The sequence below is a fragment of the Scleropages formosus genome, chromosome 9, assembly GCF_900964775.1.
Source record: "Scleropages formosus chromosome 9, fSclFor1.1, whole genome shotgun sequence".
NCBI classification, from domain to species: domain Eukaryota; kingdom Metazoa; phylum Chordata; class Actinopteri; order Osteoglossiformes; family Osteoglossidae; genus Scleropages; species Scleropages formosus.
The window spans coordinates 23,264,760-23,504,699 of NC_041814.1; the positions used below are offsets into that span (position 1 = coordinate 23,264,760).

At 44.9% G+C, this 239,940-nt stretch overlaps 6 protein-coding genes across 18 annotated transcripts; 4 read left to right on the plus strand and 2 right to left on the minus strand.

Moving 5' to 3' along the window:
- Positions 1-12,342: 12,342 nt before the first annotated feature.
- Positions 12,343-19,971, minus strand: gdap1 (ganglioside induced differentiation associated protein 1). The gene is made up of 6 exons (XM_029254735.1): positions 19,732-19,971; positions 18,687-18,879; positions 16,925-17,098; positions 15,448-15,542; positions 14,233-14,347; positions 12,343-13,201 (listed from the first exon to the last, which is right to left on the minus strand). Exons 1-6 carry the CDS (start codon positions 19,927-19,929, stop codon positions 12,849-12,851), a joined length of 1,128 nt encoding a protein of 375 aa, XP_029110568.1. The 5' UTR covers positions 19,930-19,971; the 3' UTR covers positions 12,343-12,848.
- A 3,791-nt stretch (positions 19,972-23,762) lies between these two features.
- jph1a (junctophilin 1a) lies at positions 23,763-71,353 on the plus strand. Of its 3 annotated transcripts, none has more exons than XM_029254733.1 (6): positions 23,769-24,293; positions 30,542-31,304; positions 53,031-53,149; positions 66,177-66,829; positions 68,377-68,473; positions 68,630-71,353. In XM_029254733.1, the coding sequence occupies exons 1-5, from the start codon at positions 23,915-23,917 to the stop codon at positions 68,455-68,457; spliced, it is 1,995 nt and encodes a 664-aa protein (XP_029110566.1). In that variant the 5' UTR covers positions 23,769-23,914; the 3' UTR covers positions 68,458-68,473; positions 68,630-71,353. The 3 variants fall into 3 exon arrangements, with proteins under 3 accessions (XP_029110567.1, XP_029110566.1, XP_018609745.2); XM_018754229.2 differs by having other exon boundaries at positions 68,706-71,353; XM_029254734.1 differs by lacking the exons at positions 53,031-53,149; positions 66,177-66,829; positions 68,377-68,473; positions 68,630-71,353 and adding an exon at positions 33,589-34,417 and having other exon boundaries at positions 23,763-24,293.
- Positions 71,354-80,717: 9,364 nt separating this feature from the next.
- eloca (elongin C paralog a) lies at positions 80,718-84,175 on the plus strand. Its single transcript, XM_018754005.2, has 4 exons — positions 80,718-80,803; positions 82,500-82,534; positions 82,793-82,936; positions 83,199-84,175. The coding sequence occupies exons 2-4, from the start codon at positions 82,531-82,533 to the stop codon at positions 83,387-83,389; spliced, it is 339 nt and encodes a 112-aa protein (XP_018609521.1). The 5' UTR covers positions 80,718-80,803; positions 82,500-82,530; the 3' UTR covers positions 83,390-84,175.
- A 5,432-nt stretch (positions 84,176-89,607) lies between these two features.
- Positions 89,608-110,716, plus strand: ube2wb (ubiquitin conjugating enzyme E2 Wb). 2 transcript variants are annotated; one of them, XM_029254951.1, is made up of 6 exons: positions 89,608-89,674; positions 92,966-93,057; positions 103,712-103,814; positions 106,551-106,706; positions 107,501-107,576; positions 108,430-110,716. In XM_029254951.1, exons 1-6 carry the CDS (start codon positions 89,660-89,662, stop codon positions 108,441-108,443), a joined length of 456 nt encoding a protein of 151 aa, XP_029110784.1. In that variant the 5' UTR covers positions 89,608-89,659; the 3' UTR covers positions 108,444-110,716. The 2 variants fall into 2 exon arrangements, with proteins under 2 accessions (XP_029110784.1, XP_029110783.1); XM_029254950.1 differs by lacking the exon at positions 89,608-89,674 and adding an exon at positions 90,147-90,418.
- Positions 110,717-113,145: 2,429 nt separating this feature from the next.
- On the plus strand, positions 113,146-213,155 carry stau2 (staufen double-stranded RNA binding protein 2). 10 transcript variants are annotated; one of them, XM_029254743.1, is made up of 16 exons: positions 113,146-113,218; positions 117,430-117,637; positions 118,454-118,584; positions 120,816-120,975; positions 127,531-127,666; positions 127,795-127,836; positions 146,877-147,036; positions 149,778-149,885; positions 158,040-158,252; positions 158,698-158,835; positions 160,752-160,883; positions 161,214-161,274; positions 173,791-174,095; positions 183,260-183,373; positions 210,024-210,130; positions 211,515-213,155. In XM_029254743.1, exons 2-16 carry the CDS (start codon positions 117,439-117,441, stop codon positions 211,606-211,608), a joined length of 2,100 nt encoding a protein of 699 aa, XP_029110576.1. In that variant the 5' UTR covers positions 113,146-113,218; positions 117,430-117,438; the 3' UTR covers positions 211,609-213,155. The 10 variants fall into 10 exon arrangements, with proteins under 10 accessions (XP_029110576.1, XP_029110578.1, XP_029110583.1 ...); XM_029254745.1 differs by having other exon boundaries at positions 210,024-210,112; XM_029254750.1 differs by having other exon boundaries at positions 210,024-210,089.
- A 4,103-nt stretch (positions 213,156-217,258) lies between these two features.
- rdh10a (retinol dehydrogenase 10a) lies at positions 217,259-228,891 on the minus strand. Its single transcript, XM_029255142.1, has 6 exons — positions 227,955-228,891; positions 226,740-226,975; positions 220,521-220,619; positions 219,360-219,505; positions 218,957-219,088; positions 217,259-218,757 (listed from the first exon to the last, which is right to left on the minus strand). Exons 1-6 carry the CDS (start codon positions 228,259-228,261, stop codon positions 218,634-218,636), a joined length of 1,044 nt encoding a protein of 347 aa, XP_029110975.1. The 5' UTR covers positions 228,262-228,891; the 3' UTR covers positions 217,259-218,633.
- Between the last annotated feature and the right edge of the window lie 11,049 nt (positions 228,892-239,940).

The window sequence follows — 239,940 nt, forward strand, 5'->3', positions numbered from 1 at the left end:
CAACGTACTTCAAACGCTCTGCTTCACATTATACTGCTGCATAATTTTTAAAACTGTCCTACTTTTAATATTCCTTCAACTTGCACAGTGGATATCGCAGGTAACTTCTTCAATCTCATGCTTGAGGAAGCTTCGTAGTTTTACGCAATCCCACTGACATTTTACAGTTATTCCTGTAATTATTTTTAATCCAAGTTATGACCTGGCTGGTCAAGCAATGAGGGAGACATGTGTTTGAATCCCACTTCTTACACCACGTCTGATCAGACCGGTCAAGCACTGAGATGAATGGTGGCTAAGCGTGAATCCGCAGAAGGCTGATTTGCTTCAGCAAACATCCCAAAACTACAGCTGCAAGTGTCTGAACAATGACTATTTGTAGACACAAAACTTTGCCAATGAACAACTGTTAATAGACACACTCTTGCTATTAGCTCATTTTATGGTGGCACAATGGGTAGTGCTGCTGTGTCATAGCACCTGGGTTGTGCAATAGGACATGGTTTGATTCTCGCTCAGTCTGTGTGGTGTTTGCATGTTCTCCCCGTGTCTGCATGGGTTTCTTCCAGGTGCTCTGGTTTCCTCCCACAGTCCACAGACATGCTGTTCAGGTTCCCCCATAGTGTGTGTGACACACAGAGAGTGTGTTCCATTGATGTATGGATGAGTGACCCATTGTAAGTAGTGTATCTAGCAGTGTAAGTCACCATGGTGAATAAGGTGTTTGGGCTCATAACACTACATAGCGTTCATTGGAAGTTCCTTTGGAGCAAAGCTTCTTCTAAGTGATAAAAACATAGCTCTTCTCTCTCATCCCTTCTTTACCTTGTTCTCTGCCACTGAAAGGCAGTATCTATATACAATAGACTCTGCCTTCAGCCATTCCATTCACCACGTATGCAGCAAATATCCATCTTTCGTTGAAAGTACAACAGAATAACCATTCTTCAATATTATCACATTTTACAAACACGGTATTTCCCATTTTCTTCAACTTAATTCAGCATAAAATGATGGATCTGTTGCTGTCATTAATTTCCATTTGAAGCAGACTGTTCTTAACAGGGGGGTGCGGTGGCGCGGTGGGTTGGACTGGGTCCTGCTCTCCGGTAGGTCTGGGGTTTGAGTCCCGCTTAGGGTGCCTTGCAGCGGACTGGCGTCCCGTCCTGGGTGTGTCCCCTCCCCTTCTGGCCATACGCCCTGTGTTACCGGGTAGGCTCCGGTTCCCCGCGACCCCGTATGGGACAAGTGGTTCCAAAAGTGCATGTGTGTTCTTGACAGTACTTAAAGAACCCCAAGCCCCATAATTCCTCTTTTTCCATCCTGGACATTGGCTTCCATCTTATCCAAGGTAAGGAATGTATTTGTTCTTCCTGTGAAACTTCTATAGAAATGTTCATAATTGCAACATACTCTTTCGCAGCATGACTGCATTACACATTTTCTCTTTTTTTCTTTTTCATACTGTTAGAAACATGACATTAGGTATATGTGTGAAGCAATTGCTCCATCACACAGGTTTTATCTCAACACGAGGAGTCCACTCATCCTGGTGTGATGCGCTTCTGAACTGTGTACTTTCAAAAACAAAATAAAATAAAAGAGCAGAGTTTATACAAAAATAAACCTGTACAAAATCCAAACTATGAAAACTGTGAAAAAGTCCAGCTGAGTGGATCAGAATGACAGATGGATGGAGAGAAGGCTAAAAACTTTATTAATCACAAAGGGCAGCAGTTAGTGTAGCAGTTGGGCCCAAAGGTTGCAAGTTCAAATCCCACCTCCAGCTGTTGTACCTTTGAAGAAGATACATACCCTATATTGCTGTGGTGAAATTACCCAGCTGTATAAAGGGGTAAATAATTGTAGGAACCTTTGCACTGTAAATTGCAATTGCCAAATGAGCAAATGTAAATGAAGGAAACAGCACTCCTATGCCCATTACCTTGCATTATTACTATTATTTATTTAAATACGTTTTATTGCATTATTACTATGTTATTGAGCTTTTCTCCAAAGCAACATTCAGTGTTTTTTTTTTTTCCCCCCATCCAGGTATTTTTATTCAGATTAAGCACCTCCAAGATATAAGTTATGATTGTGTATCATATGTGTATTTTGTATTTTTGACAACATTCAGTAGAAATAAACAGTTGTCCGATACAAGATATGTATGAGTCATCTAGATCTGGATCTGCATGTAAAAAACTAAACCCTTTTAATATTCCACTGGAAATTATTCAAGAAAAACTTAAAAAATATCCAAAAAAACAAATCCTAGTGTAAAAGTATTTATGCTGTAGGCAATAGTGGAAGTGCACTTAAATCCGAGGCTGGTGGACTTCCTTTTTTGGCTGTATGCTTAAAAGTATAACATATTTAATGCTTGTTTTTCTAATTCCATGCCTGCATCCATCAATTCAGTATCAGTAACCACCTATGCAGGGTGGCAGTTGGCCAGAATGTACTGTATAAATACATGGTACGCCAGTCCGAATGTGATTTTTTTTAAATTGTACTTCTTAGTACACCAAAAGTAAAACAGTGTATAGCCCAGTTTTTTTACAAACGCTTTAATAGGCACATTTTTTGAAAGGGATATGTTTCGGTGATATGCTTTTGTCACTTAGTCAAATCTTTAATTGAAAATGCCTTACAGGTACATGTTGGTGTGTCTGGTTATCTGCTTTTTTTCATTTTTGGCACAATTTGAGTATTGAAGATACGCTTAGCAGAGCATACCATAGACAGGCGAGTGGACAGGACATTTAAAACAAGCTCTAGATTTACAGTAGGAAAACCCATTTGTGGAGACAGCTGTGGCACACTCTCCAGATGTGACATTTTAATGTGACGTAAAGCCCAGGTGGAGCGCTGACGCAGAAGCAAGCCGCTGTAGAACAGATGTGACTCTGTATGGAGCACAGCTCTTATTCCAGCCCCAGCACTCATAAACCGGTGCCACTGCGGACAGAACTGCCGGCAGGTCTGAGTCTCCATCCACTGTTTCTTAGATGGTATATTGGCAGGCTGTCATATATATTCACATTTCCTCACTTTCCCTTGTCAGCTTGCAGCTTTGACTCTTGATGGAAAGAATATGAATTTCATACATTTAACAGTGTTGCTAACACAGTGTTTTTTGGAAGTGTGTGAACCCTATGAGAATGGTCATCATTCTTCTATGAAATATTAAAACTTCTAAAATTTAAATCTTAAACTTACAAAATGATTGAAGGATTATGTTTTACAAACCAGCGGTGGTGCAGCGGGGTTTGAGTCCCGCTTGGGGTGCCCTGCAGTGGACTGGTGTCCCATCCTGGGTGTGTTCTCTCCCCCTCCAGTCTTATGCCCTATGTTGCCAGGTTAGGCTCCAGTTCGCCGCGACCCCGCTTGGGACAAGCGGTTTCAACCGTTGTGTGTGTGTTTTACGCACCTGATTGTACTTACCAACTTGGTTTAACCAATGCGGCTTGGGGTTCACTTATTTTTGCGCCTGCACTACTTCTGTTTTTCTTCTAATTTCTTCTACTAACAGGATTCCCTCTAAAGAATGAAATTTGAAAATTGAAATTTGTTCATTACACACATTGCACACATTACTGTGTCAGATGAGAAACACTGCTTCTCATTAAATAATGATTTTGTGGTAATATTAAGGGACACAAGGGATCCACATACTTTCAAAAAGCACTGTAAGTGCCATCGAGTTGATGTCAGCTCTTGGTGACTGCATATATACAGTCCATCCAGAATGTTCTGCCCTCACCTTGTGTCCTTAGTGCTGAAAGGGGTGTGTTCATTGTCACTGATTGCATTTCTCCATCTGGCTGCTGGTCATCCAATTCATTCCTCTAACAACATGTGCAAAGTATGATAACCTCAGTCTCATCGTGTGCGCTTCCAGTGTAAGCTCCAACTTGATTTCATCCAGTATCCACCTCTTTAAAGGTTCCTCCACCAACACAGCTCAGAGGAGTCCATATTTTTCCCATCCTTTTTTTCAAGTCCAACTTTCATGTCCAGGTATTGTATAGGAAATTGCATTGCTTGAACAATTCTGCACATTTGAAGACCATTTTCAGATTGTTCATCACAGGTATGCAAGTATGTAAATTGCTGGTTTTCACTATATTTCTTCACTTCTGATTCCCTCTTGGGCATGGTAGCATGGCAGGTTCAGCCAATGCCTGCTGTGTGGCAGGTCTGGGATTCGAGCCCTGCTTGGGGTGCCCTGTGATGGACTGGTGTCCTGTCCTGAGTATATCCCCTTCAGCCTTATGCCCTGTGTTGCTGAGAAAGGCTCCAGTTCGCCGCAACCTCTCTCGCCTGCTTGGGACAAGTGGTTGTTGATGATGGATAGATCCCTTGTCCTTGATTACTGATCCCAAGAGATGGAAGATGTTCTGGACTGGGAGTTTTTCCACCTCCTGCAGTTGTGATTTTAGTTTCCTTCAGATTTAATTATCTACTTTGACTTCTTTTAGATGAATTGAGCTCATCTTCATCCTCAGCCATTAGTGTGATGTTGATGTTGATTGTTGATGTTCTTTCCATCAATTTTGAGTTCACTTTTCCCTTCTTCTAGTCCAGCTTCTGTCATAATGTGTTCAATTTATGAGCTAAAAGGGTAAGGAGGAAGCATGCAGCCTTGTCTTTCTCCTTTGCCAACTGGAAACCATCCCCATTTCTCCATGTTCTCTTTCAATTGTGGCTTCCTGTCCAGCATACAAGTTCTTCATGAGGACAATAAGATATTCCTCAGGGTAATCAGAACAATCAGAAATTTTGGATTGGACATTCATTTAAGACATTGCTTCACCGATGGACCTAAAACTTTGTACGTAGAATATTTTGCCAGGATAAGATCACAGAATCCCTGGTTTACACCATTAGCTCAGGTTCCAAGGATTGCTCCAGGAGTCTCGGGCCCGATCAATATCCCACACAGGAGGAAGCACGCAAAGGTACGAAGATGATCATCACGTTGTTTCTGAGATCCAGAGCCTTCTTCAAAGTAAACGCAAAGTAAGATCAGAGTATAATCTGAACCACCGGTGGGAAATAGCAAATAAAGTACATCACGTGAAAATCATGCCATTTTCCCTTCTTAATGCGTAACCAAAGCTATAAAGTCATCAGGGTGGGTGATGTGTCTTTCATCATGAGGAATGAGCAACTTCTTGACAAGTTCAACAGTTTGTGGCCAGATTATCTGGGAGGCAGCGAGGGGGACAATGAGAGCTCTACAAGATGTGGAGGCCAAAGGGAAGGTTAGCAGAGGTGGTCAGCCAAAGACTGTTTTGAAGCTTATTTTGTACTCGTCTGAATCCAGGCAGTGCAAAATATATGTAGAAAAATAACCGGTTAAGATGATCAAACAGGTATTTAAACAAGAGCAACATTAAATAACAAGTATTGCATTTCATTTAATGTAATTAGATATTTTTTTCAGTGCAGTTGGTTAAAATACCACGTGTTAAGAACACATGTTTTTGATCCATGGATCTGAGGTGTATATTTTTCAAACGTATTGAAGTATTGCATAGCTCTATTGGCTTTATAAATACATTTTCAATAACAGTGCAAGTTTTTTAAAGATTTTTCTCTCAACATGAAGTACAGAAAGTAGTTACCACACAAATTTAGTTTATTTTGCCAAAGTGAGAGCCAAGTCATCCATCCTTATCAAAATCTGAGACGTATGAAATACTCATTAAGGAAATAAAACTGGAGTCTCTGCTTAGTTTGGTCACAGCTGTCTTATTAAGGAGGGTTTTACAGTGCAGGAGCCCCAGCCCCCCGCAGCTCAGCCCAATTGTTGACGTTGGTACTGTTTAAACATTTGAGTAACACATGTCGAGGCGGACGGAGGTTCAACATTTCTCTGCGAAGCTGTGCCGTGCAAACTCGCAGGGGGCCATTTTAGTGGCAGCGTCAACAGCCAAGAGCCCACCGTCGGGTCCGCAAATACGGCCGTAAAAGAGGCCCAAGCAGGCGGCAATTCCTGTGCAAGCGAGCCTTCGAGTTTAAGGCTTTCTTTCTTTTCTAGTGGGAACGTTCTTTAAATCCGAATGTGTCTTTAAGAATTTGGGGGAAAAAAAACACTGAAACTGGAACTCAAAGAACGGTCTTTTGTCATGGCCTGAGTTTAACCCCTGAAACTCCCAATTCCTACGAAATACACCTAATCAAGGGCAAACCAGTACAGTCAGACATGGTGCTCTCCGACCGACGTGGTACAAAATGCAAAATACAACTGTAAAAAGTGTATTATGTCTCCAAGAACTTGGCAACACACACACTTTCGGAACCGCTTGTCCCATACAGGGTCACAGGAGCCTACGCAGCAACTCAGGGCGTAAGGCTGGAGGGGACACACCCAGGACGGGACACCAGTCCATCACAAGGCACCCCAAGCAGGACTTGAACCCCAAACCCACTAGAGAGCTGGACCTGGGCCAACCCACTGCGCCACCACACCCTTCCAATTTGACAGTAACGATGCCAAAACCCTGTAAAGAAGCTGGCTGAGGCTCACACGTTATTGCAGACCCTTCAGAGAAAACAGCAGAACCAAGGATCAGTGGATTCAGATACCCAGCGATTAAGGCGCATTGCTTAGTGTCCATCAGCAATGGAAACTGTGTTTATTATTTAGCCGACACTTTTCTCCAAAGCAGTTTACAATGTTAAGGTACTTACAATTATTTACCCATTTATACAGCTGGGTATACTGGAACAATTTAAGGTAAGTACCATGCTCAAGGTGGAATCAAATCTGCAACCTTTGAGTTTAAAGGCAGTAACTCTTACCACTACACTACCAGCTGTCCAATCGATCTCGGCTGATGCATCTAGATCCGCATCACTTTTCACCCTAGTAAGTCTGCGAGATCATGAACGTCAGTGGTCTTACCTGTGTCATATACCTGAAATGTAGGGGAGCAGCAAGTGGTACAGTAGTTGAGCCATGTATGCAGGTTGTGTAATCTGCTTAAGTCCTCATTTCCTTGTGGTTTTTACCTCTAAATGAGGATGAATTTCTATGCTGAACATCTGAGTACACTTGGCGGAAACTTTCAGTTAACATTTGGCGAACAAGTTTGAGCAGGAAACCAGGCGCCTCGTCTTCCCAGGTCTTGTGCAGCAACTCCCACAGATGTGGGACCCCCGTGGGTTCCTTTACTTTCACTTTTCTCCCCCATTTGTCCCATATAGGCGTTGCCCATCTGTACTCGCACTTCACGCTGTACGTGCCGTCTGTAAATTTGTAGGGCACCTTGGAAAAACCAATCACCTAAGCAACAAAATAGTGGACACAGACATATACAGTACAGTAGGCTGCTGATGTTTACTGAAAAATGTTGTATGTTTTGGCTCATGCTTTGTGTTTAGCGCTGATTTCCCTGGGGACGGTGATCTCCTGACCGCCGTTAAGTGATTTTACGGTTGCTCCTGTGCTCCTGGGCATGGGGGCTGTCTTCCGTGAGCGATCACCTTCAAAGTTTCCATGCCCTGCACCCACTCAGCGCCTGGGCCCAGGGCCACCTCGCGATGGCTTGCGTGGGCCGCTGTTTACTTTACCATACAGAACAAAATTCACCCCCTCTTACCACCATCAACGGGATCCCCATCCATCTACCGCAGGGTTTCCATCTTCCGTTTCCTGCCCCTGGCTCTGTTCCGTGGGAAAACATGACAAGGGTTTAAAGCGTCGTCTCTGAGACGACGAATCATTTCGTGATCAGCATGATCGGTGTGGTGCAGGGGTTCGGTCTCGTGCCCTTTTGGCGAGATCAAAACAAGGGCATGTGCCCTGTCCTCACTGGAGCTCCTGCACTCTGAGAAGTGTGTGTCCAGCCCTGGATCCAAGGAGAGCGAGGGCACCGGTGACACTGTACAGCAAACACAGTCTGCTTTTGTACCCTGGAAGCATATTAACAGCCGAAAGCTGCGGGGGGGGGTCACCAGGTTTTAACAGCAGTGCTGTCAAAGTGTATTTCTTCTTAAATACAAACAATTCACCTGAACGGTAAAGTGGAAAGAGCAGCCAGTTAACAGAGGTGCCGGTGACTCGGTCGTTTTATAGTAGGTCAAGTGTATTTTAAAGTCTTTCCTGCTCTGCATGTATAAGTTCTTTTTTTACCTGCTGTATGTATTCTCTGCTTTTAGATCTATATTTAATCCTATGGAAAATAGTATTTATCAAAACAGGAGGCGGATGTTAGGGACTAGCTTCCCTTCCATAGTGTACGCTCAGTGCGTTTATTCACTGAACTCACATTTTTCTCCAACGTGACTTAAAAACTAAAGCAATTTAATTCTTCACCTACTTATACAGCTAGGTAATTTTACTAGAGCAATTGAGGGATCAGTACATTGCTCAGGGGTATTACAGTTGCACATGAGATTCAAACCTACAATTTTCGGGTCCACAGGGAATAGGTCTAACCACTACACTACCCAGCATCCTGCTAACTTCATGCTTTGTGCTTGAAGATAGGCTCCTGACCACCGTGACCCTGCACTGGACGAGTGGTTAACGATAGCGTGTGAATCAGAGTGAGTGAGTGGGGTGAATGGTCAAACAGTGTTTGGTTGCAGAGAAGACACACGAGCTTTGTGAATTCTCCCAAATGCTGGATGGGCTACTGGGGTTAATCTATTCCTGTTCTGTGGAGAAGTGTCATTGCGCTTACATTTCATGTCCCTATTGAGTCCTGCTTCGGGTGCCTTGCAATGGACTGGTGTCCTGCCCGGGGTGTGTCCCTCTGTCCTTGTGCCCTGTGTTGCCAGGTTAGACTCCGGTTTGCTGCAACTCTGCTCAGGACAAGCAATTGTTAGCAATGGATAGTGAGACTCCCAGGGTGGTATAGTAAAGGGGTGCAGTCAGGTATGGATCAGCCCCTCACATTCTAATTAGTTTAATATTGAATTAGCTGCAGTGATTCTTATGTGATTGTTCTGAAGGACTAATTTTTATCAGATAGTTACCCACTTAGTTTCCAGAACTGTACTGCAAAACCATAAACTATTATCAAAGACATGGTAAGACTAATTTAATAAGGTGGGATAATTAAACTTCCTCTCCATTTTTGCACTGATACTTAAGGACATGCAGAGTGGGGCCTTATTTATTGTTGGTACCAATTTATATTTCATCTGACACCTTTGTCTAAGGAGACTTACTATGATAAATATGATACTCTAAATCAGGTTTCTGCATTAAGCTACTACACTTATGTCCTCATTTATTCACATAGTAAGTTTTACTGTATCAGTTCAAGGTAAGTACCTTGTTCAAGGGTACTAGAGCAAGGGCAGGAAGTCAAAGCTGCATTCTTCTACATGCATGGTGGGGGCCATAATAAATACATTACCATTTACAGTACTCCAACCAAAAGACATATCTTTTCTCATGTAGGTGGAGGGATTTGAATTCCACTCCTGTTGATGTAGAAATAGGTGAAGCTGTAGTCACATCTTTAAAGCAGAAACCAGAAACGAACACCTTTGTGTAGCTGTGCATTGCTGGGGCTGTATTGTGGAATCTGGGTATATTTTTTATTTCACTGGCTCGCTATCCTTCACTCCTTATCCGAGTGAGGCTCGTGGTGGTCCAGAGTCTATCCCAGAAGCAAACAACCTATGATTAAGCAGAGCAGAGGCTAGATGACCAGCCCATCACAGGGCAATCACACAAACAAAGGGCAATTCAGAGTCACCAGTTCACCTGAAACAGCTGTCTTTGGACTGTGGGAGGAAACCACAGAACCCAGAGACCTGCAAAGTAACCACTTCTGAACCAAACTGCCAGTCAAGTGTGTTAGAAATGGAGCTCAAACAAAGCAGAGAGGGCTTTTTCGGGTAGCACGGTGACACAGCGAGTAGCGCTGCTATCTCACAGCGCCTGGGTGGTGCGAGGGGACGTGGGTTTCATCCTCGCTCATTCTGTGTGGAGTTTGCATGTTCTCCCTGCGTCTGTGTGGGCTTCCTCCAGCTGCTCTGGTTTCCTCCCACAGTCCAAAGACATGCCGTTCAGGTTCCCCTATCATGTATGAGTGAGAGAGAATGTGTTCCACTGATATATGGATGAGTGACCCAGTGTAGGGTGCAGTGGCGCAGTGGGTTGGACCGCAGTCCTGCTCTCCGGTGGGTCTGGGGTTCAAGTCCCGCTTGGGGTGCCTTGCGGCGGACTGGCGTCCCGTCCATGGGTGTGTCCCCTCCCCCTCCGGCCTTACGCCCTGTGTTGCCGGGTAGGCTCCGGTCCCCCGTGACCCTGTGAGGGACAAGCGGTTCTGAAAATGTGTGTGTGTGTGTGTGTGACCCAGTGTAAGTAGTGTATCTAGCAGTGTAAGTCACCACGGTGAGTAAGGTGTGTGGGCTGGTAACACTGCATAGCGTTCAGTGGAAGTTGCTTTGGAGGAAAGTGTCTGCTAGATAAATAAATGTAAACCAGAGCATGTGAAACACACCTACAGGGAGAGAACACCCAAATTCTACATACAATGAGCTGGAGTAGAACCTGCAGTTCAGATGATGTGAAACCACCATCCTGCCCTGATTCATTTCATAATACTGTATATTATTTAGAAGGTTAAAAAGAACAATATGTTTTCATACGGCAATTTAGGAGGACATTAATGTACAAAATTATTTCTGTATGCCTGTGCTCGATGTTAGGCTGCTCTAGTGCTGACCGTCAGTTTACCTGCATTGTGTGCTTTACACTAATAGGTGGACATGGTGATTTTGAGCCCCAGCTCCAGCTGTAGTACCCTTGAGCAAAGTACTTACCCTAAATTGCTTCGGTAAAACTACCCAGCTGTATAAATGGTTAAATAATTGTAAATACCCTAACATTGTATGTGGCTTTGGAGAAAAGCGTCACATAAATGAGTAAACGATGTTACACTGATATTGAGCCTTTCTGTATTCACTGCATTTAATTGCCTTGTGTCATTTATGAGTAGATGAAACAGGCGAAATATATATTTTATATAATGTATGAAATATATGATACATAAAAAATATATTAAATATATCTGTATATAACTGCTTTGATGCAAACACATGAGCCAAAAGAAAAAGTCTGTATATTTCTGTCCGGATTTTGGTCTTCACACCTCAAAGGTAATCCTTCATTTCACAAATTCATCTTGTGCTGATTACCACGGTGAAATGGCGATGTCCAAGTGTTGTTACTCAGATTTTTTTTTTTTTTTTCCTAATTTCGGTGTGGAAAATATGCATGCATTTCACATTCTGGAAGAGGTACCGTACTCTGTTCTCTTGGCAACACCTGTCTGAATTTAAAGAAGGAAACAGTGGCCAGTTAGGATCACTGGAATAATGTGTGCCCTCCACAGGATATTTATTTTCCCAGCTGCATAACCCATTTCGGTTTTGCGTTTGTCAAAAATATATATTTCAACCTATGCTTTACGAAATTTTGCAAAGCATCGTACCCTTACAGGAAAAGTATTCCAGACTAGTAAGTTTTTTGCTGGAAAATTAAATGAACAGTGGCCGTATAGTGCTATCTAGTGGTGACTCTTCGGTCGGTACAAGAGGCCGGTCCCCTTGGTCATTCAACCCTACTTTTTACTGTATGTAAAAGCACAACTAACTGGACATATTTAAATTCTTACATTAAACACACACACACATTTTCACAGATCAGTGTTTATTACTAGGTGCGTTTTCATCGCTGTGTTTTACACTTGTTTCCCAAGTTACAAACGCAACTGGGACCGGAGATCTATTCATAACTCAAATTGTTTGTAAATGCAAAGTCAAGTACAAAGTCATAATCGACAGAAGATGCATAATTAGACACCCTTCCATTAATTCACAAGTTAGGGTCTGTAAAATATTCAGAAGAAAAGCTGTAATATATACCCCATTTTACTTACATGTGCCTTGATTATTTACGCTTATCAGACGTTTTCCTCATCAGCTTACAATGTTAATTTATCTGCAGTTATTTACCATTTACACAGCCAGATCATTTTACTGGAGCAGTTCAGGGTAAGTATCTTACTTAAGAGTACTACAGCTAGAGGTAAGATTCAAACCTACAACCTTTGGGGCCAAAGGCAGCAGTGCTGACCACTATGCGTGCGGTTGTCTGGAGGCATAAGCCCTGGATGGGATTCCACGCCATTAAGGGAAGAAGGGGCAGTGGTCAGCACTGCTACCTTTGGACCGAAAAGTCACAGGTTTGAATCCCACCTCTGACTGTAGTACCCTTGAGCAAGGTACTTACCCTAAATTACTCCAGTAAAATTACCCAGCTGTACAACTGGATAAATAATTGTAGGAACCTTTAACATTATGTGTCCCTTTGGAGAAACGCATCACCTATATTACTGTAAATTTACTTTACGTTCAATAAGGGCTCCTATAGCGTTTATCATCGACGCAGCGACCAGACTCGTCCAGTTGAAACACAGACCGGTCACCTCGACCGAGTTTAAACGTTAAAAGTACGCCTGCGTTTCCGTACCGGGGTATGCAGAAATGGACAAGAAGAATCCCAATTACGCTACACAGCGACTGCGGTTTTGGACCTTGCAAGTCGTCTAGGGGTTGGAATTTTGGCAGGCAGTCTGAAAAAAAAAAAAAGAGAAAGAAGGAAAAAGGCAGCAAAATAATCAATAAAATCATTTTAGCAAATTTATTTTTGCTCCAGGCACAGTGCACTGCGAAACTAATATACTTGTATTATGTGCGTTAGTTCCATGCAGACGAAACAATGGTTTAACCAGCTGTGTGTCGGTGAGGAACGTGGAGACCTCGAGTTGCAGTCGTGAACAGCGATGACGAGCTCCTTTGCTCTTTTCTCATTTGGAAATGAAAAGCCTCCTTCTGAGGAAGAGGAAGGCCAGGTACGTGGCCCCGCCCACTACGCCCACCAGCAGGGTGGCGCCGATGAAGGTCGGCGCCCTTTTCTTGGCGACGCGGAAAGCCGCGGGCAGGACGGCCGATATGAGGATGTTGTTGACGCTGCGCAGCACCCTGCGGAAGGCGGGCCGCTCCAGGACCCTCTCGTAGTAGGCCTCCACGTTGACCCGGGTCCCGCTGCCCCAGTAGCGCCGCGACAGGCCCAGGAACTTGAGGCGGTGCAGCGTGACGGCGAGAGACACGTCAGCCATGCTGAAGAACTCCCCGCACAGCCAGGCCTGGCTTCCCTCCTCTTGCTCAAACACACAGCAGGAGAACAGGTCAAGGGAAGAGAAGGAACACACACACACACCCGCCACGCTCCGTCTCGGATAAGGTTGAGTCGCATCACAGAGACGGGACCATAGAACCTTAATCATTTTCCAGGTGAGCAGCGAAGGCCACTGTTTTACCCATTTCTGCTGTGGTATTGCACCTTTACTATAATCATTATTATTGTTGTTGTTATAGTGATTATTATTATCAATAATAAGAATTGATATAAAACTATTATTGTTATTCTGCTATAATATATATATACACACACACACACACACACACACACACACACACACTTTCTGAACCGCTTGTGCCATACAGGGTCGCGGGGAACCGGAGCCTAACCCAGCAACTCAGGGCGTAAGGCCGGAGAGGGAGGGGACACACCCAGGACGGGACGCCAGTCCATCGCAAGGCACCCCAAGTGGGACTCGAACCCCAGACCCACTGGAGAGCAGGACCCAGTCCAACCCACTGCGCCACCACGCCCCCCTTGCTGTAATATAATATAATATAATATAATATAATATAATATAAGTTCAGTAAATGTCATCTGGGAATCTCAGCCTTTTTGCAATAATAACTGTACTGTGACCTTGGTAATAATATTATTACATTCAACATACATTTTTCTCCAAAGTAAGTAACAACATCATCATCATCTTTTTGTACATAGATAGATACATACGGTAATTTAGCCAATTATATAGTAGGGGAATTTTCACTGTTTCGTTTCACGGTAAGTGCCCTCGTCAGGGGTGAGGATTTGAACCCAGGTCTGTTAGGAGGTCTTTCGCATGCAGCGTGTGAGCTCTAGCCACTCTGCTCCCTGCTGCAAAATATCGCGGTGTGTACGCAATGCATCACGCCACAGCACTAAACGTAAACAAAAAGAAGAGCAGAAGAAGGTGTCTGATACGCGTGCCTTCATTTCCAGTGTGGTACCTGAGTCCAGGACCCGGCTCAAAAGCGCCGTATCTGACCACGTTCCCTCGGCCCCCTTACCCGGAGTTTCCTCGATTCTCCTCTGAAGTTCTGTTTCCACCTGGTCCATAACGTTCTCCAGCTCATCCAGTATCTTCTTCAAGTACTTCATGTTGTCATGTTCCAGCAACTTGGACTGAAAAACAATCTTTTTGTCACTCTTTATTAATAGGACAGCTATAGCAGGTTTTTTTTTTTTTTTTTTTAGCTGACACTTTCCTCCAAAGCAGCTTGCAATGTTAAGGTCCTTACAATTATTTACTCATTTATGCAGCTGGGTAATTTTACTGGAACAATTTAGGGTTAGTACCTTGCTTAAAGGTATCACAGCTGGAAGTGAGATTTGAACCTGTGAAGTTTGGGTCTAAGAGCAACAGCTCTAACCACTACACAACTAGCTGTAGTCATTTTCATCCTGGACAAAACCCATAGATAAAGTTCACACGTCGTCTGAACCGCTTGTCCCATACGGGGTCGCAGGGAGCCAGAGCCTAACCCGGCAACTCAGGGCGTAAGGCAGGAGGGGGAGGGGACACACCCAGGATGGGACGCCAGTCCATCGCAAGGCACCCCAAGCGGGACTTGAATCCTAGACCTACCGGAGAGCAGGACCCGGTCCAACCCACTGTGCCACCATGCCACCGAGCCCCCTTAAAGTTCAGTTCTTCTCAATATAAACTGAACAAGATGAACAGAAAATGCATGGCAGTTTAACTGACAGAAAAAAATGACAAACTGATTAATGTATATGAAAGTAGATATTTAAATGTACATATACTGTACACACATAGAGTATTTATACTGTACATACGTGCATACAGATACATACATGTATCAATTATAGGGAAACAGTGAAAATGGCTTTTTATCTTCTTAACAATTATCAACATTTCTTACTTATTTAACATTTCTTGCAAATTAACTTTTTTGTAAAAATTATCCATATAATTTATTTTTGTAGGAAAGCAACACAGCTTTGGGGAGGTACATTAAAGAAAAACTGTTATAAAACTCTGACAGGTTATATTTTATTTGGGAGATTTTTTTTTTCTTTTACCAGACATGTCTGAGCACTATTTGCAGCTGCGCTGCAGCCAACTGACCTGCGATCGGCAGGTTTTTTTTCATTCTTGCCCGGATGTTTTTTTCTTCCACGCATAACCGAAACGGAGCAAAGGGCTCCCGCGGCCCCAGAGGTCGGTGACGATTTGACGCTCGAGCGCACGGCGCCCTTACCTTCAGGCGTCTCTGCTTGGCCGTGTAGGCCTCCTGAAGCTCGGGGTTCTCTGCTGCGAGCTTCTTCAGCTCTGACTCCGTGTTTCCTATCTGTGCTGCAGGAAGGAGACGCACGTGCAAGAATGAACAAATGAGAACGTGTATGAAACAGTGGGTCCACACACACACACACACACACACTCTCAAACAGAGTAAAGGAAGCCCCACCGGCAAGACCCACATTTGCACAAAGACCTCTGGGGCAAGGGGGGCGGGGGGAGCCAGTCCCTTAGTTCACCTCTCCATGTTCTTATGTAAGTAGTCGCACTGTTTTTGAAAAAATCCATCTGCACAAATTAGCACCGAGGGACTGAGACCCAAAACTGCAGCGAACAGTGTCACTGTCAGCAGCACGCAGACTAATTTACAGTGATAGCGGCCAGTGTACGACTGGATCACGGTGGAGCACAAACGATGGCCATAAGATCTTGACCCGTCTAGGCAGAAATGGCTCAAACGGCCCAAAAGACACATCAAAAGACCAGTTGCGTCCCTCTCCACTGAACAGGGTAGCACGGCATCTGTAAAGGGGACTGCAGTGTTCTGAGGGCTCTACTGTGGCTCTACTGTACTTTGTCTCTCTGTCTGTCTGTATATCTGTGCCTCTTTACTGAGACTCCGAAGAACCTGGAATTGTCTGAAAAAGATCGATCCAACAGTTCGATGTCCTGAGAAAGTGGACATTTGTAAATAATGTAATAACGTCAAACAGGAAAGAAAAGGACATTTAAAATAAAGTCAGAGCCCATCCTGGACGTCCAGTGTTAGGTGCTCGGCCACGCGGGAGACACCCTGGGTGGGATGTCAGTCCATTGCAGAGCAGATGCACGGAAATCAGAAATACCAAATCTCAGACGACGCCAAACCTGGAAACACTAAAAAAAAGTCCATAATTGTAGCTACAGGTGAAATATTCAGCCTTACTTTTATCTGACGCTTTTCTCCAAAGCAACTTACCATGTTAAGCTACTTTACTGTTATTTATCCATTTATACAGCTGGGTAATTTTACTGGCACAATTTAGGATAAGCACCTGGCTCAAGGGTACTACAGCAGTAGGTGGGATTCAAACCTGAGACCTTTGGGTCCAAAGACAGCAGCTACTCTAACCACTAGAGCACCGATCTTTTGTGCCAGATGTGATCCTGATAGCGAATATGAACAGATGACATCCAGGTGTTGTATGAAAACACTGGAGGGACACGGATACGTGGAGTACACACCTACCTGGCAAAGAGGGTCCAAAAATTACACAAAAACCCTTAATTGTGGACAAAAGAACTGCGCTGAAAATGTAACTTTGGAAATCGCAGCCAAAAGACTTTGCGCTCAAGTGTTGTGACAGAGACATGATGGGAAACAGGTGTGTTAAATATAATGGGAGCGAGAGAAGCACACGACCCCAGAGCGCCGAACGCCAGGCGGATGCAGATCTCACCGCGGATCCGGGCGGACGCGTACGCCGGTATGTGGGAGTCCACGGTGATCTCCGGGTGCAGGATGCAGCCGTGGGTGTAGGCATCCATGGGCAGCGAGTCCAGCAGCTCGCGGTAGTGCTGTACCCTGGGGTAGTACATACTCCCCTCCTCCGGGATCAACCTGGGCGTATTTTCTGACGAACAGACAGAGGCAACAAACAGAAATGCAGCATAAACCACAAAGGACCATATGCAGCAAAGCGGTTAAGGTCACAGCCTTGCCCCCAGAAGGTTGCAGGTTTAAGCCCCACGAGTCTTGCTGCAGTACCTTTAATACACCCAAACCGTTATAGCTAAAAGGAAACGACCCTTTCGGAAGAGCGAAGGCACCTGCCGGTTGGCATAAAACTGTAGGAGAGCATTGAATTACTAATGTTATTATACTATTAAAACTGAATAATCTCCCTCTGAATGATAGCAAGGTCAAAATGTTGGTTTGCAAAAACTGCAGTGCAGTCAAGTTTTCTAATGCGCTGGGGCCCCGTTTTCGAACCCCTGTCGTCTGGGAAAACGTGAGTCCCTCATGCAGCCGTAGTAATACGGGAATTGCGTTGGTGTATCATTTACCTCTTACAAACATTTGCATATTTAGTGGCGAAACACACTTATAGTGTTGAAAAACACTAGTCCGCAGTTTCATTTAAGTACAAGGGCTGTATTTTCACTTCTCTAAATATGTGGTGGGGGGCGCAGTGAGTTTGGCCTGTGCCTGCTCTCTGGTGGGTGTGGGGTTTGAGTCCCACTTGGGGTGCCCTGCGGTGGACTGGCGTCCCGTCCTGGGTGTATCCCCTCCCCTTCCAGCCTTACGTCCTGTGTTGCCGGGTTTGGCTCCAGCTCCCCGGGACCCCACCTGGGACAAGCTGTTTCAGACAGTGTGTGTGTGTGTGTGTGTGTGTGTGTGTGTGTGTGTGTGTGTGTGGGTATAATGATCACAAAGGGAGGTGGTTACACACAAGCCATTGTAAATCCTCACAATGAAATGTCCAACTATATTTCAAAGTGATCTTCATTCATTCATTCATTCATTCATTCATTCAATGAAGGAAACAGCTTACAATATTAACAGTAATAATTTCCTTAATATTAAAAATGACACAAAGGGTGAAATACTCATGCGCAGCAGTAGAATGACTGACTGGGGAAGGGAACAACCTGAGTATTTATAGCTGAAGAATAATGCGGTGAGAGGGACAGCAAAGCATTCAATCAATACTGAAAAATGCTGCAGTCATGAAAAAGAAAATTCTCAAGTTAAAATTACGCTGAGTGTTTAGATGGACAAAACTTTCCATGAGTGATAGATAAATATACTCATAAAGTGCAATAACAAACACACAAGAGCTCATATAAAGCAGAAGAACTTGATGAATATTCAAATTATAGACAATAAAGGCCATTCTAGCATTAAAATGGTGAATTGACCACTTAACACGCTTACCTTGTACTTTTCTCCTCTTTCAGCGATATTTCTAGAACAGGAATAAGGAACCTGACATGGGCCCGAAAAAACATAAAAAAAACAACATAAACAGAATCATGAGGTGAATAAAAGACGAATGCAAAATTGAAGCGAAATAAAACGTTAAAACTTAGAAAAGTAAAAGTCCATGATGGTGCTAATGGGGTGGGGAAGGGAGAAAAAAAAAAAAAAAAAGAAAAAGGTGGTTTCTCGCACAGAGAGCTCACGCACGCACGCGCCCAGACCGCACAGCGCCGGCGCACCGTCTTTAAAGTGCTCCTCCAGGTAGTCGAGGATCTGCGTCGGCTCGCAGATGACTCTGTCGCCGTGCACCAGGACGGGGACTTCGCCCGCGGGGTTCAGCCGCATGAACCACGGCTCGTTGTGCTCGTTCAGGGGAAGACTCACGTCGTACTCCTCGCATTTCAGACCCTTCTCGGCGATGGCCAGCCTCACCTGGGACGGGTCGCAAACGGGGTAATGAGTGCAGTCCACGGGACACATTTTATCATTATTATTTATCGTTATTAATTCAGACAGAAAGGTGCATGAAGAAACTGGATAGGAAAAAACATCTCTTAAGAGTACCTATATGTACACGTATCTGTCCATCATCAGTAACCACTCATCTGCTGCAGGCTCATGGGGGTCTGGAACCTACCCCAAAAGTGTAGGCCGTGAGGGTGGGCACACCCTAGATGACATAGCAGTCCATCACACAACAGTCTCTCTCTCTCTCATACACACACACACACACAGGGCAATTTAGGGTCACCAGTTCACCTGAAACCTGTTTTTGGACTGCGGGAGGAAACCAGAGCACCTGGAAGGAACCCACACAAACACGGGGAGATTATGCAAAATCCACACAGATAGAGCCAGCTTCGAACCCACGTCCTCTCACCCACTGAGATGAGGAGTTGTGAGGCACCAGCAGCTGTAGCAAATCACTGCTTGTTGTTATTATTATTATTATTGTTTGCTACTGTTATACCTACCTATTATTATGTATCCAGTGCGATGGTTCTTTTGATGCGTTTGTATTTGTGACCCCACGCACGGAGGCCCTCTGCAGTCAGGACTGCGCAGGCAGTGCGTATGGATAAGATGTACCCTACTACCCTACTACTGTACCCTACTGTACCAGCTGTACCACCACCTTATAATATACGTGCATTGTAAGTGGGTCCCCGCGCAACGACTGCGCGTGAACGACTCGCGCTGCGGGAGGGAGGGAGGGAGGCCGAGAGGAGCGCGGACGGGTCCGGCCGGGTCGCTCTCCGCCGCCGCGGTGCTGAAGCCGCTCACCTTCTGCGAGCTGAACGACTGGGTCCAGTGGTAGAGGAGGAGGCGCCCCGCGCGCCCTCCGCTCGCGCTCCCGCACTCGCGCTCCTCCTCCGCCGCCGCCGCCTCCTCCTCCTCCTCCTCCTCCGCTTTCACCCCCGCGGCCGCTTCGTTCGCTCCTGCTTCGGCGTCTCCGCGGGACTCGGCGGCAGCCGTCGCCATCTTCGTCCGCACTGCGATGACGTCAGGGAGCGGCACGAGGACCCCGAGCAGCAGCGCAGGCAGGGGGAGGGCGCAGCGCTGCAACACGCGGCATCATCAGTTACCTGTCCATGTTTACATGTTTTATCGCATTTACAGCATTCTAATAGCGACACCTTCACAAGAGTGACTTTTAATTTCTTTTTTTTTTAAAAAAAAAAAAAAAGTAGCCGTTAATGAACGACGTTTGAGTTTATCCGTAGTGGTAATGAAACTGCTGCTCGGAAATATTGGGTGCGGTCGGCAGGTGGCGCTATAACGCCTTCTGTTCCGGGGCTCTATTCACCGCAGTTTCGCGCCAGCATTTTTGCACGCTTTCATGCGGAAGAAATACATGTGTAACAATTGTCTAAATGGAAGCAACAAATTGAGCAATAACACTAATAAAAAGATTAAGCAAAAGATTATGATTTATTTTATATCGATATGTATTTACATGGGAACTGGTGCAGATACCACAGCGGTGTAGAGGTTTGATCCACCTAAGACATACAAGTGTTATTATATTAATTCACTGGGTTAAGAGTCATTCACCGTGTTAGTCCACCCCCCATATTTATTATTATGAAAGGTGTCTCATTAAAAAAAGCAAGGCATCCTTTGATTGGATTTGCAATTTTTGGTTTTCTTAATACTCTTCTTTTGAATTTTGGAAGAGGTTTTCTTTGTTAATTATGAGAAAATACATTTTGAAATGATCCACTGGTCTGCGACGCCAAAGACTTTGATGAGGCATTTCAGGGCGTCGCGGTGGCCTTCGGTAAAGACGATCCGCAGAAGTTTTGCCAAGACGTAACATCTGCCGGTAAAGAAAAATCTCGGATTCACGTGCTAGAGACGTCCAGATGGAAGTAATAAAGCTCTAGTTTGGAGATGACCTTGTCTTTCAGTGCGCAGAGTGAGAAGCGCTCATATCCAATGTCCAGTGTGGGCTCTGAAGGGTCTCCTGAACATCCTGTCACTTTCCCTGCACGAGACAGGTCAATTTGTCTTTTTAATATTTTAATCTTGCTTCAGCAAGCAACCAGCCTAGCAGAAATTCAGCATAGGCCTTTGCTGCCCATTTGCTGTGCTGAATAATAAACCACATGTACATATGAATAACTGGCATATATTATCAGGCAAAAGAACCCTTATGAACAAGTAAGTCAAACATAGCATCTTAGAGCTCATAACCTCCTGAATCCTAACCGTTCATTATTATTTGTTCTAGAAACCCTATATTTTGTGTATCTCCCAAACTATATATATATACCCTAACCCTAAGGCACTTTATAGAGGACATTCTATGTGTGTTCATGATACCACATTTTGGAGGCGGGGCTTGAAAATAACACTAGCCATATATGAAAAACTTTCTTTTTTTTCTTGCTTCTCAGAAGGATGTAGGAAGACTATAGATGTACATTTGGAAATTATTATTATTATAGTTCAGCAATGGGCTGGCATCCCATCCAGTGTGTACCCCCAACTCCAGCCATGTAATCGGTGATTCCAGGGTAGGCTGCAGCCCCCACAACTCTGATCAGAAGAAGCTGATAATAAACGTGCATGGATTTATTAAGAGTAGTAGTAAAAGCTGTAGTAGTATTGTTGTTTTAAAATAATTTAGTGGATTGATATATCTCCTTCCTCTCTTACTCTCATCGTTGTGTTTTGTCAGATGAAAATGGTGTTAAACTAAGAATATTGCACTGCAGGGAAAAACTAGTGATGTTTTCAGGATTGAATAGCACAAGTCGTATGCCTTTTAAATATTTTTTCTCGGTGAAAAAACACATTAAGCGGTCGAAGCATTTTACTTTTGAGTGCCCCTAACAATTTAACAGGTCCCTGCCCTTGGCAAGCCGTCTGCTCGGGTGTCGTTTTACATTAATCTGTCCGTTTTCTGTGCTCTTGCCTCCTTCTGTCCCAGCATGTCACTTCTGCTCCACTTACTGGGTTTCTACGAGAACTCAGCCTGATCTTACATTATTTCTGACCACCCTGCGGGCCAAAGCAAAGAGCCCTGAGTGATGGAATTTGGCGCAGTGATAAAAATAATCCCACCGCACCAATAATTGGTTCCCTTTAGAAATCAAACTCTTATTGTTCTACTAAGGTTTATCATCAAGCTGCACTAAGCGCAGAGGTGTGGGTCGCCCAGGATGGCATGTTTAGTGTTTAAATGTGTGCCGGGGGGGGGGGGGGTCGTGGGGGCAGGGGTCTGGTGTCCATGCAGCGATGTGTAATGATTTGTGGCCCTTTGGGAGGACATCTCCCTGGAGACAGAATTACAACGCATGGGTGAAGTGTGCATTTTACAACTCATTAGCATTAGAGCTTCGGAGGTAAGTGCTTAATTTACAATATTGCAAAAGGGTCCAATCGATGGAGCCTCTGTAAGTGACTGTGCAGTCAGCAGTTTGTTTACTGTGTGACATTAATGTGACAAGGTGGCTGCTGAGGTGGGATATTGATTTACACTCTATAAATGGTGGATTACAGGTAACTCAGGACTCGGTCTATTTGGACAGAATTTATGCTGGGTTCTTTCAGCACCACTTGTGCAGTGTCATCTTTTTTACCATGTGTTTTAGCGGTACGGGTCAAGTAATTTCCCCCAGGTGTTTTCACAGAACCTTTCATAGCTGGTATGTTCACTTTTGTTTGATCTAGAACATTAGTTCATATTATAATCTGTCCTACAGGGTCATTCTTTTAACTCATGAGTCTTGGTGTAATTGTACACCATCGGATGTCCTATGCTATTAACTCACTCACTGTCAATGATCCTTTACCCTGAGTCAGGGTCCCAGTGGTTCAGAGCCTAACCCAGAAAAACAGGGTACTAGACTAAGAAGGCTAAACCCTGGACGGGACACCAGTACATCGCAGGATCTGTGCTATAAGTGTAACAATATTTCAAAGTTCATCTGATCAGAATATAGTGTAATTTTAATGTACGACGTCTATATATTTGGCTCCTTTTCACCAAGGTGATTTACAATATTTGGTTTATATACCAAGCTACTTACAGTAATAATAATAATAATAATAATAATAATAATAAGAAGAAGAAGAAGAAGAAGAAGAAATAATACTACCACATGTTAATTTGTGTTTTCACACAATATACTGCATTAATGTATTCTATAAAACAGGGTAAACTAAATTACAATATTGTATTAAAATGTCATACACGTACATGCACACAAGTGAAGTGACAAGAAACAATATAAATTGTACTTTTAAGACGAGGCAAGACAGTTTACAGCTCTTAACCTTATAAATATTGAGTTTTTTTTCCGGGCTCCTTTATGAATTATCGAAACACATCAATACTTGACCGGGGAAGTAAAACAGACCTTTTATTTTAATTCATTCCCGACCGAACACAAGTCGCTTCGTTAGAGAGTTTTCCGCACTTTCATTACCATGTGACGTCCGACACGCGACAGTGAGGAGCTGCCCCGAGTGGGCGTGGCCGGCGGGGAAGGCGCGTGCGGTGGGGGACCGTCTCTGTCACCGCACCCCCCGCGGAGAGAGAGAGAGCGAGAGAGAGAGAGAGAGAGAGGAAACAAGAAGTGGCGGCGGGAGCAGCGCGCGGCTTCGGTAACCGCTCGTCGTTCTCCGTTAACGCATCCGCACACGTGAGCGAGCACACGCTGAGTGCACGCGCGTCACTCTGCACAGATGACTAGTGGATGAGACCCTGAGGGCGGCGTACGATCCCGCTCTTCCGCTGCCCCCCTCCCCCCCCCTGCCACCGCCACCTCCACCGCCTCCGCCGCCGCCACCGCCGCCGCCCCCCCTCCTCCTCCTCCTCCTCTCCTCCTCCTCCCTTCCCCCCACCCCCACCCCCCAGTGTGATCGCGCTCGTCCGCAGCCTCCGCTCCCGGACTCACCGCATCCATCCGGCACGCGACGCGCTCGAGGCTCCGAGTCCGCGCACCTCCTTTTCTGAATGACGGGCGGCCGCTTCGACTTCGACGATGGAGGCACGTACTGCGGCGGCTGGGAGGACGGCAAAGCCCACGGACACGGCATCTGCACGGGCCCCAAGGGCCAGGGCGAGTACTCGGGCTCGTGGGCGCACGGCTTCGAGGTGGTGGGCGTGTACACGTGGCCGAGCGGCAACACGTACCGCGGCTACTGGGCGCAGGGCAAGCGCCACGGCTTAGGCGTCGAGACCAAGGGCAAGTGGACGTACCGCGGCGAGTGGAGCCACGGCTTCAAGGGCCGATACGGCGTGCGCCAGAGCCACGGCACACCTGCCAGGTACGAGGGCACGTGGAGCAACGGGCTGCAGGACGGCTACGGCGTGGAGACCTACGGAGATGGGGGTAAGTCAGGCCACTTGATCTCGGGGCGCACAGTGAGTGACAGTGTGAGCGGCCCCCTTCGGAGCTCTTCCTAAGTCTGCCATCATCATCATAATCAATATTTTTCCTACTATTGTTATTAACTTTCAGTTGTCTCACGCTTTTCTCCAAGGCCACTTTCGGTGTTACATAATGATCAGTAGGGTTTTACCCATGGATGCTGCGGGGCGTTCCGCTGCGTTCTACATCCGTTTCGGCAAAGTCTGAAACGGGGTGCATTAGTTTGTCACAAGCAAACGTGGTAGAATCATGAATGTGACCGTGTGAATAATCTGTGTGGTGGAGCCAGGATGATGTGGAATTAGGGGACGCAGGCAGAGTGTGCTGGGTAAAGCCTCAGCCTTCCTGTCAAAGGCTTTTAATCCTGCTCCCATCCTAGTGCCTCTGTCAAGGTATTTACCCGGAACGGATACAGCAAAAATCACCCAGTTGTTCAAATGGATAAATCACTGTAAGTAGCTTAGTATAAAAAAAAAAACGTAATGTTGTAGGTTACCTCGGAGAGAAGCGTCAGTTAAGCGAATGAAAGAAACAAATAAAAGGCGCATTGCTTAAGGTTTACTACTGCAAACGTGGGGTTCGATTCAAACTCGAGGCCTTCCGTCCGTTGAGAAACGGCCCTAAGCACAGCGGTACTGAGTATGTGCGGGGAGGGCAGTGTGTGCATATTTAGCCCATGCATTGAAATACAGTTTTCTAAATGTGGGTGGAGCATGGACTAGCAGCTTGAAGGTTGCCGGTTCAAGTCCCACTCCTATATACTGCTGTAGTGTCCTTGAACAAGTACCTCTGCTAGATGGTTCCAGTAGAATATGAATGGGTCATGTGTAAATCTGTGTCACTTCAGACACAAGTGTAAGTCAGGCTAATAATAATAAATTTATTATTATTATTATTATTATTATTATTATTATTGTAATAATAAATAGGCTTGGACTTTTATAGGATTTTGCTTAAGATAGTCAGTCTGACAAACTGCTGTGTTTCTCTTATATGTGTCTTTCGCACTTGTTTTTAAACCAGACCATCACCCTCATACGGGACTCCATCATTCATTAATCTATATGAAAATTATAGGGGCCCACAGGCATTGTAATGAGAGAGTGCTGTATGTTTTTGATCTCGCCTCTATCTTTTGATGGGGACAGGACAGGACAGGGCAGCGCGCTTTCATGGGGGTCATGGGTGGCTAATAATAGTCACATCTGACACCAGATCCGTTTTAACGAGTGCCAGCCCGAGGAAATGTGGGCGATCATGTTTCTTCACTCAAATGCTTTTATTTTAGTGTTCGGCCCCGTGCTATATTCGGCCCACATATGCCAATCAAAAAGTTGAAAAAGTGCAGCATTTAATTCAAACTCTTGAGGTGCGTTTCAGTCTCAGTGACGGATAGTGTTATAATTGCCGGTGTTATGGATGCGGGTCCACATTTAATTGACGGGGAAGGCCTCTAATAGGGCTCGAACCTTGAACCCCCTGTGCAATTACTGCTGTGAATGATTGGTTTTGCTGTTTGGTGTTCGCTTGGTACGCGACAGTTTTCTCTTTTAGGTTTGTAGGTATGTATTTGCTTGACTTTGTTGATACAGCTGTCATGAATATGTTGTCCAGTTCTCATATATTTCAGACAATGAAAAAACTGTGCTCAAAAGAAGATATTAAACATAAAATTTAAATCAAACATACCATATTCATTTTCCTGTTATAGTAGCACCTGTACACACAACATATTTAAGACCATGTAAAACACCAGGAACAATATTGTGATATAAATACTGCTTTTGCTTTATTGCGTTACCAGTAATAACAACGGTAATAATAGAATATATTATTGTAATATTGCAATAACCAACATTTGTGTATTTGACACCTTACTGTCCCAAACAAGTTAAAATTTTACATGTACCACAGGGTACTTTTACTGCAGCAATTCAGTGTAAGGTGCCTTGATCTAGGGTACAACTTCAGGAGTGGGATTCGAACTAGACACCTTCAGACTGTAAGGTGACAGCTCTGAGCACTGCGCCACCTCTTAGTCCACTGATACAGTAATAATAATTGTGTCTGACGTACTACAGTAGCACTGATTTGTTGAGCACTTTAGACGGGAGGAGTCCCGAAATCTCATGTGTGAACATTCCTCTGCTGGTGTAGCGTTTCAGCCCCGTTGCCCGCTCACTTGTGTGTAAAATGTCAACGTGGACGTCAGCGCAGGTAATGAAATACGGTAAGGGCTCCCAGTAGCAAAGGTCAGAGGACTTCTGTAAAAATAACTGACGTTCGAATCTGCAAGCAAAAGTCGCTTTTGCGCCGCTCTAATGAGGATGTAATAAAAGCTCGTTTCCTCCCTCGAAATGAGCAGCTGCCGGTGCAAACTTCCAGTTCCCCAGTCCCTCGTAAACAATCAGGCGCCGGTGAGAGCTGAACGGGAGGGTGCCGACTGTTAAAGACAGACCGGTGGGGAAAGTTGTTTTAATTACTGATAACTGTTTAGTAGGGGGGTGCGGTGGCGCAGTGGGTTGGGCCGCAGTCCTACTCTCCGGTGGGTCTGGGGTTCGAGTCCCGCTTGGGGTGCCTTGTGACGGACTGGCGTCCCGTCCTGGGTGCGTCCCCTTCCCCCTCCGGCCTTACGCCCTGTGTTGCCGGGTAGGCTCCGGTTCCCCGTGACCCCGTAAGGGACAAGCGGTTCTGAAAATGTGTGTGTGTGTGTTTAGTAATCATTTAGTAGAGACATCGGTCAAGCGACTGGCAGACTTTACTGTACAGTTTGGATGACTGCTTCAAATTCAATATGCTTCTGACCCGTAAAATTGTATGTTTCCTTCACGTTTTATGTTCTGTGTCAAGTCACAGCACATTTACATAACTCTGTGTGTGTGTGTGTGTGTGTGTGTGTGTGTGTGTGTGTGTGTGTGTGTGTGTGTGTTATGCTACCATTGGGCGGTGCGGCATGGGTTCGATCCCCACTGAGTCTGTGTGGAGTTTGCATATTCTCCCCGTGTCTGTGTGGGTTTCCTCCAGGTGCTCTGGTTTCCTCCCACACTTCAAAGACATGCTGTTCAGGTTCCCCATAGTGTGTGAGTGACAGAGAGTGTGTATGTGTGTTTCACTGATGTATGAATGAGTGACCCATTGTAAATAGTGTATCTAGCAGTGTAGGTCACCATGGTGAATAAGGTGTGTGGGCTGGTAACACTACGTAGTATCCATCGGAAGTCGCTTTGGAGAAAAGTGTCTGCTAAATAAATAAATATACAGTTGAATCTCCATTTCTTGCTTATACAAACAGTGAAGTTAATGAGAGGAAAAAATACTTTAGGGGCTAAAAATGAATATCATTTAACAGTATGGTTTCTGGTTGTGGAGCGCAAAGTAAAACCCAAAATAATACCCCCCCCCCCCCCCCCCCCCCCCCGCAAAAAAAAAGAACAATTGATAGCCCTCTCATTCATTTATATAACACAATGAAGAGTGCTCAGGCACGTCCTGTGAACCTGCGAATCTCAGCCCATTTTGGCTCGATGCTCCTGGAGCTCGTTGCTCCCTGGTCACTGGTTTCCAGTGTCTGACCATTCGTCCCGCCGGGCCTCCGCCTGCATCGGCTGGAATTGAGCCTTGTCCTCCATCGCTGGGCAGTTCTCATGTTTCTGCTCCCTCTGATATTCAGCGACGCTTCGGGGAAATCCGGAGCCATCCTCAAGCTCGGTGAATGAGAGCTTAAGCTACTTTTTCAGCTCATTCAAGGACAGAAATATATGAAAGAGTTTTTTTTGGAGAAGAATTCAATATATGTAGTCCATACTTTGTAAAAGGCTTCAGCCCTGCTGATGTTAAGGCTGTCTACCAAGCATCGCAACTGAAACGCGGTTTTTTTCTAAAACATATTTTTCTTCTTTTTTTTCTGTGAAGGCAAGTTTGACAATTTAAAACAAATTTAATGTGTATAATCTCTGACCTCCTTATTCATTATAGGTCAGTTTTTCTTGTGCTTAGTGCAGGATTCTTATAATTAACCCTTTTTTAGTTATTTTAAATCTCTCATACCTTCACCTGAAACATGGGGCTTGTATGTCTTCTCTGAAGGTGTGTCATATTAGCTTTGCTTTAAAAAGCATACAGAAATTAAAATTGACTTTGGTGAGCGAGTGTTGATGGACAAATTATTTTTAATCTTGCTGTAATGTATATATTCTGATAAATTAATTATCAGAACAAATCTCTGTAAGACATTGGTTTAGGTTATTTCAAGTGTGTACATGATGTACACACTTGAAATAACCTAAACCAATGTCTGTTATATTATATTATATACAGGGGGGCGCAATGGCGCAGTGGGTTGGACCAAGTCCTCCTCTCTGGTGGGTCTGGGGTTCGAGTCCCGCTTGGGGTGCCTTGCGGCGGACTGGTGTCCCGTCCTGGGTGTGTCCCTTCCGCCCTGTGTTGCCGGGTAGGCTCTGTGACCCTGTATGGGACAAGCGGTTCAGAAAATGTGTGTGTGTGTGTGTGTGTGTGTGTGTGTATATATATATATATATATATATAAAATACAGTATATATATTAGTATATATATTTTGGTACTTTGATATTCAGGTACTTTGTCTCCTTCCTAGAAATGATCAATTTACCTTTCATAGCTACAGTACATCTTAGGGAACAATAGTCTATTTGGCTCTTAAGATTTGTACTGTGCCTGTTACGCTTGCAGTTTAAGACAAAGATCATGTGGTGTCACTGGAGTGAAATTTTTTAAGCTTTCGAAGACAAGTTTGAGGGGGGTGTGTTGGGAGAGGGATGTGCAGGACACCTCTGAAAGCTAACAGGTTCTGGCACTCAATATACATATTTTATTTCCCCGAAGACACGTTGGCCATTCATTGCACAAGGCTCCACAAATACGCGTCATAGTGCAAGGAAAGTTGTCGAAAACAATCTCACCGGAGATCAGTGTGTTTTCATGACCTGTAAGTGCTGAAGAACTGTAATGGGGATCAATGCTATTTTGCATGTGACATTAAAAAAGGGGGAAAAAAAAAAAAAAACAACTTATTTGAACTTCATTGGTCTATGTTGTTAAATTCTACATTAACGGTAAAGAAGCACTGGTGATAACAGTGATTCAGTAGCGGTGGAATGACATATTTCAGTAACTTAGCTTAATTTTGTAATGTGAGTCATCACCGAAGGTGAAATCATTATATTCTAAAAATTTCTGGAAATATTGCGTAGACGCCTTTTTTGTTAATTAACCTTGATGTTCCGCCTGTTCATTCAGTCTGTAGGTTAAACGAAAACTCATGGGACAAGAATATTTTAATTACATTTTCCTTTCTTTACTGAAGATGGATAGTCGGTGGAAATACAGAGCCATTCTTTATTTAATCAGAACAGAAGGATATCACAATGTGTGTTACAAAAAAATTAGCAAACAGCAGCAGGTGGTGTTGTCGTTAAGGATGTGGACTTGTAACATGAAGGTTGTTGGTTTGAATCTCACCTCCTTTAATAAAGAATATTTCTAGTTGATAAACTGAGTTACCCTGCGATGGACTGGTGTCCTGTCCAGGGTGCCCCCCCTCCTCAGCCTTGTGCCCAGTGATTCTCGGATAGGCTCAGGACCCCAGAGATCCTGAGCAAGACAAGCGGTTCGTAAAAATGTATTGATGGGTAATAAACTGGGGTGTAAATGGGTACGACTCAGTAATATACAGGTGGCACGGTGGCACAGTGAGTAGCGCTGCTGTCTCAGCACCTAGGTGGTGCAAGAGGATGTGGGTTTGATCCCCACTCACTTTGTGTGGAGTTGTCATGTTCTCCCTGTGTCTGCGTGGGTTTACGCTGGGTGCTCTGGTTTCCTCACACAGTCCAAAGACATGCTGTTCAAGTTCCCCCATAGTGTGTGAGTGACAGAAAGAGTATGTTCCCCTGATGTATGGATGAGTGAGCCAGTGTAAGTAGTGTATCTAGCAGTGTAAGTCACTGTGGTGAATAAGGTGTGTGGGATTGATAACACTACATAGAGTTCATTGGAGGTTGCTTCAGAGAAAAGCATCTGCTAAATAAATGTAAATGTATTGCATTAGGTTAAATAATAGCTAACGGGCCAATGATCTTGATTTTGCCACTGTGAAACGTCGACTGTCGTACCATGGCTGGTGAATGGTCCTGATGTTGAGCACTAATAAATCCCAATTCTGTGTCCTATAAGGTACGTACCAGGGCCAGTGGATGGGGGGCATGCGCCACGGCTACGGCGTGCGGCAGAGCGTGCCTTATGGAATGGCCACGGTCATCCGCTCCCCGCTACGCACCTCGCTGGCGTCCCTCCGCAGCGAGCAGAGCAATGGCTCGATCCTGCACGACGTCACGGCGGACACGCCTGCTGGGAGCCGCGGCGGCTTCGTGCTCAACTTCCACAGCGACAGCGAGGTGGTGACGGGCAAGAAGAAGGGCCTCTTCAGGAGGGGGTCGCTCTTCGGCAGCCTGAGGCAGCTGAGGAAGTCCGACTCGCGGACGTCGATATCGAGCAAGCGCAGCTCGGCGCGCAGCGACGCCGCCATGAGCCGCATCAGCTCCAGCGACGCCAACTCCACCGTGAGCTTCGGCGACGGCGACCTGCCCGACGAGTACTTCCCGGCGGAGGACAACGTGGACGCCACCACCACGGAGTCCTACATGGGCGAGTGGAAGAACGACAAGAGGAGCGGCTTCGGCGTCAGCGAGCGCTCCAACGGCATGAAGTACGAGGGCGAGTGGCTCAACAACCGGCGGCACGGCTACGGCTGCACCACGTTCCCGGACGGCACCAAGGAGGAGGGGAAGTACAAAAACAATGTTCTGGTGCGCGGCATAAGGAAGCAGCTGATCCCCCTTAAAAACCCCAAAACGAAGGAGAAGGTGGACCGTGCTGTGGAAGGGGCGCAGCGCGCCGCCGCCATTGCCAGGACTAAAGTAGAAATAGCCGCCTCGAGGTAAGTGGAACGTCCAGCCGTTGCTTCACCTCACCTGCCCAACTGCCACCGTTCGCCGCGTTTGTCCTCAGCCCCCAGGAACGTGACTCATTGGAACGATCCCATTATGTGTGCAATCGCAGGACCCTCCTGTCCTCCCATCACCCCGAATCACGTTCTTCCGATTTTCGACCAAAAATCCCCAGATCCAGTCCCTTTTTTTTTTGTCTCAGTCACATGAGAATTTGTCTGAAATACACCCTCCTCCCTTGACAGCCAAATCACCAGCATTAACCGCTATGGAGTTCGCTGCACAGTACAGCTTTTCCGCTATTTAAGGTCTTAACTACGGAGTCATGCAGCATCACTCAAAAGTATGAGTACATCTGCTGGAAACTGGTCTATTTTTTTCCTCGGTGAACATTTTTTAAGTTTCAATCTCATCAGAAAACCAGTTGACATGCGCAACTATTCCCATACATGCAAACTCTTGATTCGGGTGTTGCAGGTTCCAATCCCACCTCCGGCTGCAATACGCTTGAGCCGGGTATTTTCCCTGAATTCCTCCAGTAAAATCACCCAGATGTGTGAGTGGGTAAATCGCTGTAAGTAACATGACGTTGTAAGTCACTTTGCAGAAAATCACCAGTTAAATAAATAAATGCAGGACGCATCTGGGTTGCATTGGTTTCATTCTCTGCAGTTGGTCCCGCGCAAATACCTGGTTGCCATGGTTCTGAGGTGTTCTCACTCTTATACTGGTGCTGTATCCCCAGACATTTAGTTGTTTTCTTTGCTGCTTTAGTTGTAAAACATGATCTTTGACTTCAGTGCATGTGTCTCCATTAGTATGCAGAGCAGCACCGTTATAATTATAAAACAGTTAGACAAATCCTGTTTGATCCCCTGCCTTGGCACCAATACTGTTAAATGTGGCCTGGAGGACTGTGATTGTCAGTGAATCAGCGGCCGACTCAGCGTCTGCTTCCTCGACAGATACATCAGTGCTCCTGTTAAAAAAAAAAAAAAAATACACACACACACGGATCTTACGGCTGGTACCTTTTACACTCCTCTTCTTTCAGTCCAGGTGCCAAATTTGGGCTGGATTTGCAGCATCCTCAGAACTCTCATGATATTGTCATATGAGACAAGCATTTGTGTGCTGGGTGGGGTTTGGTGCATCCTGTCTTTGTGGCGGTGCAGCTTTCCTTTTGTAATGCAGTATTTGGAAAGGCAGTTGGGTGTTACAGGGCACCACTGCTGTGGTAAATCCAGTTTATGTTTAGATCTCTGGTCAAATTTGGGGGGGGGGGGGGGGGGGTAGCAGATAGCATAGGAGTTGTAGCTACCTCCTATGCCCTTCTCCCAGGGGTTGAAATCCCACCTACTCTTGAGCAGGATACCTATCCTAAATGACTCTTAAATATTCAGCTGTTTGTAGGTAATATATATAATACATATGTACATAATACATGTGTAAGACTTCATTTGTAACATGTAATTACATGTGTAAGTCTTACATATTACATATGTAAGACTTGGTAGTGTAGTGGTTAGAGATGCTGCCTTTGGACCCACAGTTTCAAATCCCACCTTCAGCTGTAGTACCCTTGAGCAAGGTACTTACCTTAAATTGCTCCACGTGTATACATGGGTAAAGAGTCATAAGTACCTTAACATTGTAAATCGTTCTCTATGAAAGTGTTAGATAAATGAGCAAATGTTTGCAGGGACAGCTGGTAGTGTAGTGGTAAGAGCTACAGTGGCAAGAAAAAGTATGTGGACCTTTTGAAAAATACTGCATTCATGTATAAATTTGTCTTAAAATCTCGCTTGATGTTCATCTAAGATACGGTAATCAACAGACACAATCTGTTTTAACTAATAATGGTAATTATTTTATTGTTCTTGTAAATATTGAAGATATCATTCAAATATTCACAGTATAGGTTGGAAAAATATGTGAAACCCTAGGCTAATGACTTCAGCAAAAGCTAATGAGAGCTGAAAACTGGCAAACTTGGTGTCCAATTAATGAAATGAGATTGGAGGTGTGGTTTAGAGCTACTTGGCTTATAAAAAGCACTCAAATATTTTGAGTTTGCTATTCGCAAAAAACATCTGATGTGAACCACGCCTCGCAAAAAAGAGCTCTCAGAAGACCGGCGATCAAGAATGGTTGCGTTGCATAAGATGGAAAGGGTTACAAAGTTATCTCAAAGAGCTTAGATATTCGTCTGTCCACTGTTAGACAAGCTGTCTATAAATGGAGACGATTTTCTACTGTGGCTACTCTCCCTAGAAGCGGCCATCCAGCTAAAGACTTGAAGAAATCGTTGGACCTGGTTAACATCTTTCATGAGTCTACTACACGGAAAACGTTGAACAGGCATGGTGTCCGTGGCAGGACACCACGAGGAAAGCCTCTGCTTTCCAAAAAAAACATTGCTGCGCGCCTGACGTTTGCCAAAGACCGCCTTGACGCTCCGTAATGCTACTGGGAAAATATTTTGCGGACTGATGAAACTAAGGATGAGTTGTTTGGGAAGAACACGCAGCACTATGTATGGCGTAAAAAGGACACCGCATACCGACATGAAAACATCATCCCAACGGTTGAGTACGGTGGAGGGAGCATCGTGATTTGGGGCTGCTTTGCTGCTTCGGGGCCTTGACCGCTTGCCACCATTGAGGGGAAAAAAGGGATCCCCAAGTGTATCAACATATCCTACAGGTTAATGTCAGGGTGGCTGTGCACCAGCTGAAGCTCAGTAGAAGCTGGGTGATGCAGCAGGACAATGATCCTAAACATCAAAGTAAATCCACCACAGAATGGCTTCAAAAAAAGAAAATCCCCCTTTTGGAGTGACCCAGTCAGAGCCTAGACCTTAACCCCATAGTGATGCTGTGGAACGACCTGAAGAGAGCTGTTCACACCAGACATCCTAAGAATACGGCTGAGCTGAAGCAGTTCTGCAAGGAAGAGCGCTCCAAAATTCCTCCTGAACGTCGTGCAGATCTACTCCGCAGCTATAAGAAATGCTTGCAAGTTATTGCTACCAAAGGAGGATCAATTAGCTACTAAATCCAAGTGTTCACTTATTATTTCCACAGCACTGTGGATGTTTAATGGGGTGCGTTCAATAAAGCCATGAACGATTATATTGTTTGTGTGTTTGTCTGTACTTGTGCCTTTGATGAAGATGACGTGATATTTTATGGCCAATTAATGCAGAAAACAAATTCCGAAGGGTTCGCATACTTTTTTTTTTTTTTTTGCCACTGTACTGCCTTTGCATCCAAAGGTTGCTGGTTCAAATCTCATATACTGCTGTAGTACCCTTGAGCAAGGTACTTACCATAAATTGCTCCAGTAAAATTATCCAGCTGTATAAATGGGTGAATAATTGTAAGTATAAATGGCATGTGGGTCACCTTGGAGAAAAGTATCAGCTAAGTAAATGAAATGTGGTTTGTTTTGTGACTGGCTATAGTGCGAAGACCTCGGAGCACAAGATCAACTCCTCACGCAAGAATCTCCGGGTTCAAAACGACAGGAAGGATGGCGGTGCCTTTATTATCAGAGTTTATTGTGGTCGGTGCAGCAAGGGGTGTTAACCGACGTTGAGGATCGTGCGGAGCGTGTGGCCACGGGCACGTGTTCAGCGGATTGGAGCTGGCGTGCTAAATGTCATAAGAGGGACAGCGAAAAAGGATTATCGCTACCTTAGCCTCGCTATCGGGCCGGAGAGAGCCTCCCCGTAGCGTCCTCGCGCGATCGCGGCGGTTTCGTGGCGCGTCGCAACATAAATGGGAGCGATTTTGAACGACTGGCCAGCAAATCCGCGCTCCTCCATTAAAGGATTTCCAGTGCTTACCGTAATAGGTTTCAGAGATAAAAGCTGCAGTCGTCGGGACGATGATGCACGAGACGGAGGCGAACAGCACGGGTTTGGAAGAAAGCGATTTGAGGGGAATCAAAGCGGAAACGGAATTTTTCCCGCCAGCGTTACGATAAGCCCGGCGTACGCTTGTTTGCGGTCATTCTGGGCTTCGTGGAGAACACGTGCGCTCGGGCCTGCGAGCGATAAAGCGCACGATGATGTCGTTTCTAGACAATGCGTTTAAGACCCCCGCGCATCTGCTGGCGGATTATCGCACGCGAGTTTCCTGAACGCTTCCGCCCGGAGCGTTTTATCGCCCGTCATGGAGGTCCGCAAGGCACTGGGTTCGTGTCGCCAGCAACCAGACAGCGGACACATGAGAGTCACCGAGTACGGTTGCACGCGTTTCGCTGAGTGGCGCCGTGCCAGCGGTATCGATCGCACTGAAGTCCTTTTGGCTGAGTGCGATGGGGGCCAGAGCGGCTGAGCACAATGCAGACGGGTCGTGGTGGATTGAGCTGTTCTCTCCACGGTGACGCGGGGTGTGGCGCGGACGGTGAGCGGGGTCAGACCGGTGCGCTCGGACCCTGGCACCGCGTCCTCCCGGGAGCGCGTCGTAGACTCGACGGAGGACGGCCGCCTGTCGTCCCAGAGCCCCCGCCCTGCCCCCACCCTCTCCAAAGCACCAGTGAGCGGATCAATGCTCGGCCAACGCGCGAGCTAAGCGAGGTTCCGGCCCACCGGGTTTTCCGAACAGGGACGCGCGGCGGGAGTGGGATCTCGGCGCGGTAGAGCCGGAGCGGCCGCAGGTGCGCGCGGCATTCAGGGGGCTCTGCGTGGGATGAAGGCTGCTTACATAAGACCGAAAATGTGAATGGGACCGCGGAGGGGGGGGGGGCAGGTGGTGGCGGCAGGGCTGGGGGAGGGTGACAGCTCTGCGGCCTACACCGAGAGATAAGCTGCCGCTCCGGCTCCCCCGCCCTCCCAGCCGGGAGCAGGCAGTCGCAGACAGCAAGACCTCCCATCACCCGGCCAACAGGGGCGCGTTTGTGTGTGTGCGCGCGTGCGTGCGTGCGTGTGTTATCTCACTGCCGCGAGCATGAAGTGATGGCGTCTCTTTCGCTTTCTGACCTCTTGAAACACATCCCGCTGGGGGCAAGGCTGCACATGAGATGGGCTGCCGTTTGGACACCTCTGAATGATGCCTGGTTCTTACTCACCTTTAGAGTCCCACCAGGGAACGTTTCCATGAGCGAGACACGCGACTGGAAATAGGTGCATCCGTCACGGAGTCAGATCAAATAGCAAGTAGAACCTGCATTAATATAACACCTTTATTCAGATATTGTTTAGACATAAAGCATAGAGAAATGCACTTTTTATAGCATATATATAGATATATATATGTAGCAATTATGAATATTAATCAAGTTAACAGCAAATTACAGTGTTTCTTAGAAGCGATCAGCTGCCGTTGTCCAAGTCTGTCGTCTGAAAGAGTTTGTACCTATGAGCTGTCATCCAGGTCAAGTTATTTTATATGAAAATTCAAACATTCAAAATGTTTCACATATAAAATTCATCATATATGAAGCACACTTTTTATGAACCATTATTCGTCCAGGCCAACATAAAACACCAAGGTTGTACAATAAGCTCATTACAGTTTACCAGTTATGGTGCAGGTAATTTTTTTTTTTTTTACTGCATCATTTCAGGGTAAATACCTTTATCAGGGCACAACAGCGGAAGGGCAGGCTCAAGCCACTCCTCCGACGGAAAGATGACCAATATGCTACCTGCAGTGAAAGCGAAACTGCTGCTTTCACATATGTGCAAATTATAAAGCCACTTGTAGGTTTTTGTATCTGGAGCTGCTGTAAGTATGCAGCTCTAAGGATCAGACCCTCACAGCTCTACTGACACTGCTGTGTAGGGACACGACAAGGGGGGTTAATGTGGATGGACCAGATAACTGGTATCAGGCCTGGGAAAACGATCCCTTCATATGACTGAGAAAAACAGGACTTGAGTACGTGCGTTCCAATATCCATCCATCCCTTAGCAGGAGCCTCTTGTCCAGTGCGGGGTCCTGGAACCATAGGGTGTGAAGCTGGGTACACTCTGGATGGGATGCCAGTCCATCACAGGGCAATCACACACACACACACACACACACACACACACACACACACACACACACACACACACTGAGGACAATGTAGGGTGACCAATTCACGTTAAACACACATCTCTCGAATGTGGGAGGAAACCAGAGTGCCTGGAGGAGACCCATGCAAACACGGGGAGGACATGCAAACTCCGCACACAGAGCTGGATTCAAGCCTATAGCCCATGAGCTATGAGGCACCGACACTACCTGCTCCACCGCCATGCCACGTCATTCCATATGTTACACATATTATTTAGGGAAGCAAGTATTTTTGCGAGCTGTACTGACGCTTCAGACTATACATTAGTTTTCAGTTTCATCACTTGTGTTTAAAATTAGGCTGCATGTAGACTAAATCCCCCCCAGCGCAGTGGGTTTGATCAGGTCCTGCTCTCTGGTGGGTCTGGGGTTCGAGTCCCCCTTGGGGTGCCTTGCGGCAGATTGGCGTCCTGTCCGGGTGTGTCTCCTCCCCCTCCGGCCCTACGCCCTCTGTTGCCGGGTTAGGCTCCGGCTCCCCGTGACCCTGCATGGGACGGGCGGTTTCAGACAGTGAGTGTGTGTGGCTTGGGCTAAGGGCCAACTCTCGAAAATGACTTTATAAAAGAAAGCCTCATGAGTGGCTTCAAGTCTTGGGACACCAATTAGAAAATAATCCATCTTGCTGCAGTTTAGCTCCTCTTTCTTTTTGCTCTCCTCTGTTTGTCACTTTGAAGTTACCGCCCAGCCGACGGCCCGCCAGGATTCCGAGGGGCGCGTTTGTGCGAGCCGCTAGCTGCCGTTGGGACTGGGAGCGGCTGCGCACGCGTGCCCCCCCCCGTCCCCAGTGTATCAGCACCTCGCTCTGCCTAAATAAGGCAATGGCACGGGTGGGCTTATCAGCAGCAGACAGGAATACAGCCCACCAACAGCTGATACGGCAGGCCTCCGCGGCGCTGCCGTCGTCGCCCCCGGCTCCCGGCGCCCGGCCTGCGGTTCGTCCGTATCGCCCGTCCCCGGCGCCGATTTCTCTTACATCTCCGCTGCCGGACCGCGGAAGTCCGTCCTTCTGCAGCGTTCGCTTGGGAAGGGCGCGGTACCGATCCGGAGGAGTAATTGTTCCGATCCGGCCTTTCGGAAAGGCCTAAATGTCAAACCGAATGAAAACACTTAGCTGTTTACTCTGTGTTAAAGGGCACGACTTCTACATGATCAGGGTACAGTGGTTGAAACCTTATTGTCCTTTTCAGCAGACACTATCAATCTATCTATCTATCTAGTACAATTGCCTTATTCAGAGTATATTTTTACACTGGCTTCCATGGTAAGAGCAGGGTAATAGTGTTGCGCCGATGAAAATATGACCTGGAAATTAAAATGTGAAATGTAAAAAAAATATCAAAAAATTTTTTTATGAATAAAATCTATTTCCAGCCTTTTGTTTCTCCTACAAAGCCCCCATCACCCCCCCCCAAAAAAAAAAAAAAAAAATCCAGTATGTTGAAGAAATGTGTCCGTGCGATTTGAAGAAGGAAGGCATCAGACAGGAAAATTGCGGTAGCCTCCTGACCTTAGAGCTGTCACGTTTTATGGCAGAGCTTACCGCGGTGTATGAGAATAATAAAAGTGTCCTTGAGTTATTTATGCGCCGGGGGGCCCAGCAACACCGCTGCGGCTTCAACTGCTCTGGCCATGATCGGAGAATAAGGGGAGGGGGCGGGGGCCGTTGGTGGTCAGTGATCACCGCGTGTGAAAATGGCGTTAAAGTAACGAGTGAAGGTTTAGGACTTGTTCCCAATATGTTTTATTACCCAAGGTTTTAACAGTAGCGCTTTCCATCTTATACGAGCCAACTGAAACGATGGCTTCGAGTGATTCGCCGCTCGTGGTGCTCGAAACGCACGTTCCGTCCTGCTTCCCTCGCAGCCTGAACGCGGCGCCTCTCGCTTTGCATGTTTGCTGCATTTTTATGCGGCGCCTTCGCATATTTTATGAGGCGCAATCTGTAAAAGTGGAGCAGGCGAGCCGTGGCGCAGCAACGGTTCAGTGGGTGACGAAGGCTATTGCGGGGAAAGACGAAGTGCGGTCCGGAGACACCCCCTACGGACGGTTTGCGTGAAAAGAGCGTAATATTTCTGCTTAATTGCGTCTGTTCTCGAACTCTTTCAGAGAGCGTGCTGAAGAACCCCTCTCCAAAGTGCGTGGCATGTTGCCTTTAAACCTCTTGAAGAATTGATTTCACTTGCATGTCAACGCTGGCGTGGTTTGTGGAAGGTAATCCGCTTAAAAGCAATGTTCCTCCTGGCGCTGCGGAAAGGTATGCCCAAAGACAGGTCACATGGGAAATGACCTCCAAAGGTTTTTTTCCCCTCCTTCCATTTCTAGCCAGGATATGAGGTCTTCATATTCATAAGGGAAATTGATTAAAAATGCAGATATTTGCAAAGGAGCACGTATTTTGTGCCACCTCTGGATTTTTAAAAATGCAATGCTTCGGTCGCAATTTTCCAAAGCGTGTAAATTAAGGCCACGATAGGAAACATCTGGAAAAAGACCTGATAAATGTATGCGGTCGCAACCAGACAAAATGACTCCTGTAGTGGCAGCTTAAAGGGTTAATGTGGAATGGGAGAGACTGCGTATGCAGCTGATTCTCACAAATCCCATTTTATCCTTATTAATTGGATGGCACGTAAGTGGAATATGTTTCAAATCCTATTACCAACATTTCTGAATTTGATCAAGGTTAAAAAATGTCCCTGTTTATGACGAGAGACTCAGAATTGAATTTAATGCTGAATAATGAGGGCGGATGTTCATAATGGGCACGTTGCTCACTTTCCTAGATGTACTCTGGTATTTTTTACACTGCTATGCTCCTGTCCAGAGTCCTGTAGGTACACATAATTTTGACACATCATGAAGGGCGAGAGGATAAAAGGAGGTGCGTATATCTGAAGGAATGCCTTTTCACGTGTTTCCGCTATTTCAGGATGACCCCCCCCCCCCCCCCCCCCCCCGTCTCTATTATTCAGTTATATTTCATTTCAAATTCTTCCAGTCACTTACCTGGAAGTGAAGAACAGATGACCTTTTGGACGATCTCATTTATTGAGTGTCAGCAAGCCAGTCCTCATGCCCCTGTTCAGACTTTGCATTTATTGTTGAAACGATGACGCTCGATGTGTGGAACCAGAGGCCACGGGCAGGTGAGGGCAAGTGAGAAGACGCTCGGCGCAACAGGGGAGGAAACCTGCTCCGGTCCACCGAGAGCACGGCCGACTGTGACGTTTTTCTGTTTCCGTCAACTTGTCCGGTGCAGGGTCGCAGTGGTCTGGAGCCTATCCTGGAAATATAGGGTGTAAGGCAGGGTGCACCCTGAATGGAGTGCCGGTCCATCACCCAACACTCACACGCACTGCAGGCAGTTTTGTCACCAGTTCACCTGAAGCATGTCTTTGGATTATGGGTGGAAACCAGAGTATCCAGAGGAAACCCGTGCAAGCGCGGAGAGAACATGCAAACTGCACACAGACCGAAGTGGGTCCAAACACACGTTCGAACCCATAGCCCAGGACCTGTGAGGGACGAGCACTCCCCTCTGAGTCACCATGCCTCACTCAAGTATGAGTTCATGTTCTCGTTTTTCAGCTTTGCGCATCGACGCTCGACGCCTCTATTTCTCGCTCAACTCGGCCGCTGATTGTTTCCCGCGGTCAAGCGTTTCTGTTCTCCGGAACAGATTCCGAAAGGGGGGGGCCGTGACCACGCGGCCTATCTTGACCAGATTACTATTTCTAGGTGGGTTTCATGCTAGTGTGCACCACTAAGGTTTTGCAGGAGTAATTAAGTTTAAAAGCCGCAACAGGTGGAAACACCACAGAACTAAAGGCACGGGCTTGGAAGTGCTGGGTTGTTCGTTCCGGTCTTCGGGGGGGGGGGGGGGGGGGGGGGGTGTGCCAGTAACGGCCATATTAACACACTCACATTAAATTATATACATCCATGCATGTGTTATCAATAACTGCTCATCCAGTGCAGGGTCACAGTGATCCAGAGCCTATCTCAGCGGAATAAGGCATATGCCAAGGTACACCCTGGATGGCATTCTGGTCCAATGCACATTTAATGGAATTAAATTTACAAGAATGTTGTGCAGATTTCTTATGACTGAGGTGGGCGAGCGGGGGCTCCGGTTGCATTTTTTGCGACTACATTCCCTATGGTATGACATGTTCCTTTTAAAATCCTTCTGGAAGTATCCAGCGTTCTGTGCATTTATTAATTTTCAGCGACCCCTAGTCCAGTGCACGGTTGCGGTGGTCCAGAGTCTCTCCAGGACGCACAGGTTAAAAGGCAGGGTAAACTCTGGGCACCGTGCCAGTCCACCGCAGGGCTTTACACAGCAATATATATGAATTTATAATAATTACGTATTTTCCGCTACATTATCGGTACGTAATGAGACGAAGCATTAGCTGAAAGGCAGCCGTTAGGACCAGACCACACAAAAATGAGCCTTGCTTTTATGTGGGAGTTTGCACACCGCAGCCACTGGCACCGCTATCTGTCCGGTTCTTGTTGTTCCGCATTTAGCACATAAGGCCCGAGACGTGAATTCTCTTGTTAAGGAGTCAGCAGAAGCGGTTTCTCAGCAAGAGGCATCTTAAAGGGAGACAAAGTCGCGCTCCGAAGAGCACGTATCAGACGGAGTCAAACACACACTTGCGTGTGACAAGAGAGCGGGCGGGTCGGGCCAGGAGACAACCGCGTCTTAATTAAAATCACCGCAGGCCCTTGATGCAATGCGCGGGGCCCGTCTCCCCCCGGGTCAACGTGGGGCGTCCGGGGGCGCGCTTTAAATTCGTTAGGGAAAGCGTTCGTTTTCGAGGGGATTCTCGACGGGGCTGCGGAAGCCTGCGGAAGCCTGCGGAAGCCTGCGGGATTACTGTACAGCAGAAAAAGGTTTTTTTTGTGGGGTTTTTTTCCGCTTCATCGTGGGTGCTGGCTTAATTCGTTAAACAGGCCAGATGATGTACCGAGCCGCTCGGCCGAGCGGTTCCGCGTTGCCATGGCAATCGCTCCAGTCATCTTCTCAGGATATCCACATAACCGGAGCGACCGTGTGCGCTAACGGTCATGTTTACTCAAAACTGCTTGTATTTCCTGCAAGTGTAGCGTCACACGTCGAACGAATGAAAATATCCGTCCCCGCCCCCCCCCGGTTCTGATTTATTTCTAAAGTGCAGATGGTAAAATTAATTTTAAAACTACCAGCTCTTCCGCGGCCCAGCAAGGCACGGCATCGAGCGTTTGTCCAGTGTACGTGTTTGTGCATTAGTAGTGCGCAAGGTGTTCATAGTTTTCACAAAAAAAAAAAAAACAGTAATAATAATAATAAGAAGAATTATGAAAGAGATCATTTACACAATGAAATCCACATTAACTTTGATCACGTGGCTGGCGAATATGAAAGAAAGCTGCCCAACGGCGTATCTGGGCAAAGTTAATTTAGCACATCGTATTTTATGGTGCATTTTGAAGGAGCTCCGCGGCGAACTCATTACAGCCGGCAGAGCCGGACCTCGCTTGAGCGCGGGGGAGCGCACCCCCGCTTACTTTTAATCACATGCGTGTTTCTTGCAGCGATACCCAGCTAAAGTTCATTTCGTGTGCTTTTAATGAAACGCCAGCTGGTGCCTTGCGGGCATGAGGTCCGAATGTGTTCTTTTGCAATTGTGTGAGGATATAAAGAAGCACGGGGGGGGCGCAGTGACGCGGTGGGTTTGACTGGGTCCTGCTCTCCGGTGGGTCTGGGGTTCGAGTCCTGCTTGGGATGCCTCGCAATGGACCGGCGTCCCCTCCTGGGTGTCCCTCCTCCCCCTCCGGCCTTCCGCCCTGCGTTGCCGGGTTAGGCTCCGGCTCCCCGCGCCCCCGTCCGGGACGAGCGGTTTCTGATGATGTATGTGTGTGTATAAGAAGCACAGTGGCGAGTTGATGGCACATTTATTGTTCAGACCCAACAGAATAATGTGTGGCCAAGGGGACAGCGGTCCAGAACCAAGCCCATGATGGGCGGTGCGCAAGGCAAGTTGCCGCCGGGACCAGGGACGGTTGTATAACAAAGCAAACCTAGGCAACTGCCAAACTGTGCTTCTGAAATCAAGAAATATATTAAAACCTTCAAAAAACATAACAAAACTCTTTGTTTAATAATAGTTTTATTGGAAAACTGAAGACCTGCTGCCTTATACAATATATTATGTAAACATGGTGTGACACATCAGCACATTGTCTTTGAGATGTTGCAGCTTTGTGGGTAACATTATATATTAAGCAAACCGCCGGTTCACTCGATAAACAGTATATGTCTGTTTGGACTTCAGTCTCAAAACTTAACTCTAAGTCAAAAAGTGTACTTTTTTTTTCTGTGCATATCTAGAATATTCACATACATACCTGCTACTATTTATATTCAAAGTATCTGCAATATATCCTTTAAAAATTAAAATGAAATATTATTGTGGATGGGGGTGCGGTGGCGCGGTGGGTTGGACCACAGTTCTGCTTTCCCGTGGGTCTGGGGTTCGAGTCCCGCTTGGGGTGCCTTGCGATGGGCTGGCGTCCCGTCCTGGGTATGTCCCCTCCCCCTCCGGCCTTACGCCCTGTGTCACCGGGTAGGCTCCGGTTCCCCGCCACCCCGTATGGGACAAGCGGTTCTGAAAATGTGTGTGTGTATTATTGTGGATGGGGGTGCGGTGGCGCGGTGGGTTGGACCACAGTTCTGCTTTCCCGTGGGTCTGGGGTTCGAGTCCCGCTTGGGGTGCCTTGCGACGGACTGGTGTCCCGTCCTGGGTGTGTCCCCTCCCCTTCTGGCCTTACGCCCTGTGTTACCGGGTAGGCTCCGCGACCCTGTATGGGACAAGCGGTTCTGAAAATGTGTGTGTGTGTGTGTGTGTGTATTATTGCGGATAATTTTTGGGTGACCCTCGTACATATATCTAAAATAATATTTTGTTGTGTATATAGCTTCTTAAATTTTGAGATAGAAGTCTAAGAGGTGCTGGATTGATTTTTGCCCACGGACACCAAAATACCCAGGTCGATTGCAGAGTGCTGATACACAACACACACACACACACACACACACACACACACACACAGAGACACCAACTCACCCAGATGCCCTCAGAATGTGGGAGGAGACAGGAGTACCCTGGGGCTTGACATGCTAAGGCCACACAGAACACGAGCCTTCGATCCTTGAGTTGTGGGTCAACGGCACCGCCCATCATGGTGACAACGGACAAAATTAGCGGTTGTTACACAGAATTACCGATTATCTCAAAGTATTAACTAATCTCCTGGGGTGGCCTTATGGAATATTGCTGGTGTTGCGCCGCTTCAGTGTTGAGGCTTCGAACCCAGGCTTTGGACTGTCAGTACGATGTTTGCAGGTTTTCGCTGTGTTTGTCTGATTCCTCCAACTGTCCCCAAAGCAGCAGTGTGTGTGTGTGTGTGTGGGTGTGTGTACGTGAAAGAAAGTGAGAGCCCTACCACAGGTTGGTCCTGTCCAGGTTGTACCTCCCCTTCCACTATGCTGTTGGCTCTGGGCCGCTGTGACCCTGTGTGGACGTGTGGTCTAACAAAATGAATGAACGAATCACCCCAAGTAAACGCATGTTGAATTCTGTCATATTGAGAGAACTCCTAATACCACACGTTGTTCATTTCAGTACATCTTTGGTTTCCTACAGCTACAAGGGATATAATTAAGTCAATGCCTCTTATCGGGCTCAAGCGAACTATTGTTAATGGCCTTTAGTCCAGTACCGATCGGGAACCCAATGAAATAAGAGAAATGATATTAAAGAATTCAATTAAACCCAACATAGGAGATTAATCGACTTACATTAACTCAGCACACATGTTATCCTTATGTTAAATTTACCGTAAGTTAAGCTGGCAGGTGTATCCTAAGGTAATAACCCAGCAGAGCCATTTTTTCTTTCTCTGAAAATAAAGAAGAGACTAAGCCCATTATGTATTAGTATGTAATAAGCCCATTTTTTTCGCACTGTAGGTTACAGTTTCAAAAGCTGTAATGCCACATAGTGTAATTATTTGCGATACGGTACTTTGGATTTAGCGTGATGTTAAAAATGCCCAGTTTCACTCCTTGAAGGAGAACAAATAAGGGATGTTTCTCTTGTAGAACCTCCAAGCACGGCAGAGTGAACGGCTGTTAACCTCATCAGTGCGCATCCGCTGAAGGAAAATTGCTTTCAAGAAGATTATCGTATCCAGCAGAGCAGCACCTCAAAATGATTTGTCAATATAGTGTAAAAGGCTCTTTTTATCCAACACGGAGGAAGCGCTGGCACCATCGTTCACAGCAACAGGCAGAAAGAGTGACTTGGCCTTAGAATGAATGGCAATGCATCTGGTTTTGGCAGTGAAACTAACGCCGGTGTGACATCGCTGGAGATGCAAACTCACATTAAATCAGTTCACCTGGGGCCCTGCAGGTGGTGTAGTGGTTAAGCCTTTCGCTTGAATCCCTGCGCATGCTGTAGGACCCTAGATCAGGGTATTTACCCAGAACTGACAGTAAAAATTACCCAGCTGTATAAATGGGTAAATAATTGGGAACAGCTTAGTGTATAACCGTGCATTGTATGTGACTTTTAGCAAAAAAGCCACGTCTAAATGAATAAATGATGAATGAATAACAATAACAAATAAACCCTGCGCATTCAGTAGTGATGTGGTAAGGCAAGGTAAGGCGAGGTAAGACGAGGTAAGACGAGGCAGGTGAAACACACCTCCCTCGCAAACGCGGATCCGGTGCCACCTTCAGGATTAAAGGACTAATCTGTGCATCTGTGTCCTGGACGCATTTCCGTTCGGTCAAATATTATTTTCCCAGGAGCCCTGAGAGCGAAGCATCTGGCTGTGTTTTAGCTCCCATCAGCTGGATACTTTACCTTTGTTATATGTATATTTGTATCTGTTCCTCCTCTCTTTGGGTTTGTTCGAACTGATCTTCAGGTTTCTACTTGCTGCAGTCAGGAAGACTGTGCAAGCGCAGTTCCCGAATGGCCTTTTCTCCCCCCAGAGTGTCCCTTCATCTCTGCTTATCCTATGCTCAAATACTTGAAAACAAGGATTTAATAAATCTGTTGTCCTAAACCATTAAAAGTGGAGTTCCATTATTGTTATCATTTTATAGCAGTGGATTGACAGTCTGAGATTTCTGCCTTTAAAGCCACTGCTAAGTAACATTACGTAATATATAAATAATAAATGGAAGATGACGCAAGGATTATGAGGTTAATTATAAAGAGCATCTGAGTAACATTATTTTGTGTGAGACATTTTTATAGGGTGAATGGTTGGAGATGGATGAAAGAGTGAATAAGAGTGAAAACGTGAACAATCAATAAAAAAAGCTTAATTAGCAGATGTCCCTTGATATTCTTAAGAGTTCATTTCTGTTACAGTCTTGGATACAGCTGTAATGAATGAAAATACTTTGCTGGACTTCTCATTTTAATGTGCCAACTTGAAGCTGCATTAAAATTAAAACCAGTTTAAAATGTGAAAATAAGAAATAACTTACCTCCGCCAGCTCGTATAGGATGTCGATTATTAGCCGATTCAGCTCATGCACGGCGTTCCTTGTCCAGCTATTGATCGCTGACACCGGGACTCCAGACACAAATCGTAGACGGAGTGGAAGCCGGTGGAACTGGACAGTATGTCACTCATATCCCGTAGGAGTTGTACTGCCAGCTAAAGGCTGGGCTTGGAAACACTGAAATTTTAGGAATTTCATATGGGAAGAAGTGCAATTAAAAAGCTCAAAATGTTTCTATTTGGGGGGTGCGGTGGCGCAGTGGGTTGGACCACAGTCCTGCTCTCCGGTGGGTCTGGGGTTCGAGTCCTGCTTGGGGTGCCTTGCGGCGGACTGGCGTCCCGTCCTGGGTGTGTCCCCTCCCCATCCGGCCTTACGCCCTGTGTTGCCGGGTAGGCTCCGGTTCCCCGTGACCCCGTATGGGACAAGCGGTTCTGAAAATGTGTGTGTGTGTTTCTATCTGTGAAAAGTCACAGCTCAAACAAGAGGGGACACCGTACACTTAGCAACACGGGGCGGTGGCTGGCTGAGTGGTTAGCCCCATCGCTTTCTAATTATAGGAGTTGGGTTCGAATCCCTGCTTTTGCTCTAGTGCCCTTGTACAAGGTGCTTGCCTTCAGGTGCTCCAGTAAAAATGGGTAAATAATTGGAATTAGTCTAATACACAAACCTGCCACTGTAAGTTGCCTTGGACACAATAGTCACTCGTAATAGTGGTATGTCAGGCATTCTGAAAGGGGTCGGTACGTTGCCTTCTTGTTTCGTACAATAACCCGCAAAGGCCGAAGGTCCTCGGATAAGAGCGGCACTCCTCGCAGACTGAAGTAACCCGGAAGACCGGCTGAAAGCAAGGACGACTGAAAGCGACCGATCGGCCATCATCGTCCGTTTTCCTTGTACCGCTCCGCCTCATCGTTACGCCGTTGTTCACGAGGTGCGTCTATTATTGTTAACAACTCAGCTGGCAATCCCAGCCACCCTGTGTTTTTTTCCTTTTGTTGCCTTCTTTTGTGTGGCCGTCTGGCAAAATAACTGCCTTTATTGTGTCCTAATATTTGTTCGCTCAGTGCCCCACCAAGCTGAACCCATTCCGTCGGAACTTTGACCGGACTCTGAATTTTTCCCACAGATTCGGTCTTTAATTATTTTGCTCTCGATGTGTTGTTTTCCATGCCGCTAGCCCATCAAGACTGTGCAAAACTTGACTGTCACTCTGTCGAATCAACTATTGTTCTGTTGAAATGTCTTGATCAAGGTCAACAAATTTGCATAGCAGCAATGAAGTTGTTTTCCGTGTGAGCGTTAGAGGTAACAATGAATCACCTGTGTATAAATAATTACAGAAGAATATGAGAAGGTTTCAGAGAAACTTAAAAGCATCGGTCTTAAGTATAAAAATTGGCCTTCCATATTCATAAGTGTTAACATCGGATCTTATTCGTTCGGACTGAGAAAAATTGTGCTGTGTTTTTGTTCTGTTGCTTTCAAATATGTCTTTGTTACAATATAAATAATAATAATAGCTGGGTTTTAGTCATTTTCAGAAGAGATATGTCTTAGATAATTACTCTTGGGGTAATCAGCGTTGTTATTCTTGATTTTTTTTAGGTTTTTAATTGTCAGAGGACGGTTACTTCCACTGCCACTGCTTTAGCTGCCACTTGTTCAGTTTTACCTATTAGTGCTCACTGATATTTTATTACAGCAATTCAGTTTAACAGCCTTGCTCAAGGGTGTAACGGTAAATTATTCGTTGCACCTGAGTCTGTCCTCTTACTACAACGTACACACGTTGGCTGAACCTAACCTGGAAACACAGGGCGCAAGGCTGGAGGGTGAGGGGACACACCCAGGGCGGGACGCCAGTCCATCACAAGGCACCCCAAGCAGGACTCGAACCCCAGACCTGCCAGAGAGCAGGCACAGTCCAAACCCACGACGTCACCGCGCCCCACTCTTACTACAAGTGAAATGTTATAAAATAACATATATAGCTTATATATATAATGTATATGAGCGTATGTGTATCATTTGAATTGTTATGCAGTTGTGTTGTATGTCACTCTGGCTCTTCAGGGGTTTTCTAAACAGCTCATGTTCTGAGGTCAAGCCCTTTTCCCAGGATGCCGAGGCAACACATTCATGCCCCAGGAGGAGGCAGCGGGCTGTGCTTAGATGTGCATACGTGTGTGTGTGTGTGTGTGTGTGTGTGTGTGTGGGGGGGGGGGGGGGGGCGGTTGCCGGGTGACCACTGCTGGAAAGTACCAGAGTCAGCAGAACTGTGTCAGCACATGTGACAGGCAGGCCATTGCCTGGGGGGGAGAGGTGGGTGCAGGGCTTGGGGAAAGGGGGGGGGGCTCTGTAAAGACTGCGGCAGCGAAGAAGGTTCACAAAGTGCTCCTGTACACGGGGGTTGATGCAGGGAGCTAGAAGAAGGAGGCTATTCACCGAGAGGGAGGGAGGGAGGGAGGGGGCCGAAATTCGAGAACATGCTAAAATTAGAGCGGTACAGATATGCATGCATACCCTGCACACCCCCCCCAGACTGAAATAGTCTGGAGTCTTAAGGGGGGCACACGCACCAGCCAGTGCTCCTTCTGGAAACATTTCGGGGCATTAAAACAGTCTGCGAGTGTGTGTTCGCGCCGGTCACGCAGCTCGCCACTCCGCTCACCCAGGAGAGCAGCAAATTTGGAATAATCCCACATAATGTTATTTTAAAACACTGTGCCCCGCTTTCCTGATAAGAGCTGTGCTCATGGCAGGGTGGCAGGGATGGGACTGCCCCACACCCCGAGGCTCCACAGCTTGGACCTGGCCCTGATACATATATTTCTGTGCCTGTGTGTGTGTGCGTGTGTACGTTTTGCACTGTATTTTCATCATTTTCATGAATGCATCTCAAAGTCATTTTATTATACAGCTGCTAAAAATAAAAAAAAAACCCCATAATTACTAATGGCAGGGTATTCTGAGACGGAGGAACCTGGTGCTTAAACTTTAATACATTTACATTTATTCATTTAGCAAACGCTTTTGTCCAAAACGACATACATCTCAGCAAAAGTACAATTTATGCATTATAGTAAGTCATAATTTATGAGTGAAAACTATTGCAATTTAGAAACCCACAAATGGGTAAATAATGTAATGAATAAACTGGCTTTGGGTGCAAGAAGGTCACTCCGAGACGAGATGTTGTCCGATGACGGTCACACACAGGTGTCGAACCCAGGACTGTTCTGCACTTCACACCACACACTTTCCAAGCAAGCACTCCCATCCCCGCCCCCGCCCCCACCCCCACACCCGACTGCCGCACTCCACTTCCTGTCTCCCTCCTCGGTCCAAAATCCGAGAAAACTTGGCTCACAGCTGCACACTTATGTATATATTCAGCAGTCCCATCTCAGCCATCCCTTTTGATATTATAAATAGGATTGTGCGACCCCACCCCCACCCCTGCCACACACACACACACACACACACACACACACAACAGCGAGAGATCACACTACATTCGGCGCTCTCCTCCACAATAACCTCCTTTGTTCCGAGGATGATTTGTTTTACAGGAGGAATCTGTCTCCGTGGCATATGGTGGCTCATGCATTTTAATTTTTTGATGTTGCTGTGTGTGTCATCAAAACACACTACCTCTTTGTCTGAGGGCTTTGAAGGCCCCTGAAAGGGTGGCGTCGGCCGTGAGCCGCGCGGCGGAGGGGAACGTGAAGAAAGTAGGCCGAAGCCGGCTGGAGTCATTCCGTATCGTGTCGCAGACTCCCGCGCAAGTGCAGCGGAGCACCTTGTGCGCTGTATCGTTTCTTAATCGGTCAGCTGCTTTAGTCAAAGTGACTTTTATCCATTTTTTCCGCTCGGCGTTCTCAAGGTACAGCAGCAAAGCCCTCGCTGGGGATCGAACCGACTGCCTTCTGGATGCAAATCCGCATCCGCATCCGCGCACTTGCCGCACGGGTACGGTGCGGTGCGTCGCCTGTTCTGCCGTAATGACCCCTCGCCGCAAGCGATGGGTTACGGGCCGCTGGGCGGGGCTAATCCTCTCCCTGCAGTGGTATTTCTCTTGTCTCCCCCCCCCCGTGTTGCATAATTAGTTTTGCCGCAATGAGCCCCGCAGAAGACAAATCCCCTCGGCCCGACGAGCCGTTCTCCCTCTCCGGCGGAACCCGGGCCGCTCGCCGCGGCTCTCCAGCAGGATGAAAGAGCTCTGTCCCGCTCGCCGGATTTTCGAGGGATTTGGGAAGCGGGTCACTCGTCAGCTCCCGTCCCGAAAGCCACCGCACGTTCCCAGGGTGCCATGCTGTCGGTGGCGCTCCGCTCTGCCGTTGCGCAGCAGCCGCCCTGGAGCTCGTAGTCTTCGTCGGCGGCGTCTCCGAAGCGGTGGTGCTGAGTCCCGATGCGGAGGGCGCTCCCTGACTCCACGGTGACGGGTTCGCCGTGCCAAGTTCACCGCGCTTATAGGGAGGGAGCCAGGCCTCCGGACTCACACGCCGCGCTGCGCGACTTGTTTACCCTTCACTCATCCTTTACTCCGCTATCATCCATCTTCAGCAAAGGAGGTCTTTATTATCAGTCATATGGCAACATTTGTTTTCCAGTTGCGGCAATAATAAATGTTCACATTTAGCTGGTGCTTTTCTCCAGAATGACTTACAGTGCTAACATACCTACAATTCCTTACCCATTTTTATAGGAGGGTAACTTTTTCTGGTCCCAGGCACTACAGCTGGAGGTGAGATTTGAATGTGTGACCTTTCGGTTCAAAGGCAGCAGCTCTAACCACTACATTACCAGCTGTCCCTTGTCCCTTCTGAATATTTATTTAGAAGATGCTGCTTTGACATTTATTCCATCAGGGTTCATTTGGGAGACACTTTCTTCTTTATACTACACGGCAGCGTATCACACGTCCACACACGGGGGGTAATTTAGAGTCACCAGTTCACTTGACACTCATTCTTTGGGCTATGGGAAGAAATCCAGAGCACCTGGAGGAAAGAAAACACAAACTCCGCACAGAGCGAGACTGATTCGAACCCGCGTCCAGAGCCACAAACCAGAAGCCGCGAGGCCGCCGCGCCGTCGTGTTATGTCGGCCCAGGTCTCGGTGAGCAAACTCAACTGTAACATCATAAATTACTTACAGTGTGTAATTTTACATGATCATGAACATCTGTCCAGTTAATACAGGTCTAATGTCATGTGGCTGCCCTGCTGATACTTTTCTCTAAAGCTGCTTACAATGATTTACCCATTTATACAGCTGGCTAGTTTTTCCTGTACCAATTCAGGGTACGTACCTTGATCAAGGGTACTACAGCGGGATTTGAACCTGAGTGTGTGGTGTTCCTCTTTACCCACCTGTGAGTGAGTACTACTGTAAAGACGAATACTGTACCTCCAGGCTGCTGGCTATTCAGTTTCATCCACAGCTGCCAGGTGTGGCCTTTGTAAAGGAAAGGGTGTGTGCGCGGGGGGGGGGGGGGGGGGGGGGGATACACCCTGTTTTACACCAATGTGGGCCATTCAGTTTGTTTCCCTTTATGTCAGTTGTTGACACCAATATGGAGAGCCCATCGAAGCCAAGCCCGATTTATTCTCACCGAGGTGTCATATATCAGATATCACCCATATTCCCGACAGCCGCCTTAAAACTGTATTCATTCCGTCTCCATTTGTGGCACACGCTGTCATGCTTATACCTGTATCAGCAGACAAATGCAGAGAAGCTGAATGCTGTGGTACTTTAGCTCATCTCACGTGTCCGTACAGGTTCGGAATGAAGCAGGATGCATTTTAATCGCTGAAATTTTCTTGAGGGCACAATGGTGTAATTTTCAACCTGTTAAATATTGCCCATTTTCAAATGGCCCAGTGCCACCGTTGCAGTGTTTTTACTGAGAAACGACTGTGATTCCTATTTGTCCCACGTCTGGGTATCCGCCAGCGAACTGATTCTCCGGCGGCTAAGGTTTGTGCTGCTGAACAAAGAACCGGAAGCGTCCGAAGACGGACTAAGAGCCCCGACTGACAGCCTGTGCTTGTGCTTTGTCCAGGACCGCCCACGCCAGGGCAAAGGGCGAGGCCGCAGACCAGGCCGCGCTGGCCGCCAGCCAGGACTCGGACATCGCCAGGGCCATAGCGAGGGAGCTCTCTCCGAGCTTTCACCAACCAGGTAACCCCGCAGCGTCCCACCGCCCAAACCCCATCCGACCAGCAGCCCAAGAGGCCGCACAGATCTGCAGCCCTGAGTTCATGCAACATCACACTAAGGAGGAGGGGCGACCAGGCTTGCAGAAATATTCTGAATAAAACACTGTACTCTGAATGGGGACGCTTGTTATATGTATTATTACTTTGTATTCCTTTGCAAATTTAATCTGTAAAAAAAAAAAAAAAATCCCTAATGTGCTACAGGCTACGTGCAAATAAAAAAACCTGCAGAGTAAGAATCAGCTTTGCATTAAGAAGTTTGCTGAAAGACAACATGTACTAAAGCCCTCGGTGCACTGATGCTGATCTCCTCGCCGGCAGCTGTTGCTCTTTCAGAACCCGCCTCGCGGCCTTATTGCTGGAGCATGTGCGGGAAACGGGTTTTAGCCTGTCCTTCACCCTAAACCCGTTTCAAATTCACCTGTCATTTACATATGAGGCCAACGTGCGTTGTAAATCCACTGTGTCCAATGCACTGTGTCCTTGCATAGTACAGGCTCCCCCCCAACTGAGCGAAGCCTGGCTGTAAACCAAGATTAGTATCGCTGCTCTGGGGAGGAGAACAGAGGCGCTCTGTGGCAGCTGGCGATGGCCACCGCTCCCTCTGCGGAAGGTTAGCGACCTGCTCCAGACTGGGAATGCAGCCCGCTGGGGATTTTATTCCCCGCTCCCCGAGCCGCAGGGCCGTTCCGCTGGAGCGGGTATGCGATGATCCAGTGAGCCCCGCTGCATTAACAGGATGCTCTTGATGGAGTCTGGGGTCACAGGTCCTCTTTAAGCATGTGGCTCTTGACATGGTGTGCAGAGAGTGCTTTTAAAGACCGCTCTTGTCTGACCCCCCTACCGACAAAAAAAAAAAAAAAAAAAAAACCACTAAAACGGGCGTCAGATATACTGGCTTTCGCAGATGCGCTGTCGCATACAGAATCCAAGCCACTGGTGAGGAATTTCCTTTCAATTATTAATATGCAGTATTTGCTTTTCCAGTATTGCACCAGCAACAGAAAGATGGATAGGTGAGAAAAAAAAAAAAGTTTCCTGATCCCAGGAAACTGCGCAAGGCAACAGCAGCATAGAGAGACAGAACAAACTGGAATAAATACATTTACATGTATTTATTTAGCAGACTCTTTTCCCCAAAGCGACTTCCAATGAACTCTATGTAGTGTTATGAGCCCACACACCTTATTTACCATGGTGACGTACTCTGCTAGATACACTTCTTATACTGGGTCACTCATCAGCGGAACACACTCTCTCTGTGTTACACACTCTAGGGATGAACCTGAACAGCATGTCTTTGGACTGTGGGAGGAAACCAGAGCACCCGAAGGAAACTTACACAGACACAGGGAGGACATGCAAACGCCACACAGACTAAGTGTGGCTTGAACCCACGTCCTCTCGCATCACCCAGGCCTGTGAGACAGCAGCGCTACTTGCTGTGCCACCATGCTGCCAAAAACAATGCACTGTTATTAAATTTAAATATTTATATATATATATATAATATTTATATGAAATACACAGTGTACAAGCAGACAAGCTGTGTACAAATAGACAGTGGATGCAAATAAGTAAAAAAGTAGCACGGGGGCCAGCAGGAAGCATAATGGTTAGACCGAAGGGTGCGGGTTTGAATTCCACCTACTGCTGTAGTGCCCTTGGGCAAGATACTTCCCTTCAAAATTGCTCCGGTACAAATCACCCAGGTGTATACGAAGGGTAAATCCTTGTAAATACCTTAACGTTGGTTGTTGCTTGGAGGAAAGCGTCAGCTAAATGAATAAATGTACATGTACCACAGACCTCTGCGTAGCTCTCGGGCAGTCAGAGGTCGGTAGCAGCCCAACCAAGGCGTTATAGAGGCCAGTCGCTGCTGGCAGAAAAGAGATCTGATAGGACGCTTTCTGGGGTTACTTCACAACTTCCCTTCTAAAATTTAGGCGCGGACCCATCATCGTGTCCGAACGCGAAAGGGGACGTTTTAAATAGATTCTGCTGAAGTCCGCGCGGGCGCATTGCGGGAAACACTCGGTTATGTCAAGTGATGAAATTTCCTGCAACGAGTAATTATTTCGTTCGAAAGCACCACGTTTGTGTTGTTCTTTTTTGTCGTAAAGGCAAGGCGTCATTCACGGGCGCCCCGGAAGTTGCGCGGCACACTTCATCATCATTCACATAATGCGTAATGAAATAATAAGGGTGCGGCGTGGTCGCGATGAAGAAGTTGTCGCGGGGACGTAAGGGTGGCGTAGCGATGTCGACACGAAAGCCTCGTCGGGCCGTTGCTGGAAAAGGGCAGGCCGGGCGAAGCAGATGCTGCCATTAGGGGCAGATGAATGGCCCTTTGTCCTTTGTTTGTCTGCAGATGCGTTCATTTAGAGTTTGGATCGAAGGCAGCGTTCCATTGTTGGGAGCACAAGAGCGTCTCTTGTGTGCGCGCTCTCTGTGCGGCGCCTGCGTCGTGTCACCTCGGAACCTTTCCGTGTAAACATCCATATGGCACCGAGGGCCGGGCTGCTTTCGGCGTCCCTCGCTTTTAAAGTAACAGCGGGAATCTGCTTCGACGGGCACCGACTTAACGCAGCGCCGTGCCTTTGCGCTGCGCCGGAAAGTTCCGGCAAAAAAGCTCTGCGGGAGGAGATGGCTTTCCCCTGCTGCTGAGTGGTTTGCCACGGGTCGCCAAGAATCGTCTTGTGCGGTGAAGAAAAGCAAAGCTGCTTAGGGAAGCAAGTCCCTCCTGTGGAAAGTGAAATGCACACTTGAAAAATGCAAAAACGAGATGAATTTTTACGTTTTCGTCTCCACTGCTGTACGTCCCACACATGCTTCACGGTAAAAACAAGATACGTCATCTCGGTTTTTATTTGCATTCTATTCTCCTTGAGTCCATTATTTAGAGAAGATGCAGTAACACGTGGATTTTTAGTTTGAATTGGCTTTTCGGTTGGTCGGGAAACGTGCTCTTCGCTCAGAAATCAAGCACGCGATTTGCACTTTTCCGATTTCGATTCGCTCCTCATGCAGCAAGACAGCTGATGCACCTCAAATTACGCTGCAGTTCTCGGTGCCGTGGACCACAGGTGCGCTTTCATCACCCATATGAATGAAATGTCAATCATCAGACGGGGGGGCGGGGCATAACTAGAATTTTTATGAGCCCTAGGTATATCGGTACACGAGTAAGTGTCGATCGGTTTTATGTCACGGAAAGCAACTTATTTGTAATCGGCCCTTAATTCGTTTGTTATGAAACAGAATGAAAAAAATTTGAAAATGGATTATAAAAAAAATAATGCATTGCTTGTCACAATTGTTACCAATCATTTTTTCTTTGTCTTGTCGTAAGAATGGCTTGTTTTTAAGTCGTAAAAGGCCATATTTTTTGAGTTTGCACGGCGATCGGCACTCTCGCGCTAATAGCAGGGATTTTAACCTGCTCCGGCTTGTAGTATATTTAGCCGCGTGAGCTGGCCTGGCGTGGCATGTCGCCAAAAGATGCAACAAAATAGTGTGTGAGTAATGGGTTGTCAATGAGAGCCATTCTGAAGCGGCCCCTGTACGCAAGCCAGGAGCCCACGAGGACAGACCACGCTTGTTGATTGTGTTATGGAAAAAAGCAGTAATGCCTGCTACCCTTCACAGCCCTCAGGGTTACATTGCAGAAAGAAATTATTGCCTTATAAGCAAGACCCTGTCATGGCTGCCCCAAATCTCTAACACTCGTGTATTTTTAGGCCATGATTTGTGTGCAAAGGAAATGATGGTCATTGATGGTAACTTACGGCGTTTTTACCTACCTGCAAGTTTTTGTACAACCCAGCCGCCTCTGTGCTCCTTTTGTATTACAAACCGCATTACAGGCCACCCCATGGAGGCGTGTGGCAGACTTAGGGAAGCTGTGCTGGGCTGAGTATTACTGCATTTAAGGACCAGGCAACCTGGTTCCCCTTTGTCACAATGAGACTAGGATGTTTTTTCCTGGTACAATCTAGACATATTTGCTCATGTAATCTGTTACGCTCAATACATGAGTCTGAGAAACCCAGAGAGTAGTTTCAGGCACCCTCTCCCTCATTTTACATTTTATTTATTTAGCAGACATTTTTCTCCAAAGCAACTTCCGATGGATACTACGTAGTGTTACCAGCCCACTCACCTTATTCGCAGTGGTGACTTACACTGCTAGATACACTACTTACACTGGGTCACTCATCCATACATCAGTGGAACACACAGTCTCTCTCACTCACACACTATGAGGGAACCTGAACAGCATGTCTTTGGACTGTGGGAGGAAACCAGAGCACCTGGAGGAAACCCCCACAGACACAGGGAGAACATGCAAACTCCACACAGACTGAGCAGGGATCGAACCCACATCCTTTCGCACCACCCAGGCGCTGTGAGACAGCAGCGCTACGAAAAGCATTAACTGGTTCCACTGTACTGGTTTCGGTGTGGCATCATTCTCCATCTGTGCCTCTTACAGTAATGTCATTACACACGTGCTGAATGTGGAATAAATCCATTGAAGAGCTACAGCGAACCCCTAATATAAACACTTTGATATTAAGAAAAGGGAAAAAAATTGTTTCTGATGTAAGAACAAAATATTTTGAGCAAAAATGTGTTTGAAGTAGTATAAGGTAGATAAAATGTACAGGACATTAGCATAAATGATAAACATTGTGACGTGTCTTATACCTCCGCTTCATCCAAAAATTTTGGCTCTTTCCGCAGCTGATGCATTTGAACAGGCTTATTGTTAATTCATACCTGCCGCTCATGAAAAAATTAGATGACTGAGAGAGATTATCTACTGAAATTAAAATGGATGACAGGATGACTCTGTTTGCCTGGAAATCTGGGACAGGGTGACCCAGAGTTGGACACATCTGCTCCATATGCATCTCCTGCAATGAACTTGGCTTCAGCCCGTCTCTCCGTGTTTAGTGTAAACGAAGTCCCGTATTCTTTGGTCCTTTTTTGTGTTTTTCTCTGAAGACGGCAGGTTATAAGTATTTTCTTGCATGTCAATGTCACACTTAGTTGTCGCTTTCTTTAAATGTAGCAGTAACAGTTCTGCCCCCTTCTTCGTATTTATTTATTCAACTATGCTTTTCTCTAAAGTAAGAGACAGCTTTAAGCTGCTTACAATCATTTACGCAGCTGGGTAATTTTTACCAACGGGGGGCGCGGTGGTGCAGTGGGTTTGACCGGGTCCTGCTTTCCGGTGGGTCTGGGGTTCGAGTCCCGTTTGGGGTGCCCCGTGACGGCCTGGCGTCCCATCCCGGGTGTGTCCCCTACCCCTCCAGCCTTGTGCCCTGTGTTGCCAGGTTAGGCTCTGGCTCCCTGTGACCCCACATGGAACAAGCGGTTTCAGATGATGATGATGATGATGATGATGGTGTGGGTGGTAATTTTACCAGAGCAATGTAGAGTAAGTACCTTGCTCAAGGGTACTACAGCAGTAGGTGAGATTCAAACTAGCAACGTTCAGGTCCAAAGGCAGCAGCTCTAAGCACTGCACTACCAGATGCCTTTTCTAAGCACTCCTGAGGCTAAGCTTTAGTCGATCAATATGCACATGTGCGTACCTCACTTGACAAGCAAAAGGAGGGACAAGTCTGCACCGAAAAACTCTCATGTCATAAATCTGAAGCCATAAACACCTCTCGCTGTTGTTTGCGTTGCTCCATCTATTTAAGGAAAGGCTGTGTGTATGAAAGCTGCATGGTGCAGGAAGGAGCGGGGTACCTTCGCTAAGCAACGTCCCAGTGTTGCACTGACGTTGAAAGCGCTCGATGCTCCTTAGTTAAACACGCCGGCGATCCACATTGTTTGCTTTGACGTGCGGAGCTAATGCAGGCCGCCAAAGCACAAAGCCTTATAAGAAAGTGTTCGCACAGCCTGTTCCTGTGACTGGCCTTGTATATCTTCTCGTTCAGCTTTCGCGGCACGATCCCACTCCTTCCAGCAAAGCACTTAACATTTTTCTTTGACGAAGACGACAGCCCTCGACTCAACAGACGGCACTCCAGTACGCCATCGCTTTCCACGCCAAGGCTGAAAGGCAAACCTAACCTGAACCGCTCCGGTCCGAAGCCAGCCATGTAAATACTCTACGCTGCTTTGAATCAAGCCATCAGCTAAACCATCAAACAGTAATAATAAGAATTTTTCAGCTCCTCGGGCACATAATTAACATTCACGTACTCTTGAAGCAGGAATCTCAAGAACGACGTGCCTCGCCGGCTCCAGATAGTAACCATCCTTGCACGCGCGTGCCGAGTGATGTTAATGGGGCTATATTTGAAGTGAACCTGTCCTGACTCAGCACCACTGGAGACATAGCTGGATTATGAGCCACGCATGAGCTTTGCCTCCACTCTCAGTCTGCACCGCCTCAAAAGCAGGTGTCTTTTCCCCCACTGGGGCATTTCGCACGGGACTCGGAATCTCCATGAGAGGGTGTGGGGCAATTACACCAGGTTCTTCGGCTTCCACACCCACACATGGAGTTCCGCTTGTCATATAGCTCACTTCTGTCAGTCACACAAAAAGTCCTTACATTCCCCTGGCATTGTGTGCACTTTTTTGTTTAAAACTATGACTTGTAAGCAAGTAAAGCTCTCAATAGATGTGTGGCATTAATGTGCCTGTAATATGTACATTTGCATATAAAAGACTGGTAGCTTAGTGATTAGAGCTACTACCTTTGGGTTTAAGGTCTTAGGGTCAGTTCCCACTGCTGCCTCTAGTACCCTTAAGCCAGGTACTTTCCATAAAATTACCAAGCTGTATAAATGGATAAGTACCTTAACATCCTAAGTTCCTTTGGGGGAAAGTGTCACATTAATGTAACTGTCATTTTGTTGTACTGTGATGTAGTCACCATCATAAACTGACTTCTTGGTGAAAGATCTGTTTGTTCTACTTATTGTGAGGATTTCTTTTCTACTGAAAATGGATCACCAAGGGTAGGGAGACGTTATCATTTTTTACGCCGAAACAAAGATTCTCAGAAGTTCTCGGTGCTAGCTGATTGCAGTGGAATGAGGTCCCTTTCTCACTCAGAACTGCTGAATCCCTCTCAACTTTCAAGAAGGGTCTCAAAACACCTCGCTTTAAGATGCATTTCTCTCCTGATGTCCCATCTACTCCGTGAACTTTCACTATATTATGTGTTCAAAAAATTACTTCCTATCTGTACAATACGCAGCTATTCATGTATTGAATGCTGGCTAAAACGGTGGTACTTTCAGAATCCCGTGTCTGTGTCTGCCTCTCCTTCTGTTCGTGAAAATGTATTTCTGCTTACTTGGAGTTGCACATCTCTTTGGAGAAAAGCATCTGCTGAATGAATAGATGTAAATGTAGATGAAATTTTAATTAATTCCATGTAAATCCCATCTATGTACAGAATATAAAACAAATGCTATAATTTATAAAAGTTCAGAAATGTGGGAATTGTTTGGAATGAGCCTTACCTAAATTATGTCCTTTTGATGTTATATTATGCATTTAAGGTAAAAAATGACCAAAGTTTGCAACATCTGCCTGTGAACAGTAGGTACAGTACAGTGGTTTTTACACTTGTGATATTTGACTTGGTCGGAGAGGCATGAATAAGGTATTCCAGAAAACAGTAATTTAAACAAGTGTATTTACTTTGATGACAGGCTGATCAAGAGTAGGGAGCATGCAATCCCAAATTCTAAAATAAGAAAAAGTGAAGAATGATCATTAGCAAGAGATATAAATATACTTCATTCAAATACCACTTCTCTTTAAGATTAATGAAGGTGTTGAGAAATGACTTCCAAAATCTGAAATGAGGTGGTTATCTCCAGTGACTTATTTTTTGACACGTATTAATTGCTCGTATTTTCCACTTGATTGGAATCCTTAAAGGTATACTAAAATAATTTAAATGAAAGTTGGATATTCACCAGGTATGACAATGATACCAGTGCGCAGCGGTGGTTGTGTTGTCAAAAACATGTGTGGTAAGAAGTGTTCGTAGTCAAGTTTATTGTCATAGGTACAAGTACCGTATATAAGCATCATGACATTCTTCTTGAATGCTTCTCCACAGACCATGAACGAAACAATAGAAATACTGCACAAAACAAAAGAATAACAATGACAGTGAGTAATGCTAATAAACAATAACAACAAATAATAGTAGTCAGCCAGAGAACTCAGAACATGAGAATGAGAATGCTTCAAGTGACACGGTAATCTACCGATGTGTCTGTAAGTGGGTGGCGATGGTACCCTGCTCTAACCTGATGTTACACTCATGTAAAGTGAACAGAGACAGGCCTTCGCTCATACCAAATCGCTGTGGCTTATTCTGAGAGTATAATTCAACAAGAGCAAAGTGGAACGTCTTCTGCCGTTCTTAAACTTTGAAACCTTTCGATTAAACAGCTTAACTGACAAACATCGCATTACCGTACTTTAAAAATGTATTTCTGTGGATTTTAGTTTGCATTGTTGCGTGGTCTCTAAGTCATCAAAGTCTTCGAAATATCCTCAGGAAAGCATGCGGTCACTCTTTGTCGTCCTAGTTTTCATTTGAGGGAATGCAAGGGCTTCTCTTGACTCCGCGCTGTTGTCCGTTGATGTCGGTAACGTTCCAGGATCCTAGACTTCTTCGACTTCGCACCAACTCCTTGACGTCCCCGTACAAACTCTATAAAGCCTTCAGACTTGTAAAGGCACATCTGCTGTAAACGACCCTCCTGCAACGAGCTCGGCTTCCATGTAAAGGAAGTGCTATCGCGCCAATATTTGAAGCGGCTTGTTAAGGAGTTAAATTCGTAGAAATAACTCCATAACGCAAATTGTAGAGTCATAACGCTTGTTAAGGAGTAAAATTCATTGAACGGATAATGAGTACCGCCGAAGACTCTTGTGTAAAATGACCAAAAAATTGACTGACAGCCATCCGCTGTAGCTACATTCTAACTTAGCATACGTGCTAATTTAGCTCATGTGTTAATTTAGCATACATGCAAACTCAGCTGCTACTGATTACACTCAACAAGTTAAAAAAAAAATATAACTGTGGTATATGTATACAAAACTCCTCAGCTGAAATATCAAAACTACTAATGACTAAAATCTATTAAGTATAGACCGAAGGAGCCCTATGAGTGAGCGGCTGTAATACTAGAAATTCCTGCTGTGAGTTAGATGCGAAGGATATAAAACAAGATTTGGGAATAAATGTCTTGTCTGTCTGGTTCTAATCCCATCTTGCAGTGACACAGCGTCTGGGACATTTACAACCCAAATCTGCATTTAACCTGCAGCTGCCAGATTTCAGTGGTACTTCATGCAGTAAATCCCCACAGCCATATACTGTCGTGTACATAGATGAATTTCAAGTTTCAGTCCTCCTGAAACTATATTCTGATTTCTGAAATTATAGAATTATCAGATTTATTACAATTATTTATTTAATTCAGAAATTGTATTCGTTATACTCAGAATAGGGTGGCACAGTGGCATGGTGGGTTTGGCTTGGTCCCACTCTCTGGTGGGTCTGGGTTCGAGTCCCGCTTGGGGTGCCTTGTGACAGACTGGCGTCCTGTCCTGGGCGCGTCCCCTCCAGCCTTGCGCCCTGTGTTGCTGGGTTAGGCTCCTATTGGACGAGTGGTTTCAGACTGTGTGTGTATATTCTGAAATTATATTCCGATTTTGAGAGGGCTGTTCTGTTAATGCTGCGTACAGTTATATGATTTGTCCTATTGATAAAACGCTTTTAATGTTTTTTACCAAGAATTACAGCTGCCAATACTTGTGTCCTAATAAGGGAAAAAAATCTAATATAACACAAGATACTGTCTTGTCTTCGTTCAGTACCGCACTCACAGTACACTGCTTTGTCAGGAGTGTCTGAGATACTGTGAGTGTGAAAACCGTGTACACAAATGTTGTGACAATGGAAGCGATACGGTTATTTCAGTATGAAAGGACCTTGGTTACCACAAGTCAAATTGGTCCATTATTCAGCATTTACATTTCAACTTTAATAACCAAGCAAGATGCATTTTAATTACACTGAGGGCAGCATAGTGGACAAAATCCCTGTTGTTACCTCTCTCTTTAGTGAGTTGCTTTATTATTATTATCACTCACACACACTGTCTGAGACCGCTTGTCCTGAGTGGGGTCCCGGCGAACCAGAGCCTAACTCGGCAACACAGAGTGCAAGGGTGGAGGGACACACTCCAGGCGGGACTCCAGTCCGCCACAAGGCAACCCGAGCAGGACTCGAACCCCAGAGAGCAGGCACAGGCCAAACCTGCTGTGCCACCGTGCCCCCCTTTACTACTGTTATTATTATTATTATTATTATTATTATTATTATTATTATTATTGAGCTGGTGCCTTTGTCTAAGGCAATTTACAATTATTAGAATTATTTTTTCCATCTCTATACAATGGTATTTTTAAGTTTTTCCAGTGTCAGTTTGTTGCAAGTACGCTGATCAAAAGTACTACAGCAGGAGTGCAAGTGGAACCAGGAATCGTCACATTGCCATACTATGCAACCTGCTTAACTTGCAGTATATGAGTAATTTGTTTTGGATTATAGGGAAAAAAAATTCTGTTAAGCAGCTGCCGTGGTGTTTGGTGTACAGCTGCAAATAGGTATCCAATCTTGCACCCAGTTCTAAATTTCATAGTTTCAATATTCTCGTTGAAGTTTCCAACGAATCCAAAGCCGCATGCCACAGACGTACCTTATCATTGGAAAAGATCGTATTAATATGATAAATTCCATTTTAAAAGATTTGCTCAGCTTTTAAACCTGCTAGTGAGATTCCACTGAGATTAAAGTGATCCTTGAACTCTCTATTGCATCACCGAGAGAGGGCTGTGGTGGGGACACTTTGTGGTGGGCATGAGGCAGGGTGGCGGTTGGGTGCAAAGCAGCTTTGGCCTCCCCACTTGCGAGCGGAATCCCGCAAATGTGTGGAATCTCTCATGGAATCTTGACGCAAACACATTGAACTTCTCACGATGCACCAACACTCATTGAGTTATAGCTTGAAATTGCATCTGCTAGATACTTTAAGCCTTTTCAATGTTAAAATCCCCCCACATGCGTCTCTTTTCTAGTTTTTTTTCCTAGAGATTTTTTTCATTTCAGAGCACAGTCACATTATAAGGTCTTAGACCATATAGCACCAAAGGTTTTCTGGGTAAGGTGGGTACACAGGTTTTCCGGTATCCTGTCCACGCAGCGTATGAAGCGTATTAATTAATTAATTAATTAATTAATTAATGGCACCACTGAGTTTAACCAGGACTAAACAGAAAAACTAAAGGACAATTTTAATATGATATATTTCATTTCTGCCAATCACAGTTTGTTAGATCTTCTTTAACGTGTTCACATATAAATTGTATATCGTTACCATTTAATCCTCCAAACCGTCCCAGAAAAGCCATTATCATGAACACGGTATCCTGTGTTCAGCAATGGACTAGAGTCCCGTCGAGGGTGTAGTCCCCCCTCCGTTCCACCCTGTGATTCTAGGTTAGGCTCCAAACCCTGTCCGGTGTTCCGATTTGCTTTATGTATATACAGGATATTTGTGGGAAAATAATGGAAAATAACTGTTGAAAATGTTCTACAAAACCTTAGTAAGTAAACTAAATAAATGTCTTAACCAGGTCTTCAGAAACAATGTTTTATATATGTGAATATATGTATGTAAATTTAACAGACACAATATAAATGTTGCATTTGTCAGTAAAGGAAACTTCAAGCAACGTAATGTGCTAAATGCAAATCACAGTACACACACACACACATTTTCAGAACCGCTTGTCCCTCACGGGGTCACAGGAAACCGGAGCCTACCCGGCAACACAGGGCGTAAGGCCGGAGGGGGAAGGGGACACACCCAGGACGGGACGCCAGTCCGTCGCAAGGCACCCTAAGCGGGACTCGAACCCCAGACCCACCAAAGAGCAGGACTGCGGTCCAACCCACTGCGCCACCGCATCCCCTCAATCACAGTACATACAGGATATATAGTACTCTACATGTGTATACATTTGTACAGTAATTCAACTGCTATATTCTTGAATAAATTTTGCTGATATTACATTTATTTTATTTATAACTATACATTGGCTTAAAGAATTAATGTGGTAGAAATAAGACAACCCAAGTGCAGGCAGTCAGCGACTTAACAATGGTTCGACTTACAGTTTTTTCGACTTTACAATGGTGTGCTGGCGATACACATTCAGTGGAAACTGTTCTTCGAATTTTGAGCTGTGATTTCTTCCCGGTCGAGCGATATGCAGTGCAATACTCTCGAGTTGCAGGGCAGCAGCAGCGATCCACATCCCCTAGTTTGTCACGCAGAGGTGTGTATTAGATGTATTAAATGCATTTTTAACTTACAATATTTTCGACTTATCATGGGTTTCATGGAATGTAACCCTATCGTAAGTCGGGGACCACCTGTAATTTAGAAACATTTCAAATATTTTAAAGACAGTATGTCACTGTTCCACTGAGCTTAACAGGGAATTCTGTCTTGTTTTATCACTAAGAAAAACATGAAAAGCTAATGGGGAAAAAGAATAAAAACAAATTATGTATTAAAAAGGATGCTAAAAAAATACAATTCAGTCATAATCATAAACAATTTTTTGTGTAGTTAATGGTACATTGTGGGTCATTTTTACTTTTGACAGTGTTAGTAAGAAAAACTTGATTTTAAAATCTTTTCAATGTCCAGTGTATATCAGGGTATTGTGTAAAGTTTAATTATATTGAAATGTGGGGATGTAACATTGTTCTTTCCCCCATACCATTTATGCAGCACATATTAATCATTTAGTTTACGTTCATTGTCTGAATTTGCTGTGATTGTTTGGCTGTTAGCTCATATACTATGTATGAGTCTATAATGTCATTTTGTGTATTTGTGTTTGATCCACAGGCCCTGATTACATCAAACAGCGGTTTAATGAACCTGTGCAGATCACAGAGATCCCTGAAGAAAAGAAGGAAAAGTCGCCCTCAGGAAGTCCTCATTTCTACAGGAAGGGCACCACTCCCAACCACACTCCGACCCCTAGCCCTGGGCCCACCCCACCACCGTCACCTCACACCAGCAAGAAGAAGCAATCCCAGGTCAACAGCAGTTTCAGCAGGAAAACGAGCACTGAAGAGAAGGTCCCCTTCACCTCAAACCCAGCCAACATCATCACCACCCCAGCCCGAATCCCTGCAAAACAGGAAGTGGTTCCTCTGAAGCCCCCTAAGAATGCAGAGCCACCGGCCAACACCAGCCCTGGCAATGGGGAGCTGCACTCCCAGTATCATAGCTATTACGTGAAGACTGAGGTGATGTTCCCCCATGATGAACCCGAAGAGAAACACTCAGAGACCCCATCCTCTCTAACCCGGATGCCATCCTCCCAAAAGCAGTTCAGACCCCCCACCCCAAAACCTGCCCTGGCACTGCCAGCTGCCAAAGAAATTAAGCCTGAGCCCAGACTCAGGAAGCAGGATTCTCTCAAGCCAAAGAGCCTCGCGGAAACCAAGAAAGCCAGCATGGAAATCACCAGCGACGTCGAGGAAGAAGATATGGTAAGTGTTTTCGTGAGGGACATTGTCATTGAAGACACTCAGAGACGGGAAGCAGAGCGCATCTAGTCATTCAGCATACACTTGACCTCAAAGAGATTGTTGAACATCAGCAGAGGAGGCATACGACTTGACTGAATGATCTTCTCCTCTGGTCTGTAGAGAAGGTGTGGTGTGACTTTCTCGGTCCTGTTCTTCATAACACTTGAGAGATCCTTAAAGTAACTCATCACACGCTAGCTTCTGAATAGAAAATTACTTTTCTTGCACAAAGTCCTTATCTGCGTTGACTGTCATGTAACATGCACAGTTTCTAAGGAGAGGAACAGGTCGATAGTCTATTTCTTCATTAAATGATGGGACAGAAGATAGTGCAGTGGTTGATGCCATCACTTCTGCTGTAGTACTCTTGATCATGGTACTTATGCTGATCTGGTTCAGTAAAATTTACCCAGCTGTAGCGTGGTGCCCTGGGTAGCACTGCTGTCTCGCTGCACCTGGGTGGTGATAGAGGGTTTGGGTTCAGTACCCATTGAGTCTGTGTGGGTTTTGCTAATTTTCTCACTGTGTTCTTGGGGGTTTCCAAAGTCCAAAGACATGTTTCCAACAGTCCAAAGGTGTGGTTCAAGTGAATTGGTGACTCTGAATTGGCAATAGTGGGTGTATGTTACATTGCTCTCCTTTATAGATGAATGATTGACTATTGCTAGTGTATTACAGTATCTCTAGCATTGTGTCACCTTATGTGAAAAGGTGTCAGTTAAATACTGCATTGTTAGTTACTTTGGAGAAAAGTGTCTACTAAATTAATGAATAACATTGATATCAATATTAGGTATATGCCTTAAGAATATAGCCTTCAAGACTGCAACATAAAGGATGAAGTGAAAATAAAGTCATACCAGTTGTTGACCATTAAAATATAACTAGTTGAGCAGGCCCGTTGCCTTGGGTGAGGATTGATGTTCTTCACAGGTAACCTTGAACCCCCACAATTATGTCTTGTTCTCTTTTCTATTTAGTTCCAGACATGATGGATGGATGGATGGATGGATGGATAGTCTTCCAGTCCAAAAGGAAATTGCACATGGCGTCTTTACCCTTAGCAGCTACAGAAGAGTCTAGTTCCCCAAATTGTGATACAGAGGCTCATTTTTGCAGAATTATTGAATTGAATTGAATTGAATTCAGCTGAAGACTTTATCATCATTGTACTGCTGTGCAATACAATAAAATTACAGGAATTACAATTATGCCGATGTTTCTGCACCGCTTCCAAGTGAGCGTCGCAGTGTCCGTGCCCTTTTCTCAGTCGCTTCCATCTCTGCCCCATCATTGCTACCAGTGACCGAGGGGCTGGTCAGGTAATGTGGCATAACAGCAGCTGTTGTCAGAGCAACATGAGCATTATCTGAGCCACAACCAGCTGAAGCGATGCTGATGACCACTCATTGGTTGTGGCTCGATGGACAGAGGATCCCTGAATGTGTGCCTGACAGCGGGTTTATATATGACTTCTCAATTATTTCCTCTCCTTTTTTACCCCACAGGGTCCTAACTCAGTTTTGGTTGCCCTTGTAATGCTGTTGAACATCGGCCTAGCAATTATTTTTGTTCACTTCCTGACATGATGGATCTGCAGCTGAGGTAAGCGCCCTTCACGTCCCCATTCTGGAGACATCTGGTAATCGTTTTACATACTGCACAATTTACATGTAATTTATTGAAGTTCATTTTGTGTACAGATACTTAAAATTAAATTGCCTGATTTGGATTAAACACAAATATTTGATGTTCTAACAGTTTTGACCCTTCAGTGAAGTCATGAAAACTTGTGGCGTACTCCCTAACGCTCTGCACTTATGTCAACGGCCTACAGAAAACCAAAAGGGTGGCAGTCAAGACTCCGACACAGTCGAAGAGGGATTGGCATTAGAGCAGTGCATGGGAGAGGTTGAGAGACGGAGCGTTCAGTCAGGGGCCGACAGGCTCCCTGCCCACGATTTATGGCTCTTTTGGGTCCCGTGAAAGCGGAAGCCAGCAGCTATGTTGGGAAAAGTGGGGGAAAAGAAAAACACAACAACAAACAAACAAACAAAAATCTGCTGATCCAAGCCATAAGCGCTGACGTGCATGGGCGCTCCTTCGTTCCCAGCAGAGGGGAGGTGGGGGAGAGAGAGAAAGATTTAACTGGAAATGTACGGAGGTGCACTTTTAGTTTGACGGGGGCGAACAGCTGCCTTGCTATTTTACCGTCTGACGTCGCGGTGGGGAGATGTGCTCGACGGCTGCCAGAGGAATCCGTTCGGAGGAGCGCGCTGCGGCAGGGCGCTCGTTCCCGCGTTCGTCCCACTCCCACTGGAGGAAACCTTCACTCGCTAGACCCCTCGCTTTCCCGTCTTATTCCATTACCTGCAGCTTCTTCTAACTTTCTCCTCCCTCTCTTTCGGGGAGATCTCTGATGTGACACGCCCAATGCATGGTACTGTTTTAATGACCTTTTTCGTTTTGTTTTGTTTGCCGTTTTATTTTTCCTGCGCGTTTTTATCCATAGCTGTAGACGCTTAGAAACCCTTTATTGGAGGGTAACAAATTCAATGCCGAAAAAGTCCTCGCCCTTTTCATTTGGTATCATAGCAATCGTTCAACAATTAATAATATTCTAATTTTTTTAAGAAAAGTGCAATATGTTTTATTTTTTTAAAGAAGAGGGATATATTTTGCCAATAAAGGGTTTCTAGTTTTTTGATCATTATAACTGGTGTAGGAAATATATTTCTTTTCTTCGTTTAGACCTATCGTACTCCACACGAAGTGTAAAGGCATATTTATAGTGGGAGAGCTCAACCATTGGACTGTGGTTTGCTTGTCTGGAGCGATCGGAGCTCGCAGGAACACTACAGGAATCTTGAGAAAGTCTTACACTTATGTTATTTATTGTTTTTTTTTTTTTTTTTCCTTCAAGTACTAAGGCTGAGAAATAACGTCATGGTATTATAAAATGAGCATAGTGCATAGTGCATGGGATTTTTGTTGAGAATTTACTGCTTCCAGTGTTGGCACCATTTAGTCGGCGGAGGCCCCGCGAGCGGTCAGGCGGGATCGGCGACGGTCGCGGCGCGGGCCCTGCGTTCACGTGCACGCTCGCGAGGCCGGCCGTTCGGCCTCCCTGCACCGCTTCGAAAATCAGGTAGCGCCGCTCGGTGTGTGCGACAGATGCCTTTATAAAGTCTTTAACAGTGCCACTGTTTACCTCAAAAGGAAAAAACAAGAAAAAGAAAAAAAAAAAACAAAAGCCTCAACGAAGTGTTTGTCTTAATGTTCGTAGTGTAGGAGGACTGACTGCCGCAGATGCTAGAAGCGTTATTTCTTTAACGTGCCACTCCGTTGTGACCGTTCCGTTCTTCGTTGCTGGTACAGCATGGTGTTCCTTGTTTTCACTGAGGATTTATTTACATGCATATTATGAGCAGAAAACACTTCAAGAGTAGAATACTCGCACACTTATTATGGGATGCTTGTCGTTTTCAAATGTTCGACGTTAAAAAAAGGGCTTCAAATAAAAGGGTAATAAATGCATAATTTCAATGCAATGTAGTTTCAGTAGTAGTTTGCATGGGTGATTCATGGTACATGGCGTCGTCGTGAAGTGCGCTGTGCTAAGACCCATACTGGTGAAGGAGGTCTGTGGGAAGTCGGAGCAGGTCGTCGTCGGCCCAGGCCAGGTGTGCTTTGCGGAATGGTTCTACGGTGTTTGCAGTTTATGCAAAGGGAATACGGGGGAAATACTTTATTATGAGTACTTTTTAAGGTGAACTAAGGCTGAGGAGTAAGAAGCAAATCCACAGACTGTAAAAACTCCCAATATGATGCAGTGGGACTTTATATATACATACACATATATATAATACATATATATGCATACTGTATATACACATATGTATGTGTGTGTGTGTGTGTATGTATATATATATATAAAATCTCAGCAGTTTTAACCCTTTACTTTACAGAGAATTGTATATTGCTACATTGAAACACATTTTGTCCCTGGCAGTTTTCACTCTTATTAAGGCCTGTAATGATTAAGGGTTGAAACATAAAGCGTATGGGACTTTTGTAAGCAACAAAGCATGCTGTTATTGTTTATATATAGATTATATACAATTTGTAAGCCTTTCTACAGAGCACAATCTAGAGACTGGTACTGGTTGGTATTTTTCTAAAATTTTCACAGCAGTATTTAAAAAAAAAATTAGCGTGAGTTGTTTTTAATTGGTCAGTGTCATGTGAACAGCATTTGATTAAAAAATATGACTGATAAATGTAATGTGTGCTACAATTTCAACAGCAGCCAGATGAATGAATTAATGTGTTCAAAGGATTTACCGTTTAAATTATTAAATAGCATTAAGACATGTTAACAAGCTGAGCTGTGTGAGCCTTTATGTCAAGCCCAGCAAACCCAAAGAATTTGTGTAACATTTTTGGAGACGGATTCTCATGAATAATAAAAAGATGTGACAACTTGAGGTGTGTCCTTTTCTCTTGGCTCTGCGTCTTTTTTTTTTTCCCCTAACAACCGTCCTCCCCGGCGGCGGACTTTCTCTCTCCTGGCCTGAGCTGTGCCGGTTTCCATGCCGGATCCCCTCTGGATTAGTGTTCTCTTACATCAGCTGTGTCAACCTGCCAAAGAAGAGTCACATTGCGTCATGCCAACGGGGCTTTCGCATGGAGAAGAAACCGGCCAAAATTCTGGCCGGGGTGAAGTTACATTAGAGTGTTCATCTCAGTGGAAAACTAGATGTCATTAAGGAACCTATAGCAGAAGGCATGGCGTGATATTTCATTCACTGTGTCTTGTCCTTTTATCAAAAGGGATTGTTTCGTATGCACAGAGACACTGGAACTCTGAATTCATCCTAGATGGGGAAAGTTCCAGTATTTATATGCTAACTCAATAATCATTTGTGACAGTGGTGGCAGCGGCTTCTGTTTCTCAACTCTAAAGGCATCTCAGATCCCCTCTTTGCGTCATAGTACTGGTGAGCATTTTGGGCGGAAAAGGAACTTGACGCCATCAGCAATACATGCATAAGTAAAGAGGAAAGGACAGGTGATGTGGTGAAAATAATTAGTATTCTGTCAACCTCTGTGATTAAATATTGAAGACCCGAGTCCTGCCTCTTAATAACAGATTTATCAGACATATCCCCCAGTGGGTGAGACCTTATTTGGAGACTTTGTGTTTAAAATTCGGTGTCACACGAACAACGCCTTTTCTTTCATTGTAGTAGGTTCACTTTTTTTATTTAGACATTACAGCTGCAAAGCATGTGTTGCACCCACTTGGAGTGTCAATGAAATTCGCTGCTATATTTTAGCTGCTCACCAGTTCTGTAAATCATGGCTTAAAGGAGATATATGTTAAATGCAATACAGCTCATTAATAGTATAATATTATGGCTTTTTAGGGACTTAAGTTGTGTTTGGTGTTTTTTTCATCTCTCTGCCAATAAGATGGGAAAGAGAAAAGGCTGCTGGTTCCTGGCCAGAACCCCCAGATGGTGTTGTGTCTGGGACATAGTGGAAGTGGCATGCAATATCTGTTCCTGTTCTGAGCCTATAGTGCTGGCTCTGAGTCAGGCAAACAGTTCATTTATAACAGGTAAACCACAAAACTTTACGTGCGGCTCCCTTTATGAAGATTCAACAGATGCGCCTGTCACACAGCTGCTCCAAAGCTTGTTACCTTGGCAACCAAATCTGTGGACCAACGTCACGGTAATATAGCAGCATGGTATTTTCGGAGAGAGGAACCCAGTACTTGAATTGGCAAACGAACAACAAGCAGCATTTGTTTTAATGGCAGGGGCACACCTGAAATTATATTTCCCAGCGATGAGTCTGAAAGTCATAACCGATGTTGTGTCCTGTCCTGCAGTCCCAAAACGCTTCCCGTCCAGCAGAGCTGTGATTCACTTGTTTGCTGGTACATTTCGGCCTGCTTCCGAGTCTTTGGTTAACAGAAATCAAAGCTGATTTCAGTTGGTTAATTATCTTTATTCTGAGAATGTATTAAAAATACCATATCAATGTGGGCACCCCGGCCCAGTGGGTAGTGCCGGGGCAAAACCTGGAGCTCGTGTTCCGGTCTCAGCAGAGTGTGCATGCTCTCTCCATGTTCATGTGCGTTTCCTTCTAAGGTTCAAAAATGTGTTTTAGGTGAATTGGCGACTCTAAATGGCCCTCAGTGCGTGAGTGAATGAGTGTGAGTGATTTTCGTATGATGGGCTGGCATCCAGGATGGGCTCTGGACTACCATGATCCTGCACTGCACTTACTGATCGATTGGCTGATGGACGGACGGACAGCCACGTACGTTGTTGAGGTCAAGTTTGTAAATCAAGATCCTCTTTTTTTTTAATTTGCCTACAGTACAGCGTGTTGTTTTTTGTAGTTTTATTTTGAACATTTATTCCAGAGTAGCACGCTGCACTCTCGCAGCACCTAAGCTGTTCGGACGCAGGTTCGAATCCGACTCATTCTGTGAGGGGGTTTGCATGTTTTCCCCATGACCGTGTCAGTTTCCTTCGATGCTCTGGTTTCTTCCCACAGTCCAAAGACATGCAGCTCTGGTGAACTGGTGACACTAACTTCCCTGTAGCATGTGAATGGGTGTCTGTGTGTGTGTGTGTGTGTGTGAGGTTACCCTGCCTGCAATGGACTGGTGTCCCATAAGTAAGTGAGAAATGTATTCCCTAAACAAGACTTTCAAGAAATAATTTTGATCTTTACACCAAGACCCTCAAAGGCCATGTCCATGTAACATTAACCCCGTCCAGCAGCCCAGGCCCACGCCACTTACCAAAACAGACCAATGGCTGTTGCTAAAATTGGATATTCCCTCGTAAGCAGTGCAAAGGATATCATTGGCGGTTTGTTTTTGAAACAGTTGCTAGGATGTCATTAACGTGCGGATCCTGTTTCCACACTGATTATAGCTTCGCTGCCTGCGTGACGTGTAAAGACTCGAGTGTCCGTGAACATTTTCGTTTTTCCAACCGGTTACCTAAAGACGGACGGTTTTATTATTAGTGATCTATTACGTGTCTCAGCTATGATTCAGAGGACTGGACAGTCCAGTGAATTCAGCCAAAACATATGCAATCCACATTTTTGTTTTTCACAGATATGCCCATAATGTATAAATATTGGGCATGACTAATCACAGATTTACAGCAGGCAATATAAGAATTTAGGTACGGATAAAAGCGGAGCAGGTTTTACCATGTTTTACCGCAGGAATGGAATTAGTAGATGAGCAGGGATTTCTGTTGGCCGGAGCGTTTTGCAAAGCTCCTACAGCTACCGAAGACAGGAGACAGAGACGCGCCTTTGTCCGCCCTCGCACTGTGCGGTGGGCGGAGTCTCCAATTACGAGTTGGCTCTTGTTGGCTCTTGGTGACCCCCGGGCTTTAGCGGGTAAATCGCTGTCAGGTCACGTTTGTTATTTCTCCCGCAGACCCCCAGAGTCTGGAGGGGGTCTCTATATTTTAGGTATATACAGTATTTGTCTGTGGATGCACGCGTAGACGGCTGCACCGTGTCTCCATATTCATCGTTCGTCCTGTGAAACATGTGCATTTGTGCCGATAATTTGCCGCACAAGTGACACGCACAATTCGTGACTCTCATTCTAGTGTTTAACGTGAACGGGATTCATTTTCAGACTGCAGGTTTTTACACGGACAAAGGGCGTATTTGTCAAACCAAGGAGGTGTGAACTGAAGGTAATGTTTTAGGACTTTTATTATTGTTATTATTATTTTCTTATTATTTCTCAATATTTTCAGCATCTCGGAATTTGACGCGTGAGAACAAAACTGAAAAATGCACACGTTACTTCGCTATGGTCAGAATGTGTTTGGATCAGATCCCTTTCTGAGATTTTTCCATCATCCAGAATAAGACGAGGAAACGTTTTTCCTGATACTGAGCTGGTTTCGGAATGCGAAATGAAAAAAGCGACGGCTACTCGCAATTTAACGCAGCGGCTAAGGATGGAGCTGCTCAGACTCCGTACATACAGCAGCTCTGAGGTGGCCTTGGCTTCTGAGGAGTGTTTTTTAACCGCCCCCCTGGGACGAATGTCAGACATTCTGAATCCCTAAAACTGGGAGCAGGATTTGTAAATGAGAAGCTAGGCCTCATTATGTTACCCCCCTGCAGGTGCAAGCCTGACAAAATTAAAAATGTATGAATAAATGCATGAATATTTAAAAAGCAAAAAAAGAATAAATAAGTTTACAAAAATGAGAACGTATGTAACAAACGTAAAATGAATCCAACATTTGTACTCGTTCCTTATTCCAACCGTTAGATATTTGCAGAAGTTGTAAGGCGTGGTGTGAACAGAGGTGCCGAGTTTTGCACGCGAAAGCCCGAATTCAAGAGCTCTAATGCTTTTAATATTTCCGTGCAAAAGTAAATTATGATGATTATTTCTCAGCCATCGGCAGAGATTCTTTTTCTCGCATTGCTCTTCGCAGAATGAGCGCCGCATCGCCGCTAATGATTCTTTTCAGAAAAACGTGCCATTTACAGCAGCATTTAGCTGCTCAAGTGCTAATTTAACACAAGAACCCTTTGTTACCCTACATATAAATTAAACCATGTGTTACATTCACATACATTTATATTTACTCATTTGTCAGACGCTTTTCTCCAAAGCGATGTACATCTCATAGAAAATACAATGTGTTAATTACATTAGGAGAAAGACATAAGTGCAGATGTGTGATTCTTAAGTACAGTTAATTTCTTTCACCATATGAACCAATGTAGCTGCATAAAACAGAATATTCATGATTCCTGATCACCTTCCTAGTCATTTTTTTTTGTGAGATACATATAAACATTTATGTACATTACAGGAGTAGCTATATAAAGGTTTATCATAGGCATCATCTTAAAGTTATTGTGCATGAACATTTACACATTACATGAACTTAAGAGATCATGGGCAAAGTGAGTCTGGAAGAGGTGAGTTTTAAGGCCCTTTTTAAATGTGGACAAAGTTTCAGCAGTTCTGAGTGAGAGGGGGAGGTCCTCCCACCACAACGGAGCCAGAACCGAAAACCTTTGTGCTTTACCTTTTGTGCGCGGGACCACCAAGTGGGCGGATGTGGAAGAGTTTTCACCACATGTTTTGAAGATCGCAGTGATTAGACTTCTGTACCATAAACCGTGACTCATTTATAACATTTAGTACAAGCTCGAAGGGGATTTCAGTCCGGGACATGCATAATAAGGTCCCAGATCCTTCTTGGGGGCAATTGTTCAAAATTCAATGTGGCACACTTCTTTTTTGTGCATTAAAAATGTTCTGAGACCAGTGCACACACATGGTAATCCTGCCGCCTCTTTCGACATGAAGCACCAGCCTTTGCTCACATTTACGGCGCACAGTTGCTCATTGGTCTCGCATCGTGTCTTCCTTCCCTCTGCCCGCACCCTGGGCCTCACCATAATTTAAACATCCTTGTAGAAATTTAAAAGTCTCTTTTGCTAAGATGTTAAAAGGAACTCAGTGGACAATTATTTCAACCGCCACTGTTTTTACATATACATTAGCACAGACACTTTTTGTGTGATCAATGTTACAATAATACTTTGTGATGTCTGAGACCTTCTGCAACATTACCGAGAGCAAAATCACAGCAGTCCTTTAGGCAACGAGCCCCACGGTATGAGCGCATGTGATTTTATAGATTTTGGAGCTTTTTTCTTCTCAAATGCCAGGTGAGTCCATCAATGGACCTGAGGTCACCATAGACTTTCTAAAATTTGCACTGGGTCCCGGATGGGAATGCAACTGGTGGATGGTGGAAAATGACGACACATGGTCTTCCCTGGCATCTATGGTGTTGAATTTAAGATTTATGGAGTGTGTATCAACACAAAAGTTCCTGACCCCCCCCCCCCCCCAAATGAGTCGGTTTGCTATGACGACAAAGGATGACTTGTTTTGGGACAGTTTATCCTCCAGAGTGTGAAAAGGGACCTGTGTAGGAGGGACCGCGGCACTTTTTCCCGCACGGAAATAGTGCCCTGCAGCTGCTGCGGGAGTATCATTTGTGTTCCAGAGCTGCAGCGCGGCTTCGGTCCCAGCTGCTCATCTGCATAAACGGAGGGCAGAGCAACTGGAAGGTCAGTGCAAAACTGTCCTGACCCCCCCCCCATCATCACTGTCTGTCAGGCCTTATTGAGAATACCATTCATATTAACCAATGCATAGTCAACTCCACCCAGCAAAACCTCCTCATGTCAGTGTGGAGGACTTAAAGTCCTGGCTCTCACTCTGATGAAGTAACTCATTCCACATCCAAACTTCAAATCCTGATGTTACTGTTCCATTTTACAGCGCTTTACCTGGAAATCCCAGGTTGGATATTTTACCTCCAAACGTCATAGCAGGTGTGGTTGGAGCAGCAGTTTTTTTGCAACAGGAAGCCCTTCCTGAAATCAGCGCCCAACATTGACTCGGGTTTGGGACCAGCCCCGACTAACCAGCGGCTAGGGGCAATTTATCGTCACCAGTACACCAGAAACACATGCCTTTGGTCGCTGGGAGGAAACCAGAGTACCCAGAAGAAACCCACGTAAGCACAAGGAGCACATAAAAAACTCCAGCATCGGGAGAGAGCATCGCACCTCATATCGCGAGCGTGAGAACAGATCAAAATTCAGAATTCGAAGTACAGCATCTACCGAATGCGTATGGCTATTGTACCATCATAACTTCGAAAAATACTAAGTCGAGTCATCGTAAGTAGAGGAGCATCTGTATAGTTTTTTATACAATGAGCTCATTATTCATTATAACAGCAATTTCTCCTCGCCATCTGCTCCTTTTTCCATCTGCAGAAGGTGGAAAACGAGTTGATATACAAACACCAGTCACCTTTCAGCCAGCGACAGATTTTTTAAAAAGGGGCCATTTGGCCCCGGAGTGCAGTCTTTAAGAACAGGCAATCGACTTTCAGCATCCGCATGTGTTTCCAGTGACGAGTGCGTTTGCGGCACCGTCGTTTAGTTCAGCAACACTACAGGCATCTCAAGCGTAGGCGGCTGCTGTAAGACTAAGTTGGAAAACCCCCCAAAAAACAGGAAAATTGAGTGTTTAAAATGAGATGAACACACACTGATCCAGGGAGCTCTTCAGTAGCGACATGTTTTGAATGGAAAAAAGTGGAAAACGGAGCATTCGTCAATGAAGCACTTTTTCAGAACTACTCGGTTTGAAACCCAAGGAGCGCTGCAAATATCAAAACAGCTATCTTCAGAGCACAAAGAAAATATAAATGAGAGAAAACGACAATGAAAGAGACTTTTAAAAGATACCACTTTCCTCTGTTTCTAGTTTCAGGTTCTCCCAATGGACCAAAGTCCTTTAGTTTGCACATGCGTGTCTTCCATGTTTAGATTGTGCACCGTACACTCTTTATACGTGTACGTAATTCAGTCTCTTGCTTTTGCACTAATTGCACTAATAGTTATTTTGTAAGTTTGTAATTTATGTCTTGTGTCTTTTTTTCCTTATGTCTTCATAATTTATGTCATAAGCTGCTGGGAGGATTCACAGAGGAAGAATTTCATCGTATGGTGTAACAGACTGTTTACTGTACATATGACAATAAACTCTTCAAGTTTGAATCTTGAATCTAGTTGTTTAGTTAGTTGTGTATGTTTAAAAAAAAAGCCATTCACTTGTTGGGGAGGATGGTGGCCCAGCAGGCTTAGCCAGTGTCCCCTCTGTGGGGACACTTCAAGCCCTGCTTGGGGTGCCCCCTGATAGACTGGTGTCCCCTCCAGGATGTGTCCCCTTGTACCAGAGTATTGACCATTTCTTATTGTGCAAAATCCACAGAAAAGAGAACTTTATTTCTTAGCCAGTGACTATGTCTTGTTATTCTTTATGTGGTTTATTTAGCATATACTGGTCATTATAACAATAACAGCAACAATAATAGTTGAATCTTAAAATTGAACTCTGGGGTTCAAGCCCTGCTTGGGGTGCCTTGTGGCACACTGGTGTCCCCTCCCCCCCTTAGCCGTGTGTCCCGTGTTGCCGGGAAAGGCTCCGGCTCACCGCGACCCCGCTCGGGACAAGCGCTTGTTGACAACGGATGGAAAACTCATTTGTCAGTAATGAAAACAACTACACCCCATTGTCACTGAAAATAATTTGGTGCTTCACAGAGTACATTAAGTTAACTTTTACAGAGACCTACTAGTCTATTAACAGAACAACGTTTTTAACAGAAACACAATTTTGCACGATAAATAGCGGATGAAATGTCTCTGTTTTAGGGGAAAAGGGCGAGAGCTCGGGAACTGCTTCCAAGCAAAGGTGCTCATGAAGAGGAAGAAGAAGCTCCATCCTTTCACTGCACCGCACAGTCCATTCCTCGCTCACTGCGTCCATCCCAGCATCACTGGCTCGACAGCACTCATTGTTCCAGGACATTCTATAGAGGAGCCTTGAGTCACAGCGCCACCTAGTGGTCGCCGAGGGCAAACGGCGCCACTGAAATTCCACAGCATTGACCGTTTCTTATTGTGCAAAATCCACAGAAAAGAGAACTTTATTTCTTCGCCGGGGGGTGCGGTGGCGCAGTGGGTTGGACCGCAGTCCTGCTCTCCGGTGGGTCTGGGGTTCGAGTCCCGCTTGGGGTGCCTTGCGACGGACTGGCGTCCCGTCCTGGGTGTGTCCCCTCCCCCTCCGGCCTTACGCCCTGTGTTGCCGGGTAGGCTCTGGTTCCCCGTGTCCCCGTATGGGATGAGCGGTTCTGAAAATGTGTGTGTGTGTGTGTGTATTTCTTCGCCAGTGACTATGTCTCGTTATTCTTTATGTGGTTTATTTAGCACATACTGGTCATTATAATAATAACAGCAACAATAATAGTTGAATCTTAAAATTGAAATATTGAAAATATTAGTTCAAAGTATTGTTGTAGGTATTATTATTATTATTATTATTATCATTATTAATCTAGTTGACTTTTTAATACAAGGCATCACACACAGGAACTTACGTTTTAAACAGCAGAGTGAGAGTGTTTTTGTACTGTGGTAATTTCGGGTATGTACCTACATCAAGGGTTTTACAGCAGGACGTGGGATTTGAACGAGCTGCCGAAGCTGCGCACTGACAGGACAGGGGGCACTAAGAATTGATCACACAGAATCGATCGATCAGCATGGCCTAGTCGTAATGGAACACGGTACGTTTCGGCACCTGACGGGTAACATTTTTTTAGGGATGAGTAAACGACAGCCGAGTCCTATATTCAGACTTATTTCAGTCTTATTTCTCGTCCATCGCTGATAATTAGCGTGCGGTTCTGACTGAATGTAGTTCGATACGAGAGATTCAGATTCTCCTTCGAATATGGAAAAGTGACAAATTAATATCAAACTGCCGAACTTTATATATATATTAGATAGAACTACAGTGTGTGGAACGTGTTAGCTTTAGCCAATTTAAGTAATAAATATATGTTTATTTCTAATACAAGGGGGGGCGCGGTGGCGCACTGGGTTGGACCGGGCCCTGCTCTCCGGTGGGTCTGGGGTTCGAGTCCCACTTGGGGTGCCTTGCGATGGACTGGCGTCCCATCCTGGGTGTGTCCCCTCCCCCTTCGGCCCTACGCCCTGTGTTGCCAGGTAGGCTACGGTTCCCCGCAACCCCGTCTGGGACAAGCGGTTCTGAAAATGTGTGTGTGTGTGTGTGTATTTCTAATACACTCACTATTTAATGCCCTTTAAGTTGACATAAAAGGGGTTATGGGTACAGACAAATATTTAAGATCGCAGTTTCCCCCCGGACGGAAATAAGGAGGGACGGTTTGTAGACCCGGACTGTTTAAGATGGGAGACCAGAGCCACTTCCGGAGGAATTCTGTTTGGACGGAGGTAAGTTATTAAAGTGTTGCGATTATTAGGGTTTTTTTTTTTTTTTTTCCCTTTTTCTTTTTATTGAGGGAGAGGGATTTAGCAAGTGTTTTTTGTTTACAGTGGTTTATTATTACTTTAAGTACTGATGTGAGGTTTGATGTTAGTCGGAATCAAGTTGTTATTTATTATTAGAATTATCATGTGCAGCAAATGGTACTTCTATTCAGAGTCTAAGCTCAGGGTCGCATATCCAGTACTTTCTAATACTAACTCATACCAATTCATTATTAATATGTTAAGAAAAGTAAAAGCTGCTGTCGTTCCTCCTGCATCAAACTGGCTGGAGACGTGTGTTCGGTTTCCGGGAAAATGAGCATAGGAGTGAAAAATACTAGCAGGCTGTGTGTTAGTAATAAATTTAAAAAAAAATAAAACACCACCACATAAAACCAAATATGTTCCTTGTGCAATATTATAATATATTTAAATTAAATTGTATTGGGTTCTGAGGAGAGAAAGACTTACGCCGGGCCCTGCCAGGCCTATATAAATAATTGTACTTATTGTATTTTCCTCGTACTTAGTTTGTTACTTTATTCTTATTCTATTACTTTAATATTGTTATCTTGTGTTAAATGTGTCTGAATGAGCATCAGTTGCATTAAATTAGTGTATTTGGCCAGTAAAAGTGTTTCCTGTTATTGATTCAACAATGCAATGGGGCTGCTCTGCTTTCTTTATATTTAATAGTGGCTTTTTGATAATAGATTTTTTTTGTAGTGCATTTGAGTAATTCTTTACAGTTTGAAGGTCAAGGGGTTCAGCTTTGGTAGGTTAGTGGGGAGCAGCTCGCTAACAGTAATGTTTTTGTTTTGCACTAACAGCCACAGAGCGGAAACCATCCCTGTCTAGTAATACACCAAATTAATTAATTATTTCCTCATCAGAAACCTTATTTTACATCTACTTGGTTACACAGCTTAAATATAGGCTACTTACTATTCAGTGATTTTTAAATGTGTTTTTCTCCAGTAAAAGTTTTTTCTTTACTCAGCTGTTTCATGAAAAATCTGTGTTGCTTGCTTGTTTCTAATAGTTTGACTTGCCTTTAATCTATGTAATTTTTTTGTCAAATTCTGTTTAATACAAGCCTAGGTTAATATAGTGTTAAGGGTATCAGTGTAGTTTGTTGTGCTGAATTGTCGTAAGATGATTTTCTTGTGACCTTGTAAGATTGTTTGTACTGTAGCACTATAAGTGGCCTTGTTAAAAGGTGTATCAGTTAAAGATTAACAAAAAATAATCTACAGTACCCTTAATGGGAATGACTCTTCTAGTTTAACCTTGTCTCCATGATGCTTTCCTCAAAGTAAACAACTGGTTCTTACGCACAATCAGTCATCGGTTTCCGTCCGAGATGCAAGTTTCTGTGCTTTCCCACAAGTTACGTAGTTGTAAAATGCCAAGAAAATTTTAATTTCATTGTAGGTCATGAGAATCAAATTGGACAGTGTCATGGTGAATCATGTTGCTTGTTTTGTTTTTCTAACTAAAATTCTCTTTGGGGTAATACATTATAGTTTCAACTGGCATAATTTAACTGTTTAATTTACTTTTTTTTTCTTTTTTTTTTTAATTAATGAATTCTGCTGTTCAGTTATCAGTGCAGAAACTGTCTGCACAAGAATCTAAATGTTTGCATTTCATTTTTTAGGAGGAAAACTGTCAGACCTCTCTCAAAAACAATGGGTTAGTGAACATAAAATATATATTTAGGAAGTAGAATTGTTTGCAATTTGTAAAACTGATAACCACTCTGGTCTGATCACAGTAAAAGTCAAAATAACTATCTCTAGTACTAATGCAGAATTTGAATGTTCTACTGTTGTCACATTTGGTGATTGGTACATTTTTACACCATTGAAGTTGTATATTAGCCTTATATCCAGTAGCAATGACAGATTCTCTGATGTTAATGATAGGACTGATTTCCTAATTTTTGTCCAGATGGTGAGGAGAAGACTTACGGGGGCTGCGAGGGACCTGATGCTATGTATGTAAAGCTAATTTCTTCAGATGGACATGAGTTCATTGTGAAGAGAGAACACGCCCTGACCTCTGGCACAATTAAAGCCATGTTGAGCGGTCCAGGTGAGTCACTACAGCTGTAAAAGAGGCAATTGATCACTTACTAGAATACCATAGAAGTACAGCTGTCCACATTATTTCATTGTTAATGCATTCATTAGTCACAAAATTACCTTGGAATATCCTGGTATCCCATAGAAAACATTTCCTTTATTATAAACCACAGGTTTTTTTTTTCTTTTTTTCTGAAATTTTTTTTAAAAAACATTAACACCAGGATCTACGGACAGTTTAAAGATTTCCTACTGCATTCTATTTCTTTCAGGCCAGTTTGCTGAAAATGAAACCAACGAAGTCAATTTCCGAGAGATCCCTTCTCATGTTCTCTCCAAAGTGTGCATGTACTTCACATACAAAGTTCGCTATACCAACAGCTCGACTGAAATCCCTGAGTTTCCCATTGCACCTGAGATTGCACTAGAGCTCCTGATGGCTGCAAATTTTTTAGATTGCTAAGAAACACCTGACAAACATGAAAGTTTATGCTGTTTACTTGTTTCAGTAATTTATTTGCCATTTACTTCAAATCAAAGTTTGACCTACTTTTAGCGTGTGCTGTGAACAAGATTACATTTCACGTCCAAGTTTCGTTTGAACAGAACACACCAGTGTTTTTGCTCAAGCGTCAGTGTTGACATTTGTCAGTGGATAATGAAAAGTTAATGTCATTTAATTACAAGTGCACAGAAATGCATGTTAGAATCCATAGTCTGTTTTGTAATATTCTATGCTCTGTTTCATTAATGTGTATAAACTGTACAAGTACACACTTGCATCTTGTATTTTGTCTTAGTTGGTTTCTCTTATGATGAACTTGGTGTCAGCTAGCTCTCCATATTTTGCATATTTTTGCATTTTTTTTTTTTGGTTCTGAATGTAAACATCACAACTGCTACTGACAGATTAATTCTGTTTTATGCCACTTTGTGTTGATTTCTCCTGAAACAAGAAATATTCAGGGAAGATTTAACAGCTTGTGCCCAACTGAACCACTTTGAAGTTTGGAATGAAATGAGCTGCATATCATATAAAACATTATTTCAGAAAAGTGGATAAATTAAACTTTTTTTTTTTTAGGATTAGACTGCTGCACTAAGAGGTTCAAACTGACTAAGCTTGTGTATTTGCTGATTAAAAATGTGTGGACTATACTTTTAATGAAAATGAGTTGTATGCTGTTTATTCATCATGAGTGACTAAAAAATAAATGACAAGGAGAGTCCAAATGTTTACTTTTAAAATGGTTGTTTTATTCTTGTTTTGAGGTTTTGGTGTGGTTGTCTTGCCAAGTTCTACAGAAATAAAGAAGCTAAAAACTGTTTCGCGGGGAGATGGGCGAAAATCACTTCCGTATTAGAATTTGTGTTGTTGATGATCCTTATAGAAGGATTTTGTAGGTGTTTTTCAGTGTTAATCTACTTTTCAGGAGTGAATCTCTGAGAATGCGAACAATCAAGATTCTGACTAAAAGGGGCATAAACGAACATGAAGTACAGTTCAACTCGAGGGAAATTAAATACTTGTTTTTCACACTGCCTTCTTGGAAATGAGATGGTCTGTAACTAAACAAGAGGCTATACACAAACCATCACAAATGAACTAAATGGTTTTGCGTGACGTTAGGGAAGTATGTGTATATCACTGAGTGATGGTTTGGCGTGTGATCCTCTTGATATGTTGTAATGGTCTCTGCTACTTAAGCTAATGTGAAACGTCCAAGAACAGTTGGTTATTTAGAAAGTGCAGTACTATTCTGAAAGAATTGAATATATAGATTTGATTTGCATTTACTCAATGACTATCACCTCTTTTCATCCATCTATTACCAATAACTCTGTGTTTAATATAGGGTCTTAGGGGTTCAGACCCAATCCCAGGAGCAAAGGATGTGAGGTTGGGTACATGTGGGATGGGAAACCAATCCACTCTATGGACATCACCCACCTACAGTGCTTCACTCACATACTACTGATGATTGAGTCATGAGTCAACTTGAAATACATCTTTAGACTGTAGGAGGAAGGCCATGTGGACATGGGGAGAACATGCAACACAGATTGAGGCAAATTCAAACCCGGAGCTGGGAGAGCATGCCGCCCTGTTTTCTTCAGTCTCTTGGAAACCTCACTGTGCCATCAGTCATTTCCTCAAAGTATCTTCAATACCCTCTTTTACAAATTCAAGCAGTTTTTTTTTTTCCACTCTGGTCCTGTCAGAGTGTGAGTAGCATAACCCCTAGTTAGAGAACCTTCACGCTCCACCACATGTACACTCCAAACCCACTTAGACTTTGGCTATGTACCTTGTGATCTATGCCCCCTCTTCCTCCCACTAACTACATACATACAATACCATATGTGTCATTATTCACCTATAGTTCTTGGTTTTATCTACTCTACTTTCTACCCATATGCTCCTGAAACCATGGCGGAAACATGGGTTTGAATATAGCTCAGTATGAGTAGAGGTCGCATGATATTCCCACATTCGTGTAGCTTTCCTCCAGGTGCTCTGGTTTCCTCTCACAGAGATGTGTTTCAGGTGAATTGGTGGCTCTAACTTGCTTTTAGTGTGTGTGATTGCCTGCGAGGGTCTGGTGTTCCATCCAGGGTGTACCAGCCTCATGCCCTATGCTTCCTGGATAGGCTCTGGAACATCACAACCCTAAACTGGACAAGTCATTGTTTATAATGGATGGAAAGATGTTTGTTACTTAGGTCCTTTGCTTCTTTACTGAATTTTGTCTGCCAGTTCCCCTCTATTCTGTGGCACATGTTTTTTGTATAGTTTGTATGATCAGTCCTTTTAATACTGAGTGATAGGCACAAGATGGGTGCGGTGGCGCAGTGGGTTGGACCACGGTCCTGCTCTCCAGTGGGTCTGGGGTTCGAGTCCCACTTGGGGTGCCTTGCGATGGACTGGCGTCCCGTCCTGGGTGTGTCCCCTCCCCCTCCGGCCTTACGCCCTGTGTTACCAGGTGGGCTCTGGTTCCCCGTGACCCCGTATGGGACAAGCGGTTCTGAAAGTGTGTGTGTGTGATAGGCACAAGGGGGGTGCGGTGGCGTAGCAGGCTTGGCCGGGTCCTGCTCTCTTTTGGGTCTGGGGTTCGAGTCCCACTTGGGGTGCCTTGCGATGGACTGGCGTCCCGTCCTGGGTGTGTCCCCTCCCCCTCCGGCCTTACGCCCTGTGTTACCAGGTGGGCTCTGGTTCCCCGTGACCCCGTATGGGACAAGCGGTTCTGAAAGTGTGTGTGTGTGATAGGCACAAGGGGGGTGCGGTGGCGTAGCAGGCTTGGCCGGGTCCTGCTCTCTTTTGGGTCTGGGGTTCGAGTCCTGCTTGGGGTGCCTGACGGTCTGGTGTCCCATCCTGGGTGTGTCCCCTCCCACTCCAACCTTGCGCCCTGTGTTGCTGGGTTAGGCTCGAGACAAGCGGCTTCAGCCGGTGTGTGTGTGACAGGCACAAGCTCATGATCCTCCCACACTTCCGAGATAGCATACAATATATGAGCATTGCTCTCATGTCTTCTGTTCATCCAAGGGTATTTTTAAGGTTAAACAAAACGCTTCATACAGTATTAAGGATTTAGCATTTTCAAGAAATCATAATTGCAGTGGTACAGATTTCAGTTTTCCATAAACGACAGTGTTTCAGCATCCTTACAGTACAATGTTAGGTTTAACCTGCTTAAAATAAAAGCATCTGCTAAATAATAACAGTAATCAAACTTGAGTGTGACTAGGCAACTGTTGCTATGGCGAGGGTGTGCACTTGAGATGCACGCAACTCGGGCTAACAGTATTAAGTGTCTTCAAAGCATTAGCACTGTTCACGCCATGGTGGTTGTGCTCATTTGCTGTGGTCACTCCACTGAGTCACAGGTCTACAGATCACTGCAGACACCAGAACTCTGAAGGAAATGTGAGAGTGAATTCACAAAAACCAATGCACAAGGCCTCTCGGGGAAGCGATCATTACACCCCTCCTTATTCAGTGCACCGGGGAGGTCGCATTAGCAGACAGAAAAACACAGGGTCAAAGTCACAGGACTTTATTTTTAGTAGGACATTGGCACTCGATGTTGTTTACTCCACAGTGGCCAGCCAGAGAAGCAGGCAAACATACTTGTTTAAGCCTTGAGATGGTTTAATTTGATTTTTTTTTTTTTTTTTTTGCTGTTGCTGGTTTTAATTAGTCCTCATGTAGAGACGAGTGTTTTGCAGAGCCAGTCCCAAGTAATAATACATAATTCAATTGAAAAGTTTCCTTACAAAACAAGCATGACTGTTTTCACACTTGATACAATTTTAAATGTTAATGTGTTATTTCTACAAGATAAAACAGCAGTTTATATACTGGTTCCTCAATTTCTTAACACAGTTGGAAACAAAAATCTCTCCGAAACTTGATTTCTTCATAACTCGACAGCCACATTTACCACCAAGTCCCAATAAATAACAGGGTGACCCATAAAAACATGCAATATTCCTCATTTTGCTATTGATCACTAACTCAGGAACACCAGACAGGAGCTGTAAACATTGTTGAAGCCAGCTGAATGTTGGCAGCCCAACACTGCTGTTCTCCTTCTGTTGTGTTTGAGCGCATTTTACTGCCAACTAATGGCTGAGCACAGAAACACATGTAGCTTTTGCTCTGAAAAATATAATTTTAGAAAATAGAACGGTGAAAATGCAAATAAAAATAAACAAACTGGAAAACATTAGTATCTTTGTAAGATGACGAGCTAGTGTATACGTTTTCCTATGTTTTCAAATAGTATTGCTTGAGGGTTCTCTTGTGAATAATTTTTCAGTCTAGTGAAAACTGAAAAAATAGTGAATGTTGTTTTACCTACTTTTGCTAGGGTTTTCTTTGTTTTTCATTTTATTCTTGAGTCCTTTATGATCAGCCTGACATATTTCAAAAACATTTTCTTCTATATGCGGTGTGTTTTAAGTAGGGAAAAGAAATAGTTCATGAGGAATCTCATTTAAGAGAAACTATAAGAAGCAATGAGAAAATCCCAATGATTAACATTCAAACAGGGCATTTTATCTATGTGTCCTTGAAGAAGAACAAAAAGACTTAAAACACAGTATCTCAGCTAGACGGTCTGCCGTTCAGCAGCTGTTGGAAATAGCAGTGTGTGACCTTTTACGGTCATTTGAGAGGGATTAGAAGAGGACCGGCGAAATACTGCTCTAGATGGAGACATGCCATTGTTCACAAATCTGACTCGTGGAATACGAACAGGGGAAGTAGATCACTGTATTCCCAAACCTTACAGGGAAAGTCGGCCTTGCCTTGACAATTATAACAAATATTAAGATGACACCTTTCTCCAAGGTGATTTACAGACAATTTACTTCAAGGGTAAAAGTGCTCGCGAGGCCCCAAGATAAAGTGGTGATTAGTATGTGAGGATATTGTTGACATGAGATATCGTGCTTAGAGGTAAAACAGAAGTAACCCAGCACAGGTATAAACAAACATTTGACAGCTCGGTATATTCTTCATGTGATGCTCTTTCGAACAGTGACACAGCACATGCAGGGAAGAGTACAGCTGTTAGACACACAGCGCGGCGCCGCTGAAGAAAGGCTGAGCGCCCTAAGAAGTTTGGCAGCGACTAAAGCGCTGAGGTTCATGCCAGAGAAATGTTCCTGCCCAGTTATCAAAGTGATCACAAGAAGGATCAGGAGTTACACTTTTCCCTTACATGGTCATGGAGTCAAGTGCATTCTTCTCCAGCTGTTTGACTTCATTAATCACTGTACACTGGGGTACACACTGCGGATGCTCCCACCTAGCCTATACCTCTTTCTATGCGACTCTTCTTATTTGTGACCATTTTTTGCTATTTAAAAAAAAAAAAAACAACAGCAGAGTGCATAGAGACACGTGTCTGTACCTGGAGAGGAGAGCATTTTAACTCAATGAAGGGTGAAAATTTAAAGTCGCAAAAAAGTGTTTCCACACACACACAAACACAAGTTTTGTGACAAAAAATGCTATTGATGATGACTTTGTTGTTGTCTCGTGCTAATACTGCCTTCCGCTCATTTGCTTGTAGAAATAATTTTTTGTTTACAAATATTTATGTTTTTGGGTTATTACTAATACTGACATTCGCATTGTACGGAGGACAGCCCCGCCAGACCTCATTTCTCTAACTCTATTTTCATTTTTGAATAAAAATGAACATTGGATGCCAATTAAATTAATTATACTGATTATTTAATTCAACTATATTCATCATATATACTTTAATGTATGCTCGTAAATAACTGTTGTCATTGTTCTTTTTCGATCAGTAATACTTTTCTTTAAACTTAAGTTTTGCGTTTTGCCATGAAAGCCAAATTGTAACTACTGTACATATTCTACCTCTATTATAGAGCTACTGGTGGTTTTATTAGCATGATTTTTGGCACAAACAGTTATTAATTTATATATCAGGATGGATGTACTCTCTGTACTCTTTTCCAAGGGTTTTGGCTCCGCATTCACACTGAAAACGTTCTGGGTTATTGCAGTCGCTGCTGTATTCTCTGCACCGACCGCTATATGTCGCCTATGAAATATAAATAAGCGCGTCCCTCCCACATAATGAATTAATTAGGAGAGCAGTCAGCGGCGACCGACCCCCCTCCGCCTTCACGGCGTGTCGAAATTATACGTGACGCCGTGACGTCACGTCCACCCTGTCGCAGGGGGGTTTCCATCATGGCGTCGATGCAGGTAAGTGTTTAAAGCTGAATCCGAAACCCCGTTTATCTTCTTCTTTCCTCTGGATTTCTCTTCGTTTTTTCCTTTATTGGCCGTTTCTCGACATTTCGGCGAACGGATAACCGGGTGTGGGCCGCGTTCAGCTGTGACGAGCCTCAAAAGCGAGGCTGTCGGTCGTGTTTTTAGCACTCTTGCTTATACCCGCCGGGTTGCTTGGTGCCCCTGACTGACAGGCAGCGCTACCACCACCTGAGCTCCTCCGAGACTCGACTCTGCTCCGTAGCCCGACAGCAAGTCACAGCTGCTCGGCTCGCTTTCCCCGTGTCAGCTCTCAACTGGCTAATTTATTACTTGTATTGTAGAATATCGGGAAGAGAGTTGTTCGAGTCGTTGGGCTGGTTTAGCTGCCAGCACCAGTCTCTCCAGTGAGCTCGACCTGGACCTATGGGAACGATTCGTTCGCTGACGCTGTAGCCCGGGCGTTAGCACTTAGCTTTTAGCCGTTAGCCATTAGCTGTGAGGCGAGCTGCGCGTGATAACCGCTGGCTCGCTATGCCGTCCCGACCAGACGCTTTGCTTTGCCAAACTTGCTTTCAGCTTTGTGTCTCGTTCGCTCATCTCATGTCATGATGATGATGATGATGCACGCGGAGCTGAAGACTCGTTTAGCAGTAGCTTCTCAGTACACACACACAGTAGCTGGCGTCGAGGGATGCTTTTCTGTAGCGGCTTTGCATGATGATGATGGAAAGCAAGGTACTTTTTGAAAAGTCGGGAGGGCAGTTTTTTTCGTCTTGAAGCTTTTGTTTGCACGACTCGTTGATTCTGAGTAACCTGGGGGCTCTTTCAGTATCAGTTTTTATAATTCAGCGTTATCACTGACACCCCCCCCAACTGATTATACTATCAAAACTATTAGAATTCTAATAGTTAACCATCTTTGTTTGCTTCCTACCTTTGTCCGTTTCTGCATGTGACATTTGCAATCATGATTTATGCATGTGATGTGTACGGTATGGTGTTTTTACTGTATCAAGCAGGGTTAAGTACATTGATCAGGAGTACTACAGCAGGAGTGGGATTAGAGCCCACAGCCTTCTGGGGACAAGGCGATGGCTCTGACCAGGACACTACCTGCTGCTCACATGCATTATTCATTTAGCTGAGGATTTTCTGCAAAGCATCTCGGTGTTAATCTACTTCCAGTTATTTACCCATTTACAGCTCGGTAACTTTTTTTACGCAAGCAATGTAGGGCAAGTACTACAGCCGGAGGTGAGATTCAATCCTGCGACTATTGGGTTGAAAGGCAGCAGCTCTAACTACTCCACTACCTAGTTTTAGGAGCTGGATACTAGTGGACTCTGTTTAAGGCTGAAATGTTAGACTTTTGATTAAGTTGCTTTTGTTTCAGATTTGCAGGCAGGTTTGGCCATGCTGCAGTCTCTGAGCTGAGATGGGATTGCCTTTTAGAACAACCTTTCTGAGATATTGATTCAGTGCTTCCTGAGCAGATCGCTTTCTTTGACATGCGATACTAGGGCAATGTCATATTCTGGGGTTAAAATACAGTAAAATGAATACATATGTGCACTTGTTGTAGTACTTTATACATTGAACCTAATGTCACAAACCAGATGTGTGGCAGTAGGGGTACAGATGCCTTCAGTATTTGTACAGACCCATCGCTGAATTAGTAAAATGAGCTTGTCTGTTGTTCTGTGCAAGTTATTTTGCTGCATTGTAACCAGATGGCGGTGGTTTTTCTCACTATCCTTCAGGCCTGTACTGTTGTTTTTGTGCTAGTTTTTCATGTGTATCTAAAATCAGACAGCATTACCCCCCCCTCCCTTATCAGTAGCTCCTTAGTCTACAGTAAATTTTACTGCAGGTATTTAATTTGCATGCCTCAAGAGTTTCTGATCAGGGTTCTTTATATATATATAACTTCACCTTGCTTGTGACTATGACTCTATTGAACTATTTGAGTCTTTATCAGGGGAAATCACTGCATGAAATTTACAGGAGTCATTGGCAAAAATGTAGGCTATGGTGCAATTTAAACATGTGAGCCTGTTTTAAGTGTAATAAGAACTCGAGTTGTATAAGAACTGTATGGAAAGCTTGTGCAAGTGAAGAAATGTCTTAATACAGAATAAGAAAAGGTAATGGAAAAGTTAGTGTGTGCTGAACTCACCAGGTGGGAATTTTTCTTTATTTTTATTACATAAATGTGTGAATGTTTAGATGTCTGTGTGGTTATACTTTCCTTCCTTTCTTATCATATGTACTTGAGAATAAAGCTATCCCAATGTTAAGTACCTGGTTTCAGGTAACTGCTGCATCAGTTTGTTTTAAATAGCTGCTTTAGCAGTTTGAGAGAAAAGCTAAAATGCTAGTGCATCTTCTGCTTCGAGACTGATGCAGCTTGAAATTTGGTTCTCAATCTAGCATTCTGATTTCATGATGGCTTTTGGACTGTACATCTTGCTGAGAAATTGTTCAACCAGTCAGGTGGCACCAATGAAATTGCTTTTGTTTTTGAAAACAGCAAACTATGTAGTCCTTGTACTGAGAGAATGTATTTTTTCAGGTTGTTTTGCTGTGTGGCTACTCATGACAGGTTTGAACATCTATCCCTTTACTGTTTGATCCCATCCCCCTGCCATGATGGTTCAGGTTGTGAAATTCCAGCCTAACTATTTCCAGTTAAAGTAGATATTGTTTTTTTTCTTTTCTTTTTTTTTAACATGGTTTTGTGTTAATAGTTTGTCATGCAGTTTTCATCTGTGTAATTCTGTACTGTGTCTTTAAGTCTAAGATGTAGGGTGTCTCAGTACTGGCTTCCTGCCTTCCTACATCTCCTTGACTTTTTGGAGTAGCTTAACTCACTCTCAGTATGATTTTTTTTAAAATTTCTAAGATAATTTTTACATGTTGAAGACCAAAGACAAATTCCCTTTAAATGTTGACTTGTTTGTTTAGCTACTTGTCAACACTTAACAGATGTTTTGATGGGAACTTAATTTCTTTTCCTTTTGGAACTGTTCCACATGTTCCTCTTCATGCTTATTGGACTTTGTTTTGTACTGTATTGCATTAAATTTCATTTAAATCTGGCACTGTTCAGCTTAATGAAAAAATGGTTTGAAATTGTAAATGTGATTTTATTAGTGACTTTAGTGAAAGTGACTAGTGGCTTATGGAAAACTTTGTTTTGTGAACCAGTAAATCTGAAGCAACCTGAAAGTTTTTCTTTTTTTTTTTTCTTTTTTTTTTCTTTTTTTCCTTCCCCTTTTGCAGAAAAGGCTACAGAAGGAACTGTTAGCTCTGCAGAATGATCCACCCCCTGGAATGACACTGAATGAGAAGAGTGTACAGAATACGATTACACAGTGAGTACAACAATGGAGGACCCTGAGCAGGATCATAACCATGTTTACACACCAGTTCCTCTTTTCTGATTTTGCTAGATTTACTGTGTGTAAATGTTACTCAAGGTTTTGATCGTATGGTTATATTTTCAGCTATTGTCTTCAGTTATCTCTGCAAGGAGGAAGTCATTTTTCGACGTTAACTATATTGGCAGGAACATATTACAGTGCTTATGATAGCTTCTGTCTGAACTTTTGATTGTGCCCATATTATTGAGTTATCAATCCTGTTAACGCTCTCACACAATGAAAAAAGTGATTTGGGAAAGTAAATCGCAAATGCCCCAGTTAGTGGTTTTTGCTTCAGACTGTTGGCTTTGATTAATGTTAATCCATGTGTTTAAATTTGCTCTTGTGGTGGTGCGCCCCCCCGATTCCCGTGTGCACTGTTGTGACCCACATTCTGGTCAGCAAGTGTGCAAAAGCCCAGTGTGTTCAGGTCTCCAGTTCATGCGTTTTCCAAAGCTGTAAGTGGAATGCACATAATAGAAGTGCTAAATTGTTAAACTGATAGACCCTGTACCAGCTTTCAAGCTGCTCTGCTGCCACACAAATCACAAGGAACTTTTTCTCTCTGTGTGAGCAAAACACAGTGACTGCTACATCCTGTCTTCTATGTATGAACCTCTTTATCCATTGGTAACAGGAGCATAAACACAGCTGGTAGCATACTGGTTAGAGTTACTGCCTTTGGATCCAAAGGTTGCAGGTTCGATCACCACCTCCAACTGTAGTACCCTTGGGCAAGGTCCTTACCCTTACAAGAATTGCTGCAGTAAAATTACCCAGCTGTATAAATGGGTAAATAATTGTAACCTTAACATAAGTCACTCTGGAGAAAAGCGTCAGCTAAATGAATACAGGCACTCCTCACTTAACAACCTACCTGTTTAACGACCGTGGGGGTTTACGACCCGCTCTCTGACCATTCGGTATTGTACGCTGTACAAGAACTTTGGTCATGGAAATGGCAGCGCGGCATCTCGACGTCAAGCATCTCATCTCGCATTACCCTTTCTCAGTCTGTTTTGTTCCCACAGTCAGTCAGTGTTCACTACAGTAGTGTTTGCTATCACTAAGACTATAGTTCATCTATAAATGTGTACTTTATTGTGCACACCCTATAGTACAAAATGTTGGCGAAAATATACTAAATATACTAAAACTGTTATAAATGGTGCAAAGGTGATATTAAAACAATATCTAAAGATGGGTGACACAAACCCACTACCAGTACAGTATGCTTGAAATATCGGTAAGGGGCGGCTCCTCGCTTATCAACGAATTCACTGAACGACCTAGTCGTAGGAATGGAACTCGGTTGTTAAGTGAGGAGTGCCCGTAAATGTGAACACTTGTTACTGGATAAACCTTTATGCAGTAACTTGTGATGTACACTGGTTCATATGGTGAAATGTGACAAATGGACTGTACTCTAGAATCACGTGTCTGCATCCAAATCTCTCCCTCTGTTGATGTAATGCACTCACTGAATCCCCCCCCCCCGAGAAGTACATTGCTTTGGAGAACACGTCTGCTAAATGAATAAATGTAAACAGCCAATAATGTAGCTCTGAGGTTCCGGAATGCTGTTTTAAAAAGTTCTTGTTCTATAGAGACAAGATCTTTTACCCAATGTCCTGGGCTGAAATTCAAGCTTTGTCTTTTTTTTTTTTTTTTTTTTTTTTTTTTCCCCCCCCCCCTCCTCCTCTTCATGACGGGTTACACCTGTGGCATCACTCTGGTTCTGGTTTAACACGTTGGGTTGGCTGTCTCATTTGCTGTAATCTTTGTTTTCCACATTGGTGCATTCAGGAAGAACTTTGGAACTGCAGAAAACCATGTTACCTAATTTGAGAAGCAAACATGTCAGAATTAAAAATGAATGTATAATTAAAGATATTTACATTTATTTGGTTAGCAGATATTCTTGAAAGGGAGGTACAACCGAGAGTAAATAAGAGCACATCGCACCAACAGGCAGAGAGCTTTAGACAGATACATGATTGTTGAAGTAGTTGGTGTGTCTGTCTTTTTTGGCACATTACACAAGTAGCTGACTTCACAACTCTGCATGAAAAGAAGTAGAAGCTGATCGTGACAGATGGTATAATGCAGATTTATGTAGCTATCAGGAGAGAAATGGGTCCAGCAGATGCATTTTGAGATCCTTTTTGAGTGTTAGGAAGGATTTGGCAGTTTTAGGGGAAATAAGAATTAGGAAATTAAGTGATAAATGTTTAACATGTAATAAATGAATTAATGGATTATGCATGCACATTTGCATTTGGAAAATTTCTTGCTACATCTATACATATGCTTTTGACAGGATTGGCCCTCTGTACATTTTAGGCATGCGGTATTTATGTATTATTCCAGTGTTTACATGAGTTTCCTCAGATGAACTGAGACTGTATTATGTCAGTGTCTGAGTGCCCTGCAGTGGACTGATGTCATGTTTTTGGTTGTGCCTCCTTTTGCCCTCTGTGCTTTTCAGAGCAGCCTGTGATTCCCTGCAGCTGCAACTCCTTTACCAGTTATTGCAAATAAATGAATCCATGGATGAATTGTATTAATTTGCATGAGTTAATGTTCCTTTTTGGTAATGTTGTATTGTTATCCTTGATGTATGCTGAATGTGCTTTATCATGGATAACAATTTAAATGTTTCTCCTTTTGATTTAAATCTGAAAAGCCTGAGCTCTGGTCTACCAGCAGTAAGCAGTGAATTGATAAGACACCAGCTTCTATCTATTTAGGGTGCACACCACTCCCTGGATCTGGAAGTTTTCTGGAAGATGGGAAAATCCTACAATTTGGGTGCTGTTTCTGGACATTGTCCCTTCACTATAGTGGCTTTTGATGCTGTTTTTGTTAGGGCTGCTTAGAATAAGTACTGTATTAATCCCTGCAGGGAAATTGTATGTCGCTTTGGACAAAAGCATCTGCTAAATTAATAAATGTAAAGTGACATGCACAGCAGCTTAAAACATGGCATGTAACAAAAAGGTGCATATAACACATGAGGTAAGTAAAACATTTACAAAACAGACAGTTAAGTGCAGTGACACCAGGCTCACAAAGCACTTCCCTGCTGCCCTGTGTTGAGGACTTAACTGGCCCTTGAATACCATTATGGAAGCAGATGGCTGTTGGTAAGAAGGGCCCCCAAAAGCACTTTTTTTGTACATCATAGTTGAATAATCCTGTGGCTAATAACGGCTGATCATGACGATTACGTCATGGAGGGGGTGTAAGCCATTTTTCACTATGGATACTAGCTTCTTCCACATCTTGGCTAATGGCCACTACCTCCCCTGAGTTAGGGGTAACACCTGTGACAAATTCCCCCCTCACCCCCCCCGGTGTTTGTTCATGCTGCAGGTCTCGCTACATACGTAGCAGCACTGTAGCCATCTGCATTCTACTGGAACATGTGAATTTTTCTCCACACATTAAAGGACCTGAACTTTCTATGAAAGTAGAGCCTACTTTGTCCTGTCTTATACCGTATGCTCATGTCAAGTTTGTTGTTGATATGGGCCACCAACCTCCATGGCTGCACCCTTGATGGTTGCTGGGCATAAAGGCTCTTTAATTGAAAAATTAACCATCACCCCCTTTGTCTTGTAGATGCTCAAATGGAGATTGTTTACCTTAAATCATGAAACAAAGTCCTTGATTATAGGGCTGTACGCTCCCTTTCGTCACTTTTCTTGGTACACATCACTATTTCATCAGGAAACTTCTGCAAGTGACACAAAGAAACTGACACAATGAGGGATGCTGAATATCATCTCTGTGTGGCTGTGTGTGTTCTGTAGACCCTGGCTCTACAGTACAAATGTCTTTGATCACATGACCCTTTTGTCTCATTCCATAGATTTTTTTTTTTTTTTTTTTTTTTTTTTTTTTTCTTTCTTTCTTTCTCTTTCTTCTCTCTCTTCCCCCCCTGGAAACTGTGAGAAAATGAAGTTTTGGCTCCGTTAAGGTTTTTAAGAGTTGAGTGGCAGATGTTGACACACCCTTTGTATTTGCTTCTGGTTTGACAGTGAGTTTTTGTGTATCCTGTTTTCATATGTAATTCTGGTAGGTTATGGTCTGCTTCTGATCAGACAGAGAGGCATGAAATTGGTGCTCAAGAAACACTGGTTTCCTGACATTCATTATTTTCCCTTCAGTCATTCCTGGCACATACACGCTATAGGTGCATGCTATTTATGTATCAGAGCTTTCCCCTGAAATCACAGTAATGTACCATGAACTGGAGTAGGCACATGTGACAGGAACACTGCTCTGGCACTAACAGTTTTTAAATTTTTTTTTCTTTTTTTTTAAAAATCCTCAGTCTGCTGTTGTAGAAGTCCTGATGCATATGAAATGCTGTTTTGCAATGTTTTTCATCATCGAGCTGTGGAGTGTGTACCAACCCCTAAACTTGTCAAGCTTGATAATAATTTTGAGCACATATTTAGTCTCTATTACACTTGTGTGCTCTTGGCTGATTATATCTCAGTATTTTAATTGGAAGTGTACAGTGGTCCAGTAACAGTGTTGCTAAGTGAAATAGGGGGCATTAGATCTGTGCTTATTGAAAGGCTGTGCATGATTGTCTTATACTCTCGCAGTGATTTGAGTTCATGAACTGGTGATCAGATTAAGGGTAACTAAATTGCATTTTAATAAAAATGTGATGCTCTGACTTGAAACAAAGGAAGTTCTTGAATGACAGTTGATAAAATTGCCCGTACCATAATTTGAAATAAATTCAGTCAAATTTGCTATGTTGAGCACTTACTCTTTCCACATCTCCTCAGTCTCAATGAGCGGCTGTGTAAGGGTTAAACTCATTCATAGTTTGCTTTCAACTGTATCCTAAGTCGCATCCTCAGTACTGTTTCCATTCTTAACCTGGAACCATGCTATTACTTTAATCAACTCTGAAGAGTTGTGTAAATTGTCTCCAGATACCTGGGGCATAAAATATTCCTTGTGGGTTTTTATTTAACTAATGCATTCAGTTTGTTTTATTTTACTACAGACACTGAAACATGATTTTAAAACAACTTCCTGCGAAGTGTAATTTGCCTTTACTGTTTGTCTGAGTTCTTTAAAAAAAATTACTGCTATCGTATGAACACAGTAAGTGTTCTCCCCCACTACAAAGGAATTTTTTGCCGTTCAAAATGACTTAAGTGTCATGGATTGACATGTCCAAATAAATTCATAAAATGGGCAATATTGCAGTGGTGAATTACTCAGGGGCTGATTAACCAGGAGAGTTGTTGTGCTTGTTCTTATCCGTGTACTAGTAACTTGGTTTCAAAACAAAGTTATACCATGGTTACAACCCAACGAAGGTCCTACTTTGTTTTGGTATGTATATAAAAATGTTCCCATTGAATCAGGTGAAACGAAACAAACTGGAATGGCAGCTCAAATTACATAATGTCACCGCCCATGTACGTGACCCACAGAGCAAAGCTGATATCTGTAGGGCATTGAGTCACGAAAGATATTGTCTTATGCACACACATCAACTGGAAATGTTGTGTATAACCCACATCTATTTGGGAACAGCCTTCTCAAGTTTGCATGGTAGCCTGCAAAAGGAGTTAACAAATGCTGTGTGACATGATCAGAATTAGGTCTTCAGGAGCCAGTCTTTCAGCTAATTTCTATATGATATGTCGTCATTTGCAGATTTATTCTTGTCTGGCTGACTTCGGTCTTTAGCAAAGCTTCCTATAGCATTCTCTTAACAGTTTTTTTATGACTAAGAGAAACTTAGACATGAAGATTTTTGTTGGCTTTTGAGAAGGCTTAGATACAGGGCTGCCCTGATATCAAAATTTCATACTTGGTTAAAGTGGTATTACTGCTGCCTAGTGATAAGACATGGTAAGCACAGTGCAGATGACTTTACATGCTTTTATTGATTTGTCAAAATTTTGTTGTTAGTATAAATTAACAAATTAAACAAGTTTAAAAATCAACTAAACATCTGTCTATCCATCCATTATCTTGGATATATAACAGCTTTTCCTATGCAGGGTTGTAGTATTCCAAATCTTATCCCCTGTGGGTAGGACATGGCGCAGGGCAGACCTTTGATGGGATAAACACTGTAAAAAAAAATAATTTGGATTCCAACCAATCATTCCTTCAGTTGAGGACCAAAATTATGTGAGCTTCTAGGTTGCTCACATAATTTTGGCTAGGGTGCTTCTAGGTTGCTGCACAGATACTGTATACTGTACCCCATTAGTTAGGTTTGAGTGGAAACACAAGTATTATTAATTTGGGCCACAGCTAGAATTTCCAAATTAAAACCCCAAAGATGTAACAATGTTTGCAGTTTTAAGCAACATAAGACCATGCTTACATGGCCTGGATTGGCCTAAGATGAGCAAGGAAATCCTTGGCTAGCAGTGAATGACTCTAATCTCTTAAATGAGGTAAAACCATGAGGCTTTGGGCATTGAGAGCAAAGATCTGCAGCCCTTAATGTGGTACATTTTTCTTGCCCTCATCTAGATTTGAATGTTAAAGCTCCTTTGAGGCTCAGTTGAGGACTTCAATGAACTCCACCTTACTTGGTCTGATTGCATGTGGCTGGTAATTTGATATATTCCATCTTAACCTAAGTGAGGTTATGGTCCCATCCTGTATGTGATCTGACCTTCAGGTCTGGATCTTAGTGGTTCTGTCTGTCTTCCTCCATGTGATATTCAACCTCTGAAACTCATATACAATGCAGCTACTCATATTTCAAACGTGTAGATTTTTGGCCTTAATTCTTTCATCTTGCTCCTCAGGCTACTTGTTATTCTCTGACTCACAGTCAAAACATTGCTCAACACTCTTACCCAGTTTGCTGCTGTTGTGGGAAAATTTAACTTAAAGTATGCTCAACTGGAGAACACTATGACTTTGATACCAAGTGCTACACATGAACATCACTGACCTCTGATACTCTAAGCAACTTTTGACCATTTTTACTGCACCCAGAGTTTCCCTTCCTGAAGTTTGGTTATCATTCCCAAATGGTGCATTAAGGTCCCAGTGACTATTGGAAGCCAGTTTCCGGTTTCCATTGTGAATTGACTGTACAATAGAGACTCAAGGCAGCGAATTTTGCCTGCCTCTGACTCCACTTCCTTCACTGTTTGAACTGATAATGGATAACAGCACTATTAGCTACACACTAAATGGTTTCACATGAAACTTCCTTTCATGAGCCAAAATATTTTTGTGACTTTGTGTATTCCCCCCCCCCCCCCCCATTCGGCTGTACAGGCCTCCCTTGGTTGACAAACGTAATTCATTCCTGAAAACCCCTCGTTTACTAATCGTTTGTACATCGAAACCCGATCCCCCCATTATTTATGGGGAAAAAATGTTCCTGTACTCTTATGCCCCACCAAAAATGTTTTTCAATTTCTAAACACAATTAGACTGATATGAGAAATAAAGTTAACATAACAGAATGGTAAAACACATGATATAAGAGAATACTGTTGTAAATTTTATTTACTAAAACACTTGGAAATTGTAAAGATGAAACTTCAGTGACAATGGTAGATTATGTAAAGTTTCATGCTGGGAAGTCAGTCTTTGATTTCCCTTATCAGTCACTATACACATGCTAGAATTCTGAAAGGAAAGACAAAAACAGACCCATTAGTGAAATGAATGAATAAAAAAAAAAAAAAAAACTTACGATTGGTGTCACAAAATGAGACCTCTTCAAGCATTGGATCTGTAGGTCAGTCTGCTCATTTTGAAAAATAAAATGTAATGTCACTAAATTTGTTCCTCACCCAAGGAAAAAAGTGTATTACAAAGCAGAAAGAAAGAAGATATCTTTTATTGTGTGTACTGTTACATTGCGCTTAACATCACTCACTGGTGATAAACACATTATTATTATGCATTATGTTATATACATTGAAAAAATACATAGTACTAATATTTACATGTATTCATTTAGTAGATACCTTTCTCCCAAGTGACGTACATCTCATTGTAAATAATACAGTACTAGAAATGATGCTGTCTTAATTTTTTTGTGTGAATTTTAATTCTTCCTGGTATGCATACAAATGTCAGACTTGTAACTTTGAAAACCAAACATGTGCCTGTTGAGGGAGGGTATTAATTTCCATCAGAAAAAACTTAAAAGATTCATTCACCGCAGAGTCGTATACCGTGGGATACCTGTATTGAATTTTTCTACCACGACCAGCCAGGCTGCACTGGATTAGAGCACCAGCTCAATAATTTTGTCTGATATGAAAATGTCATCTGACTTCTTGACCTGGAGCTACCTGACAGTGTAACCTTCATCCTTCTTGTCTTCACTATATACTTTTAACTTAAGTTATACATTCATATTTGTTTAACCTAGTTGCTGCAGTTATCTTGGATGCCAAGTCTCGTTAGATAGCATAGCCCTAAATATGCTGGTGTTCCAAAGTTTGGAATTACCCAGAAATATTTGAGTTTATGATATACTCTTATTTGCCAAGGTAGCATTAAATTGATGAAAATATATTGATAATGTCATTATTTCATAACTCTTCTATGCATTAAACTTTACATTGCTCAAAAAAATCCTCCATTGTGCCAGCCAGTCCATCAATGATGGTATCCCAGCTTCCTGTTTATTCACCAAAGAGGTTTTGCATAGCGTAGAAGTATGCTTTGAATCATTGTTCTGCTGCATGATCAAATTTGCATCAATCAAGTGCTCACCCCAGGTCATGGCATGATGTTTTAAAGTAGTGGTAACTTTTCTGATTGCACTCTGTGTAAACCTCCCACTTTACCAGCAACAAAGCAGCCCCATACCATGAAATTCCCTATACCAGGCTTGAAAGAAGGCTTCAAGCCACACACATGTTCTCCTTGATCCAAACATTCTTTTCCTCATTTTAACCTTTTCTTTTTATTTGCCAGTTTCAGATATGGCTTTTTTTTTCTTTTTTTTTTAAAAAGAAAAAAGAGAACTCTGCCTCTAAGTCCAGCATACCGGGAGTCGTCTTTTCTCTGTTGCAGATTACATGTGTTTGGCATTTACTGTTTAAGGAAGCAGTCAAATGAGGACCTGCAATGCATCTGTTTCTCGGGCTGCAGACTCTGATGCACTTATCCTCTTGTGCATTGTGCATCTGGGCCTTCCACTTCTTTTTCTGTTCTATTTAGTCCAGTTTGTAGTTCTCTCTACACAGTAGTGGACACCTTTGTATGAAATCTTCAGTTTTTTTAGCTGACGTGTGGAATACTTTAATTTTGCGAAACAACAATAAACTGTTTCTTGAGAGAGCTGTTTTGTTTTGGCTGTTTTTGAACCCAGAAATGACCTGTAGGAATGTCGTTACCTTGCAGCACAAGGAAAGACAATTTACTTGCTTTATTGAACAGAGTAACAGGTTTCAGCTGTGCTAACATGGTTATGAGGGTTTCTCTAATAACCAGTTAGCATTTAAACATGATTGATTAAGGCTGAGCTAAGAGAGTTTACCATTGGGACACTGGAGTAATGGCTGCTGAAAATGGGGCTTTGTAGTCATATGTGAATATTAAATTATGAATCATTAATTTCAAGTAGTAATAGCCATTTGCAGCATTAGTAATGATGTCTTGGCAGAATGTTTAGTTTTAATGGTAACTTGATCAAAGTAGTATCCACTCTTTCAAAAACTTAATTTCTGGCTTTTAACTTTTGAAAGCTAGTGAACAAGTATACAAAAAGAAGCAGTTTTGATTATGCATTCAAAATTCATAATTACTTTACTTTGTGTTTAGGAATCTAAATTTCAAAGGAAATTTTTGACAAGTTTAAAGATATGACTTGCGTTTTAAGTTGGAGAAATTAAATGTCATTTTACAAGTACATGATATTGCGTACGCATTTTCTTAGCTCTCACTTGAAATCAGCTACAAATGAGTTATAGATAAAGGAGAGGTTTGGCCTTCATTCATCAGTGTGCAACACTCTGATGTGTGATTGACATATGCTCAAAGAAGCCCATTGTTGCAGAGTAACATGATTTGGGCTGAATATCCCAAGAAGTAAAAGAAAAATGTGTTGGAGCCGTTATTTATTACCTTAAAAGGAGAAAGTGAGCGAGGAACAGAGGCGGGGGCACTCGGCATATAACCTTGTGAACCTGTTGGTGCTGAGCAAGACGAATCCTCATGCCAATCTGCTCTGACCCTTTTTTACATGGCAAACAAGTGTTTCTATTTCACCACACACCATTGCCTTGTCTTGTGAGTCTGTGCGATGTTGGCCGCTCATCATTGCCCTGTGGTCAATGTGTAGTCTAATCTGATGCATCGTGCCAGGGCATTCGTTTTAAGGACTAGCTGTTCTCAACAGAAACAATCCTGAGCTCAAAAGTAACTTTTGTAAAAGATTCTTATAAATGATATTCTTTCCCTTTTCTGATCTAATTGCCCAAATCAAACTATTCTAATGGGGGTTATGGGAATCCACATATATTGACTTGAAGTTGCTTCAAACAATACAATTTATTTTCGTCACATGCCAGTGCATGATGTTAAGAAGAAAAAAGTATTTTTAACGTCTGTGCCTTTCCTGTTTCAGGTGGATTGTAGATATGGAGGGAGCCCCTGGTACACTCTATGAAGGAGAGAAATTTCAGCTGCTTTTCAAATTCAGTAGTCGATATCCTTTCGATTCACCTCAGGTAATTATTTGACTTTTGGTTTGCAGTTGATTTATGGTATTTGTTTTGTACATTTCTGTAATTAGGATGTTCATGTGTGAATCACTATTGAGTGCCATATGCTGATGGTTGCTGACTTGCAAGACTTCCATGAAAAAGTAAAATGTTTGAGAATATCTGCTCGACATACCCGCACAGATGCTTTGCTTTGTGTGATGTTAGTGATACCGCTTGGGTGCGGCTACAGCTAACAGACGGCGTAAGTCATTTTTCAAATTCCCGGATTTAATCATCTGCAAAAAAGTCGACTCAGTTATGCAAAGAGGTGCTGCAGTTATTTTTAAATGTAGGTATTTGACGTTGGGCACAGGTGCTTGTGCTACAGCCATGTAAACCATCAGAGTATTAGTATCGTCTAACTCCCTTGCAAAACAGAAATGGAAAAAGCTTATGTTGACCCTGTGTTCACACTTTACCTCCATTTTGCCTGCTCACGTTGATCAAGTAGCTGCACACAACTGGAAATTCAGAAATATTTATAGCTGGTTGTTCTAAAGAGTTGATGAAACTGTCAGGAGATCAGGAAAGAATTTGATTTTAAAGAGTTGGGTTTTTGAGGCCCCCCCCCCCGAAAGCCAGGAGAGGTTGAGCAGTTCTGAGTGGCTGTGGGAGTTTATTCCATTATGTTTTGACCGAAAACAGATTTTGATTTAGGGCCCTTTGTGAGTGGGACCACCAATCAGCCAGAGATGGAAGAGCACAGCACTCTTGCTGGAGTACAGGGAGTGATCAGGTCCTGTAGGTGTTAGAGTACAGTTTCTTTGACCGTCTTGTAGGCTGTAACCAGAGTCTTGAACTTGACATGGGCAACTGAAGGAAACCGGTGGACAAAGGCAAGAAGGGGCAATTCATGGGATTGCAGGTCAGACACAACTCATGCTGGAGATTTCTGGGTCAGCTACAAGGGCTTGATGGTAAATGGCTAAAAACCAGAAAGAAAGGAGTTTCAGTAGTCCAGGCAGGAATCATCATGGTCTGTACCAGAAGCTCCATGGAGTAAGTAGTGAGATAAGGATGGATTCTACAAATGTTGTGCAGGAGGCATTTGCAAGGCTCACTAATGGCTTTGTTATGCTGGGAGAAGCAGACTTGAGTCAGTTCTTATGCTCAAACTCCTGACGGACAAAGACGATAACTTGAGGGAGGTGCTAGGTTTGATAGAGAGCTCTCAACCAGTGAATGGACCTGCAAGGAGGTGAAAGATATGCCATAGAAGGGCTGAGTTGTAGATGATAAGTCATCCAAGCAGAGCTGTGAGACGTGCTGCAGTTCAGGAGGATAACTGACATAAATCGTTATTGTAACAAAAGTATTTAAAAGCATATTGCATATAACTTACTATACCCAAAGTAGTTGATGATCAATGTAACGGGCACTTCTGATTTACTTTGTAAAAGGGTTTGCTTAAGTATTTTCATTTAAGCTAAATTGCACAGTACCTGGCTGGTGAAGGTCTCATGTAGCCTGAAAGTGTTTTTGTATGCAGCGAATGACATGTTTTAGAGTAGGCAGTTCTAGTTGCACGGTGATTATCGATTCATCTAAAGTATCGTGCAACATACAGAATATTCCTGTTGATCTGTGTTACTTGACTTTGGAGCTTCATCTTATAACATGCTGTATTCTGTTTTATTGACACATCAGGTAAACTGATGTGTGATTGAATGATGCTGTTGCCACCAAAGCTGTTAAGTATATTACATTTGTCACAATTCCTGCCACCGTAGTTTGGGACAAAAGGTTATGGACGTCAGGTTTTTGTATAGAACAGATAATGTTGATACCACACTTCTAGTGCATGAAATATCCAAGACTTAGTGCCAAGGCACAAGTGTTGACAGTACACTGGACACAATGAAGGCTATTCTGTGAACCCATTCCTAATATTAGTACTTCGACAAGAGTAAGTGTGTGTGTGGTTGTTTGGCAATAGACTGGTGTTGATCCTGTCCAGGGTGTACCCTGGCTCATTCCCTGTGCTTCCTGGATAGGCAGAAACTTGAACATGCAATGGACAAGCACTTAGGTGATGGAGGGGAAAGTATCGCTCCTAAATACAGTCCATTATGCTATATTGTTTTAAACTATTTGGATGTAATGCAATGGAGAGATGAACACAAGCATTTATGAGAGCTGTTTTGGAACAACATGATCCCATTCCAAAAATTCACTCGCTCTATGCATTTGTTGCATTCGGTGTTTATTTCATCTGCTCTGTCACAGTTGAATAAGGTTGGCCAAAGTTATAAGAGTGTAAAGTGTTCTGTGGAGATTTGTAAAAGAAAGGATGTAACACTAGAGCAGATTGCTTTGAATGAAACTAAGAACAAGGAGTCACAGGTGCCACAATGTTTTCGTGTTTCGTCAGTTATTTGTGATCGATTATGATTTTTCAGTATTTAATTTTTGGCGTGGCATGAATTTTGCTATGTGATTGCTGTACTTTGTGCGGTCTGCTCCAAACTCAGTTTTGAACACAAATTATTGTGCCAATTGACATAAGTGTTTTGTATGACTAAATCTATCTTGCTGTAGCAGAACTGACTGCACGTGTCAGTTGAATTCATATTAGGTGTCGAATTTTGGCTTCAGATATTCATACTGGAATGTGAGTCTTGAATTTTGTTCTGTACATTTTTACCTATACGCGGCTTTCTTTGTCTCTTGTTCTGTCTCTCGTTCTCGCTCTCTTTTTAGGTAATGTTCACCGGTGAGAATATACCTGTCCATCCCCATGTCTATAGCAACGGTCACATCTGTTTGTCCATTTTAACAGAAGACTGGTCACCTGCACTTTCAGTGCAGTCAGTCTGTCTTAGCATTATCAGCATGCTGTCCAGTTGCAAAGAAAAGGTAAGAATGAACAAATCGACACCAACACTGCCTTTCAGAATATGAAGGGCCAAGACATGTAATGGCTCACAAGTTAAGTGCCTTTGGGTTGACTCTTGGTAACAACATAAATGGGAAGCTGCCAGAATGTTCTTTCCTCCACTCGTGTCCTTTTGCTTGAGAGTATTGTGTCTGTAGTCATTGTAATTGATGCTATCTATCTGGCTGCAATCCTCATTTTCCTCCAACTTTGAAAAGTCCAAAGTGACTGCAGATGCATAATTTTTTTTTTTTAAAACAATTGCTTTATGAAGAATAACTTGAACAGGAATCATTTAACTTTTATCAGTGAAATGCCACAGATAAACTTACTGTTTCTCATTTAATGGCAGTGGCCAATTCTAAGCAGTCAATAAAAATGCAAATGAACCAACCTGTGCTGCTGTTAATCTTGAACACTAGCTCATTTGCATTTCTTCAGTGAATGAACAGCCAAAATGTGCAAATAAGTGTTCAAGTGTGTCTCAAAACACAGCAAAATTACAGCTGCAATGCTTTATTTTTTTCTTATCTCGCTATGCAGGAATACACAGGAAAAAATTGTTGAATGCTGCACAATATGGGGGGAATGTGTTTTCTCTCAGAACTGTATGAAAACAGAGGAAAGATAAATGAGATTGCGTCACCTAGTTAAAGTTGGCACAAATGCACGCATTTCTCAGCAAAAAAAGTTTAAGGTCATGACATTGCACTGTTTGTGCACTCTAGCATTTCATGGGTACAAGTAGTGATGTGTTGCTTTTTCCCCCCCACAGAGACGGCCTCCTGATAACTCCTTTTATGTAAGAACGTGCAATAAAAATCCAAAGAAAACAAAGTGGTGGTATCACGGTGAGTACAGCGTGTTCTGCTTCACTCAGTCATACTTGATACAAATAAATGTGGATGTGCACAAGATATGTAATTTTATTGTCCAAAAGGGACAGTTTATTTCTATGAAATGCTGATATGTAAAAACAATATATAACAAGTCTTCTGTCGAACCCTTACTCATTCCTGAGACCAAGCTGGATAATATCTCCATTGGATGCTCTGTCCAACTACTTGTAGAGTAATATCTGTACTGTGTACAATTTAGTTGGTGACCATAATAATGTGCATTAGTAACCTCACTGCCGGCTACGCTGTTAAAAAATGTATTGCACTGAATATGACAACTTGGCCTGCATTGGTCACATAAAAGGAGGAGCCATAACTATGACTACAGAAGTTAAACATGAAACATGAGTGTTACGTTACATTTATTCACTTAGCAGACTCTTTTCTCCAAAGCGACATACATCTCTGAGAAAAATACAAATGAGCAGTTTATATCAACGGAAGAAGAGATTTGGATGCAGACGTATGGTTCTAGAGTACAGTTGATTTGTGACACCATATCCACTATGTGAAGCAGTGTGCATCACATGAGTATGTACATAAAACAAGCAAATGTAACCCTAAGCCCCTCTGCAGATGGAACTGAGGTGGTGGTGATGCTCGTGCCAGCAGACCACATTACCACTGATGTTGTCCTACACTTTCAATTATTTTCACTATTTTTGGTTGCTCTAGGAATTTTTTGGCAGTCTGTCAGTGAACACATCCTATATTTATTTAATTTATGGAGAGATGTGACACAGAGGAACCACTGTATTTGTGCTAGTCTAGTATCTGACAATAACACTTGCATGTCTTTCAACAGATGATACTTGCTAATGTTCAGCTTTGTTATGCTCCTTGAAGAAAGAAGTCCTACTGAGTACATAAGCACTTTTTAAATCATTCAGTCTTTGAACTTTAACCTTTGACTGGAACAACGAATCCCCTGCGCTGAAGACTTCCACGACTGCATTTTGAAGCGGGTGGTTGGATGCATGTTTTGGCTGGCTCTAAAAATACGAAGAATGTAATGCACCCAACCTGGATTGTTTTGGAGTTGGCGAGGGAGATTTTGTTGAAAATTTATTCCTTGGTCTTTTTTTTTTTTTTTTTTCCCCTCTCTGTAACAAATGTATGGTCCTCATGTATTGTGCAATAACTACGACTGATGCATGCTAGGGCCTACAAGGAAAGATAAACTCCAAATTGAACGGTTTGGCTGTAAGGGATACAAGGCTTGTAACCCCGTCTTTTTAATCCAATATCTGCACTGTGACAGTAACAGCAGAGGTACAACTTTCTTTTACATTTTAACACTGAATAATACTGCAAACATAGCCCACCTTGTATTTCGGTGACTTGGTCTTTTCCAGTTGCAGACCGAAGAATTCTTGTATATTTAGAGTAGCTTATTTTCAAACCCTGAAAAATGGAAATTCGTAGATTGGTTAAACTTCTGGTTAAAGGTTTTAAGCAGAGCATTACTTGTTTCCTTTTTCTGTTGTAAAGTCCAGGCATCAGTCTAAGTCATGTAACCCGTTCACCAGCCAGCTCTCTCAGATATCTAACGTTTGAAAATACTTGCAAAACTACTTAGAATGTGTTATGCTGCAACTTATTTTATATGTGTTTTGTTATGATTCGTGCTTTAATCTTGTAAAATGTCTAATATTGGAAGTTCTCTCTTTTTTTTCCCCCCCTCCCTTTGGTAAACATCACTTTGCCAGAAGTAGTGTCAGGAAAATGGTTTTGAGATGAGTTTTTGGGAAGAAAATGCTGCTTTGGTTTTCAAAATCTGAAGATTAATTCAGTTTCTGTACACGGTAGTGATATCTGTGAGTGGTTCCGACATTAAGACTAGACTAAGTGATTGCTCCTTGTCATTCATCTGGCTCAGGTACTTTTTGAATAAATCACCTATGAAAAATTCCTTGCAAATATTTTGCATTCAACTAAAATATTTTCACCAAAAAGACTGTTACAATGCTCAGTATGGCATGTGTAAGGAAATAGTTGTGTATTACTTTTCAGATGTTAATAATTAAATTACTTAAGAAATGAGTGCAAAAGGTGCAAAGGTTGTCCTCCGTTAATATATTTTCTTTTTGAAATTTAATATATTGCTTCTTTTAAGCCTGTAACTTTCCTGTCCCCCCCCCCCTTCTTTTCTGGCTCTTGGTTTGGAGGGTCCTCAGAAGTTGTGACACTGATCTCTTAGGGGATTTACCTTTCCTGTTCTTTGCCTTGCTTATTTTTTTCCTCATTTTGGTCTGTACAGTTATTTTGTATCGCTAACATTAACCGTAGCGGTGAGGGTTGGGGGTGCTTCGTGTAGGAATGTATGAGGTGTGGCTCCACTGTGTCAGGATTAGTGGCAGCAGCGTTTGGCGCTGGATGACCAAGGGGTTCCAGCACTTGCCTGTGGCTCGAGGTGACGGTCCTCCAGACATCATCTCTGAAAAGAAATGCATTTCCCATAGGTGACAGGCTCGTGGCCATCAATTCAAAATACTTGAAATTTCCTCCCAGATTTTTTTTTTTTTTTTCTTCCCCCTCCCCCCCCTTAATTCTCTGTGATAGTTTAACCTTATGGAAGTTTTAAGTTGTCATTGTGGACTTTGAAAAGACAAAATGTTCTCTCTTTCTGCTGAACCGGTACCTGTAAATCCCATCACTGTCAAAGTTTTTCAGGTAAAAGTCGACTTTGACCAAAATTCTTCTTGGTGGTGATAGAAATTTCAGCCCCGCTAATACAAGCGAGAAAACAAGGCGTTAGTTTTGTTCATCGACGGGCTCCTGTGTTTCCCGTTTCCAGGAAGAGGCTCATTCAGTACACACTTGAACAGACCACCTGTTATAGAGAAGAATCTCTCTGAAGGCATTTGTTTCTACTGTCTCCTGTGAGGCTTCACTTCCCCAGAAACCCCTTTATTTCCTTTTTTTTTTTTTTTTAAAAAAAAAAAAAAAAAACTTTGATAGAATTCTTGGGTTGTGGATTGTTGAACAAAATCAAAATTTAGGGAAAGTGTTTTATTATTTTGACAATTAGTTGTAGTGATGTACAAGGTACATGTAAACTGTGCCTGTTAATTTAATAATAAAAGCTGGAGATCCACTGATCCTGCATTCTGTTTTGTGTTGTAAGAGAACAAATTTGTGTTTTTACTGGGCATCTTTACTCAGCGGACCAGAGGAGGAACAGATGACTAGTAAGTGAATTTTTAAGGCACCGTAGACATCTAAAAAGTCATCGTCTGACTGCTGGCTGTTATAGATAAATTACACAGTCTGTATTTATGGAATAGCAATATGTAAAAAATTATGTTGGCCTTCCAAAATAGTAGTACTATTTTGATGCATCTGCAAGAAGACATCAGGTGAACCAGGTGAGCATGATGCAGGTGTGGGTGGGAAAAATGTTATGCATGTTGAAATGTGTTTCATGGGTTAGAGAGAAAACCCGGTTAGAGAGTTAAATATTCCAGATAAGCTTTCCTGACGAGGCCTTGGTATGTTACTGTGAAGAAGACAGGGAGAAAAAGTGACATTTGCACATTTCCACCGGTGCAATGTAGGAGGACACATCTTAAGTGTCATTCGTATCGTAACTGGCACTGGTACCTGCTCCTGTAGGGGCTTTCAGTCTCTGCTTCCCTCCTTATGTCCATCTTTTTTTTTCTATTCATTTTTTTTTTAGATGAAGATTTTTTTTTCAAAACAACTTACAATTTGTTTTGTTTATGCAGCTGGGTAAGTTTTACTGTGCTATCTCTCAGCACCTTGCTGGAAGTGTATTTACCAGCCTCTATTTTCTTATTCTTTTAAACATTTTAACATTTGCAATGCATAAAAAAAATAAGTAGGTAATTGCTTAAAATATTGCCTTCCTATTGTCTATGTAAATTTCAAAATAAATGGTTTCACCTTTCTAAATGACTATGGCCTAAATAGATGAGTTCACTTGTATTTGGGCAACTTTCACTAATATAGTGAAAGAAGGTGAGTTCAGCTGTAGTGAGGATTACTAAATCTGCAGTTAACTCATTACAAATAATGTAACAGATTTTGTTTTTTTTTTTTCTCCCCCCCCCCCCCCCCCCCCCCCCCCCCCACCCCCCATTATGATCCTGGCAGAGTAGCTATGAGCATCAGTACCCCCCCCATGCTCACTGGTCACAGAAGCTGCAATAGTGCTGCATTTGTGAACTAAATGGTGCTTATAGCGCCCCCTGATGGTAGCACTAATTTGCGCCAGAGCTCTTGAAATAGATCTTTTACCCTCTGTTCTGGAATGTACAGTTGCTTTATTTAAAGAGCGACTTAATCTCTGACTTAATCTCTGAGCAAAAAAGCTGATATGTCTCCTTTTGCACATGCAAGTCCCTCAGTAGCAGACAGTACGGAAAAATTTTATTTACCAAGAACTGTATTATAATTGCATTCTAGTGTACTGTCCTTGAGCAAGGTACTGTACTTACTGTAAAATACAGCTACCCAGTTGTATAAATTAATAAATAATTGCAAGTAGTTTAGTGTACACACTTGATATTGTACGTGTAAGATGAGTTAAAAGTTAATTTGAGTTATTTCTTTGGTGAAACCTACCAAAGACAACCTGCGCCACTTGTGCTTCACTGAGTGTGAAAAAGAATTCATGGCATTTCCCCCATACCATCATAACTGGAAAATTCTGTTTAAAAGATGTATTTTTTCCTATTAGAAAGGCAGATATTTCCTCATCCTTGCCTTTGCCCCGTATATTCTATCGTGTACACGACAGTGCTGCTGAAATGTGGACTTTTCATGTGCAATAACTGTTTTTCTCACTGCCCCATTTTCCCAAATGTATTTTTTTCTGCCTTTGATTTGTTGCTACATTTAAATTTTATACACACATGATTAACAGCTTTGTTACAGATCTGCGCCATTTCTTTAATGTCCATATTATATTTCGTGGTGTCTTTAACATGATCGGGTCGGTATACATATTTGACTGTGGGCTTCAGGGTGCGAAGCATAGGCATATCTGAGATGAAAATAATCTCTAAATGTATATAAATTAGGATTAAGCAAAGATCTATTACACTTAAACCTTAAGGCTTGTTAAACCTGGCTTTTTTTCTACTGTTTTTTTTTTTTCTCCTCCAGTCACCTGCAAGGTCAGGTGACAACCGCTGTGTGCACCGTAGTTGTCTTAGTTACTGAATGAGTATATTTCTCTGTTAGAAAAAGGTGACTATAGTAAAAAGGGTGAAATATTACGGATGCGGTACAGGCATCGCGACAGGACTGTACACCGAGGTACCGCACGGAGCCCTTCTGTTTTACTACCGGGAAGCCGGACTCTACCATTCCCGTATCCCGGGGGCGAACGTTTCTTCAGCTCTCGCTTATTTTCGCTTTCAGCAGTCCTCACAACATTAGCGCTTAGTATTTTAAGAATTATAATTTAACATTGTAATTTAGGTTGTTTTTATTCCCCCTTTACTTTAATTCTTCTCCATCCCTCCCACCCCGTGCGGCCGCGTCGTGTGGTTCAGTCCAGGACCGTCAGTTCTCTTTAGTGTTTGCCAATGTTGGAGGTGTAACTGGGCTCTGTCCCTGGAAAAAAGGTAACTAATCGTGATTAAATCCCGATTGCCTCGCCGTGGGATATTCCTGCTCGTCCCCGTGGACGCGTGGCGGCCGTGGGAGCCCGGGTTGCTCCGTTGCATGGGGAGAGCCGGGGGGGGGGGCGGTGTGGATGATACGCGAGCGGAGCGGGCGCTCGGTGACTCGTCTGACTGCAGCCATGATGTTTGGGGGCCGCGAACCGGCCTCGTCTCGGCGGCGCTGCGGAGCGCCGTGGCGGTGGAAGCGCTCGCGTGTCACCGTGCGTGGTGGCGTCCCGCTGCTTCCCTCGCACGTCCGCGCTCCGCGGTGGCGCTGCCGGCCCGTCAGGACCGGCGTGGGGGTGCTGTCACTCAGTGTGTGAGAGTCTGCCAGAGTGGGGCTGCGCGGCGGGAGCGAGCGCGGTTAGCTGGTGCGCCGTGGACGGTCGGCGGGAGTGGGGGTCGGGGGTCTGGCATTGGATTGGTGTATTGGACCGGACCGGACCGAACCGATTCGCAGCCAGGGCACGCCGCGGGGTGGGAGGGATGCTTTCCTCAACGCGCTCACGTTGCGTGGCCGGCCGTAGTGTATTTTGCAGCCCAGGTGAGGTGTCGGTGAGGTGGGGGCGCCTGCCACCCGGAGGTCAGACTTTGGTGTTGGACCTGCCCTCGGGGGGGTTGTAGGTCCGAGAGCTCGCGCCGAGGTGTCAATCATCACTGAGCATCCCGGAGCACCAGCAGAACCTCCTGAGACTCGGCAACAAACATCATGGCTTTTGCACCTGGTGGGCAGCAGGTGGCGTAGCGGTGTAGCGCCAACGCCTTCTTGCGACCCGGTTCACATCCCGTCTCCTGGTGTTGTACCTTTGAGCGAAGTACTTAGGGAACTGCAGCAGAAAAAATATTCAGCTGCATAGGTGGGTAAATCAGTGTAAGTCACTTTGGAGAGAAGCGTCAGCTTGGATGCTGTAAGGTACGTGCGGGGGCCGGCAATTCCATTGGAGAATGTGCAGCTGGGAAATCACACACACACACACACACACACACACACAGTGGCTGAAGCCGCTTGTCCAAAGCGGGATCGCGGCAAACCAGAGCCTAACCTGGCAGCACAGGGCGTAGGGCTGGAGGGGTAGGGGACACACCCAGGACGGGACGCCAGTCCAGCACAAGGCACCCCAAGCGGGACTCGAACCCCAGATCCAGCAGAGAGCAGGACCTGGCTAAGCCCACTGCGCCACCGCACCCCCCCAGCTGGGAAATATTTTTTTAAAAAAAGAATTAAAGATGAGCAGCTGGTTCTCGGGGCGATAGTTTTTTCCCTTTTATTTTGAAGCCTCGGCTGGCGGCGTTCTCGCCTCGCTCTGTGTCTCGCCGCTGAACGTCGCCGGTCTCCCCATGTGCAGCTGTGTCCCAGACAAGGTGACCGGTCCACAAGCGCTGCCCCGTCCTGCCCTCGTGTCATGTGCCTCGCTCTCACTTCTGACCTTTAGAGGAGCTCTCCTCCGGGCCCCTGAGCAGCGACCGCCGTCGGAAGTGTCTCTTGGCTAGTGCCTCCCACCTCTTCTCATAACCTGTCTGTGTCTGTTTGTGGAACAGATGAACGTGCTTTTAACCGCATGACATGAGGTCCCTGTTCTTCTTATCCAAAGTGGCTGACAGTACTAACCCTTTGTACAGTCTGACATTATTTGCAGGAATTATGGGAGGGGCAGTGCTGGTGCCTTACAGTTCCTGGAGTGTGGGGTCGAACCCAGCTTAGTCTGTAATATTTCAGTGTTCTCCCCATGTTGATGTTGGTGTGGGACAGTTGGTAGCATGGTGGTTAGTGCTGCTGTCTGTGGAACGAAAGGTTGCAGGTTCGATCTCCACCTCTGGCTGTAGTACCCTTGAGTGAGGTACTGACCCTGAATTGCTCCACTACAGTTACCCTGCAGTATAAATGGGTAAATAGTTGTAACTAGCTTAATATTGCAAGCTGCTTTGGAGAAAAGCATAAGTTTAATGAATAAATGTTTCTTCCAGGTGCTCTGGTTTCTTCCCACAGTCCAAAGACCTGTTTCAGGTGAACTAGTAACTGCATTGCTCTTAGTGTGCATTTGTGTGAGAGTGATTTCCCTGTGGTTAACTGGATTTTATTGATAGTGAGTGAGTGAGTGAATGATTGAATGCATCAATGAATGAGTACATTATTGAATGAATCAAATGAGTGGGTGGATGAATGAATGAATCAACAAATGAGTGAGTGGATGATTGGGTGAATTAATGATTCAATGAATGAGTGAGTGGATGAGTGATTCAATGAATGAATTGAGTGAGTGAATTGGGGAGTGGATGAGTGGATGAATTGTGGGTAGGAGCATTGCTCATGGCACCCCAGCAGTAGCAGGCAGTTACATTCTGATTAGAAGAGCTGTTAATTTGTAGACTCGTAACCTGAGTAGGCAGCAGGTGGTGTAGCGGTTAGAGACGCCTCCTTTGGAACCTGTGGATCCAGGAGGGATTCTCAGCTTCCGCTGTAGTACCCTTGAATAAGGTACTTACCCTGAATTGCACCAGTCAAAAATTGCCCTGTTGTATAGATGGGTAAAACGGTGCAAATACACTATCTTACACTGTAAGTCATTTTGAAGAAGTGTCTGCCCACTCCAGCCCCAGGAGGGGCCCTGCTGTTGTACCAATGAAAAATATTATTGTCATGTAATTAATTAGCTCAGTTTAGATATAGAACTGTGGAAATGAGGCAAATTGTCATTGGAGGTAAAACTGAGAAATAGCAATGAAGTAGAATGATGTAGGGGGGCACGGTGGCGCAGCAGGTTTTAGCCAGGGCCTCCTGTCTAGTGGCTCTGGGGTTCGAGTCATGTTTGGGGTGTCTTCTGATGGACTGGCGTCCCGTCCTGGGTGTGTCCCCTCCCCCTCCAGTCCTGCGCCCTCTATTGCCAGGTTCGGCTCCGGTTCGTTGCGACCCCGGTTTCTGACTGTGTGTATAGAATGATGTGAACAAGGATGCTTTCTGGGCTTTACAGTTTGCCACAGTTGAGTAAATAACATAGTAAAAACTGAACATACTGTGTTGACTCTCGGTGCACACTGTCAGCAGTGCAGTGTGTACACATGACTTTTTACCACACTGTGCTAAACCAAGCATCAAGACCCAGCATGTTAAGGGTAAAACTTGTCTCTGTGCATCTTCTTCTGGAAGATATCCCACTGTTAATAAAAAAAAAAAAAAGATGATACATTGCCTCTTGAACCTGATGTCTTTCAGTTCTCTTTACCTGTTCACTTCTCTCTCAAACTGATTTCATATCTCCAAAACTCTCAGCTGTTCTTGAGCGGTTTAGGAACTTTGCAAAAACCTGGTAAATTAGCAGGATACCTTTAAAGAGCACTGATTTATTTGTTCCAGTATTGTGCATTAATAATGAAGTACAATGAGAGATGCCAGTACCTATATTACATTAACATTTTTTAATTTAATGGATGCTCTTCTCCAAAACAATGTACATTACAGAGAACTATACAAAAAGTATATCACATCAGCAGAAGGAAAGATTTGGATGCAGACTTGCGATTGTGGAATACAATTAATCTGTCTCATACCGCAGTATAAATTGGTATACATTACATGAGTAGCGTCTTTATCGTTACAGTATCGCTTGTTGATATTCTTAAAAAGGTGCAGTGGAAATGTTGGAAGTCTTAAGTTCAGTGTCAACTTAAGGAGTAATACGTGAACATGGCCTTTTTTTCAAGATGCCTTTACTAAAGGATTACAAAACGCTTAGAGTCACAATTTACAGTAGAGGCAGTTTTTTAAAAAAAAAAAAAAAACGTAACATAACGTGTGTTTTTGAGTGTTCTTGTCCAAGGCGACTCGCAATGACATCGGGGGCCTTTCGATGTGCAGATTTGTGCCAAACCACTTTCTCCTTTGAGTCCCACGATAGAGTTGGGCTTTTTCAAATCCCAGGAGTAGCGTGAGCTCACGTGGGTCTCGGAGGGTTGCGTCCGACTGGTGTTTCCACCTCGACTGCACCAGTTACGTTTCAGGAAGAGTTCAAATGTTTCAGCTGTGCTTGCTGGATCAAATGTGTTTCATCGCCGGGCTCGACCCAAACACCGTCTGGAGATGATTCTTCAGGCCCAGTCTACAGCTGCCGACATCTCTGTGTCCAGGAGGTCTCCTCGGACTAACCGTGTTGGTGGTGGATTTGTGTTTCTTGCAGGTATAGAGGATGGCACAGGTCAAAGTGCAGACTGCAGCCCCGCTGTCTGGGCCCCTCGTGGCTCCCGTCACGCCCCCCGCCGCCATGCCTGGCCCAGGCGCGCTGAATCTGCAGCCCTCTATCAATGGCACAGTTCCAGCCCCGACGCCCGGCTGCCTCAGTCCTGCCGCCGGCTTTGCGGATTCCGCTGTGTCCGCTAATCCACTGGGTGGGTACAGGAAGTGCCCTGGAAACGCATGCCATCCAGACAAACGCTGCCTGTCGGAGACCAGAAAAGACCCCCCACGTGGAGTGCTTGTGGGTGCAGCGTGTGGTTACGGCAGGCCGAGGTGTTTGTGTCCCGTTTCTATCAAAACCAGTACATGTAGGGTTGCCACGGCAACCTTTGCATTCACACTCATTGTGTCACGCTCTTAAATGCCATTTCGGCAGCGTTACAATCATCGTGACTTAAAATGTCCCGGAAAGATGGGGCTCATCGACATGTTCGTCATTCGTGACCTTTGACTCGTGGAAGGCGAGTCTCGGACAAGTTTACGGTCAAAATGTCGGAGCCGAATTCTTCGAAACGCGCTCGTGAATGAGCGGAAGCTCGTCAAGCTCCTTCAAGGCGTAACAGGTGTTTGTAAATAACTGAAAACGGATGTTAGGCCTCCTATGTGGGTCAGTGAGCAGAGGCGCTCATATTGTTCGTAGGCTGTGATATGCAAGCGTGTCACTCGGTAAGTGTGAGCAGGAACCCACCGGTGGCGGAAGCGCGTGGCTGGGTCATCCCTACCAAGCGTTTTCGCTCGCCCGTCAAGAGCGCGAAGAGGTGGCGTTTGAGCTCTCCAGAAGGCCCCAAAGTTGAATTTGGCGGCCAGTAAAATGTCGCGGACGTTGATGCGACGCTGGCGAGAAGTCCGGGGAAAGTTTGTCCGCGACTCCGTCCGGTTCGGCCGTTTTTAGAGTCCACTTGGGTATCGGATCAATGTGAGGTGGGTCTGCACCGGTTCCGTACAAACAGCTCTCTCTCTGTCTGAAGCTTCTCCCCAGGAAAACATGGCAAACCCTAAAGAGAAGACGCCCATGTGTCTGGTGAATGAGTTAGCCCGTTTCAATCGGATCCAGCCGCAGTACAAGCTCCTGAACGAGCGAGGGCCGGCCCACGCCAAGGTAACGGGATGCCGGCTGTCTGTCGTCCTCGTCCCGGTGCGGCACGCACGCACGTGGCTTGTGCTTTGGCCACGAGTATCACACACCTCCTGGTTTTCAGATTAAATACATTCAATATGCTTATTTTTAGCTACCTGCCAAATTGTGAAAATCCTAAAGGAAAGAAATGTTGGAGGCAATTTAAAAAATAAAAAAAATCTTACCCTGACATGTTAAATATGTTTTGGCCAAGGCTACAGTGCTGCTTGAAAGTATGTGAACCCTACAGGGATTGTCCTTTTTCTTATATAAAATATTAAAATAAACTTGTAACATCTAAATCGTAGATTAAATATGAAATCATACAAGTGGAATTGGTCATTACGCACCTATGTCACATGAGGAAGACTTAACATTTCCTGGTAAAACTAAGGGATACAAGGGGTTCACGTAGTTCCAGGCAGCTCTGTATGCATTGGTCTTTTACAGGAATATTCATTCTAACTCTAAATCCTTGATAACTGTCTTTCCTTTAAAGGAATCTTTTTTTTTTTTTGCTAGTTCAGAGTGAGAATTAGTTTCATCTTCAAAGGGTTTATTTCTGACCCAAAACACACTGTTCCGGAAAACATCCAATCATGGTAAATCAAACATCATAACTCCACATCACAATCCCAGCTTAATTATCTGCTGTGTTTTCAAGGTGTTGCCATAATTTTCTAAATTCTAAGATGTCCTTGATGATTGAGCTGCATCCGCAAAGTTGTTACAAATATTTGCATATTGTGAACAGAATAGTAGTTTCTTCCGACAATGAAACAGATGTTATCATAATGTTTCTTGAATATATTGGGAACAAATCGAAGGAAATTCAGATTTAAAGTAAAAAAAAAAAAAAAAAAACTTTTTTTAACAATGAAAGAATTTGGATGAATAAGAAAATTAAAATGTAAATGCTTGACAATCATTTACCTGGCTATACAGCAGCGTATTCTTACTGTATCCGTTTAGGGTAAGTACCTTTCTCGATGAGATAAGAGCAGGAGAGAGGATTGCCTTATTTAACAAATCAGTTGTGTAATCTGATTTAAACATTGGTGCTGTGGCTTTTTGTGAGGGGTTGGAGGCCACTTGTGTGGAACAGAGGTTCACCAAAGCCGACTAAAGTTTAAAAGCTTTTTGTTACTTTTTACTGATTCAAAATCTCAGGCTAAATTTGAATGATTATATGCTTTGTATCTGGTAGGAAATAAAACTTCATGGTTTTTATTTTTTTCTTGTAACATCCTGTAAAACTATTACGCACGTTGTGCCATGCACCTGGACTCATCACCATTGATGTGACCTAGAGTCATTGTGTGTTTTGGGTCTTTTGATATCAGACACCGTGACTTAGGCGACCCGACCGCGGTCAGAAAAATGGTGTCAGAAGTAGGATACCTGCTGAAGCTGCAACCTGTTGAGTGCATTAGAAGCGTTTTCCTCCCAGCACTGATGGAATAGCAGTCCTTTTATTCTTGGTTGTTGAGCATGGAGGCCGAATCCCAAAAACTTTACAACTATCTACGTTTCATACTGCTCTGAGGTTATGCACTTCTGTGAATATGCACTTTAAACATTTTTAACTTAGCAACCATTTCTTATAATTGAAATTAATGTGACCCTTTTGTCTGCTCAGATGGACTATTCAGCAGTTTGTTTTTTGGACAGAATTTAATCTTATTACGGAATGTAACAGTTTTCTTATGTTGATTTTGTTTTTGTGTTTTCCATTCAGTTTTGTTAAATTAAGAATACTTTTGACATTAGTTTGTACTACATTACAGTTTTTAGAAAAATATTCCACATTCTTGAAATTAGCAAATTTTAGCACCAGATTCCAAGTGCTGCATATTCCAGTACCTTTTAGGATCTGATGCTTTCTAGAACGTTTTAGTACTTTCTAGAATATTCTAGTGCCTTATAGAATCTTGTAATGGTTGTAAAGTACCAAACTAAAATTGTCACTCTAGAGGAACGAGTAGTATTTTTTGTAATCAGTAAACTTTAATTAATCAATGCAAAAATTGACATAACTAAGAACTTTGTACAACTATGTAGCGTTGCGTTATGCCATTGCCATGGTAACTTGGAATATCTGTAACTCAGGTACTTGGCATTGATTGACCTCCACGTGGCTGGTCTGTGTGAGACTTTCGGGTGACATCATGAAGCATCTGGACGCCATGTCCGTGTCCCTGTCATCTGCGCAGATCTTCACCGTGCAGCTGACCCTCGGGGACCAGGTCTGGGAGGCGGAGGGAACCAGCATCAAGAAGGCCCAGCACTCAACGGCGTCCAAGGCCCTGGCAGAAAGCACCCTCCCCAGACCTTCACCACGCTCACCCAAGGTGGACATCAACAGCAACCCAGGTATCATGAGGAGCCGTTAAAAGGCTCAAACAGAATGGGATTCTTTGCTGGTTTTTCTCCTCGCTCACTTTTCCTAAACATTCTTAAAACTGTCAAGATATTTACTGTATCATTGTAGGGTAAGTAGGAGAATGGCTTTGCCCACTACACTGCTATAGATAGATAACTTTATTGATCTCTAAGGAAATTGCACATGTGTATCCTAATGTGTGTTTCCATCTGAAGTGCCCTGTGTGGCTTATGGCTGTACTTGCTTACCCAGATGGAATGTCCTCAAAGAGTTTGACTGAAATAGCTTTTCTCGGGTACAATAACAGCGTCTTCCTGGGCATTGACCTAGAAGCCACTTGGTTAATGTCCCAGCATGTTTTGTCCCACGCTGACTTCCCCTCACTCGTATTTCAGTTCAGTTCAATTAAATTTATTTTTATGTATTTCATGAAAGAAAATTATTTAATTATTTATTTTAATTTTTTCAATGTATTTTTATTTATTTCTTGTATTTTTATCTGTGTTTTCCTGAATAAGGAGGAACCAGGCTGGAAGTAACTGGCTTTGATGTGAACCAGCAGTTTTATCACAATGTTGTAATTTTGTATGATTATGGTTTTTATTCTAATGATTTTTATCACCAGTTCCCTGTGAGCCATGATGACATTAGAAAAGATTTAGGTAATATTACGGAAGTTCCACACATTCATAACATCTAATAACAAAAGAATGTTTATTTGGTTTGCAAAAATCAAAAATCCAAATCCCAGTCAGAGCCCTTTTGTGTGCTAATCAATTTAAATGTTTATGAATGAATGAATAAATGGCTCTTTATTAATCCCAGAGGAAAATTCAATTCAGTTTACACAGTGGACCCAATACAACACAGGATCACGTATAACGTGATTGTATTTGCGCATTATATTTTGCGTTGGAGGTCCGTTGCTACTCTTCATGGTGTTTCAGGTAAGTGTAGTTGTTTTGCTACCGCGTTTTCCCGACGCGCATTCCTGTTGTGTAGGTGTGCGGATTGATAGACACAATCGGTTGTGTGTCTGTGTAGTGGTGCATGGCACTGTAATTAATTTGTTTGTTAAATAGTATTTAGTGGTTTGTTAGGGCGCGCGTCCTCCGGAACATTTCTGTGTCCCGTAGCGGGGAGTGGGCGTGACTCCGTGGATCGATTAATCGCATATGTTTGGTTTTTTTGTTTTGGTCGCCATTGTTGGAGTAGTTTCGATTTCAATTAGGAATCTCAGCTGGTAGGCGTTTAGCCCGGTTTAAATAGCGGCTGGTGATCCGTAGCGGCAGCCTCCCGGTGCGAAGACTCGGGAGTTTACCTGTGGGAGTCCACCGAGAAAGACCACCGGTACAGTTGTCCGCAAGGGATCGTGCATCCAACATGTCGACCATCAAAGTCTTCTACGATAAGCGAGCCGTGCGACTTAACCACCATGTGAGACCTGGGCGCTCTCGCTGCTACAGTAACCTGATCTATCCTTACCTGTCAAACCCTCCATCTTACTTTAATTTCTCCATGGGATTCTGGAACTGCCAGTCTGCTGTTAGAAAGGCTGACTTCATACCAGCCTACGCCTCCCATCTCTCACTGGACCTCCTGGCTCTAACTGAAACCTGGATCACCCCAGACAACTCAGCCACACCTGCAGCACTCTCCACTACCTACTCCTTCTCTCACACCCCTTGTTCCTCCGGCAGAGGTGGAGGCACAGGCCTGCTCATCTCTCCCCGGTGGGAATACTCTATTCTTTCTCTTCACTTGCATGATCTGTTCTCATTTGAATGGCATGCTGTCTCCATCACTGCTCCAGCCACTCTTGTTGTGGTTGTTCTTTATCGCTGTCCTAGCCCTCTTGGCCTCTTCTTGGATGACTTTGACATCTTCTTGAGCTCTCTGCCAGGAGACAACACTCCGTTGATTCTCCTGGGTGACTTCAACCTGCATGTAGACGACATTCATGCAAGCGGCCTTCTGTTGCTCCTACAGTCCTTTGACCTTTCCCTGTCCCAATCCTCTGCTACTCACAAAGCAGGCAATTGTCTTGGCCTTGCATTTTCCCGTAACTATGGCTGTCCCGTCCTCTTTGTCACTCCACTGCATGTCTCTGACCACTTCTTCATTTCCTTTCAACCCTGCCTCAGCACTAATTCCTCGCCTCTTTCTGCACCTGTTGTCACCTTTCGCCACAACTTAAAATCTCTCACCTTCCTGCTTTGCCTCTGCTACTCTGTCCGCTCTCCCTTCTGCTGCACAATTCTTGGATCTATCTACAGATGATGCCACTAACACTTTCCTCTCTGCCCTGTCTTCCACCCTTGACGCTCTCTGTTCTCTGTCTTCTAGACCAGCACGCCCCATTGCTACCCCATGGCTGACTGATATGATACATGCTAACAGGACCAAACTGTGGGCTGCAGAACGAAGATGGCGTAAATCCAAAACTCCATCGGACCTGGATTCCTACCAGTTGCTCTTAGCTGCTTTTCATGCTGCTGTCTCTTCAGCTAAAACCTCCGTTTTCCACAGCAAAGTACAGTCTGCATCTAGAAAAACCACACAGACTCTTTGCCACCTTCTCATTCCTTCTGTGTCCCCCACCACCTCCTCCTCCCTCTTCTCTTGTTGCTGATGACTTTGCTTTGTTTTTCAGAGACAAAGTCAAAGCAATCACTGACAAGTTCTCAGCATCAACATGCCCGGTTCGCGCCGGACCTTCCTGCGAAGCTATCCTCTCCAAATTCAAGCCGCTCTCCGAATCATCTGAAATCTCTGACCTCCTGAAATTGTGCAGAGCCACCACCTGCTTGATCCGATCCCATCGTCACTCCTACAGAACATTTCCCCGCAACAATCCACCTTCATCTCTAAGATCATCAACTCCTTGCTCTCCTCTGGCTGTTTCCCAGCTGCCTTCAAAACCGCTCTAATTTCACTTCTGTTAAAAAAAACCCTCCCTAGACCCCAGTCTGGTTGAAAATGACAGACCGGTCTCTCTCCTCTCCTTCCTGTCTAAAACCCTAGAGCGGGCAGCCTGTGATCAACTGTCTGACTTCCTCACCCGGAATCATCTCCTCAATGGTTATCAGTCTGGTTTCAAAGTTGGTAACTCCACTGAGATGGCCTTTCTGGCAGTGTCTGATGCTGTCCAAGCTGATTGAGCCGCCTCCCTCTCCTCGGTCCTCATCCTCCTCAGTCTGTCTGCAGCATTGGACACCGGATTCTACTCTCTTCTCTTAATCAGCTTCGGATCAAAGGTGCGGCACTAAGATGGTTATGAGTCCTACCTATCTGACAAATCCTATCAAGTGGTCTGGCGGAGCTCTCGTTCTTCTCCTCTGCCTCTCTCAACCGGTGTCCCGCAGGGCTCGGTATTGGGTCCTCCTCTTTTCTCGATCTACACCTCCTCCCTTGGTTTGGTGATAGTCTCCCATGGATTCAAATACCACTGTTATGCTGATGATACCCAGCTCTTCCTCTCCTTTCCACGTGGTGCGTCAGACATATCCGCATGCATTGCTGCCTGCCTGTCGGACATCTCTTCATGGATTTCTGATTACCACCTCCAACTCAACCTCTCCAAAACAGAGATTCTTCACCTCCCAGCTGGCCTGCCTTCCTGTCACGCTCTATCGATCAAACTGGACAACTCACTCATTTCGCCTCCCTCCTTGGCTAAGAGTCTGGGAGTAACGATTGACACGAGTCTGTCTTTTTCTCAGCACATCGAAGCCACAACCCGGCCCTGCAGATACATCCTGCATAATATTCATAGGATCCGTCCTTACCTCACAATTAACTCTGCCCAACTACTTGTCCAGGCCATGGTGACGTTCCGTCTGGAGTACTGCAACTCTCTCCTGTGTGGCCTTCCTGCTACTGCCATCAAACCTCTGCAGCTATTACAGAATGCTGCTGCACGAGTTGTTTGATTTGTCAAAGCATTCCCATGTATCTCCTCTACTCATCTCTCTGCACTGGCTTCCTATAGCTGCCCGAATCAAATTCAAGACCCTGGTTATTGTCTACAAATGCATCAATAGAACTGCTTCCAGCTATTTACAGGACTTGATCAACCGCTACACCCCAGCCAGACCCCTTTGCTCATCTATTTTTGCTCATTTGGTGGTCCTGCTCACGAAAAGTAAAGCACGGAGGTCCTCGGTTCTGGCTCCGTTGTGGTGGAATGACCCCCCCCTCACTCAGAACTGCTGAAACTCTGTTTACATTCAAGAAGGGTCTGAAAACTCACCTTTTCCGGACCTATTTCACCCAAGATCTCTCCAGCTCATGTACGGTATAAATGTTCATACACTGTAACTTCATGAGCATCCCCAGATAAGCCTTTATTCAGCCGCTACTCCGGCATTGTATGTGATTGTTTGCGTGTCTTATAATATTTAAAAAAAAAAAAAAATGGTAGGAGGCTATCAGGATTTGTCTATCCTGCGTTTTATGCACCTACTTGAACGATGAACGTCGGTGCAGCAAGTGGAAGGTAACAAACTAGGTTTGCTTGAGAGCCACATGTCTGCAGCCTTGTCTCTTAATGTAATGCATAAATTGTACTTTTGGTGAGATGTACGTTGCTTTGGACAAAAGCATCTGCTAAATGAATAAATGTAAATAATGTACTCAGAGATTGGACCCCAGTTTTTTTTTTTTTTTTTTCTCCCCCGATCAATTCTACAGGCTTCAAATCTGGGTGGTTCCCAAATACATTTCCGAAAGTCGAAAGGTCAAGTTATTTGCATTTATTCGTTATCTGATGCTTTTCTTCAAAGTGACTTAGAATGTTCAGGTTATAATTATCACAAGTTTACAATTTTTTACCCATTTATGCAGCTAAGTAATTTTACTAGCATAATTTAGCATAAATATCTTGCTGAAGGGTACTACAGCCAGAGGGGGAAATCAAATCTGCGACCTTTGGGTCCAAAGGCAGCAGTTCGAACCACTACACTACCAGCTGTCTTAGTGCAGTATAGTTATTAATTCAACAGACCTATGGTGAAAATCTTTAATAAAAAAAAAAAAAGAAAAAGTTGACATATTGTGAAAACCCTTTTGAACGAAACCTAGCAGACCGGTCGTTTGATTTGCTTCCATATCTTGCTACAAAAGAATGCCGCGTTGACTCGCTGATTAACGCTTTGAAGATGTGACTTATTAGCAAAGTCTGCCAAATAAAACGTCTTTGTCGTTAAATAGCCCTATAGCAATAATACTGTAGCATTTAATGTTACAGAACTTATCACAATTGTGGAAACGCTGGTTCATTACATTGTGGTTCATCAGTAAAAACAAGAATTGTTGAATTGCACTTTATTAGTGTTATTAGTAATGACGAAGCATGAACGCTGCGACGTATCAATTATTGTCGTTCACACACTTGTGCGGACTGTTGCTTTTACTTACATTCACCTTCTCTCGGCAGCAAGCTGGACTTAAAGTTTCCACGGCCTACGTCAAAAGCGGAAAGTCGTTACAACACGGACTCACTTATAAGGCAACATGAAAGTTTGGAGTCCGCCATCCGCCTAATGTCGACGCTTCTGTGTGTGTGTGTGTGTGTGTGTGTGTGTGTGTGTGTGTGTGTGTGTGTGCATTTCTTCCAGATTTCACCCCACACCACCCTTGTGCAAAGTCCAGGACCTTAACCCTGATCCAGCGTTATGACATGGTTTTGTTGTAATATGTGCAACACTAGTTTGTATTTCATGAACTTTGACAGTGTGAGTTTTTATATTTACAAGGTGACCGGCTTCATTAGACTCATTGTTCAGTTAACTTTTTATTTCGAGAAATTCGAGATTTTCCTAGAATATCGTTACAGTGGGCCGAGTAGGTAAATGAACAGAAATAATAAAAGACGGTCGCCCGTTGGTCGAACTAGAACCGGGATGGTGTTATATTGCAGAGTCGAGATGCAGCCTGGCATTCCTTCGCGGTGTGTGTCCCAGGCTGTCGGTGGGATAAGAGCTACCGATGGTCCAGGTGCGCAGGACGGCCAAGGGGAGATGTGATCCCTTGTGATGGATCTCATTTAAAAGTGGACAGTTCCTGGAATAAAGGCAGTGTTTGCTTGAATCCCTCCTCGTTTGACCTGATTTAATAACTTTGCTGTTACCCCCTAGGTGTGCAGCGGAGGAATCTCTGAATTCAGTGAAACAGACAACTAAGAGCAGAGCTTCACCATCGTGCTTAGTGAGCCAGTGTCACAATTAGGGACAGCTAGTAGGGTGGTTAGCGCTGCTGCATTTGGACCCACAGGCTGCAGGTTCACTTCTCACCTCCAGCTGTAGTACCCTTGAGCAAGTTACTTACCCTAAAATTACCCAGCTGTATAAATGGGTAAATAATTGTAAGTTGCTTTGGAGAAAAGCATCAGCTAAATGAATAAATGTGAGGAGAAGGCTGTAAAGCATGTTTGATTTCTTCCTCCGTCAGACTGTCCTTAAGTGTTTTGCTCTGTGGACCGTCTTGATACCGAGAGAACTTGTTACAGAGGTGGAGTGACTGACCAGGATGCTGGTGTCCTGCAGGCAGCATCACCCCCACCGTGGAGCTCAATGGCCTGGCCATGAAGAGAGGGGAGCCGGCTATCTACAGACCACTGGACCCGAAACCCATGCCCAACTACAGAGCCAACTACAACTTCAGAGGAATGTTTAACCAGAGGTGAGTCCGCTCCTCTGGGCCGGGCGCTGCCCGGGGACTGTGTCGCTCTGGCATTTGGCGGCTTCCAGAACTTTTAATGGTTCACATGAAACTTTACCTGTACTGAGAAGTTTCTTCTTGATAAATAGAGCCCTGCAACCCTGGCTTGGACAAGGGGTTAACAGCAATGAGTGAGTAAGTGGGAATAAGACTTTTTTTTCTCTTGTTTTATCCCTTTATTTAGATTTTAACTCTAATGATTGCCATTGTACTTTAATTATTGCAAAAGGTATCATTCCTTTCTGAAAGGAAAAGCTTGGAATTTTGCCGAGCAAATCCTTCGTAATTGTGCCGTTTACATTGTATCCCAGCAAAAGAAATGTGACTGCAAGTAAGTCATCCTTCAGGGTCCTCATCATGTGGCAGGATCACAGAAGGAGTCTTATTCAGTCTGCAGTGTATGGACTATGGACTGTGGACACCGAAAGCCCTAAGGCAGAGGCCAGCGCTTGGTGTGTGCAATGAGTTTCCGACAGGGGTACCGTTCGTGCGATTGACTCGGGAACAGATTTGCACCGGGAACATCGGGTCAGTGTGACGGTATGGAGTGTGTTGTGCGTCCTCAGGATGTACGCTGAGTTTTTTTGATGACCTGTCTGCTGTCATGTGGGATTCCAGTGATGGGCTCATTCACTGCCATATTCTTTAACACTGTGTGAATTTACACTGCAGGCACCTTGTCCAGCAGGACAGTATTGAGCTGAAGGACAGCTATCACCTTGCATTTACGTTTATTCATATAGCAGATGTTTTTCTCCAAAGCAGCTTCCAATGAACTCTGTGTAGTGTTGAGAGCACACACACCTTATTCACCAAGGTGACTTACATTGCTAGATTCACTACTTACACTGGGTCACTCATTCATACATCAGTGGAACACACACACACACTGTCTCTCTCTCTGTCACTCACACACTATGGGTGAACCTGAACAGCATGTTTTTGGACTGTGGGAGGAAACCAGAGCACCCGGGGAAACCCACGCAGACATAGGAAGAATATGCAAAGTTCACACAGGCTGAGCGGGGATCGAACCCATCTCCTCTCACGTTCACCCAGGCACTGTGAGATGACTACACTACTTGCTGTACCACCATGTTGCCGGCACTTCTTGCATTTCTCTCAATTTGTAATCACTGCCTTTCGTCTGATTATTCATTTAAATGTCTGATTATTTCAGTATGCAAGGAATATGAGAAAGAAATATGCGTGCAGCTTTTAAATATAGTTTCATTGATAAGATTCTAAGACATTCAGTGGTAATCCATACACACACACACACACACACTGACTGAAACCGCTTGTCCCAAGTGGGGTCATGGCAAACCGGAGCCTAACCCAACAACACAGGGCGCACGGCTGGAGGGGTAGGGGACCCACCCAGGACAGGACGCCAGTCCGTCCCAAGGCACCCCAGGCGGAACTTGAACCCCAAACCCACCAGAGAGCAGGACCTGGCCAAACCCGCTGCGCCACCACGCTCACCTCTACGGTAATCCTCACATCTAACATGTTTTGCATCTGCGTTCTTGCACTGCTTTGTAATTTTGTTACAGTTATGAGAGTGACATCTGTAATCTTTGTTGCTTTTGTGATCCCAGGTACAGTGTTAAAAATTGTAGGTAGACCTTTACATTTACAGTATTAACTAAGTTTAAATTACTAACCCAAAAGTCGATAGCATTATTATATTGCAAGAGTTCTTACCCTGGGGTACAAGGGATTTCAGGAGGTCCTTAAATCACAGGCTTGCTTTGAAAGTATCACAAAGTAAACATTTACATTAATCTGACACTTTTCTCCAAAGCAGCTTACAATTATTTACCCATTTACACAGCTGGGTAATTTTTTGTTATACCTTGCTTAAGGCTACTGCAGACAGAGGTGGGAATCAAACCTGCAACCTTTGGATCCAAAGATAGTAACATTAACCACTACGCTACCAGCTGTCACCTTTAAGTTAAGGTTAAAAATAAAGTTACTCTCCTATTAATGTCAGTGACATCATTCAAAGGTATTCGAGTTTCGGTTAAATTTAGTGTACTATTTTCTCCAAAATAATTTTTTCAATTTTTTTCTAGGAGGGGTTTTTAGCTTTACATCAGATTCCGGAAGGGGTCTGTGCGCTTTGTGCTTCCCCCCCCATGTGGAAACACGAAGAAGAATTCTGATTGCAGTCCAGTGAACAAACACAGGGAGGCAGCGAAGGCTTATTTAAAAGTGTGCGTCTACCCTGAGGGCCACACACGCCTCTTCGTCTATTTTCTTCCCTTCGCTTTCAGTCGGCGTCGTGTTTTCCTTAGAGACTCCGAGCCGAAACCGGAGAGGACGCGGAATTTACCGTGGAAACGCTGCTTATGAACTTTGCGCGCCGGCGTTTACGGAGCGTGCTTTCGTGGCCGAGGTCCCGGAAATGAGACTTTAGGCAGCGTAAGACTCGTGACCGAGTTGTGACGCAAAGTACATAACTTAATTTTCCGCTTTGCGCGAATACTCCGTGTCTTGCAGCTCTCCCGCTGAGTGTCGCACAGTTTCAAAGGAGTCTCTTGCTTCCCGTTTGGTGTGTCTTACGCGCAAAAACGTAGGAAACCCTGAAGGAGAACGGCGGTTTATGTCACTTGCGCACTAAGATTTGCGTCCGCACACGTCCCTCGCAGCGTGGTGACGCTGGGGGTTCGGCCGGTGCCCGCTGCGTGGCGGGTCTGGGGTTCGAGCCCTGCTTGCGGTGCCTTGCAGCGGACCGGCGTCCCATCCCGGGCGTGTCCCCTCCTCCGGCACCCTGCGTTGCCGGGTAAGGCTCCGGTGAGCCGGGACGAGCGGTTGTCGATGTTGGATGGACGTCGCTCGCATGTGTGTCCGTCGTCACGGAGAGGACAAACATGCAGAACGTGAGCTTTGCCTGTGGACTTGATCAATGGAGGCAAAAGTGGGATTGTTTGGAATGAAGGCTCCAGGCATTGGGATGAGGATCCCCTGCTGGTGACGGGATGCTGAGGTTGAGGATTTTGCAGTCCTGTGGGCTCCAGTGGAGACTCTTAAAGATCTTCAGTCAATACCCATATGTGTGTGGCTCTCCTGACCTATAATGCACCGTCCACGGGGAACCGGCTCAGTGACACACAGGCATTACTGACTGAATGGTATTTGCCAGTTTTGTGCGCATTCTTGGATGTCATCACTGAGGAAATCACAAAGTTTGATTTAAGAATTCAGGAAATGAAAGCACTTGGCCGTAACAGGGCTGTCGGCCCTGTTTAATCACAGCCGGTTTCACAGGTTGGACTCAGTGGGTGTTGGTATAGAACGGGAAGTTAATCGAAAATTTAAAATAAAATTAAAAAAAATGGTGATCATTTAAGATTCCTTCTCTGAACGTTTTATGAATGACACCTGATGCAGACTGTTAAGCACCACTGTTGCTAGAAGCATATTTAGGACTGGAGATAACAGGTTGACATTAGATGGATGGAGCAGACACCATTTCTTATTATTTATTCACCTATTTGATGTTTTTTTCTCCACAGTGGCTTGTCACGTTAGCTTTGTTCACTAAGCTAATTACAGTGATTTACCCATTTAGATAGGTGGGTAATTTTTACTAGAATGATTGAGGACTAACACTTTGAGCAAGACTATTAGGGAAGCAGGGGGGATTCGAACCCAGGTCCTTCAAGTCAACGGATACTGTGCTAACCGCTGCACCACCTTCTGCCCCCGTGAGCTGACCGGGGCTGCCCGCTGGCTTGGGGGAGCCACTTCCCCCATCTGGCCCACCCACACCACACGGGCTGGAGGGAGGACTTGTGTTCCATGAAGCTGGAACTCGGAATTCCGGAGGGATTCCACCTTTGCCGGTTCCGTGGGCTCGGCGGTAACATTATGTCAGCTCAGCTGGAATAATAATGCCGATGGCTATCTGGGGCTTGCTCTCCGGCGCTCTTTCCTGGTGCGATATTGAGCGAGCCTTGCCGCGCAAGAGCGCGCTTCCGCTCAGGCCAGACGCGGAATAGCTGCCCCGGCAAGCGAAACGGAAAGTTGCGTCAGCGCACTGAATTCACCTTGCCCTTCTGATAAGCTGTGGCGGTGCCGTACGAGGTACCGAGGAGGAAATGTTGCTCGTAGTTTGTTTTTTAAAATCTTCTTTAACCACTATTTAAAATGTTATCCTTTTTCTCATTATTTCCTTTGTGGTATTTATTTTCAAAAGCAAATAAAAACATACATGAATAAAATTATGTGAAAAAACAAACTGAACACTAATTGTATAAGGTGTAATGATCTTTTTATATATTATAGTAATCTCAATTTATGTATTACGGTTATCCTTATTATAATAATTATAAGGGAAAGAAGGGAGAGCTGGTAGCATAGTGGTTAGAACTGCTCCTTTGGACCGAAAGGTTGCGGGTTTGACTCTCTCCTCTGGCTGTAGTACCCTCTACCAAAGTACTTACCCTAAAATTGCTGCGGTGAAATTACCACACTGTAGAAAAGGGTAAATAAATAGCTGAACATTGTAAGTTACTTTGGAGAGAAGTCTCAGATAAATGTAAAAGAATAAAATTAATTGTGTAAGATTTAATACTTTTATGTATTAAACGTATCCACGAGGAACACAAAAGGCGGGACACTGAATAATCATCTTGAGGCTGCTACGCAGGAGGCCATGAGTAAGCTGGACAAAATGTCAGCTAGTGTGAGTATCCATTATTTATTATTGCACTGGCTCCTCAGTTTACAAATGGTCAGGTTCTGAATATTCAAGAATATAATATTTTTGTCCACAGTTTTACCTAGTTTAATGGGGTTTGGGGGGCAGCACAGTGGCACAGCGAGTAGCGTTGTTGTCTCAGCACCTGGGTGGTGCGAGAGGATGTAGGTTCGATCCCTGCTCAGTCTGTGTGGTGTTTCCATGTTGTCCCGTGTCTGCGTGGGTTTCCTCCAGGTGCTCTGGTTTCCTCCCATAGTCCAAAGACATACTGTTCAGGTTCCCCCACAGTGTGTGAGTGACAGAAAGAGTGTGTTCCACTGATGTATGGATGAGTGACCCATTGTAAGTAGTGTATTTAGCAGTGTAAGTCACCCTAGTGAATAAGGTGTGTGGGCTCATAACACTACATAGACACTTCACGCACAGAACCGCTTGTCCCATACGGGGAACCGGAGCCAACCCGGTAACACAGGGCGTAAGGCCGGAGGGGACACACCAAGGACGGGACACCAGTCCATCGCAAGGCACCCCAAATGGGACTCGAACCCCAGACCCACCGGAGAGCAGGACCCGGTCCAACCCACTGCGCCACCGCACCACTCCCACTACGTAGACTTTATTGGAAATCACTTTGGAGAAAAGTGTCTGCTACATAAATAAACGTAGATGTATTCTATACATATTTCTCACATGAAGAATAAATATCATAATATTGTACTGTGAACTGTTCTATAAATCTTTTGGTGTAAATAGTGTTGGGATCATCATGTTTAACTCAAGTTGTTGTACTGTTGTCTTTTAAAAATTGGAGACCTTCGGATATTGTTCTGAGCTATATTTTCCTTTTAGAAAAGTCATTGCACAACAGTTTTAGTTATGCGTGTTTAGTGAGTGATGCACACGCATTGGATCCCAGCTTATCCACAGAGGGGGTCAAGGGTGGTGTCCACAAGGAAGGTGTCTCCTTTTTAAGCAACAACCTGCTCTTTTTCGATAACGGCAGCTCGTGTCGTAAGCATTCGGCTTGGGCCACGTCAGCAATTCTTTTTTCCGCAGAAAAAATGTGTCACGGTTGACGAAGGGTCACCGGGAGAGCACCGTGCAGAATGGAGCGGGGGTCTTCATGACACAGGGCATAAAGTACGTCACCGGACAGCTCCAGACAAATTTGGAAAACGTAACCTTACAGCACAAGCCTCGCATTTCCTTATTTTCTCACCTTCGTGGTTCAGATGAGAGAAGACAGATCACCACGACACACTGCGCCGGACAAGTAGGTTATCGATAATGGCAGGGTGGGAGAGGAGGTGGACATACTAGGGATACTAGGGAGACTTCACGTGTCTAAAAAAACTTTTGTCCTCTGCGTAGGTAGGTTGTGTAACTGAACCGAAGACAAAGTGTCCCTGAAACGTACTTCACGTGGGCAGCAGTAGGTATCATTTCTTCGTTTAGACTCCAAAGCCATGCTGACTTTGTGAAAGACGCAGTGCAGTCCCAGGAAACAAAATAATAAATGAACGCGTGCTCAGGCTAAAGCGTTTACGGTGGTTCTGCGGCCGCAGATACGAGGAAATCCCTCGAAACGAGGTGAACTCGGCTTCCCGCTGTGGGGTTCGCAGACACGTGTGCTTTACACGATCCCGCTGCCAGGTGCGACATCCTGCCAGATCATTGGGTGAAAGAAAAAAAAAATAAAAAAAAAAAAATCCTGGTTTATAAAAAACATGATCGTTATGAACTCCAGATCGTTTTCGGGTAACCGTCTCCCTCGTCCTCCTGTGTGTGTATCCAAGGAGTGCGACAGACATTTCAGGAAGAGGTTCTCATAAATTACTACAGCGAAGGTCCAGGAGGCAAACGGTACAAATTAGTGACGGCGTTCGGACGATATCGGGCGATTTCACGTGAGCCGGGAAGTGTAACATTCGTTCAGTGTAAATTTGTAGAAAGTGTACAATGTGCTAAGCTCGTGAGTCATTCCTGGTTAACCGTGTTTTAAATGCAGTCGGTTATGATGAAATGCGTTCCTCATCATTCTTCGTCCTACGTCATTAGATACCTAATGCGAGTAGGCAAGAAGGTTACGTAACGCAAGTTTTGGCAAACGTAAGTTCGGAATAATGCAATCCCGCTATGAACTTGCACCACGCGCTTTTGCACGTACTAGTGTTTGGCATCTACTGTACTGCAGTTAAGTGGCGGAAACTGTGACGCAGCGGGTTCAGCCTGTTCCTCATAGCTCCTGGAGAGCGTTTCGGGTGTGGGGTTCGAGCGTAGCTCGGGGAGTGCGGCGCGTGCACGGTTCTCTCCGTGTTTGCAACCCTCGGATGCGGACAGAAGGCGACGGTGTCAAACCGCTTCCGGTCCTCCCCTGCCTTGTAACGCACGCAAGTGGTTGCTGCGAGTTGGGGTCAACTCGATGACGCATTACAGTTAAACACGGTTGGCCATAGCGATACGAGTTTAAGAAAGAGTGGCGCTTCGCAAAGGACGTCTAGCTACTGTAGAAGAAAGAATATAGCTCTGCAGTTCAAGTTGGATGTTACGTTTACTCATTTGGCTGATGCTTTTCTCAAAAATGACTTAGGATGTCAAGATTCCTACAACTATTTACCCGTTTAAACAGCTCAGTAATTTTACTGGCGCCATTCAGGGTAAGTACCTTGCTCGTGGATACTGCCGCAGTAGGTGAGATTCGAACCGGCAACCTTTTGAGCCAAAGGCAGCACCTCTAACCCTGTTATAAAACAGAACAAGTGTCACACACTGCCTATTGTTCCATTATTTTTGCATAGTTTATATATTTGCAATAGTGCAAAACTTGACAGAACCAGTCTGTCTTCTGATTTAATATTAGGGTGTGCTGTGAGTTTTTAACAGGTGATGATTTCAACACTTTATGTGATCTGTCCCAATCCCATTTTTCCCCTCTGAAACTTCCTGTATTGCATGAACTCGCAGTTTTTCAGGGACACATCTATCACGTTACAGCAGAACCTCGCGTGTCGACCGTAAGCAGGCCCCTTCCTCCAGCGAGGAGACCTCTGCCGTTTCCCCGTCCCCTCTTCCTTCGGCCGCAGTCCGTCTCGGCGGCGTTCGGACGTCGCCGAACGAGATGAAACGGTTTCTGTTAGAACGGGAGCGAACGGACTTGTCGGCTGCGCGGCGCGCGTCGTCTCCGGTCCAGCCGGGGCGCTTGACCGGTGCGGCTCTCCAGAGTTGAAGAGGCGCCCGGCCGTAGACGGAAGGCCAGCGGCAGCGAGTTTCGGCGTGTTGGTCAACGGGAGCAAGGCCAGACCCCCTCCCGCTTGCATTCTTAGCAGAAAGCTGGCTCGTCGCCCGCTCTCGTACGTGGGCCTCTCGGTTTTTTCCTGACATGTATTTTAACATTCTTAAGCGGCCCAGATGTCCTCCGCATGGACAATCAGTGGGGCAACGTGAGAGCGCGGCGCTCGCTCGCGGGCTCCTAAAAACGTCCCCCTCGGAGGGGCTTCCTCCGACAGCTGCCGGGCCGTCGGCAAATGTTTATTTGGGAAAACGGGCCGTTTTCCCTCCCCGCGGGCCACCTGCTAACGAGGGAAGAATGGTCCTGACGGCCGCTTTCCCTCAGAGAGCTCATAAAGCGGGCTCCGGTTACACAACGCGGTTCGGTGCGTATCGATGCGGAGATTTCGAATCGCAGCAGACCGTGCGGGACGCAGGTCGACTTGCCTTCAGCACGCTTTCTCGGAGCGCAACGCGTGGACCCACTTGAAGCAATTCATATTGCATGCTGTTGGTATTTCCTGTTTGGGAGACTAACCGAACTGGAAATAATGGCATTTACACGCAGGAACGATGAAAGAATTTGATAGATCTGGCGAATAAAATACTGTCGGTTTAAGCCAGTTATAATATCGTAATGTTGCTCGCCTGTGTGGGACCGAATATCGGCAGAGAACATCTCGTATAGTGGTGGTCAACTCCTAGTAATGATTATTTGATCGTTTTCCAGGAAATGACATTTTCAGTCAACGGAACGTTAATTCTTGAGCGTAGCATCTGCGGTGGTTATTTCGAGAAGAACAAAGCGTCGTTGAAACTGGTGGCGTTAATTGTAATTAACGAGGACACATCATCTTGACGCACTTCTGCCAGGCTGCTTAACGGGCTTTCGAATGGGTCGATACGGACCCCGTTTAGGGTAAAGGAAGGACGGGTTTTTGAAATCGCTGCCTCTTGACACGCGAAGGACGAAAAACGTGCGGAAACCCCACAAGCCCGTTCCGGCAAAGCCCAAGCCTTTATTATCATTGAATGTGTTTGTTGCCATTAAAATAATTTACCGATTCACTCAGAACTGCAGAAACTCTGTTTGCATTGAAGAAGGGTCTGAAAACTCACCTTTTTTCCAGACTCGCTTCGCCCAAGATCTCTCCAGCTCATGTATGGTGCAGATGTTCATGCGCCGTAATTTACGATCATCCCCGGATAAGCCTTTACACAGCCGCTACTCCGGCATTGTATGTAAATGTTTGTGTATCTTATTAAAAAATAAGGATTTGTAGGAAGGTGATCAGGATTCGTCTATCCTGTGTTTTATGCTCCTGCTCAAGCGATCACATCTGCAGCTATGTCACTTTCTCTTATTGTAATGCACAAATTTTTATTTTTGCCGAGATGTACGTCGCTTTGGAGAAAAGCATCTGCTAAATGAATAAATGTAAATTAATCGTGTCGTACCTTCTAGGAAAATAAGAAAAACTTGATTTTTCAGAGTTTTCGATCTTCAACAGTAACTACTAGTTTACTGTGTTAAATAACATGAGTAAAACAGATGTTGTTCTGCATTTGTTAATATGCTCGATGTATTATACCCGTGGTCTCTTGGTAAAATAAAGACTGTCAGCATTTTTCACATCATGATTTTTGACTTGGTAATTTTTGCTACATAATTCATTAACTTAAATTAGCGTATGTTTTATGTGTAATTTTTTGAATGTTCCATATAGCTGCTTTCAGAGACAGTTTCCAATCCGGGACAGTAGTGGAGAGGAGGGGAAAGGAAAGTGTGAACGTCTTGCTGGATGAGCAGAAAGTATGAATGTAAACACCCGCTGAGCGAGGGGACTTCCTAGTCCTCCTAGTTTTTTAAGCACAAGTCCTCGAAATTAAGACTGACGAAGAATGAAAGAGTGCGTTTGCTTTTTTTGAATCTTTGCCAAGTCCAGTCCAAGACAAACATCAGAATGTGTCTCGTGACAGAGGCCAGTTGGCCTGAATACGGTAACAGCCGGCAGGGGCAAGAGTGTCCACCGTTGTGTCTGAAGAGGTGCGCTGGAATTTCTGATCGCTAACCGCGGTAATTTCCCTGGTTAGTGTGTGTCCGCCAGAGAACCGTGTGTCACCCCTTACTTATCTGTCTTGAACGGGCACTATGACTTATTCTTGCAATCCTCATGTCCACCAGTTACCAGAATGCTGAGGTTATTCCATCCTGTTACCCAGGCAAAGCATGGCCCTTTTTTTTTTTAACCGCACCATCCCGCGAGGTTACATATTTAATCTTATTAGAAGAGACCGGTATATGACGAGATTAGCGTTTGTGGTGTGCGAACGGTGCTCGTATATAAGTGTGAAAACGAACGTTCTCCTTGTTCGCTCTCACGCATGTTCCTGTAGTGAGGAAACGTTCCCCCACCTCTACGCTGGACGACTGGGAACCCCTCAGCCTTTACCCTCTGGGAAAATGCTCTTTCCTACTGAAGAACTGGCCTTGTATCCAGTCCAGAGTCCATAGCCCACAGCCCACTACCTCCTGCAGGTGACCTCCATCCTCTGAGACCTGGCTTCTTGCTCCCTCCCTTCCCAGAATTGCAATATTGTCACTTTTTTTCCTTCATGTTTTCTTCATCTGCTTTTGGGGAAAACGGTCAGGAGGTAAAAACAAAAGCTTTGGTAACGGGATAGGCGCTACAGCTGGGTAGAGTGTGAGCCAGCCCTTCCGAGCTCGCTCTCACGTTCCCACCACACCCTCTCCGTGTTGCCATCAGGGTTCCGGGCCAAGAGCCAGAGGGGTTCGGGGGGGGGGGCACCGTCTCTGTAACGAGGCTGAAGGGGAGGTGGGCTGCGACCCTTCGTGTCTTGTCCAGTCTCCACCGTCTTTTATAGGGATCGGATGCTCAGGTTGGTCATGGATGGAGACTCGGAGTTTGTTGGATCAAGTCCCAGTTGGACTCCCGGTCTCGTCTCTTCGACCACAGTATTTACCAGGGACCTCCGGCTCTACTGAAGTGCCTGCTGTGAATGCCATGCTTTATTAACAGGTCAAAACTATTAATTGCTCCTTATAAAAGTGTCCTTTGAGCAGTGAAGAATAATAAAATGTTCTTTAGTTGTTTCACTTTCTGCCCAGAGAACAGTTTCCTCTCTGCTGACCGCGAAGGTGGTCAGGCTGAGCACGGTCCTGTGGGCTTACGAAATGAAGCAGAGTTGGGGCATTGAGCAACTCCCATGCCCTGCTGCACTTGGGGCGAGGGGGGCGAGGGGGTGCCGGCACACACAAAAGCAGACCACCTTGTGTGCCCGGCACTCCTCCATCATCCAATATTGCCTCGATTTGTTCGCGAGACTCATTGTTCTGTCTCGTCGGGGGAAACACCGCAGCGGGCTGCATTAAACAGAACCGCGGGAAGGAACGTGACCTGGTTCTAGGCTGCGACTCAAGATCCGTTCGAGGCCCAGGGATGTACCTGGGCGTCCGCAACATCTTAGCTCGCGGCCTCCGAAACTGAGGGCTGCGGCCTGAAGAGAACAAGTTTGCGGTCCTCGGCGCCTTGGAGAGCCACTTCAGGGCGATACACAGTTTATCCTGGGATGGGCTACAATGATGGGGTTGTAGGAAAAGTTAATCACGGTCTATCCGTAATTAAATTCCACAGTGACCGAACAAGGGCGCTTTGTTATCAGACCGTATTCACCCTGCGAGCTGAGCCGGACTTAAACCCAAAACCCCCCGTATCCAAATTCGGACAATTGCTGCCCGCTGAGCCGCCATTCTACCGCAAATTGTCAACGCCGCCGTCGGCTACCAGCTGGAAAAATGTTGCCTGTTTTAATTAGTTCTTGTAAACGACCATTAAACACGCATGACACCAATAAATATCCCGCCGTGTAAATGTGTAATTTTAACATAACCATACGCTGCGTGTATAGTCAAGTAAGTTCGGCGAAACGACTGACGCAATCACGTTTTCGGTTGACTGGAAAGGCCTGGAAAGCTTAACTAGCCACCCCAAGGTGCAGTACTGAGTCTGAAAAAGACTGAAAATGTATGCTCATCACGGTGTCACCTGGCTCAGCAGCAAAAGAAGGAAAAGGGGGGGAGGAGAAGCGGCGCCTGGCCTGACATCGTCCCAGAAAGTGCCATCCAGGTGACTGATCAGCACTTATTATAAGAGCCTTTAAAAGGTGAGGCCCGAGTACCAGAGTCCCACCGCCCCTCATCCCAGGAAACGGTCGGTCGGGCGGGGGGACGGGAACGGGGGGGGGGGGTCTTTTGTCGGTACATCGAGTACAAAAGTACAGGTTTCAGAGCCTGTGTGCCACACACGTGATTGATTTAAGTCACTCAAGACATGTTAATATATATATTTTTTTCTTTTTTAATCAGGACATCTTAAAATTCATACATATTTGTTTTGTAAATCTGTGGACCTGGTGACACAGCGGGTTTGGGCTGGACCTGCTCTCTGGTGGGTCTGGGGTTCGACTCTCGCTTGGGGTGCCTTGCGATGGACTGGCATCCCGTCCTGGGTGTGTCCCCTGGGGCCTTGCGCCCTGTGTTGCCAGCTTAGGCTCTGGCTTGCCGCGACCCCACTTGGGAGAAGTGGTTTCTGAGTGTGTGTGTGTGTGTGTGTGTGTGTGTGTGTGTGTGTGTGTGTGTGTGTGTGTGTGTGTTGTAAATCCATCAGGACATGCTAATTTATCCATTTAGCTGACAATTTTCTCCTAAAGCAACATACAATGTTAGACTGTGTACAGTTATTTAATCATTTATACAGCTGGGTCATTTTACTAGAGCAATTTAGGGTAAGTACCTTGATCAGGAGTACTATAGCTAGAGGTGGGATTCAAACCTTTGGGACCAAGGACAGCTGCTCGAACCAGTACATTACCAGGCCTGTGTGTGTGTGTGTGTGTGTGTGTGTGTGTGTGTGTGTATAAGCAGGGGGCGCAGTGGGTTTGGGTCTGGGGTTCGACTCTTGCTTGAATCCTGGTAAGCCGGGCCGAGGGAGGAGGGGCAGATCGAGGAGAGGACCTAGTACCGAGCCCTGCGGGACACCGTCTCGGCGGAGTGACCAAACTCCATGAGTTTGTTTGCCGAACGCAAGGCTCGTCCGCCATAGTAACGGTACGGCAGATTCATCAGGAGACTCGTTAGCCTCACATGTGAGCGTATCTGCTTCTCGGGCCCCTCCCCGCTCGCTTTGGCACCGCTTTGGAGCTCATTAATACGTCGGTCTTGGGCATCTTTGATGTATACAATATAAATAATATAATAAATATACACCCTGTTGGCTAGTAATCTCAATGTAGTGACTTTCACTCCCATTCCTGATATTAGTACCTTTAACCTGAATTGGTCCAGTAAGAATACTCTGGTATAAATGGGTAAATGGCTGTACACTTGAGTATTGTCAGTCACCTAGGACAAAGGCCTTAGATCGGTAAAGAGTAATAATAATGTTATGAGTGTCCTTTTGTTGGTCCTATGATGGTACTTGTATTCCTGAGTTTGTCAGCCAGCAAAGTTGAAGTTCTAAAATTAAGATTTTACTTTTGTATCCCTAAAACTAAAAAAAAAAACGAGAAAAAACCCATGTCAAACGATGCTGTGCTCGTGTTTGCCCTGTACCTTTTAAAGGGGAAGCGGAAGTTGTTCTTTTTCTTGCCGCGTCCCAATCAATAATATCAGCAATTGCATCAGTGTGCGGAGTGCCAGATTTAGCAAAGCCCGAATGAAATCATCTGATGGGAAACAGATCCGTATGACGGCACAGCTACATACCGGGAAGTCGGGTTCCCGCCATCCTGCACTCCATGAGTTATACTGTGTGTACGTTCGCCGAACGCAAGGCTCCTCCACCGTAGTAATGGCGCTGCAGATTCATTGCAAAACTGATCAGTCTTGGGCATCTTTGTGATGCGAGATGCCCGCAATGTGCGCTGATGAATTGTGGCACTGGGCTTCTATGACGGACCTTGCATATAGATTATTATTTTTTTTAATTCAATTCTTCTTTTTATACAGTGCTCTTTTCACACAGTGACACAGAGCGCAATTTTATGAATTATTATCAATTCCAAGTAACCCTCATATGATCTCTTTGAAGGCACTGGTGACATGGAGCTGCTGGGGGTGACTTCCTTTGAATTCCTGTTGTCTATCAATAGTTTTCAGAAGGTGGCAGATTAGCAAGTCGGGCTTCTGTTATTTTTAGTGATTTAACAGCCAGAGTAGTTAAAGAATTGCATTTATTTATTTATCTGACACTTTTTTCCAAAGCATCTTATAGTTTTAAGCATTTACTCATTTATACAGCTGGGTAATTTTACTGGACCAATTCAGGGTAAATACCTTGCTCAAGGCCAGAGTAGCCAGAGGTGGGGATCAAACTTGTCACCACTGGGTCCAAAGGTAGTAGTTCTAACCACTACACTACCAGCTGTCCCGTTGTATGTGTGTTTCTACGTTATTATGTGTGTGCTCCTCAGCTCCTGGGCTGTGGGATCAAGCATGGCTCTGAGTCCAGCTCAGTCTGTGTGGAGTTTCCATGTTCTTGCTCTGCTTACATGAGTTTTCTTTGGGTGCTCTGGTTTCCTCCCACCGTTCAAAGGCATGCGTTTCAGTTCAGCAAGTGACTCTAGATTGCCTGTTGTGTGTTTATATGCGAATCAATGAGTGTGTGAGACTGCACCGCGGTGGACTGGCGTCCCGTCTCGGGTCTGCCGTGCGTGCGATGAATGGATGGATGAACGGGTGAACAGAAATTCTCCAAATGCCGCGTTGTAAAGCAGAAAGATTCCTTATTGAGTGGTTTGGATGTGTTTGTTGTTTGTTTAGATTGCTCAGTTAAGTTGTAATTCACAGATGGGAATTTAACAGTGATACCGTCCAGTCCATCAAACGTGGAAATGAGCTTCAGTCGGTGATGTGTCTCCAGGATTGCGTCCATAAATCCTTGGTGTTCCGCTTATGGTGTGACTCATCACCTCTCGCACACACAAGCGAACGCACAAGACGGCGGTCGTTTCCAACGTGGTGGGCTTCTCACCACACCCTCCCCCCAAGGTGTTCCCGATCTGGGTTGCGGTCCTCCCTAATTCAGACCAGGCGGGACTTTGCTGGCGTTTTGAGATTGTTTGCCGGCCTCCGTGCACGGCGGTGTTTTAACCACTTTCCTGCATTCCCACATCCCCCCAGGTGCAGTCGGCAGTGCTCCTGGCACCAGTATTTCTGCGGATGTCGATCTCGCTGTTCCTACTGTTTCTTTAGACATGTTCTCCATGTCACCAGGGATAGGCCGCTCCAGGGTTGGGTTGGCGGTGGAGCATGGCAGCAGCACGTTATGGCCTTGCAGCACACAGGCACGAAAAAGGACAATTAATCCGTCATTAATAGTTATTCGCTTATCAAAGGCAGTTTACAGCGTCAGGTTTGTACACTAAATTGCCTTCAATTATTTGTCCATTTATACAGCAGAGTGGCTTTTACCGTATCAGTCAACTTGTATCAAGGAACTGTGGTTTTCGGTGTTCATTGCTTGGCATCAATGTGGAATTATTTTACTGTACAATTGTTTTATAGGGCAGAAATACCTTTCTGCGACTCATTACCCATGTAGGTAACTCAACCCTTTCTGCTTTCCCAGCAGCTTTGCCACATGTCCTGATTTTAACTTCTTCCATATGTCTCCTGTTGATATCAAACCTGGTAATTGGGCTGATATTACATATCTCAAGGGATGAATTAAAAAAAAAAAAAAAAAATCTATAACAACCAAAAAGAAAAACTTTAAATTGTTTCAGGGAACTGAAATGATTTTGGGGCTGAGACGGCAGCCTTTTGTTCGGCACGTTCCGCGCCATGCGTGAGCATCGAGGTGCAGCAACTTTTACACATTCACGTTACGTTCGTGCATTTTCAACAATTGCTTATCGGGTGATTATTTGTTGAACTTATTTATTCGTTGTGTTGTCACAAAGACTTTTGGTTTAATCGATGACTTGCATTAACATCTTTGCAATCGTGGATCTCGAGCGGGACCCAGCCATCTCACTGAGCCACCGTGCACCCCCTAAAACATAACACTTACGTTATATTTGTTAATATTTAGACTGGTGCAATGGGGGGGCACGGTGGTGCAGCGGGTTTGGCTGGGGCCTTCTCTCTGGCAGGTCTAGGGTTTGAGTCTCATGCGGGGTACCTTGCGGCGGACTGGCGGCCCGTCCGGGGCGTGTCCCCTCCCCCTCCAGCCTTGCGCCCCGTGTTGCCGGGTTAGGCTCCGGCTTGCCGCGACCCCACTTGGGACAAGAGGTTGTAGACATTGCGCGTGTAGACTGGTGTAGACCAGGAGTGGTCCTCTTGCAACTTGAAGGTTTTTGGATTGAATGCACGCTCTGCTCTGGTAGCCTTGATGGAGGTATTTGTCTTGAAAATTACCCGTTCTGTAAAAATCTGAAAATGTCTTAGCAGCAAAAACGGAACATCGTAAGTCTCGTCGGCCGAAGGTGTCAGATATTGTAAATAATTAAACGTAACCAGCGACGCAACTTTTTTGCCTAATCAGCCTCATAACCCGTTGAACATTGAAGAATGCGAATGTATTCGCTGAGCCAGTTTCTTGTAGTTTACGCGTGTTAATAAATATTTTATGCTTCTGAAACGATTAGAAGTGCAGTGGAAAGCTTAACGAAAAAAATTTACCCTGTAAAGATGATTTATTTGACCGGTGACCTCAGTCTGAAATTTGTGAAGACAGCAACACGTTTGACAGCGCAGGATTATATTTCAGCATCTAGTGATTCATCAGGACCGAGCCGTACATGAATTATTCAGAATGAAATGGTGAAATAAACATGTAGTGGTTGGCACTGTGTTGTAGAAAGTTCAAAACCTGCATCATATTGAAATTGGCACGCTTATCTGTTTTTCGCTCTAAAATGATGGATGACTTTTGGATTTTTCTTCTGACGCTTCTGAAAAATGGTAAATAATGGTCTGTAAATGGATTTTTCTTTACTCTTAACAAGCCACGCTTTTTACAACTTCTGTTGTGTTTTTTTTCAGGATTGGGGCACGTTTTTATTTAATACGTCAGACGTTTTTAGTTTTTCAAGGATTTTTTTTTTTTGTTTTATTTTGTAATTCAGAACAGAAGAACCAATGTAGAAGCTTTAATTTAATACTCTTATTTTGATTTCAAGGGTTTTCTTTCATGCTTCCTGACAGCCTGTCAGCACAAGATATTTACATTTATATTTATTCATTTAGGATATGCTTTTCTTTAAAGCAACGTACAATGATTATTAACTGGTATTCATCTGAGACCTTTAGACACACTGCACTAAAATCCCTATAGTCATTCAGCCGTTTGTGTAACACACACAGACACACACACACATACACACACACGAATTTGGAGCTACTGTCTGAAAAACAGCTTCGGAGAAACCCAAAAGAAACGCATGGACAACATGCAAACCATACACAGGGCGAGCAGAGATCGAACCCACGTTCAATCGGATGGCAAGAGAGTGTGATTTCATTTTAATTGTTTTCATTGATTTCTTTGGCCTCTTTTTTTTTTTTTTTTTGCATTGAATTATGAAGTAATGCATAAACGTAGAATTTCATTTGTGTGCATTTAAGCGTACGATGAATAACAGCCGTGAAAGAGCTGAATGAACGCAAGCAGACAGACATACAGTATTATATGTCAAATTTAAATTGTATAGTAATTAATGAAGGGGATTCGTCTCGTCATGTTGGGTTATGATAACTAATGTTAAGTATTGAAGTAACTGTGTCCATCAGCCTACATTCCATAACTTGATCAAAAGCAGATCTTGGGTTGTGGTTGTGGTCGTATTGTTACTGTTATGATGTCTATTTACAACCTGCAGCTTTTTCCACTGTGCTGCTCCCACACTGCATTCGCTGACATTTCCCGCCAAAATCGAGCTCGCTCTTCATTATCCTTGTCCCGGGGCAGGTTTGCGCAGATTTCCAAAGCCGCTGCCGTCGGGGTTTGAGGTTTCGGAGGTGGGACGTGGGGGGGACGAGGGGGGACGAGGGGGGTGGGGATCGCTGCGCGTAGACAAGGGACTTTGGATCACACTGTGCCCTGGCTCACACTCGCATCAGGTGCCTCGGTCCTGAGGGTGCAGGCAGCCCCCTAAATCTACGAAATGAACAGCGTCCCTGACAGCTCAGCATGGGCGACGCGGAGCTCAGGCGAACAACGAGAGACATACATTCAGCTTCCTTTGTTTTCGCAGTCCCCTAAATCAGCGCCGTCTGGGAGCCGCCGTCCTCACACGTCACCCGCCGGCCATTGTTATGTCATTGACCTCGTGGAAGTGGGGCCTGTTATTCTGCCCCCTTTTCGGACATTCGTAACGCCGCTGATGTGCTCCGGGCGCCCCCCCCCCTCCCCTCCCCGAAATAAATCTCCTCTCCCCAGTCGCCGCAAGGGTAAAAAGGACGGGCGCATTGGCTGCGGGCGCTCGCTGGGTTTTGGGGACGCTCGGACGACAATCGGATGGTCGTGGGAATAGTCTGGGTCAAAAAAAAAAAAAAATGTCTGAAGTTTGTCTGAGCTGTTTGAATTGTTTCCCCTCTAGGAATCCGAAGGCTGCTCGCTGCACTCTTCCCAAGTGCTGCTGCTGCTCATTCGGTGTTTGTCTGCTTACTGTATATTGGATTGGCGATTACTGAGGAATGTAGATAATTCTCCATCGCCGACGTGAGCCCTGCTTGAATAAACACAGGCGGAGGACCGTGCTGCCGAGAGGAACGCCGTGTGCTCGAGCTTCGCTCCGTCTTCTCGTCTCCGGGTGTTCGTCGCCGCCCCGAAACGGATGTCTTGTTTTGTAACGTGCCGAGATTTACTCCGGCTTCGTGTTACACGCACGCACGCAGACGCACGCAGAGGTGACATTATGCATAGGCAGCATCAATCTCCTGAAATTAAGAAAGTGTTTGTCAGCAGTCTCCATCTCACCAGCAGAGCGGTGCCTATCTTTTCCTGTCTGGGATGTGTACGGTGATAAAACTGCCAAGTGTTGTTAACTTAATCCTCTTATAAATCAGAAGCTTTGTTTTTTCACCCCCCCCCCCCTCCCCTATGTCTTTCTCTGTAAACCTCCCCCCCCCCTTCCACCTCCCACCTTCATTCTTCGATTCCAACCAAGGTACCATTACCCGGTGCCTAAGATATTTTACGTACAGCTGACTGTGGGGAACAATGAGTTTATCGGTGAAGGACGGACGCGCCAGGCCGCCAGACACAATGCTGCCATGAAAGCGCTCCAGGTCCTCCGCAACGAGCCCATTCCCGAGAAACCGCCGCAGGTAACTCGACGTACCGCCCCGTCGCGGCTCATTCTTCTCCGTACAGCCGCCGGGTTCACAAGCGCTCGCCCGTCGCTCTCGGAGGGATCCCCGGTTCCGGGAGGCCGGCCGCACGTTTCCGTTAGGGCCCGGCGTACAGCGTCGGTCCCTGGGGATGTGACTTGCGGGTGCAGGGGGTGGTGTGCTGGTTAGAGGCGCGCGCTTGCGCTCAAAGGACAAGGTTCGGTTGCGACTTCCTGCTCTACTTTCTACTTTTTCTGCATTGCTTCAGTAAAAAATTGTACGTTTATAATAATTGTAACCTTAACATTGAGAGTCGCTTTGGAGAAAAGCATCAGCTAACTGTGCATCTGGTCGCGCGGTGATTAAAGCTACTACCTTCGGCTCCGAAAGTTGGCAGGTTCGATCCCCACCTCCAGCTGCGTACCCTTGAGCGAAGTCCTTGCTCTAAATCGCTCCAGTAAAATTACCCAGCTGTATAAACAGGTAAATAATTGTAACCTTTGCATTCTAAATTGCTTTGGAGTAAAGCATTAGATGAATGGATAAAATCACGGTAAGCAACGTAACGTGTTAAGTGTGAGCTAAATAAGTAAATGTTAATGTAATGCACTGCATAAATGGTAATGCGAAAGCCCTCAGTAAGAGCGAAGATGGAGCGCGACAAAAAGGTTCAATCTCGAGCCCTCGAGGCCCAAGGCTGCTCTCCCCTGCTTTAGTCTCTAAACAATGCCCTGAGAAGTTTAATACTTTGTAGCCTGGCGCCCCGATCAGGTAAGGTTTCTGCCCCTCGCCCCCTCCACCGGAAATCAAATTTCATTATTTACAAAATGCTTGGCGTCGGGAGAGGTTATTTAAGACCCGGTTGGCAGCCCACTTGTTCTGTCTCGCACTTATGTCTCCACAGTGCTTTCTTTGTGGCGCTGCTTCCGTGTATTGCTTTACAAATTGAAAGACACGGTCGCTGCATGCGCCCCCCCCCCAACCCCCACCCCCACCCCCACCCCCACCTCCACCCCCGGGGCTCGAGCTGTCGGGCTCGTCGCTGCCTTGCGTCCGCGGCCCCGAGTCGCTCTTCCCGCGGCTCGACGCGTAGAGCCGGCGTGGGGGACTTTGGTGCGAGACGCGTTAAAACAAGAGCTATAGAGGCATTTCGTTTACGCAGAAAATAATACCGTTATTGTGATGATATTGCGGCGGGATTGTTGTAAAGGGCTTAAACAGGAGGGAGCGATTTTGCGAAACCGCACTACGTGACTGAGGTTGTCAAACAGCCCCGGCGTGATTTATTATCCGAGACCGCGAAATGGCACCGGGTGGGCGGACCGCAGCACGTGCGAAACGCTGCGGTCGCGCAGGTGTTTGTCACGCGAGGCCCTTCTTGCCGCTGGGGTTTGCAACATCCTGCATCCTCTCGCGTGGCCCCGCTCCGGCACTCGCGCCGTACCTGTGGCTCGGAGGTACCGACGGCGGCGTGCCTCTGTAAATCATTACAACTTGTTGTTATTTTGTTGCTCGGCCAACGCTCGGCCGCTTGAGCGACCTGCAGTTTCATGCATTTATGCAGCGGAAAGTTCTCCCGGAGCATTCCAGGTGAAGAGCTCTCGCTTGAGGACACCGGGACTGGGGCCCGCTTGGGGTGAAAGCAGGCGGCCCGAAGGGTACGAGCTCTCCGGCCCTCGCTGGCAGCTGTTTACGTTTGCGTTTACAAATAAACATTGTAAGTTGCTTCGGAGAAAAGTCCCGGCTGAATGTTAGTGCCGGGTATCTTTTACTGGAGCGGTTCGGGGTAAATGGCTTACCAAGGGTACCGGCTCAGTAGGTGGGATTCAAACCTGGGCGCGGAGGCGGTGACGTCAACTTCCAAGACGCCCCCCGTTTTACGGACAGGGCCGCGGGCATAGAGTCCGGGGGGGAACGGAGAATCCGATACGGAGTTCTTCACGTGCACGGTGCCGGGTGGGAAACTAAAGCAGGGAATTATGGGTATTCAGAAAGTACGAGGGACGGTACCGTAGAGCTGCTTTGCCGACTCGCTGATGCACCACGCTGTGTGTTTATGTCTTGTACCGGGACGGTAGCTTTTAAGGGAACTCAGTGGTAAAAAATAAAAAGTATAAGATGATTCCTTACTGAATTTTTTTTTTTTTTTTTTTAAGATAACCCTTTTTAGGCTCAACTTTAAATATCGAAAAACATCCGTTCGTCCCTGTCCGTCCCCTTGGGTACGCTGCACCCCCCGAAGTGCCCGAGAACACCGCACACCTGTGTGATTTAAAGGGTGGGGAGCGCTGCGCTCCGCTGCTGCTTAGAGGATCTGTTGACCTCAGGGTGCTGGGTGGACACCCCCTCCAGGGGTCTTACTTTGTTCGTTGCAGGGAGGAAAGAAATTCAGATATGTGCTCGGTTAGAAAGAGACATTTCATCCTGAAATCACATGAAGTTTGTACCCGCGGGGAATGTTTGCTTCTACAATTAATTACTGTTTCGGTGTCAGATGCTGCCACAGATCGGATCGGATGGTTCCGGAATGGGGGCTTGAAACATACTGTTAAGGGTACTTTGGCTGATGTCCGTATAAAAGGGAAACGGCCCAGTAAAGGAAAATGTCAACGTTTAAAAAAAAAAAAAAAAAAAAAAGAAGCCGTTTCATACTTTTCGGCTTCAGCAGGAAATACCGTACAGCCTTCAGCATCTCTCTCTTTTGTTTTGTTTTTATTTATTTTTTTTAACCCTTTCAGAACCCAGACGAGCGGAATGACGCGTCGGAGAACAGCGATGCCAGCAAGTCGGAGATCAGCTTGGTGTACGAGATTGCGCTGAAGAGGAATCTGCCTGTAATATTTGAGGTAGTAATAATAATCATCATCAGAATGATAAACCGATATGAGGAGAATGACCTGTAGCCATATTATTAGACCATAAGACAGCTGGAAAAGGCGGCCCCTTTTATTGAAGGCTGTGCTCAAACCGTGTCTAATTGAATCTTCTCAGCTTGAATATTTTCCTCGTGTTTCCTCCCCGTGCTGAATGTCTGCGGTCGGGGCGCTTACGCAAAACTGCTCGCCCTATGCCGGTACCGCCACCGTTACTTTCCGAGCCCCTCTGCGTTTCCGTCTTTTAAAAGGTCACTCTGGCACTCTTAAGTCGAGGATTTTGTTTGGTCGCGGCCTCAGTCTGTTATGTAAGCAGTTATCCATCATTATGTGCTTTTCCTGTGCCTCTTTGTCTCCCGGCAACATCACGTTCGCCGTGTTTTCGGACTTCAGGTGTTTCCCCCACCTGGCTCCCTTTTTTTGCTTGCTTGTGATAATATTTACATGCAGTTCACGGAAAAAGCTGGGCGTTCGCTTTATCCGCTGCGGAGGAACCCCGGCACTCTTAGATAGGTTACCTGATGACATTTACATTTATTCATTTAGCTGACACTTTTCTTCATAGCGACTTACAATTATTTACCCATTTATACAGCTGGGTAATTTTATTGAAGCAATTTTGGGATAAGTACTTTGCCCAAGGCTACTAAAGCAGTAGGTGATGTTCAGCCTGTGGTTTCAAAAGCAGCAGCTTTAACCGCTATGCTATCAGCTGCCTAAATTAATCGGAATTAATAAATAAATGGGACAAAGCAGAACTCCATGTATTCATTTAGCTGATGCTTTTCTTCAAAGTGACTTGCGATGTTAATTTATTTACTCCTTTATACAGTTTGGCCATTTTTACGATAAGTATCTTGTGCAAGGGTACTACAGCTGGAGATGGGATTCGAACCTGCAACCTTTGAGACTGAAGGAAACAGCGCTAACCACTATGCCACTGGTTGCCCCCATTTTTAATTGTGAAAACTGTACTGTTATAATTAGTGTAATTTTAATAATTCACACACAGGTTGAAACCGCTTGTCCCGAACGGGGTCGCGACATACCGGAGCCTAACCCGGGAATATAGGGCGCAGGGCTGGAGGGGACACACCCAGGTCGCAAGGCACCCCAAGCAGGGCTTGAACCCCAGACCCACCAGAGAGCAGGACCCGGCCAAAACCCCTGCGCAACCGTGCCCCCGTTGGAATAATTATTTATCATTATTATTTATAATTATATTGTTTAGGATTATAAGAATTTTACTGAATGCCATCTTCCTCATTATCACAACATTTTTTTGTGATTCCTTATTTTTTGTAATCTATGATTTGCAACCCACAGCTGTGCGACAAGAGCTCTACAATAAAACCTCAAACTTCGATAAAACAGTTTAGTTCAGCTGAAACTGTCTGCACATGGAAGCTTTAGACATATTTATTGCTCGTGTAATTCTGTTCTGAAGCAACACAGACCTCTTCCAGCGGTTGGGTTGGGGAGGGTATGTCGAGACAGGCGCGGTGATTTCCGTGTTTCCTCATTTTCTCGTGGTAATTTCACCTTCATTCCTTCCACTTTCTCCCATTGTCCAACAGTCCCATCTACAGTAAAGGGCTCCATCCAGCCCTCTCCTGTTGAGTTCTGGGACTTCTGGTATGTAGAGTCCCAGTGTAAAGTGTGAGTACACCTGGGCAACATGGGCGAAACTTGTATGGCACGAACTGGACAGAAGAGGGAAAGTAAAGCACCCCACAAGTGTCCTACGTTTCTGGAAAGAAGAGGTGCTCCAGAAGAGCTGGGAAGACATGTCTGCTCATTTCCTGGTCAGACTTGCTCACCAAGTGCCTTGTAAAAGAACAGATAGTTTGCAGCAGGTGCACTCAATCTTTTGACTGATAGAATACCACCGTGGGACTGCATCCTCTTGGTTTGAATCTCTGTTCAAGCAGCTTCTCCTGTTGTCAAAATTGCACTGAAAGCCAGGTTGGAGGGCTACTCATACGTCACACCCCGAACTCGCCTTCCTCCACATGAAGGCAATTTCAAGAACGTTACTTCTCTGACATTTGGAAATGGCAGCACAAGATCGGGTTGATATAGATCAAAATAGCATTTGCATTCTTAACAGAGAGAAGCCCACGGTAACCTTAGCTATTAAGATGGGTGTGATAACATTCTGATGGCGTTGGCTCATTTTGCATGACTTACACCAGAGGGACAAAAGCGTGTCTCTCCAGCACCGTGAACAAGGGATTCCAATAACACTAAACACACATTCAGGCCCGTGTCAGGTGATATCAAACAGATGTTGGCTTCAAAAGAGATCGATACATAAATCACTGCTTTTGTATAGATGAGTCCGTCTTGCGAGAAGATACTAGAGACAGAGCCTTCAGCCAAGAACCACCCATCATGCGGATAAGTGCTTTCCTTCGGGGCAAGGACATCGAGAGACTGTACAAAAGGGGCTATTCTTCAGCCCATCAGTCTCCTGCAGTGTCACACCGCATCCCCATCCTTTCGCTTCCCATGGGGCTATGTCTGTGGCCTCTGAGATGTCCAATCCTCTTTTTTTACACGTGCGTTGGGGAAAAGGGAAAAAAAAAAAAACGATGAAAGATGGTCATCAAGCTTCCACGGGCATCTTCTGTACAACCCGATCTGTGCCGTTGGGCGGCGACGCGACACGAGGGTGGAGACGGGAGGACCATGACTGGTATCAGACGTAGAAACGAAGCGGGCGAGTTGAAACCCCATCGCACATCACCAGATTCCGTGTCGTCTGTGGGCGCTGGCTGCAGCTCGTCTGCCGCCGTGAAAACAACAAACTTTCCGCGCCAAGTTTTCTTGTCCCTCTCAAAGATGCCCCCTCCCAACTCTGCCCAAACAAACCCTCATCGCTCGAATAGAGAGGTGTCTCCTGACACTTGTAAAAGGGACTGTCACCCACCCTGGGGCACACGGGGAGACGCCTTGGAGACGCCCCGGAGACGGTCCGACCACGGTTACCGCATCCATGGCAACAAGGAGCCCAAACTCTGCTGGGCAGCCGATCTGGAGTAACCTGATCCGCATTGGCTGAAAGCCGCACGTCACCGCGCCTTCCACTTTTGTCTTTTCCACACTTTCGTGTGCCCGATAAGGTTGCGACATGTCGGGCTTTTTCACAAATGAGCCAAACTCCTTCAAGAAAATCAGATGATATAGTAGCGTGCAATTGGAGACTGATGAACATGATGCATCTCATGCTGTGCATATAGGAGAGGATGCTTTACAAGACGTCTGTGTCCAGGTGTCAGCTCTCCAGCTAGTGGGTTATTTTAAATTTTAAAAAAAAAAAAAAAAAAAATCAGTATCTACATTTAATTAGCAGTGAGTTTTGATTTTTTTTGTAACACAAAAAAGAGATGATGTTTTATATTTCCTTGTTCTGACCATGAAGTCAACTTTTGAGAATCAGCCTGGATTAAACTTGTGACTGCATGTGATAGAGTTTTTTTCAGCATACAGTTTTTTTTCTTATAAGATGAATAGGAAGGCTCAGTGTAAGGTGGAACCAGACACTTAAATACATTCCGTATCCTTTGAAGGACTTAATTAATTAATTGATTATTTAATTGTTATGCACATAGTGGAGCACTGCGATGATGACGTTGTGTGAGAAGAATCTGTTTCGTGATGTTGACAATGGGTCCCCTTCATCAAGGCCTGGTAAATGTGGTGGTGTGTCGGTGCCTGACCCGGCGGGTGACGATGGTTATAATGATCTTTTTGTGTTCTGGAGCCTAATGTCCATCGTTTGCCTTTCTCCTGGTTCCTGGTACTGATGGTTTTAGCCTGAAGTTGCATCCTTCATAAGTGAACGAACTTTCTCCAAATAAATCCTTTCGTCACACATTTTTTCACTCTTTCAAAAACATGGGCATCTGAATGTCACTCATAAAAAAATAAGTTTGTGAGCTGTCAGGTCGTCTTTCCAAATGCGTCATATCTTTGCAGAAAGCATCATCCAGCATGCTCGTATTAGGATGTGTGAGGACATGTTGGATTTTCCAAAGCTTGTAGAAGTATGATGGTCGCAGAGTCAGGTGGAGTGCCGTTTCTCACCACGACCGTCACTTTTCCTGAGACTGTAAAGCTTTACACGTGGGATGAGAAGACTCTAAGTTTTGTGTAGCCTGCCTGGAAGTCCTGAGTGTGCTGTTTGAAATCTGTATTGTATTTTCTTCTGTTTACAACCAGTTCTGCTATAACATGATGGTTGCGATTCTATGAAACATTGTAGGTCAGTGGGGGAAAATGAAGTGAGTGGCAGAGCACATGAAGTACAGTCTTGTACATGAAGCTCAATCTTGGAAAAAGTCATAGTAGATCGAAAATGAAATTAGAACATAGTCCAAAACCCACCAGAAATATAATAGAAATATGCAGATGAAAGTTATGAAAAAATTATGATGAAGTGAATAAAAATTATGAAAGAAAATGCAGTCTGTGATACTTTAGTTTTTTTTTTCCTTTTAAAGCACTTTATAATGTTCAACTTGTGTTTTAGGGTTATAGCCTTTCTTACACTTAGACTACCAGAGTGCTTCTTTACACTCTTCTCCTTGGTTATGCATGTTTATCTGTAATTTCATACATCAAAATGAATGGAAAAAATGCAAAAAATGTACAGCATGGCTAACAACCTCTGTTTAAATGAAGCACGGGACTGAGCGTACAGTACCTCAGACAGAAGTCTTCACCTACGGTTCTTGGAATGCCATCATGTTATCGAAGCTGCAGAAGTTTGTGTCACGTAAATTGTGTTGTACCATGTTTTTTAGCGTGCTGTATTCAGCTTGCGTAATTAAAGCACTCAAGTATATAGGATTTTCACGCAATAAAAATAGTGGAGCTGGCTGTATTTATCAGTGACCAAATTCGAGGTAGTGATGGGTGAATTTGTGGGATTTACTTTAGTTTTGTTATCAGGTTTGGGGATTTGAGAACAGAAATCAATACCATTTACTAACTAAAAAAATAATGGCTTAACTAACTCGTATCTTAATAAAAATCCCACACAACAGAAGTGTACAAGCTCCAGTAAAACTCACAAAATTCAAGACTTTACCCAGCCTACTGTAAAATAACCTTTCGTTCTCCATCCCAGAGTCTCGTTTTTAAGAGTCTCTGAGGTCTTCATGACCTCATATGATTCTTTTTCCCTCTCAGCAAGGCTATCTCAGGTTCGGCCCTCAGCTCAGGGAGTCTGGTACTTGGCCATGGCCGTTCGACAAGATCTGTAAGGAACACCAAAGACGTTTCAGTGTCAGTTCCTGAGGAGAACCTTGGATGCGAGCACTCCACCTTGAGCTGTCAAGCTGCTTCCTCTCTCTTTGCATATTCACTGACTGTAGCTATTTCCATATTCCAGTCCAGCGTCATAAAACAGGAGAAGTGTTGTGTTGTGTGGAAATGTGGTCTAATGCTCCGGCACGCATAAAAATGCAAACGGAGTTAGCGCTGGAAAACCCATCACAGATGAGGCAGAAACTACCACGGTACAAAACTGCAAAAGCAACTGTAATCATCTTCCCCGCCTTACAAAGCTAATGCGTTCCACAAAAGCCCTTAGTAAAGTAAACTTTCGTAAATTCAAGATTTCATTAGTATTAGATTCAGTGGTAATTTTCATGCGTTCTTCAGCCTCATATTTGATACTCATTAAGCCATAATATTATGAGACGTCATTAAAATGAGTTGCCGCGACGTAAAAAGGCAGTTTCCATTTATTAATTACTCTGTAATACTGCGTAGCTGTCTACCTGCGCTTGTTCGATCTTTCATTGCCGTTATGCGCAGTAGGGAATGGAATGGAGCCAAGGTGACAAATGACGCCATTCAGGGACACGTAAAACGTGTTTTCCGCCCACCAGGGACCGTGCGTTTGCTACCAACATTGCCAGGTGTTCCCTCATACGTCCAGCTTCCCCATGAATATTCCCTTGAACCGCAGAAGGCTTTTTCCCGTTTGCTTTTACAAGGCCTTTGTTGCCATGCGTATCGCCATTGTGGACCCTGCTGTTGTGTTGCGTCTCTTTGAACGTCGGCAAACAAACCCTTTAAACGTCAGATAACACAACGAGAGCGTAAACCAAACTACGAGAACTTTCTAATTGTTCTCTGCTGGTTTAACCGACTGGGTACGGCACCAAAACCCGGCCGCCGCGCCGCACTCAAAAGGTTTGCGTCTTGGCACAACGCTGTCCTTACGTACGTCCTCCGCGCTTCTTTTTAAGTACGTGTCTGATATTATGTTACCTCTTCAAGTGACCCAACTTCCTGCTCGTTTTTGCGATTGGGTCCTGTTGTAATAGATAACGTGTGAGGGAAGTACCACCAGTCGAAAACAACATACAAAATAGGTGCCGTATTTTTAGCACGATCGAAACTCGGTCCCCTTCGACTCATGCGTGTTTTGCTTTGTGAGGCAATAACATAAGCTGACAATTCTTGTAAAAAAAAAAAAAAAATAAGGTGCATATACGCCTACTGGCCACTTTATTAGGTCCATGTGGCTCTACACATATGCGTAATGCCCCCCGCAGCTAGTGAGTCAAATGGTTGTGACTCAGTATGTAAGCATCTATGCTATGTCATGAGGTCCGGTTACTGATCAAATGGCCATTACAATGAGCAAGATGTGTGATCTAAGTGACTTTGAGTGTGGTGTGATTATTGGAATGGGGGGGTTGGCTGGGTCCTGCCCTCTGGTGGGTCTGGGATTCAAGTCCTGCTTAGGGTGCCTTGCAACAGACTGGCGTCCCATCCTGGGTGTGTCCCCTCCCCCTCTAGCCTTGCGCCGTGTGTTGCCGGGTTAGGCTCCAGTTCACTGCAGCCCTGCTTGGAACAAATTGTTTCAGTCAGTGTGTGTGTGTGTGTGTGTGTGTGTGTGTGTGTGTGTGAGAAAGATTAGTGGTATGAGCCACATGTGGTTTCAGTTGTCAAAAATGGCCACCCTGCTGGAATTTTTGCATACTACAGTGTCAAGAGTTTACAGGTAATGGTGTGATAAGCCACTTCCAGCAGGATGAATGTACCACTGTAAAATCTGCAGAAGCTCTGTGAAGCTGTAAAGCCAGCATGGAGCAAGAATGTGTGGAATGTGTCCAGCACTTCGTTTGTGAATCCGTGCTCTTCCATAGGCAAAAGTGGTTCTGACCCGTTACTACCCTAATGACATGGCTGGTGTGTGTACAGTCAGCCTTTTTTATTTCTGTAAAATCAAATGTATGTACACACACACCCTTGCTGCAACTGCTTATCCCAAGCAGGGCCGCGGGGAGCCAGAGCCTAATCCGGCAAAACAGGGCGCAAGGCTGGAGGGGGAGGAGACACACCCGGGACAGGACGCCAGTCCATCGCAAAGCACCCCAAGCGGTACCCGAACCCCAGATCCATCAGAGAGCAGGAGCCGGTCAAACCCGCTGCACCACTGTGCCCCCCCCCCAAATGCAATTAACAGTAATTAAAGTAACTGGGGTGATTCTGTTTCAAAACAAGAAAACGCCAAACATATTTATGTTCTAAGAGTACATGAAAGCTGACTTAAATCCATATTGAGACACGTTTCATTTTTTTTAAATAAGGTGTCTGTCAATGTTCCTTTCTCTCAAACTGACGAAGTTGTCCACTAGCGTACAATGACTTGGAGCAGTTGATTCAAAGATGATTTTGTCACCCAATCCTAATCAGTATTGTGTGAGTATATATAGGTTCAGGTTCCCCATAGCGTGTGAGCGACAGAGAGAGAGTGTGTGTGTTCAGCTGATGTATTTATGAGTGACCCAGTGTAGCAGTGTAAGTCACCTTGGTGAATGAGGTGTGTGGGCTCATAACACTACATGGAGTTCATTGGAAGTCGCTTTGGAGAAAAGTGTCTGCTGCATAAATAAATGTGAATGTGATATATTTTGCTCATGCTACTCTTCTGCTGTTTTCTCCCCAAAGTGCACTATTTTTTTTAGGTAGAAACTAAATGGTAGCGCTACATCAGCATTGTTTTGACATGTTACTTATGAAGGTTTCCCTGTTCTGAGAAGCCATAAATGAGCACAATAGCATCGTGGATGTGGCTTGAGAAGTGCTGCATGTGTCTTCCAGGTCTTGAAAGAGAGCGGTCCTCCACACATGAAGAGCTTCCTCACGCGGGTGACGGTGGGCGAGTATACAGCAGAGGGAGAGGGCAACAGCAAGAAGCTCTCCAAAAAGCGGGCCGCCCTGTCCGTCTTGCAGGACCTGAAGAAACTTCCCTGCCTGCCCCCGGTGGAGAAACCCAAGCTCCGCTACAAGAAACGCCCCAAGACCATTCTGAAGGCCAGTAGCTAGAAGACACAGTTAGGCACTTGTAGAGGAACTTGTGAAATGAGGGCACATGTAGTCCAGAGGTCAGGCTGACGATTTGTTCGTTTCATCAAGATGGATGAAAATGATGAAAATATAATGAAATTATAATGAATATAATAATAGTAATGAAAATAATTCTTGTGGTATCCTGTCGTTTAGCTGCGAACATAGCTGCATCGTTTACATAGCGTCTCATGTTTTGAGCCCTTTAAGTGTGTTTTAAGCTCTAGGCTGTCCGGTGGCCCCGTTGACAACATGTTTAACCTGTAGCCTGTGATTTTGACTTTGACGCTTAGTCCGTTATGGTGGCGTTACAGCGAGTGACCTCCGATTGAGAGTTGGATGCTGTGGAATATGACAGATGCTTGCTGCTCCCATCCCAACCTTAAAGCCATGTGCTCTCTTGTGTGGACAGACGGGGCCAGAGTATGGGCAGGGCATGAACCCCATCAGTCGCCTGGCTCAGATCCAGCAGGCGAAGAAGGAGAAAGAACCGGAGTACGTGCTGCTCTCGGAGAGAGGCATGCCGCGCCGCAGGGAATTTGTCATGCAGGTACGGTACCTGGAAGGAAGATGTGGACGAAGCCGCCGCCCAGGCGCACATACACTCGCTGCATTTCACAGGAGCAATAATGATGGAAGTGACTGCATCTGTTGACTGGGTCGGCGGAAGGGCTCGGTATGAAAAGGAGCGAAATTGAATTGACAGAGCAGAGACGGTCTAGCAGAGGGCTCTTTGAACTTGAAATGAAAAGAAGAAGGGAGGGAGGGATGAGGCCAGCATGTTCTGTAGTTCTAAATTCCTACTAACAGGTGTTATACCACGATAATTCTTATACCGAGTCGCCGGCGCTTCTTTTTTGCTAAATGTGTTACTTCTGAGCTAGCGTTAAAGCAGCCTTAATTTTGGGCTTGTCAGAAGTACAATTCTGCTGGATGCGGGGGTGACTTTCCCGTGTTGACGGTGTTTCTGGGCAGTACACCTGCGAGCCATGCATCAACAGTGATCCTCAGATGGTCAGGGGAATCGGAAGTCCAGCTTTGCTTTTTTTTGCCGCACGTTCAACTGTTAATTGCTGATTTTGGTTGGCATGTACGTTACAAACCCCCCAAAAAATGTCCAAAGTCTTTGCCAGGAGAGAAATTCCCAGTAAAGCAATGCACTGACATCACGTATTTCTGCCGTGATAAGGCTGAGGTCCACGGTAAACCCCTGATAAGGGCAGTGATTCATTCTGGCAGGAGTCTCTTGCAAAGCCTTTCCATTCGTTTCCACATGGGTTCCCTCGAGTCAGTGACGCGGGAGCACGCACCAAGCCTGGTAATTTTGCCAGGATTCCTGGAGAGAACTCGGTGTCCCTTAAATGAGCTGCACCCGCATCGCCAGCACGGTCCCCGTCCTGCCGCTACCGGTGCGGAATATGTTAACGGAACGTAATGCAGATCGGCCGGCGGGAGTGGGGTGGGGCGCCATTCCAGCACATCTCAGGACCGCCGCTCAGCAAGTTGCGCCGAAAGCGCTTTGTTTTTCTACATGACGTCCTCGTCCTTCTGGGGTTTACTTCCCCGTCTCCTGACCAGTAATCCTCCTCTTTCACAGGAACACCGAGTTTCTCAGTGCAAAGTAATACCACTTCAGAGCGATTCTCCATGCTTCATTCAGCCCAGCGTTAGTCTCTGGTTTTGTGTGTGTGTGTGTGTGTGTGTGTGTGTGTGTGTGTGTGTGTGTTTTTGTGAGTCCCGCTTGCTTCTAAAATTTCCACATTGTCCCTGCTTGGGCCGTGTGTATAAATGAGTTTTCTGTTCTTGGCCTCATTTAATGCAGCCCTTGTTAGAAATCTCTACTCGCGGTTAAATGCTAATAAACTACAGAAGGCATTTTCATTTATTTTTCAGCAGCTGTTTGTGTGTTTATCAGTTCTGGCAGTCTGCTCTGCACACAGAAACTTACAGCATGCATAGAAACAAGCTCTAAATACCCCCCCCCCCCCCCACGCATTTCAATTATTTATGTAACTGAAGCCGTTCACATTTAGGTCTCGTCGTGTTTTAATTTTGCAGTGTTATGATTACAGGATTATTGTTTTCGGTTTACATAGCCAACATTGTGTTTTTGTTGTAAAGTGCTGTTGAATATGGATATGGGTTTGATGCCAGGGTGTAGCAGAAACTGAAAGTGTGTCGCCTCCAGTGAAGTGTGGCATGGTTTTACTAGAGTAGAGTTGAATTCCTGTAAACGGAGCCTGCTTAGTCATCCACATAAAGGTAACTTCCAAGAACTCAGCTTTCCCAAAACAGGTTATTGTACAACAAACATTCTGAGGTCTTGGTCAATAAGAAAATGTAAGCAAGTGCACAGTAAGCATCGGGATGATGAGTCTTACTCATTTCTTACTTTCTGTGCCTTTTGAGAGACTTTACCGACCGGCTGATGTGTTCCTCCATTCCTCCCGACCCCGTCTCGCCCAGGTTAAGGTATGCGATGAGGTCGCCACGGGAACTGGACCCAACAAAAAGGTGTCGAAGCGCAACGCGGCCGAGGCCATGTTGATCCAACTGGGCTACAAACCATCCGCCGCAGTGCATAACCCAGCCGATACGGTCAGTGGGGGTCGGCTCGGGCGCGGGGTGGGCCAGAGCTCGACCGCAAGCATCCCTTTATTGACAAGTCGCGGACGTCCAGCATCTTGTTTTCTTCCCCTTGTCTCTGTGGTGTCCCTGTGATGTTGTTTCTGGCTCTCCGTAGCGTGGTGGGATTTTGTCTTTAGTTTGTAAGACTCTGCTCCTTCAAGCCCGCAAATGCAGGAAGGAACACTTTTGAAATGGATTCGAAGCGGGACGCTAAAGCGCTTCTGCCCCTCATCCCCGATGTCACATGTCCCAATTCATCCCGTCTCTCTCCCACCCCCCATCCAATGTTTGATTTTACAGCAGATGGACAACAAAGGCTGGAACGGACAAAAGGCAGCTTTTCCCGAAACGACGAGCACCAGTGAGTACAGCTCCTTCCCGTCTCGCTGTTTCGTCAGGTGCCATTTAATCTCCCCGAGTGGTAAATGGGCGGCGGGCTGTCAGCTCAATCGCGTTTCCGCCCACCCACATGGGCAGCCCATGGATTGCACCCCATTCAGGGGGTCTTAACGCAAGGCACACTGGTACCACAGTTTGTTTGTGGAAAAGGGGGGGGTTCTAGACCTGAGCGCTCCTGAGCCGTAGCTTTCACGGGCTCCGCTGCGGTCTGTCACTCAGGATTTGGGACGCGGCCCCAGCCGAGTCGAACCTGGCCCTTTCCACTCGGACGGGCCCAAAGGAAGCTGCGTACAGCTCAATCCTCCCAGAATCCTGACACAAATACCAAACGCTGAAACGCAGGCCACCGCCACGAATTAGTTTAGAATATCTCACCATTGTGTCTGCATGACAAAGGTTTTTGTGGGTGCTCGGGGCTTCGAGAAACAAGACACACGCTTCAAAAAAAAAAGAAGGGCAAAGGGATTTTTTTACTCGGCTGTCAGCCACATTATATCTCTATTTGTGAGTTCAACGAAATGCTCCTTGTTGGCTCCTTCGCGTCGACTGCTTAGACCGGATTGAAAATGTTTATATGAGTTTCGGTTTTGTATAATATTTTTATTTGCTTATTTTGGCTTATTTGGCTTATTTTATTTGCCAACAAAAAGAGTGACATAGGTGCACAGTGAGCAGCCTAGCAGTTTCAAGGCTGTGCGATGGAGCTCAACGTAGTCTGTGTGGAGTTGGCATGTTCTCCCAGTTTGTGTCGCACTGGTGCTCTGGTTTCCTCCCACAGTCCAAAGATGTATTTCATATCAGTTTGTGGCTCTAAATTGCCTACAATGAGTATGTGTGAGTGGATGAGTATGTGTGTGATTGCTTTTTGATGGACTGGCATCCCATCCAGGGTGTGTCCTGCCTTACACTCTATGCTTCCTGAACAGACGCTGGACCACCGTAACTTTACACTGTACAAGTGTTTGATGAAAATGGGACAGAAAAAGGTTGATTAAAAAAGCATGGTATACACATATGGTAGAATGATTTGTTCTTTCCTACTCATGGCACTACTCTATACTGGCAATAGATGAATCCCCGCAAAACATTTGTCAGTATATAAATGCTGCATTAAGATAATGCTGCCAGAAGAGCTCAAGTTGACTGCATATAGATATGGACTCATCAGAGATTTTTCTCTTCACACTTTCTCTAGTTTTGTTGATTCTTTGTTTGCCTTATTACTGGTTTTTGAATCTTTAGCTCTGTTGTATGTTCTTTAAGGTGTTTAGTTGGTATTTAGATACAGTATATTGGCCGAAAGTACCTGCACGACAGTTATTCTTACATAAGGGCGCATCTTCATTCAATGGACGATGAAAACCATTCTCTATTTCTATTAATGGATGGTGTAAACCTCTGTAAACCAGCTGACGTTTCCTTTCTTGACATGCGAGTATGTTTCCAGAAATTCGCAGGAATAAGGTGTTCGTAATTAATCAAAAATACTCCGGCGAAGGCTCGGCTGTCGTTTCGGCGTCATTGCTGCAGCTCTCGGCGCGGTTGCACAAAAGAGTACGCTTTCTGCTAATGCTCCGGCTGTCCCGGTTCTCACACGCAGAAGATGAGGCCGCAGACCTTGGCTCGTTCCCTCTTTGTTCTGCGATACGGCAGAAAAAGTTTGGTCGGGGAGAGTTAAGAGAGGGGAGGCAGCTGTGAATGGATGTTGTTTTTCTGTGGTTCGCTCATTGCATGAACGTCGGCAGAGCCCGGGCCTCGAGTGGAGAAACCCCTCAACTTAACAAGAGTGAGCGAGTCGTTAATTTTCTTTTTTTTGGCTTCGCTTTTCCTGCTCTTGGCTGGAAACGGGAATCATTTGGAGTCGAGGTTTATCTCACTCTGAATCGGAGTCCAAGAATCTGCTCATTAGTGCTGTGAAGTCCCAGGATGCCAAGATCGACCGCTGTGGAGTACAGCACAGCGCTCACCGCGCGCCTGGCACTTCCGCCGAAGCGGACGCGGGGAAGAGGTGGTGCGCCCGGCTTCGCGACGCCGAATCAAAAGACAGGCCTTCAGCGAACGTCGTCCGCTTATTCTCCGAGGATCGAACAGCACAGCCCTCAAATATGACACATGTAGCACCTGGGGGGGGGGGGGGGGGATTTCAAGCTCCAGGGCTGAAGATCTCAGACCCGGTGACCGCTACGATAACCATCGGGCTGGTTGTGGAAGTGCCGAGAGTCGTACGAAAATCCGGCCAAGCGCTTCAAATATCCAGCTGCTGTAGTGAGTACAGCGTAAAATTGTCAAACACACACCTCCGTGGCCTTTATAACCCATTATCTGCCCGACACTCATTTTGGATGAAAGCACCTGCTGCGCAAGTAAATATAAGCGGGAGGTTGACGGGGATCTGCGGGCAGATGCCGAGCCTCGGTCGCAGGTGTTACTATTGAAGCGCGGACAATAGAAAATATGACATTGATTCTGAAGGTTGACGTCTGCGGTGAGTCATTGCCAAATTTCTGCATGGTTTCAGGGTGTAGGCAATATTCTGTTTATTGAATGGAGCGGGGCCGTCTGTCCAGGGTTATCTATCAATTTCCTGCCACATTATCCTGACTCGAGCTTTTAAAATCCGAGATCAAAGGTAAAGCCGGCTTGTTGTAGCGCGGAGTGATTAATGAATTACCTCCTTATATTACGCCGGCCGCCTTTTACTCGCCGTCAACGTAATGGGCGTTCGATTCTCCCGATGCATTATGTCCCAGAAAGGCATCGGCATGCTGCGATTAAGGTCTTGCCCCGGTTGAGGGTGAGCGGGGAGAGCGAGCGTGCAGGAGTGATCACGAAGAGGAATCCCTGTCCCCTTCTCCTCCAGCGGGGCCCCTTGGCCCCCCCCGGTCCCCAGTGTGTTCAGCAGGGTTTTGTCAGTTTAGCTGCCACATTTCATTTCCTGGTTTCTCTGCTGTTTTCTTTTTTTTTTTTTTTTTTTTTTTGGACTCTTGCTTCATAGTTCTGATTTACAGTTTGGACTTTTTTCGTTATCTGTTTTAAATCAAGGAAGGGGTCGTGTTCTGGCTCTCTTCCTGCAGCCTGTTCCAGGGCAAAGCCCATTAGTTTGGGTGGAGGCTCCACGAGACAGTGGAAAGAGCTCAGAGAGCCTCTCTCTCACTCTGTGTGTGTGTGTGTGTGTGTGTGTGTGTATTGTATGTTGGTGCGCAGTACATCTGACATCATTTTGGCTGACACCTTTGGTTTTTCTCTTTTTTTAAAAAAAAAAAAAAAAAAAGAAAAAAACAGCATTTCACTTTTTGTAATGAAGGCCTGTGAATTTTACTTGTATAAACCGAAATTGAATTTGTCGTCGGACACCCTGCGTCCGCGCGTGTTCCTTCGGCGCTGCGGAGCCCTTCCGTTACGATATGCGTTGAGGGACTGCGCTCTTGTGGTTTTAATTACGCAGCTTTTACTGTCGTTACCCCAGACCTTCCATTCATGTTGTGGGATCTACGTCATGCTGCATTCATCAAAGACCTTCAGCGTCCTCAGTCTCTTCATATTTATTAATGAATGTGATTTAGCTATTAATGTGAGTGAGTAAGACAGTAGTATTGAGCAGACAGAAAAATTTACAGAAGGATGTCATCTCAAATTATAAACATGTTTGCAATGCACTGGCTCCTCGCGTTATGAACAGTGGACTTCGGGATTTTTGAAAGTACCCAGTGGATTTCCAGTTTGTTTCTTCGTTCTTAGTTGCGCTTTCTTTGCTTTCCTGTTTTCGAAAATTTCTTTATGTTGCTGCGCGGAAACGACCTGCGTTTCCGCGCCGATCCGATAAATGTCAGTCAAAGCTCAGTCAAGCAGAACGCGAACGCGGGACTGCCGTTTTTCAGCTGCCGTTGCACAGTTCACGGCACCTGTCTGCGAAGTAGCTCAAACGTAATCGAAATATCGTCATGTAACAGTTTTTAAATTTACTCTACCTTTACGTGACAATTTTAGAAAACCTAAACCATAAATAAATTGAGGGATTTCTGTATTTAGCCTTTATCGATTGTGCTTAAGCAATAACGGTGGATTTAATAAAAGAACAAATGAACAAACTGAATTGCTAACAGACTTCCAGTGACACTTGTGTTTGTAGCTTGAGGAAGTTGTGTAGTGACTGTACAGTAATGAATTCGCTACAGGGGCATTTTATTGCCTCAGTTGTTTTCTTGCTTTCAGCTGGTTGAACATTTTCAAACACATACACACAGAGTTTGAAACCACTCGTCCCAAGTGGGGGGTCGCGGCGAGCCGAAGCCTAACCCGGCAACACAGGGCGCAAAGCCGGAGGGGAGGGGACACACCCAGGACGGGACGCCAGTCCATCGCAAGGCACTCCGAGCGGGACTCGAACCCCAGACCCTCCAGAGAGCGGGACCCGGCCAAACCCGCCGCGCCGCCGTGAACCCCGTTTTAAACCAGGCAGTTTAAAAGCATAAATAGCAGCAAATGTACAAAGCTTATAGTAGGGGTTAAAACACAAAAATGACACCAGAAGGAGGAAAAACAAAATGGACACCCCCGTGGAAGTGTGATTACAGCCACTGGGGTGTCCATTTTGTTTTTCCTCCTTTTGGTTTTCACCTATCAGCTTGTAGTCGCACAGGTATATTCTGACCTTAGCGCATCATCACAATCTTTCTGCACGCTTGGGCGGTACGAAAACAAAGTTGGCACCTAATGAGATGGTATCGCGTCGCTCAAAGCTACAGTCTAGAAAAAAGCCAAGAAAGGCTCAGAAAATGTGTTAGCAGATGCCCTGTCACGTGTAAAACTATCTATTTTGTGAGACTGTGTAAGAAATGCATTTTTTTCTTTCTAAGTTGGGAGGTGTTACATCCATGAGGGTGACCATTCTTGTTTCTTTTTGGTTTTCCTCTTCCTTGATGAGGATTTGGAGCGAATCCCGTTCACCATCATTAATCTACTGTGACAAGGTTACCTCTACTGTGCGCCCCTCTGATAGTGTGGAAAACCGGTACGTTGGGCGAACGGGTGTGGATTTGGCTGAGGCGGAATCCCAGGTCAAAACCCAGTTGTCACCTTTTAGTCTGTTTCCTCCCGTGTCCGTTGTCTCTGGCAGTCGCCTCGATGAGGCTCGTCGGCATGTTAGTTTGGCCAGAGTTCAGGCAGACGTGCAGGAAAACGCACGTGAGCGCACACTCGAGTTGAAGAAACCAGAGCTCTACATGCTGGAGATTGAAGTTGAGAAACAGATCAGACTCGGGCCACCTGAACCGGATGAGCCGGGGCGAGAGGCCGTCGTCGTTGCCTCCGAAAGCTCCGGTATGCGGCCCAGGTCAGATTCGTTTCCCACCAGTTCTGCTCCGTTTGATATCACCAAATATATATTTTTTTGTTCCGCCACTCGGAGAGATGGAAGTTGGCCCTTGTTTGTTGCGTTTGAGCGTGTTTCCGCTTCTTCGCGGTGGCTCGAAGAGAGTCGGCTTCTCCCCCTACAATCAAGTGAAGCGGAAAGGCACAGGAAGCGTGTTTAGCTCTTCCCTTGGTACTTTACAGTATGGCACCGTTCAGGCTGCTGCTTATGACCTTCTTCCAGAGGCATATAGACCAAAAATCTGAACCCATAATGAGTGCCAGAATTAAACTTGTTGAATTTGCTTCAATTCTCATTGATAAATGATGTGTTACTAGTAGGGTGAGTGAATTTGACTTGCTACATGTGTTGGTTCTCTTGGGTGACTTTAAGCAGGTTTTTCCTGAACATGTTGTTTATCTCAGTGAGCAGAAGGTTCTTTCCTTGTCCAAAACTGCTCTTCTGGCTGATGAGTTTATGACTCAAAAATATTTTTACTTCATCCTGTAGACTATCTAACAATCCCAATGAGGATTGGAACGGCTCAGCACTAGATGAAGTTGATAGCCATCCTGGAACAGTCTCTGCACATGCAAGAGACATAGTGAGTATTTCTACTGCCGCAAAGCTGGTCACATCATTGCTAAGTGCATGACTTTTGAGCGAGAAGACCAGCACTTAAACTAAGGGTGTAGCACTGGGTAAGATTTGGACGAATGATCCTGACTCTCCTTATCTGCCATTTATTCGAAATCGGTTGGAGTCGCCGTCTGGTCATGTAAATGATCACACAGAGATTCTGGTGCTGCACAGTCTTTCATTTTCGCTGGTCTTCTTCCTTTATCTGAAGAGGTGACGTGCGATTCATGTGTGCTAGTACAAGGCGTTGAAATGGGACATGTGAAGATTCTCTTGCATAAAATACAGATGTGGTCTCAGGGATGCGAAGATGTGTGTGCAGCAAAGTTTGTGTGTCCGAGGAGTGTCTCTCATCTTTGAAAATAATTTAGCTGGTGAGAAGGTGTTACCCGTTTTGGAGAAACCGGTAGATGAAGACTTGCTCAAGGACGGTCTTGCTGAACAATATTCCGATGCGTTCCCTGCCAATGTTGTGACGCGAGCTCGTTCTTGCAAGTTCGGCACTTTCCTTGATCTCTTGGATTTATTCATTGCTGTTCCACGTGTTGGAAAAATTTCACAGGCCGCATTTGCATGTCCTTTGCCAAACACAGGGAAACTCAGAGCTCAGTTAGTCAGTGATGAATCTTGACGCATCTTTGCCTGCGTATTCTGAGCAACTTGTTGCTGATCAGAAAACGGATGCTTCTCAGGCATCTTGTTTTGCTTCTGTTGCTGGGAAAAAGCTCGTGTGCGAAGGTGGCAGTTATTTTCTTGATGGCATGCTATTGAGAAAATGAACACCAGCCACTTCTTCGGACTTAGAATGTACACTGCCTATCAGATTCCTACCAGATGTTTGCCACTGGTATTTTCTGAGCTTAGCATATTATCAAAATTTTTCTGCATGCTCGGGTGATACAAAAACCAAGAAAAAGACGGTATCTTGTCGCTCAGAACTACAATCTAGAGATAAAACAAAATGCTCAGAGAATGTTGGCGGAGGCTCCGCCACATGTGTCAAACTATTTGTTTTGAGAGACTGCATAAACATGTGTTTTTCCTTTCATGGGAAGATGTGTTCCATCCATGGGGTGTCTATTGTTTTTCTTTTTTTGGTTTTCCCCTAACCTGACTTGGATTTGGAGGGACACCTGTCCATCAATTTTAATCCAGGAAAATCGCCATGATTTGTGGGTAACCTAGAAAGGTGGGATTTCCTTCTATTCATAAGGTACTTCCTGGAGGACTTTAGAAGACTTCCTTGTGGAAAAATCCGTGTCTTCCAAAATTTTTGATAGTGCTCTCTCCTTGTTCGCCTTGTTGCAGCTTTCATGCTTTCTTTTCTTTGTGCTTGCTACCATTTTCTGTTTTAATACTGCTTGCTTACCTGTTTGTTAGTTTTTCTTTCCTTCATAGTGTAAGAATGACGTAGTCATAAAGGTGGTTGAAGATGTTATTGCGGGTTTTGACCCCCTCTTGTTTCCTTTGCAGAGTTGGCAAGTCATTTATCTTGAAGAGTTTGGTTACTTAGGTTTTTTTTCTGAGAATAATAAATAATTTTCCTGTACAAATTACCCTGTTTTATGAATTGGTAAATAATTGTAAGTCCCTTTACATTGTAAATCACTTTGGAGAAGAACATCAGTTAAATTAATAAATGGAATGTAACTGAATGCTTTGGTTTTTAGTAGCTGTTATATTCTTATGTGTTCTCTTTTCTTTCGTGCTTTGATTGTTGTCTTTTTTGTGACAAGAACATCAAACACACACTCCTGTTGGTTGAACAGTACTTGTTGGCCCGTCAGTTCATAACACATAACTTGGTACAAAATTTGTGACATCCTAGACAGCCTTGTCATTGTAACTATATATACATATATATGTATATATGTTATGCATATATGTGTGTGTGTGTGTGTGTGTGTAAAAATTTTTATATATGTATATATACTGTGTATATACAGAATGTAAAATTGCTTTACAATACTGTGAGTAACTGTGTAGTGTTTCCAGCAGAACCCACATGTAGCTCAAAGCAATTCTTATCTCAGTTGCAAAAAAAAAAAAACACAGCTTTCTGTGTCTGGTCTGTATAACAAACGCGAAGAGAAAGTGAGAAGCCAAGCATTTTTCTAACTTTAATGAGACTTCTGGGTCGGCTTTGAAGGACCTTTTCTTTTTACTCTTCATCCAGTTCATCTGCAGTGATAAGGTCTTGTACACAAACTCCATCATGACATGACAAGGGGCGTTGATCAGGGTTCTTGATTTTGAGTATTTGAATATTAGGAATAACTGCTATCTCTCTGCAGTCCGTAACCAGCTCGTAATGCAGAATGATTTGTGTTCTTCAGCGGTTTTCAGCACTGTAACTTAAACTGATTCAGTTCAACCGTGAAATTGTGTCCTGTCCGAGGATAATCTCGTGTTAACTGCAACGTGGTATTTTGTCTTGGATCGGCCTCACATTGGTTGTTTCCCTGTCAAAACTGTTAGCCACTTTTATTTTATACAAACTTATAATAATACCTATTGTTTATTATTTTTATTATTAATTAGTCTTTGGCTCGGGGATGCGGTGGTGCAGTGGGTTTGGCCAGGTCCCGCTCTCTGGGGGGTCTGGGGTTCGAGTCCCGCTTGGGGTGCCTTGCTGCAGACTGGCGTGCCGTCCTGGGTGTGTCCCCTCCCCCTCCAGCCTTGCGCCCTGTGTTACTGGGTTAGGCTCCGGTTCGCTGCAACCCTGCTTGGGACAAGTGGTGTGTGTGTGTGTCTGTACAGAGATACACACACACACATTTTCAGAACCGCTTGTCCCATACGGGGTCACGGGGAGCCAGAGCCTAACCCGGCAACACAGGGCGTAAGGCTGGAGGGGGAGGGGACACACCCAGGACGGGACGCCAGTCCGTCACAAGGCACCCCAAGCAGGATTTGAACCCCAGACCCACTGGAAAGCAGGACAGTGGTCCAACCCACTGCGCCTCCGCACCCCCTACAGAGATACAGTAATTCCTAATTTATAGAGCTAGGTAATTTTTAATGTATCTATTCAGACAAAGTAGGTTTCTCAAGGGTTCTACAGCAGGAGCAAGTCCTTCAAATGCACAGTAATAAATACAAAAAACAAATCCCAACACCAAGTTACCTGGATCTAAGGCGTATGCTTATATATCATAACGATAAATAAAATAATATTACTTCAACACAAATCCAGTTTCGTGCTACAAACCCTAATATTTTATCCCAGCACAAATGTTTTAAGCATAAATAATTGAACTCTAATGTAGTAAATGGAATTCTAATAGTAATAAACCACAGTCCATGGACACACTTCCTGCATTGGGTGATCTACAGTCTACCATAATAATGTGTGCTCACTTTCTGCCACTGGTTAATGTTGTTCTGCACACCATGGGCCTCCAAAAATATGTACATCTCTGAATACATAGAAATACCTTCATCACTTCTTATACATGCAGATACCTTGGTTCTATTAACCATGAAACAGCTGGCCCTTTAAGAACATTTTTAGTTTTTCTTTGCATATTATTAGTTTTTTACTTGGTTTTAAATGACTTGGCTTCAGATGAAACCAGAATCTGACATGACCAGATTTTATATATTTCTCTGTAAAGCAAGATTTATTCTGGTTTCTCTCACACTAATTTAAACCAAGAATATAAACACATTTATTATATCAGTTTGATTTTCGTTTGCTTTGAACTGGAAATGCATTACAATGTTAGAACATCTGTGTGCTTGAATGTCTTTGAATGATTAAATTAATGATTACTTTTCCTTCTGAAGCCTTTACGATATCTCAGAATATTTTCATATGCACTATTTCCTAATGGATGTGTTATTTTCTTTGGCAGTGCGATTAATTGTTTTGAAACTGTTTAGCGTGACTAAAGGTAGACATTGGGGCAGCAGGTGGTGTAGTTGTTACTGCCGTTTTGCACTCAAAGGACCTAAGTTTAAGTGCTGCTCCTGCTGTAGTACCCTTGAACAAGGTACTATGTTGGTGCTGTGTTAAGGTTTGTTGCAGCTAACTAATGGATTTGTGTTAAAATAAGACAATTTTATTTATTATTATGGTTTATAAGCATATGCCCTGTTCTAGGTAATTTACAGTTAGGGTTTATTACTTTGGTCAATATTTGTTCTTACTGTAGATCCATTGAGGATGCCTAGTCTCATTTGATACAGTAAAATTACCGTGTTGTATAAATGGATAAATAAGTGTAAGTACCTTATTATGCAAACAGCCATTCACCTTGAACAAAGATGTTAAATTAAAATATAAATTAAAATAAATCACATTTTTGCCTAATGCTGTTAACCTTAAATATTTGTTATTGGGTTCAAACAAGAAAGAAAATCAAACTCTGGCATTGTCGTACTTTTTATTATGTGTAGTGCTGTGATTACAATTATTGTCTTCTTAAAAAAAAGCATACTATAATAAAAACATCCAAATGTGTTTTTGTTCGTTGTTAGGCCACATGATGCCATCATATTTTTATATCCTTCAGTGTGAGATTTTCACTGGTGTATGATTTATATTTTATGATGTGGTTTTTATGAACAGTCCCTCAAGCATATATACTGTACATTCAGGTGTTGTTGCTGTAAATGTGTATAAAGGGTGACCTGCAAAACCTTCAGTATATTGAACTACTTATTACATTACTGATTCTCTCAGCTCTCACACAGCTTTAGTCACACACATCTTTTCTCGTGTTAATGTGGGGTGTTTATGGTAGTGACGTGCAGTTACAGGTGTAAGGGGTTCTGCAGCAGTGCTTACTGGTACAATGGATTCACCTGTGAGTTAGGAGAAGAAACTGTCAAACTGGTGATTATAAATAAGTATCACATACTTTAATGCCAGAAAAACTCCCTGTTATAAATAACCAAATGTAATAAATATTGTTAAAGTCTCTGAGACAGTACTTACATACTGTATATTTATTTATTTAGCTGATGTTTTTCTCCAAAAAACTTAAGTGTTAATCTAGCTACAATTATTTACCTATTTATACAGCTTGGTAATCCTACTGAACATTTTTTAGGGTCAGTACCTTACTCAAGGGTACTACAGCTTCAGGTGAGATTCAAACCTGCGACTTTTTGGGGCCGAAGGCATCGGGTCTAATCGGGTCAGCTCTAACCCCTACGCTCCCAGCTGTCCCTTACTTCTCGGTGTGTGTCAGTATAGAAAGGGTGCCAGCGGGTGGAGAAGCTCCTTTCAAGGTACTGTGGGTGCCTGGATTCATTTACCATCTGCCTTAGCAAGGCTAAAGGTGTATGCAAATATTTGGTGCTGTAGCTGGTTACAGGTCGCTTATTCAGCACAGTGGCATCTTTGTTCGCCCTATTGCAGGAGAGGCCTGAATAGCAGCTCCACAGATCTGTCCCTTCTGCACACATCTAATTCATACTGCTGTCTCAGCAGACACTTTTTATATTTGTTTATAGTACCAGGGTAAAGTATGAGTACACATGAGCAATCCTGAGCAGTTCCTGTATGGCTGGAAGCGGACAGAAGGTTGAAATCAAAGCAACCCACAAGTGTCCTACGTATCTGGGACCTGCTGGAGAAGAGCTAGGAAGATACAGCAGCTCATCTCCCGATCAAACACGTGCACATACATACACTGACTGAAACCGCTTGTCCCGAGCGGGGTCACGGCAAGCCGACGCCTAACCTGGCAACACAGGGCGCAAGGCTGGAGGAGGTGGGGACGCACCCAGGACAGGACACCAGTCCACTGCAAGGCACCCCAAGCAGGACTCGAACCCCAGACCCCCCCAGAGAGCAGGCACAGGCTAAACCCGCTGTGCTGCCATGCCCCCATGCCTGCTCCCCCTCAATAGTTTCCAGCATGTGGACTCATACTTGTGAACCCTGTTAAAAAATGTTTTCATGCAGTTATGCCATTGTGACTACCCTGTTCCACATGCTCTGATTTTCCCCTCAACTGAATCATGTAGAGATGTATCAGAAACCGATTCTATCTTCAGGAAGGATCCTAAGGCGAATGGTGGGATCCTTACTGAAGATGGAATCGTGTAGATCAAGGGTGAGTCAAAAAGTTGAGCTTTTTCTAGGGATATGTTACGGATGCTTATTGAATTTCCCTCGCAATAATCCGACATTAAGAAGTCAATGTTTGATGCACAGATTAATTCACTGACTTGAAAAGCTGCAGTTCAAAATGTTGTTTCCATCTTCGTACTTCTTCTTGGCAAACTTCCCCCCCCCCTTTGGATTTGATGCGGATGACGCATGCCATGAGTCACATCGCGTGAAGCTCATTCTTGCTTTTTGTGAGGCGACATTCTAGGCTTGGAGTGTGACACTCAGAACACCGGCATAGAGGGCCGTTTTGGCTGTACGCGGGACGCGTGTGTGTAAATCACTGCGCTGCAGACAGCGGTAGGGGACGGGGGGCGGAATGCCAGCGATAATGGCCCCTTCTTTTGCTCCGTTTCCGCCCGCAGTGCAAAAGGGACTGCTCCACCTCTCCCCCGACGTATACCAGGAGATGGAGGCCAGCAGAAACAAGGCCGGCCCCACCGCTCCCTCTGCTGTAAACTACCTGACCCCCAAAGACATTGGCCAGGGCCCTGGGCCTTACTACAGCAGCACCAGCAACACGGCGGCCATCGCCAGGGAGCTCCTCCTCAACGGGACCTCCCCGACGGCGGAGGCCATCGGCCTGAAGGGGAAGGCGCCCGCCCTGCCCTGCACCCCCATACAGCCCTCCCAGCAGTTGGAGTACTTGGCCCACGTTCAGGGCTTTCAGGTACGGGGGGAACGGGAGCCGTATAACAGACCTTCCCAGCTCCATCAGGAGGGAGCCACCGGGTTCTGTTTCATACCACAAGAGTCTTCCTTTCCGTATAAACAGGAAGCAGAAAGGTGTGTGTGCATATGCGAGAGCGTGTGTGTGTTTGTGTGTTAAGCCTCTGCTTCTGCACGGTTCATTTCAATGATCTCAGAGCCCTTCTTGAGGAGGCATTATTCTTTCTCATACGCTATGACTTCTCATATTTCATTCTGATCTGCAGTTAAACAAACTTCCTTCCTACCTTTGAATATGGAAGAGTGTGAACTGCTATGGGTCTGCAGCCTTTTGAAACACTGCTGGTTTAGAATGGGATTCTTGGTGTTTTGGGGACATAACACACATCCAGAAGTGATCAGGAAAAGTGCCTTGCATACCGAACCCCCTTCCCAGGATGCATTAATTTCGAGAGCAGATGCTTTCTATAATCTACAGTAAAAACATTTTATCTTAACGTACTGAGGGTCCCTGCGAAAGCCCCTTTGTTATTGCCCGGAGCCTTCCTGCGCTCTGAAACCCGATAAAGCAGCGTAGAGAAGCCAAACGTAAACATGGAGAAACATCGGGTTCGAGTTTAGCGGACAGCTGCGGAGTCGGAGCCGCCTCCTTCGCAGCCTCGTCCTCTTACCGAGGCTCCCGGGCCGCCATTGAACCAGGGCTGCGAAGGCAGGTGCCGCGATGCGGCAAGTGCGCCGGCCCAGGATGCTTTGAACTTAATAAAATATGCACACTTTCGTGTATCTTTTAAGACACATTCCTGCATCCTGCCGGTCAGACGCAAACCTCGTTTTTTTCAAGACGAAACCTTAAGTGCCAAAATGAAAGGGGAAAAACAGGACCGATGTTTTTAATGGCTCATGTTCTGTTGTTTTTTTTTCTTTTTCTTTTTCTTTTTTTTTTTTTTTTTTTTTTAAAGCTGATCACGTTGCATATTTTAATCAGTATGTTTGTTCCTGACTTTTGGCAACAGTTTTCAGCACAACTTCAATTAGGATTTTTTTTTCCTGTCCCCCTGGAATTGCCATACCTAGAAAATGAAAACCTCGACAGATTAAGGGGTCATTTCTGAGTATTGATCATTAATATATTAAATTAATACATTAGGATATCAGTTACTAGATTAATAGATTGTTCTGTCCGTTAAAAGAACGGACTCCCCTCCCCATTTGTTATTATATTGATTTACACAAACACGGCGAATGTGTTCGATCTGAGGAACTGATCACACATATTGTTCGTATAATATTATTACGCATACTACCATATTATTCGTTATTTTTTAACCGCACTGCATGGGGCATGGGGTAGCACTGTGACTTTGAGCCATTGCCTTGTAATTAAAAAATACAGGTTTGCATACCTCTTTCTGCTATATTACCCTTGATCAAAGTACTTACCCTCAATTATTACAGTAGAAATGCTGCTGTACGAATGTGTTAATCGCTGTAAGTAACTTAACGCGGGAAAAAGTGTGAGATAAACGAATTAATGTAAATGTAAATGTACCGTGCCGTGTCCCCATGTGCTGCAGAGAAAATCGACCCGCTAAATAACTTTCAGCCCGTGCCCCCGCTGTGGTCAGTGAGACAGTGAGACAGGGCCGGAACCCCCACCCTGCCCCCCGGCAGCCAGGTGGAGCGTTTTCAGAGCGGCCAGCTGCTACCCAGGAGGGATGGGTCGGCGAAGGCAATCTCTGTGGGAAACTCCCCATCGGCGAGTCAGGTGTGTGTCACACGGACCCCCCTGAAGAGGCCTTTGTGGCGTGGCTGAAGCGGGCGACGCTCACCAGATAAAGTTCTTGTGAGAATGGCCCTCCCCCTCACCCCCCCATCTTCCCTCCCCATTGTGCTCTTTGTGGTCGGGATGCTGAATCCTGGACTAAATGTGGCATCGCGCTGTCGTGGCTTTCTGAAAAATTTAAACCGCTGTAAGGCCGCTCTGTGCTAAATGGTACTGCTGTCTGTGCGTAGGTTCGTGATCTGTTTGATTCGTTGAAGGAAACCCGAACTGCGGTAACGGTCAAAAAGGCCACCTCCCGTCCCCTCTGTACTCACACACACTCGCGCCATTTATAACGTGCCAGTACCTGCCGTGTTCTCGGATGACAGAGCCGGCATCGAACAGAACCGGCGAACAGGCCGCCCCCCTGCCGCCCCGCACCCGCCGAAAACGGCTAAAAAATCAAACGATGTCATCAGCGCCCGCGCCGGTCGATCGGATGTAAAGTGGGACGTTTCTCCATCCCTGCATTTAGTGACACTCTGACCTGCTCTCTATCCATTATGTGCCCGTATGCCATCGAGTCATTAATCAGTCTCCTTGCTCGACAGGTTGTTACTCATCAGCACGTTATCGCCGCGGTTCCAGTTATCGCCGTCTTCTGCAGTTTTCCTGGCACATCCAGCTAATTTTTTGTTTCTTCCCGTTGTTTTCATCATTAATTTACATAAAGTTAGCTCTGTGGCCAGGGATTGCAGAACTCAGGTTCCTAAGACATCGCTGCTGACCTGTGTATGCGTACGCACGCACGCACGCACGCACGCACGCACGCACGCACGCGCGTGTGTGTGTTGTGTGTAAGCTCTCTTGCATTATTCCAGACTTCTCCAGTGTGCCCACCATGACAGACATACATGCTAGACTATGAAACGTAATATAATATACCACATAATGGAGTATTTATCTGGTTTATGATATATGATCAATAGCTGGAGCAAGTGGACTCTCAAGGGGTTAGCAAATAGCTTGAGATTGTTTGCAGACCTCTGACGTTCTGGTCTTGGAGTTTGAAGCTCAATATCTTGCATTCTGCAAAGACTATGGTCTTGGTTTCAGAGTAAATAATTTCCATTGTTTGTCCAATTAGTTTGTCATAAATCGCAGATGGACTTGTTTAAAACAGCTTGACAAATGTAATAGATTACCTCTTACTTTAAAGAAATAATATGTGACATTATTATTTTAGATATTATTGAAACACTTGTGTTTTCTTGACTTCTTTTTTTCTTGGTTATTATTTCTTTCACATTGCCAGCAAAGAGATGTTTTTTAGCTTTTTTTTAAGCATGCTTTGGTCAATTGCATGTTATGTTAGAATGATATAACGTGTAATTGACAAAAGTATGCTTAATGTCATGCAGCATTTACAATGCAGAACGAGTTATGAAGTATAACTTGTTTTTTTTCATGCAGAATAAAAAGGTGATATACTATTTCTTTAAAGTAACAGGTAATATATTACAATTTTGAAGTAACTCACCCAACACTGACTATTTCCACATGTCGCGATGCCAAAACATTCTTATTGTGGCGGAAACTTAACCACTTAGAATCAAGTATGGACAAGCAATAGAGTACTATCATCGCAACAGTACAAGCCAAATGAGCTGCCATGAGCCTAGAGGAATGAGGCCGTCCCAGTGAAAGCTGTCTCTAAAAATAAGGGGGCCTCAGATCATGTCTCAAATTATGTATTATGGCAAACATGAGTGTAATCTGCAGATTATTGCATTACGAGAGTTTCTGTCAGCGGTTGTTGTCTTGCAGGCCCAGCAGAACATCAGTACTACCTGTCAGGAGCTGAGAAGATAGAATAGATAAACCAAAATACAACGTGGGTCTTCGAACAATGCTTTTGTGCGTTTGGGAGACGCTTTTCCCCAAAGCGACAAACAAATTACGGTAAATTAAAGCAAATTCTGTAAGAGATCTGGGGTGTGAAGAGATGGGTTCTGGGCAGCCTTCTTGAATGCTGGAGTTCAGCAGCTCTGAGGGACAGAGGGAGCTCATTCCGTTGCATCAGGGCCAAGGCGGAGAACCCGCAGGCCTTCCGTTCCGGACCTCTCGTGTGCGGGAGCATCCTTGTGTAACGGTTGGGACGGGTCACGTTCTGCATCTTTTTAAATTCACAGGCCGGAAATACGGTAAAAATTATTCCCGTTGTACTCAACTAGTCACGGTACTGTGTTAACAACGATACATGCGATTTTTAAGGCTCCAGCAGAATCACCTTAGTTGACCTTGTGCCAGAGATTCATGAAGAATTGTTATGTACTGAATGAACCGTGTTTGATAAAATCAGAAATGTAATACCATGGTGGTTTGGGGATTTAATAAGGCAGAAACTGGAATAAATTTCAGTTCATATTACTAAACTCTTGGCTGCCTCAACGGAAAGAGCACATTAATGATGTAAATAACCGAATACGCTGATATTTATCTATAATAACGCTGCGGTAATTGTCTCCGTTTTCAGTTACTCTGTGTGTGTGTGTGGAACTCACTTCAAAATACTTTGATTAAGAAGAAGTTTTGTCAGCAAATATTTTTCCTTTTTGGCTTCGGTACAGAACTCCTCTTTGTCGAGGCCCGATCGACGTCCAAATCGTTCTCCGTCAAATGTTCAAAGGACCAGAGAATTAGTTTGTTTGATTTCCAACCTCGTGCCCTTCTCCTGTTGCAGCCCCGGCGCTTTAATGGGGATTTGTACCAGAAAAGTACATTTCTTAAGTGATAATCCCTCCGTTTTTAATGTTGCTGCATTTTGATGGTTTCCAGCTGCACTCTGTGGCATACTTGTGCGATCAGCGATCTGTGAAAACAAGAGGCGGGTAAAATAAATCGCAGCATGACGCGGCACCAGCTTGGCTCGGGGCGTCTTCCAACACGGTGGCCCTCGGCGATGAGCCGAAGCCGACTGAAGGTGCCTTTAGTCCGTCATCCGGGGGTTAGTCCGCGTAACGTGACACACGCTGGATTTATGCTTTTTAATACACTAGGCAAAGTAAGAGGAACAAATCCGACCGCGCTAAATCAAGCTATTGTACAATTTGTGCGCTCTTCTGTTTCGGCACATTTAACGAAAAGATGTCACCTGGAGGGGGGATCAAACCGGCGACCTTGGGATCCAAAGGCAACAGCACTAACCGCTACATTACTAGCTGAAAATTGTGCGTTTGTTCATTTATTTGATGTGTTAAGATACTTATAATTATTTTACCCATTTGTACAGCTGGGTAATTTTACTGGAGCAATTCAGAGTAAGTTTCTCACTCAAGGGTATTGCAGCAGTAGGTAAGATTCGAACTGCCAACCTTTGCGTCCAAAGGCAGTCACTCTAACCACTACCAGCTGCCACTGGGTACCTTTTACGCAAAATTTTATTTACAAAAGACTGAATGTTTCTTGTTGTAATTCTCCATTTAAGCCCCTTGTATTCCAATATGAACGGTACAGCTATACACCGGCATTTTCATCCGAATGGTTAGGGTTTGTGAGAACCTGCAATTTAAGAATGATTTCCGCGTGGGAGATGTAAAGAAAAGACATGACACCGGTGTGCTTAAGCGAGAGCGATGGATGTGCTCATCCTTCTCGGTTAATAGCGAGCCGTGACCGTAGAGAAGTCCAGGGGCGTCTTACTGTTCCCACTTGTTTGCGCACGCAGAGCCGCACGACTGTAAAGAGGATTCATTGTCAGGAAAGTTTTTTTTTTTTTTTTTTGTCTTTGGCAAGAGGTTTACAGTCATTATGATGGTGGGTGCATGTTTATGAATATGAATAACCCGCTCTATAAAGACAACCAACCTGTTACTTTGGACTGGATAAACAAACACAAGCACAACGTAAACTGTTTACCTACATGTCGCGTTCCTGAGTACGAAGCTCGGGTAGTTTCCCCATCTGCTTCGGATACATCCTCTCACAGCTGTTCACAGATTTAGATTCCTACCCAGAATTCCTCAAGTTGGGGGGGGTCGCCTTCACATGTCCTCTCTCAGACTTGGGATTTGCTCTGGATAGCGTAAAATGGTCTTTCTTGGCTAGCGGTCATAATGGTGCGTGATGGTTTCCGATCTGTTTTGTCGCCACATGTCACTAAGCTGTTTGGTTTGACACGCTCCACGGGAGCCGAGGCAAGCGCCAAGCCTCGGAAAAACTCCTCTTTCTGCCTTCTGCTCACCCCAGTTGTTCCAGCAGAGCAGATCTGGCAAACTTTGTAAGAAACTGACCGTTGTGTGTGTGTGTGCGTGTGTGTGTGTGTGTGTGTGTGTGTGTGTGTGTTTTTTTTTTTTTTTTTAACGGTTCAGAATTTCAGATCCCTCAATGGAGACTTTTTCCATAAAATTGAACAGGCAGGCCAAACGTTGTCAAGGTTCGGGGCCTTCCGTGGAAACAGAATGCTTGAGGCTTTGATTTTCTTTCAACAAGTCCGTACGCGCGTACGAGCCATATTTCCTGTGATGTTTTTTGCACGGAAGGTTAGAATGTAGAGCTTTGGCTCAACGTCGGGCACCGCCGCCTCCGATCGCAGGTGCGCCGCCGCCCATCGCTCGGCTCTCCCTTAATCTCCCTTTCGGACCAAACGCACACATACTTCGCGTCGATGCGGTGCCTTTGGTGCCGATAAAGACGGCCAAGGCACCCTGTCCAGCAGTAAAGGCCTCAAAAGAAACTTTCCGCTTGTACCTGCTTCCGACTCAAAGCGTCTTTAAGAAGGAAAATGACCATTTCCGTAATAACACGGATGCATCACGATACGATGCGGTGCCTGCAAAGTTTTTAGTTTTTTTTTCTTTTTTCTTTTTTCCACTCCTCTGTCAAATCTGCTTAGCCATGTCAGGAATGGGCAATTTGTCAGCGACATCTCCAACTAGCTGAGCTTTCAGGGCCGCAGCGAAGATGGAAGCCAGAACTCGCCAGCTGCTCTCTCGCTGGGGACCAGGTGGTCTCGGTCACCGGTTGGATCCCAACCCGGGCGGCAGCTGAGCGCCGGTCTGGTTCTCCTAGCGACGAGGGCTGCCGGGCTGTGGAGTCCAACGACGAGGGCGGCGCTGTAAACGATGGCGCGAGGCCTCGCTTCCCTGTCACTCCAGCGTTCGAAAGCGTTATCTACGCATATTTCCCGAAAATGCGTCACGTCCGCATTTGTTTTCATTTCCGAGGTCCGGGTGGGTTTCGCGTAGTTCAGGAGCAGCTGGAGGAAGAGTAAGCAAGCCTTTCGTCATTTAACCTCCTGGCATTCTGCGACCGTCGTTCGCTTGTACTTTCACCAGAACGAGAATTTTCCTCATTGCCATCATCAGTTTTGGCAGCGCTCAGGCATTTCCTTACGACAGAGGTTGTGTGATTTAGGGATTGTAGTGAAAGGAACCCCCCCCCCCCCCCCACCCTTCCTAAAATAAAAAAGAATCTTTGTGAGAACAGACTCAGTGAAATTGTGGATATTTAAGATTTTCGATTTTTTTTTTTTTTTAACCAGATCATCAAAAAAAAATGTAGTTAAATTTGGTTTTAAAAATCTTTCTCCAGCAGTGCGTCAGTACTATAGCAAGAGTTTTTAGCGTTTACGTGACATATTTGATATATGCTGCTTTGTTTTATAGTCTGCGATGACTTAAGATAAAACTCGGGGGAAGTAAGATGAAATTCAGCGTTATTGTTTTTAAAAACACGAAAGTCAATTAACATGGAAGGAAAAATCTGTATGACATTTTTCCGTTGAAAGCCCTTATCTGCTCGCGACTTAAAGTTATCAGCTATGTTGGTGTCTCTTTAAGACAGATTGTAAAGTCTCAACTGCGGTGCTGTACAGATTAGGTATTTAATTTTTTTTAATTAATTTGGCAAACAGTCCTCTGTAGACTTCTATACAATCTTTATATCTCTTCTCAGACATAAAGCATAGGGTAATAAGAAGTTAAATCTGTTTTGTTCATTTTCTGAGCTTCAACATTGTAAAAAAAAAAAAAAAAAGAAAATCTCATCATCATGAAAAGTCATTTCACGAGCAGAAGCAATTTCTGTCTGGGGGGCTTTAGCCACTTGCCTCGGCTCCCATCGCAGGTGTCTTTTTTCTGCAGCCTTGTATTGGATTTAAATTCTCTTGCCTAGACGGAAACCCAGGGCCCCAGAATAGCTCAATTTCCCATGATCCGTTGATCAACCCGCGAGGCCCGTTCCCGACGGCTAGTAGCTGTTTACTTTGACACTTGCTGGTTACACAGAGGACAGCCTACTGCTGGGCGACAGACAGAGCGATTAATGAACCCGGGGGCCTGGTAATCAAGCATATGTTTTCCTGACACAATGATTGTGCAATACATCACGTGCAAGTGTATGGGCCTTTATCCTTCCTTAATGACCTAGCAAGCAGTCCTTCACACTGAGGGCGATTTCCATGCTCCCACTGTGGCCTGTCAGCAGGGGGGCAGGCAGCGGAGCTGTCTGATGGCCCGCCCCCCAGCTGGGATTGGTGAAATACGACGTCCCGTGATCCCACGCCCTGACGAGAAGCGGCTGCTTTTGCAGGACACAGCTGAGAGTTTTGCCCCCTCTCCTCCCCTCTCCTCCCAGACGGGGCTTTGCTTCCAAAACTGTATCCGTCAGCGCTTGACGTTCCCCAGTCTCGGGACGTGAGAGACGCGGCGTAAAAACGAGCTGACCTGCATTCTGTACCGTTTTGTCGAAATATCACGTAATATTCCCGTTGCCTTCATGTAATACATACAGTATGAACACACGTGCATTCGAGCGATCGGTTTCCACCGGTATTTTAGTGTCTCTCATTTTCGTAATGCTTGTTTTTGGTGGGTCTTGAATGCTGTTGCTTTCATTCCCAAGGTTCTTGAATTTACAGAAACATCTCAGAGAGCGTGAAGCCAAGAGGCCGTGCGCTGCCGGGGCTCTTGATCGGTGGGGCCCGACAACGCGCAGCCGCTCCGGAGTTTAGCGTTACATACTCCTACGGACATTCCGCGTCGAGGAAGTCTTTGCTTGCCTGTTTTGAAAATATTTACATGTCCTTTCACGCTAAATCGAATACCAGCAGGGATTTTTAATGATGGGGGCAGCTATCGGAGAGCAAAGCGGATGAGCTCATTCTATGAAGTGAGTCGATGAGGTGGATCCACAACAACAAGTGTGTTTTTAATTCAGGACACCAGTAGGATGGCGAATGTACTGTCTCAGAGTGAAGCAGCTGCTCCGCTGAGACATCTGTGATGATAAAATGTCCTGCTGTTTGGTGGGAGGGGGTTATTGAAACCATCGATAATGCAGATGCTATTGTTTAGGAAGAAATATCGGGCTTGCTCTTAATGTCATGTTCTCCTCCTGTGTAGGTGCTGTATAACGATGGGCAAAATGGCAAAGAGTTCAGGACCTACCTAACACTTTCACCTGTGCAAATGACTTTCCATGGTGTGGGGAGCTCCTTGGAAGCTAGCCGTGACCAGGTACTGTCCTCTGGCTCACTTTTTATCAGTTGACCTTCAGTTTTTAATTTGGGCAATTCTTTTGACGCATATCTCACACATATCTATATACGGACTGACCGGAATCATGTATTGAGGACGACACCCACGATATGAGGGAGGCAGTGTCTGTGCTGTACCAGCAATGGGGGGAGAAATCTTTTTTTTTTTTTTTTTTTTAAATATCTACATTACATTTATTTAGCAGACACTTTTCTTCAAAGCAACACCCAATGAACTCTATGTAGTGTTATCAATCCCACACACCTTATTCACCGCGGTGACTTACACTGCTAGATACACTCCTTACACTGGGTCACTCATCCATACATGAGTGGAACACACTCTCTCTGTCACTCACACACTATGGGTGAACCTGAACAGCATGTCTTTGGGAGGAAACCAGAGCACCCAGGCAACATGCAAACTCCACACAGGCTGAGCGGGGATCAAACCCACATCCTCTCCCACCACCCAGGCGCTGTGAGACAGCACCACTACTTGCTGTGCCACCGTGCCACCGGTATGATATGGTGTCCCTCGCTGTACTCCACACTATATTTCAGCTGCTTAGTAATTTTTGAGTTTAATATAATTTAAATACACTTAGAACATATTTAAAGTGGACCAAACGAACGAATGAATGAAACTTTATTAATCCCAGAGGGAAATTCACTTTTGTTACAGCAGCATTCAAAGTACAACATACACACATATGACAGATGTGCGCATACATACATACATAAAGTATCACAAAGGAATAAATAGAAAACAGCAAGTAAGCACAACAAGTAGAAATCTAAATAATTATACATAAAGTTTTAAAAAAGTTAACAGATGAATCAACAAGCAAACATTCAAATGTGGGAGAGGGGAGGAGTGGACTGAAGTGAGGTGATGAGTGAAGTAAAGTGGTACAGTATGTGAGTATGAGACAAAAGTGATCTCGGGTATGACGTATTTTATTTCAAATGAAATTGCAAGGCAGGTCAAATTTTTTTCACTTTCATCAGCACAAGTCAAGATAAATGCCCATAAACATGTGTGGTATTCTGTTTGGTACTGATAGATAATTTGAGAACGACTGCCCCATGCAAGACTTGAGTTAAGTCATCTTTTTTTCCAACTTACTGCTGAATTAATAACTGCAAAATATAATTTGAATCCCCAAATTTTCATCGAGGCCTTATTCAGGAGTGCCCTCATTGTGTGCCGTCGTCCAAGCAGAAAACAAGTTGCTTACGTTATCTAATCTAAACATAGGGGCCTCTTTTGTCCTGCTCTTCAAAGCTCCCTCTCTAATAAAGCTCCTTCCATAAGCGGTAATCATGCCTTCTGTCGTGAGGACAGCGCTGCGAAATGAACACTGAGGCAATATAGGGCACGGCCTTGTTGTTGCCAAAAGCACTGGTGCATGACCAACTATTGGGATTCTTTCTTCTTCGAATTCCTCGGCGCAGCCTCGACCTGCCAACAAAGGCCCGGATAACAATGGAACAAAAGTGTTTTGGGACGAACAAGACATTCGCATGAGGGCAAGGCAAGAGCGTTTCAGGATAGGAGTTTTCAAAAGCAGCTCACTTTTAATGTAGAATGGGATAAACGGAGTTTGACGTAACTTCTGCTTTGGAAAAATCTGCTTTGTGACGCGCCACCTGTTTTTAACCGTGCGCTGCATAGGCTGCAATAGCTGGTACCGACGGTAGCGACATGCCCGCCCTCACACCTGTGTAGAGCCGTGCGAGTCTGCGTGCGCGTGTTCCTCGGACTCGTGCGATTGGACGAGTGCTCCGGCGTTGGGTTGTCGCTCTAGGAAGATAGCGTAAATGCAGCGAAGGGAAGTTTGATTTCTTTTCTGATAGACCAGCTTCCTGGAGTTTGAAAGATTTTAAATAGTCTGCTGCAGCCTATCTGAAAAATACATAGTCGAATATATACTTTGTCAACATAAAGCCTGAAAATAATTTTACTTTAGACCAAATTTACATTTTAGTGCTGCGAGCCCATCTCCGCTCTGAGCTCGTTGTGTCCTGCTTCTTGGAGCTCCGCAACGGACTGTCCGGTGGGCCAGGTTTTCTGGCCGTGAACAAAGCGCTCTACCTGTTGGTGTCCCTCTTGGCACCATCCCTGGACCCCATCACGGATGTTCCTGCTGACCCTCATGCTAACCCTGATGAGCCATCTGCCAAACTCGAGTTACATTCTGGTGCTTCTTTTCATGGCAGGCTCGGATGGGTCTGCCTGTTGAACATGATCGTCTTCACTCAGGGCTGTGGTGGCCATTAGAGAGAACCTTATATTTCTTTTCATTTATTTCAAGTGTCTTTTGTCTTTGTCTCTTGAGTTTTTTTCTGTGTTTTTTCTGTTTACACCAATGACGACAGTTACATTTTATATGATATTTACACATCGTGTCTACTGTACATCTGTTGTATAAAATAGCAAGCTATAGAATGCTGTACTGTTTAAAGTAATAAATTACTACATCTTCTCTGTTTATGAAAGTAAACAGTGAGCAGCAGTAAGTGTGGGTCGTATTTTTGCAGCTCGAAAGTTTCTGCTTACTTTTTAAAAATTTTAAGTTTGTTTATACACTGGCTCCTAGCCTTACAAATTCAAATGTGACATGAGGTCTGAGAGTAACTCAGTTTGTAACTCCGAAAAGTCACTTTTACCGCTAAGTCACAACCAACGCAAGCTTAATTATAATGTCAGTTTATTTGTGGGTGAGGTTCTGTAAAACTCATAGGTTGAAGAGAGACACAACCTTGAAGTATTAGAAAGAGCATTTTGTTTTATTTTTTATATTTTTATTTTATTTTCATTTTTTATTTATTACTTTCAAGCTATGTTAAAACTGAAAATCGACTCAGTATTGAAAATAAAAATGTTGTCTCCACAAACTCTTCGGTCCATAAACACGTGTAACGTTCCTCCTCTTGTTATTGACCGTCGACACTCATGAAGACCAGATACCAGCTCGACTTGGCTGTACGTGCCGTCAAGTCGCATTCGACTCATAATGACCCCTCGGCTGGTTTTCTTACGGTACGGAAATGGTTTGCCGTCGCTTTCTTCCATGCTTGTTTTTCAATCTGCAAACTCTGAGCTGGATTTGAACCTACCCCAAGCAAGCGTCGCTGGAGGTGTGAGGCAGCGGCGTTACCTGCTGCACCACTGTGCTACTCAAACACTTTGGAAGCATGTTTAATTAAAGCGGTTCCACGCTCCTGCTCTGTTTAGATGTATCTTACTGCCATCTATTCGCTAGGTGAATAAACACGGGTATGTTTTGGCGCACAGCAAACAAATTTTCGAAAATAAGTAGTTGAAGAAAATGTGATTATGAATAAAGAATTGAATAATAAACTGGAAAATTTTAATATCTCGAACGATGTATAGCATAGCTGTTTGTAACATTAGAATCTGTTGCAAGGCACATGCGCTAAACTGCCCTGCTGGTGGACTGGCTTTAAGATCCTCTGGTCACAGGAACCAGACCCCGTGTAAACACCGTCCAGAGCCTTGAAATCATCCACAACAGCAAACGCCGCCAATTAGAAAGAATACTTGTCAGAAGAACCGATAAACTGAGTGATAGATTGAAATGAGCATAGGGAGTATGATTGACTTTAAAAGTACCTCTAATTAGCCATCTCTGTGTAAACATTTCGATGTACAGTAGGTTCTGTTTAAATTATAACAGCAGGGTTTACACTAATGCAGAGTGAAAACTGAAATAAATAAGGGGCTGTCTTCAGGTTAACCTCTTCCTGTCTATGTGATGCATTCAAAACGAAAGCTTAAGCTCATTATTACTTCGCATATCCCATAACCCCGTTTTTAATCATCGAAATGGTACAGTGTCATAACACTGTTCCATCACTGTAATTGGATTCATTGGCGGCCTTTTTTGGAATGGTCCACTTTCAATAAGATACACTCATTTAGTTATGAGTTGCACGCCGTCATATTTCATCAGTAAAATGTGATTTGTTTAGTTAATTGGAGGCCTGCCCTCGGCCGTCTTCCGAGCCGAGGCCATTTATGAGCGTGCGCACTCTTACTGTGGGAGGATGGGGGTGGGCTTCTCCTTTGTCAGGCGGGGAGAAATTGATAGTAGCACAATACGGGGACACCTGTCGGGGGGACCAAGTGGCTATCGGCGGAGCAGATTCGTGACGGAATGACTGCTAGACCTGCCTTCTGAAGGAGCCGGCCAGGCTTCCGCCTGCCTGGCCTACCCAAGCCCCCCCCCCCCCCCCCCGATCCCACCAGGCCACCTACGGGCCCAGGGCCGTTTGAAGTCGCAATCGGAGCGGAGCTTGAAGACGTTAGTGCAGCAGGCTGTCCCCGTCAGGGGGTCCCGGCGTTACTCAATCCGCAGCTGTTGAGATCTTCTCTTTGTGTCAGGCAGCGCTTGTGTAATGTCTCCATCACCCCTGACAGCACCTGGAGGAAAGTCCGTTTTTGAAGAAACAGGCATTTTGCCATCTTAACTTGCCCCTTTTCCGCTCTGAATCCGCTCCAAGAAAATATCGCCGTGGTGACGTCGTGTCGGCGGCTGTTCTCCGGCGTTTGCCCCTAGGCGTTCCGAGCTATGGGGTACCCAGCTACTTCACCAAGCAATGAACAGCATTTGTTCAGCTAAAGCTTTCAGGTACATTTCATGTGCAGTTCATTTGGATAACACGTAATGAATTTATTAGGTGGTGCAAAAAGGTGAAAGGGCATCTAGGTGGCAGCTGATGTGGTAAAGTGGAAATGTGCATATATGGACGTTGAGGATAAGCAAGGTATTCGTCACCCAGGTCCACATGGCTCACAGCTCCCTGTTCAACAGCAGAGCCAGAGCTCCACACTTGGGTTTACCATGTCAGGGCTTTGTGGGGGTTATGGGGCTAGTGGTACCCTCCAAACACGACTGTCATTTCCATCTGGAGCCCAGTTGGGACCCGGTGGGTTTTCTCACATACAGTAAATCCTGGCACTTTCCCTCAGCTCGTGAGCCCAAACGCACAATCCCAGGGTTGTGCTGCGATTCGGTTGCAATGGCCGATGTCCGTGTCGACGGGACCCTTGTTGCTGGTGCTCTTCTCTTCCCCTCAGAAGAGCCGTGGGACCTTCCGCAAAGGTGGACAGAAAGTAAACCTTTTAAGCCACATGTCCGCTAAACATGGTACAGCTACTAATTACCAAACACTTTAGACCTTGTTTGCTCTTGAGCGGTGAGCTAGCTTCCAAAAATGATCTAAAGGATCATTTTACCGATCTTTTTTTCTCCGGTTGTCATATATAGCATATGCAGTATAACAGAAGAAAAAAATTTTCAAAAGTTTCATACAAAATAAGTCTGGTATTATAAACCAGCATTGTTGCTCTTACTAATTAATTCATACATATGTCTGGTTTACATACAAATTATTATTTGCATGTACATTATACATATGTAGGACTGTCGTGTGTGTGTGTGTGTGATATATGTTTTTTTTGCCAGCGTTTTTGTACAAGGTGACTAACACTGTTCAAAGTTCAGTTGTCACAGTTACAATTTCAGACAGCTTTTTCTGCTTTACAGACCAAAAACAAAGTCTTTGTGAATAATGGATAAAACAAATCCCTGGCGACACGATGTCCCTAATGTTTCCTCCCACGTTCTGCCTTAAACCGTAAATAAGGATGTCATTTTTATTCATTATTGTTCATCGCCGCGCCCAGGGGTTATGTGTCCAGCCTCCGCTTTCCGCGAGCGGCCGAGGGGTTTATTTATCTCCACTTAACCAAGTCGTCGTGTAGAGGTCTTCTAAAGAAGGACCTGGCTAGTGGGGTTATCATGAGAGCAAAGATCCTTTTAACAGCAATAACTCTTGTTTTTTAAGGCATTCTTTCTCCCGGTGGATTTCCTAGTCCCTCGGCGGGATTACGTCTCCGGTGGAAGCAGGGCTCTCCGTGGGGTGGTTGAGGTGTGGGGAACCGGGTCTCCGACAGCCCATCCGTCACCGGGATGGCGCTGCGGCCCGCGGCAGCATTAGCCCACCTTTGAACAGCGATCACGTGGCCGTCCCCCGGTTGCCGGCCACACTCGGAGCCATCCTCCGCGGGAACACAAAGCGGTGCCTCGATGTGATCACTCACGCGGCCTGTCTCTCCTGTGTTTTACTTAGGAAATGACTTTCAAGTCAGGAGATTAGAAGTGCTGGGAACTGAAGCTCGGCTCTAAGGACCCCGGGGTGGGGCGGCGGGGGCGAATGCGCTCCACTCATCGGATCGCCGGGCCTGTTTCTGTTCGGCCGGCCAGAGGAAGCGATTGTCGCTATCGCAAATGTAAACATGAACTTGCACATTAGGGAACCTGTTGATAGTTTAAGTGGCCTCTTGAAACCAAAACTTTTGATAACTGGGGGAACATTAGGAACTTGGCCATCCGTTGAATGAGAGTTTGAGAGGTTAAAATTGCCATCGTCGGTCCGGTCGTCTCCGCCGCTTGAGCCTGGCTCGCTCCTGGGTCTGCTGCTCCAGCACTTGAGCTCCGCGACAGATAATACAAACAGGATGCTGTAACGGCCGTGAGGCCGACCGCACCGCTCCCTGCCGCTTGCGGCGCCTTCCGTTTATCGCAAGTTTCGCCAGCGCAGATTGTCTGTGTTCGGGTTGCAGTACGAGCAAATCGAATGACAAATTTCCATTTAAATAGATTTAGCTGTGTTTAAAATGCATGCGGCCCTCATCCAAGGCGAGCTGACACAGCTTGAACAGAATAGGGTCTCCTTGCTTGTTTCTCGGTTTGCATTCATTTTCACTGTCTTAAAAATATAAAGCTTGACCCTCGGAGGGCTTCTTTTTTGCAACACGACTTCCTGCGGTGACAAAATTTTTTCAAAGCATCACGATCGTGTAGACAAGACACATTTTTGCTGTCGACCAATACTTCTGAACAGTGTGCAGGTCTTCGGCTTACGATGGAGTTTTGTCCCATCGTCACCATTGTTACTATATTATTTTTTTTTTACCTATTTTTTAATCATAAGGATATATAAACATTTAACGTGAAGGCTATGTTGTATAATATAATGCTTTGTTACATTTTTCACAAATACCTCACATCATTCTTGTTAAAATAATGCTAATATAGAATAATATAAATACAGTGCGTGATTATTTACTTTTTTTTTACGGCACCACCAGAGCACTCACCTTTTCCTTTGCTTGCCATTTTAAACCTGCAGGGAATCACAAACTAAAAGTTTTGCAAGCAAAACGAAATTATGTCTAGACATCCAAACATTGAGTGAAACTGAAACAATAGCAGATATAGCAGCTTGGCCAACTGATGTTACCGTACAGGGGATGAAGCGATCAACGTTAGACATTACGACCCAATGTCGGGACTAAAAAATATAATGATTTTAATCAGAAGTCTATCATACGTCTGAATCGTCATAACTCGAGGACTACCTATATTTCGTCTGAACAGACATTTACATTTGTTCATTTAGCAGACGCTTTTCTCCAAAGCGACGTACATCTCACAGAAAACTTGTCTTCTGTACTACCATGTTTCTTGTTGTGTAGTTTGTTTGTCTGATAACCACAGTTTCTGCCAGTGCGTGTTACTCGAGTAGCTTCCTATAGGAGTGAGAGACAGACGGGATATAAATGATCACGGCAGATGGTGTCGTGCTAATTTATGTACCTCTTAGAAGACTGTAAGAGAAGTGCTTTGAGACCTTTCCGAAATGTTGAAAGGGATTCAGCAGGTCTGAATGACAGAGGGAGCTCCTTCCTTCCACCACACTAGAAACAAAACGTTTAATCTGAAGACTTTTGATTTTGCACCCCTTGTGAGTGAGACCATGAGGGATCCAGAGACGGAGGAGAATTGCGCTCTTGGTACAGAGAGCGATCAAGTCTTGTAGGTATCAGGGTGCTGAACCTTTGATCATCTCGTAGGCCGTAACCAGTCTTGAACTTGATGCAGGCAGCTCGAGGAACCCAATGGAGAGAGACAAGGAAGGGAGACACTTGGGAATACTCTCTAAGGTGTCTTATATTTTCCCGTTGGCATGTCAAGTCAAGTGTTACAAATAGCCATGCATCGTGTTTCCATAGAAGTGTAACTCATCATTTTTTTTTGTGCGTTTAGCCTTAAAAATGTGCACTACGGAACACATTAAGTTAGAGATGGCAGCACATACCTCAGGTTCTCTCCCAATTGAGCCCATATTGTTCACGGAGAGATTTGCTTTTTCTCTTGCACGCCAAATTTAACAGTCGGTAATAAACCCCGAACTACCGGTGCATGAAGTACACAACGAAGTCAAACAAAGTGCTCTTTGTCCTCATGTGCCGTTAACCACGAGCAGCTCGGCTTTGTGTTGCAGGGTGCTAACAAGCTCCGGTATTTGGTGTGCGCTCATTAATTAGGGGGATTAAACTAGGTGTGTGGATTTACTGGTCGTTCTTAAACTGCGGTATTTTGTACGAGAGACGGCGTTTACACCTTTGGCCAGTAAACAAGGGCCAAGTTGTCTGCTGTTCAGAGAGCGAGCAGACCGCCACGGGCAATGGGTTACTAACTACTCGTAAATGTGATATGGGAACAAGTGAAAACCACTCAGTATCAGGATGTGTGCCAAAGGAGGTAAAATTGCGGTATTCTGACAAAGAGTCTCCTTAATGTTTTAGCACTTTATTTCTGCACTGTTAACCTGCTTGGCTCGTCAAATTGTGTGGTGTCTTTCGCTGGACTCATTATAAGCGATTTTACTGCACTTATGGGATGTGTTTCATTTTATTATCTTTGTATAAAAGTTGAATTAGAGTCGGCCAGATGGACTGATGTACAGGTCCGGTGTATCAGCGCCACTCCTTATGGCATCACCATAAAATTGTAATTACCTCATCAGTTACTAGAAGGCAGCACTTTGCATTATATTGGTTTTAAGGAATATTAAGACCACCAAGGTAAATATTAACTTGCACGTGGGAACCGTTTCTTTCGAAACGGTTATTTGCAGAGGGCTGCCGCGCCGCCGCCGGCGGCATCCCTCCGGCGAGCGGCGCGGGAGCCCTGCCGAAGGGGTCCGACGGGGGCGGAGCTGGACGGACAGGCGCACAATGAGAGCCCTTTGTGCGGCTACTCCACCGTACTCCAAGGAATAACTGGGGCTTGAAATGGCCCTTAACTTGATATGTGACACACGTCTTGTCTTTCTCCCCGCCTGTCTTGCGGTTAAGAGCTTTTCAACATTAATCATTGCGGAGTGCTTTGCCGAGGAATAACTTTGTCATCGGTAATTGCACGCTCTCGACAGTAATGCCTTTGTTTGTAATAATTAACCACCCTTTCCAGGCTAAAATAAACACTCTTATGACACTTAGTCTATTCATTAAAAGTAAAATTGCAATTTTTATTCTTTGCAAGACAACACCGTCAGGGTGTTCGTTTACCGGAGCGGTTTTCCGCAGTTTTCGCTTTCATTCACGGCAGCGCTCGTCTCCAAACAAATGGTACTTTGGCGGTAAGTTCTTAACAGGAGAAGTCCTTTCATTGTAGGGATCAATGACGTGGCCCTTAACGTGCTGTTATCTTATGTAAATGAGAGGCCAGACTTAGTTTGGAGTCTCAGCGTGAGGCCGCAGGAGTCCTCTCATCTCCGCGTCGCCGCATATCCACGTGGAAAGGGCAGACGCCGTGGAGCTGGCTGCCGTGGGGAGTGTTGCTCGGGCTCCCTGCGGGTCACAGCAGTAGTGCCGCTTTCCCCGGGATGGAGAAAATTAAGCCTTTCGCTTGTCGACTCGCTCATCTGACACCCGGAAGGGCCCTTTTGTCAAGGTGCAATTTGTTTTGCCCCCAGAATTACGGCAGGGCGCTGTTTTTGTCACCGCGTCACGAGGCGTTCTTTGCCGATCCTTTCTCTTTCCTTGAGCTCACTTTAGCATCGCGTGTATGTAAAGTTTGAAGGGGTCCAAAAATAAACACGCTTAGTGGATTTACTATATACTGTAGAACGTATGCCACGATTCACAGGAACGGGGAGGAAAAAAAAAACTGCAAGATTTATGGCAGGGTAAAGGATGTCTTCTTGCGTTTGCTTAGTTCTATAATGAATAAAAATGGCTGTGTATTTTTTTTTTCCCCCCTTTTCATCATTTCTTCATTGTGCACTTTGAAGTGTGACACTCTTTAATGATATTGTATCGCTATATAGCGTAGCTAGCTAATGCCTTACCCTCGTCCTCATGTCAGCTCTCGGCATCTATTGTAAAACTGATGGTTTGTATTAATGGAGAACAGTTTGTTTTCTTGTTTTTTCTAGTTTTGTATCAGTTTTTCTTGCTGTATGCCTGTGTTAAAGCGCTCTGTGTCACTGCGTGAGAAGAGCGCTCTATAAAAAATAAAAATAAATAATATAAATAAATTTTTAAAAAAATGCTAATGGGCATGAAGGTCACAAAGTTTCCTTTTTCTCGCTTTCCACAGCCTGGCAGTTCCACCAGCGAGCTGAAAATGATTAGAATTTATCCTGAAAGTAAGAGATTTCTACAGTGTACAGTTATTTGTGCCAGATGAATCTGCTCATGCCATCGTATACCCTTCATCGAGGTACTTACTCTGAGTTAATGCGGTAAAAATCACCCAGCTGAATATATCGTGGAAATAATTTGTCACTTTGGACGAAAGCATCACGTAAGCAGCAGACCGGTAACGTTTGAACCGAGGAGAAGTTTGCAGTTGTGCATTTGAAGTTATTACAGGCATAATGACTCTTAATTGCATTACTTCAGAGCAGGAGCGCACCGAGTGATTAGGAACTCCATGTGTGACTCATTAGGGACGGTGCCGAGTTCGGAAGGCGGAGGATACAAAATAGATTCGTGAAAAGTCACGGGACTGTTGACGGACGCTCGAACTTGAGACTTTGACAAAAGCCCGAGTAACGTACATCTAATTCAGATGGAGCGTGTACACATTCTGCAGGCCTTGGAACCTGGGCTTTGCCTCTGCTGCAGTTTTGTACATAAATTCGATATCTGTACGAGGAAGAAAAAAAAATGGCCATGTGCGGAAGAAGGCAGGAATTAAAAGCCTTGAATGGCTTTCAAGAATGTCGATTCTCTGACAATTTCCTTACGTTAGAAAAATGGGCCCATTAGCTTTCCGTTGTATAAATGAATATCGGTTCAGCGCCCTTGCGCCGGCCTTCGATCGAGACCCACGGGCTGAGTGGAGCTGGAGTGTCTCTCTCCGTGTGTGTGTGTGTGTGTGTGTGTGTGTAAGTAACTAACTGTAGGGGTGTGTGAGCATCTGTGTGTGTGTGTGTGAGTGAGAGCGGGGAGAGCACTTTGAAACGAGCATCGTTCCGGAGACATCATAGCGAGGACTTGGACGTGTCCGAGGAGAAGCTCTGATTTATAGGAGAGCTGGGGAGGCGGCGTGTTTTCTGGGACTGCGGGAGGGCAGAAGGTCCCCCATTAGTACCCGACCCCTGGTACCGAGGTGCAGCCTTTGTACAGGGCGGGGGGTTGGGGTTTGGGAGTGGACGGCTTTGTGGCCCTCAGAAGTCCAGGTTTCCCGCTTCGCCCGCAGAGCACGTACAGCTCAGGCCCGCTGCTTTTACACCCCCCACCCCCCAGCGGTTTTACTGTGCCGAGTCCAATTAGCGCGTTCTAATCGCGCGTTAAATGGAAGAGGCTGGTGTTTACTGTCTCTTTGCAGTGTCATAAAACGCGCGAGGCTGCTTGTAAAAAAAAATAGAGCGCCTCCGAAAACACAGCGATGTCGGTTGATGTAAAAGCGTGTAAAATTGTCGTTAAGTTACAGCAGCGTACATTTAGCTTATGCGTTTCTCCAAAGCAATTGGCAGCGTTAAGGTACGTACAATTACTTACCCATTTATACAGCTGGGTTATTTTTTTGTTCTTTCTGGAGCAATTGAGGGTAAGTACTTTGCTCGAGGGTACTACAGCTGGAGGTGGGATTTGAACCTGTGATACATGGGTTCAAAGACAGAATCTTGACCCATTACACTACCAGCTGAATGGGGAGACGGGATCAGAATATCAATGAAACACTCATGTATACAGGCACACGTAAATATAAAAGAAGGGCAAAACGGCATGGTATTTATCAGAAGTGGTCTGAAAGTTGAAAAAAAAGGTGACAAAATCTTCAGAAAATTCAAATGTCCACTTTTCTCATAGACGACAGACACTTCAGTCAGACACATATTTGCGGAGGGAACTTCTGGGCTCGCCCATAGCAATATGTTACATTTCTTACCAATTATGTGTCAATAATCTATTAATTATATTTATATTTATAATTTTTTCTGTTTTTTTTCCCTCAAAAACTCAATTAGGATGTGACTGAACAAGTCAGTCAAACTTTTGCAAATGATCTTTTCAAGGGTTCATTGAACCCCTTTAAGTATCATGTCCTGGTGAAATTATTTTCCTGAACTATAGGAGAAGTGCAGACAGAAAACTTTAGCATATTAAATGTGATTTTAGGTAATGTAAAAGTTACATGTTGACATTTTAGAATTAGCTGAATCTACATATGAATTTACATTGATTAAAAAGAAGTGTTATTTCCCAAAATTGCAATTTTTACTTGCATAAATAAATAACACGAGTCTTTCGTGAGCTCAGTATGACATACATGGCTCCTCCAGCTTTACGCATCCTTCCAGTTGATGGAGAGAAGCACCGGCAAAAATACCGGGGTAAGTTTACCATTGTGCGATAGTGTTTCGACAGCTCTCAATATGTAGCGTGTGTGTTTAGAAGGCATTGCCTAAACCAGCGACCTGTCAGCGATTGAAATGTAAATGCGGGCAATTCTTCGTTCTTAATTAAACATGTGGCTTCTCTTCCTAGCGTTTCCAGTGACCGTGGAAAGGGGAAAAGTCTCGGGCGAGCTGGCGTCGGAGCACGGCTGCGAGTCGTACCGTACAGCTCACAATTTTCAGTAGAGATGTCTGTCTGGACAAAAAACTTTATTTAAGACGGAATGATTGTATTATTTTTGGACAACAAATCCTAGTGGATGTTCTTGAGATTGCATGGTAGGTGTCCATGGCAGTGCTGGCAGCAGCTGGTAGCATAGTGGTTACAGCTACTCCCTTTGGAGCCAAACTCAGAGGTCTGAAGCCCACCTCCAGCTGTACTGCCCTTGAGCAAGCTGGTTACACTAAACTGGATCGGTAAAATTACCCAGCTGTATAAATCGGTAAATAATTGTAAGTAGCTTAATGCTGTACAACCGCAATTCCCAAAAAAGTGTGGACAATACAGAAAATACTACTAAAAACAAGAAAGGGTGATTTGTAAATTTGCTTTGACTTGTATTCACACAAAAACAGTATAAATACAAGGTGTTTTGTGTTTTCAACTGCTTTGTTTTTTTGAACATATATATATATTGATAAAGGATCAGATAAATGAATAAATATAAATGTAAGTAAGTAAATCGGTAAATCACTGTAAGTTGATTCACACTAGTAAGTAAGTCACTTTGGAGTAAAGAATGAGTAAATGTACAGTGTACAGCATTGTAGCTGTGTCTCTTTGCGGGCTTTTCTGGCTCGGATTGTTGATGGTTTCCCGTGGTACCCCCCACCCCCTGCGCTCGCCACGCTGCCCATTTGACTGTTTTATTGGCAAGAGGTCCTGCAGTGATTGGGCTGATGGGTGTGGGGGCATGGGGTCGGCAGACTGGAAGGAAAAGGTGTAAAACGGTGTCTGACCGCAGACCTTCAGCAGACGGGATTGGGTTACGGTCTGCCGTCATCGGCCGCTTCGGACCCTCCTGCATTTTGGGAAAGGAAAGGGGCAGGCAGAGAAGAACTGCTGCGATGCATCATGACGCCTGCCCAGTGATTCTTGGATTGAATCGCCACTATACCTCTTTAGCAAGCAAGGGAACTCTGAATTACCATGTAATCTCCCCCTCGCTCTCTCTCTCTGTTTGCTGCCTCTAGCTGCCCCACATCAAGTTCAAAACTCTGGTTATGGCCTACAGTGTGCTGGGAAAATCTCCCTCTCCCCTTCAGCACTGCTGAATCCCTTCAGGAAGGCTCTTGGAGCTAAACCCTTTTACACCCATTCCTTTCCCTTTTTTTCTGACAACTTCATAGCTTAGTTCAGCACAATCTCTTACTTTCATGCATGTATTTTGAATTTGTATCCCACTCCTATAGGGAACTACTTAAGTAGTTTATGCCAGACAGACAGCAGTATCAGAAAAGCTGTGTCTCAGTTACTGTATCTTTTATCTAAAGTTCTTCATCTGTTCTCAGATTCACTTTTGTTTTCTCTTGCTCAGTTGCTATTGATAAAGCTACAGGCCAAATTAATAAGTACATGTATGATTTTGTCTGTATTTACTGGGTGAGTGCAGTGGCTCTGTGCTTCTCGCCCTTCTTGCATGAGCATGTATTTGTTCTCCTGTTTCGAAGGTGTGACATCAGGATTGACTAATTGGCCATGAAAAAATGGGATAAACCTTTCAGGTGACAAGTTAGTCCTTGACCAAAGTGCTGTCATTTTCTGAATACAGCTGCAGATAAGAAAATCCCAGGTCTTTAATATCTTAACAGGTGAGAGAAGCCATATGAAAAGTGCACGTGGTGAACTAATTTGTCTGCGAAGACTGTATTTGAGATGGGTAAATGATGATAACCGGTTTACTTCTGAGGAACTCATTTATTTCAGGTTCTAATCCACGCTGTGATGCAGGTCTTTCCGCTGCAGATGTACAACACGACACCTGGTCATCGATAACTACCGGGGCTTATCTTAGTGCCATTTGCATACGCTCATCATCGGGGACGCACACTGTTCCTCTTTGCAACACGAGTTGGGCGCCCGCAGCCTTCCCACTTGCATTCAAATGAAGACTATCGGCCCGTGATGGCCCGAGGGAACGCAGGGAGGGAAACCCAGATTTCCAGGGTCCTTTCGTTGGCTGTTTCCGGGTTCCACAGCCTCTTTCTTCCTGTTGCGTCTCTCCGGCCCCAGGAAAGAGTTCGAAAATGCCATGTCTTGCGGTCGGAAAAGCCTGAACTGAATGGTGACAGCCAAACGATGTATGTAGGCAGGATATGTTGACCAAAAAATTACGATTGATGGATTCACCGGGAAGAGATGAGAGCGGTGAAGTGGCTTTTCCTGCAGTTCTTAATTATGAAATAAATGGCTGAACACATAAATTATTGACACACCTGCAAGAATAACGGTAAAATAACGGGATTGTGGAAGAAAATACTAGATTACATTTTATGAACCTCTTCAGGGTGTTAAATGAAGGACAGAAAAAAATTAGCACAGCGTTTGAATCAAACATTCCATACTGTAGTTTTTTTTTTTTTTTTAAATTATGCAGAAATTTGCCAAAAGGGATCAAACACTGAACATATGTCAGACCATTCAAATAGGTGGGTTCTTTAAGAATTTCTGTCATTCAGTTATGTTTGTGGTGTGGACATGGTGCAGGGTTACTGTTGCTACTGTGTGTGAGAGTTTTTTTTAAATTTTATTTTAGGTCACAGTCTGTGGTTGGGGGGGAAAAAAAATTGTTATTGGCAGAATTTTTTTTTTTTATTATTTGTATTTGAGTTTCTTTTTTCAGTTGCAATTATTTTAAACATGAATCTTTAACTACTTTAGAATATTTTCAGCTTCATGATGTATTTTCTAATGTTTTTGGTAACAGGCATAGATTGTGTGTACTTAAAGGTCAAAGAAATCAAAATGTAAATTTAAAAAGCATGTCATCTGTTGTAGTTTTTCATGATTTTCTTCCTTTTATAGTTTGCATTAAAGGAAATGGTTACGGTTGAGTGTCTGAAAAGGTTCCCCATGAACACGGTTCTTAAGAAGCTCCCACACTTGTAGAGTTCTTTACCACGCACACATTTCTGGAACAACCCAGAGGATCTCCAACTATGACATATTACTTGTCACTCTGACGTGGTTTCAGATGGCTCCGTTGTCCCCCCTCCCACTGTGGGTTGGACCCCATGCCCACCTGGCGTGGGGTTCTCAGCTCTGAGAGGCTTTCTCCACCATGTCTTGAGTGAGGGGGGTACAGAGCGGCCTCGTCTGCTCCTAATGATGCGTGACACGGAGCTGCATGCTGCGCTGTAATTTACGCCTTCCTATGTTAGAACAAATCCATTTCCTTGAAGGAGAAAGAAAAAAAACAATAAAAGGTTATTGACTTTGAGTGCTGGAGTTCTGCCCGTGGCGACAGTTGGCGGAGTTTTTCTTCCGAGGAGAACGTCTTGAGGGATGTCCCACGATCCCGACTTAAAATGCTTCCTTTAGCTCTCCTTACCGAGCCCACAGCGGCTTCCTTTCGCGCCGCGTCTTTCGGAACAAGTGAACGGCGTAAACTTTTAATTGACATCTGTGCGTGGTTAATCGTTTGTCCGCAGTTGCCGTTTTTGTTTTCACAGAGCTTCAACTGTTATGCTTTCTAATTTATTTAGTTAAATATTTACGGAAACCATTCAGGTATGTTGCTCAAGGGTGCAATGGGAGCTACCGTCATGGAACAAGAAGAAGGTCTGTCTTTATTGGTATCAGGTGGTATAAAAGCACTATTCCAGTGTAAGGAATTAGCGAACATTTTTTAATATGCTGATTTATTTATACCATTATTTACCAGACACTTTTCTGCAAAGCAACTTCCAATGAACTCTATGTAGTGTTACCAGCCCACACCTTATTCACCGCAGTGACTTACACTGCTAGATACACTACTTACAATGGGTCACTCATCCATACATCAGTGGAACACACAGTCTCTCTGTCACTCACATCATTACGTGTGAACCGGAACAGCATATCTTTGGACTGTGGGAGGAAACCGGAGCACCCAGCAGAAACCCACACGCACATGGGGAGGACATGCAAGCTCCGCACAGACTGAGCAGGGATTGAACCCACATCCTCTCGCGCCACCCAGGCGCTGTGAGACAGCAGCGATACTCGCTGTGCCGCTGTGCCGCCGTGCCACCTGTGTTATAGGCAAATGTTTGGGCAATACCGGTAAAATTTCATGTTTTGTCGGTGCAGGTTTTGGACTGGCTGTCATAGTCCCCAGCCTTGGATAAATGGATGAAAATGCGTGGGTAGATTTCAAGCATGCAGTGCATGCAAGATGACCTAAAAATATTTTTCTAACTAAAACCTTACTGCAAGGACATGTGGGGAAAACATCCTAAATCAAAAAAAGAAGTGTTAGCTGGCTACAGGAAACACTCGGAGGCTGTGATTTCTGATAAATGTGCGTTACCATGGCCTGACTGTCAGGGTGTTGGAACTTCAGCACGTATCATATTTCATGTGCTTTTCCCCCCAGTGCACTAAATTCAAATTAATGAAATAAATATTAATCATACATTAACATTTCCGAAAACGTAATATGACGCTTCTTCACTGCAGAGGTTGTGTTAACTTCTTTGCACTGAGAAAATCAACAAAACATATAACTAAAGCAGGGGTGCCTAGTTTTTTTGCACACAACTGTGTGCATATATATATATATATTATATACACACTACATGTACAGTGAAGTATTAGTGAGAGCGACAGATGGAAGTTCATGTGGTTGCTTTTAGCTTGGCAGAAATATAGTAATTTTAATCATTTCACTAACACGTACTGATCCTCACGCTGTTTCCCCTAACAATAATGAAGTGCTGATGGTTTTCGTTTTAAGCCGATAAAACCCTGAAACTATTTAATCTAAAATTATTTGGTAGTGAGGCTTTACATAAGTCCTTTATCCTGCATTCTGATTACTTGAATGGTCTTGAAACTGAAAAATGCATCGTGTGTTGCGTAACACGTCATTCGCGACTAAGGCTTACGAAATTCGCTTAAAGTGAATTCCTGGCTCTGGTGCTCCTCATGCGGAAATGTGCATATATTGTACAGAAGTAGCTGTTATAGCGAACTCATTGAAACGCATGTGACACTTTAACTGGTTTGGGGATATTGTGGTTCTCTTAACATTCAAATCACCAGACGGTCACTGCTAATGGAGACGTGTCCAAGAAGCTTCTTCCTTGAGCAGCATCGGTGGGGTGATGGGGCCTTTTTCCTACCTGTCTAATTACCAGCTCTTTACACCAGCCTGAGACATCAATTTATCAATTAAGTGTCTTTTTTTTTTTTTTTTTTAAATGCCCTCCTTCCATCTTGGATATGAAATTACAGATTTACCTTGTTTTTTCCCCTATTGGTAGGTAGTCTGTATGTAAAGGCAAAGCTGGTATTGCAAAGTCAACATCTGCAACAACAAAAAAGACTGAGACATTATTTCATATTATAATTTAATTGTATGAGATGCCTGTGAATTATCATCCAAGTGATCATAATCTTAATGGAATTAGAAAATAATAATATTCAGACGAGAGGGAAATTTGAGTTGTTCTGAGCTTTGGTCAGTCTGAAAAATAAGGAAATATGATAACACTTTATTGGCCAAGTGTGTTCACACATACAAGGAATTTGATGCGGATGCTCATTCAGACACGTTCAGCATAACAAAACAGCTGTAATGGAGTAGGTATAAAGCAACAAAGCTTGGAGAAAATAGAAAAAGTTCTATACCAATAGTACAGTAATTTGCAGAGATGTTTATTAAGTAACAAGAATAGAAGTCGTAGCAGCAGGACTAAATGTAAAGAGGTATAGCTAGTGGCACTGTGATATATAAAACTTTACGATCTATATATAAAGCTATATATGCTATGTTCCCAGTGCAATCTTAATTGTAATTGCTACGTTTTGAGCCAGACCAACCAACAGAACCTTAATGTCCATTGAAGAGTGATATGGATTTTGATTTATACTTCAGAGGTTGATAAGATGCAATGTCCAAGGGGGAAAAATACTTTTTTTTTCCCCAAGTTTTCACTGTGCTGTAACACTTCCCAGAAGGGAGGGCTTGGGAAATGAAATGGCCTGGGTGGGAAGGGACTGTCGTGATTCCTGCATGCATTTGGATCCTGGAACTGGAGAGTTCCTGGAGTTTATACTGAAATAGGGCATTCATAGGACTAGCAAGTAGCACGGTGGTTAGTGCTACTGCTCTTTGACTTAGAGGTTGCACGTTTGAATCCTACCTCCTACTGCTGTACCTTTGAGCAATGTCCTTACTCTGATTTGCTTCAGTAAAAATGACCTTGTTGTATAAATGGGTAAGTACCTAAACACTGTAAAAGATGCTTTGCTGAAAATTCAGCAAAACAAAAAAATTTCATGTATAGGACATCTGGGTGACACAACTGAACTACCCAAAAGGATGGTTGTTGAACATCTCTAAATAAGTTGCAATGATACCTGTAGAACATCTTTGAACCACTTGCTGGACACGTATGGGATACCTGAGGGCTACCAGTAGGGCATAATAGCAACATTTTAAGTGATTGTCTACCCAATTTGCTGGTGCAGCACCTTGAACCCATAATGTCATTTTATGTGCAGGAGTGCACTGCACTATGAACGTCTTCTGTTTGATGACCTTCCCACCCAGTTTGGGAAGTACCGTGTGGTGCTTCTTACTCGCAGCCAGTAGGAAGTAGATTTGAAGCCAAAGGGTTGTGTCGGTAAACTGCTTCATTAAATGGCCAGCTGTATAAATGGCAGAAGTGGAAAGATATGAAAGTCGTCTTGGATAAAAGTCGAGCAAATAAACAATACGAGTCTCCCTGGACAGAAGCTTCAGCTATGCAAACAGAGAGTAACTGTAAAGGAATGGCGTAGCGGAGGGAACGGCGATCACAGGGATCTCGCCGATGCCGACTTGGCGGCTTCGATGTGAAGTCTTAGCGGCCCACGTTCAAAAAGTCGGCAGCACTGTGTCCCGCTGTTTAAACGTTGCGCTGTAGTGTGAGGTGTCATTGCTCTGTCACGTTGGCCGAGACCATCTGATGTTTGGGATCAGGTGAGCATGATCGAGCTATATGCCAAAGCTCGCCTTCCCTGCTTTGTATGCTCTAAACATGCAAGACTTCTGGTACTTGTTGTTCTAAGTGCATGTTGGTGGCGGCTGGGGGAGAGCTCAACATTGTACCCAAAAAACAGGCTGAAATTCCTTGTCCCCCTCCTATTGGGCTTTTCCCTTGGTGTAATTTCACAGCTCATTGAGCTGAAGGCTCTGGTATGTCCTGTCTCAGGGTCTTCAGTGGAGCCACTCTGGGCCCGGCTGTCCTCCCGTGCTGCCCAATTGTCAGCCTTTATGGATGTGAAATATTGGTTGAAGAACGGGGTGGGTGGAGTGGGGCATCTCCCGTCAGCCTGCCCTCATCACCCCCACCCCGAGCTACGCCCCGGGGTCCAGGCCGAGGCACAGGAATGCCGCTATCGGCTCACTCGCGGCCCTTTGAAGTGGGGAAGAATCGCGCTCCTCATGGGAGCCCCTTGGTCTGGTCGCGGTTGGGTTCGAGTTACCGGAATCCGTGTTTCTCTGCTAAACTGGGCTCTTTGAAAAGGGACCGGCGCCTTGGAGACAAGCGACCCTGTCAGGAGGCTTTTCTCATAGAAACAAATGAGTGTAAGTAATGAGAGTAAGAGGAAGGGCGTTGACATAGCTGCGCTGCTTAATTTGCATACACATTTGCATGCTTCATTAGCAGCCTTCAAGTCCTGTTTATTGGTCTTGTTTACATACTGTAAGTCACACATAGGTGCGTCTCTATGCATGCATCAACATTTGACAGTCAACACTGTGTTGACGCTATGATTGTGACCTGGTCTCCTGATGCTGGCCCTCCTAAGACTTGTGTAGCAGACAGTATGTAGTTGTGTTTGCTTGAACGTTTCCCTGTTCAGGTCCCAGGAAGAGACCTCGACTGTTGGGCTACTTAACGTAAAATATCGTCAGGACACATGGGTGAAAGCGTAAAAATCTGGTAGTTCTTTCAAAGCTAAGTGGCAAAATCATGATACAGCAAAGGTGCTAATGTGTTGAGCCAGTGTCATTTTTGTTGTTTTCTGGTTTACAGTAGAGTTTCTCCAGGTAAATGGCATGTAATCAGTTGGAACGGTGTGTCACGTGGTATTGATGAAGCGTAGTACTCTCCCCTCTAACAGTGTCCTGCAATCACAGCTCATTATTCCTCATGGACTAGATAGGAAACCATAGACACCTGGTTATTTATACTTGTGGTAGAAAAGTTGAGCACAAGATCAAGATGACTTTGCGTTATTTTATGGAGAACGATCTTCACTTGGCCCCATGGCTGCGACTTTTGTTAGAGTCATTTGCAGCGTCCTTAGCAGGCCGGCCCCCTGTGATGAATGGGATTCCTGTACGCCAACATGCCACCCCCCACCCCACCCCACCCCACAGAATGGCAGAGAATGGAGGGACTTAGCCAGGCCATTCATCACCCTGCTCTGCGGCAGTGAGCCGGACTCGCAAGCGGCTGTTTAGCCAAGTCTGTCAAGGAAATGAAACCACAATCAGGGAAGCCATTAAAACTCACCAGAAATGACTTATGTTCACCGTGTTCCCCTCCTGTTCCCCTTGCGAGAGGAAGCACGGCCCTGTCAGACTCGGGCATAACTTTCCTCCCGCTGAACTACACCTAAATAGATGAATGAAAGTATGAAGTGCTGTATGTTTAGGCATCTTTGCCGCGCAACCCAATCCCTTTGGTCATTTTGGTTTGTTATCTAAAGGTGGGGTGTGTACGTGTGTGGGACGGGGGGGCGGGGGGTAGCGCAGAGGGGAATTCTTTGACATCAGCCTGTAAAGGAAACCCAGGGTTTGACTGTCCCGCGGCACGTTTTCATTTTCTCAATGACAGAGATGGACCGCTTCCAGGTCCGTGCTAGACTAAACATATTTCCGCCGATGTTGATACCGCAAAGACAATTCCGCTCGGATGGCCACTTTATCTCATTAGAAAAATAATGATGTAATTGGCCGATGCTACAGCAGATAAGCCGTGTATTTATCTAAGGCTCTGCTGTTCAGTGATGTGTTGCCAGAACTTTATCAAGACCCGGCCCCTGCTGTTGATTTATGGTGTTTATCTGACTTCAAGAAGCAGATGGACCACTCAATATTTATTTAGAGACTGTTGCTGCTCATACACAACAAGCGGTAATTAACCCCGTGACTGCGGTTTAATGGAGTCGAGGGAGCGGAAACGGCGACGTCCCTGGTGTCGAGGGATCCGAGGACACGAGCGGATCTCATCTCCGCGTAGCTCGGCTCAACAGGCCCGCGTGCTCTGATCAAGGCGCGTGGCAGAGGCCGGAATGTTTCTGGGGCCGTCTGTCGAAGAGTGACGTGTCGAAACACGCTTCCTAGAAAAGCGGACGCGCTGCTCAATCGTAGCGCTCCGTCTTTCGTACTGATGCCCAGCTGTGTATCTTTGTGAGGCTGCGTTGAGATTCCTTGGTAGGATTGTCTTCCTTTTTTGTTGGCTTTGCTAGGTGGTGTCCTTTGGGGGCAGTCGCTGTCCCAGTTAATACGTCTGCACTGTCTATAGAAGGCAACCTCATACCACACTGTTCCTGAGAACGGTAATGTAAATAAACTTTAATATTTTTCTGATTTCCAGGCTTCGTTGAAATGTTGGTATTTTGTTTTGGTATGCATTGTTTAGTCTCTGAAATATGATTGGCAAATAATTAATGTCTGCTTCGCAGATGCGTAATGTTGCTGCAGGAAGTTTTGTATGCGAATTACACTTTGCAAAACAGAGCAAAGCTGTGGATCTGACCGATGACGTTTTACATGTATGTATGTATGTATGTCAGTAGTACTAAATATGCTTCATGATTTTCTTTGGAGGGCAGCACAGTGGTGCTGAACGTGGATTCGTTCCTCACTCAGTCTGTGTGCAGTTTACATGTTCTCCTTGTGTCTGTGTGAGTTTCCTCCGGGTGCTCTGGTTTCCTTCCACGGTCCAAAGACATGTAGCTAAGGTGGATTAGTAACTATCAATTGACCGTAGCGTGTGAATGGGTGAGTGACTCTTTGTGGCTGCCCTGCAATGGACTAGCATCCCATCCAGGGTGTATCCCCGCCCCCACCAGCCTTGCCCCCAGTGTTTCTGGGATAGACCAGATCACTGTGACTCTGCTCAGGACAAGCAGTTGATGAAAACTGGATGGATGGATGGATTTTCTTTGGGATCAAGAGTGAAGCACGGGACTACATCTAATGTGTAAATGAAGTTATGTCCAATTCAGATATTCCAATAAGCTCAATTACTGATCCAGACAATTCATAATTGAAGACAGAGGTGACAACCGAGTACGGTCATCCCACTCAGAGAGCAATGATGGGGTCTCTGTTGAGTCACTCCTTCTGGTGTTTGCACTAAGGTGTTTCCCAGAAAGACCAGCCAGAGACTGTTCAGCTCTGCTATTCCAGGTTGTTCCTGACGCGACTAATATAGGGAGCATTAGTGAGATTAGTGACTTGCTGGATCACTAACTGTTGTAGCTGATGGAAGCATCACATCTCAGTCCCACAATCCCAGTGATTTCTGCCCCTTTCTGAGGAAAGCTCCCTGTCCACGAGTCGACCTTCAGCATGAACCGGTGAGCGTCTCGCCCTCGCTGTGCTTTTGGTTCTTCTCCAAGATGTTGCGTTGGGTTGAAGTTGTGCGCTGCGTTGGCCACCGCAACGCTCCGCGGTCGAAACCAAGCAACACTCATGCTTCTTTCCGTGTGGCATCTTTTGCAGAAAACATGGGTGTCTCCTGTGATTTTCTGGAGGACAGGGTTGTTTTTCTTTCTGAAGCGACATGGTGGCACAGCAGGTAGTGCTGGTGCCTCACAGCTCCTGTGGACGTACGGTTTTCATCCCACAGCGCAGATGCATGTGTTTCAGGTTGGTTGGCGAACAAATAGCTGGTAGTGTGTGTGCACGTATATATATATATATATGTGTGTGTGTGTGTGTGTGTGTGTTACATTGCTGTCCTGTGTAGATGTGTGAATGATTGTAGGGACTTCAGTGTATCTAACACTAAGTCATCTTGGGTAAAGGTGTCAGCTGAGTATTGTCTCAAAAGAGTTGTCCATCGCTTTAGAGGAAAGCATCTGCTGAATGTCACTATGGTAAGAAAAGGGATGAATAATCAGATAATGACCATCATAGTAATGGATATGTAATGAGACATGTTGCAAAGTATGACATTTCACAGCAAATATTAAATAATTTTCTTAGTAGCCGCACTGAAAAATCTCTCTCCGTTCACGTCATGACCCGTCTCTCCGTTGTGCCAGCAGAAAAATAAGAATAAAGATGTGTTACTTGCGCTCTCACTGTTATTTACTTCAGTTCCCTCACTGACTCAGGCCTCAGCAGCCCTGTGGGTGGATGTTCGGTTACTGGCAGCCCTGTCCTGGTAGCTGAGGCCTGGGCTCCGGTTGCAGGGCAGGAGAAGGGGCATTGAGACGGCTCTGGAAAGCTGGGAAAGGGGCGCATTGGGTTGGGGGGAGGGTGATTCGGCATTAGCAGGACCGAGGCTTCTCGGGAAAGGAAGAAAACTGCACTCTTTGCAGCTGAAAGCTTCATACCAGCAGCGTTTCTGTAATTGGGGCACCGTTAATTCCTGATTCATTTGGGTGTGTGTTGGGATGTGGGGGGGGCACACATCTGTGTGGGGTGTCTGTGCCTCTCTGCCCCCCCCCCCCCCCCCCCGAGCCCTTCTCGAGCGGGCCGGGGGTGGGGGCTCGGCAGGATCCCGTGTCGTTCGGGAGATTTATGTCATCCCCCCTCCAGGTCCCGAGTCGCCCCACACATCTGGACCCAATTGGTGGGATGTTGGGAGAGACTGTATGTCAGGGAGTCCCGGCCGTCCTTGGCCCGGACCGGCACAGCCCGGGGAGGTGCCAGCTGTTTCTGCCCCTTCTCTCTCCCATCCCTCGCGCTGCCTGCGCTTCCACAAATCAAATTTATATGAAGGAGTGCATATAATCGCGAGACCGCATTACACCGTTAGCAAGAATTAATGAACAATGCAGAATTAATTTAACTTCTGAACGTCAAAGTAATAATGATAATGAGGGATGTAAAAATGCTTCCCATGAACAGGAGACATTTTTTTGGGTACCATTATGTTTCATTGGAATTGAGAATTTGTGTGTGTGTGTGTGTGTGTGTGTGTGTGTGTGTGTGTGTGTGTGTGTGTGTGTGTGTGTGTGTCTCTAGCAAGCGTCAAAGAGCCATTTTGCAGAACTGTGTACATGAAGCAAAGATTTTTGTACAGCTACAGCAAACATTTTGAAATCTGAATCCAGGGATGTCCAAGAAGTGTCCAGAGAAACAATGTTCGGTGAGTCTCTGTGTGGGGAAAATGACCGAAGAATTTCTTCATTAGTCTCTCATTACGTCTCATTTCGTGCTCCTCGGCCGTTTTGCGCTGCGGATGGAAAGAATGGAGCGGATGGCACAATCGGAGGGTTCGGTAAACACTGAAACACAGCCATTTGCCAGGTTGTTCCCAACAGACTGACGTTCTCTTTCCAAGAATGCCAGCGTGTTTAAATTAAAGTGTAACGTGAATCAAAAAAGGTTCTACTTGCATTTTCGATGGTCAAGAAATTTCAGCCAAAAACGTGAACTTTATTTCATTTTAAAGGGTTTGACTAAACTGAAGTCTGGAAAGCACACGTTGTTAGATGACCTGGGATCGATGTTCTTCCGAGTTCTCTCGAAGTATCCCAACTTGAAAAGTTGTACTACAGTGTAAATAATTGCAAAATGTGTTTAGGTGAGAGCCAACATCTTGTGGGCCCTTCATGTATTTCGGATCCCTTTCTAGTCTTCCTCTACTCTCTATGTCTACTTTGATTTGACCCCTTATTTGACCCCTGTTGCCCCCACATGTCTTTACCGTGCCCCTGTACAATGATTCATGATGCTCTTGGTCATCGTCTGCGTAGCCCTTGACATTCCTGCTCCGCACGCCGTACAGGTGGTCCTTGCAGGTCTTGCGAATCTGCTTTCTTCAGCTCTTTGCTGCGGAAGGGCTCTTGACGTGTCGGACTCTGCTTTCTGTGCGTGAGACGTTAGCGGGACTAATTGTGGAAGGGCTGGTGGAGAGCTCCAAGTTTGAGACAGGCATTGCTTGAGTCCACTTGACCGCTGTGGCGCTTCCTGTTCCTCCTTTGACGGAATGTCGTAGGGTACCTTGTAGGGTGAGAGGCTCGTTGTGTGGCCCTGCCAGCACTATTCCTAAGCCCTCGAATCCAAACAGGACACATGAAAAATCCGGGCAGCATTCGTCTTTGTCGATGGGGCAAAGTCGATGTCAGGCATGCTTTTGTTAGCGCATTCCTGATCGATGTCGCACTTCTGAAAAAGACAGATGGGCGAGATTGAGATCAACGTCACTCGCAGAAGCCTGTTGAGTTAACGGTGTTCGGACCTTGGAGTCACAGACGGGTCCTATGTGTGGAGAAGCACTGTGCTGCACATAAATGATACCGATGTGCGTTTAACGTAGACAAAAGAGGCAACGCCCAGATTCGGCAATGTCCCGATTGGCATTGGCGATGTTCAGAAAGCAACTGATGTGGTGGAGTCAAGTCACCATCTGTTTTTTTTTTTTTTTGTCTCTGTGTGTGTGTGCGTGTTCAACAGGCTGCTCTAAGTGCCTTGAAACAGCTGTCAGAACAAGGACTGGACCCTGTGGATGGACCAATAAAGGTAGAAAACGGATCACGTGAAAAGTACGTAGCGACGGAGCTGTAAGTATGGGCTGTGGGACAGGGCTCAATCGTCAGAACTGCCGAGAGGAGCGGCAGAAGTGCATTGTGGGTTCAAATACATTTTAACAACATCGCAGTTGTAACCTGTTAGGATTCGCCGTCCCGGTTGGACCTGCCCTTTCTCTCTCGATGAGAACATGACCTGATGCGTAGCTGCTGATTGGGTTGTTGTGGTGGAAGCACAGCTGTCCTCTCTTGGCTCAAGTGTTTGTGTCATGTGGTGGGAAAAAAATGCATTTTAAGGCCAGTCTGGGAACTAGATCCTGTCGTGTGTTATATATACATACCCGCACAGCGCGAGGCCCGGCAATACCACGTGGGTTGCACCGCCCCACCCAAAGCCTCTGAGACTTTTGGTTTAATTGAAGGGCCATTTTTATTTGTTCCACATTGTTCGGCTGTAACACACCTTGCGGTGACAAGAGTGCCGTGCTCTGCAGACGTGCGCTGTGACACGTGACGGCGGGCGGGACTCTCGGCCAGCTGCTGGGTCCCACGTCGGAGTCACTTGTCCTTTTAATGTCGCCCAGCGAGGACCGCTGTGTCATTCTGACCGCCAACATGACAGCGGCAGAGTGTCACGTGTCCCGTACAGCCGTCCCGCCCAACACGGGTAGGAAGTTGGCGAGAGAGGGGGCGTTGTTCCGTAGTCACGGAAGACCAGTGGTGCCCACTGGCTGTTTACACTGGCCTCCCTTCCTCTGGTGGAAACCCACCGGCATTCCCGTCCGTGTTCGCCGGGCACTTATCTTATCGAATACCGCTCCGCGGATTAATTTCGTCCCGGCCGCTCGGCCTTTGCAACCTTTTCACTATCTCTTCCTTGAACAGAACGGCACGGGTGTGGGGGCTGAAATATGAGAGTGGAAACGTTGGGAGACAAAAGGAAGTCGCTGAAACGATTCAAGAATATTTTCATAGTAGGTGTGCCTGGAAAAGGTTACGGAGATGTTTGCTCCTCCCTGGCGTGGCGGAGAGTTTCGTAGAACAAAGAGAGGAAAATCCCACCTAATGAGCCGCTGAGCGTCCGAGCTGCCCACACCAGAGCCGCCGGTGGGACGATATTTACATGCACGTCTCCTGCCCGTTCTTTAATACTTTTGTGTTGTGGCGGATTTTTTTTTTATGAATTGAGAAAACGTGTGTCGTTTCTTTTGCTCCTTCTTACAGCTCCCATCCCACCTTATTGAACTATATGACTGAGAATATGGTTTAATTTACAAAAGGAGTAGAAAAAAAGGGCAGGAGTCACCTTTGGGGTCAATCTCTGACCTCGAGGCGGCGTTTGCGTATAAACATGTCTTCCTAAGATGTGCTGGACCCCGGACTCTCAGCACGGCGATGTTGTGTGTTCGTCTTTCAGGCCGGCGAAACATCTGGGAGCGAGGATGGACAATAAACAGACTAACTCAGGCACCACCGCTCAGGACTGCAAGGATTCAAAGGCTGTCGTGTAGAGCCCCCCCTACCCCCACCCCCAACACACCGCCGGCTGCCGCTGCATCCTTATAAAGCTGTCAACACGCAATAGGGTGGATGTGTACCAGGAAAAGACTGACTAAACACCATTATCTGAGTCTATGTGAAGACAACACTATCCTAACACATGACATTTATTGATAATTCGTAAAGGAAAACTAGTAATTAAGTAAGGAAAAAAAAATCTGTGAATGAATTAATGCATGGTATTGTTAAGGGAAATCAAACAAAATATACCTACAGAATTTCCCCTTTGAATAGATGTTTTTTTTTTTGTTTTTTTTTTTTTTAAATCTTTTTTAATTTTGTTTTGTTCCCAGCTAGTTGCCCAGTGGACTATGAGAAAAATTGAAATGCGTCACACCACTGGTACCATCAAACGGTCGTAGGGAGGAACTAGTGTAGCTCTTTTGTTTGTTTCTGTTATTACTCTATGAATAACAATGCTTGAGTATTTAACGATTAACCAATGCCAGTGCTGTGAAAGTTGTAGTTGTTGTCTTCATATATAGTCACCCAGCTTACCTTTTATGCTGACATTAAGCATTCATCTATCTATATGGATATGTATGACTCGCAGAATACAATATGCAAAAAAAGAAAAGAAAAAAAAAAACACTAAAACAAGAATAAGGAATTACTGGCAAGCAGTAAAAACATTGTCGCAGAAGGTCGACTGCCGTTACACGTGATGGATAGAGGTGCTATCTCCTGAAGCTGAGCTGGAGGTACCTGAGCTGGGTGTACTGTGGACCTCTAACACACTCTTCCCACATCCATAGAAGTAGAATTACTAGAGTGGTTCTCTTTAAAAGCACACACGACCATGTTTCATGGTATGGGAATCAGAATCTACATATTGATCAGAGTCAGCGTCTACGAATTTGATTGTAATGTCGTCACTGACAATAAAAGCTACTGTTGCCGTCGAATAACTGTGTGCGCCTTCCTTTTCGAATGGCGCGTTGACGCGGACAGCCACGCACTGCGCTGCCGCGTCAACTCTCAACCAGTCTAGTAATTCCATATCTATGGTCGTCCCTTTACTCTCCCGAGTTTCGTCGACTACACATCTACACCCATTTTGTGTGTTGTGTTGACCCACCTTTGCATCAACTGAGTGTTTTTAATGACTGCATGGTGACCTGGAGGAGCTTCGAGAAGAGGTGCTACCAGGAAACGCCCCTTCGCTCGAACATCCAGAAGGAATGTGTAAGAAAGAGAAAACACAGTTCACTGACACACAGGGATGTCTTCTGACCGTGGGTGCGTTGTGAAATAACATTCTTTCTGTAACTGTAATGGCCAAATGCAGTAAAACCACCTCAGTTCATGTTTAAAAGAAGTGTTGTGTTTTATTTCAGCTGCGGAGGTACGAATGCACTGTGAGGGTAAGCGGTGGCTCCCCATGGCAAAGGAACCCATTCAGATGGAAGTATCCATTCCAAAATGGCGATGGTGTCATCTGAAAATTATTATTGTTTATTTGTAACTTACTCGGTAAGACAATAAATAGAGCTGTTTGTCTGGCAGAAATGTTTTCATGCCACTTTCCCTTCTGAAATGCTCATCAGTGACCGGAGTCAAGTATCCAGTTGTTGAGCCTCATCAGTGCATTTAAGTACAGACTTTCCGCTGGTGACTCGATGGGCCAAGGCTCTACGGTATGGTGTCCCTACGCGACTCCACTGAGATCCGTGGAGACCACCGAGGCTCGAAGATGCAGCTCTAAGTGCGTAGTGTCTTTCTCTCGTGTTCTTTGTGTTATCTTCTCCATGTGTGAGCCATGGGACAGCTGGTGGCGTAGTGGTTAGGATTGCTGCCTTTGGATGTAAAGGTTGCAGATTTCAATCCCACCTCCTACTGTAGTACCCTTGATCGAGCTACTTACCTTAAATTGATCCAGTAAAATTACCCAGCTGTATAAATGGGTAAATAATTGTAACTTTCGGTGGAGAAAAGTATCAGCCAAACGAATAAATGTAAATGATCCCTTGAGAGCTGGTGTCAAACCTGGCAAGTGTGTTTATGGTTTCCGCCAAGTTCAACGTTTGGCCGCTTGACTCTCGGTGAATCCCCGTCTTCGGGAGGTTATTTCCTTAGTGGACAGAGGCTGAAACACAAAAAACCGTGTTTACTGGTTAGTCTTCAGCAGGATTGCGCACCGCAGTAACTGGCAGGTACGCAGTGTTGCATGTACTCCAGTTCCGCACTGACGTGAGAACGTTGTCTGGAGGAGAACATTCCCTCCACACTCCCTCGGAGCCAAACAAGTGAGCTAAGAGAACCTCGTGATTACTGTGAGGACATTCCTAAAATCCATCAATATCTTATGAACGAGTTAAATGGAAGGCAGCTTCCTTTTGGTGTCACGCGGAACCGAGGGAGCCGGGACGGCTGGACCCAAGTTCAGAGTCGTTCGTCTGGAGTCAAGGGATCAGGCAAGGTCTTGGTGTCGGGGCTAGGCGAAGGGTCAGTTGATCGGCGGTCAGGGTCAGAGCAAAGATCCATGGGTGTGGTCAGGGGACAAAGCAAAGGGTCGGTCGAGCGGCGATCGACATTGGAACGAGGATCCATGGACGTGGTCGGGAAACAAAGCGAAGGATCGATAACCAGAAAACGTCAACTATGAACTAGAGATGCATATGGCCGAGACTTCACGAGGAAGGGCGGTTGTCCCTGACGAGATTCCGCAAAGGTATGGGCGCTGAGGAGGGTCTTTTAAAGGGTGAGCAGTTAGTCAGGAACTGGAGTCAGGTGCTGTCAATTGGGTTGTGGGCATGAACGTGACAATGGAAGCAGTCTGGGTTCATTTCTACTGCTCGATTTCTTGTGCATGCAGAGCGATCATCTCCGGAACGCAGGACACTGACTAGCACGGTTTCCGGGACCTGCTGTCCCAGATGAGTCCATCTTCTGTAGCAACAGCTGGAAACAGGCAAAGCATGCTGACCGGACGAATGACATCACTGGTCCCGTACTCTCTTGGCAGGCCATGCCCACCCTCTCGCTCTGGAATCCCACCAAGAATTTGTAGGATGTGTTGCAACACTCAGAGTGGACTCGCCACTCTGGGTGAGGCTGGATGGTGGCAGCTGTGGAGGCCTGCGGAGGCAGGGACTGTGGGGGAGTTACAAGTGACATCAACAGGCTGCATTTTTTATTCATTTATTTATTTTTTTTTAATGGGAGTCTATCGCAGAGAGGCGGCCAGCTGCGCGGCTTCGAGGAACTCTCCGACACAGACATGAGTACAAGTTGATGCGGCGAGGATTCGGTGCCGCCTCCAACGCGGAGGGGCCCGAAAACGGTGCGTTAAAATTCGTACGCGTGGGAGACAGTTTTAGTTGACCTGCTACACATATTGTAGGGAGGGAAATCACATCATCATTCGAAGCATGGATGACAGCTTGAAATTCCTGCCGTTTCCAGTGGCTTTACCCTTGGGAAAGAGCAGTATCCTTTTCGGCATTATTTTTCAGGACACGTCATCTGTATCGCACATCGAAATTGACAATAACACTTTCCTTCATTGCTTAAAAAAAAAAAAATCAATGGGGCTTTTGAGGTTGTCTCGTCAATAGAGGGAGATTTAAGTTTGAACCCGACATTGATTTTTCGGTCTGGATTCTGTGCAATACATTACCTTCAATGTCTCTGCTCCGTGTCATTAAAGTTAATAATGTGTGTCCAAACTGCAAAAAATGACAAGAGCCTATAGTGAGTCCTGTCCGAGTGGCCTGCGGCACTGATCTGTGAGATGCTCTTAACTCCCAGAACGGCTTCTAGCTGGTCTTTCCTTTCTTTGTTCACCTTTGTAGAAGACCAGATTTGCGGCTATACGAGGAACCGAGGTTTTATATCCGTTTTACTTAATTTTTAGAGAAATCTCATCATTTCCTTGATTAATCATCCCAGAAAATCTATCCTAAATATTCATTTCACGGGTAAAATGGAATGATTGTCGACCACGAACCAAGTGTTTCACCTGGCATTAAGATTACTTTGTTATGGGTAACGTCAGCCAGGATTAAAACTGGTTACACCCACACCTACCCTTAAAATATGGTTAATCTGTTTTGTGAAATGACCCATTTCGAGGGAGTCAAATTACCGTTATTTCTTATGGAAAAAGTGGTTCCCAGAGTAAAAATGTCAACTAAAATCAATTAAAATGTCAAAATAAAAGGTATTTTTATGCATGACAATGATAACACTAATCTATTTTGCTCACAGATTTTTATATTATTTTAATTTGTTACTGCCAAACACTAGTTGAAGAAATGGAGACCTTTGTAGATTTTGTAGAACCCCATATTAATGGAGGAAATTTTTCTTTTTAAAAAGTCTATCATCTTTTTTTATGTATCTTATATCGTATTGTATTTTGGGGGGGAAAAAAAGTTTTGACATATTTCTGGACAGCGTTTGAAAACTCTGCACTTCCCATTTTCAATAAGTGCCTCATCGGTGAGTGTTCAGGTTGCCTCGTTTGGAGTTGGTGACTTCGCCCCATAAAAGGCTACTTTTCTGCAGAAGGTGCAAAGCACAATGCATTTGGTCTCACTTTCCAACTCTGCATTTAAATCATTATTTTTTGGGTTTTTCAACTCAAGGAACAGTGTTACAGCAGCCATCCGAGGCAAGTGTGATGCTTGTGAACGCAACTGCAGCACTGCAAACACCGATGAAACACGTGGATGTACGGAACGTTTGGAATGACCACACTTGCAGCGTTTTAACTTTGTTTCCATCAGGTTGTCCTTACAGCGGTTTGCCCAACAGCTCTGCTGCCCACAAAGTAACTTGTTTTCTGTAAAAACTTCTTGTTCGGATAATGCGGTACGAACGACAGGCTTCTCTTGTTCGTCATTTTTATTGCCCACAGTTTGACTCTTTCCCTAACTGGACTGTTGTGTACCTGGGGCAGAGTAGCTTGAAAGCGGTGCGATAGCTGCGTTGCTCTGGGACTGAATAGCTCCTTTTAAAAAACTGCCACTGGATAGAAGAACACGAGACCAAAAGTGACAGACATTTTTTCCACCTCCTGTACAAGTAAAATGACCAGATAACCAGGAAAACAAATGCTGTTAGGTTTTTCCTCCCTCTCTTGGATGAGGGCTGAGAGTGCTCAGAACAAGCAAAATTGTGTGCTTTTGTTACTTCACAACTGAGTCCATATTTCTCAAAACTGGATTGTTACCCACAAGCACCTCAGGCCAGTGCTGCAGGGACATCACCTGCTCTTTAAGGACCAACTGCAGGCTGCCCGGAAATGACCGAATAACATTTTCCCAGCAAATGCATGAAAGTGCAGGAAACAGACCTCACCCACAGTGTAAACAGCCATCAGTTATTAACTACTTGCCTAGTGCAGGGTTGCAGTGGTACGGAGCCTGTCCCGGAAGGATAGGGTTTGAGACGGGGCAAAACACACTTACTCACGTACAACAGGCAATTTAGAGCCATCCGGTCATGTCTTTGGAGTACAGCAGGAAACCCCAAACATGCCAGCTCTGAAGCCATAGTGTAGGAGCTGTCAAGTGTCAGCACTGCCCACCTTGCCACCCTCCGTCCATGCATGTGCTTCTGACTAGACTCCAATAACAGACAAAGTGATACAAGTAATATTCTAAATCACTTTATTAATTTAAGTTAGGTAGACACTAAACATTGGAACCATGTAAAATTGCTCCTCTAAAGAGCAGTGAAAAGAAATTACAAAAGGAGGCTTGTCATACTGTCCACAAATGGCATACAGCTAAGAGAGGTAGAGATTTTAGGCTCATGACCATCAATGAAGCAATAAAGCCTATTGGAATGTAGTTAATTCAAAGAATTGTCTTCCTGCAGCAACAAGAGCCAAACATTCTATGAGTGGAAATTTTTGTGGTGCAAATGGACTCATTGTTGGAGTGGCCCTTCATGAGAAGAGTTAAGCTTCAGCCAAAAAAAAGTTAATGCAGCATTTCCCCCACAATCTCAGCACAAAACACTGGAAAGTCAGTAGTGTTTAAAATGCCTTTAGAGCATTATCTCAACGTAGCCCTTTCCATCACATCTACTTTCGTACTGAACCACTTTTTACCAATCAATCAACTTACAAGAGTTGTGGAACAGGGAAGTAATGAGGCACACGACAGGGAACATCACAGATGCTGCCGTCTAAGGAAAAGATGAAAGGAATACAAAGCTGTATTTCAGACTATATTACGTGGACTCAAAAAAAAAAAAAAAAAAAAGAAACGAAAAACCACAGCACATTGAGCTATTGACTGTACTTCCCTTTCACTGACAGAACAAACTGGTTTTGACAATGAAAAAAAGCTGACAGGAGACACGTTAACAGCAGTAAGAGGTGAAAGTGGAGCCATCACACAAAGTGACACCATATGCAACAGACGGACAAATCGGAGACACACACAAACAAATGGAGGAAACCATGGACCCTTTTGTTCATAGCAGTCCACATGTATCAGCCTCTGTGGTCCCAAAGCCAGCAGTGTGACAAGTAAGGGGGTGGGGCAATGCTATCACATGGTACTGTTTTACACAAATATCGTTGGCAGTATAAAGGAATAGTCAGTCGATAATTACAGTGCATTTCTACAACAAAACAAAAATAAAATAAGTGACAAGTTTTACTGTTCATACAGTAACATACTGTATATTTTCACAAATACACTATATAATGCTGGTGACTACATTACGTAAATAGTTTAATTATTGAATACCTTTTGTATGATTTCAAAACTATTGACAGTATATAGACAGTTGGTTTCTTCAAACAAACCATGGACGACAAAAAAAAAAAAAAAAAATAAAAAAAAAAAAACCTTAGTGTAGTACACAGCTTTCTTTGTTCCAGAGGAACAATATGGTAAACCTTCGCATTTGCGCAATGCAAGTGCACCAGTCGAGATTCAGTCTTTTCCCCAAACACTCCGTCAGTGGTCTTGTCCTTTGCTTCCCAGGAAGTCGACAGACTTGAGAACAGCGCCCCCTAGATCCCATTCTTGGCCTCGTTGTTGTTCATGGCCTCCTTTCGCTGAGCCAGGAAGGGGTACATGCACTTGTCGGCGCCAAGGAACCGGTACATGCACACGACGGCCTCGAACGGCAGAATGCTGCAAGAGGGAGCCACACAGAAAGGGGTCAGTGCACAAGACGGCCAAGTAACTGCAATGTAAAGCGATACAGCGTGGGCAGGAATACAAAATTCAATTCAAATAGCCCAGCACTGCATCTGAGACGCTCCTGTGAATGGAGGGGGCATAACGGAGGGGCCTACGGTGACGACGATCTGGTTCCCCGTGTGAGGCCCACCTTTTCATGAAGTTGACCATGTAGACGATGCGAGGTGTGCAGATCATGGGCTGGTCGGTCAGGATGGCCCTCATAACCTGCTTCACGCAGAATTCGGGCTTCAGCGGGGGCAGGAACGGCTCGATCTCTTTCCTGATAGGACAAGCGAGGTCACGGGAAGAGAGTGAGGAGCTGCAGAAGCTCACAGTCTTCAGCGACTTGTTTAACACACCCGTTCATTTTTAGGCGCACCGGACCGCAGCCAATCGCTCACTCACATGGATAAGCGAGTGCGGTTCTGCACAACTAAGCTCATGCGCTAATCAAGTGTTGTAAAGACGAGTGGCTACATGACCAGCAAAATGACCACAGTAAATTTATTCCTCCGCAGGATTACTGCATCACGCGTTGCGCCATCATTTACCTAATCCTGCATCCTCGGAACATCCCGGTGTCCACCAGGTACGGACAGACCAGCGTCATCTTGATCCCGTCTTTCTCAGCAGCCTTCAGCTCATGGCTCAGGGACTCGTGGAAACCGATGGCACCGAACTTGCTCGCGCAGTAATCCTGGAAACAGAATTGTAAAAACACTAATGGATGACTGTTCCTTGTGGGGGGGGTTGGGTGCATTGCTGCTATTGCACACTGAAGAAAAGCTTTAGAATTTCTTGCCAGGCACCCCAGCCCAGCATGGAGCAGGAGTTACTCAGTTTTATTAGCAGCGCTCTTTTGTTCTTTGGTAAAGGCTGTACTAGAACCGCAGGGACATTTTGATGTGGTTCCGTGTGGCGGGAACCTTCAAAGGACCTTCGCCAAATACATGCACTGACATCAGCTGCAGTTCATGGAGAAACCCAACTGTGCCCACCTTGTTAAAACAGGCTGTTTTAGTCACAACATTCACGCAAAGCCATAAAAGTCATGGTCGGTGCACTTCTGGGAAGTAAGGTAGCTAAACTGTATTACATAAATGGAGGAAGGAAGCGAAGACTTCAGTCTGTTTGAAGTAAAGTCGATGCTCATGGACGTCCACACGTGACAAAGGCAGGCGTATAGCTGAGAAAGTTGCACGAGGAAGGAAAGGAACAAGAGGGGGACCTGCATCAAGTAAAAATCAAAGCACCCTGCACCCTTTAACGTATTTAAATACACATATACAGCATTTCCACTAAAACTGGAATGGCTGTGCAACTGCACCGTAAAAACTTGTCCAATACAAATAACTAAAATTTAGGTCAAGAGACATCCCAAGTTGGAGCCAACAAGAAGATGAGGAAAAAGGGGGCAGGTCACATCCATGATGGAGACATCCAGCTTTGGCACATGGCCAGCATTCCATTTTGGGGGTCTCTGCTGGACCCCTGTACACCCCCACAACCCACCATAAGATGAATTAAAGCGTTCAACCCCCCTCCCCAACAAGGGAAGAGAAGATTTTCCCGATAACCACATTTCATTATTGGCAAGACCACGTTTGTGGAACTGAAGGCGCACGCAGCGGTCGAGCCAATGACTCCTCTTAACAGACCGTCCTTTTTTCACGGCTGCCAGCAAAGTTATTTGTGAGCTTCGGCACACTGACCTCCACACCAGCTGTGCTGAATAATCCCAGAGAGCTGGCAACTGTCACAATGTGTCCATGGTTCATCTCCAGCATCTTGGGAAGAAATGCCTTGGTGGTCTGAAAGTAGAAACAAAAATAGGAGTCAGTTATGGGGGCGGTGGGGAATCAAACCTGATCAAAGGCATCTGGCACACAGATTCGATAAAATGTACAGGACCAGAATGTGTGCTCTCCCTAGCTGTGCCATGGACAGTGCTGCCAACTTCATAACATTCATAAGCAAAACAAATTAAAGCAGCACATTCTGTGAGAACGCAGCATTTATTGAGAGGGCGGATGCAGGCTGGGAGACCGAGTGAGAAGCTGGTGCACAATGGAGAAAAGTCTCGGTTTTCCCACTCCTAAACAAACGCATCTAGAGGTGTGATGTGAATCCTGCCTGGCTGCTCATGCCTTCCCACACCGGGGGGGCAGAGGCTGCCGCTCAAACCACTCAACTGCCCTCACGTGCCCAACACCCTCCTCTCCCACCACCACTGCCACCATGGAGGCAGTCCAGTGGGACACAGGGACAGTACCAGGCTATTGGATTACGGTCACATATAAAAGAAAAATAATTTGGGGGGGGGAAGAAAAAAAAAAAAAAAAAAAACCCCCACACACGAGTGGGACCCCAATGACTTGTAGGAAGTGGAGAAATTCAGCTGCCTGTTCATTCCTGGATGCTGAGCACATTTGTGCCACGAGACCCTGAGCTGTGACTCTGGAACATGAGGCCCTTGGTGCTCAGGTGTGCGGAAGTCATCACAAGATAGTCACCCCTCTTAGACGGGTCAGATAAACGCATGTGCGATTTTAAAAAAAAAAAAAAAAAAAAAAAATGGAGCATGCGTGTTTCAGAATGCGCGCATGCACACATGCACGCTGAAACCACTTGTCCCAAGTGGGGTCAAGGTGAGCCGGAGCCTAACCCAGCAACAGAATAAAAAGTGCTAAATAATATCTTTACCTGGCAAGCAAATTCAGTTAAATGGGGGGGGGACCCCCACCCACGCACTTCTTGCACATTGACCGATGCTCAAAATCGTCTGCAGGTGTGCGGGCAAAAGGTTTGTTCTCAGTATAGTTCTATCTATAACCATCTAAACTCTTCTGGAGCACTGATGAACAGCACTGATTTCCAGAGAGACTGCGCTGCTCAGCAGGCTCCCCCCCCCAAGAAGATGCTGCAAAAGCTGCAGTCGCGCACAAATACACAGCGCAGATGGGAACGGTCCCAGCTGGCAGGAGGGACCATCCAGACGAGGTGGACAGCATCTCTCGCTCACTCGTATCTCACGGTGGTGCAGAGGGATCGAGTTGGCCTCGCTGACCTCTCGGACACGAAACGTGTCAAACCGAACAGCGGGTCGGTCCCACTTCATAACTTTCGCAATCGCTTCTCAACGCCGGAATTTACGCTAAATTAACCTCCAACAGCGGAGCGCTTCCTCGGCCATACGGCCGTTCCGCCGGCTCATCGGGACGAGCGCATTTCTCGACACAAAGCGCCTCACAGCTGTGGTGTCAGCCCAGATTAGCGCAACTCGACCTCCAACAGAACCATGCGCAAATATCGCGGATCCAGGACACCAGATGGCTGCTAATTGGTTGGTGAACCCTGCAACAACACAGCCGCTTGTGCGCTATAAAATGTAACGGGGGCATTTCTTTTTCGGGCCGGTAGGTAAATTTTCTCACCTTCAGCTCCCATTTAAGGTCTGTTGCGTTACATTTATTCTCTTAGCGGGTGCTTCCCTCCAAAGGCACTCAGTCATTCATCCATATACGTACAGCGGAGCAATTTCTACTGGAGCGAAGGAGAGTCAGTAGCCCACTGGTTACGCATCTCAGGGTCAGTGCAGAACGAAGGCCGCCTTTTCCCCGAAAGACCCCCCCACAAAATACGCCACCTCTTACTTGGGCGCGCCGGGCAAAAGGAGGCAAGTAGCAGCAATTAGCACGCCTTGCTTTTCAGGCTACGCGAAAGGTCGATGCGAGCCAACGGTAAACAAATCCCTGAGATACATGCCCGGATCATTTGGCCTTTGAAAGCAAGATGGGGGCGTGGGGCGAGAACTAATTAAGATCTCCGTTTACCCGGCTATCAAACACGAAAACAAAGAGCAGATGGCCGCGCTGCTGGTCTCCGTTGTTAAACTTTTGTTTGAGAACATGGCCCCGGCTCAGCTGCATCTTTACACAAACGCAAGCAAAAGTTGCTGGGCTCCAACAACATGTGCGCGAGGGAGGCTTTTGACCGACATCTTCCTCGATTCGCTCCCTCGGAGGAGTCCCATTAAGGACACTCGGGCTCTGGACTGTGAAACGAGCGCGCACCGGCAAACAAAGCCCAGCCAGGACCGGTCACTCGGAACTCAACCAGAGGCTCCTCGTACACAAGAGCCTTCCAGGTGCACCGGTCCCAGGACCGCATAAAACCCGCTCAAGTAGGAGCCTTCTTTTGCCTGGCTGCCCCCTTTCTCCCGGGCCGGCTGAGGAATGCGGATGGGAGGACTTGGCTCCCGCCGGCTGGCATCTCGTCAGGCTGATCCCGAGACAAGAAAGCAATTGTGAGATAAGTGGGTCAGGCGGCGGCTCCCCATGTCCACCATAGCTGCGCACGGGGCCCGCTGGGCTGGATGTGTCCTGGAGGAGCGCATCTCCATGCTGGCCCATCCCATACATCACCCAAAGCTTTCTCATTTGGTGGATTAACAAAGTAAAACCCACAACACGAAATCACCTGCCAGTGTTGACAGGCAGAAGAGGCACTGTGGGGACCACCAACTATTGTACTCTTGGGGCTCAACCTGCACTTCCTTCATTGAACAGCCTCATTTCTCTCTCTCACTCACACACGTTTGAGGATCAACTTGTTAAATAGTCAAAAAGTCTTCAAACCCAGAGCGCAAGTCAACGGGATGCGACAGAAGTTCTGCACTGCTTTTCGAGCAGCTCGCCCTCATCCAGGACATGTGGCTCATTCGTTGGTGAACTTAAACACTTAAGCGGGTGGGTGGGGGTGGGGGGTCCGGACTAGTAGCTTGAGCAGTTCCCTGTGACTACTCCCCTCCTCTTAAGAGGGGGATTAAGTTTGTTCAGACTGTCATAATGGGTCAGGAGACTGCTGCTGGCCCCTGCTGCACGTGCAGCTGCAAAAAGCCCCCCCCCCTTAAAAGACACCCTTAGTGGTACATGAGAGAGTGGAGGTGGGGGCAGATGAGGAAAAGAGCCTGGCAGAAGACCATGCTTAGATAATTGCTTCACTTCCTGCTTGCTTTTACATCTGAGCTGCATTCCCACCATGCAATCCAAAAACAGCCGTCCATCTGGAATCCCCCTCCCCCACACCCTCCAAACAAAACTGCATCTTGAAAACGGAGAAGAGAAATGGTTGCCGACCCATGTCGAGATCGACTCGAAAGCGGGCCACTGACTGGTCACAGGGATGCTCCCTGGTGCTGTGCGGAGGGAGGGTGTAAAGACATGCTGTTGACTGAGCCGGCCCCCCCAGTGTTGGCTTTTCCCTTGATTCCTTGAGGAGTTTGCACAGTGTGGGCTTCACCAAGGGTTCTTCTTCAGCAAGGTAGAGTGGGCGTGAAAAGCTTTCCAGCAGGAGAAAGTGCCATTACTCCGCATCAAAGCACCTGCTAAGGTCTTGTTTCTTCGGTCAATGGTCACAAGAGCGGAGTCAAAAAAAGTTGGCATAACCCAAGTACACCTGTCCGTTATGGCATCCCAAATGGACAGACATACTTGGGTTATGCCAACTAAGGCAACAAAAATAAGTCAACGGCCAACTCAATAACACAGCCCACCGGAACACCACTGGTACTGAGGTCAAACGTGCCTTTTAGGAAGAATTCTCATTGTGGACTGATGGGGGGAATCTGATAATTTACACATTAAGGCTGTTCCTCTTTTAAAAGGCTAAAATCCTGAACAAGTAGAAGGAGCTCAAGCACATGGTTCTCCCAGCTCCCACCCTAGTGGTTATACAACTGCTCCGCTTCTGTATGCGCAGCATGCTTGGCATCAGCGGAAGAGATGGAGAATGTTGAAGGAGCAGGAACAGCGAGGTGGCACGGCATGTGTTCCCACAGAACCAGGCAGAATTTCCCTGTAACTTCAGACGGCCTTGCTGCGTCGCCGCGAAGCAAACCTTCCTCCTCGACCAGCTGGCGCTCAACGAACATCATCCCCTGCGGCTGGGATGGTGCCCAAGGTTTACGAATCCACCTCATGAAATGCACTCATTAGTACAGAATCGAGCAGTTCGCAGCTATAAGTGCACATGCTAGTGTAACAAAATAGACCAAAATAAAACGAATGTGAAAGGGGGGGGGGGGGGGGGGGGGGAGGAGGGGAGAAAAAAAAAAAAAAGTTGTTCCATTCAGCTGGTTTGCGGCTGTAATGAACCACATGCTCTGTTCCTCGGCAGTCGCCCGTCCCCATTCATTAGGGCCCGCTTTCATCTTACCACGAAAAGGAACCGTGTTCTGAATTAAGCAAAAGAAAACATGACAAAAAAGCTTAATGAGCATCCCCAGCAGAGCCGTACGGCCACCGGCCTGACGGCGATAGCCGAGTAAGACCTCGGAAATACGACGCAGACGCTAACAATGGGAGGCAACGGAAACCTCCTTTGTTCGACATATCAAGCTAGTTTTCATGCTCCATTTCAGCAACAAGTTAGCTACACAGGGGGGGGAAAAAAAAAGTGTTTACAAATGCCAACAGAGAAAAGGAAGTAAGCTCAAAACAAACGGCTTGGCTCAGTCATCTCCCAGCGAGCCAGAAGAAAAGCAGCTAACAAAAAAGTGCGCTCGCTCTCTGGTGTTGGCCCAGATCCGGAGCGGCTTCGTTCGAGCCGACCTGTCACATTTTGTTTAGAACAGCGACTCGACACAAGGGAGCAGGATCCCTTCCCGGTCCTGTCGTGCTAATAAACGGCTTATGGTAAAACTGGGGACAAATCGTGGAGCGTCTTGAGGGACGGCGCCGACTGCACCGGAGACACGGTCTTTGAAGCGAGGTCCTGGTGGGGGGTGCTCGTCCTAAGAAAACACTGGCCACCAGCTCCAGCGTTTACACTCTCCCCAACATGAGGTTATTTGGGGGGGGGGGGGGTGCCAAGTGGGAACGACGTCGTACAAATGGCACTTTGCAGGAAGCCGTCTTCAATACACTCCAATTATCTAGCAGGCCTGGGCAGCACAGTGCGTTTCTGGTGTTCTACGCGAGCTCTCTGCCGCACGCACACGCACGGGCTCCTTCCCGCCCGAGACGTTAACTGGGGGTCTTCTCCGAACTTCATCAGGACTCCATCACTGCAACAAAAATCTCTGCACCTCCACATTAGTTCGTGCAGCCGCGCTCCGGAGCAAATATTGGTTTTGGCAGACGATGGACATCGTGGAACCGAACAAATGAAAGGAGCCTTCAGGCAGGGTCCAGGGCTTTGCCGCTCGTACAGAACTGAGCGAAGTTTGTAGGTTCCGTCTCGGGGCGGAAGCCACAGTTACGAGAAGGCAGAGACAAAGCAGAGCAGGAAGAGGATGGTGGGGAATGATGTTACACGGGCCACTGAGAATAGTCTTCAAAGGTTAAACACATGGAAACACTTTTTTGTGGTTAATAAAACAAACACCGTTTACCCCCCAGTCTCTCCCGAACACCTGACTCCGGGACGATTCCGGACAAGGCTGCGAGGAACCACGCAACACAGAACGTGTTCCAGTCTTCCGTGGGACAGGAACAAAACAAGGATCAAGAGTAATCAAAGAGGGTCCAAATAATTAAAAGTGGATTCAAGTTAGTTTTTCGAGCAGGCAGGGGGTGGGGGGTGTTTATACTGGGCAGCACATCTGAAGGAGTTTTTTTTATTACAATATGCTCTTATATTAATAAACAAGTAAGAAGAAGGCTGAAATATATTCCTGCTTTTTTAAGCCTATTAATACATACAAGATTTGGACACACTGGAAAACACAGGGATGCGCGCGCGCGCACACACACACACACACACACACACACAGTGACTGAAGAAGGTCCATGAGTTATTAAAAAGCATGCATAACGCTCCATTAAACGCAGGTGCTTTAGTGAACAGGTGTCTCCAGGATTGGAAGGACAGATGCAGGACACGAGGACGACGCCGGCGGCTGTCCGTCCGTCCAGAGCGAAGACACTCACCCAGAAGTGGGCATGGCAGTTGACCATCATGGTCCTTTCGATGAGCTCATCGGGACACTCCAGCAGGTGGTGACCCGACACCATGCCGGCATTGTTGATGAGCAAGTCGATGTCGCCCACGTCGCGCCGCACTTTCTCCGCCGTTGAGTACACGCTCTCACGCTTGCCCACGTCGCACACGTAGGTGTACACCTTGGGCTGGAACGGAGGGACCTCCTCGACGCCGTTCACAGCTCCTGCGGAAGGAACCGCAAAGTGAGCGGAAGAGGAGGCACTTCGCAGCCACGCGTTCGCGCACCGCCGACGAGCACGGAGTCCACGGCACACGGCCTGGCATCCCGGCATAATCCGGCGACAGACTGCGCGTTGTGCCATGACACAAACGACGCAGAACACGTGTCCTACGGGAAGGTCTCTTTGGCACAAGATACACACATGAGCTGCTGGTGCCAAAGAGGGTAAGACGCTACAGCAGGTCACCTGTTTTCCACCCGACTACTCAGGCCAAGATTCTTTTACCATAATTCAATGCTGGATTTTTTTTTTTTTAAAAAAAACTTGATGCAACATTTTCTCAAATTAATTTGTGAGAGCGATGAACAGGGGCTGGAATTACACATCACTTTTAAGTAACAAGGCCGGTAAAAATCTGTTCTATGAGACAGACACCAGCCTGCTTTGGACAGAGTAAAAATTTCATAAGGGAGAAGAAAGCAACCGGAAGCCAGGAAAGATCTCGGTGCCGAGGAACACCCGAGCGCGATCAGGCACACCTGTAAGGATCAGCAAGGTGGCCGGAGGACAGAACCCTGGCTTCAAATCCTCACGCAAACAATGTACACACATCAAAGAGCCTCATTCATACTCATTATTGTGATGCTTTTATTCATCTGATGGTTTACAGCGTCAGACATGCAACTCTGGAATGATTTCTACTGTATCCATTCAGAGTAGATGATTTTACATTTTTTTTTTTTTTTTCCTTCTTGTGTGTTATCAGCCCACACCTTATCCACCAAGCTGACTTACACTGCTAGACACACTACTTACACACTGGGTCACTCATGATCAGAAGGCAGAGTGTAACTACCTCGACCAAACACAGACAACGCAGCCCGAGTGGGACCTGAACCCAGAACCCGCTGGCCCCCCCTCCCCGCCCTCGCTCGCTCGCTCGCTCGCTCGCTCGCTGTACCGCACCGCTGGGGTACATACCCTGTCCGCCCGCCGCCGCGCCGTCCCGCTCGCGCTCCTGCTCCAGCTCGCGGTAGATGCTCCTCACCATCTCCGCGGTCTCCTCGTTGCTGCGGCTGTTGATGTCCCACAGCACGAGCGTGGCGCGGCGGCGCGCGAACTCGGTGGCGAAAAGGCGCCCGAGGCCGCTGCCCGCGCCCGTGATCACGCACACCTGTCCCGCCACGCTCTTCTCCTTGGGCCGCACGAGCCAGCGCAGCCCGGCCAGCACGAACGCCCAGAGCACTTTAAGGATGACCACGAGGAACTCCGCGAGGATGGAGAGCATGACGACGGCGGCGGCGGTGCGCGTGACGACAGACGACGCTCTTCTCTCTGGTTACTTCGATACGACTGTTTAATAAAACGCACTTCGCTTAACGACGCACGCTGCGCGAGAACAGCGATAAGTTACTAACGGTACCTTTTTTTTCCTCCTCGTTTGATACAGGAAAAAAAAAAAAAAAAAAAGAAAAAAAAAATTAAATATCTGTCATCATGCGCCCCGGCCCTAGGTATGTTAAGCTTGCACAGAAATGGAATTACGAGCTAGTATAAGTATTCTCCAAAAAAAAAAAAAAAAAAACTATAGAATTCATTCACTATTTTAAATAAAACTACTGAGTTGACGCGTTTAGTTTTTCACAGTGAATAAGTAAGAAACCGCCAGCCGTCCTCTAAAAACTCGCTTTCTGAAACTGCTTGCTCCTTTCAAAATTCACTAAGAAACAACAAGGTTTCAAGAACTAAATATACATTAACAAAACTAGCGAGCAGCCTAATTACTATTAAAAGAGCGCGTGCGCTGGTAAAGCAGTTGAGGACGCACATGCACCGAACCGCTGTTCTCGCTCGCTCGCACGCTCAGTCACTGACTCTCGCGCTACCCAGTGCGCGCGCCCAACTGACACTGACAGCTCCCGGCAGCTCTGCTCACATTTTCTCCGCTCTCGCTCTTTTTAAACAGCCTCTGCCGCTTCAACGCGAAGGACCGTTCTTAGGACATATGATGCCTTGCCTGTTCCAACAACAAAAAAAAAAAACCCCGTCAGAATCTCGTTAATTTCAACTGTCAACACATTCAAATGGTTAACTTTTTTTTTTCCAGTTTTCCCGACGCTTCACAGTATATATTTAATTGTATGTTTTAGAATGTAGGTTACACTATATATATTGGTGTTTCTTTCAGTTCGTTTTAATTTCCCGACTCTATTAGCTCCAAATGAATTTACTTTATTTCAGTTTACCCCAACTTGTGAAAGGGTTAACCTGTAACACATGCGATTTATAAAACATTTACAGGAAAATTATCAGGCAGCGAAACGTCAGCTATTACTTCCCTGCTGGAATGGAGGACCCCGAGTTCTACTTTACCGCGCATGCGCCTGCTATTATTCGGACTGTGTTGAGGGGTGCGTTATGTTCCCCAGTTTAAACATTAATGTGCCTTCCTAGGCTTGCGAAGAAAGTTCTAGATACCTATATAACATTTGAAGAATATACAGTCCATGTTTTATCAGGTCTTCAGATTACAACTGAATAGCAATTTGATTTACAGCGAATAGTACGTTCAGTTTGGACTTATTTATTAGCACTTATTAAATAATATTGGAAATATTCTCCACTTGCTACCTGAACATTGGTTTAGCTGTAATGCCCCATCACGTTTTAACCAACCGTATAGCCAAAATATTTTGGCAAGTTGATAAGCAATAAGTTAGATGACTCACCCAATCCAATGTTTTCCTTAGGGTAAGAAATTATCGGAAGTCCCTGAAAGCCTTCTGGAGAAATGGAAGGCCAAGGTCACTGCCTTATTTTTATTTATTTAGCAGACTCTTTTCTCCAAAGTGACTTCCAATGAACTCTATGTAGTGTTATGAGCCCACACACCTTATTCACTGCGGTGACTTACACTGCTAGATACACTGTTTGCAATGGGTCACTAATCCATACATCAGTGGAACACACTCTCTCTATGACACTCACACACTGTGGGGGAACCTGAACAGCATGTCTTCGGACTGTGGGAGGAAACCAGAGCACCCAGAGGAAACATACACAGACATGGGGAGAACATGGAAACTCCATACAGACTGGGTGGGGTTCAAACCCACATCCTCTCGAACCACCCAGGCGCTGAGACAGTAGTTAGTTTCAAGTTTATTATCATAGATACAAGTACCGTGTACAAGTATCATGAAATTCTTCTTGAATGCTTCTCCGCAGACTATGAGCAAAAGCAATAGAAATACTGCACAAAAAAACAAAACATGACAATGACAATAAATAATGGTAACAATAATAACAATAAATAAGAGTAGTCAGCCAGAGAACTCAGAACATGAGAAGGAAAATGCTTAAAGTGACAATGTAATCTACCAATGTGCTTGGAAGGAGCAGTCCAGCTCTAGTTACTAAAGGTAGCAAGTTGGTGAGTGCTATATACTCTTACAGCACTGGGGTAAAAGCTGTTCCTGTACCTAGCAGTGCGGGTTTGAATAGACCCGAGCCGCTTTCCAGACAGCAGAAAAGAGAAAAGTGCCCGTGTGGGATGATTGTGATCTTTCATGATACGCGTACCAGTAGCGCTACTCGCTGTGCCACCGTGCCATTTTGAAAGCCATCTCTGTCAAGAAGGTGTAGTTAGGAAGTACTCAGCACTGCTGATGAACTCTACAACCCGCTTCTTCAGAAATAAGTAATTGCCAGAGCTACAGAATTTAACTTAACCTTTCCATTCTCTATGATGTGCAGATGATCTACCCCTCCGACCAAACAATCACCAGATGAGACCAGGGATGTCTACAAGAGAACTGAGGGTTACCACAATGAGTACAAGAAGATGTATAGGCTAGACATCAGCCTTCTTTCAACATAATCCAACAATTGTAACAGCTGCTCCAGTAGGTCACTACGTAACACATCATATTGTCATGCGTAATGCTGGTTTACTCAACAAATCCACATCCCACACTCACTTCACAATTGCAATTTTGTTCAGTGAGGCATTTTTTTGGGTTGGGAAAGTCCTCTCAGTGTTTCTCTACTTCAGTAAAAGCCATCCCAGTGGCCTAATGACTCAGACATTAGCCTTTGGAGCTAAACTGTGGGTTTGAGTCCCATTTGGGTCTATTTGTTGTTTTTTTTGGGGGGGTCACAGGTAGTATTGTGGTCAACGCGCTTGCCTTCGGGCTTGGAGATCTCAGATTCAAAGCCCATTTGTTTCTGTAATACCCTGCTGCGAGGTACTTATAAATTGCTCCAGTGAAACTTACCCAGCTGTATAAATGGGTAAATAAATGTAGGTAGGTTAACATTGTAAATTGCTTTAGAGAAAAGTCTCAGCTAAATGAATGAATGCAAGAAGTGTTTCTGTTCTGATGTGTTGTTCACCACCTTCAGGGCCATGACACAGATTTTATTGTTTTTGATTCTCCAGTATCAGTGGTGTGACATACAGTATAACAGAATTTACCACAAAACTCACTTCTTCACCTGGAACAATTTCAGGGCGTGGGACCTCGCAAACAAACAAACAATTTTCTCTATCTTTCATTGGCCTCCTAATGTAGAGGCAACAGATCTGCTTAGCAAAATGGCTCAATATTGGATAATAATGATAATCCAAGATGACCTTCATTATCTGAATAATGAGGTATTACATCTACTCATGCTTTTCTCTAAAGCAACTTACAGTGTTAAGATACATACAGTTTCTTACCCATTTATATAGCTGGGCAATTACCTTGTTCAAGGGTACTATAGCTGGAGGTGGGATTCATTACATTTACATTTCGACCCTGCAACCTCTGGGTTCAAAGGCACCAGCGCTAACCACGATGCCACCTGCTGCCCATACTGATGTAAACTTGGGTATACATCTTACTTTGCTTATGTCCTTGGATAGCATGAACATCAGGTACTACAGAGTAGTGTACCAGGACTGGGATTTGTCACACCTCATATACTTTGTGAATTAGCAACTCATCTTCGGTGGCTGCAAGCACACCTTTAATAAGTGATTTATTCCTTAAACATCGATAGAGAAAATTTCCTGCCCAACTTTAGTTAAACATTTAAGAAGGAAAGTAGAAGAGAAACACTGTAAGCCTTGGGATCTGGACATACCCAAGCCGCCCTAGGGAAAAAGTACCGGCGGAAAAACCTGGGACTGGTCACAATTTGATTTAAAGAAAAGAGTGAACAATCAATGAAAAGAAACCAACAGTTTGGTTCCATCTCCAGTTGCCAGTAAGGAGGGCACAGGAACGTTTGTGTAAAAGATTATATTGTTTCTGATTCTCTAGGATCGGTGGTGTGAAGCCCCAAAGTGCTCAAGGTCCTGCAGCTCCTTCACCTTTAGCAGTTCAACAATGCCTCCATCAACACGTTCCGGATTGTGTAACTAAACTATCTTCCAGGGACTATGCCTGCAAATATTATGTGGCCAGTAGGTGGCACAGTGGCTAGAGCCATTGTCTTACAATCAGAAAACCCAGGTTTAAATCCCACCTCCTGGTGTAGTGCCTCCAGTCATGGTCCTTGCCTAGTAAAAGCTACCCAGTAGTATAAATGGGTACATAATTTTCAGTACCTTAATCTGAACACTTGATCTTGTAGGCAAATAAGAGAAAAGGCTCAGCTAAATGAAACAATTATACTAGCAGCAACAACAACAAATAATAATAATAACGTTGGTAACTCTGATTGCCTTCACTTTACTACAGTGAAGAAAAGTCACCGTTTCCAAGATTAAACGATGCTGATTACAAATATTTGTCTTACAGCTATCCCATCTTGAAGTGTGTGAGGTGATGTACAGGTGTGGCTATGGGAAGACCAATACACCAAGCTTCCGCAAACAGATTCCTCACAGAGAACACCCTTAGTAAATGTTTTTCTTCCACTTTATCACTTTTGCAAACTGGTTGTATATAGGAACTGACATCAGTTGACATACTAGTGTAACACTGAGATACATCAGCAGACCACAAAAGAAAACGTGAACTTAAATGGATTTAGTTTCCTTTGACTAATTGCTTATTTGTGGTAAGGACTGAGCAGGCTCTTGTTCATTTGGAAAGCGCTACATAGGCACACTCTTTATTTTTCCTCCATTCTTAGGAAAATATGGCATAATCTGTGTTGAAGACCTGATTGGAAAATGACACCGTTGAGAAGAACTTCAAGGCTGCGAACAACTTTGTGTGGCCCTTCGAGCTGTCATCTCCTTGTGCGGGCAAGAACAAGAAGACCACACACTTTGTGGAAGGCAGCGATGCTGGCAGGAGCCGATCGGCACACTCATCACAAAGATGAACCGAGTCAAATCAGCGAGGAGGACCGAATTCTGCAGTGTGCTTTTCAAATTTGTTAAACATCTGGCGCTGCTGCAGTTTGGGGCAGATGTGCTATTTTTAACCGAAGTTGCAAAATGTGAATTTTAGACTTGGGGATCTTGGTGTGAGAAGCTGATTTTCAATCATCTGTGACTTGTTGAAGTAACATGCAGACAAGTTGTGTCAAACACTGCGGTGCAAAATCAAAGCATATACATGCATATATGAAACCCATAAGATTAAACAGTTTGAAATGTTTATTTTTGTCCTTTTTTTTTTGAAAACTTTTACAGTTCAGCTGAACTTTAACATGATTAGTTGAATAAAATATACTGTTCAGTTTAATCAGCTACAGAGAATTACAGTAATATCAGTTGTGTATTTATTCATCACACTGTACTTGTTAAATGGTTCATTTTTTTTTCATTGTATACAGCAATCTGAACCCAAATACCCGACTGGCATCACACTCCAGACTTGTGGGACTTCACTGCTGTGCTGCAAGCGTTTACCATATGATTCCTTGCTATAACAGGGTCTGTGGTGGCACTTAAATCTTGGTGTTATAGCCAGAGCCAACAACTGAAATCATAAGGCAAGACTCTGAAGGTTTTATTGCGATAAAATTGTTGGCTTATTGAATTACTGTTTGATAGAGATTGTAGGGAGTTTAGTGTAATATATTATATGTAGCACTGTAAGTCCCTTTGGATAAAGGTGCGGTAATTGTACAACTGCATCACTTTGGGTAAAACCATCTGAAATGAATGCACGCAAGTGTAAATATAACTTATTGTCTGTAAGTCCTTACTCATACATATGATGTACTCTGATATAACTTTGTTCAGAATGCATCTGTAGGCGGTTGCTGTTTTATCTACCTATTCATTCAAGCTGTTAATTAAATAAATAGATACAATAATTTTTTCCTAAATTTCAATTTTAAAAGTGTGAGATTTGCATTGAATTACATTTTCTGTGTCATGCATGCCCAGTAGCAGTGCTGACTTGAGTAAACAGCACTGGGGCGACACTGAAAACACCGCATTTTCCCTCCTTGAACTTCCGAAATGTACGTTGCGCGACCGCCCTCTAGCGGTGCTCACGAGGAAGTGCCGTTTGCTCCGAGCGCAGTGCTGCTTATTGATCATTTTAGGTGACAATTATTACCTGCTTATAATCATTTGCCCCTTTATACAGCTGGCTAATTTTACCGAAGCAGTGAGGTAAGTACCTTACTCAAAGGCAATGCAGCCGCAGGTAGGGAAGCGAACCTGCAACCTTTGGGGACAAAGGAAGTAGCGCTAACCACTACGCTACCAGCTGCCTCATACTAGTGGTCACTTCGGTCATAAAAATATTAAAATATTACCGTGAAATAAATTAGCGATGTTACTTACTGGAGTTACACAACTTGAAGATCGCACGAAACACATTTTCATTACATACAATTTGAATTTGCGATCCTTATAGATTGCGAATTATAGTGCGTATAGCCATGTTTTACCGCGTTTACCTGCACCAACCGCTGGAGCGCTGAAGCAGTCCAGCTGCGGCAGCTCGTGGGTCTCCGACTGGGCGGGGTGAAGCCGGCCGAAATGCGCATGCGCGCAAAACACCTGCCGCTTCCAGGGGTTGCCTGGCAACGCCGATGGCCGCCGAATTGGAGATGCAACCGCTGGTTCCTTCGTAGGAGCGATGTAACAACATGAACGGGAACTCGCGAAAGATCTGCGATGCGGCGGTGAAATTTTAACCACGAGCACTCAAAATCATGCAACTACACTTAAAAATGAATATTTACAGTCTGGACGTGCGGCTCGAGCCGCGCGTGGCGCTCAGCTGTTGTTTGTTTCGTCGTGTCTCGTCTTTTCCCGTGTTTATTATTATTATTATTATTATTATTATTGCGTGTTTTACAGCCGCTACCGGCCCGACCCGATCGCACGAGGGGAACTAAAGTGAACATGATCGATGGCGGGACCGCGGGCGGAGCGGCACAACTGTGAGTCTCTCTGTCTCTCTCACACACACACACACACACACACACACACACACACACACACACACACACACACACACACACACACGACTACCACTACGCTATTAAAACATTTCTACTACAGCTAACATTACTGCTGCAAGTACTATACTGTTACCACAGCTAAACTTACTGTACTACAGGCTGTTAATTATGCTACTACTACTAAAATAATAATAATTGTAACTATAATAACTGTACATGCTACAATGCTGACTCTAAGTTAATGCACTTTCATGCTTGATGATGGGATTTGGGCAACTTCCTAGACATAACAGTATTCTATTTAAAAAAAAAAAACTACTTATTTGCAGGGTACACGGAGATGATTATTATTATTATTATTATTATTATTATTATTATTATTATTACTAAGACTGATACAGCTTTACAAAGCTGCATCAGACTTTTTATCATGAAACTTGTTCTTGCTGCTACTCAATGCTTCTTTCTGACACACACTCCAAAACGGTTTACAGTTTACAGCCCATGTCCTGTGTATTTATTGTCCTGTGTGTCTACTGTTCTGTCCTGTGTATTTATTCATTATTGTCCTGTACTCGTCTCACACTCTTGTGTGTTTGCACTTTATTATGTAGTCCTGCGTACTGTTCTGTGTTGCACCGTGGTCCCGGAGAAACGACATTTCGCCCCACTGTATACGAGCTCTATAGAGGACTGAGAATAAAAACCCACTTGAACCAGTGAACTCGTATGGTAGACTGACAGCTACCAGTCATGAGATGGTGTTGATGTTCAGTGAGAAATGGACAATCGGTTGAATGTCTTTGACCTTGGGCTGCCCTGGCGCACTTCAGATTGGCCCTGCCACCCTGTGAGGCTTGTGTGTGTGTGTGTGTGTGTGTGTCCTTACCGGAATTTCACTACTGTCTGAGTTACTCACCCTGGCTGTGTTCATTTTTCAGCTCCAGGATCGAAGGATATCAAAGGTTGGGAAGCCAGCATTGCTACAGAGGGGTAACTATCTGGGGTGTTACAATCCTTTATATTCTATCACAAGTTCAATTATTTTTATTTTTTTTTGTTAGATGTCTGTACTTTGATTTGATTTTGGTGACCTGCATTGTTAGTTACATTTTATTCCATAAGGGCGCGTCAGTTACTCAACACGGAGAATCGGGGAACTGTGTCGTCACCTTAGAGGTGCTGCGTTTGTCTAATTGTCTCATTGTCTGGTGTCATTTATTTTGTTGCTATTTTTGTTGCTTGTTATTTGACATTTCTTTATTTTGTTTGTGTTTCACTGTGCACCTTCTTATTACATGTCTTGTGTTAAGCGACTATGTGTGAATTTCCCTGCAGGGACTGATAAAGTACCTATCCTGTCCCATCCCGTCCCACCCCGTCCTATACAGGTGTGCACACTTGCCTGTCTTAAAAAGAGATAACTGCAAAATTTCAACACTGGGTTTGGAATTTGATACAGCAGCCAGATATATTGCCGGTGGTGGGAATTTTCTACCGGACACCAAACTGAAAAGTGGGACGCTACATGGTGAATACAGTGTAAGAGGTAAACTGAGGTTTCAGTGTGTAAAAGAGGGAAATAGCAGAGCCATTCCTTCAGTGTGTTATAGAACTTACTACCAGGAGAGGGCACTAGCAGCATTTGTGTTACTCAGCCTATATATTATACTGCATTTACTTGTTTTCATTTCTCCAAAGCAACTTCCAATGAACTCTGTGTAGTGTTATCAACCCACACACCTTATTCACCAGGGTAACTTACACTGCTAGATACACTGGGTCACTCATCCATACATCAGTGGAACACACTCTCTCTCTCTCTCTCTCTCTCTCTGAACACACGACAGGGGAACCTGAACATGATGTCTTTGGAGTGTGGGAGGAAACCAGAGCACCCATAGGGAACCCACACAGACAGGACATGCAAAGTCCACACTCCACACTGGCTGAGCAGGGATTGAACCCACATCCTCTCACACCACCCAGGTACTGAACACACGACAGGGGAACCTGAACATGATGTCTTTGGAGTGTGGGAGGAAACCAGAGCACCCATAGGGAACCCACACAGACAGGACATGCAAAGTCCACACTGGCTGAGCAGGGATCGAACCCACATCCTCTCACACCACCCAGGTACTGTGAGACAGCAGCGCTACTCGCTGTGCAACTGTGCCACCCATAGATATAGATGGTATAAAAAAATGGTATATAATATATTATATATTTTTATGTATTGAGTTTCAGGACCTTGCACAGAGTTGAAAAGAAAAAGCCATATCTGAAACTGGCAAATAAAAAGAAATGTAGTATTTAAGTACAGCCTAATATTTGACAGTTTACAGCTGGTGCTTTAGCGTTTCCTTCTCAAACTTCAAACAAATGAGAACTTTGTTTCTAAAAACATCTGTAAACTATAACTGCAGTATTGGGGTGTAGCCCTCCCTTTTGCTGTATGGCCATGTCTGAAAGAGGGTTGTGGAGATCTTTGCAGAATTGGGATATTTTTCTCCAGCAACATAATAGTGTGTGAAAGACATTTTGAATGATCTCAGCTGGATTTAATGCTGTACAATTGGTTTTCAAGGCTGAGCATAACTTTTGAAGACAGTATAAGGTCTATAAGGTGTAGATGTGCAGGTGTGTGTGTGTGTGTGTGTGATTGCCCTACGATGTATCGGTGTCTTGTCCGTGGTGTACGCTGCCTCATGTCTTTAGCTTCCAGGATAGGCTCCGGGCCACCATGACCCTGCGCAGGATGACCGCTTTGTTGCTAATGAATGAATAAAAGGAAACAGTGAATATTTTACATGGAAAAGATGTGACCAGTAGCGTGAAAGCAGAGTCAAAGATTTCTGTCTGATCTTTTTCTACAGAGACGATGCTCTCCAAAGCGAACTCCTTCGTCCCTTCTCTTCCTCTGCATCACCAAATCCGCAGGACCAGGCACATAAAGCGACCGGCACCGCTCAAAGAATTTTCCCACGGTCGTTCCAAGCCGTTAGCCTTCGGGTAAGAAGCTTATTTTGAATATTCGAGGGATGTGAATTAGCGAGATGGGCTCTCGGCACTATCCGGAGCAAATCTCACAAGTCAGTCCAAGTGCTTCGTCTGATGGATTGAACAATTAAACTTAATCCGACTTGTAAGAGATACCAGAGATCAATGCAGCTGTCCAGGCCGCTATGAACCGTACAGGCAGCGGCCTTTGAGCGCTCGCACTCCGCTCTTACGTGGCGATGGTCAAATCTCCCGTTTAACTGTTCCGGAGCAAACGCTTTGAGTTTTAAAGGCTTGCACATTTCTCGTAAACTCACGAGAAATTAAAGCGCGGAGTATCGTCGCATCTTCATCTGGCTATTCCTCCGCTGAGCAGCGCCGGAAACATTGAAACGCCTCATTAAAAAACATTAAATAGAAGAAGACTGTAAGCTATGAACTCGCCGTTCTTGTTCCTCATCAGTCACGTGATCATTTTGTTTCCAGCGCATAGAAAATGATCTATTCATTGCAGAATAATTGCAGTGTGATGCGTTGGACTGGTGTCCCATCCAGAGTGTTTCCTGTCTCACACCCAGCGCTTCCAGATACGCTCCAGTCCACCGTGGCTCTTCATTAGGCAAGCGGTTATTGATATTGGACACATTATTGGATACTGTAGTGTGTGAGGAATTAGAAAATATAAACTTAGAAAACAAAAAAAAACGAGAAAAAATATTTTTAATGTTAGTATTCAGTGTAATTTAAATCTGAAATCATGTTATATATACATATATACATGTTATATATATAGAGCAGCTGAGTGGCCTATAATGAAAATCTGTTTGGTCATGTCAATTGCACAAATAGACCAAATCTTATTAGGCAGGTGGAAGTGCTGCAGTACTGTAACGTGATGTTATTGTGACAGTAAGTAGAAATTTCAGTGCGAATCATAGTATAATAACATGGTATATAGTTTATCATCAGAAAATGTTGACCTGGCTGGGTCTTTGCAGTCCTCAAACTGATGTACATTCACCAAAAATGAAATGTGAAGGTCTGTAGAGGGTGACTGTAGTCAACACTGTAGCACACAACAGTGTGAACTTTGTTTCTGAAAAAGCTTCCTTTTCATTTGTCAAAGGAAACTTTAATTTACAGGTGCACAGTGTTTCGAAGTTTAAGTTCTGCATGTCAGCGGCGTGTCACTGACCCCAGCACGGCTCATTGCTCTCCTGCTTGCTTTGCCTCCTACAGTAAAGCGCTGTGATTGCGGTGGCGCTTCCAAGAGGGAGGCTTGGTCACATCATTTCACTTCGTCAGTCCCCCATAAGCAAATGTTCACCGTGGCCTGTGGTTCTACCACTGTAAACAAGCTGATCAGCTCCCCTTGAAATACACCGCTATACCGCGGTACACCTTAGTTGTCAACAGGTGACTGGTGTGATCATGTGGATGGAATGCCAGGCAGCTCCACTCCCCCAGAAGGAGATGATTTGCAGCATCTCGGTACATTTTACCCACAATTCCCCCTTTATGTCCTCGACAGAATCATCAAAGCATTCATAAGAGGAGCACATGCATTGTACTCAGGTTTCTGTCATGTAAATTGATG

Bases quoted from the DNA above. Each gene is read 5' to 3' on its own strand.
- stau2 (XM_029254743.1), top strand. From the start codon at position 117,439: ATGGCACAGGTCAAAGTGCAGACTGCAGCCCCGCTGTCTGGGCCCCTC. The intron at 117,638-118,453 runs GTGGGTACAGGA...CTCTGTCTGAAG, and splicing joins TGTGTCCGCTAATCCACTGG to CTTCTCCCCAGGAAAACATG. The intron at 149,886-158,039 runs GTAGTAATAATA...TGTGTCTTCCAG, and splicing joins ATCTGCCTGTAATATTTGAG to GTCTTGAAAGAGAGCGGTCC.
- jph1a (XM_029254733.1), top strand. From the start codon at position 23,915: ATGACGGGCGGCCGCTTCGACTTCGACGATGGAGGCACGTACTGCGGC. The intron at 24,294-30,541 runs GTAAGTCAGGCC...GTGTCCTATAAG, and splicing joins GGAGACCTACGGAGATGGGG to GTACGTACCAGGGCCAGTGG. The intron at 53,150-66,176 runs GTAACCCCGCAG...TTTGATCCACAG, and splicing joins TCCGAGCTTTCACCAACCAG to GCCCTGATTACATCAAACAG.
- ube2wb (XM_029254950.1), top strand. From the start codon at position 90,398: ATGATGATGATGGAAAGCAAG. The intron at 90,419-92,965 runs GTACTTTTTGAA...CCCCTTTTGCAG, and splicing joins TGATGATGATGGAAAGCAAG to AAAAGGCTACAGAAGGAACT. The intron at 103,815-106,550 runs GTAATTATTTGA...CTCTCTTTTTAG, and splicing joins ATCCTTTCGATTCACCTCAG to GTAATGTTCACCGGTGAGAA.
- rdh10a (XM_029255142.1), bottom strand. From the start codon at position 228,261: ATGCTCTCCATCCTCGCGGAGTTCCTCGTGGTCATCCTTAAAGTGCTC. The intron at 226,976-227,954 runs GTATGTACCCCA...TTCCTTCCGCAG, and splicing joins CGCGGCGGCGGGCGGACAGG to GAGCTGTGAACGGCGTCGAG. The intron at 219,089-219,359 runs GTAAATGATGGC...TTGTCCTATCAG, and splicing joins TTCCGAGGATGCAGGATTAG to GAAAGAGATCGAGCCGTTCC.
- eloca (XM_018754005.2), top strand. The intron at 82,937-83,198 runs GTGAGTCACTAC...TATTTCTTTCAG, and splicing joins AGCCATGTTGAGCGGTCCAG to GCCAGTTTGCTGAAAATGAA.
- gdap1 (XM_029254735.1), bottom strand. From the start codon at position 19,929: ATGGCGACGGCTGCCGCCGAGTCCCGCGGAGACGCCGAAGCAGGAGCG. The intron at 17,099-18,686 runs GTGCGCCGGCGC...TCTGTTCGTCAG, and splicing joins GGAGGAGCACTTTAAAGACG to AAAATACGCCCAGGTTGATC. The intron at 15,543-16,924 runs GTGAGATCTGCA...TCCTTCCTGCAG, and splicing joins CGCGTCCGCCCGGATCCGCG to CACAGATAGGAAACACGGAG.